This window comes from Ovis aries, chromosome 19, assembly GCF_016772045.2.
Source record: "Ovis aries strain OAR_USU_Benz2616 breed Rambouillet chromosome 19, ARS-UI_Ramb_v3.0, whole genome shotgun sequence".
In the NCBI taxonomy this organism is placed as follows: Eukaryota; Metazoa; Chordata; class Mammalia; order Artiodactyla; family Bovidae; genus Ovis; species Ovis aries.
In genome coordinates this window covers 11,775,888-11,982,281 of record NC_056072.1, presented here as the reverse complement: position 1 = coordinate 11,982,281, position 206,394 = coordinate 11,775,888, and the positions used below count along the sequence as shown (strand labels likewise).

Here is a 206,394-nt window from a genome sequence, read left to right as displayed (position 1 = left end):
TCAGCCCCAGGGGGGCCCAGTCCTCACTTGGAAAACAAACTTATGGTCACCAAAGGGGAAAGGTGGGGGTGGGGAGGGATAAATTAAGAATTGAGGATTAACCTATACAGACTACTGGGCTTCCCTGGTGGCTCAGACGGTAAAGAATCCACCTGCAATGTGGGGAACCCGCGTTCGATCCTTGGGTCAGGAAGATCCCCTGGAGGAGGGCGTGGCAATCCACTCCAGTATCCTTGCCTGGAGAATCCCATGGACAGAGGAGCCTGGTGGGTTACAGTCCATAGGGTCGCAGAGTCAGGCATGACTGAGTGACAGCACAGCACACTACTATATATAAAGTAGATTATCCGCAGGGAACTGCTTAGCACAGGAACTCCACTCGATACTCTATAGTAACCTATGCGACCAAAGAATCTGAAAACGAACGGATGTATGTACATGTATAACGGGACCACTTTGCTGTACACCTGAAACTGATAAACTAACGCAACACTGTAGATCACCTACCCCTCCAACAGAAGACAGTGGCCCGGGAGGTGCAGGCTGATCCAGAGGGAGGCAAGGGGGCCCTCGCGGTCACTGCACCACCACAGCTGTCACCCGGCCGCTCTGGGGCGAGGCAAGGGTCCAGGCTCCATGAGGGAACGGACGCCGGCTCCTGTGTCAGAGGGAAGGCATGCGGCCCGGGATCTCAGCCCTTGGCAGGGACAGAGATGATCCTGGACAGACGTCAGCTCTCACCCTGGGGCTGCAGCCCTGGCAGCTCCCTGCCCCGTGCCAGCCGCTCTTCCGCCTCAGCCCTGATGGCCATGGGACTTGGTGCCCGGAGGCTAGGAGGGGCAGGGAGACAGCCAGGCACTCACTCCTACAGGTGGAGATGGAGCGGGCAGCAGCCGAGAGCCAGGAGACGCCGAAGGGCAGCTCTCACGGGCTGGGGGTGCCACGGGATTGTACACCCCTCCAGCACACTGTCCTCTGTGTATGTGCTCCCTGAGGGCTGGGGAAGGCCCAGCCAGCGCCCCCATACCACCGTCTCCAGCCCTGCCCGTACCCAACACAGGTAGGAGCCCAGGAATGTTAAAGCAAGAGGCACCCCATCAACCCAGCTCTTCAGTGTCCACAGGGTTCACCTGGACCCTCTCCTCCGTCTGAACCCTTCCTGCCTTTCTGTCCTGTGAGATCCGTGGCCCCATTTCTCAGCCACATTTCTACCTTCCATTCCTTGTTCTTCTGGAAGGAGGTCACCTACACGGAGGGGCATGGGCAGATTCACACCCAGGGTACACCTAAGGCACAGTAGCCAGCATCTATGTTGATGAGGGGGCAGGTGTGCCCACAGGGAGATGCCTGAAATCCTAACACTGAATCTGCGGCCTCCTGTCCCAACCACCCTGGACCACGATCCTCGGGATAGGGGGAGGCAGACAGCCCAGAGGTGGGGGGCAAGGGACTTGGTTTAGAAATGACACTCAAAGCCTGGCAGCTGCCAAGCTCTGTCTGGGGGAAATCCCAAGAGGCCCTCACCTGAGGCACCTCTCTCCTGTGGGTGTCCCAAGTCAGTGTAAATGGCAGGGGAGGGGGCTGGGCCAGCCCAAGCCCAGCACGTACAATCACCACTCTGACAAACACTTCCTCCCATGCCAGCTCACGAGGCTGGCATCCACGGTCAGCTGCCAGGCACCTGCTGCCGGAGAGAAAAGGCCCATCACCCCAGCCTCCGTGGTGGCATGAGCCAGCTCGGGTTCCAGAGAGGCGTGCAAGTTGCCGCAGAGCCCCCTTCCCCGGATGCGGGCGAGCAGCGGCGGTCCGTCCTGGCCTCCCGCCCTGCCGTCCTCTGTGTCTGGCTGCCGTGGGCTGAGTCTGCCTCCAGGATTTGCTCTTGGAGCCATGTCTCCTGGGGACCATCTGTCTGCCACTCACCCTCTCGGGCTGCACTTCCTGGACAGCCAGGGGCCAGGCTGCTTCTGCGTGTGGGGCTGAGGGAGGTTCTGCAAGGACAAGAGGGCAGGCAGGGCTTGACCGAGAGGAGAGGCCGGCTCGATGGAGATAATTGGGCCTCCTGTATCCTGTATCAATCCATCACGTTTATAGTCTCCCTCCAGACAGGAGACAATGAGGAAATGACAAAAGCCAATAAGGCCAATAAATGAGGGGTAATGGAATAACCAGTATGTGCAGCCCCGAGCCCCAGAGCCAGGAGCAGGCCGAGCCCCTCCACTCCCCTCCCCATGCCCCACCGCCAGTCTCTGTCCTGACTTCAGCCACAGGCCCTCAAGGGACAGGCAAAACCAGACAACAGCCTCCACGGGAGTGTCCGGCTGGAGATCCAGCTACTCAGTTCCAGCTGGGGTCCTCCCCGCCTCCTCTCTCTCTCTCTCACCCCACATCCAATCCCGCAGGAAATCCTGTTGACTCTGCCTTCAGAATGCATCCCAAGCCTGACCACTTCTCAACACCTGCACGGCCGCCATTGCTGGTCTGAGCCACCATGGCCTCTCACCTGGAATCTCCCAAAGGCCTCCGGCTTGGTCCTGGGCCCAGACCATTCTCAACACAGCAGCCAGCGGGGTCTATCAAAAGTCACGCTGTTGGCTCAGGCTGCTGCTTCACACAGAACCCCAATGGCCCCCAGCTCACTCAGAGAACAGACTTAATGTTTTCTATCAACTCGTCAAGAATTTACTGACATATCCAGTTCCTCTCTGTTTTACTTTTTTTTTTTTTTTTTTTTTGTGAGAGATGGCTGGATGGCATCACTGACTCGATGGACGCGAGTCTGAGTGAACTCCAGGAGTTGCTGATAGACAGGGAGGCCTGGCGTGCTGCGATTCATGGGGTCGCAAAGACTCAGACACGACTGAGCGACTGAAATGAACTGAACTGAACTGAGAGATCTTCACTCTCTGCTTGAATCGTTTACAAAACGAAATAGGGGCTGAGGTCTGACAGCACTGCCATTTCACTGTAGAGGGGACCTGGATACCTTGCAGGGTCCAGGCTACCAAAAGGCAGTTGATGTTGTTTACTCACTAAGTCATGTCCAACTCTTTGCAACCCCATGGACTGTAGCCCACCAGTTCCTCTGCCCCTGGGATTTCCCAGGCAAGAATACTGGAGTGGGTTGCCATTTCCTTCTCCAAGGGATCTTCCCGACCCAGGGATTGAACCCATGTAACCCACATCTCCTGCATCGTCGGCAGATTCTACCGCTGAGCCACCTAGGAAGCCCACCCAAGGGCAGCACCATTCCTCAAAGGCATGGAGAGCTGAAGGGGTGAGCCGTACTTTGACTCTTCTCTAGGGGACAGTTCTGTGGATAAATAATCACAGTCTCCAGTCAAGAGCACAGGCCCAGTTCAGCACCTTCCCAAAGTGGCCTCACTCCACCCTGCAGCCAGCCTTCCCCCCATGAAACACAGGGGAGCCCTGCCGCCACCGCTGACTTCTGTTTCCCCAATCATTTCATTTCAGAAGCCCCTGGTCCAGGGCCTTTACTCCACTGCACCGCAACCTCCTTCCCTTCCCATCTCAGGAAGCAGCAGGTGGATACTGGGTCCTTCTGCGAACCGATGCAGTTCCGCCAGAGGCCAGCTTTGCATACCTCGGATTTCAGAGAGAGGAAGCCTTGGATCTTGTCTCGAAACGGTTAACTAACTTCAAGTGGGGGACTGGGGATACCCACTCACCTGATATTTGCATAACTAACAAAGCCAGACAAGTGGCCTTCACTGGACCCCAGGTACTTTCTTTCTACCTGCTCCTGTGGACATGGCGAGTGGGCTGTGCTAGGCATGAACCATTCGTGCTGGTCCCCCGAGCCTTGCGGAGGCTTATCGGGAAAGCAGACCTCCAACAGCACCCCAGCCCTAACCTCAGCAGAGGCTGTGTGCTTTTCGTGCAGGAAAAAGGAACGTTTCCAGGTGGAAATCTTCCAAATGTGTCTTCCCCAATCACCCTGTCACCAGATTGTTCTAAGCAAAAACTTTCTCGTAAATTATCTTTGCCTTTGACTGTTCACACACAAAGGTCGCGTAGTTGCCTGCCTCTGGTATCACACACGTAGCTGGGGAGTTGGTTTCAGAGGTTCCCACAGCTGGAATCTCCAGAGGAATTCTGACCAAGAAAGGGGACATGGGGTCATGATGAAGAGGGAGAGAAGGAGAGAGAAGGCGGGGAGGACTGACAGCCAGAGAGGGGAGGGACCCTATCCAGCCCACCTTGCCCTTCCCATCTCCAAGCTGCCATTTCTTTGGCATTGCTCCCACCACCACATCCAAATGAACAGATGATAAAATGCTCAACTAGGAACAATAATACACTGGTATCAATGAGCGCACATAGCACCCGAGTCTTGCTTTCTAAATATTATTCTGGGGACTTCCCTGGTGGTCCAGAGGCTAAGACTCTGAACTCCCAATGCAGGGGGCCTGGGTTTGATCCCTGGTCAGGGAACTAGGTCCCACATGCCACTAAGAGCGTGCAAGCTGCAGCTAAGACCCAGCACAGCCACACAAACAAATATTGTTTACAAAGATTATAAATACCATTCTCCATTCAACGGAAATAGGATTCCTTGGTGATTCCTTGGCTGATTCATTGTTAGAGCAGAGAAAAACTGCAAGATGAGCCCTGGGCCATCCTGGAAAGTAAGAGAGTACTTAGGCTGATAGTACACATCAAACAGGCAGGAGGCAGTTTGGATGGGCCAGTTAGCAAGTTCAGAAAGAGGAAGGGAGTAACATCATCAGTGGATGAAAATTAAGGTAAAAGTGTGATGAGCAACAGAGTCTCAAAGTATCCTCCCACAATTGCTTTTTATAACTTTCTTAATTTAACAGTGGGGAGGGGGAATTTGGCGCTCGCCTCCTAAACCGCATGATCGAAGACAACATTTCTAACAAATGAGAAAATGTACATCGCATGCCTCCCCATGTGATTCTCAGAGAGACACATCATAACCTATGTGGTAATCTTACCGAAAATGCACAGCCTGAAAGTAATCATGAGGAAACAGCAAACAGAATCTGAGCAGCATCACTCTACAGGATAACGGGCCTAAACCCTTCAGAAACGTCAGGTTCAAGTAATACAAGGAAAGGCTGAGGAATTCTTCCAGATTAAAGGAGATCAAAGGGACATGGCAGCTAAATGCAATGGGTGACTCTGGAAAAGGAAAAAAATACACAAATAGAAGACAGGACTGAGACAATGAATGAAATTTGAATGTAGCCCAAGGATTAAATAACACATTTTCTAATTTTGTTAACTGTGTTGTGGTTTTGCAAAAGAATATCCTTATCCTCATCAATATACTCTCAAGTATTTAGGAGTAAAAAGGCATCATGTCTTCAACTTACTCTCAAGTGATTCAGAGAAAGAAATGTGTACACTGTGCATAGTATATTACAATATAGAATATATAGTGTATATATAGAATATATACAGTATAAATATACACTATAGTATATTATATACACAATATATTGTATATGTAGTATATACATATACTGTATAAAATATAATAAATATACTATATATTATATATATACATATATATACTATATATACAGTATATTATAGATACATATATCTAGAGAGAATTATAAAATAAATGAGCAAAACATAAATAACTGGTGACTCAGCATAAAGGATATAAGTGAAATTAAAGTAAAATTTACACAAATGATAATAATGGCCAAAACTCCATGGTGCGTGCTGTGTGCCAGGCCCTATCCAAATACTCTACATGTAGTAACTCATTTGATACTTGCAAGAGTCCTACAATGTATGCGGTATTATCATCCCTATTGTCATGGAGGTGGGGAAACTGAGGCCCAGAGCAGTTAGGCTGGCAGAGCTGGGATGTAACACCAGGCGCCCTTAGACCGTGGGCCCTGAAGACGCACAAGCCGTGCAGAAGCTGAGAACGGAACCCAGGGTCGGGAGCACAGAGGACCCCACACTCTTATGCCCGAATGCACATGGACGGGCTGCCCGATGCAGCGCGCTGCAGCCTGAGAATCAAACCCACCGCCAGCTCTGAACACATCAGCGAGCCTCTGAGAAAGCAGGAGGAAGCTCCGAGTTGAGTGCCTTAGACGCGGGGGACAAACACCCCCCTTCCCAGAGGGTCCGTGCAGCTTGTAGCCCAGATGGTTGGCCTTTCCCTTCCCCATCCCGAGAGCTCCAAGCTCTGGTTCTCTTCCTCCCTGACCCCCGGCCCACCACCCGGAAGTGAAGGGTTTCTGGCCTTGGCCTGCTGGTGATGATCACTGCCTGAGGCCATGGAGGAAAGAAGGTGGCCCCTTTGGAACGGTGGCCCCAAAGTCAGAGCTGGTGGGAGGCGGGGATGACTGAATGCTGGTGGCCACGCGGCTGCAGGAGATGGGGTGAGGGGGCGAGGTCCCTGCAGGAGCAGCTGGGCAGGGCGCCGTCCTCCTGGGCTCTCTGCCAGAAAGGATGGAGGGAGGTCTGCTCCCTGCACCGAGCAGGCTGGGCCTCGCTGCCCAGGACAGTCTCCAGGCAGGGGCGGGAGGGGCTGCCCGGCCTGTCCAGCCCGCCAGGGAGGAGGGGAGGCGGGGGAGGCCGCTGCCATCCAGGCTCGGCCGTGGATGGACCCCCCCATCCCCGCCCCGCTGAAGGGCCTGTCACATGGCGGCTGTGGCTCACACCAGCTTATCGGCGCCCGGGTGTGGAGAGGGTGTCGCAGACAGGAGATAGCGCTGGGACAGAGCTGTCCGCACCGGCCTGCTCTGCCTCCCTCATTCGCACCTCCTCGGAGGCCCCCCAGCCCGTGCATCCCCGGGGCCTCCAGGCTGTCCCTGCCTGCCTCCCCACAAGCCCCCTCTGCAGGCTGCCTTTGAGAAGCAGACCCTGCCCTGGACAGTCAGAACGCTGGCTGCTGAGCGACGCTGGAGGGTTTCTGGCCCTCGTTACACCTAGGGGACCAGGCAGATCTCACTCACCTGAAATCATACTGCAAGCAGGCAAAGCAGCAGAGCTAGGCTCTGTCTCTAGACCAGGGCAGGTGAGGGTTCAAGCCTCTGCCTGGGACCCCGGAGGCGGGGTCCTGGGGCCACAGTGAAGGAGCAGTGAGGGGCACGCTTGTCCTGTTCAAGCTTCAGCCTCATCTGGGGAGTGAGGACACAGACACGCCATACTGTCCTGGACTCCACTGACCTTGGAGAAGATCCAAGGTCTCAGCCTGTGTCTGAATGGCAATGATGGTGAGAGGTTGAAGGCCTCCTCTACAGTGTGGGGGCTGGGGACGGGGCTTGCAGAGAGGTGAGAGAGGACCCACTGCCCAGAAATCAGGAGGCTGGGGTAGAAGTCAGGGGCCCATCATGAAAGGTGGTCGAAATGAAAACCTGTGGCCTACCTGATGGCCTTCCCTGGTGGCTCAGATGGTAAAGAACAGTGTGGAGATTCCTTAAAAAATTGCAAATAGAACTGCCTTATGACCCAGCAATCCCACTGTTGGGCATACACACCGAGGAAACCAGAATTGAAAGAGACACGTGTACCCCAGTGTTCATCACAGCACCGTTTATAATAGCCAGGACATGGAAACAACCTAGATGTCCATCAGCAGATGAATGGATAAGAAAGCTGTGGTACATATACACAATGGAGTATTACTCAGCCATTAAAAAGAATACATTTCAATCAGTTCTAATGAGGTGGATGAAACCGGAGCCGATTATACAGAGTGAAGTAAGCCAGAAAGAAAAACACCAATACAGTATACTAACACATATATATGGAATTTAGAAAGATGGTAATGATAATCCTCTATGCGAGACAGCAAAAGAGACACAGATGTATAGAACGGACTTTTAGACTCTGTGGAAGAGGGAGAGGGTGGGATGATTTGGGAGAATGGCATTGAAACATGTATACCATCAGGTGAGAAACGAATCGCCAGTCTATGTTCGATACAGGATACAGGATGCTTGGGGCTGGTGCACAGGGATGATCCAGAGAGATGATATGGAGTGGGAGGTGGGAGGGGGGGGTTCAGGACTGGGAACTCATGTACACCCGTGGCTGATTCATGTCAATGTATGGCAAAACCAACACAGTATTGTAAAGCAAAATAAAGTAAAAATTAAAATTTTAAAAAAAGAAATCTTTTGTGTCCTTAGACACAAAAGACATTAAACTCAATATGTGATTTTGTGGATAAAATGGGTATAAAAATTCTTGACTCAGGCAAAAGTTTTGGGGAAAAAAAGCATTATAAGGGTTAATAAACTTAAGATACAATTCTGTGAATTTAAATAAAAAATTAAAATGTTAAAAAAAAATAAAGTATTTATATTTCCACGTCAAAAAAAAAAAAAGAACCTGCCTGCAATGTGGGAGATCTGGTTTAATCCCTGGGTGGGAAGATCCCGTGGAGAAGGGAAAGGCTACCCACACCAGTTTTCTTGCCTGGAGAATACTCAGGGACAGAGAAGTCTAGCAGGTTACAGTCCATGGGGTCACAAAGAGTTGGACACGACTGGGTGGCTTTCACTTCACCTGATGGGCTAAGGATGGGCCCCTGACCTGGGGCCTGAGGCCTGGGGCCTGGGCCAAGGTCTTGCAGGTGCGGGGTTGCTGCTGCTGCTAAGTCGCTTTAGTCAATGTCCGACTCTGTGCGACCCCATAGATGGCAGCCCACCAGGCTCCCCCATCCCTGGGATTCTCCAGGCAAGAACACTGGAGTGGGTTGCCATTGCCTTCTCCAATGCATGAAAGGAAAAGTGAAAGTGAAGTCTCTCAGTCGTGTCCCACTCTTCACGACCCCATGGACTTCAGCCTACCAGGTTCCTCCGTCCATGGGATTTTCCAAGCAGGAGTACTGGAGCGGGGCGCCACTGAAGGCCTGGCAAATTCAAGGCCCCTGTCTGCCACTGTCCCTACCCTCACAGCCTTGGAGACATTTGTGCAGAAAGGATCCCTGGCATCAGCAGACGGAGGCTGGTCCATCTTGCACCTTTCAAGGAACTAAGGCCGAGGGAGGGAGAGGTTAGAAACAATCCCAAGATCCTGGCTGGGGGCAGGGGAGAGGGCAGGGCTCCACACCTGCACACAGCTGGAAGACCTAAATTTAACTCAGCTTCTCCCTTCACCAAACACACAAAAACCCTGCTCAGCACACTCCCACTGGCACCCCCTTGCTCCTATGCTCCCACTGGGAAGGGCGGCTTCAGGACCAGACCTGGCAGAGCCTGATGAAGAGTGAGCAGGGAAAGCTCCCTGAGAGTTGCAGCCGGCCAGAAGCAGTGCTGGGCACCCAGACATCCCAGACACAGAGCCCTGCTCTGCTCCGCACACAGCAGCCCACCCCCCGGCACAGCCTGGGCCCTGGCTGGAGCCTAAAGGCCAACACATGTGCTTTGCTGTCCCCTCTGAGAAGCCTTTGTCATGGAGGGTCTCACAGTCGGCTGGTTGAACTGGTCCCTGCAGGGGGATCGGCCCATAAGCCAGATCCTAGTCCCCAGCCTTCCTGGGTTACTTCCCAGGGACAGGGAACACACCGGGACTCAAGCAGGATAACTTGCTGGTAACTCCACAAGTCCTGGGCACATGCTATTTACAGAATCCTCTAGAGGCCCCAGAAAAGAGCCACCTCCACAATCTGCCTGCCTCCAGGAAGTTAGCAGGCCTTGGAGAGCTAAGGCGAGTCAATGATGAATGACTGGATTATGAAGCAAAGTAAAATACCTGCAACGGCCTTAGGGAAAGTGAAAGTGAAGTCGCTCAGTCGTGTCCAACTCTTTGCAACCCTGTAGACTGTAGCCTACCAGGCTTTTCCATCCATGGGATTCTCCAGGCAAGAAAACTGGAGTGGGTTGCCATTTCCTCCTCCAGGGGATCTTTCCAACCCAGGGATCAAGCCCAGGTCTACCACATTGGAGGCAGACACTGGACTTAGGGGCTGGAGGTCAAATGTTAGATGGGTGAGTGGAAAGATGGTTGGGCAGGCAAGTGTGCCTCCCTTTGTCCGAAGTACTGACCCAGCTATGATGTGTGCACCCAGAGGTGAGTGGGCCACCCCCATTTCAGAGTGTGTATGCTAAGTCACTTCAGTTGTGTCCAACTCTTTGCAACCCTATGGACTATAGCCCACCAGGCTCCTCTGTCCATGGACTTCTCCAGGCAAGAATATTGGAGTGGGTCGCTGTGCCCTCCCCCAGGGGATCTTTCTGACTTAGGTATCGAATCTGGGTCTCCTGCATTGCAGGCAGATTCTTTACCACTGACCCACCAGGGAAGACCTTTAGCTTCACATCAGATACAGAATCAAAATCTTCTTCAAGTATGGATTTGGAGAATCTCCTCTACTTTTTGAAGCTCACCGGGTGGATCATTCAAGATTGGGAGACTAGACATAATAACAAAATATATGAACCTTGATTGAAATTGATGCTTCAAAAAGTATAAAAAACATTTTGGGAACATGCAGGCAATCACTGAGATTGTTATTAGATGATACTGAGTTCTTGATAATGTTCTTAGATGGGATAATACTTATTTTGGGTATAGGGGCTTTTTTTCCCCTGGGTAATTCAGGCTGAAGTATTAAAAAGTGAAGGGCTGTGCATTATTCACAATAACCGAGGCATGGAAACAACTTAATTGTCCATCAACAGAGGAATGGATAAAGAAGATATGGTGCATATATCCAATGGAATATTACTCAGCCACAGGAAAGAGTGAACCCACGCCACCTGCAGCAACGTGGATGTAATTAGAGATTATCACACTCAGTGAGGTCAAGAGAAAGACGAATGCCATAGGATGTTACTTACATGTGGAAGCTAAAATATGTCCCAAATGAAGCTATGAACAAGAAACAGACTCACAGACTCAGTACAGACTTGTGGTTTCCCAGGAAGAGGGTTTTGAGGGAGAGATGGAGTGGGACGTTAGACTTAGCATATATAAGCTTTTATATAGAGAGTGGATAAGCAACAAGGTCCTACTGTATAGCACAGACAGCTATACGCAATATCCTATGATAAACCATAACGGAAAAGAATATTTGAAAAGGGAACCCTCTTACACTGTTGGTGGGAATTCAAACTAGTACAGCCACTATGGAGAACAGTGTGGAGATTCCTTTAAAAACTGGAAATAGAATTGCCTTATGACCCAGCAATCCCACTGTTGGGCATACACACCGAGGAAACCAGAATTGAAAGAGACACGTGTACCCCAATGTTTATCGCAGCACTGTTTATAATAGCCAGGACATGGAAGCAACCTAGATGTCCATCGGCAGACAAATGGATAAGAGAGCTGTGGTACATATACACAATGGATATTACTCAGCCATTAAAAAGAATACATTTCAATCAGTTCTAATGAGGTGGATGAAACCGGAGCCGATTATACAGAGTGAAGTAAGCCAGAAAGAAAAACACCAATACAGCATTCTAACACATATATATGGAATTTAGAAAGATGGTAACGATAACCTTGTATGCAAGACAGCAAAAGAGACACAGATGTATAGAACAGTCTTTTGGACTCTGTGGGAGAGGGCGAGGGTGGGATGATTTGGGAGAATGGCATTAAAAAAATAAAAAATAAAGAATGGCATTGAAACATGTATAATATCATATACGAAATGAATCACCAGTCTAGGTTCAATGCAGGATACAGGATGCTTGGGGCTGGTGCACTGGGATGACCCAGAGGGATGGTACGGGGAGGGAGGTGGGAGGGGGGTTGAGGATTGGGAACACGTGTACACCCGTGGCGGATTCATGTTGATGTATGGCAAAACCAATACAGTATTGTAAAGTAAAAAATTTAAAAAATTAAAAAATAAAAATAAAAAGGATGTATATATTTTTGCCATACAGCAGAAATTAACACAACATTATAAATCAACTACACTTCAATTAAAAAATTAAAAACAACAACAAAAGTGAAGTGCTGTGTCTACAACTTGCTTTTTTTTAGACAATGAGTGAATTTTAGGTAGTTCAAGAAAAGAAGAACACCAATGAGACGCAATATCGAGGGAGAGGGCTTTCGATGCACTTCCAACTTTTCCAAAGGCTTGAAATTATTCAAAATAAAACTGGGAGGAAAAGTTAAGCCTCCTAGGCTACTCTGACGTGAGCCAAACACGAGGCGCACTGGACGACAGGGTCCCTCCTGTCCCACCCCACCTGCTGACTGAGGCTCCGTGTTGGGGCTGGGTCCCAGCAGTGTGACATTACCTCAGTGACCCCCAGAGGTGCTGTGCGCTCAGGGTAGACTGACCCTTGGCCAAACTGTCAAGTTGATGAACACAGAAGAAAAGCCCATCCCACTACCCCATCTCCCCTGCCCCAGATTATAGAGTGCAGGGCGTCTGGCCAGCCCTCTGACCTAAGGGTCGGTCCCTGGAGGTAGGGCTCCTATGGCATTCCGTGATGGGTCGTCTCCATGACAACTCCAGCACAGCAGGCCAGATGGAGGCTGGAGGCGGCAAGAGCAGGAGTTGCGCAGCCGATACGAGGCCACCCCTCACCAGCTCCACCAGAATCAATCAGAGGTTCGAGGAGGAGACCGAGGGCCCATGAAGGGGAAGGGAAGACAAGGTGGGCTTGGGAGTGAGCAGGCAACACACGGCAGGCCCTGGGTCGGGACAGGCTGCTGGCGGGAAATTCGAGGTGCACCATGCTGACACCAGTGACAGACAGACATGGGCTCAGGAGGATGAGGCCAGGGAGCCCGTGGGTACTCACGGTCACTCCTGCAGCAGGCTGCGCCCGGCCCCGTAGGGAGCCGCTCCCTCCAGAGCAGACTGCCTCTCCTGCTGGGCTCCAGTCTAAGTCCTGAAGGAGGGACGGAGGTTTCCAGCTGGAAGCTCGAGGCCCGAGGCCGGAAGCGCTGGCAGGTGTTTAAGGGGCTCGCACGCCCATCCTACCTTGGCCACTTGGGTGAGGGCCCCCTTGCCCCACGATACTGGTGACACAGTCTCAGTCCACAGACCAGAGAGCCTAAAGCCTTGAAATGAAGATGTCGCTGTGAGTGGAGAGATCAGCGAGCCCCTCACCCCCGGGGGGCTCTCAGCAGCAGAGCCCCCAGCCTGGTCCTTCTCCCCCAGCAGCACCAGGGGCTCCCTGGGTGTATCGGGGCAGAAGGCAGAGTCCCAGGTACAGGAGCCCAAAACCTCACAGGACCGAGGAGGGCTGGACGGGGATCAGCTCAGGGCAGTGGTGAGGTGGACACGCCTGGCTTAGGGCTCTGCTGCATCTGAGTCCCAGTTCTCAGACATCCCAAGGGGGGAGGCAGAAGTGATCTGGTTCAGAGAAACGTCCTGAGCTCTATCTACACAGTGCTTACATTGGAAAGTTTGTCTTGGTGTTAGCTCAGTTGTGTCCAACTCTTTGTGACTCCATGGACCGTAGTACATCAGGCTCCTCTGTCCATGGGATTCTCCAGGCAAGAATACTGGAGTGGGTTGCCATTTCCTATTCAAGGGGATCTTCCTGACCCAGGAATTGAACCTGGGTCTCCTACACTGCAGGCAGATTCTTTACCCTCTAACCCTTAAGAGAAGTACTGAGATAAAAATTCAAGCATCACCTGTCATACGCCAACAAAACTTTTACATATAAAAATGAGGATTGGGAGACCGCATTGTTTAAAATTATAAGTAGTTATCTCTATTTTTCACAATGACCAGGGAGCATTTTTACAGGAACTAAAAACATGTTAAGACCCTTTGCCGACTTCCCCCTTGGCCCAGTGGTTAAAAAGTTGCCTTCCAAGGCAGTGAGTGTGTGTTCAATCCCTGGTTGGGAACTAAGAATCTACATGCCTCGTGGCCAAAACACTAAAACAGAGACAATATCCTAACAGATTCAATAAAGACTTAAAAAATGGTCCACATCAGAAAAAAAAAATCTTTTCAAAACGACTGTAATTTACTGACCTAAAAATCAAGATTCTCAACCATCCAGGTGGAGATGCGGGAGTGGAAACAGTATGGGAATAAACCCGCCTTTGCTGAAAATTCAGGTCAGGGAACTGCTCAGAGACAGGCTCAGGGGACAGCGGACGGGGGCTCGCCTCTGAAGATGGGCGGTAAGACCTCCCCCCGGAGCCACCCTCGGGCTCCTGGAGAAACACCCAGACCCCTCTGTCCCCTCTCCAACAAGGAGAGAAAGTAACAGGTGTTTTGGGGGGTTTTTTGGTCACAGTGACATTTTGGCTGTTCTCCCTGAGAAGAAAAAAGACTGGCACGAGCTAACGGGGAACGGTGTGATAAAGAGGCCATTATAATCAGGCTGCGGTGTTCTGACCCCACCAACTTCCTTCTTTTTCAACGATTGGCAGAATCAGGCCAGTCATTACCATCTTAACTTTATCTCAAGCCCTGGCATTTCTGTTAGAGACAAACACAAAACACCATGAAAACTGTCCTGGTAATACCAGTTGCAACCACAGCAGTGATGGGACACAGACAAGTCCCCACACCCTACATCCTATTTTCAGACATTTTTACCTCCCACCCTGATGACAGCCCATGAAAGGATTCCACGTAACCCCAAACTAGAGACCTGACTCAGAAACACAGCCACTGCTTCCCTCAGAGCTAACAGTTTTGGGGTCTTTGACCCAACCAGCCATCCTATGCCATCCAGGTAGACAGACAGGCTCAAGGCGAGGGCTAGTGACTCTGTGGGCACAGACCCTTCTTAGGTTCCTCAACCTCTGGAACAAAAGGCCGACCTGGAAAGCAAGTGACACGCATGGATTTGGCACCAGCCGGACACTAGAAGAGCCACATTTCTGAAGGCAAGTAGGGACTCTGATCAACCCCGGCAAGCACTGACCTCTCGCCATCAATGACCGTTTCTTTTTTCTAAGTTATTTTTGCTGCACTGGGTCTTTGCCGCAGTGCAGGCTCTCTCTAGCTGGAGTGTGGGGGCTACCCTCCAGCTGCGGTGTGTAGGCTTCTCATCGCGGCGGCTTCTCTTGCTGTGGAGCGCGGGCTCTAGGAGCACAGGCGCAGTAGCTGCAGCACGCAGGCTCAATAGTTGCAGCTCACAGACTTAGTTGCTCCTAGGTCTGCGGAACCCTCCTGGACCAGGGATCGAACCCACGTCCCCTTCACTGGCAGGCAGGTTTTTCACCACTGGACCACCAGGAAAGTCCCCCTGTGACTATTTCTTCCCAAAGCACTAAGGAGGGTTCAAGCCGGAGGACATTCAAGTCTCTTTGGCTGGATGGCAGGCAAGAAACCAGACCCTCTCACCAAGCGGGCCCCAGGCTCACAGACACCCGCGGAAGAACGTCTTTCTGAGCCGAAAGCCTCTGTGTCAGAGACGACTTCAACATACCCCATGTTGGGTGCCTCGTTCCTCGTGGATTACTTCTTTGGAAAGATGAACTTTGGGCAAAACACTCAAGCTCTCCAAGCCTCAGCTTCCTCATGGGTAAAATGAGGACAGTACCATTTCCCTCAAGTAGGATAATATATGGAAAACACTGAGCTTTGTATACACGACCCACGAAGTGAGCAGAAAATGCAGGTGCTGGGGCCTTCTACATGACGGAAGAGGGGAAACAGCGGGTCCACGAGAGGAGCAACAAGAAAGAAATAGACAAGGCACGCGGTCAGGATAATGCATAGAGGCGTTAGACCAACTCAGGTCCTAATTACAGAACACACGATATTGGGTTCCAAGAAGGCTGAGTAAATACATGGTTTGGAGACAGAAAACATAACACCTTCCTGTACGATAAGGGACATGCGTCCAACAGATTTAAATCCACCTGCCAAAGGTGATAAGAAACCAAAGCACAGACTCCCAGAGAAGACGAGCATTAACACACGGATTCGTATTGTCTTTAGAGTAAGGTCACCCCAAAGAGAAGGGTCCCATCCTCTGCTGTTTGTATGACAAAGGAATGCCAGGAGTGTGTCCTGGGTTGTTTTTTTGTTTGTTTTTGCCACACTACAAGGCATGTGGGTTCCATGATCAGGTGTCGAACCTGTGCCCCCCGCACTGGAAGCACAGAGTCTCAACCACTGGGCTGCCAGGTAAGTCCCCCGGGTTTTTTAAGAAAAGCCAGGGCCTTCTCTTTGTCTCACAATGAGAACTTCTGGTACTCTAAACATTTAAAGGTCAAAACCGCCAGCTTGGGAACTCCCATTACTAGAAATAAAAATACGGCCTCAGTTTAGCAAATTCACGAGGGAGCTAAACACATAGCCTTTCCAGAAGCAGCCGGACAGACCACATCAGGATCGCTGTCTCTAGTGTCACCTAGACTGCAGCTCATTTTTAAAATTACATTAGGTAAACGTAAACGCCGTCTGCTCAGAGCTCTGCACACTCGGGTCTGCCATCAAACACGCAACTCCTGAATGTGTCATCAAATCTAACACGTTGGAAAGGTCTCTACACAACGAAGCAGCCAGAGCTGGAGACAACGCGGTCGCCTGTGCGGGCTGGCTGTAATGATGAAATAGCACTGCTAGGGAACCTGTTCAGATTTCCTTCCACTTGGCCTAAGAGCCATTATCTGTTTTCTGCAAAAGAAAAAGTGAGCATCCGTTTCCTTAACGGCCTCCAATAAAATGACACGATCCCACAACAGCATGCTGTGCAGCCCCTGGTTCTCCCAGGCCCGCCCGTCCTCTAAGAGGCCTCCCTTCCAGACCAAACCACCAGCTTGGGTAGGCCCCGCCGGAGCCCAGATAAGATAGAGGGACGGGAGCCGTAGAGGATTCGCTTCTGCCTTTCCCAGCTCCTACCCACGTGGCACAGCCCAACGACTCAGGCCATCTGCTGCCTAACACGCAGGAAGGCCCCACCACCATGACCTACGACAGGGGTGCGGAGAAGACCCACCCAAAGGAGTGATGTCTAACTAGCTGTCCTGGAAGTTAGTGCAAGCGGTTGGTCAGGGTGCAGTTTAGAGTAAGGTTTACGGAACTGCACAACCTACCTAACCCCCTCCAACAAGTCATATACGCATGTCCCTCACAGACCAAAAAACACACTGAAGTGAACCCGATGCAGTGCACAACGAACGCACAGATCACCAAGAGATGTTCACTCAAAACTGCAACAACTCAGAGGTGCTGTGCCCGGCATGCTGGAAATACTAAAGGAATAAGGCTGAACGTAAATACAGCTCGTCCTGCCCTCGGAAGCGTCCCATGGCGGGGAGAAGTCAACACCCACAGTTTTCTCTGCAGGTAGACTGTGGTGAGATGTCAACACAGAGCATCAATGCCTGCGCTGAGGGCGTGGGTGCAGGGGAAGTCAGGAACCAGAACTGAGGGCAGGGCAGCAGCCGCGCCAGGGTTTACAACTAGGGGCGGGGGGGGGGTGGGTGGGGAGCGGAGTGGGGAGCGGGGCGGGGGGGGGGGGGGGGGGGGGGGGCGGGGAGCGGGTAGCTGGGAGAAGTTTAAATGGGCTTCAGGCGTTCCAGGCATTAACTAGCTGGGAGCCAACGGTTACGCAAATCCTTGGTGCCACCTGGTGGACATCCTCTGTCACTGCGGCACAGACCTCAGACTCCCATTCTATTCTAGAAGCCTTTGAGACCAGTCACTTGAATGTTTTCTCTCCTCATGGACTCTTTGTCTACAAATGACAATTCTCAAAAATAATTAATTGGTCATATCCATGTGTTGCCAAACAGGGCTTCTAAATAGGTTCATTAAATTCCATCCAAAAGTAAAGAAGCTTGACATCTCAAGATTCATTGCTCTACCTCACGGAAATGCACCATTTCTATTAGATTTTTAAAAACTGTTAACATAGCTAAAGGACCTATAATACTACTTTTGAGAAACCTCGCGGACATAGAAATTCCTACCAGGAACCACAAAGTGTGACTCTTCCACCCGTGACCCTCTCACAATATTTCAGTAAAGGGGGGTAAAATACTATTCCCAGAAATAAAGAGAAAAATGAACACTTAGTCACTCACTATCTTCTCTGATTCAGTCCTCTTTTTTCACAGGAAGTAAACATCTTTAATCCATCTAATGTAGGAACAAGTCCTACTTGGAAATTCAGAAAACTCTTTTTCCTCCCTGATTTTAAAACTTACAAAAAAAAAAACTGAAATATTTTAGAGCTCTCTTCTCTGCAGATAACTTAATCTACATAACAAATTCTTCCCACTTTCAGGAAAATTGGAAGACTTTCAGAAAATGTTTCTAGAAACTAGGGTACTGAAGCAGAATGGTTCACCAAATTGAAACCCCAGAGACCTGAGGCTTTGCACTAAGTTGCAAATCACAGCCACCAGTATCTTCTCTTTCATTCATAAAATGGGTAATAACAATCCCCAAATCATCCATCTCATGGAATAATTCTGAAGACACAAAGACCCGTTAGTTTAAAAAATAAAAACTTAGAAATCTGCAAGGCCCATGTGAAGAGCTATTTTTGTAGCAAATGTCATTCAAAAGACAGGAATGCAATTGCATTTGGTACAAAAGGTAGTTCTGCAGAGGGACAGTTTTCTGTGGGAAAACACGGAATTAAGCAAGATGAGACCAGTTCAAGGTGGACAAAAGGGTTTCAGAAGAAAACAAGCTGGACACAAGTGATGCCCTCAACAAAGGACCCAAGGGCTTAATGTGAACCAAGTCTTTAGCATCAGTAAATCAGCAATAATCCTTTTCATATAATATTTAGGTATAAAAATACTTTACAAAGGAAATCCTTGCTGCTGTCAAACTACCAAAAACCACTGAACTCTTGTCAAGGCCGAACGAAAACTCAAATCAACCAGGAGTGACCAGGAAATACAATACATGGAACAATCATAAAGCTGGCACTCGCTCACAACCTGAAATCAGGTTTTGTACATGAAGGCCTGAGCTTGTTTCTTCCCACCCAAGAGACAGAGATGACAATTTGTCCCCCCATCTTACCCCCAACTCCACACACATATAGCTGGGCCTTCATGCTGATGCAGCGCCAGAGAGACTGGCCACAAACGACACAGGCTGAGGCTAAAATAGGTACCTGCAAGACTCAGTTAGGTATTTGGTTATGTTCTTCTAGCAAGACATAAAAAAAGACACTCCAAAAATAAAGCGATTGGACACATCAAGAGATGAAGGCCTTAAAATAAACTCATGCCAATCAAGTGAAAGAAAGAGATTGTGACAGTGTGATAAACGGGGAATCCCCACCTGAGGACAGAGGCACAAGAAGGGAGTCACGGGGGTGGGGGGTCAGCAGGGGTGTGGCCGCCCCACGTGCTGCCTGTGAAGCCTCTACGGAGCTCAAACCCCGGGAGATGGTCCTTCTCACACTGGGCACCTGCCCTGGCAGGGGGTGGGAGATGCCAAGCCAGTGAAACAAGCACATGGTCACTTCCACTGAGTGATTTAGGATGGGGGTAAGGAAATGTTTAACCAATAAAATAGTGGATTCAATTGAAACAGATATGGAAATGAAGACTGCCTAAAGATAAAATAGATTTCAAAAAAAATTCCTGATCTCTTCAGCTGAAGCCTCAAGATCCCTGGAGGCATACTTTCCCTTTCCTCCCCGTCCTGGAATTAGTGGAAGTTTGGAAAATAACACCTTAGAAGGAAAACACAGACAGGTAAGCACTTCTAATAGGACCCCCACCCCCACTGCCGAGCCGTCAAATCTGAAGCTCACTTTCTTGCCAAGACAATTATAATCTATGGGCTGGAATCTTCAGGTATGTTTCACTTGCCTGGATTCTATCTCTCCTTGAAACAGGCACATGGCTGACCTAAGCTATAATAAAGGGGGTGATTCTGATTAGAGCTGTCAGATGACTCACTTCTGATAAAATCACTGCCTCTCATCTTCCCGCGGGCTCATGTTCGCCCTGGTCCTATGATGCAGCAGTTCTTTCCTACATATTCCAGCAGACATTTCTGCCTGGCTAGAAGGAATCCTCCTCTTGGCCCATTTTCTGCTCTTATTTTTGCACGCCAGCAACTATCACTTGTAACTGCTCTCCATCCACACCATGTTTTATCTCCAGGCCTTAAGCTTCTACATATGAAGAGCAGAACCATCCCTTCACTGGAGATTTATGAGAGCTTAAAGAGCAATGCTATGAATGACAGGCAATTCTCATACAAGGAGAGAGACCCACGTTTAGATTTCCCCCTTGACGATTACTAGCAATGTCACTTGAACATGACCCCTCAAAACCTCAATTTCCTTCCTATAAAAGAATATAATCACTACCTGTTTGTAAGAGCTGTTTTCAAGGACTGACCGGGATATCATGAACAAAGCTGCATACATACTGGGAGGTATACAAGGCCCTTGATAAATACCAGTTCACCTGCTCCACTTTCTCCAAAGTACACGCATATGTGCTTCATTACCTAGATAGAAAAGTAAATAAATACCTTATTTTTATTAGCCACATCCTCCTAAAGTAAGATTCAAGGTATAGTTGTAAACAAGAAGTAAATACTAAATGGATGGATTTAAGAAAACAAAACACGAACACTTCTCAGGTTCTCTGAATTGCCACATGTAATTACACGCATCCCCTTGGAAACAGGAGTTCATGGTTCAAATACAAATTCATTCCTTGAGAGGAACAGACCCACCTTGGGTCTGGCGATGCCATGTCCCCTTTCTCAGCATCACTAAACGACATGATTTTACTCACAATGATTTCATTATGATTTGCTAGAAAATAACCTGAATTTTTAGCGGTGCATTCAAGGTTTCTACCATCTGGTGCAAACCTGCCCCCCTCTTTTCAAAGCAACTTTTTATTGAAATATAGTTGACTTTTAATTTTGTATTCATTTCAAGTGTATGGCTAAGTCATTTAGTTTTATATATACACATATATATACTCTTTTTCAGATTATCTTCCATTATGGTTATTACAAAATACCTGATATAGCTCCGTGTGCCATATAGTAGGTCCTTATTGTTTATCCTTTTCTTTTATTTTTGCCTCCTTCCCTTTACAAGTGCCCTGACCCAACTGTCTGTGGGACTGTTTCTCAGCACACATCCTGCCTCTTCCCCTTGCCTGCCTTTGCCTCCCATGTCTGTTTTCCTTAACCAAATTCACCCAAGTTTCTACATGTAGATATTTGTACATATACATATAATAATTTTTACCCAAGTAAATTCTTCAATTGGCAAGCTCTAAGACCTTTTTGCCAATTTAACTTATTAAAATAGCTTTTTATTTTGCTTTCATGCTAATAGATATGCTAAAGATTTTTAAATTCAAAATTCCACTTGAAGTCATTTGATCTGAAAAATGTTGCCAAATCTAACAAAAGCTATAACAGAAATTGTGAGTGAAAAATATAAATACGTATATAAAAGTTGATGTCCCTTTGATATGATTCTAAGAAAGATGAAAAACTACACACCCAGAGTAGATATATATTCCTATCAACATTCAACTTTATGTCCTCATACATAACACACAGAGTTACCTGCTTCCTTTACAACCAAGGTCTATAAATCTCCTTCTCAAAAAGCACAGGAATATTGAAGGTGGAGGAAAAAGGTCTTCTGAACAGCGAGCCACTAAAGGCAATATGATTCACATACTGCGTTCTTGGGGGCTCTCTCCACTCACTATAAAAGGCTGAAAAATAAATGTGGTGAACACACGTGACAAGCCATACAGCAGACCAAGCACTCGAGAATCAACCTGTCCAGATCTTGGTTTCTAAACGCCAATCCTAGTTAAAAGGAACCAAGAGAAATGGCTGACTCCAGAATCTGCAAAAGTTGAGTCGGGAACATCCCGTTATACCAGAAAGCAGGAAGTGCAGAGAAACGTAGCGGAGTCCTCAGCAATACTGCAGAAGTTCAGAGCTTCAGCAAAAAATCTAAGTACAAGCTATTAAGTAAAAGAATTGATAAAAGTTGTTGATTCAAAGAAATCGAGAGAGAGAGAGAGATGACTCCCACGTGGTTTGAAGCATGTCATTTATTCCTCCCATGCAACAAGTACCTAAAGATTTGCTGAATTACAGATTCACCAGTGTGAACACGAGTGCATGCTCAGCCCTATGGACTGCAGCCTGCCAGGCTCCTCTGTCCATGGGATCCTCCAGGCAAGAACACTGGAGTGCGTTGTCATGCCCTCCTCCCGGGGATCCTCCCGGCTCAGGGGTTGAACCTGTGTCTCTCATGTCTCCTGCATAGCAGGTGGATTCTTTGCCACTGAGCCACCAGGGAAGCCCAGACATGAATAGGTCCTATCAATTAATGTAGACATGGAAAACTAACGATATAGGTTCAGAGGCTCAGAATGTGAAAGAAAAGACTGATAATGCTTTAAAATAAAAAAAAAGGACTGTTACTCAGAGTATACTCCTCAGGAAGCTTATCTTGACTGCCTGCGCACATTCATCATCCTGACACGAATTACGTGGCGAAGAGCGGACAGGTCTGTTTTGAAACTCTCTTCAAGGCTACTTGAACATGCCTGAATAGCCTTCACTGATTGACTCTTCAGGAGAAGCAAGGTTAAGTCTTTTTAATGGTTAGTTTTATACATTCCAGTGTAATAAGAATTCTGGCATAGACAAGATACACTGAAAGGTACAAATATACATGTTTTATTCTGAATTAATTGCAAATTTAAAATGTGTGCAGATGGCATAGAACACCTGCATACCTTTCACCCAGATTCACCAACTCTTACCGCTTTGTCCAATCCACTTTATTGCTTTCTCTCTCTCTCTTTAAACCTTTTAAAAATAAGTCGTAAGATAACCTTCGGGATCTGTTTCCTAAGAGCAGAGATATTCACTTGTATAATCACAGTACAATGATCAAAATCAGGGAATTTAACACTGATAAAATATAATTATCTAATCTATAGACCTCAAATGTTACCAGCTGTCCAAATAAAGTCTCATATAGCAACTTTTGTATTCCTGATTCAGGATCTGACCTCAGATAACACAAGACATTTTATTTTCATGTATTTGAGTCTTTAGTTTTTAGTCTTCATTAGTGTGGAACAGTTAATTTCTCGGCCTCTGTCTTTGAGGACACTGACATCTTTGAAGGCTCTAAGTCAGCTATTTCATGGAATATCCCTCAGTTGAGGTCTGCTAATACTTCTGCATGATGAGACTCAACATTATGCATCTGGGGCAGAAATATCATAGAAATAATATGGTATCCTCCTTAATGCACCATGGGTTTCCTTGATAGTTCAGTTGATAAAGAATCCACCTGCAATGCAGGAGACCCCAGTTAGATTACTGGGTCAAGAAGATCCCCTGGAGAAGGGATAGGCTACTCACTCCAGCATTTTGGCCTGGAGAATTCCACGGACCATATAGTCCATGGGTTCGCAAAGAGTTGGACACAACTGAGCGAGTTTCACCTCACTTTAATGCATCACACCAGGAGGTACAGTTTATTAGTAAGTCCCACACGTGTAATATTAACCTTGATCACTCGGTTAAAGGGCAGTTTCTCTCCTGTGAAGTTATCATTTCTTACTTTGTTATCAATAGGTAATTTGCGGAGGAAATCTTTTGGACTATGTAAATGTCCTGTTCCTCATAAAACTTCACTTTCCAGCTTTAACAACCACTGATGACTGTCGGAAACACTTAATGCCATTAACGGCTACAAAATGATTTTTCTCTTTCATGCTAACAAACTTATTAGTTGACAGTAAGCAGAAGTTTTTCCTTACACCCATGTGTTGACTTACATATTAAAATACGGATTCCTGTTTAAGAGGTCTATAATCCGTTTTATTTTGATATCCAGTAGCTCCAAACACGTTAAAGTAGAACTCCATCAACCTGGCTCATGCGTCCCTTCGACATGCCCTTGCCATCTGTTTGGCCGCTTTCTTGCTTTCTGGCGCAAGATATTCCAGCAGGTACCTTCCCTCACCAGCCCTGGAATCAGCCATCTCTGCAAGTGCCAGGTCCTTTCAGCAGGAGATGTTTTTTTTAGAATCCAAGATGCTTGTCTCAAGGTATGCTCATTGCTAATAGCATATCACTGCTTCTAGGCCCTTTCAGCAGATAGATCATACAAATTATAGCCAGGTTAAGAAAAACAACACACTTTCCATGACAGCACTTGGTGAAAACACTTTTAAGAGAAATATTCACACACACACACAAAGCTGTTTTATGAAAAGCTCTTAATTACTGATTAATTTCCCCTTTTAAACTTTGTATATGTTTTGCTTCTACTACACAGGAAGCTAGTCATACAAATTTTATGAAAACAGCACACACACAAAATTGTGATTTGCTCACTAAGGTGTAGAAGTGAAAGCTGGGAGAGCCTATTTTCCAAAGGTAAGAGTGAAAAGGATTTACCAAAGCTCAAGAATAATCAATATTTGAAAAATAAGTGAGTCTAGGGAGCTTTAAGCCATTTTTCTTCTAATATTACAAAAAATACTAAAATCTGCAAGTTGATCAGAGGAGAGAGATTAATCTGCTTGGAATACTAACTCTCTTACCACTTTCTCACTCCTGCAAGAACGCCTGGAATGCTCTGAGGGTGTGAGTATCCCTGGGAACACCTTGGAGACTTACACATCACTGCTCATCAGAGCCAAACAGGCTGATAAAAAACCAGTCAAGTGCAACAGAGTATACCCTAAAATTGTTTTTGTCTTCCTAACTGTTTCTCAGGTCATTCCCTCTTATCACAGATCCTGTTAAGTAACTATGTAACCTAAGCAGCATTTTACTATCTATTAAGTGTTCCGCCCCCACCCTCCCAAATACACCTCCTCTTGGACTTAAGTCTTTCTTTCCCGCAGTACATCAACTCAGCCACCATCTTGGCAGAATACTCAGTCTTAGACATCAATTGGAGCTGTCCGCAGTCCCACACCACCAACTATTCTCCCGTTTTCATCTCCCTTTCCTTTGGTCCATAAAGATCGCAAATATCTTGCATGTAAAACACTTCACCTTAAAAAAAAAAAAAAAATCCAAGCGTCTAAAAGAAAAGCTTTCTCTCCCACTTAATCAACTAAGTGCAATCGGGATGCCCTCCTAAGTTCTTCCCTCTTCCTCACCCCAAAATGGAATTCACGCTTCCCCTCTCCTCGGTCACTCCACGTGCGTGGGTTCAGTCCCGCGTGGGTCCTCACGTGGACTTCTGCACTCACGTCTCAGACCTCTCCTGCAAACACCGGCTTCCTCACCTACCACTCTACACAGTGCTGCCAGAATACTTCTTGACAAAACCCACAAGTCACCCATGCTTTAAAAACCTATGACTTCCCAATGTCTAAAAATTAAAGCCGACGAGACGCTTTCAAGGAATACAAAGCCGTCTAGTATCCGGCTCCCTGTCCTACCCATTGTGGTAGAAATCAGCCCGCTTCTGAGCCGCCCATGCACCCAGGATGGAGCAACTCCTAAATCCCAGGACACTGCGGTCAACCGCCAGCCGGGGCGCCTGAAGGCAGTTACGCCGGGGCGCCTGACTCGAGGCCGGGCACTTGACCGAGGGCCACGCGGCCCCGCCCCCGGGGTCCGCGCGGAGCCTCAGTTCGCGTCTCGGCTTCTCGTCGCTTCAGGGGCTCGCACCGCCCGGAGCCGAAGAGGGCGAGGGCGTGACGCCGGCCCGCACCCGGCCCCACCCAAAGCCCCGCCGCTCCTGCGAAAACCCGTCTGCCCTCGGGGCCGCGCGCCGGGTGAGTGGGCCGGGACCCTGCGGCGCGTCCCCGGCTGCTGCGCGGCGCGCGCGCTCGGCTCACGGTCGCCGCTGCTGTTTAGGAAGAGCTGCGCGCCGCGTCTCCGGGGGAACTTCGGTCCCTCCTGTCGCCGGCGCCCTCCGCCCGGCTGACTCGGGCCTCCCGCGGTGGGGAGGGGGCCGACTTGCGCGTCCTAGCGGGAGTTGGGGAGCGGCAGGTGCAGCGTCCGGGCTGAAGTCGCAGTGCCCCTCCTCCTGAAGGCGGGAAAGCTGGGGGTCGGGGGAGGCTGTGCGGGGGTCCCCCGAGGCTGGACTCGCTGCGGTGGGCCTCAGCCTCCTAACCTCCCCTCCCCCTCTTCCAGGAGGTTCTAATAACGTTTAATTGCGTCTTGGCTTCCCTTGTGGCTCAGCTGGTAAAGAATCAGCCTGCATTGCGAGAGACCTGGGTTCGATCCCTGGGTTGGGAAGATCCGGCGGCGAAGGGAAAGGCTACCCACTCCAGTATTCTGGCCTGGAGAATTCCATGAACTTTCCATGGGGTCGCAAAGAGTCGGACACGACTGAACAACTTTCACTTCACTCCACTTGCGTCTTGGGGCGTTCTGGCTTAAAAATCATCCCTAGGCTAGCAGGTCCCTGAATTCAGCCAAATCTCTCTGCGCTCCTTCCTCTCTGAGATGCAAGTACCGAGGGCAGGGGAGCAGGGATTGGACGGCAGCTCTGGCCTCCGCCCGGAAAAGAGGTCGGGACCTGCGGTATTACAGAAGCCCCTGGACCCTTCTGGCGGAATCGAGGGGGACAGTTAGGTCGTCCCTGCCGCCTCAAGAGAGTATTAATCACCATAGCGTGGGGGAGCAGGCTGACCCCTGAGAAGTACTGTTAAAATGATGCCTTCCTCCTTCCACTGGAAGGAGGTGGATGGGCTTGAAAGTTCCAGTTCCCCATCCTTTCCTCGCCTTCCCGGTATGATCCCGCAACCAGCGACCTGGAAGCCTGGCTTCCAGCCCCAGAGCTTTCCAGGCTCCGGGAAGAATCCAGGATGGAGGGAGGCTGGGGGCTGGAACTTAAGAAGTGCTGCCGCGTGGGTTCCAGAGGTGGAGGCGGAAGGGTGAACGGAGTAGTGTGGTGGAGAAGGGAGAGGTGAGTGAGTGCTCCAGGAGACTTTGAGAGAGAGATACGCCCCTCTGTAGAGACTTCATTGCATTTAGAGGGAGAGGAGGAATGAAGTCAGGCTGAAAGGTGCCCAAGGCCAAGCAAGCCCCTGGAGCTGGGCGGTCAGGAGGAAGGGAAGGAAGTGGTCGTTAGAGAGGATGGCCGCAAGAGGGCGCAGGAGCGCCGGCGGAACGCAACTGCGGCTCCCGGATGAGACTTGCAGGCTCTGAGATGGGGCATGAAGGAGATGGGGTTGAACAGCAAGGCGAAGCCCATAGTGATGGTTGTTGGTTACCAGGCGGCTCTGACTCTCCGCCCCAAATTGCCACGCCTCAAAAAGGGGACAGAGGTCTGACTACAGCATGTGCTGGGGGCATTTCCAGCCTGGCAAGTGCCTCAGTGGCCAGGCAGCCTGCTGTTCCGTGAATTAGACTTTAGCAGCTTCTCCACAAAGTTGAGATGACACACTACTTTCCTTTCTGCGTTCGCTTTTTCAGCTTAGAGTAATGTTTTTCCATTTCATTCACGTTGTCTGAAGTGGGAGGACGTCTCTTTTTGTAAGACTGAGTGAAATATGTGTGTGTGTGTGTAAATATGTCACATTTTCCATATGCTAGACACCAGGGAAAAATTAAAAGATGGCACCTCAAATTTCTGGGTGCCTAAATTTAAAAAATAAACCAAAAATGGGTCACATCAAGTTTTAGTGAGAACACAGAGGAATAAAAATTCCTGTATAGCTATAGCTTCAGTTCAGTCGCTCAGTCGTGCCCCATGTTGCTCTTTGTGTTCCCATGGACTGCAGCCCGCCAGGCTTCCCTTTCCATTACCAACTCCTGGAACTTGCTCAAACTCATGTCCTTTGAGTTTATGGGAGTATAAAAAATACATCTAGTCAGGAAAGCTGATTGGCTTTTACTTAAAAACTTAGATCTTGTACCCTATTGTTGTAGCCACGTGTCTCGGGAAACAAACTCACTCAGAAGGACAATGCAGGTAGTGGAATGCAGTTTATTACACCGGCGGGCCCAAGGCAGAGCCTCCTCTCAGCCAAGGACCCTGACCAGTTTTTATGAAAACCTTATATACCCTAAGTGTACGTGCTCAAACCCACCTCCCCAAATTCTCTGAAACTAGTCTGAAGAAAGGAAAAGAAAGATACAAAGTTCACCCTTGATTTGTATGCCTTAAGCCTAGGTGGTCAGTTAATAACAGTGGACAACCATCAATAGGCCTGTGGTCATACCCCAGTAAGCATAATAGAATGTATGATTCTATTCCGTTACACAGATAATTAGGGTATCCTTTTAGGCGGCAGAGAGTCTAGGTACAAGCTCTGGGGCTCTTCCATGTCGGGGGGGGGGGTCTGATTTTCCAGTTGGTATGTCATTTCCATAGATACTGGGCATATAGCTCAAAGTCCACAGCCTGGCCCTGTTCTGTTTCCTCCTTCACTATCAGAAAAGAGTAAAGGTAAACACAAAATAATAAATTTCTAAAAACAACTCTCTGAACTTCTATGATAGCCTTCCTTTCTGTATTCCTCCAGCCATCTATGGGTAGTCTCTATTGTATGCAAATATTAAAAATGAAAGTCAATGATAGAGAAACAGAAAAATAGATGAGTCTCTAGCTACATCGTCATGGTTATTGTGAGACTCCTAGTGCCAAAATCCTAGGGTATCATAAAGGTTAACTCTAGTAACAACAGTGAGATGTCCAAAACAGCGCATTATAACCTACTTGCAAACACACAGTGGAGACTCAGTAGTCATTGCACTGATGACGATATACATGTTCCAAACAGAAACTTACTCAGGTGTTACAGCCTTCATTAGGCTTCCGTATGCCTTAAAGTGCCAGCCAGACGTGTGCGCCTTCAAGACCGTGATAGCGTGGTCTTTGGTGGAGACGGCAGTGGTTGTCCTGAGACAGGGTGTTTGCTGGTAGGGGCTGAGGTGTGGCGTGCCTGCTTGCTCCACTGCTGCTCAAAACGGGTCTAGCAAGCAGCGGACACCAGGAAGAAGCTTGTTAAAGATGCCAGTTGATGGGCCCCACTCCAAACCTGCAGAATCAGTTTCTTCCTGGGTTGCGGAATGCTTTGTATGCATATTAAAGTTTGAAAGGCAAGATTTACATATGTGCTTTTCACCCTAGGCTTACTAGTAAAGAGGACTAGGCGAGTTTTAATTACTACTACCCCTTGTGACCCCTCTCAGATTCTGTCTATTGGTCTGGGCGAGAGTACATTTTAAAAAATATATAGTTGACATTTGGCTTCCCGTGTTGACTCAGTGGCAAAGAAGCTCTCTGCCGTGCAAGAGACACAGGTTCCAATCTGGGTCAGGAAGAACCCCTGGAGAAGGAAATGGCAGCCCATTCCAGTCTTCTTGCCTGGAGAACCCCAGGGACATAGGAGCCTGGCTGGCTACAGTCCATAGGGTCACAGAGTCGGACACAATTTGAGTGACTAACACACACACATAGTTGATGTTCAATATTGTATTTGATTCACAATATTGTATAACATAGTTTTAGGTGACCAACATAATTTATATAGAATACAAATTTGTTTTAATTACATCTTCCAGGCAATTCCCAGATGAAACCAGGATTATGCAAGAAGGCTATCATATTTTTGTGGTGTGAGACTTGAGTAACCTTTGATTGATAACTTTGGATTCAAGGTAGCAGAGTCTGTGTGGGTGGGTCAGGTCAGCGCACTCCACCCTCCCCATTGCTGTGGCAGCGTTAGTGTCTGACCGTGAGACGGACGGGCATATGAAAATGGGGAAGGAGAACATTACGTTGTGGTCTCCATATGGAAGCTTGTTTCTTCCTGACTATGCCACGTGGCAAAGGGCAGGGCAGTGTGGTCTTTTTGCATTTCACGGGCCTCCTGAGTATATAGGTAGCAGGTGAAAATGCTACCTTCAAAGATGAACAGGTGTGATTTCTCTATATAATAGCATTTGAGAAAGAAACTCAGAAATGGAGGAGAAAGGAAGAAATGGTAGGTTCTCAGATAAAATTTGTGACTCAGGTCAGCAGCTGTGTCCTCTTTTCTTGCTGAAGCCCCATGTATTCAGACCTTGTAAACATTTACTTCTGTATCTCTGGTGGTCCTGCCTAACAAATTTAATACTTTTTTTTCCTCCTAATGTTAGCCAAGGTTAGGTCTCTAAGGATATCCCACTGCCTTCTCTCCATTTTCTTCACCCAGGCTCCCTTTAGAGCATGATGAATTCCTGCCATGAGTTACTGATGTGCACATGTTGAAAATGTTCTCTTTTTTCTTATTAACTTGGCGATGCGTTGATACAGAAGATGCCTGCCGAATATAAGGGTAGGTCATGGTATATCAGTGAAGAAGGAGAATATGTAATATCTAGGTCCTGTTTGGATTCAGCATCAGTCTATGTCACTGGTTCCCAACCTTGTTTTGGCACCAGGAACAGATTTCACGGAAGACCATTCTTCCATGGATTGGGGACAGGAGGTGGTTTCCAGATGATTCAAGTGCATTACGTTTATTGTGCACTTTATTTCCATTATTATTCTATCAGTTCCACCTCAAATAATTAGGCATCAGATCCTAGAGGTTGGGGACTCCTGGTCTATATAGACAAGGATAACGAAAATGCTCCGATAAAGCTGATTGCTATATGGCCTAGAAATGACACAGAGTTCTAAAAAAGAAAGAGCTCTCAGTTGCCTCAAGGAAGGACGTTCTATTCAACATACACAACAGTACAGGACATGAGAGTTATATGTGATTTTAAATGAGCTGTGCTTAACCCTGTTCTCATAATCAGATTAATGTTTCAGGGGTTAATGTTTTCATTCACCTTTTTTGCAAAACTGTCCTAACAATGCCTGCATGCAGGCAGCTAATAGCAATTTGTCCCAGCACAGCTGATGTTAATTTTGTTCACTTGAATCAGGGGCAGTTGGCTAGATTCCTCGACTGAAAAGATAATAATTTTCCAATTATCATTAACGGGGCCTTGGAGGGGTCTACTGAGAACTGTGCATGAACCATCGCGTTTCATGTGAATTGCCCTTGTCTGCTTCATTTCCCTTGCCTGGAGATTTCTTTGGAAAATGAAGCCTCTCACCTTTGTGCAGGCTTTCGTTATTAAGTGTTCTGTAAATTTCCTTTTTCTAATTAAAAAATTTGTATTTATTTATACGTTTATGTATTTTTTTATTCGGGCTGTGCTGGGTCTTCCTTGCACCACGCAGAATCTTTAGTTGTGACGCGAACACTTAGTTACATATGGAATCTAGTTGCCTGACCAGGGACTGCACATGCGCCGCCTGTATTGGGAGAGCGAGGTCTTAGCCACTGGACCACCAGGGAAATCCCTGTAAATTTCCTTCAATTCCATTATCATTTCACAGTTCTTTTCTTCTTTCTTACTTTTTGTTTCTCCAGGAAAAAAAAAAAAGCATTCTGTAGTATATATTCAAATATCTTAAAATGTTGGAATATAATCAGCACAAATGAAAAATGAAATCATTTCAAGAAAATAACAATTTGTTGATGCGAAAACAATCATGATGTTTCATCTTGTCCTCATTTCTTGAGCCGATCTGTATCTTTCACTCTAGATGAATGTTCATTCTAGATATTTAAAATAAAATAAGATATTGTTGCCCACATCTTAAAATCGCATAACCATTCCTTACTTTTGACTGAGCAGTACTTGGAAGTAGAGTTAAGGATCTGCAAATGAGAAATGCTTCCTAAGTGTTTTAAAGAGGCTGTCAGGAAATACTATTTGGTGAAGTCATTTTGTATAACTTATAGCTCTTACCAGAGTCCAAGCTCACTCTGCTCAGAGGTGTTAGGATCAAGAAAGGACTTTATTCGGGAGCTGGCTGACGGAGAAGATGGCAGGCTAATGCCTTATAATAACCATCTTCTCAGGGCCTGGTTGCTAGGTTATTTACAGATTGGAGACAGGGGGAGGTGAGGAAACCAAGTAAAAAGACTATTAAATCCTTGCAAATGTCTCCTAGAATGGCAAGCCTCAGGCAGGGGAATGTGTTAGTTGCACTTCCTTACAGTCCTTCACAGGTGGGCAGCTCAGGTTATCTCCCTGAGGCAGGCCATTATGTACAGTTATAATTAAAAAAAGGGTTAAAGTCACTGAAGCAGATCCAGTGTAAATTTAAAATTAACTCTTGCTGGTTACATAGTGTCATCTCTACTGAACACTGTTGCTGCTGCTAAGTCACTTCAGTCGTGTCCGACTCTGTGCGACCCCATAGACGGCAGCCCACCGGGCTCCCCCGTCCCTGGGATTCTCCAGGCAAGAACACTGAAGTGGGTTGCCATTTCCTTCTCCAATGCATGAAAGTGCAAAGTGAAAGTGAAGTCTCTCAGTCAAGTCCGACTCTTAGTGACCCCATGGACTGCAGCCCACCAGGCTCCTCCCTCCATGGGATCCCAGGCAAGAGTACTGGAGTGGGGTGCCATTGCCTTCTCTGCTACTGAATACCACTGGGTTGGAAAATGCAGAAACCCCAGGATGAGTAATATGTTCCTTTTTTTTTTTTTTTTTTAAATAAGCAGGTCTTGCTGTCTCTAAGCTGAACCTGGTCACCTTTTTTTGAGCAAAGAAGAGCCCTGGGATGTGAAGAAAAGGAGACAACAGTCACGCACCCAGGTAGGTGGGGATGAATAACGCAGATTGTGTAGGGCTGATGTCCGAAGGCCAAGGAGGAACCGAGGCCTTAAACTGTGGCTGGGGCGGCTCTGCTCACTGGGGATTCCCTCGAGAAGTCCAGGCCTCTGTGTCCTGCCGTCACAGAGGTCCTGCTCCCGCTCCGCTCCCCATGTCCTAAATCCTCTAAGGGTTTCCTTTTGCTCAGGTGATCTTCCATGGCAATCGGAGTGAGAACCAGAGGCTTCTCCATGCCCGCAAGGGGTATTCCAACTCTTCTTCCATTGCTTAGAGGGGGCTGGGAAAATCTGTGCGTTTACAGAGTTCCTTTATGGACTTTGTGTGAGTTTCTCCTCCCGTGTCTCCTAGAGACACCTGCACGTCTGCTGACACCGGGAATGTGAGATGGACGGACTGCCCCCCATTCACGTCTGTGCGGAGCAGGCCTCCCCAGGGCCCAGACCCGCCACTGGGTCCTCAGAAATGAACCTGGAGCCTCGCAGTGTTTACCCAGCGTCACAGTGGAGTAACCTGGGCCACTTCTTCAAGATATCATTGACCCTGGGCCCTGCCTAGACTAATTGACAGAAGCTCTGGGGGTGCAACACAGAGGATGGGAGAGTCCTAAAAAATAACGGAAATGATCCCAAGGGAGAGTCAAAGGTGAAAATGGCTTTGGTGAATATTGCTCAGAATTTCCCGTCTATATGAATTACTTTTGGATCCCATTAAAAACAGATACTGGGGGCCTAACACTCAGAGGTTATGACTCCCCAGGTCTGGGTCATTAATTTGCAGTTTGAGCAATCAATGAAGTTGCTTCCCCCAGACCTCATTCCCAGCAGCATTAATCTAGAGAAATCAAGAAAAGTGCCCGAGTGCCTTACACACAACCACCCTATCTGAACACAAATACTGCTGCTCCCAGTGAAGACCACCACCAACTTCTGGAAAGATGACATTCTCTGCTCACCACTTGCAAAATGAGTAGGGACTAGAGAAAGCAGTGGAGTCTGAACAGTGGGGGGACAACACGTATTCATTCACGAAAGGAATGTTTCATGAGGATCTACTGCGTGCTCACACGTATGTGTTAAAGACACTGTGCTAAGATCCACACATTATGAGAGTTGATTGTTGTAATCTGCTGGGGACGGAGGCTTCAGTGTTGGGGATGGGGTCTTCAGTGTTGGGGACTGGGTATTCACTGTTGGGAACTGGGTGTTCTGTGTTCATCTTTACCAGGAGGATTTAGATGTCAGGCTTGCCTTCGTGGGAGTAGAGATTATCTTTGTTTCTTCTCTTTCCATATCATGGATAATAAAGATAAAACCCACCCACCAAATTTCAAGTCCTTTGCTCTCCTTAACCTGCCTGAGTCTGAGCATAAAACCTGGAAATGCCAGATCCGTTCACGAAGGTGGCAGAGCTGCCGGGAGCTCTGGTCTCTGAGCTGCTCTGAGACGGGTGACCAAGGCATGGGGGCGGAGCCATGGCGGGACATTTTTTCCTTTTTTGGTCGTTCAAGTGATCATTTTAAACGGAATCTGAACTGACATTTCCTATTAGGCTCTGCAAGTCTGATTTTGGAAGAGGGACTATATTCTGGATGAAAACTCTGGAGCAGCAGAGCTGTGGCTGCAATGTTAAGCGTCAAATGAGAAACAGGAATCTGGGGCATTAAATGGGCTGCTTGTGAGATGGGACTGATCCTGGGTGACCAGCACCCCTGATTCCAGTCTGCTCTTGGGGCAGATGCATTGTTAGAGTTACCAGATTCAAGTCACCATGAGTTTCACCTGGATTCCCTGTGCTGGTATGTGCCCGAAGTCCTCCGTGCACTGTTCCGTGTGTGGTGGGAGACGGATAAGGCAGGCAGAGTGATATTACTATCAAGGGCGAAGTCTCTGATCGTAGGGCACAGAGGTGCTGGGGAGAGGTTGGCACAAGTGAGGGGGGCTGGGAGGAGTGGGAAGAGACTGCACTGAGAGTCCTCAGCCCCAGTGCACCTCAGCGAGGTGTTCAGGGACAAGAGGAGCGTGCTCCCTGTGAAATGTGGCACTGTGTGTTAGAATACTAATTTCTGCCCATTTCAGGTTTTCAAGAGTTAATCTGAACCTACCTCTTTTCAGTTCCAGCAGCCTCAAATCAAAGGTGGTTAAGAGCACTTTATCTGCAGGAACTAGGGGACAGGTTTTTCTAGGAAAGGAAAGTGGAAAGTGAAATTGCTCAGTCATGTCCGACTCTTTGCGACCCCATGGACTGTAGCCCACCAGGCTCCTCCATCCATGGGATTTTCTAGGCAAGAGTACTGGAGTGGGTTGCCGTTGTCTTTTCCAGGAGATCTTCCCGACCCAGGGAATGAACCTGGGTCTCCCACATTGTAGGCAGACACTTTACCGTCTGAGCCACCAGAGAAGTCGGTTTTTCTAGAGAAGATGCCAAATGAAAGCAAGATTACTATTTGATTGTATATTACCCAGTCACCTTGGTCTTGGAAAGCCTAGGTCACTGGGTGTGATTGGCTGTTCTTAATTTGTCTTCTCAGGTTAACATGCCTTGACTCGATATTAAGTTTTGTGTGCTTAAATAGGCTACCAAAGCGTGAGAATCACCTCAGCTTAGTGGCCTCCTTGTTTAATCACTTTTAACAGTGGGAACTCAGTAGGCGGAATATTACACTTCTCATCCATTTGCAAGGTAATTTAGGAGTTGTCCACCTAACACAGAAACGCACAGGCATTTGGGTGCAACAGTTTCACCAGATAAGCCACGTGTGTAGAAACCAAAGGCCACGTCTGTGACAGCAGGAAAAAGAACACGAGCAGCTGTGTAAACGCATAACTACCAAGTGTTCTGGTTAAGTCGTTTTATTCATAGTTACCGTGGAATAAGGCGCTGTTTGGGAATGCAGGAGATCCATTTCTACCGGTGTGAAAGTATCACCTTCAGATATCACTGGTAAAGGAAAGCAGTTTCATTGACAGAAAGTCTGATCTGACAATATGCCAGTGTTGAACCATGTATGTAGTATCTTAGCAGTGGGGTATGTCTGGATGTGTACTATGCAAATTCAAAAGTAGTTTGTGACACATGGAAGTTGCATAGCCAGGAGGATACACTTAGTAGAGACTAGAACATCTGGGGATAACATGTTACTACCTCTGGGGGGGAGGTGGTTAACTCATGGACATTTTTACTCGATTTTGTTAAATATTTCATAATGTGTATTACTTTATAATTAAATTTGCTCCTCTGTAATTTTCTATCACTACCTTAATATATGACCACATGTTTCGCAGTTTAAAGAACATTCTACAGTTCATAAGTTAGAAATCTAGCAGCCTTGGCCGGGCTTTCTGTTTCGGGTCTTAGAAGGGCAATGAGGAGGGGCTCGTGAGGCATAGGTTCTTGTCTGCAGCTTCCAAGAGAGAGTCCAGTTCCAGGCCCACTCAGGTGCGAAGCAGGACCCAGTTCCTTCTGGCGGCCTCTGTGCCACCCTTCCACCATCACACCTTGCACCTGGTGTCCCTGAAGGAGAGAAGAAATACTGTGTCATCGTGGACTCATTTGTTCCCTAATCTTGTACAGTGTATTCAGCTGAAAGGATCATCACAAGTATTTTATGTCAGGAAGGTTATTACCTCAAGGTCTAAAACTAGAAACTACTCACAGTTAGATTATGATTTAAATGCAAGTCATGGGATTAGTGAATAGAAAAAATTAGTGACCCCCCAATCTACCCACTGCAACTACCATCACCCACCTCCATCCCTCTCCTCCTTCATTCTCTGCTCCTCATTGCGACCTCATGCTCTCGGCCTGTGACCTTCAGATATCTCTGGAACTAATGATTCCCCTTCTCAGCCTCTTTACTGCGCTCCCACACCCATCCTGTGCATTTCAGACCTTCATCTCCATGAAACCTCTGTCCCCTGATCCCAAACTCTCAGCCCAGCCCTCCCCCCTTCTGCTCTCCCAAGCCTTTTATCCTTTGTTTCCTCCTCCTCCTTTGTCCTCCAGTCATTCCAGAGTCTTTGGCCCATTTCTCATGTCTTGTGTGTCTAATGCCCTCTAATGTTCCAGTCTTCAGTTACCAAGTGTCCTGCGCCATTTCCCCCAACCCTGTAATTCCTGACTCTGCAATTTCCCCTGCAATTTTGGGGAATAGTTTGAGAAGAATAGATATTAACTCTTCTTTAAGTGTTTGGCAGAATTCACTTGTGAAGCCATCTGCTCCTGAACTTTCATTTTTTGGAAGCTTTTTTAAATAAGCTTTTAAATAGCACATCTATATATGGCATTCTCTGATGACTTAGCAGGTAAAGAATCTGCCTGCAATGTAGGAGACACAGGTTCAATTGCTGGGTAGGGAAAATCTCCTGGAGGAGGAAAATGGCAGCCCACTCCAGTATTCTTGCCTGGGAAATTCCATGGACAGAGGAGCCTGGTGGGCTACTGTCCATGGGGTTGCAAAGAATCGGACTCAACTGAGCGACTGATGCCTGCATATCTATATTGATATAGATAGATAGAAGTGTATATCCATCTGGTGCAATGTGTCATTTAAGGCCGGTGTTTCCTCATTGATTTTCTGTCTGGATGACCTGTCCAGTGTTATGAGTGAGGTGTCAAAGGTCCCTACTTTTATTGTGACTGTCAATTTCTCCCTTATGTTAATACTTGCTTTATGTATTTTGGTGCTCCTATGCTGGGTGCATAAACACTTAAAATTGTATTTTCTTCTTGGGTTGATCCTTTGATCATTATGTAGTGTCCTCCTCTGTCTCTTTTAAAAGTCCTTATTTTAAGGTCGAATTGGTCTGGGAATTTCCTGGCAGTCCAGTGATTAGGACTCAGCGCTTTCACTGCCGTGAACCAGGTTCAGTCCCTGGAAGAGTACTAAGGTCCTGCAACCCACGCAGCCAAAAAACATTTTTTTAAAATTTTAAATATACTGGCATGTGGAGTATGAGAGACTTCTTGGGATATACTAAAGTTTCAAAAAAGTTAAAAATGGAATTACTGTGTGACCTAGTGATTCCACTCCTGGATATATATTGAAGAAAAAGCCAAAACACTGTTTCAAAAAGATATATGTACCCTAGTGTTTATACTAGCAGTGTTGACAATTGCCAAGATATATAAGCAACCTAAGTGTCCATCAACAGATGAATGGATAAAGAAGATGTGTGTACACACACACACACACACACACACACACAGACACACACAGACACACACAGACACACACAGAGTAATACTACCTAACAGTGAAAGAAATGAAATTTTGCCATTTGCAGCAACATGCATGGTCTTGGAGGGCATTGTGCTAAGTGAAGTAAGTCAGAGGAAGGCAAATACTGTTTGAAAAATATAACAAATGAGTGACTATAGCTAGGAAAAAAAAAGCAAACTCACAGAACAAACCAGTGGTGACCAGTAGGGAGGTGGGAGGTGCAGTATAGGGGTTGCAGAGTGGGAGGTACACGGTGCTGGCTGTGAGACAGGCTCAAGGGGGACTTCCCCAGTGATCCAGTGGCTAAGACTCCCATGCTTCCAGTGCAGGAGGCCCAAGTTTGATCCCTGGTAGGAAACTAGATCCCACATGCTGCAACTAAGTCCTGGCACAGCCGAAAAAAAAAAGATAGGCTCAAGGGTATAGTCTACAACATGGGGGAAGTAGCAATATTTTATAACCGTAAATGGGAAGTAACCTTTAAAATTCTACTACATTTTTTTAATTGTTAAAAATAAAAAATTTTAAAGATATTTTATTCTCAAAGAATATGTGAAAAAGTAGATAAGCTTTTGTCAAATTTTTCTCTTAATCAGTGTACTTCAGAGAATTGAGAAAATATAAATATGTAAGTTGCGCCACAATTCATAACACACACATAGACACACAATAAACAAAACTGCTGATCTACTGATTCAGTTATGTCTTTATTAACATAGATCACAGTTTCCTTTGTGAATCATCAGTATATATTCATGACATCATTTTTAAAGGCTTCTGTCCATTCCCAGCACAAAATGCCAATCCACCCTCCATTGTTGCCATTGGTTTATTTTCAACCAAAACTGCAATGCAAACAACTTCACTGCAAACAAAATGAACAGTCACCTCTGCTTATTAAAGATACTGGCTTTTCAAGTGGAGGTTATAATCCGTCCAGGCTTGTTCTTGAAGGTTTCCATTACTCTCCACACTCTCGTAACAGACAGTGACATTCTTCCTTATTACTTCTTTGTATTTTATAAACAGTTTACAAGAATCATATTTTCAATGTATGCTCAGTCATGTTAAATTTCTGAAATACGTTTGAACTCAACTGATAAATATTTCCAAAGACCTCAAGGATTCAGAACCAAGAGCTCTAACATTTTTGATATTGTACATGTGTCCCCTAGTGTATTTGTAAAATGTAAAGTGTATCATCCACAAACAGATTGACCAGATTTACCCAGGTGAAATTAATTAGTGTGAATTCTTCTGTAAATGTTTGATAGAGGGAAAAAAAGCTCAGTAGAAATCACCAGTGACGCCATATAGTCCTGGTACTATTTGCTGGGAGATTTTTGAGCACTGTTTCAGTGTCCGTAATAGTAATTTGATCCGTTCAGATTGTTTTACTTCTTTGTGATTCAGGCTTTTTCTTTTTTAATTTTTTACTTGGCCTATAGATTGTTTAGGATCATGTTGTTTAATTTTTACATATTTGTCAACTTTCTAGTCTCTGTCCTGTTGTTCATTTCTGGTTTCTTACCATTGTGGTTAGAATGTAAGTAAGCAAGTCAGAAAGAGGAAGACAAATGCTGTATGATATAACTTCTATGTGAGATCTAAAATACGACACAAATGAGCCTATATATGAACCAGAAACAGAATCCTGGACATGGAGAACTGACAGGTGGCTGCCGAGGAGGAGGGGTTCCGGGCAGGATAGAGGGAGGTTGGGTTAGCAAATGTGAGCTTTTATGTACAGAATAGATAAACAGCAAGGTTGTACTGCATAGCACAGAGAGTTATATTCAGTATCCTATGATAAACCATAATGGAAAAAATGTGTGTGTGTGTATATATATACACACATAAATATATAAGACTCACTAATAATTAGTATGATATCAGTCTTCTTAAATTGGCTAAGACTTGTTTAGTGAACCATTACTTGATCTGTCCTGGAGAATGTTCAATAAGCAGCTGAGAAGACTTTCGCTGCTATTGGATGAACTGCTGTGTTTTTGCCTGTTAAGTCCATTTGGTCTAATGTGTAATTCAAGTTTAGTACTCCCTTACTGACATACTTTCTGAATGATCTGTTCACTGTGGAAAGTTAGGTATTAAAGATCCGAACACTTTTTTTCTATTCTCTATGTCTCTCTTCAAATCTGTTAGTATTTGCTATGGTACCCCACTCCAGTACTCTTGCCTGGCAAATCCCATGGATGGAGAACCCTGGTGGGCTGCAGTCCATGGGGTCGCAAAGAGTCGGACACAACTGAGCGACTTCCCTTTCACTTTTCACTTTCATGCATTGGAGAAGGAAATGGCAACCCACTCCAGTGTTCTTGCCTGGAGAGTCCCAGGGACAGGGGAGCCTGGTGGGCTGCCGTCTGTGGGGTCACACAGAGTCGGACACCACTGAAGTGACTCAGCAGCAGCAACACGGTAACACTGGTGAGTGCATATTTATTTGTTTGTCATCTTGATGAATTGACAACATTATCATTATTTCAGTTCAGTTCAGTTGCTCAGTCATGTCTGATTCTCTGAGACCCCATGAACTGCAGCACACCAGGCCTCCCTGTCCATCATCAACTCCCGGAGCTTGCTCAGACTCATGTCCATCAAGTCAGTGGTGCCATCCAACCATCTCATCCTCTGTTGTCCCCCTCTCCTGCCTTCAATCTTTCCCAGCATCAGGGTCTTTTCAAATGAGTCAGTTCTTCACATCAGGTGGCCAAACTTCATCAACTTCAGCATCAGTCCTTCTGATGAATATTCAGGACTGATTTCCTTTAGGATTCACTGGCTTGATCACCTTGAAGTCCAAAGGACTCTCAAGAGTCTTCTCCAACACCAAAGTTCAAAAGCATCAATTCTTCAACGTCAGCTTTCTTTATGGTCCAACTCTCACATCCATACATGACCACTGGAAAAACCACTGCTTTGACTAGATGGACCTTTGTTGGCAAAGTAATGTCTCTGCTTTTTAATACGCTGTCTTGGTTTGTCATAGCTTTTCTTCCAAGGAGCAAGTGTCTTTTAATTTCATGGCTGCAGTCACCATCTTCAGTGATTTTGGAGCTCAAGAAAATAAAGTCTGTCACTGTTTCCACTGTTTCCCCATCTATTTCCCATGAAGTGATGGGACCAGATGCCATGATCTTAATTTTCTGAATGTTGAGTTTTAAGCCAACTTTTTCACTCTCCTCTTTCACTTTCATCAAGAGGTTCTTCAGTTCCTCTTCACTTTCTGCCATAGGGTGGTGTCATTTGCGTATCTGAGGTTAAACTGTAAAGAAAGCTGAGTGCTGAAGAATTGATGCTTTTGAACTGTGGTGTTGGAGAAGACTCTTGAGAGTCCCTTGGACTGCAAGGAGATCCACCCAGTCCATCCTAAAGGAGATCAGTCCTGGGTGTTCATTGGAAGGACTGATGTTGAAGCTGAAACTTCAATACTTTGGCCACCTGATGTGAAGAGCTGACTTATTTGAAAAGACCCTGATGCTGGGAAAGATTGAGGGCAGGAGGAGAAGGGGACGATGGAGGATAAGATGGTTGGATGGCATCACTGACTCAATGGACATGGGTTTGGGTGAACTCCAGGAGTTGGTGATAGACAGGGAGGCCTGGCGTGCTGTGGTTCATGTGGTTGCAAAGAGTTGGACACGACTGAGCAACTGAACTGAATTCTGCATATAAGGTAAATAAGCAGGGTGACAATACACAGCCTTGATGTACTCCTTTCCCAATTTGCAACCAGTCTGTTGTTCCATGTCCGATTCTAACTGTTGCTTCTTGACCTGCACCAAGATTTCTCAGGAGGTAGGTAAGGTGGTCTGGTATTCCCATCTCTTAAAATGAATTTTCTACAGTTTGTTGTGAGCTACACAGTCAAAGGCTTTGGCATAATCAATAAAGCAGAAGTAGATGTTTTTCTGGTATTCTCTTGCTTTTACAATGATCCAGTGGATGTCGGCAATTTGATCTCTGGTTCCTCTGCTTTTTCTAAGTCCAGCTTGAACATCTGGAAGTTCACAGTTCACATACTGTTGAAGCCTGGCTTGGAGAATTTTGAGCATTACTTTGCTAGCATGTGAGATGAGTGCAATTGTGCAGTGTTTTGAGCATTCTTTGGCATTGCCTTTCTTTGGGTTTGGAATGAAAACTGACCTTTTCCAGTCCTGTGGCCACTGGTGAGTTTTTCAAATTTGCTGGCATATTGAGTGCAGCACTTTCACAGCATCATCTTTTAGGATTTGAAATAGCTCAACTGGAATTCCATCACCTCCACTAGCTTTGTTCGTAATGATGCTTCCTAAGGCCCACTTGACTTCACATTGCAGTATGTCTGGCTCTAGGTGAGTGATCATACCATCGTGGTTATCTGGGTCATGAAGATCTTTTTTGTACAGTTCTTCTGTGTATTGTTGCCACCTCCTCTTAATATCTTCTGCTTCTGTTAGGTCCATACAATTTCTGTCCTTTATTGAGCCCATCTTTGCATGAAATGTTCCCTTGGTATCTCTAAGTTCTTGAAGAGATTTATAGTCTTTTCCATTCTATTGTTGTCCTCTATTTCTTTGCACTGATCACTGAGGAAGGCTTTCTTATCTCTCCTTGCTATTCTTTGGAACTCTGCAATCAAATGGGTATATCTTTCTTTTTCTCCTTTGCCTTTCTCTTCTCAGCTATTTGTAAGGCCTCCTCAGACAACCATTTTGCCTTTTTGCACTTCTTTTTCTTGGGGATGGTCTTGATCACTGCCTCCGGCACAATGTCACAAACCTCTGTCCATAGTTCTTCAGTCAGTCTGTCAGATGTAATCCCTTGAATCTATTTCTCACTTCCACTGTATAATCATAAGGGATTTGGTTTAGGTCATACCTGAATTGGTCAAGCGGTTTTCCCTACTTTCTTCAATTTAAGCCTGAATTTGGCAATAAGAATTTCATGATCTGAGCCACATTCAGCTCCCAGTCTTGTTTTTGCTGACTGCATAGAGCTTCTCCATCTTCGCCTGCAAAGAATATAATCAATCTGATTTTGGTATTGACCATCTGGTGGTGTCCATGTGTAGAGTCTTCTCTTGTGTTGTTGGAAGAGGGTGTTTGCTATGACCAGTGCGTTCTCTTAGCAAAACTCTGTTAGCCTTTGCCCTCCTCATTTTGTACTCCAAGGCCAAATTTGCCTGTTACTCCAGGTACCTCTTGACTGCCTACTTTTGCATTCCAGTACCCTATGATGAAAAGGACATCTTTTTTGAGTATTAGTTCTAGAAGCTCTTGTAGGTCTTCATTGAACCGTTCAGCTTCTTCGGCATTAGTGGTTGGGGCATAAGCTTGCATTGCTGTGATATTGAATGGTTTGCCTAGGAAATGAACAGAGATCATTGTGTCATTTTTGAGATTGCACCCAAGTACTGCATTTTGGACTCTTTTGTTGACTATGATGGCTACTCCATTTCTTCTAAGGGATTCTTCCCCACAGTAGAAGACTCAAACACAGGTCTGGCTCAGTCTCTGTGGGGTCTCTGGATCCTGGTGCAGACAAGGTTTTGTCTGAGCCCTCTGAGCATCTCTGGTGGGTATGGGATTTTAGTCTACACACGATTTTGCCCCTCCTTTCTTCTTTCTGGGGCTTCTCTTTGCCCTTGGAAGTGGGGTATCTCTTTTTGGTGGGATGCAACATTCCCCTGTCGATGGCTGTTCAGCCGCGAGTTGTAATTTTGGAGTTCTCGCAGGAGCTGATGAACACCCTTCTACTCTGCCATCCTGCCCTTCTCCTATCGTATAATGACCTTAATTTTTTTCTTGTTGCAGCTTTTGGCTTAGAGTCTGTTCTGTCTGGTGTAACTCTTGCTATCACTGCTTTCTTTTAGTTTCTACTTGTATGGCATGTCTTGTCCTAAAGCTTCACTTTGAGCCTAATTTGTGTTTTTAACACTGAAGTCAATCTCTGATAGGCAGCATATAGTTTGATCTTATATATTTTTTCTAATCTAGTTGATTTACAATGTTGTATTAGTTTCAGGTGTACAGCAATCAATTATATATCCGCATATACCCATTCTTTTTTAGATTATTTTCTCTTATAGACCATTACAGACTACTGAATAGATTTCCCCTCGCTATGCAGTTGGTCCTTATTAGTTATCTATTTTACATATCGTAATAGAGTAGTGTGTATAGGTCATTCCCAATTTCCCAATTTATCCCTCCCCCACCCTAACCCCAGTAACGATGTTTGATTTCTACATCTGTAATTCTATTTCTGTTTTGTAGATAAGTTCGTTTGTACCCTTTTTTTTTAGATTCCACGTATAAGCGATATGATATTTGCCTTTCTCTGACTTCACTCAGTATGACAGTCTCTAGTTCTATCCATGTTGCTGCAAATGGTATTATTTCATTCTTTTTTATGGCTGAGTAATCTTCCATTGTATATATGTGTTGTGGTCTGTGCGAGGGTTGGAAAAGACTCTCCAGACATGGAGCATTTCAGAAAGGAGCATGTTTATTAAGAATAAATAGCAGAGGTAATGTGGGCACTGCAAGCACAGGCAGGCCAACTTCCTGACAGATCAGGGAGCAGCGACCAAAGGGAGGATAGAGAGGGAGAAGGGGATAGAACAGTCGGCAGGCTCAAAGGAGAGCTGACGCTTTCGTGGGCTTGAACTTGGGTGAAAGACGCGCAGTTGCGTCTGACTCTTTTTGACCCCATGGACTGTAGCCCGCCAGGATCCTCTGTCCATGGATCTCTCCAGGCAAAAATACTGGAGTGGGTTGCCATTCCCTTCTCCAGGGGATCTTCCCAACCTAGGGACTGAACATTGCAGGCAGATTCTTTACCATCTGAGCCACCAGGGAAGCCCTTTTGTGGGCCAGCAGCCAAGTATTATAGCCTCAAGACAGAAAATTCTTGCTGAAAGGGTGGCATTAGGTGATTGGTTAGGGCATTTTGGGTGAATACTGAAGTGGGTATTTTTACCTAATATGGGGTCAGGGAACTGGTCAGTAAGGATGATGGGGGGAGCGCTTAGCAATGGTTGCTACAGAGTTCAGTCAGTTCCAGAGATAACAGTGCTGGGCTCCATATCTGTGGCCTTGGTTCAAGGCCTCATACCTGTGACCTCAATATGGGACTCCACAGTATGTATGGAATCTTCTTTATCCATTCCCCTGTTGATGGACGTTTAGGTTGCTTTCATGTCCCAGCTATTGTAAATAGTGCTGCTATGAACATTGGGGTGCATGTGTCTCTTTAAGTTATGATTTTCTCTGGATATATACCCAGGAGTAGAATTGCTGGATTATATGGTAGCTCTGATGCCGGGAAAGACTGAGGGCAGGAGGAAAAGGGGATGACAGAGGATGGGATGGTTGGATGGCATCACTGACTCAATGGACATGAGTTTGGGTAAACTCCAGCAGTTGGTGATGGACAAGGAGGCCTGGCGTGCTGCAGCCCATGGGGTCACAAAGAGTCGGACATGACTGAGCAACTGAACTGAACTGATGGCAGCTCCATTTTTCATTTTTTAAGGAACCTCCATATTGTTCTCAGAAGTGGCTGTACCAGTTCACATTCCCACCAACAGTGTAGGAGGGTTCCCTTTTCTCCACACCCTACCCAGCGTTTACTGTTTGTAGATTTTTTTGATGATGGGCATTCTGACTGGTACGAAGTGATACCTCATTGTACTGAATAGTTCTGACTAGTTTTTCTTTAATAATTAATAATGTTGAGCATCTTGTGCTTTTTAGCTATCCATATGTCTTTGGAGAAATGTCTATTTAGATCTTCCACCCAGTTTTTGATTGGATTTTTTTTTTAATTGAGCTGCGTGAGCTGTTTGTGTATTTTGGAGATTAATCCCTTGTCAAGTTGCTTCATTTGCAAATATTCTCTCCCATCCTGAGGGTTGACTTTTCATTTACATCTTCTTGATGTATTAATCCTTGTATCATTATAAAATCAGCTTGTGTCTTGCTGTTGGTTTTGACTTAAAGTCTGTTTTACGTGATGTGAGTGTGGCTGCCTCCACGTTATTTGGCTTCCACTCGCATGAAATATAGTCATCCATCCCTTTACGTTGAGCCTATTTGTGTTCTCTGAGCTGAAATGAGTGTCTCATATGCAGACTATAACCCAGCCAGCCACGCTACGGCTTTGATTTGTACACTTAGTCTGTTTACGTCTAGAGTGATTGTTGACATGTATGGACTTAGACTGACATGCTAGCGATTGCTTTCTGGCTGTTTCGCTACTCCATCGTTTCTTTTCCTGCCCTGTGCCTGTCTGTCTTTGTAACTCAGTGATTTACCAAGTTGGTATGCTATGCTTGCTTTTTTTGTTTGTTTGTTTGTTTTTTTAATACTGTTTATGATTCTACTAAAGAGCTTTGCTTTGTGGCTACCGTAGGGCATACAGAAAACATCCCATAGTTAAAACAGTCCATTTTATGCTGATGGAAACTTATCTTTGCATGCCTGTAAGTGTTCCATTCTTTTATTCTTCTCCTTTTATGTTATTTCACAACATACCTCATTTTACCTGCATATTTGTTAAGATGCTATCGTAAGTATCCACTTTTCTCTGACATTTTTCATTTCATTCATTTTAGTTCCAGACTGGTTTTTGGTTCTTTTTTTTACAGTTTTTGCCTGTTATGTTTTTCTGCTCTTTTCTTCTTTTTTTTCTGATTTCATTGAACTCTTTCTGTTTTTCCTTGTAGCTTACTGAGATCTCTTATAACCGCTTTTTAAAGTTATTAATTAGGTAGGTTGAAGATTTCTAAGTCTTTGGGGTTGATAACTCGAAGACTTGTGAAGTCACTTAGTATTGTTAGATTACTTTTTTTTTTTTAATGTTCCTGGGGCGTTTCTGCTACTATATTCACTTCCCAAGTAGCAGCCTCCTGCTCCAGGGTTTACTAATTCTCTTCAGGAAAGAAACAACCTCTCTCAGCCCTCTAGAATTAGAGAGGGCTTTCTCAGCTTTCTCAGGCCTTTATGGATAAACCTGATTCACATTTCTTATCATATCTTTTGGCAGAGTTCTTGCGCTTATATACCATCTTTTGATCTTGCAACACAATAGGCTGGGTGCTGACAGCCCCTCTTTTCTTCTCCTAAGGATGGTGCTACTGCAGAAATTTCTGGTCTGCCTCTGTCCTGCAGATGTGACCCAGCTTTGTGTGTGTGTTCTCAAGCTGTTGCCCAAAGCTTGCTCTCAGGGCCTCGGTGGGGAGCGCACATGGTGAGCTGACCACCAAGCTGCGGATTTGTGGTGGTAAGCTGTGCAGAACACCGAGGCTGCCCTCTGGCCAGTCTGGAGGCTGTCTGAGTGGAGCATCCCTGTTGACTCGCAGATGGGCGTCTTGATGGAGCCCACGACACAGTGAGTAGCATCTGTACCACATCGGTGTCTTAGGAGAATCCTATGAGCCTTCTTCCCAGCCCCCAAGCATGAAACTGACTCAAAATTCAGCACGCTGGCTGGGGCAAGAAAGCAAGAGGCCTGTTTCACTGCACTCACACAGTTGGGAGCATGCTGTCCCCAGCTTGGGTCTTTTTCCTCAGGATTGCTTTGGCAATGTGAGTATTTTGTGGTTCTGTATTTATTTTAGGATCATTTGTCATAGTTCTCTGAAAAATGTCATGGGTATTTTAATTGGGATTGCTTTAAATCCGTACATTGCTTTGAGTAATAAGGCTATTTTAAAAAGACTAATTTTTCCAATCCAAGAGCATGGGATATAGCTTCATTCATTTGTCACCTTTAATTTCTTTTTTCAGTGTCTTATACTTTGGGTATATAAATCTTTCACCTCTGTGGTTAAATTTATTCTGAGGTATTTTATTATTTTTGATACAATCACATGTTTTTTTCTTAAGTTCTCTGGTAGTTTGTTATTAGTACAGAGAAAAATAACTTATTTCTGTGTATTCATTGTGTATATTTCAAATTTACTGAATTTATGCTAATTATTTGGTAAAATCTTTAGGGTTTTCTCTACATGTTATCATGTCATCTGCAAACGTTGACAGTTTTACTTCCTTTAGAAATTAGATCCCAGTTTTTATTTTTTCGCTGTGACTAGCACTGTTAATACTGTGTTGAATGAAAGTGCTGAGAGTAGGCATCCTTGTCTTGCTCCTGTTCTTAGAGGAATTTCTTTCAGCTTTTTACCACTGAGTGTGATAGCTCTGATTTGTCATGCATGCCCTTTAGTATAAAAGCTATGTTGCCTTTATACCCACACTGAGAGTTTTTATCATCAATCATCCTTTGAATTTTGTTGATACCAAAGTTTGCCAAATACTTTTGCTGGAGGAAGATCATCATATGATTTTTATCCTTTGTTCTGCTAATCTAGTGTGACACCTGTTGTTTTGCATACATTGAAACATTCCTGCACGGGTGCGCTAAATCCCATTTGACCATGGTGTATCGTTCTTTTAATGTATTGTTGAATTCAGTTAACTACTATTTTGTTAAGGGTATTTGCATGTGTTCATGACTGATACTGACCTGTGATTTGCTTTTTTTTTTTTTGATAGGGTCCTTCTCTGGTTTTCATCTATGGGTGATGCTGGCCTCAGAAAATAAGTTTGAAAACACTCTTTCTTGGGGGGAATAGTTCGAGAAGAATAGATGTTAACTTTCCTTTAAATGTTTGATAGAAATTTATCAGTGAAGTCACCCAGTCCTGGACTTTTGTTTAGTGGGAATTTTTTGATTACTCAATTTCATTTCTAGTATTGTTTCTATTTTTATTTATTCCTGATTCAATCTTAGAAGATTTGTGTTTCTAGGAATTTATTCACTCCTTCTGGGTTGTCCAATTTGTTGGTATATAACTGTTTGTAGTAGTCTCTTCTGGTACTTTGTATTTCTGTGGTGTCTTACAACTTTATCTCTTTCATTTCTGGTTTACTTGGGCCCTTTCTTTAAAAAAAAAAATACTGTTTTTGTCTTTTATTCTTGCAGAAGCTTAATAAGTGTTTGATCTACTACCCTTACTATATGTATACCTTTTCCAGGGAGATTTTTTACTTTTGTGTGGTGTTTTGTTACTGATTAGTGACACTTCTTTTAAGCTGAAGAAAATTGCTTCAACATTTCTTATAAGGCTGTTTTACTAGTGATGAACTCATTTAGCTTTTGCCAGTCTGGGAAACTCCTGATCTCTCCTTCAACTGTGAATCATAATCTTGCTGGTAGAGTGTTCTTATTGTGGGCTTTTTTCTTTTTAGAACATTGAATATATCCTATCATTTCCTCCTGGTTTGCAACGTCCGCTGATAAGTCAGCTGACAGTCTTAGGGGAATACTTTGCACATAATTAGTTGCTTTTATTTCACTACATCCATGATCCCTCTTTCATTTTTGACCCTTTAACATGTCTTGGTGTGGCCCTGTCTGTCTTTACCTTGATGGGGACTCTGTGCTTCCTTCCCCAGATTTGGAGAGTTATCCGTTGTTATACCCTCTGCTAAGGCCCCTGCCCCTTTCTCTCTTCTTTCTGGGATCCCTATAATGCGCATGTTGATATTTCCTGATGTTGTCTCGGAGGTCCCACTTTCTATTTGTTCATTCTGTTTTCTTCTTGCTATTGAGCTTGGGTGATTTTCATTTCTCTGTCCTCCAGATTACTGATTTGTTCTCCTGTATCACATAATCTAATGTTGCTTCCCTCGTGTGTGTGTTTATCTCAGTTATTGTATTTTCCAGCTCTTTGGTTATTATATGTTATTACTCTCTGAAGTTCTCACTCTGTCCATCTATTTTTCTCCTGACTTGGATGAGTATCTCTGTAACCATTATCTTGAACACTTTTCTTTTTTGATACCACACTTATCTCTGTTTTATCTAGTTCTTTTTCTGATGTTCTATCTTGTTACCCCAACGTAACAAATTCCTCTGTCTCCTTATGTGTCCTGATTCTCTGTGCACTTCTCTTCATTAGGTTCGGTTCATTCCATTTCTGGGTCTTGGAGAAGTGGCCTTACCCAGGAGATGCCTGGAGGGCCCAGCAGCACATTCCCGGGCCAGCACCGGCAGGCGCCCGGGGGTGACCCCTCTGTGGGCTGCGTGACGGGGCCAGCTATTGTGGACCGGCTGGTAGGCAGCGTTGGACCCTGGCCTAAACTGACAGCAGGTCCTGCATTTTGTGGTCGCCCTGGGCGTGCTGGTGGGCAAGGCAGCCCCCCCATTATGGGTGGCAGTGTGTGGCGCTCCAGGTGCAGAGGGGATCGGCTAGGCCCCCAGTGCATCTGGGTGTGAGGCCTTGTGGTGCAGAAGTGGCGTAGGCATGCTGGCAGCTGGGGCACGCTGGGTACACCCCAGGTCGAGGGAAGACCAAAATGTGGCCTGCCAAAGTCTCAGTCCCTAGCGGGAGTCCCCGCTGCCTCTAGCCTTCCCTGAGAAGCTCTCTTGAGTTGAGCAGGTGAGTCTGAGCCCGGTGTCTTTGAAACTGCTGGCCCTGAGCAGAGACTGAGGATGGAGGAGAGTCTGTGTGGTGTCCCCGAGAGCAGAGTCTCAGTATCTCTTAGCCTCCGGCTCCCCGGAATGTGAGCCTGGCGGGTTCTCGGAGCTGGACCTGCTGTGCTGGGCTGAGCAGCCCGATGGAGGCCTCAGACCCCGGCCCCCTCGTGCAACTGTGACACCTTCCAGCCGCGAGTCACTGTGCTGGAGGTGTGGGTACCGTTAGACCTCCTGTCCTACCTGTGCTTTCTCCTTCCTTATACTTGGAGCTGTGGAGAATTTCTCTGTTAGTCTTCAGGTCATTTCAGAGATAATTGTTGTGACTTTGATGTGTCTGTGGGAGGAGGTGAGCTCAGTATCTTCCTACTCTTATCTTTTTGATTGCCTCTCAAGAGCTTTTTTTTAATATATGCACCTAACACTGTAAACATAACTCTTTGAATTGTTTTACCTGTACACCACGAGGTTAGATACTTGCATTTCCAATTTTGTCTGCTTTAAGATATGTATTTTTTATTTCTCTATTGCTTTATTTATTTGACTGTGCCAAGTCTTGGTTGTAGCACACGGGATTTTTAGTTACGGTGTGTAGGATCTAACCTAAGCCCAGAGTCATAGCCACTGGACCACCAGAGACATCCCCTATTGAGTTAGTCTCGTGTGAAATGGCTGTTCGGAGCTTGTTGTTCAAATTGCTAAGTGTCCTTGAATTTTTAATTATTCTTCTTGAGTTTCAGTTTTGAACCATTGTGGTAGGAGATGATGCTTGACGTGATTTCAATCTTTGATTTTTGAAGATTTCTTTTGTGGTGTAACATCTAATCTATCCTGGGAAATGCTCGAGGAATACTTGAGAAGGGTGAAAATTTTGCTGCTGTTGAGTGCAATGTACTGTAAATGTCTGTTACGGTCACTTGAAATCAAGTGTGTGTTCAAGTTCAGTGCTTCTGGGTGGGTATTCTGTCTGGGTGATCTATACAGTGTTGAAAGCTGGGTACTGACATTTCTTACCATTATTTTATTTCTTCACGTTTTCCCTTTCACAAGTGTATTTCCTTTATATGCTGAGATGCTCCAATGTTGGATACATACATATTTATGTAGGATATATGTATGTTGGTTACATACATAATCTCTTTTTTTTTTTTTTTTTTTTAAATCTTTAATTCTTACATGCATTCCCAAACATGTTTGGGCATACATAATCTCTTGATGAATTAGTCCCTTTATATGATAACCTTCATTGCGTTGAGAGGTGTAAGTCGTCTTTGCCTTATAATAGTGAGACAAGTATCATTTGCATGGAATATCTTTTTTCCAGTTATTCAATTTTATCCTATACATGGCCTTAAAGTTTACACAAATCTCCTGTACACAGTTTGTAATTGATTTTTGTGAATCCATTCAGTCACCCTATGGATTATTTAAATTGAAGTAAATGTCATTTATAATATTATATTAATCTCAATGGTACAAAATTTTAGTACTTTTATACATTATGCCCCTCTTGGTTATTACAAACTAATGATTATATTTCTGGGTTGTATAATATATCCATGGGTGTTTTTCCTTTTTTTTTAATTTATCTTTTTATTGAAAGATAATTTCTTTACAGAATTTTGTTGTTTTCTGTCTAACCTCAACACGAATCAGCCATAGGTACACATATATCCCCTTCGTCTTGAGCCTCCCCTCCACCTTCCCCCATCCCACCCCTCTAGGTTGATACAGAGCCCCTGTTTGTTTCCTGAGCCATACAGCAAATTCCTGTCGGCTATCTATTTTACATATGGTAATATAAGTTTCCATGTTACTCTTTCCATACATCTCGCCCTCTCCTCCCCTCTCCCCATGTCCAGAAGTCTGTTCTCTATGTCTGTTTCTCCATTGCTGCCCTGTAAATAAATTCTTCAGCACCATTTTTCTAGAATCTGTATAGATGTATTAGACTACGACATTTATCTTTCTGACTCACTTCACTCTGTATAGTAGGTTCTAGGTTCACCCACCTCATTAGAACTGACTCAGATGTGTTCCTCTTTATGGCTGAGTAACAGTCCACTCTGTATATGTACACAGCTTCTTTACCCATTCATCTGTCGATGGGCATCTAGGTTGCTTCCATGTTCTAGCTATTGTAAATAGTGCTGCAGTGAACAATGGGATACATGTGTCTTTTTCAATTTTGGTTTCTTCAGGGTTATATGCTTAGGAGTGGGATTGCTGGGTCATATGGTGGTTTTATTCCTAGTTTTTTAAGGAATCTTCATACCATCTTCCATAGTGGCTGTATCAATTTACTTTCCCACCAACAGTGCAAGAGTGTTCCCTTTTCTCCACACCCTCTCCAGCATTTATTGTTTGTAGACTTTTTGATGAGGGCCATTCTGACTGGTGTGAGGTGATATCTCATTGTGGTTTTGATTTGCATTTATCTGATAATGAGTGATGCTGAGCATCTTTTCATGTGTCTGTTAGCCATCTGTATGTCTTCTTTGGAGAAATGTCTGTTTAGGTCTTTTTCCCACTTTTTGGTTGGGTTGTTTTTCTGGTATTGAGTTGTATGAGCAGCTGGTATATTTTGGAAATTAATCCTGTCAGTTGTTTCATTTGCTATTATTTTCTCCCATTCTGAGGGTTGTCTTCTCACCTTGCTCGTATTTTCCCTTGCTGTGAAAAAGCTTTCAGGTTTAATCAGGTCCCACTTGTTTACTTTTGTTTTTATTTCTGTTACTTTATTTCTGATCTTGCATAGAAGATCTTGCTTTGATTTATGCCCAGTGTTCTGCCTATGTTTTCCTCTAAGAAGTTTATAGTTTCTGGTCCTCCTACATTTAGGTCTTTACCATTTGGGGTTTATCTTTGTGTATGGTGTTAGGAAGTGTTCTGATTTCATTCTTTTACATGGAGCTGTCCAGTGTTCCCAACACATTTATTGAAGAGACTGTCTCTGCCCCATTGTATATTCTTGCCTCCTTTGTCAAAAATAAGGTACCCATAGGTGCATGGGTTTATTTCTAGGCTTTCTATCTTGTTCCATTGGTCTCTATTTCTGTTTTTGTGCCAGTACCGTACTGTCTTGATGACTGTAGCTTTGTAGTGGAATCTGAAGTCAGGAAGGTTGATTCCTCCAGCTCCATTCTTCTTTCTCAAGACTGCTTTGGTTATCCGGGGTCTTTTGTGTTTCCATAAGAACTGTGAAATTTTTTGTTCTAGTTCTGTGAAACATGCCACTGGTAATTTGATAGGGATTGCATTGAATCCGTAGATTGCATTTGGTAGTATAGTCATTTTCACAATATTGATTCTTCCTACCCAGGAACATGGAATCTCTCTCCATTTATGTCATCTTTGATTTCTTTCTTCGGTGTCTTATAATTTTCTGTGTACGGTTCTTTTGTCTCCTTGGGTGAGTTTATCCCTAGATATTCAATTCTTTTTGTTGCAGTGGTGACTGGGATTGGGCCCTTAATCTCTCTTTCTCATTGTCATTGCCGGTGTATAGGAATGCGAGTGATTCTGTGTATTGGTTTTGTCTCCTGCGACCTTGCGGAATTCCATGTGTGTTTACTTTCTACGTTTGTTGTTGTTTGGTCACTAAGCTGTGTCTGACTCTTTGCAACCCCGTGGACGGCAGCATGCCGGGCTTCCCTGTCCCTCACTGTTTCCCAGAGTTTGCTCAGATTCATGTCCACTGAGTCAGTGATGCCATCCACCCGTCTCACCTTCTGCCACTGCCTTCTCCTTCTGCCTCAATCTTTCCCAGCATCAGGGTCTTTCCCAATGAGTTAGTTGTTCAAATCAGGTGGCCAGTCAGGGTTGACTGGTTTGATCTCCTTGCAGTCCAGGGTGAGTCGCCATGTTCTCCTCCTCTTGACCACATTTTGCCAGAACTCTTCACTATGACCTGTTCATCTTGGATGGCCCCGCACGGCATGGCTCATGGCTTCCTTGAGTTTCACAAGCCACTTCACCTCGACAAGGCTGTGATCCATGAAGAGGATTTTCTGCGTAGGGTACCGATTATCTTTCCCTCCCTGCTTCATTCTCCACCGTGGTAGCCATTACTTTGTTCTCTCTGAGTCTATTGCTGTTTTGTTATATACATTTCTTCCTTCCATTTTTTTAGATTCTACATGTGGGAACATAGAGTATTTCTCTAACTGATTTCACTAGGTATAATACATTCTAGGCCAGTCCACGTTGTTGCAGGTGGCAGAATTTGATTTTTTAATTATTTATTTTTATTTACTTATTTCTCTTTTTGACTGTGCTGGGTCTTCACTGCTTTGCATGGGCAGGTTCTCAACCACTGTTCCACCAGGGAAGCCCCTCCTTACAGTTTTGGTTTGCATTTCTAGGAATTACCTAATGGATGATCTTTTCAGCTTTCCCCCCCCCCCCCTATTTTTAAAAGAATAAAATTTACCTCTTGAAATGAGCAACAGAAATTTGGCCCAGTTTTATTTTTCTTATTCTTGTTACTTTTCTTATTCTTATTACATATCACGTGATGTTTCTTGATGGCCAAGGTCATGCAGAGCCCGTAAAAAAGTGTTTATGACTCAGGCATGTCCAATTCCACAACCCCATGGACTGGGGCCTGCCAGGCTCCTCTGTCCATGAGATTCTCTAGGCAAGAATACTGGAGTGGGTAGCCAGTCCCTTCTCCAGGGGATCTTCCCCACCCAGGGATTGAACCCAGCTCTCCTGCACTGCAGGCGGATTCTGTACCATTTGTTGTTATTCAATCTCTAAGTCGTGTCTGATTCTTTGCAACCCCATGAACTGCAGCACGTCAGGCTTCCCTGTCCTTCACCATCTCCCTGGGTTAGGTCAAACTCATGTCCATTGAGTCGGTGATGCCATCCAACCCTCTCATCCTCTGTTGCCCCCTTCTCCTCATGCCTCAATCTTTCCCAGCATCAGTGTCTATTCCAATGAGTCGGCTCTTTGCATCAGATGGCCAAAGTATTAGAGCCTCAGCTTCAGCACCAGTCCTTCCAATGAATATTCAGAGCTGATTTCCTTTAGGATTGACTTGTTTGATCTCCTTGCTGTCCAAGGGACTGTCAAGAGTCTTCTTCAGCACCAAAGTTTGAAAGCATCAATTCTTCAGCGCTCAGCCTTCTTTATGGTCCAACTCTCACATCCATACACGACTACTAGAAAAACCATAGCTTTGACTAGACGGACCTTTGTCGGCAAAGTGATGTCTCTGCTTTTTAACATGCTGTCTATGTTTGTCATAGCTTTTCTTCCAAGGAGCAAGTGTTTTTTAATTTCATGACTGAGGTCACCATCCACATTGATTTTAAGTAAGTAAGTAAAGTTGCTCAGTCGTGTCCGACTCTTTGCGACCCCATGGACTGTAGCCTACCAGGCTCCTCCCTCCATGGGATTCTCGAGGCAAGAGTACTGGAGTGGGTTGCCATTTCCTTCTCCAGGGGATCTTCCCAACCCAGGGATCGAACCCGGGTCTCCCGCATTCCAGGCAGACGCTTTAACCTCTGAGCCCCCAGGGAAGCCCATGTGTCCATAAAAACCACTTTTAAATTTGTTGTTCTGGGAAATGGCCTCAAGGGGGCAGCATTTCTTCATGCCCCATTCTGGTAACAAGGACAGGCCTCATCATAGCCCAAGTCCTATCCGTGGGTTGTAGAGTGCACAGTGATAAACACGAAAAACAAATAGCCAAGGGTCGAAGGTCATTACTTCTTACTCATTACCCTTCACCCTCCAGGCATATCCCAAGTCCTACCAGAGTGCTAGGCTGAGACTATTGTGGTAGGATGGTGAAATGATTAAGTAGGAGGCTAGAAGTGGGAGGCCACCACCAGGAGATGTGGAGACAGGATGACTTTTCAGAGCTCTTCCGACCCAGAGTACACACCGTTTTGGGGGGAAAATAGGCTTGGTGTAACTGCAGGAGAGTCCTGCTGGATCTGAAGATGACTGTCCCATGCAGAGGGAGCCAGGCACTTGAGTTCACCAGGGGAGGGCTCACTTGCTTACACATCCTCCCTACCACCTTAAGCAACATGATGGTCCATCCTTGGGATCCATGCCTGCTCAAGCCCCAGGGATGTGACACTCTCAGACTGCCAGGCCTGGGGGCTCTAGGGTAGGCATTTGTATTCATTTTCTTCTCATATAATTTTTATTTTATATTAGCATATAATTCATTTACAATGTTATGTTTGTTTGAGGTCTACAGCAACTTGATGCATATATACATTTATCTACTATAATTCTTTTTCAATATAGCTTAAGACAAATTGTTGAGGAGCTTCCTGTTATATCCAGTAAGTCCTGGTTCATTATACTTTTGTTCTATCTCTCAGTCTTGCTATCTACCTATATATCTTTTTATCCAGGCTATCTAAGTATCCAGCTATCCAACTGTATATCTATCTAGTTGTATCTACCTATTTGTATTTACATCTATCTAGATGTCTGTAGCTCTATCGATGTATCTATCTATATTGAATTCCATGGACAGAGGAGCCTGGCAGGCTACAGTCAATGGGGTCACAAAGAATCAGATGACTGAGCAACTCACACACACACATATCTATCCAGCTATCTATATATTTTTTCATGTATATCTATGGGCTTCCCAGGTAACTCAGTGGTAAAAAATCTAACTGCAATACAGTAGAGATGCAGGTTAGATCCTTGGGTTGGGAAGATCCCCTGGAGAAGGAACTGACAACCCACTGCAGTATTCTTGCCTGGGAAATCCTATGGAAAGAGGAGTCTGGCGACAATACTCCATGGGGTCACAAAGAGTCAGACACTACTTAGCAACTAAACAACAATAATTTATACCTATATTTATCTAAGTATCAGTTTATCCAACTATCTAGCTATCTATCTTTCTCCCTATTTTTATTATCCAGCTTTCTATATATCCAGGTATCTTTCTTTCTATATTTATATCTATAACTCAAGCTATTTATTTGTTCTTGTTCAGTCACAAAGCTGGTGTCCCACTCCTTGCCATCCCATGGACTGTAGTCAGCCAAGCTACTCTGTCCCTGAGGTTTCCTAGACAAGGATACTGGAGTGGCTTGTCCTTCCTTCTTCAGGGGGTATTCCCAATCCAGAGACTGAACCCGCGTCTCCTCCACTGGCAGCCACATTCTTTACCACTGAGCCGTCAGGGAAGCCCAACATGCTTATCTATTAATCTCTCTATATATCTATATGTGTATTTGCGTCTATGGGCTTCCCAGGTAGCTCAGCAGTAAAGAATCCGCCTGCCAGGGCAAGAGCCGCAGAAGGTGCAGGATCAATCCCTGTGTCGCAATGTTCCCAAGCAGGGGGAAATGGGAACCCACTCCAGCATACTTGCCTGGGAAATCCCATGAGCAGAGAAGCCTGGTGGGCTGCAGTCTATAGAGTCGCAAAGAGTCGGACACAACTGAGCAAATGAGCACACACGCTTATTTGTGCCTGTCCAGCTATCTATATACTCAGCTATCTATATACTCAGCTATCTATATACTCAGCTGTCTCTCTATACTTCTATCTTTGGATCCAACTGCTTACAGCTATCAAACTGTAAATTTACCTACTTATTTCTGGTTATGTTTCTGTCTCTCTATCCAGTTGTCTATAGATCTATCTATAAATATATATTTATATCTACCCACTACCTATCTCTTTATGTATATTTATATATGTCTTGTGTGTGTATATATATATATATACAGACACACACACATACATACACACATATATATCAATCTTAAGGGAAATCAACCCTGAATACTCATTAGAAGGACTGATGATAAAGCTGAAATCCAGTATTTGGGGCATCTGATGGGAACGGCCAACTCATTCGAAAAGTCTGTGATGCTGAGAAAGATTGAGGGCAGGAGAAGAGAGCATCAGAGGGTGAGATGGCTGGATGGAATCACTGATGCAATGGACGGGAACTTGGGCAAACTTCAGGAGATGATGAGAGAGAGGGCTGGTGTGCCGCAGTGCACAGGGTCACGGAGTCAGACACACCTGGGGGACTGAATAACAACGTTATGTCTATCCATCCAATCTCTATGTATCTCCAGCTATCTCTTTATCTGTCTATCCCTCTTTATATCGACATCGGTCAAGCTATGTATAGATGTATCTACTATAATTACTATCTGCTGCAATTAATACATTAAGCTGTATAATTACATCTGTCTCTGTATACACCTATCTATATGCAGATATACTCAGCTGTCTTTATATCAGTACCTACATACACAGCTAGCTATGTATCCTCCTCTGGATCTATGACTATCTTTCCAGCTATGTATGACCCAGCTATTCAGGGATCTCTTTATCTATCTGTCCATGTAACTGCATCTGTGTATGTTTTAATTCCTGCCACTTAGATTACCTAACCCCCGAGGCCCACACTTCCCTTAGGTGACTCTAAGTTTGTGTCCTAAGTCTGGGAGTAGTTGCTGTTTGATAAAGTAGATCATTTGTATTCGTGCTGGATTCTATCTCAAAGCTGGTCTCCCTGTGACTATGTGGATCAGAGTGGTCTTCTGCAGTGTAGCAATGTTGCCTCCACTGGGAGGCTTCACTCGCCTTTCAGCTGAGTAACGTCCATTGCACACGCATAGCCAGTCCTCACTGTCGACATATATGCATGTGTCCAAGGACTTTTGTGTAGGTTTCATGCCTTGCTTCTTGTAAACAGCAGAGCACGGAATGTTGGGGTGCACGTGCCATTCGGAAGAATGGCTTTCTCCAGATATAGCCCCAGAAATGTTATTTTAGTATCTCCTGGTTGCTATGTTTTCAGTTTTGAAAGGAAGCTGCTCATTGCTTTTTTGAGTGGCTTTTAGCCATCCGCATTCCCCTTATGAAGAAAAATGACGGTTCCATTTTCTCCATCCCCCTCGACCATTTATTTCTCGTAGACTGCCTGTTGACCAGCGCTGGATGACACCTCACTATCCCTTTGGGTTTCCATTTCTCTAAGAGATGATGTTGAAAAAAATATCCAGGGGTGTTTTTTTGGTTTGTTTTTTAGTGTGAATATATTATGCTCTTGGTGGAAAACAGATTCTAAAATTTGGCCATTCTTCCTGCATTTTGTCTCACAAAACTCAGGCTCTGGGAGCATTTGAACTCCGCAGGCCTTTGCCCAGGAGATGGCGTGAGCCACAGGCTTTCCAACTGTAGCTCCCAAACATGGCCACAAGGAGGCGACATTTCTTGATGCCGCCTCCTGGGAACCGGGGCACGCTGAGCCCTGGTCACAGCTGGGGTCCTAGGAGGCAGAGTGCAGAGAGAAACCACAGAGGGCCAAGGGTTGAGGGTCATCTCTTCAACATTACCCTTCACCCGCCCCCTCTCCACACACACACACACATTCCAGGTCCTGCCAACGGGCTCTGCTGAAGCAGTCAGGGGAGGATGGGGAGGTGACTGGAAAGGAGGCCAGAACTGGTATGCCTAGCGACCCGAGTCGTGGACACAGGGTGCCGTCCCAAGGCCCTTCCAGCCCAGAGTGTGCACCGTGTGCTGAGGACCACAGGCCTGCTGGCGTGGCCGTGGAGGGCCCCGAGGAGCCCCACACTGTTGTCCCACGCAGAGGGGGCCAGGACCGCGACATCCACGGCAGGGCGCCTTGGCAAACGCCTCCTGCCCAGCTGACTCGCCACTGCACTGTCCGCCCTCGAGGTCCACGCCTGCTCGGGCCCGGGATGGACCACTGCCCCAGCTCAGCGTGTCTGGTGAGGGCTCCAGAGCAGACACAGCTGTACTCATTTCCGACTCTCCACAGCCTGTCTACCAGCGACTGGAGTCGTCTTGTGTACCACTGCGCCTGTCTGAGGGGCACAGCCACTGGATGTGCTCCTGCACGTGCGTCCGTCTGTCTTTCTGAACATCCCCTTTCCTGTAGCTTGAGAGTGCTGAGCTCTCCGTTGTTTGCAGTATGGCCCGGTTCACCACGCTGCCCTTGCGCCTCCCTCTCTCCTGCATCCCTAGATTCCTCTTCACAAATTACCATGCAGCTCTTGCTACCCAGCTTTCCAGGTATGGTGCTATCCACCCCTCTCTCTGTTTCTAGCTGTTTCTCTCTGCAGCTGTCTCCAGATCTATCTGGGTACCTACCTGTACCATCCAGCGTGCATGGACCTTTGTGTTGATGTCTCTGTACACTGACATCCGATTCACCCGGCCGGCTCTATGTCTGTCTGTCTATATACCTGGTTAATCTCTTCTGAACTCGATCCAGCTCTCGATATATGTATTTATCCGTGTGTACTATTTCGTCAGCTCCCCAATGTTCCAGCTCTAACTTTCCATCTTAAGTTCTAAGTAGGCCTCTCTTGCTTTTAACACACAGCTCACTCACTCTGATTGTAGCTCTAATCTCTTTTAGCTCTCCATAGATCTGTGTCGATATATATCTCAGTCGATATTTCCATCTCTCTGGCTACCTCTAGGCCCAGCTGTGTTCTATATCTACACCAATATATGTGATCGAACTGTCTCCTTGCAGGTGCCCACCTATCAATCCATGTGTGTATGTACTTGTCTCCACTGCATCTCTCTCTCTCCAGCCAGCTGCGTGTCAATCTACCCGTCAATCTGTATTGATATCCACTTCAGTACACTCTCTCTTCCCATATATCGGTCCACATGCTCTGTAGACAGCTCTATGGATCACTCTGGATTCGTATCTAAGATCTCTCTGCCAGCTCTGTGTGCATGCCTCTCTCCTGGGAAGTCTCTCTCCGCCCACGTAGCTAGATATCTTTGCATCTGTATTCATATTCGTGTCTCTGTCACTCTCCTGGTATCCTTACATCCTGCTAGCAGGTACTAATGTATACATCAACCTATTAACTATCGGGACTTCCCTGGTGGCCCAGTGGTTAAGACTCTGGCTTCCAATGCAGGGGGTGTGGGTTCAGTCCCTGGTTGGGAAACTAATCCCACATGCTTTGTGGCATGACCACAAAATAAAATTTAGGTCTTCCCTGGTGGCTCAGAGGGTAAAGCGTCTGCCTGCAATGCGGGAGACCTATGTTTGATCCCTGGGTCGGGAAGACCCCCTGGGGAAGGAAATGGCAACCCACTCCAGTACTCTTGCCTGGAAAATTCCGTGGATGGAGGAGCCTGGTGGGCTAGAGTCGATCGCACTCTCTCTGCTCTGTATGTATCCAGCCGTGCCTTTCTCTCTCGGTCTACCTATGTCACTGTAGCTTTACATATTCGAATCCCTGCCACTTTGGTTATTTCCTCCCCCGCTGCCCCAGATTTCCTACACGTTACTCTAGCTGTATTTTCCAAGTCTGGGAGACTAGTCCATTTGTATTTATTTGTAATTCCACCTAGAAGCGGTCACATATGGAATTCGACTCAGCGTGACTTCCGTGGGCCCGTGATCCTCTGCAGGTCCATCCACTCCTGGCCTGATGTCTGTCTTCTCTCTGCCGAGTCACGGCCCTTCACACACCTGAGGCATTGCTCGAGTCCATTCACGTGCGTGATGGACATTTTTGCTTTTCTGCCCCTTGGTTACTATCAGTGGCGGTGCAAGCCACGTTGGGGTGCACGTGTCTGTAGGAAGGATTGTTTTCTCCAGATGTAGTCCCCAGAAAGGTATTCCAGGACCCCGTGGTTAGCTGTCTTTTGAGTTCTGAAATGATGCAACGTATTGTGTTTTCGAGTGGCTTTTAGCCATCTGCCTTTAGTCTACTGGGAAATGGGGGTTCCCTCTCGTCCTCCCCCCGCTTGACCCCTTACCATTTCGAGACTGCATGCTGACCAGTGCTAGAGGAGACCTCACTGCAGCTTTGGTTTCCATTTCTCTAAGGGGTAATGATGCTGACAAATCTCCAGCGATTTTTTTTTCCTGCTGATTTTTAAGTGTCAGGAACATTTCCCTCTTGATGGCACTTGGCTTGTGCAGTTCAGCCCTGTTGTTGTTCTTTTTGTCTTAGCAACCTCAGGTGGTTTATCTAGGGCCGGCATCATTTAGAACCCCGCAGGCCTTGGCCCAGGAGATCCCCTGAGGCAATGGCTTTCCAACAGTGGCTCCCAAAGATGGCGACATTTCTTGATGCCTCCTCCTGGGAAGTGGGGCACGCTGAGCCCCAGGCAAAGCTGGGATCCTGAGTGTAGAGTGCAGAGAGAGGGAACACAGAGGGCCAAGGGTTGAGAGTCATCATCTCTTTGCCGGTACCCTTCACCCACACACACATGCTAGGTCCTGCCAAAGGACTCGGCTGACACGGCCACGAGAGGATGGTGAGGCGACTGGAAAGCAGGCGGCCAGAACTGGCACGCCAGCACCAGGAGAGGCGGAGACAGGCAACGTGCCAAAGCCCTTCCAGCGTATTAATCTGCATTAACAGATATGCATTCAGTAGATAGAATTAAACGTATAGATTGACACAGATATCTAGCTAGCTGGGTGTGTGTGTGTATAAACAGAGAGAGAGAGCAGGGATAGCTGGAAGGAAAGATATAGATAAAAATATAGGAGAAGGAAATGGCAACCCACTCCAGCACTCTTGCCAGGGAAATCCCAAGGACAGAGGAGCCTGGCGGGCTACAGTCCACAGGGTCGCAAAAGAGTCAGACACAGCTCAGCAACGAAACAACAACACAGATACATAGAGAGATCTGTGGATAGCTGGAGAGACTGACAGAGATGCAAATATAGAAAAGCTGATAGCTGAACACAGAGATATAGATCTATAGATATCTATATAGAAAGATATAAACAGATAGCTGGACAATTGGAAACACAGTTGGGTAGAAAGATATAGGTACTAATATACAGAGATATAAATACAGATATATAGATAAATCTATAGACAGCGACTCAGATACAGATGTAAATAGAGACAGACCAATACATATCTGGATAGAGAGAACTTACTAGGTTGGGATTAAAACACATATATTAGTGTCATATATATACTATACATTAATACATATACATGAATGTATGTATAGATGACAGAATGGATAATGAATCAGGCATTACTGGGCAGGACAGGAACTTCTACTCAACACTCTGTCCTAAGCCATATGGGAGAACAATCGAAAAAAGAAACACGTGTATACATAACTGAATCAAGTTGTTTCCACTCAAACACAACAATGTAAATGAACTGTCCTTCCACAGAAAAAAATAATTACATGTATGTACGAACTATTACTTAGCCAGGAAACAGAGAGAAATCATGCTTTTGCCGCGACTTAGACAATTTCTAAATGAACATACTGTTGTTGAAACCTAGCATCCACTCACTCATATGGAATGGAAAAGAGAAGACAAGAGTATTGGGTGAGGCACAAAGGAGCAGCGTTTATTGCTTTGCCAGGCTAAGGGGGCCACAGTGGGCTCATGTCCTCAAGACCGTATGATCTACACTGGAGGGGGCAGGCAGTTTTATACCGTCCACGGAGCAGGCGTGAACAGCTCACAGACAAGTCTCGGATTAGTTAGCATCCAACCATCTCATCTTCTGTCGTCCCCTTCTCCTCCCACCTTCAATCTTTCCCAGCATCAGGGTCTTTTCCAGTGAGTCAGTTCTTTGCATCAGGTGGCCAAAGTATTGGAGTTTCAGCTTCAACATTAGTCCTTCCAATGAACACTCAGGACTGATCTCCTTTAGGATGGACTGGTTGGATCTCCTTGCAGTCCAAGGGACTCTCGAGTGTCTTTTCCAACACCACAGTTCAAAAGCATCAATTCTTCAGCGCTCAGCTTTCTTCACAGTCCAACTCTCACATCTATACACAACCACTGGAAAAACCATAGCCTTGAGTAGTGGACTTTTGTTGGCAAAGTAATGTTTCTGCTTTTTAATATGCTACCTAGGTTGGTCATAACTTTCCTTCCAAGGAGTAAGCGTCTTTTAATTTCATAGCTGCAGTCACCATCTGCAGTGATTTTGGAGCCCAAAAAAATAAAGTCTGGCACTGTTTCCCCACTTATTTCCCATGAAGTGATGGGACCGGATGCCATGATCTTCGTTTTCTGAATGTTGAGCTTTAAGCCAACTTTTTCACTCTCCTCTTTCACTTTCATCAAGAGGCTTTTAGCTCCTCTTCACTTTCTGCCATAAGGGTGGTGTCATCTGCATATCTGAAGTTATTGATATTTCTCCCGTCAATCTTGATTCCAACTTGTGCTTCCTCCAGCCCAGCATTTCTCATGATGTACTCTGCATATAAGTTAAATAAGCAGGGTGACAATACAGAGCCTTGACATGCTCCTTTTCTTATTTGGAACCACTCTGTTGTTCCATGTCCAGTTCTAACTGTTGCTTCCTGACCTGCATACAGGTTTCTCAACAGGAAGGTCAGGTAGTCTGGTATTCCTATCTCTTTCAGAATTTTCCAGTTTATTGTGATCCACACAGTCAAAGGCTTTGACATAGTCAATAAAGCAGAAATAGATGTTTCTCTGGAACTCTCTTGTTTTTTCGATGATCCAGTGGATGTTGGCAATTTGATCTCTGATTCCTCTGCCTTTTCTAAAATCAGCTTGAATATCTGGAAGTTCACAGTTCACGTATTGCTAAAGCCTGGCTTGGAGAATTCACTGATCGCTGAGGAAGGCTTTCTTATCTCTCCTGGCTATTCTTTGGAACTCTGCATTCAAATGGGTATATCTTTCCTTTTCTCCTTTGCTTTTTGCTTTTCTTCTTTTCACAGCTATTTGTAAGGCCTTCTCAGACAGCCATTTTGCTTTTTTGCATTTCTTTTTCTTGGGGGCTGTCTTAATTCCTGTCTCTTGTACAATGTCACGAACCTCCGTCCATAGTTCATCAGGCACTCTGTCTATCTATCAGATCTAGTCCCTTAAATCTATTTTTCACTTCACTGTATAGTCATAAGGGATTTGATTTAGGTCATACCTGAATGGTCTAGTGGTTTTCCCCACTTTCTTCAACTTCAGTCTGAATTTGGCAATAAGGAGTTCATGATCTGAGCCACAGTCAGCTCCCAGTCTTGTTTTTGCCGACTATATAGAGCTTCTCCATCTTTGGCTGCAAAGAATATAATCACTCTAATTTCAGTGTTGGCCATCTGGCGATGTCCATGTGTAGAGTCTTCTCTTGTGTTGTTGGAAGAGGGGAATAATCCTGCCCAATATAGGGAATGGACACAGAGTTGGAAATAATCTTGATTTCCAAGCTCAGCATCACTATTTTGTGTTAATAAAACATTACCTCTCTTTTAAATTGCTTTGCCATAGCACCTAGAAAAGCATTTGGAAAGTACTGGATGTATTACAATGAAGATCACTGCAGACAGTGACTGCAGCCATGAAATTAAAAGATGTTTGCTCCTTGGAAGGTAAGCTATGACAAACCTAGATAGCATACTGAAAAACCAGAGATATCACTTTGCTGACAAAGGTCCATATAGTCAAAGCTACGATTTTTCCGGTAGTCACGTACGATGTGAGAGTGAGACCATAAAGAAGGCCAAGCACCGAAGAACTGATGCTTTCGAATTGTGGTGCTGGAGAAGACTCTTGAGAGTTCCTTGAAATGCAAGGCAATCAAACCAGTCAGTCCTATAAGAAATCAACCCTGAGTATTCACTGGAAGGACCTGATGCATAGAGCTGATTCACTGGAAAAGACCCTGATGCTGGCAAAGATTGAAGGCAAAAGGAGAAGATATCAACAGAAAATTAGATGGTTAGAGAATATCACTGGTTCAGTGGACGTGAATTTAAGCAAACTCCAAGAGACGGTAGAAAGACAGAGGAGTCTGGCATGCTGCAGCTGACGGGGTCACAAAGACTCGGACATGACTTAGCGACTGGATGACTACAACAATACCATGAAGACAATGGTTAAAATACACCTCTGCATGTTTTTCAAAAGAGCCCTCCTATTTTAGTTGTCAAACAAGAAAGTAACACTTTTGAAGTGTTTCCTTTTTACCTATTTTAGTAACCAAGTCGCCTTTTCCTAGGAGGCTATAGCTTGAGCTGGGGCTTCCCAGGTGGCGCAGCAGTAAAGACTCTGACTGCTAATGCAGGAGCTGCAGGTTCGAAGATCTCCTGGGGAAAGAAATGGCAACCCACCACAGTATTCTTGCCTGGAAAATTCCATGGACAGAGGAACCTGGCAGGTTACCATCCGAGGGGTCACAAAGAGTGGGACACAACTGAGCACGACACACACGGTAGCTTGCACACACGGTAGCTTGCACACACAGCAGCTTGAGCTTTCTCGTTTGTTATTACTGTTTTTAAAGTAGGAGCAAGGTTTCATGATTCTAAGACTTTGAGACCATAAGGTTGTATTTGGCAATGGATATATTGTTTTGAAAATGGCTGATGATATCCTTAAGTCTGATAAAGTTTCCAGGAGTATAGAAACGTGTCTGAACCCATGTCCATTATGGCCACCTAGTTCCCACTTTGGATGTCTGAACCACAGTTATTTCATTTTAATTTTTTAATGTAAGTTTTTTAAATGGCTAAAGCAGATGTACAACGCATATTTAACAGGCCACAAACAGGCTGTCTTCATCAGCCCAAAGTTCAAATTCAATCCTGTGCAAGCCAGAATGATTTCCCCATACCTCAACATGTGAAAATGTCTTTCACCATGTTCCCCATTCAATTGCAGATGTTTCCATAAACACCACTGATAAATCAATACATTTCTCCAACGCTGCCAGGCTGGCTCAGTTGCCTGCTCTGGGTCCCTTTATGTCCCTTGGTGCTAAGCCTCTTTTTTTTTTTTTCCTGCCTAGTTCTCCACTTTGGGGGAGAACAAATCAGATATCACAAACAAGCTCAGAGCTATGCTATTGGGAAATGCTCTGTAGGCTATCCAGTTTATCACTTGCACTTAATTGTCACACAGGCAGTGCACGCACGCTTTTGGCAATAAACAGAAAACAAGCACTGGCACGTCATGAACAGTTATACTCTGCGGCATCTTCACTAGAGAGTGTTTTTCCATCCTGAATATCGGGGTCAGAAGTAAAACAGTCAGTTTCCATTTTGATAGGGAGACAGACATTTGGTGAACAGTGCGACTGAGTGAGCTGGATGGTTCTTACAGGCCTGGTTCAGATGTTTAGGTCAGCTGTTTTTCCACCGCTGTTGTCCTCTTTTCACCTTGGTGTGGGTGTCATTTGGGGTCAGCAAGCTTTTCTGTAGTCAAGTGGAGAGGCCCTTCTTAAGTGCAAAGTACAAACTCAAGTCAGCTTCCTTCGTTTCTGTTGTATACGCTAGTTAAGAGTGCCTGATCGGGGTCCTTTGCTTGGGCCTAGTCCTTTCAGTCGGGTCTTTTCCAGTGCACATAATCCCTGAGCTGTAGGTCACACGGCATCTGATCTTCATCCAGAGAGAGGGGACTGTGACTGGCTTTGGAAACAAGCTTAAAACACCCTTTTACTAGTTCCAATGAACTGTGTACTAATATAACATAGCAATAAAGAGCCATTTTGGATGTAGATAATAAATACAAAGCCTCAGTAAACACAGAACTGCAATATCAACACATGTATACAACTGAAATATAATCTTTTTCTCTCTAGATTATCTTTTAACTAAACCCAAACTAATTAAGGCTGACTTGTTCAAAGTAAGTCTGGTTTCATTAACCTTGGCCTGATTACTTATACAAACTGAACTGTTTATATAGGCTTGTATTTACTTATTATGCCACACTGTGTGGCTTGTGACATCTTAGTCCCCTGACCAGGGACTGAACCCATGCTTCCTGCGTTGGAAGCACACAGTCTTAACCACCGGACCACCAGGTAAGTCCCTAGGCTCTTTAAAATTGGCTGCACTGGAACTTTTCAGTAGGAATCTCTCACTGAACTTCTGAAGGCCTCTCAAGGCCAGGAAAACCATGCCAGTAGCTTGCCTTCAGAGTCTACCTGTGATATCTATAGACTGAGTACATTTGTTCTTTTTTCCAGGTCCCAATAATCTCTACATTCCTACACATGACAAGGGAGTCTTTTCCATTCACCTGATAAGGTTGCTCGGAACCTAAGATGTCCTCCAGTTTCTGGAGAAACCAGGTAGAGACAAAACAAAAATATTTTAATTTTACCTATAGGTGTATATTACCATATTGTTGTAAATCACAAGAAAAAAAGGAGCTTTTCCATATCTGAAAAACAAAGATTACTAGCCAGAATTAGGTCAGACAAGTCGTAAAAATCACCACCATATTGAGCAGCTGACTTAATCTCATATAATTAATCTTGGTTCTGTTTGAGTCCAATTTTCCCATTCGTTTTGTGACCTTGCCTGATGACTGAGAATGCTACTGACTGATCATTTCAAAAAGTTTGTGATGGTTTTAAGGACTGTATGATCTGTCCTGTGAAGTGAGTGTGTTGGTCACTGGAACTTGCGGAAACTATACTCCAAGTGTGAGACCCCACTGTGGCAGGATCGGCCCTGCAGGATGAAAAGCTATAACCCCTCGGGTGAAGATGAGGTTTGTCGGGGAGCCAGGAGAAGCCGAGTGGCCCTCTTGGATTTCCCACGGCCCTGATTTTTTAATTTACAGCTACTGTTTATTAATTTTAAATTCCCTGACTTGGGAGTAAACCATTTCCATGCTATAATGGAGAGCAGTCTTAACAACACAGAAAAAGCTCTTTTCTTGAGGTACTTTTTTTCACAACCCTTTTTATCACTTTCTGGATTTGTACTAATTCTTCCCTTACTTTTCCCATCCAGAAACAACCACCAACTTGTAGGACAAAATTATCATCATCATATTTTTCCCTCAACAAAAATATCTCCAGCCTTATACCTTCTTTAGCTGGTAATGTGATGTATCTCGTACATGCTTTAAACACCAAAATGGTTCCCTTCCCATTTTAGTAGCTTTAATATCATAATTTTCAACCCCTAAAAAAACTCCTTACTCTCTAGTGAGAACAAAGAAGCAAGCAACTGTCAACTGTCATATTGGTATCAGCAAACTTAAGAACATATTCTGTAACCTCTAAAAACAGGCATTTTTTCAAACTACAATTTCTTTTTTCAAAGTGGTATAAGACATGAGTCTCATGAACACAACTATCCTTAGTTTCCCTCTTGCAAAAGTAGGTAATTGCAGATTTCATTTGTAAACACTTTTCTTTAAGCCAATTAAATAGAGCTCATGTACAAATTAACTTCAGCAACATTATTCAGACACATACTCTAGACATAAATACATCCAAACAGAGATCTCATTTTTTAAAAATCTTTTTGAATTTCTTGACTTCAGTCACTGCACCTAAATTTATCAGTTTATGAATAACAGTCACAATAGTCAAATTTGCACGTTTGACTTTAAAAGGATCCTTCTTCTTCCCTCTTTCTTTCCTCCCTTTGACTTGAAGTTCTACCAATTAAAACTCAGGGCTGAAGTCCCAGGCGAAGTGGGCTGTGTTTGTACTTCAAAGGCATGGCAAGAGTTTACTTCGAGTTTTCTGCTAAGAATATTTTTGTTCTCTCAGGGTCAGTGTTCTGAAAAAAAGTATTTTTATCAAGCCAGTTTTCTCTAATTTTACATGCGGAAAAGGATCAGTTTTGGAATTTCAAAACAGTTTCAACCAATTTTCTCCACCTACAGAATACTGTGACCACATGTGACCACATGGTGTTGGTTCTCTTTCCCTTATTTGCAGGTTCACAGATGGACCAGTCTGCCAGAAACTTCCCTAGGAGGCTGTCAGACGGAATCAAAATGAAGACGCGCTTGCCATGTGCGTCAAACACTCGCTGGCAAAACCAAAGGCACACCCTACCCAGAGAAAACCAAACTTTGAAATGATACACGCACCCCGGTGTACCATTCAGCACTATTCACAACAGGCAAGACACAGAAGCAACCTACATGTCCATCAGCAGAGCAAGGGGCAAAGAAGATGTGGTGCTTCTACCGAGAGGCCTGCTCAGACATAAAAAAAGAACAAAACAACACTAGCAGCACCGTGGACGCAACCAGAGATGATTATCCTAAGCGAAATACATCAGAATGAGAAAACAAACACCACACGATATCATTTGTTTGTGGAATCTGAAGTACAACACAAAAAAGCCTGCCTATGAGACAGAAACGACTCACGGCCGTGGGGAACAGACCTGTGGCTGCCAGCGGGGAGGAGACTGGGGTTAGTAGATGTAAGCTATTATACACAGAATGGATAAACAAATCCTACCGCACAGCACAGAGAACTGTATTAAGTATCTATGATGAACTATAATAGAAAAAAAATATATATGTAATGGAATTACTCAGCTGTATAATACAAATTAATGCAACACTGTAAATCAACTATGCTTCAATTAAAAAAGACAAAGTCCTGTGTCTACAACTTATTTTTTTAATACAATTTAAAATGGTTCAAGAAAAGAATGCAAAGAAGACACAGTATCGAGGGAGAGGACAGTCACTGTACTTGCAGCTTCTCTGAAGGCTTGAAATTAACTCAAATGCATTACGTCACAGCGATCCCTAAAGGTGACGTGGTTTCAGGGCAGACCAGTAAAGTTTAGGAACACGAAAAAGAAGCCCATCCAACCACCAACCAAGCATGCAATCTCCCTTGCCCCAAATTATGCACAGTGCAAGGCGTCCAGCCAGCCCTCTGACCTAAGGGTTGGTCCCCAGAGGTGGGGGGCCTATGGCATCCGGTGATGGGTCGTCTCCATGACAACATCCAGCACAGCGGGCCAGATGGAGGCTGGAAGCGGCAAGAGCAGGAGTTGCGCAGCTGATACGAGGCCACCCTCACCAGCTCCACCAGAATCAATCAGAGGTGCGAGGAGGAGACCGAGGGCCCATGAAGGGGAAGGGCAGACAAGGTGGGTGTGGGAGTGAGCAGGCAACACACGGCAGGCCCTGGGTCGGGACAGGCTGCTGGCGGGAAATTCGAGGTGCACCATGCTGACACCAGTGACAGACAGACATGGGCTCAGGAGGATGAGGCCAGGGAGCCCGTGGGTACTCACGGTCACTCCTGCAGCAGGCTGCGCCCGGCCCCGTAGGGAGCCGCTCCCTCCAGAGCAGACTGCCTCTCCTGCTGGGCTCCAGTCTAAGTCCTGAAGGAGGGACGGAGGTTTCCAGCTGGAAGATCGAGGCCCGAGGCCGGAAGCGCTGGCAGGTGTTTAAGGGGCTCGCACGCCCATCCTACCTTGGCCACTTGGGTGAGGTCCCCCTTGCCCCACGATACTGGTGACACAGTCTCAGTCCACAGACCAGAGAGCCTGAAGCCTCGAAATGAAGATGTCGCTGTGAGTGGAGAGATTAGCGAGCCCCTCACCCCCGGGGGGCTCTCAGCAGCAGAGCCCCCAGCCTGGTCCTTCTCCCCCAGCAGCACCAGGGGCTCCCTGGGTGTATCGGGGCAGAAGGCAGAGTCCCAGGTACAGGAGCCCAAAAACCTCACAGGACCGAGGAGGGCTGGACGGGGATCGGCTCAGGGCAGTGGTGAGGTGGACACGCCTGGCCTGGGGCTCTGCTGCATCTGAGTCCCAGTTCTCAGACATCCCAAGTGGGGAGGCAGAAGTGATCTGGTTCAGAGGAACGTTCTGAGCTCTGTCTACACAGTGCTTACATTTCAAAGTTTGTCTTGGAGGGACTCTTACTGGAAGTGTGGAGACAACAATTCAGGCATCACGTGTGGTATACCAACACAACTTTTATATACAGTAATGAGGACTGGGAGACAGCACAATTTATTTATATATATATATATATATTTAGTATGAGTAGCTACTTCTATTTTCCACAACAACCAGGTTTTGTGGAAACCAGCATTTTCTAACACGTTTTCTAATGACTAATTTTCTAATTACGTTCTAAAACATGTTAGAACACTTGACAGATCTAAAAATCAAGACTCTCTGCCATCCAGGTGAAGACACAGAAGCGAGAATGGCAGGGGAATAACCCCACGTCTGATGGAAATTCCCGTGGGAGGACAGCACAGTGACGGGCCCAGGGGGCATCGGACGGGGGCTCGCCCCTGAAGACGGGCAGCAGGCGCTCTGCCCCAGAGCTGCCCTCGGGCTCCTGCAGAAACACCCAGAAACACCTCTCCGATAAGGAGAGAAAGTAACAGATTTTTTTTTTTTTTGGTTTCACAGTGACACTTTAGCTCTTTCTCCCTGAGAAAAGACAGGCACAACCTAACGGGGAACAGTGTATTAAGAGAGGCCGGTATTAATCAGGCTGGAGTATTCTGACCTTCCCTCCCAACTTCTTTCTTTTTTACCCAAATAAAGCAGAATAAGATCTACCATTACCGTCTTACCTTCATCTTTTCCTTTATCTTGGGCTGCGCTGAGTCTCTGCTGCGGTGAGGGGGCTGCTCTTCGTTGCCGTGTGCAGGCTGCTCGCGGCGGGGCCTCTCCTTGCAGAGCACGGGCTCCGGGCACTCAGGCTCGCGCTGTGGTGTGCACGGGCCTAGCTGCTCCAAGGCATGTGGCGTCTTCCAAGACCAGGGGTTGAGTTCGTGTCCCCTGCACTGGCAGGCAGATCCTTAACCACTCAACCACCAGGGAAATCCCTCATGCCTTTATCTTAATGTCTTGGCGTTTCCGCTGGAGATAAACACATCAACACCACGAAAACTGTTCTGGTAACACTGCTTGGAAAGACAGCAGTGATGGGACACAGTCAGACAAGCGCCTGTATGCTATTTCAAGATATTTTACTGCCTACGCTTATGACAGCCCACAGAAGGATCCCACGTAAATCCCAAACTAGAGACTCGGCCCAGAAACAGAGCCACTGCTTCCCCTAGGGCTGGCTGTCTTTGGCCCAACCACCTGCCCTCTGCCATCCACGTAGAGAAGCAAGCATAAAGGTGAGCAGGTCAGAAGCTGGTGACTCTGCGAGCGCAGACCCTTCTTAGGTTCCTCAACCTCTGGGACAAAAGGCCCACCTGGAAAGCAACACACACATGGATCTGGCACCAGCCAGTCAATAGAAGAACCGCATTTCTGAAGGCAAGTAGGGCTCTGATAAACCCCAGAAAGCACTGACCTCTCTCATTCAATCACTGTGACTATTTCTTCCCAAAGCACTAAGGAGGGTTCAAGCTGGAGGACATTCAAGTCTCTTTGGCTGGATGGCAGGCAAGAAACCAGACCCTCTCACCAAGCGGGCCCCAGGCTCACAGACACCCGCGGAAGAACGTCTTTCTGAGCCGAAAGCCTCTGTGTCAGAGATGACTTCAACATACCCCACGTTGGGTGCCTCGTTCCTCGTGGATTACTTCTTTCGGAAGGTGAACTTTGGGCAAAACACTTAAGCTCTCCAAGCCTCAGCTTCCTCATGGGTAAAACGAGGACAGTGCCATTTCCCTCAGAGGGTAGTTGTAGGATAATACATGGAAAACACTGAGCTTTGTATACACCACCCACGAAGTGAGCAGAAAATGCAGGCGCTGGGGGCTTCTACGTGATGGAAGAGGGGAAACAGCGGGTCCATGAGAGGAGCAACAAGAAAGAAATAGACAAGGCATGCGGTCAGGATAATGCATAGAGGCGTTAGACCAGCTCAAGAGGTGTTAGACCAACTCACGTCTTAGTTAACGAAAACATATAAATAACGCTGGGCTTCAAGAAGGCTGAGCAGATACAAAGACCCTGTGCGACTTGGAGACAGAAAATATAACAGCTTCACATCCAATACCTCGGAAGGAACACACCCAGCAGACACAGCCCTCCTTTAGCCTGACACAGGACCAGCCCGTGGTCTGCAGGTGCTAACAGCTTCCTTATATAGTCACTTCCCGTGTCAAATACTGCACCAACTGAAAAATTTGACATCTTTCACCTTTTGGGGAGAAATTTGGTCTGAAATTTAGGATTCCACCATTTTAAGAACAGAGTTGCTAAAACACAGAGTCCAGAAGAGGCCACACCCGCTTCCTTGCAGACCACGTCACGCTCCTGAGAGGAGAACTAGGAGGGCTTCTCCTCCAGGACGCCCGACTGCTCCCGAGCTCGGAGTTCCTCCAGTTTCTTCTCGTAGCGAGTCATGAAGTACTCGTCGGGCTCGATGCCTGCGTTCCGAAGATTTTCCATGACCTTTTCCAGTCTGACTACCGATCGGGCCCCCTCTACCTTTCTTGTGCTCAGGTACAGGGTGAACTCCCGGAAGTCCAGGAGCTTACAGGTGTCCACCGAGCAGATGTTCCTGATGTCACTAGTTCTATCCAGATGTGGGAAAAACACCAGCCCCGACAGCTTCTCCAGGTCCTGCAGGCTCACCTGGAACTCACTCAACTGGGGCTGGAAGCCAATGGCCTTGTTGGGCACCACGAAGGCCCCGAGGGCCAGGGGCTCGGCAGAGCCCGCGCTTCTGCGTGCCAGGATCACCTTGTACAGGTGGGAGGGCACTGCCACGTTGTCCTCGCCGATCACCTAGGAACAAAGCAGCCGTATCAGCAATGCTAATGTGCACTGCGCGTGCATGCTAAGTCCCTTCAGTCGTGTCTGACTCTTTGCGACCCCTCGGACTGCAGCCCGCCAGGCTCCTCTGCCCATGGGATTCTCCAAGCAAGAGTACTGGAGTGGGTTGCCACGCGACCGAGGGATTGAACCCAGGTCTCTCGTGTCTCCTGCACTGGCAGGCGGGTTCTTTACCACTAATGGCAGCTGGGAAGCCCAATTTGCACAGTGCTGTGCTTAGTCACTCAGTTGTGTCCGACTCCTTGAGACCCCGTGGACTGTAGCCCACCAGGCTCCTCTGTCTATGGGACTCTCCAGGCAAGAATAATGAAGTGGGTTGCCATGCCCTCCTCCCAACCCAGGTCTCCCACATTGAGGTGGATTCTTTACCATCTGAGCCACCAGGGAAGCAAGTCCCAAATATTTCCTGAAAAGACTTCCAGATGCAATACCAAAAATGCAGTTAACAAGCTACTCCACCCCATCCCAGTGGATTTCAATTCAACTGCCAAAGATAATAATAAACCAAGACAGATTCTCAGAGAAGATGAGCATTTAACAGGTAGATTCTGACCATCTTTAAAATAAGGTCACCCCGAATACCAGGACTCCCATTCTCTGCTCTCTTTGTAGGACAAAGGAATGCCAGGAGTGAGTCCTGGGTGTTTCAATGGACAAGAAAAGCCGTCGCCTTCTCTGTCTCATAATCAGAACTTTCGGTGCTAACATTTAATACTCAAAACTGCCAGCTTAGGAACTCCCAGAAATAAAAATGTGGCCTCAGTTTAGCAAATTCACTAGGGAGCTAAACACATAGCCTTTCAAGCAGCAGCCAGACAGACCACATCAGGATCGCTATCTCCAGTGTCACCTAGACTGCAGCTCATTTTTATAATTACATTAGGTAAATGTAAACACCGTCTGCTCAGAGCTCTGCACACTCGGGTCTGCCATCAAACACACAACTCCTGAGTGTGTCATCAAGTCTAACACGTTGGAAAGGTCTCTACACAACGAGGCAGCCAGAGCTGGAGACAACGCGGTCGCCCGTGTGGGCTGGCTGTGATGATGAAATAGCACTGCTAGGAAACCTGTTCAGATTTCCTTCCACTTGGCCTAAGAGCCATTATCTGTTTTCTGCAAAAGAAAAAGTGAGCATCTGTTTCCTTAATGGCCTCCAATAAAATGACACGATCCCACAACAGCATGCTGTGCAGCCCCTGGTCCTCCCAGGCCCGCCCGTCCTCTAAGAGGCCTCCCTTCCAGACCCAAACCGCCAGCTTGGGCAGGCCCCGCCAGAGCCCAGATAAGATAGAGGGACGGGAGCCGTAGAGGATTCGCTTCCGCCTTTCCCAGCTCCTACCCACGTGGCACAGCCCAATGACTCAGGCCATCTGCTGCCTAACATGCAGGGAGGCCCCACCACCATGACCTACGACAGGGGTGCGGGGAAGACCCACCCAAAGGAGTGATGTCTAACTAGCTGTCCTGGAAGTTAGTGCAAGCGGTTGGTCAGGGTGCAGTTTAGAGCAAGGTTTACGGAATTGCACAACCTAGGTAACATCCCCCAACAACTCATTTATGCGTGTTCCTCATAGACCAAAACACACACTGAAGTCAAGCCGATGGAGTGCACAACAAGCCCATGTTCACTCAAGAATGCAACTCAGAGGTGCTGTGCCCGGCATGCTGGAAATACTAAAGGAATAAGGCTGAACGTAAATACAGCTCACGCTGCTTTCAGGAGTGTCCCATGGCGGGGAGAAGTCAACTGCCGGGAGCCAGCGTGAGGAGCTCTGCCCACGGCAAAGGTCATGAGGAAGGAGGCCCGGCATACGCAAAGGCGGGACCGAGCCTCAGGAGACCCCCTGTTCCCGAGCATCCACCCCCAAAACCAGAGTCTGCCTACTTTAATGCTTTACACTCTCACCCACACCTCTGACTTTACGGGGGGCTGTCCCCCACCTCCTCTCTCGGAGAAGGAGTTAACTTACAGCTCCAGTTAATAAAAATTCCTGGGCGTGACAAGAGTGTTTGAACTTAAAAACTCCTCTGAAGGTTCTCTAGCCTGCCTGAGCAGGTTCGTCTGGCCACATGTGATTATTTACAGCCTCCCAACCGTGAGAGGCACGAGATGCTTTAAACTTTCTAAATACACTCTTTTGAGAAGTTAGAAAATTATTAGTATAGTATAGTGGGTTGATTAGGAATTATATTGGTGAAGGGTTTTTCATTTGTTGGGCCAATATTTGCTGCTAAGTCTCTATACCCCCGGCCCTTATATACATTAATGAATACAACTAGCATATAGCAGAAATAAGTATTAACCTTTAAGATTAATCATGTTAAACCTTAGGCTAAATTCCTTTCTCTGTTGTAACCCACTGCACCTTCACCCTACAGGAATGCAACTTTATCTGGTGCCTTCAGAGGGTGGCACCTGGTTTAAGAAAAAATCACCCCTGGAAAAATAAGTTTTCTGGTTGACTGACGGTTATCAGAAAGGGCCATAAAATGTCAGCAGGCCTCATGGCCAGAAGATGATGTAAAACCCCTAAGACCTTTGTATACATGTATACGAAGCAGCTGATTTTGACAAGGGTCAGGTCTACTGACCCCGCGTGACTCTGTATTCTATCTCTATGTGTAACAAAAAGTATATAAGCAAACCTGAAAATAAAGAAAACGGACCAGTTTCTGGAAAGACTGATTCCGTTTTTCTGGCTCACTTTCCATCTGGAGCGTGGAGGCTCGCCATGTCTACTTACTTGCCCTGGCTTCTAAGACCCACGCGAGAGGGAGCCCAAGGCGGGGCACCCTCCGCTATTCAAGTGGGCGCCGGTGGCCTATGTAGATGGTGCAAATTCCTTGTCTTGGAGTTTTATTGGTTTTCCACGTAAACCAAGTTATTCAGCATCTTTTTCTCCACTAATATTTCTTACTACACTACCCTTTCCTAATCTCTCTTCATATCTATAATTAAGTAGTTCCTTTCAGGATGCCGACTCTGTCCCCGCTTTGAATTCCCTGGATCTACCGGGGCTGGACCCTGGCAGTCAACACCCACAGTTTTCACTGCAGGTAGAATGTGGTGAGATGTCAACACAGAGCATCAATGCCTGTGCTGAGGGCGTGGGTGCAGAGGAAGTCAGGAACCAGAACTGAGGGCAGGGCAGCAGCTGCGCCAGGGTTTACAAGGGGGGGGGGGGGGTCTAAATGGCCTTCAAGCTGGGAACCAACAGTTAAGCAAATCCTTGGTGCCACCTGGTGGACATCTCCGTCACTGCCGCACAGACCTCAGAGGGCCACTATGATGAGCCTTCAAGACCAGTCGCTTGAATATTTTCTCTCCTCATGGACTCTTTGTTTACACACACAAATGACAACTCTCAAAAATAATTAATAGGTCAAGCCCGTGTGCTGCCAACCAGGGTTTCTAATAACCCTGGTTCATTAAATTCTAGGCAAAAGTAAAGAAGCTTGACATTTTAAGATTCATTGTTTAACCTCATGGAAATCTACCATTTCTATTAGATTTTCAAAAACACTCACATAGCTAGGGAACCTCCAATACTGCTTTTGAGAAACTGCATGGACACAGGAATTCCTACTAAGAACCACAAAGTGTGACTCTTCCACTCATGATCTTCTTGCAGTTTTCAACAAAAGGGGGATAAAATATTCTTCACAGAAATAAAGAGAAAAATAAAAACTTGGCCACTCACTATCTGCTGATTCAGTCTGCTTTGTTCTCAGAAAGTAAACATCTTTAACCTGCCTAATACCAGAACCAGTATTATTTGGAAATTCAGAAAACTCATCATTTCTTCATTGAATTTAAAATTTAAAAAAAAAAAAAAAAAACCTAAAATATTTTAAAACTTCTTTGTAGACAACTCAACCTACAACATAAATCCTTCCCATTTTCAGGAAAATTGGAAGACTTTCAGAATATGTTTCTAGAAAATAGGGCACCAAAACATAATAGTTCAGCAAATTAAAACCCCAGAGACCTAAGGCTTTGCACTACGTTGCAAGTCACAGCCACGGTATCTTCTTTTTTCATTCATAAAATGGCTAGTGACAACCCCCAAGCAGCCCATCTCTGAATAGTTCTGTAGACACAAAGATACGTTAGTTGACAAAAGGATTTTGAAATCTGCAAGGCCTATGTAAAAAGTTATTTTTGTAGCAGACATCATTTGAGAGACAGGAATGAAACCGCATTTGGCATAAAAGATGGTTCTGCACCAGGACAGGGGAAATGTGGGATTAAGCAAGATGAGAGCAGTTCAAGGTGGACAAAAGGGGTTCAGGAGAAGAAAAGTAGGCTGGACACAAATGATGCCCTAAACAAAGGACCCAGGGATTAACTGATTTATCAGTAAATCAGCAGTAGTCCTTTTCATGTAATATTTAGGTATAAAAATACTTTACAAAGGAAATTCTTGTTGCTGTTAAATTACCGAAAAGCACTGAACTCTTGTCAAGGGTGTAACAAAAACTGGAAATCAACCAGGAGGGACTAGAAAATACAATATATAACAATCACAAAGCTGGCACTCGCTCACGACCTGAGAGAAGTTCCCATGCCTGCTGGCCTGAGCTTGTCTCTTCCCACCCAAGAGACGGAGATGACAATTTGCTCCCCCGTCTCACCCCCAACTAACTCCATACACACAAAGCAGGGCCTTCACGCTGACTGTGCCAGAGAGACTGGCCACAAACACCACCCAGGCTAAACCTGCTCTCTGTCGTGCCATACACGCAGCATCAAGAGGAAAAGCACGTACCTACGAGACTCAGACAGCTGTAACACTGGTTATACTGGTTATCTGGTTCCACTCCCTTGGCAAGACAATAAAAAGATATTCCAAAAACAAAACTGTTGGACACATCAAGAGATGAAGCCCTGAAAATAAAGTCAGACTAATCAAGTGAAAGAGAGAGACTGTGATGGTGTGATTAGCAGGGAATCCCGACCTGAGCGAACAGAGGGACAAGTGAGGGAGTCACAGGGGTGTGGCCGCCCCATGTGCTGCTTGTGAAGCCTCTACGGGTGCTCAAACCCCAGGAGACGGTCCTTCTCACACTGGGCACTCGCCTTGGCAGGGGGGCGGGAGACGCCAAGCCAGTGAAACAAGCACATCTTCCCAGATGGTCACTTCTACGGAGTGATTTAGGATGGGGGTAAGGAAATATATATATTTAATATATATATCTATAGATTTGCTTGCTTTTTTAATAAGACTTTTATTTTTATTTACTTTTTGACCCTGGCCCGTAGCAGTGAAAGCGCTGAGCCCTAACTACTAGACCACCAGGAAGTTCCCGAGACTTTATTATTCTTATTTATTGATTTTGGCCTCATCACATGCATGCAGGATACTAGTTCCCCAATCAGGGATTGAACCTGTGCCCCCTGCACTGGAAACTTGGGAGTCTTAACCATTGGATCCACCAGGAAAGTTCCATAAGGAAATATTCATCCAATAAAAGAGTCGATTTCAATTAAATAGATATAGAAATTAAGACTGCATAAAGATAAAATAAGAGATTAAAAAAAATAATTGCTGATCACATCAGCTGATGCCTCGAAATCCCTGGAGGAATATGTTCAATTTCCTCCCCCTCCTGGAATTAGTGGAAGTTTGGAAAATAGTGCTGTAGAAGAAAAAAAGGCTATTAAGTACTTCTCACAGGACAACTCCCCCACTGCCGAGCTGTCAAATCTGAAGCTCACTTTCTTGCCAGGACAATTATAATCTATGGGCTGGAATCTTCAGGTATGTTTCACTTGCCTGGATTCTATCTCTTCTTGAAACAGGCACATGGCTGACCTAAGCTATAATAAAGGGGGTGATTGTGATTAGAGCTGTCAGATGACTCACTTCTGATAAAATCACTGCCTCTCATCTTCCCGCAGGCTCACGTTCACTCCGGTCCTATGACGCTGCAGTTCTTTCCTACATATTCCAGCAGACATTTCTGCCTGGCTAGAAGGAATCCTTCTTTTGGCCCATTTTCTGCTCTTATTTTTGCATGCCAGCGACTATCACTTGTAACTGCTCTCCATCCACACCATGTTTTACCTCCTGGCCTTAAGTTTCTATATATGAAGGGCACAGCCAACCCTTCACTGGAGACTTTTGAGAGCTTAAAGAACAACGCTGAGAATGACGAGCAATTCTCATACAAGGAGAAAGACCCACGTTTGGATTTCCCCCTTGACAATTACTAGCAATGTCACTTGGACATGACCCCTTGAAACCTCAATTTCCTCCAATAAAGGAAGGTAATCACTACCTGTTTGTAAAAGCTGTTTGTGAGGACTGACCGGGATAGCATGAACAAAGCTACATACATACTGGGAGGTATACAAGGCCCTTGATAAATACCAGTTCACCTGCTCCACTTCCTCCAAAGTACACATACTAGCTACACATAAAGCTTCACCACTAGAGAGAAAAGTAAACAAATACATTATTTTTATTGGCTATATTCTACTAAAATAAGGTTCAGAGTATAGCTGTAAACAAGAAGGAAATACCAAATGGACAGATTTAATTGAAGAAAACAAATCATGAACTGTCATACATAAGTGCAAAGCATTCCCTGGGAAGTAGGATCCATGATTCAAATATGCATTTATTCCTTGAGAGGAACAGACCCACTTCCAGGGCTGGGCAATGCCATGTCCTCTTTCTTAGCATCTCTTAAGGACATGGTTTTACCCATAATAGTTTTATCACAAATTGCCAGAAAATGACCTGAATTTTCAGTTGGGCATTCAAGTTGAGCATTTGCACCTGCTGCAAATCTTACTTTTTTTTTTTTCCAAAAAAACTCTTTTTGAAGTGTAGTTGATTTATAATGTATTTGTTGCAAGTAAACAGCAAAGTCATTTAGTTTTGTTTACACACACACACACAGATATTCTTTTTCAGATTCTTCTCCATTACAGTCATTACAAGATATTTAACACCGTTCCCTGTGCCATACAGCAGGGCCTTGCTGTTTATCCTTCCATTCTGCCTTCTTCCCTAGACAAGAGCTCTAATCCAGCTGTCTGAGGGACATACTGTTTCTTAGCACACATCCTACTTTTTCCTGCCTCTTCCCCTTGCCTAACTTTGCCTCCCATGTCTGTTTTCCTTAGCCAAATTCGCCCAAGTTCATATGCGCATGGATTCATATGCATACGTCTATTTTTAGCCCAACCCAATTCTTAAAATGGTGAGCTCTGAGACAATTTTTCCAGTTTAATTTATTAACGGACCATATTTTCCTTTCATGCTAATAAGGACACTAAGGACTTTTTAATGTAAAATTCCACCTGCAGTCAAGTTTGATCTGAAAAATGACGCTGGGCTTCCCTGGCAGTCCAGCGGTTAAGAATACACCCGCCATGCCCTGTGATATTGTGGGAGGCCTCCGCAATCGCGCAGGTGTTCAGAGCTTCAGCAAAATCTGAGTACAAGTTATTAAGCTAAAGAACTGATGAAGGTGGTAGACTCAAAGACATTGAGAGAGAGAGAGATGACTTCCATGATGTGAAAGAGAGGAAAGAAGGGGAAAAGTATCCAAGAACAGTTTGAAGCATGTCGTTTATAATTCCATGTGCATGCCTCCCATGTGACAAGTACTTAAAGATTTGCTGAATTAAAAGATTTGCCAGTGTGAACATGAACAGGTCCTATCAATTACTACAGACATGGAAAACTAATGTTACAGGTTCAGAGGCCCAGAATCTGAAAGAAAAGGCCTAACTGAGACTGATAATGCTTTAAACAAAAAACCAAGACTGTTACTCAGAGTACACTCTTCAAGAAGCTCACCATGACTGCCCCCACACATTCATCACCATGACTCTAACTAGGGTCAGAAGAGCCGACAGGTCTCTTCTAAAACTCTCTCTGAGAATACCTATACACGCCTTCATTGATCAGCTATTTAGTAGGAAAAGCAAGGTTGTCTTTTTAGTAGTTAATTTTATATAACCCAGTGTAATAGAATTCTGGTATACAAAAGATATACTAAAGAGGTATATACATTTGCTTCATTCTGAATTAATTGCAAATTTAAAATGTGTCAGGATGGCATATGGAACGCTTGTACTCCCTTCACCTGGATTCATCACCTCTGAACATTCTGCCCAATTCTGTTTATCACTCAACCTTTTTCTATGTTTTTTCCCCTAAACCTTTTGTATTTCTAAAGAGCAAAGACATTCACTTACATAATCACAGTATAATAAAGTCAGTAAGTTGAACACTGATAAAATATAATTATCTAACCGACAGACCTCAAATGTTACCAACTGTCCAAATAGTCTTATTCAGCAATTTTGTGTTTCTGATCTAGGATCTGATCTAAGATAACACAATGTGTTTTATCTCATGTACTTTAGTCTTTAGTCTCCACGAATCTTGAACGGTTCATTTCTCAAGGCCCTGTCTTTGAGGCTACGCCTCTGTCTTGGAGGACACTAACATCTTTGAAGAGCGTCAGTCAGCTACTCCATGGCACGCCCCTTGGGTGGGGTGCATGACGACACTCAACAGCATGCATGCTGGGCAGAAGTGCCACAGCAGTGACGCCGTGTCCTTCCCGGTGTGACACGCCAAGAGGCAGTTTATCAGGAAGCCTCTGCTGCCAGTCCTCACTCCCACAAGCACTTCTGGAACAATGAGTGTGTGAGCACCTCTGGACGCCTTAAAGACCCACCATCACTGCTCCTCAGAGCCAGACAGGGTGATCACAAGCCAGTCAAGGGGGACCCAATATACCCTAAAGTTGCTGTTATTTTCCTAACTCTGTTTCTCAGGGCATTCAGTTTTATCGCAGACTCCCTTAAGTAACTGTATAACCTAACAGGTGGCATTTACTAAACATCTGTTCCCTCCAAACACACCCACCCTTTGGCTTTCCAGGAAGTCCTTCAATCTCTCTCTGTTTACTTCCTCGACCACGTCTCTTATTCCTCCTTACCCCACTTCTTTCCTGGGCACTCGGCACATCTCACAGTACATCAACTCAGCCACCCTCTTGGCAGAATCCTTCATCTTACCCATCAACAGGGGCGGCCTCTCTCTCTCACACCACTAATCATATCTTCATTCTCCCTTTCCTTTAATCCATCAAGTTCTCAAATATCATGCATGTTAAAAAAAAATTTTTTTTTTCACCTGTTTTAAAACAAAATCCAAGCGTCTAAAAAGAAAAGCTTTTCCTCCCATTTATTCAACTAACTGGGCTTCCCAGGTTGGCTCAATGGTAAAGAATCTGCCTACAGTGCAGGAGCCACAGGAGACATTGAGTTCCATCCCTGGGTTGACAAGATCCCCTGAAGAAGGAAATGGAAACCCACTCCAGTATTCTTGCCTGGGAAACCCCAGGAACAGAGGAGCCTGGTGGGCTGCAGTCCATGGGGTCACAGAGAGACCGACACGACTGAGTGCCTGAGCATGTATTCAACTACTAATAACTGCAAGCTGGACGTCTCCCTGAATGTTTCCTCTTCACCCCAAAAACTGAATTCGTGATGACTCTTCACCGTACTTCTCTATTTCTCCTCACTCCACCTGCCTGAGTCCAGCCTGTATCTACGACGATACCTAAACCCCAAAACTCTGCTGTTGATCCTAAGTGTTCTGAGCTCACACCGCTCCATGTTCTGGAGTGCCCATGCTCCCCTCCTGCCTCTGTTCACTCTTATTCCTCCATCAAGATCTAGCTCAAAAATCGCCTCCTTGGGGGACTTCCTTGGCGGCCCAGTGGTTAAGACTGGGCTTCCAATGAAGGAGCGAGGAGGGTTCAATCTTGGGTCAGGGAACTAAGATCCCACAGGCCAAAAAACAAATAAATAAATAAATCCCCTCCTCTGTAAAGTCTTCCTGACCCCTGCAAATAGGGTTGGTCACTTCTTTCTGACACCACTTCATCTATGCATGTATACATCAGCTCACACTGCAACATAATTAGCTGATAACATATCTGTCTCCTTGTCTAAACTGTGCACTCCTTGAAGTCAATGGTTGCTTTTTAACCCATCATTATATCCTCTATGCCTATCATTCCAACTGCTCAATAAATCCTTGTGAACAAATGAAACTAAAAAGTTGAATACAGAAACTTCCCCGGTGATCCAGTGGCTAAGACTCTGAGCTCCCAAGGCAGGGAGCCTGGGTTCCATCCCTGGTCAGGGAACTGGATCCTGCCTGCTGCAACTAAATATCCTGCATGCGGCAACTAAGGCTCAGTGCAGTCAAATAAATAAATATTTTTAAAAATAATAATTCTAAAAAGTACAATACAGAATGAGATGATAATCTCACCCACATAAGCCCGAATGTTAAAACACGTTCCTACCTGGTAACTAACTGTTTTCTTCCCATCACTTCCAGTCTGAGGTAAGGTCAGCGGTCCAGATACTATCCAAACATCCTCAAACCTCTCTGTCAGTTCTCGACAGTACATTTCTATTCTGAAAAACAGAAAGCAGAAAGATATGTGATAGTCTCATACCCAAATGTAGAAAAGAAGCAAATAGTATAAAGTCCGTGGGAGAGGTAACAAGAATACTGAATTACAGAAATCAGTGCAAACAGTGAATATGGCATAGAACACTAAGAAGCAAATAAGCAACGTTCTTCCCAGTTTGCTGTATGAAAAGACTTAAAAAATCACATGCATTTATACAGCTATCTACATGTTCCTGTGTGTCCATTCAACGTAAAGTTTAAGACTGAAATTATGTTTTGCTTCCTCCCTTCTTTTTCTATGCTGGTAGTTCTCAAACTTTATTCAAGAATTATGTATCATTTTAACAAATTGATGTTTTTTAATGTAACTACATCTACTGTAGGACAATCAGGTTTATCCTAGCATTTCTTAAACACTGTCACACTGTTTTAATAGAAATGAAATATTAGTAGCATGAAATGAAACATTATTACTAGTATAAAATGAAATATTAGTATTAAATACTTAAAAGACTCCCTGACAGAACTGAACAAAAGCATCTGAAATACAGAGAACGCCCAGATGATTTTATACAATAGTTCCTCATCCACAGAGAATACATTCCAAGACCCTCAGTGAATTCCTGAAATTGCAGACAGTACCAAATCCTAAATATGCTGTTTTTTCCTATACACATATATCCATGATAAAGTTTAATTTATAAACTAAACATGGTAAGAGATTACATACAATAATAATAAAATAGAACAGTTATAACGATGTGCTATAATAAAGGTTATATGGGTGTAGTCTCTCAAAATATCTTACTGTACAAATTCTTCCATCTGAACTAAGCCCTTATCCTCCTTAGTGGCTGTGATTTATGCAGCTTGAGGTGCAACAGCAAAAGTAGCGCAAGTTTTGTTTTTCTTCACAACTTCATGGATAAAAAGATTCCTTCTTACCTTACATCACAGCAATTCCAGCATCCAATTTTTTTTCTTTAAGTCAACAACTTTTACCTTTTCACTTAAGGGAAGCAGTTTACAGCGTCTCTCCAGCCAATCCAAGTTGCCACCATTACTACTCTGGCATTTTGGGGCCATTAGCAAATAATGTGAATATAATCACTATGAAAGTGAGATGGTTACTGACCAACAGGTGGGATACACTGGACGAAGGGAAGATTCACATCCCGGGCAGGACAAGGCAGAAGATACTAGGATTTTTTTTTTTTTATCTTTATCTTCTAAAAAAATTAAATTAATTTATGTGGCTGCGCTGGGTCTTCACTGCTGTGCATGGGCTTTCTCTAGTTGCAGCAAGCGGGCTCTCGAGCTCAGACTCAACAGTTGTGGCACGTGGGCTTAGTGCCCCACGGCGTGTGGAACCCTCCCTGAGCAGGGACCAAACCCGCGTTCCCTGCACTGACAGGTGGGCTCCCACCCACTGGATCACCAGGGAAGCCCGGGAAGCACTAGGTTTTATCAGGTTACTGGGCAAAGCACCAATTTATAACTTAAGAAAATTAATTTCAAATAAATAACTCAAACATATTTCTGGAATTTTCCACTTAATGTTTTTGGACTGCGGCTGATGGTCAACAATTGAAACAGCAGAAAGCAAAACCACAGATGAGAAGGGACTGCTGTAGATAGCTTCCATCAAAGACTGGTAATGGTGATGTTCAGCGGTGCGTTCTCAAAAAGCTCAGCAACTCTTTTAAGTACAAACAGCAAAATTCAGAGCCCTGTGCCCAATGTACAGTGCTCCACTGCCTCGCGAATACTGTCTTCACTAGTTTCTTCCAGATTTGAGGCCAGTGGAAACGAGACCAAAAGGCTGGCTACGGACTGACGTCTGCACTTCCATAGGAAACCATCACCAAATCCAGCAAAGAAAACCAGCCCAAAGCATTTATCTTCAGTATTGTTAGCATTTAAAAAACAAGAGACAGAAACAGCTCGGGCACGCATTCTCCTTGTCACATCCCTCATCTCCCACAGAATCACATTTTTAAAACTCCCCCTGCTCACCTGTTCCAATATCCAGCATTATTATCAAAATTCTGAGGCACGATATTAGAGAGGTAAAAGGTTTCAGCCATGGCTTTCTGCGAAAAGAAAAACAGGACATGCACTGAAATGCCTTCCCCTCCGAGAGGGGCAACCAGTTCCTTACTCAAACCTCAGCTCCAGGCAATTACAGCCACTATTTGTTTAGATAAATGAAAGCCACAACTGCTCCACGACAGAAAGCTCAATAAGGATTATCATCAGAATAAGGACTGTTACAAAAGTAGTTTGGCGTGCAACTTTTCTTCACAATTTATTAAATTCATACATGTAATGTCGACTACATGAACTAAAAATTTCCGACGTATAGCTAAAAGGTCAATTCTAGTGTTAAGTCTCTGGCAAAGAGTTTCTCAACAAAGGTCAGCTTTCAGGAACACAGCAGTGTTTAAGTAGCATAGTACAAACATATTAGTTCAAAAGTGGTACCAAAAAAGTCCTTTTCTTTTTAATTTCTGGCCTCTATGTGTTCATTCAGGCTTCCCTGGTGGTTCAGACAGTAAAGAATCTGGCTGCAATGCAGGACACCCGGGTTGGATCCCTGGGTGGGGAAGATCCCCTGGAGAAGGGAATGGCTACCCACTCCAGTATTCTTGCCTGGAGAATTTCATGGACAGAGGAGCCCGGCGGGTCCATGGGGCCGCAGAGTCAGACACAACTGAGCAACTAACACTTTTTCATGTGTTCCTTCACCTCCCATTTCTGGCCTGTACGCCCAAGGCTCTGCACCAGGTTCCCTATTATTGACCTACACTAACTGCCAAGGTCACCAAATACTCAGTCTTCAAAAAGTGGCTCTCAGGCTTGCATGCACGCTGACATAACCTACGGAGCTTCAAAAAAACGGATGCTTGGGTCCCACGCTCTAGAATTCCTGATTTACCTGCTCTGATTACAGTCTGGGTACCAGGATTTTTTTAAGACTTCCCCAGCTTCTTACAATGAGTATCTAAGGTTGAGAGTCACTATCTTAAAGACAATAATCACCAACAATTCATGTAATAAATCTCAACGTCAGAAAAGTCATTTCTCCCCTTTTTTTGGCAGAAAAAGTATCCTAAACTAAAGGAGGCTAGAGAGACATGACAATTAAATGTAATACGTGACTCATGATTAGATACTGAATTTTTTTTTTAAGTTCTAGATGACATAATTGGGATAATTTGGCAAATCTGAATGTGAACTGTATACTAGATACTATTATACAAAAACACATTTGCACACATTGCTTATAATTATATAACTTGATATATACTCAAATATCCTCATCCTCAGATAATATAATCTCCCAAACAACCTACCTAGGCATGAAATGTTACCATGTCTGCAATTTACTGTCCATGGTTTAAGAAAATTCATACATAAAGTAAATGTATCAAGATGCATTTTCTGTGCTATATTCAACTTTTTTCCAAGTCAAAATATTTTTGCTGTGCTCTCTTTTCAACTTTTCTACAGGTCTGAAATTTAAAATGAGTGAGTCGTTTAAGCTCATATTGGCTTCCCAATTCCCTTTTGCATAGCTTTTAGTGTTCCTCACTCCACTCCTTTAAAAATGCTTGAGCATCTGAGCAAAGAAAAGAAGTGTAATCAGGAAGAAAAGTATAGAGTATGAAAATTCTCAAGGGTTAGGGTCTTAGGTTAATTTCCAAGTCCCATGGAATGCATAATACCAGCCCTGTGTTCCCATCCCTCCCAAAAAATATGCCTACAGTTGAGAATTTGTTATTTCCTGCTGGAGCCATGTGGCCTCGTGACCACCCACTGCCAATATAGTCCTCGTTGAAGGCACTGAAGGCTGGAGGGATGTTGGGATCTGGCTTGAATTTACAATGTTTTCTGTCTGCGGCACCTGAAGAAAAAAGACACACAATAAGTGCACAAATCTCTCTCGAGATTCTCTAAGCAAGGCAAGCTGCCAGCTGGTGTCTCTTTGAGCGGTTAGTAGGTAGTATCAATCCTTAGTGATGGCATGCACGTCTCAAGTTCCTGGGATAGTTCAGATACTTCATTTGAGTTTAGCAAGAACTAAGTCTTGCCTTTAGTCCCCCTCACCCCATAAGGCTACAGAAACAAAAGCCATATGGCTTTAGTTTACCAGGACCACTCTGACCCTCTCTGGACTCTGGCATTCCCCCAAATATTGGCCTGGCAAAGCTCTACTATCATATAGGTTCTTCATATATATATATATTTTTTTTTTTTAAGTGATTTTTTTCTACATACTGCTAATAACATTTCTTGTTTTCGGCAGGAGAGTTAACCTAAATAACTTAGCCTGTCATTACTAAAACTGTAAAACAAATGCTTCATACTAAAATCAAGGAAATCACAGGTATATTGCTTCCTGTTTTCAAACAATATTAATTAGCTCTATTTCACCTCCTCAAATCCATACAGCTCACATGATTAACACGATGCAACACAGTGCTTTTTTTTTACACACCTGTGAAAATAATAACTTAAGCGCAAGATAAAATTAGTAAAGCTGAAATCCCATCTTGGGCAAACTGTTGTATTTAAAGGAAATTTATCAGGCTTGAGACTAAATCAAGCGAGTTTCTCTTGATGTAAATTTATAATCAGAGACTTCCCTGGTGATCTAGTGGTGAAGACTCCATGCTCCCAAAGCATGGAGCCCAGGTTCAATCCCTGGTCATGTAACTAGATGACACACACCACAGCTAAAAGATCTCGTATGTGGCAACTAAGGCCCGCAGCAGCCAAATAAACAACTTTTTAAATTGATAATCAATTTCACTTGCTATGATAAAGTTTACACTTACATCAGTTCCCTTCTAGCAGTAAGTATATTTCCAAGTGAAAGTTGCTCCGTCATGTCTGACTCTGGGACCCCACTGACTATACAATACAGTCCATGGAATTCTCCAGGCAAGAATACTGAAGTGGGTAGCCTTTCCCCTCTCCAGGGGATCTTCCAACCCAGGGACTGAACCCAGGTCTCCTGCATTGCAGGTGGATTGTTTTACCAGCTGAGCCACAAGGGAAGCCCAAGAATACTGGGATGGGTAGCCTATCCCTTCTCCAGGGGATCTTCCCAACCCAGGAACTGAACTGGGGACTCCTGCATTGCAGGTGGATATTTACCAACTGAGCTAACAGGGAGGCCAAGCATATTCCTATCCTCCTGCTATTCTGCAGGTTAATGAGTACTTTACGAAGGCACACACTCATTTTAATATATTTAAACACAGTATGCAGTATAAAGCAATGGAGAAATAATTTGCAGGTCATATAGCAAATTAAAAGGCAAATAACAGAATGGGAATAAAACAACTCTGACAAAGCAATAGTCTTAATACAAAAATTTCCTACAAAATTCAAAAAAGAATATCCCCATTGAAAATGGTAAAGAAAAATTCACAAAGAATAAATGACAAAATACTAACCCTCAAAGTGAGGGTTAATTAACCCTGGTAACCCACAAACAGTAATGGTGGGAGTGTAACAGCAAACAGGACAAAGAGTGATAGTGGGAGTGTAAACTGGAAAGGCTTCCTAAAAATCAGTCTAACAGTAAACAGCAAGACCTGGCCATCCTGATTACAGGAATGCATCGAGACAGGAGGACATGTGAACAGACGCACGCACCAGCCTGCCTCTCCAATCGCGAATCCCGTTCCCCCTCGCTACAGCCAGGCTGGCCTTCCTTTAGGTCCCTAATGGAACAACACTCTTCACATGGAGGCCTCTGAAGAGGCAACTGTGCTTCTCCTTCCCTGTCTGGAATGCTCTTCTCTGCATCCCGCTACCCACCCAGCTCACTGCCATCCACTCTTCAGGCCCCTTTCTCAGAGAAGCCTCGCTAAGCAGCATCAGATTCTCCTGTTATAATCTCTCATCATCTTCTTTATTGTTCCTTAATTATGCAAACCCAACTTGCAATCACTTCTCCTCCAGAGCAGTTAACGCCAAGTGTAACTATACGTTCATGAGTATTTGATAGGTCAACACACCCGCTCCCTGACCCAGTGTCCTGCGGGTAGAGACCATCTACTCTGGTCACTGAGAGAAGGCCCAGCACAGTGCCAGGCACGTGGCAGGCATTTGAAGGTATGTTAGGAGGTTATGCGGAGAAGGCAATGGCACCCCACTCCATTACTCTTGCCTGGAAAATCCCATGGACAGAAGAGCCTGGAAGGCTGCAGTCCACGGGGTCGCTGAGGGTCGGACACGACTGAGCAACTTCACTTTCACGCATCGGAGAAGGAAATGGCGACCCACTCCAGTGTTCTTGCCTGGAGAATCCCAGGGATGGTGGAGCCTGGTTGGCTGCCATCTATGGGGTCGCATAGAGTCAGACATGACTGAAGTGACTTAGCAGCAGCAGTGGAGGTTATGAATGAGTGGTGCTCACAGAAGCCGTATTTGTGACAAAGCCTCCAATTCATGTGTCAAGATACAGATTCTCTCAACCCCTGAGACAGCCAGACAGGGTCCATTTATCTAGTGAGCCATACAAACATTTTCTACAAGCGCAGTAATGTAGAAAGGGTTGAAATTATTCATAACCCTCCTTGTTCTCAATTTGGAAACATCTTTCATCAATACCTTTGCTTCTAACCACCTACCCATTATCTTGCTCTTGGATATATGTTCAAGAACCCATCTAGGCACCCGCTTTGATTGATCATAAGACAAGGCATGGTTAGTGTAACACCTTGTCTCTGTTCCAGCTAAAGGGAATCCAAATTGTTCCAAGACAGCCTTTTCCGAAGAACCTAAAAACAAGAAAGGGTGCAAACATAACAATTAGTGACTTTTATTAGTAACAAAAAATAATAACGAAGGGGGTAAGACAAAGGACTGGCTCAACCATAACATTAACCAGGTGATCTCATTTTTGCAATTACTTACAAGGCAAAGGAGAGAGTAAGCAAAATACTAGTTTGGCCTAAAATCAAGTGCATAATTCTAGCCAAGTAAACCGTAGCTATTTCATTAACTGTTAAATAAGAATCTGGTTTTACTGGTCTTTCACATCAACTTTTCAAATCTCTGCACCACACAATGCAGTGTACTCAAGAAAAACTCCTGTCATCGATATAACTGAATGGGAGACAGCCTACCTATTCACCATGCTTTAAGAGTTAATGTGGGGACAAAAGCATAGACTTTTAATTTTTAAATTTTTTTTTTAAGACTCTCATTCAGGGACTTCCCTGGCAGTCCAGTGGTTAAGATTCCAGGCATCCAATGCTGGAGGTGCTGGTTCAATCTAGGATCAGGGAACTAACATCCCACATGCCTCGAAGCCAAAAAAAAAAAAAAAAACAAAAGCCAAAAACCCAAACAACAACAACAAAAAGACCACCTCACTGACACGCTTCCTCGATGTTCTGGTACTGAGGCAGAGGTGTATGCAGCAGCAAGACAGCGGTGAAACCGGTACAGCTTTTCCTAATGAGAGAAACTAAACACCTGCTGAACAGGGAGTCAGTTTCCAAATAACGCTCTTTCGATGTCCTCTCCAGGCTTCAACTCACCAGAGTACCCTCTCACTAAATCTCAAGTGTCAGAAGGAGCAAATAAAATGCGTATGTTGGAGACAGAAATGAGCATGAGCTCATCTACTCTGTCAAACATAAGGTACAGCTGGTAACTTGCAGATTTACTTGCGTTGAAGAAGGCTAGCAGGTGTTCTTCATTGAAACAATGATCAAAGGAAGACAGCTCCCGGATCTGCTAAAACAATGCTCCCCAACCTTTTTGGCATCAGGGACTGGTTTCCTGAAAGACAATTTTCTCAAGGACCTGGGGGTGGGCCTACGGTTTCAGAATGATTCAAGCTCATTACATCTACTGTGCACTTTATTTCTATTATTATTACATGAGCTCCACCTCAGATCATCAGCCATTAGACCCGGATCTTTGGGACCCTTGTGTTAGAACTATGGGGTCCTTCGTTCATTCACCTATACTTACTAGACGTCCATTATGTACCAGGTACTGGGCCGTGTATACGGTGGAGAACAAAACTTTAAAGAAAAACACGGTCCGAAAAAAAAAAAAAAAAACAACAACCCGGTCCGAGCGCTTATGGAGCTAACAATCGAGGAGAGGGCAGAAGACAGTGAAAAACAGGTGTGGGGATCAGTACTTGGGGGATTGTAGACCCCGGCCGGAAGGAAGCACACGGAGCCGGCAGGAGAGACGCGCCGTGGGGAGAGGAGGCAGAACCGAGACTGGACAGCGGCCGGTCAAGGGCTGCGCGAGTGGCGACAGCGCGCGCATAGTTACTGCTCCCGGCCGAGGCAGTGGCCTGGACCCGAGCGCTGGGGGCCCACACACTCACCGTCCGGCTCCCTCACCACCGCCGCCGGCTCAGCATCCCGACTCCGGAGGAACTGCACGACCACGAGCCCAGTGCTTGCAGCGCCCGCGACAGCTCCGGCCACGAAGCCACTCAAAAAGCGCCGGGACCCTCGGAGACGGGAAGCAAAACTTTTAGCAGCCATCTTGCCCGAGACGCTAGCCTTCTGCCGCAGCGCATGCACGCTCCAGGTCGGCCGCTTTAAAGCCAATCGCAACCACGGCGTCCAGACACGCATGCGCCACCTCGAGTCGCCTGTCGCTGAGGCTCTCCCGGACGCCGGAGGCTGCGGCGCAAGCGCGCGCCCTCCGGTGACCGACCTGGAAGCCCAGGCGCACGCAAACTCCACCTCCAGTCCGCTTGGACCGGGTGATGCGTGAGGGCATGACGCCATGAGGTCTCAGTATGTGCACATACAGTCCTTTTAGTCCCACTTAATAGGTGAGCACACCACTTGCACATGCTTACAGTTAGGTCCTAAGAACCGAGATTCCAACTCCAATCTGATTCTAAAACCTGTGCCACATTAGGTGTGCTCATGACACGTGGCTTTGAAGTCGCATGATACACAAATCATAACTTCCGAAGACAGCTTTGCACCTAAGGAGTTTCTTGACAAGACAGTACTCCATGGTGGTTCAGGACCCTGAATCACAGCACAGGGTTTTGGATCCCCACTCACCATTTCCACCTGCTTCCTCTTTTGAAACAAGAATTACTACCACTACTTCTTAGACCCTAGGGTTGTGAGGATTAAAGGAGATTAAGCATATGGTGTGTTGAGAAGAACTTGAGGCATGTTGTTAAATGCTCTGTTAATATTCACAATTTGTTATTTAGCTCTACTTTCTATATGAAATCTAGTTTGCTGAATGCTTGCTGTCTAAAAATGGTACGTTTTATGCACTCCCACTCACAAGTAGGTCTTCATTTTGCAGCATAATCTCTGGCATTCCATGTGGACTTAGTTCACTAAGCAGGAAGCCATTGCTAACTTCAAAGTAGACATTGTTTTGACAGTTTCATGACTCCTTGCCTCGTCCCGGGAGTACCTGTCATGAAGTCATCTTGTATCATCCCCTGGGCCTCTGACACTAACTGGTTTAGCTAGGTCAACCAGAGTCTTCCTAAGGATTTTGAATCTGGAACTTTCTGCAGGTAGCAAAGTTGTGACGAGTGGAACTCTGGCACCGAAGGCCTTTTTTCCCCGCTAAGTAGTCAAAGAGCAGATGCATCTGGCTTTGCACAGAACACAAGGGGACCAAATGCTGAGACAGGTGAAGGTCTGTGATGCCAAACCCCGTTTCCAAGGCCCCTGAAGTTCAGACATATCCTGCCTTTACCCAGAGCTGGGCTGGCCACTTGTCCCAGGATCCTTCCAGCAAAGCCCCCTTTTTGTTCAGTGGTGTCTGGCAACTGCAGTCAAGAATACAGACAAAAACAGCCAGGCAGCATTAGTTATCTGCAGGTTTCAAAGCTGCTTCCACCAGAGTTTACGAAACATACATTCACTTAAGAGGTGTTTCTCAAGGCCCTCCCGAGTGTATGGCACTAGAGAGGGGAGTGCTGGGTGACTTCTCATCTACATCCTGCACTTGGAAACAATGGTGGGACCCCATAGTGGGTCCCAAGAGTCAAGAATTAGAAGAGAAGATTGCCTGACTCTGGGTAGGATGCCTCCTCTGGGCCTGTTGGCCTACCTTTAAATGAAGGACTAGTAGTTTTAAAACTGTCATTAGGGGAACTTTAGTATTCCATAGGGGTGCTTGAGAAGCAAGGGAAGGAGGCAGAGGCAGGCTGAATGGCCCTGCTTTTATGTGGGCAAGCCTGCTTTTATGAACTGGCTTGTATTTTTTTTTTTAACTGAAAAAAAAATTCCTTTGCTGAGGAGAAAGCAACCAGATGGCCGGTGCAGTCCAGACTTCCAATGTTGTTAGCACCAAGGTCTTTATTCAAAAACATTATTAGCCTTTTGTCTTCCTCTCCTTCACTGACAAAAGGCGAACTTCCTAACACTAAAAAAGGACAAAATGGACTCAAAACTGAACAGGTGATTCCTAAATAAAGGGCCCCTCCCTTCAAAAATTACTCCCAAGTGTTCTAAGCAAGTTATTTAATCTTCATAATAAAGTGAATAAAAACACACTGATCCCACCAGAAGGAGTCAAAACTGTTGTTTCTCCACACTTAGAAGGTACTAGTCACAAGCCCCCCCCAAAAAAAATCTTTTATCTTACTACCGAAAGCAGTGAGGTGATTTCTGAGTCTTTCCTGTAAATTATAGACTATAATTATTTTATTCACAGGGAACCATGTTTGCATCTAGTGAGGTAACTCAGAAACTCCAAAACAAAAGACCTGACTGCTGGTTTACATCTGGGGAGGTGTTCCATCACGGTATTTTTTAATAGCTTAGCAAGTGACCAGGCTACTCAACCATGTTTGGAAATGGCAGCACTTGTATTCCACAGTAGTCCTGAGTATTATGTTTTTTCTGGGTTTCTCTGCTTCACTTACAAAAATAGTGCTCAGGGCTGTCTGCCAAGCACATAGGACTGTGGGGCAGCGTTGTGTGAGGAGGTCTTGGGGATTTGCAAAACACACCCCTGCTCTGCAGGAGCATACTCAAGAGTCCCAGGATGGTCCACGAAGGAGATGCCCCCTGTCTCCAACTCAGTCCTGAGCTTCTGAAGGGCGGAACTGGAGACCTGTGCTTAGTCACCCACAGGACCTTGGCAGCCTGGTATCAGCCATTAACAAGTGCTTGTATCCCACACAGGAACTCACAGAGGTGCTCAAGTTGGCCCTGTAAGTGGGAGAACAGAACCCCCCTGCCATGTGATTAAGAGAGACCACAGGGTTTTTTTTAATCATTATTATTTTATTTTCATATACAAAAAGATAAAACTTGAAATAGTTCTAGATTTTTCCTCCTATTCTGTTGGGGTGTGGCTGCTTCTTCACACGGGGGGTGGGGGTTGGGGGGAGACTACATTCACATCGGTTTATTTGAGGACCCAGTGCAGAGTTTAAGCAGCAAAACCCCAACTTAGCAGATCTAATTTCAAACTTGACACTCATTTCTAAAATTACCACAGTAAAAAGGAACAAAGATCCACTGCAAATGAATGAACTATGATACAATGTTCTTTCCAAAATGTCTTCATTTTGCAACTGTAATTACATGGATGTCTGCTTTAGGCCATTTCAGGTGTGTGCGGGTATTTAATATATATATATAGGTGTGTGTATTTTATATATGTATAATATATATATATTATACATATATAAATCAGCACACTTTTCAAATCCAGACAGGGTAACAGCAACAAGCTTAACTCTGTGTGTGTATATATATATATATTTTTTAAACATGATACTTTAGTATAACTTTTGTTAATTCAGTAGTACGATCTATTTCTGTTCTACAAAACTTTTATTGTATAGCTACAAGGGTGAAAAGTGACCTATTACATTTACATCTCACATATCCTGGTACACAGTACTTATTGAATTTGAGCCAAAAACAAGAAGTCTTCAGTTTTAGCACTTAAAGAGCTTCCTCAACTTCTACTGTCTGAAATCATATCCTAGTCACATTTCCAGAGTTTGCAAATTATTCATCATTGTTAACGGCAAGAAACAGGTGAATCCAAACTTTTAATTACAGTTTTATATACAAGTTAGATAACACAGCTCAAGACGACTTTGCTATCCATCCTAAACCCAACACACACACTCTCCACTAAGTTATTAGACAAGTCTTAGGGATTTCTGTCTTTCCCTTACAAATACTACAAACATTTAGAAGGAGCTGGTAAAACTGACATATGACGATGGCAAATGAGAGGTGACATCTACTGGTTCCAAAACCGGTCCTGCAGATGTGCTCTGCTGTGTTCTTTACCTGTGTCTGTTGCGTGCAGAAGCTCTTTTCACAAGAACTGACATCAAACTCAATGTAAGCTGAATTTACAGTACTGTATGAAGTTATTCAGATTCAAGGACAAATGTGGAAAAATGTTAACACATGGAAAATTTGGCCTTTGATGCTACCATAAATATGTCAAATTCATAAGCAGATTCTTTTTCTACAGTTGAAAAATGGCATCATGTCGATTTGTGGTATGGAACTGAAATCTCGAAGTATGTTTCTCATCTGCGGTAACCCTCACCACCCCCCCAATTCTCAAGTGCCACCCAACTTACTTTTGGATTTTTACAGAATCCTAGAAGAAAAAAAAAATGGAGGCGGGAGGGAAAAGACGCTGGCATTTTAACAAGTCTCCCCCTCCCAGGAGGTCGTCAGGCTCTCAGACGAGGTCTCCTAAGAATCTCTGCATGGTCACTGGCTCTCAGATGGCCTCTCGAAAATCACCTGGACACTTTCCAACTCAAACCCCAGCTGTTGCCTCATCCTTCCTATTCTCATCTCTGCCGCTGCTGGTAAGACTTCGATGAGTGCGTTCTTCACTTATGGAAAAACTATTTGGCAAAACAGACACTTAATGTGTGGCAGTGCTCTGAGAAAGCCTCAGCTAAAGCCCCTGCAGAGAGCAGAGCACGCGCTCTGAGGGCTGCGCTGGGACCCAGCGGGGACACGCTGACCCTGCTGTCCCGTGGCCAGCAGCACCGGCCAGGCAGCAGCCCACGCTCACTAGGGCCAAGTTACCACTTTAATCTTGGTCTGCCCCGGAGACGCAAATTCAGATGTGGTGACTGCTGGTTAATTAAACTTTCTGAACTGGTTTGGAAAAAAAAAAAAAAGGCTCTTTAAAAATATATATATATATTTATTTAAAATACATCAAAATGACAAACAGCCATAACCCGCAAGGCCTAATTTCACAGCAACGTATGCTACAGACATCTTCCCAAAATGCACTGTGGTGGATGGGGTGGGTGGGGGGATCGATCCTGCCATTTAAGGGAATGTTCTACACTTGAGCTTTAGCGACTGGACGTGTGTTACAAAGAGCTCATTTTCAGAACTCATTTGTGAACAAGGCCAACCAGCTGAGTCACTTTGCCTATTCAGAGCCGAGAATACTGAAAACGGCAGAATTCAGAATGGAACACGGGAAGCACCGTTCAGATGACACTCAAGACCCATCCCACCACAGGGCCGTGAAGAGCTTGCCAGAAGCCCCTTTTTCCAATCCTTGGGAAGAGTTTTACTTTAAAACAAACAAGTACCCATACTCGGCAGGGTTCCTGTGTGTGTGTGTGTCTGTGTGTGTGTGTGTGTGTGTCAGAGTGTGCGTGTCGCAAGCCTGCAGTTTCGAGAGGACCCAGATGGTGACACTGTTCCAACACGAGGTCTGAGGTAACTGGTTCTTAACACGCCTGGAGCACAGAACTGCATCCAGAAAATACAGCTGGGAAAAAGGAAAAAGGAGGGATTTCTGGCTAGAAAAGACAAGTAGAAAAAAGCTTACAGCAGTTGCTTTTGGGGGGAGGCAGGTGGCGAAAACAAAGGCACGGCAATTGCATCCAAGGCGCGCGGCTGGAGGGCAGACAGACGCTCTCTGATGGGGAGCAGGGAAGGGCCGAGGGTTGCTGCCCAGAGTGCCCCTGCACCTGCCGAAATGCAGCTCATTCAAGCATAAAAGGGGTAGCGCAAAACGCTGCTCTCGGCCAGGCCGAAGAGAAGCACAGCAGGTTTAACGGGACACAGTAGAGGCTCTCCTGACAACACCGTCCCAACCAGCGCACCTTTGAACCCAGCGGCTGAAGCCAGAAGGCCTTCAGCAACTGTGGATACAGAGTATTAGCTACATGACTGACCTCTTATACATCCCCATCAGAAAGGCTCACCCCAGTAACCATCCACTCTCCACCCAAAATCCAAAAAGCTAACAGGTAAAGACCGCCTTCCACATCACGGCCGTGATGCTGACCTTTGTAGGAAGAGCAGGAAACCCTTGTAGGCGCTGGGCAGAGGCCCTGATGGTACCTGGTTCTGAGCCGCCTCTGCGGGTGCCAGGGTTGCTTGCTAGAGGCAAGCGGTGAGCCAGTCCAGCCCCTCTCGCCTCCCAGCAGCCTTAACAGAGAAGACAAACTTGCCAGGCAGCCCTCCATTTACTCTGATCACACTGCCCACACACCACGCCCCTCCCTTTCCGAATGGAAAATTCTCTCCTGAAAAACTGGATAATTTGGTCTGAGATCATTCGGTTTGGTAGATTTCTCCAATCACCGAATCCTCCTTTTACACATTTGTTGCCTGAATCTTACTCGAGTCCCAAGCCACCCCAATCTGCACCCTGGTACCATTTCTGTTCCCCGAAACCCCTTCACACCACTACACCCATGAGAGTAACTTACAAAGGAGTTATTCACCTCAGAACCCTTTGTTCAAAAGAAACCTCAGGAGGAAGCACGTATATAAAGCACACGGCAGGATCCTCTGGCCTTTCCCAGCCCCTCTCCTCGGCAGACTGCCCCATGCAGACAGCTGTGAGTGGAGTTTTGGGCCAAACAAGACCCATCGGTGGACTGCAATCTGCCAGTGTATCAACGCGAAGTCGCAGGAGCACTCAGGGACGGTCCCACACCACTCACACTCCAGTGTACACTTATCTTGAAAGGTAAAGCTCATGGCTCTGATTACAAAATCATTCTTACTCAAACTCACTGGACTTTATAAAAATAATCTGTGGTATAAAACAATCTCCACACTGTGCAGAAGAAATCCGTCGGGTGATATAACTAAATATATATGTAGTGCTACAGATTTCTTAAAGTAAAATTTCAAGTGTCGTATCTCTATTATATAACCTATTCTTTTATTTACAATGCTACCTAACAACATTCGAATGCGAACATGATTGGGAGAATCCAGGAATGAGCCCGCGCCCAACCCACAGCAGAAATTCCCAGGGCTCAAGACAGGACTCCTCCATTTGCAAAAAAAAGACCCATCCACATCTGCCTGAAAAGCATGAGCTAATGGGCCCTATTTTTTTGTAACTGTGAGCTTCAAAATGTAAACTTTGCAAGTGAAGGAAACGCGTTTCTGTGGATGTCCAGAAAAGCCCACAGCTGTAGAATCCACTGCATATACACACACGTCTGTGTGTATATTTCTTTAGTGTCCTGTAGTGGGCTTGCAGGAGTTCTCAGAATTGCCCAGGCTCCAGACAATCCAAAGACACTCCTGGAAAGGGCAGTGCAAAGCCCATCTCCATATGCTGGCATTTAGGGAATATGTGTTTTAATTCATGAGGAAAAAACACTTGTCTTATCGCTACGAGCTGCCATAGGAGCAAATAAAATCTCACTGGTTTTGGCACTACAGGGGTACATGGAGGATCACAATCACAGAGTCCTGCTTCATTCATACCTGGAAGATACCGTCACAACAATGTAAAAAGCTGGGTAAAAATTCTCAGTAGTGGTAAATCTTTTCAATTCAAAATTCCGTCCAAACCAAAGTTTACAGTGAACGCAAAATGAGTTTAAAACAAGAGTATTCAAAATACCCCACTAGATAATCTGGACTTCTACTTGATGGTCATTTGTAGTTCTCCTGGACCCACCGCAGTCATCTCTCTATATGGAGGGTTGCGGGGTGGAGATCCGAAATCCACTGATGCAGCTCTTGCATAAAATGACACACATTTGAAATCACCTCCAGATTACTTATAATACCTAATATAATAAAATACTATGTAAAGAGTTGTAAATATAATATAAGTACTATGTAAAGAGTTGCCAGTAAGTGGCAAATTCAAGTTTTGATTTTTGGAACTTTCTGTAATATTTTTCCCCAAAATATTTTTGATTCAAGGTTGGATGAACCCGAGAATGAGGAACCCATGGCTGTGGAGGGCCGACTATAACTGTTTTTCAAGTGTGGCTAAGTCACATGAATTAATTTCCAAGGGAAGGGGTGCATTTTAAAATTCCATTTATTTTTGCTACAAAACTAAATCCTCTTAAAAAAAAAAAAAAAACAAACTTCCCCAAGCCTCCTAAAGGTCTGGGATACATTCATAGGTGGACTGCTGGTTGCAAATTAACTGTCAGGAATCTTACTTAAAGAACATGCCTATAACCCTGAATTCATTGTTTACAAATCTAGACTTAGAAGAAAAACAAACAGCTTATCAACTGAATTACTGGGCTGGTTTCTTTGCCTAAAACAGAACTCCTGATTGGGACTGGAACCCATCATTCCTAGGCTGAACACATCGGCTGCTGAGTACTTTACCAGCTCAGCTTTTGTGGACAGCCACTGGCCAGAAAAGGCCGCCTTGTCTCCTTTTCCTTCTTGGCCACTTGCCCTGAACCGCAAGGGGAGGCAGCGGGATGGGGTGGGGGGTGGGGGGTAGTCAGTCAGTCCCCTGTGCTTCTTGAAGAGTCAGGTCTGAGGCAGGCCTGGCCATCTCTCCAAAGATTCAGAAACAGCTGGCCCTGACAAACTGAGCTAACTCCTGGAAAATGCTTTCCGATTTAGGTATTCTTCTAGTAAGCCAAGTTCTCTGGAATAACGCCTGGCTGTTCAACTTCTAGTACGCACGTGCAGTCACACGCCACTCTTTGGGACCCCACAGACTACAGCCCACCGGGCTCCTCTGTCCATGGAATTTTCCAGGCAAGAATCCTGGAGTGGGTTGCCATTTCCTACTCCAGGGGATCTTCCCCACCCAGGGACTGAACCCACGTCTCTTGCATTGCAGGTAGATTCTTTACCACTGCGCCACCTGGGAAGCCCCTTCACCTCTAGTACACGTCTAGTACCAATTCTAACAACTTACGTACGTACGCTCACTATATTCCTTAAAAAAAAAAAAAAACATGAAATCCTTGTATTGCCAACAGATGCTGGGAACGTCACATTGTATTCTCGAAGAAGCAGAATTCCATTTCCAAGAGGGCCATCCAGTCCTCCCACCCCAAGAGAACAGCTCCCTCCCTGGCCTCATGGTTCAGAGTACAGGGGCCACGGGATGGGGCTCTCTGAGCCACATACACGACATACGGTGGACCCTCAATACACGGCTCGGCCTGCCACGAAGGAAACATCACACACGAACCCCAAATACCCGAAGAGGAGCAGCACGGCGGCCAGCTGGAGAGAAAAGAGACAGAGAAGAGCCGCGGGATCCCCTGCTCAGCTCCCTAAGGCAGGGAGCCACAACAGGAGGGTCGGCCTGGTCCCTGGGGGCAGGGGAAGAACCACCTCGGAGGCCTGGAGATGACAAATTTTTCCCTTGGCTAAGAAAGCAAGAGTGGGCGGCTCAAGCGTCCTGAGGCTGTCCGAGGCTGCACAAGGTCCCTCTTCTGGACACAGGCCACCCCATGCAGACAGGATGAAGTCTGCATCAGAAGCAGCTGGCACGTGTAAGGAAGCCTCCCCAGCAGGACTGAGCTCTTGGGGCCCCTACTGAGAGCCAAGAGGACAAGAAGGCCATCTGAAACGAGGCTGACGGCGCTTACCCCACTGCCACTGGGCCGGGTCTCCCTTTCTCCTCAGAAGGACCTGCCTGTGGCCCTCACACCCCAAGTAATTCAATCAGAGAAGGACTCCTGGGAGGGACCAACAGCCCCAGGATGTGCGAACGCGCATGCCCATGCCCTTCCATGGCCTGTGATGAAGCGTCCTCTGCGGGCACTGTGACACAGCGGCCTCTGTCCCCACGTGTCTCCTCCTTCCCTTGCTCACTCCTGGCTCCCTCTGGCTCAGGAGACCGCCCCTGCTGCTGCTGCTAAGTCGCTTCAGTCGTGTCCAACTCTGTGCAACCCCACAGACGGCAGCCCACCAGGCTGCTCCGTCCCTGGGATTCTCCAGGCAAGCACACTGGAGGGAGTGGAGACCTCCCCATGAGGGACCAAAGAGAAGACACTCTCCACAGCCAGGAGCCTGCCTGGACGACAGCACACTTGGGAGGAAGGCGCAGGGGTCCTGGGCCACTTCTGTCCTCTGACTTGGCCACCGTCCTACCCTGAACGGGGCAGGGACGATGAGACCAGACTCCACGGCTCCCAGTCTTCCACAGAGCTTGGAGGGGGAGAGAAAAGAAATGTAGGAGAGATATGAGCTCCCTGGAAATGGAGAGTGCATGAAGCATCTGTGGAGATGAGCACAGGCTGAGCCCCACAAGCCCATCACACAAGCCGGAGCCGCGGATGGCGGGCTCCCCCAGAGGATTCGTGACGACAAAGATGACTTCATCAGAGGCAGAAGACCCCCCAGGCCCCAGCGGCACGTCGGGAGAGAGACGCCCACCTTCTCCTGGCCACGACCACGGTCAGGGACCCTTGGCCCAGCACACGTGTGCCACCAGAAGCCCTCTGCCAAGACACACCTCATTCCGGTGCCACGGCCCTGAGGAAGTGACGGCAGCTGGGCACAGGGCCAGCAAAGGGGGACCCCCACCCCTGCCTCAGCCTAAAGAGGCCCCGCAGCAGGGCAAAGCTCGCTCTCAGGAGAATCAAGCCAGCACGCAAAGCAAAAACTGCCCAGAGGAAACCTAAAGCCAAACAGAGGCTGGGGTTCAGTGTTCCACACGGGACAGGTCAGGGATCCGGTCATTCCTGTCTGAAATCAGCTACATTTCTTAGTGGTTTATTTGTTTCTTCTGAGGGTTGGAAAGTAGAGATGCCCAGCACTGCCTACCTAAGTAAGGAGAAAGCTGGAGAAACCAGATATGGCACTTTTCAATAAATATTTTAAAGCTTCTGAAAGAAATAAGTGGAAAAGAAAAGCAACTGCTGTAAGGCCTGTTTTGCTGTTAAAAATCGTTCCGAGGGAAGAAAAATACCACAGCACAAAAGAGTTTAAAAAAGAAAAGGAAGAAGAGATAGACAAATAACTTACTAAAAAAAAAACAAAAACCTGTCCCTGGAGCCACCCTGGCCAGCTCACATTTTGACCCGTGAAGCAAAGCTCACCTCCACTGCACAGTGTCCAAACACGCAGAGGAGGACCCAGCCTGGGGGGCCCAGAGCCCCCACCGCCCGGCCGGGCCATCACAGGCGGCCCGGGCAGCGCGGCTCCAGAGACCTGCTGGGCACTTCCCCTCGCGCCCCCGCTGACTTGCTGAAGAAATTAAGTCTCAAGTAAAATTACCTCATGGGGGTCTAAAGGCCACAGATTTCCCAGGTTAAAGTGGGGTCGCCTGTCATTCTGAACAATGACCTCCCAAGTCGAGGGAAACAGCGGAACCTCCAAAAAACTCAGGAGGAGGCGCCCACCCCTCACCCTAGTCAACCTCTCCCCGTCGCCCACCAACTCGCCTACCCTCAAGGTGAAGAGATCCAGTTTTCAAATAAAAGGGTCTAAAGCAATGGGAAGGAAATGCCTTCACAAATAAGAGTGACGAATGCCCAGACTCAGCCCCGACAGCCAACCCACAGTGGATGACAATTATTTACAAGGGGACGTTATCAACGAAAAACGGGAGCACTCCCTAAGAAGACTCACAACTTTTTTTCTTTTTCTCTATTTCTTTTAAACTTTCTTGTCATAAAAGCCAACTTACATTAAAATATACTTACTACGAGACAACACAACTAATAAAATATATAATAAACCTTACACAAGTAGAAAATTCTGAGGTATTTCTGGTTTGAGGTGGTCTGTGGTCGTGAAGTTTTAATTCTTTTACTTTTCAAAATTTAAACCTCGGAAGCCACATAGCAAAGCATTTGCGTGGATGTGTGTGTTTTTAAGAAAAAAAAAAAAAAATTTGCATGTTTCATAAATTAAAAAAAAAAAGTCAAAGGTTGAAACAGCAGCATTAGGAACATTCACTGACGAGAGCAAGGTTATGGCAAAACAGAGAAACGGTTTTTTTCGAATATGCACCTCTTGTGAGGGGGTCTGGAGAAAGCTGTGTCCACGAGCTACATAAAGGGACAGTAACGTCACCACACAGGGCAGACAGAGCCAGCGCTGCAGGACTCTGGGGCTCTCCAGAGAGACAGGCCTTGGCCAGGCCGGACCCAGGAAATCCTCTCGCCCCGGCTACGCAGGGCGCCCCCACGTGGCCATTTCCCTGAACTGCTCCAGGAGGAAACGCTCAACTTTTCCTCCCTTACAGATATTTACAGTATAACGTCTCATCAAGACTGTACTCACTAAACCGTGATGATTTCTACCCTTGCCGAACCTTAAAATCAGGGTAGAAAAAAATGTTGTGTCTTATGCCCAAGCCCAAGTGAGTGAAAAGAAAAACTGGACAGGGCACACAGATGGGCCAGAGCCACACCTGATTTCAGACTTTCTCCAAACCCCGCTCTTGCTGTTCATGCTCGGCCTCCACGCGATCCTTCCCCTCGATTCCGGGTTACCTGAGAAGTAGTCTCATAGCAAAGGATGTTGCTCCGAGTGTGCCCGAGTCCAGTGTAGCTCTGCTCCAGAACCCACCCCCAGCTCCGTCCTCCCCTCCAGTCCAAACCATCCTCAGCCTCAGCCCAGTTTTTCCTCGGTCAGGACAACACCCGTTCATCCGTGAAAAGACACGCCTGCTGTTTCTTAAACTCACTGTCTAAAAAGGGATAAAAACACAGTAAAAGGTGAGGCGGGAGGGGGACGAGGGCAGAGGGAAACTCCTCGTGTGAGGAAGGTGTGTTCTTATGTAACAGTCTTCAAAGGTTCCTCTAGGTAGAGTTTGCAGCATTAAGTTTCCTAAGACAGGATGGGTTTCTTTGTGTCACAGGTTCTGAGACAACAAACAAAGAGAAAGCGGGGGAAAATGGACCCCGAGGGGCAGGAGGTGGCCGAGGCTCTTCAGCATGGCGCTGGTTCCTCATTCACAGCTCAGCACCGCAACGCCTGCTGACGTGTCCGCTGTTTGCGATACAGTAGAGCAATGTGCTGGTAAAAACTGATCCAATCCAAAAAAATAATATTAATAATAATAATTATAATAATTATAATAATAATAAAAAGTCAAGGTAAAATAGCAGCTGCATTTTATGTGTTTGTTGGTATTATGGGATTTCCAAAACAAAACACAACTTTTTTTTGTTTTCTTTCCTTTCCTCTTCAGATCTACTGAGTCTGGAGAGCCACTCGTGTCCTGGGCTTAGATGCTCGACTCCTTCGGGGGCAGGTCCACGTTGGTGACGGAGGTCACCAGGGAGACGAGACAGTCCGAGGTAGTGCCGTTGACCGACCTCCGAATCAGGGACACTCGCTCCTCCACGCAGCCCGCGGACAGGCGAGCCTCCGCGTCGTGGTCCCAGCACTCCTCGATTGTCACGCAGAGCTGGGCCAGGCCCTGCACGCCAGCGGGAGAGAGGAAACGCATGCCTCTGCTGGTGGCCCTCAGTGAGGACAAGCAAACCAGCCATGTTCCCGAGGACTGAGCCCACAGGCCCGTCCACAGGGCTCTGGGGGACGCTCCCCTGCCAGCAGTCAGGGTCCTGAGCCCACCGGCCTCCTCCACAGCCCCCAGGGAAGGGCCACTGAACCTCAATACTCAACAAGGGAATCCAGGGCCCACAGGGCCGCCTGCCTTGGACTGGTGACATTGCCACAAGATCTTGGGCAAAGTCCAAATCACACAGGGGCCCAATGTGCAGTTACAGTGGAGACAGAGGGGGACTTCATCCCACCTTTTTCCCCACGGCCCCCAGAACCTCCCCAGAGTCCAGGAAATAGGGCCTGACACCTTGTGCTAGAACCAACTGCGTGAAGCTGGGAAAGGCCGCAAGATGAGCAAAGTGCCCACCCGTACCCAGAACGGTCCAGCCTGCTTGGCACTAGGCCACACTCAGCTCCCTCTGGGCCTGTTCCACGTCAGGGAACTGGACTGGCGACCGCAGCGTCTCTGCCCTGAGAGACTGAACGTCTAAGGCAGAAGCAAGGCCCAGCTTCCCTCTCCCGGTGCCTATATTTTCTCCATCTGCAGTCTTGGGTTTCAGGGAGCAGGCAGCATGGCAGCAGAACCTGACCTCCACAGCTCAACCCCTGACAATGTGGGAAGAGCGCCAGCCCCCAGTGATATCCTTCGGAATTAACCCTAGGGTGCCAGGGGGAAGGGAGTCAATAGAGCTCAAGGCAAATATCCTTCCAAGAAATGTTAACGGTTTCCACAGCTGGGGTCTTTTGTACATATCCGCAGACTGGAGGGGCCCAGATGCCACGTAGCTCAGCCCAGGCCCAAAAAGTTGATGAGGGCAGGGAAAAGTGATTACTTCATCCGAGCTAAGCCGTATTAAACACTTAAGTAATAGGTGTCCTGCCCAGTGAGGTACAGCAACTCCTTAAATCTAATACTACCCTGAGGAGACAAGAGCTCAGAGAAATAAAGCAATCTGCCAGATGTCACCCAGCTACCGACGGACAGATCCAGGATTTCAGGTCCCATCACTCTCTGGGGTCAAAACCAGAGCCGCTGCCTTGGAGTGCACTAACCTGCACAGACGCTCCCCGGGTGGAAGGGAGGCAACGCACCCGGGGGAGGTGGGGCTGGGCCTGCGGCCTGAGCCCTCCCCTCTGGCCCTGCCGTGGGTGAAGCTCCCCTGCTGGCCGTCAGCACCCCACGCCCACAGCCGCCGCCGCAGCCCCCGCCGACCCTCACCGGGTGTTTCAGCCAGTGATCCTTGATGGCCGGCCGCATCTTCTTATGCACCACAACCTCCTGCAGCTCCTCCAGTGACGGGTGCTGGCCGATCTCCTCCTCAAAAGGCAGCATGTACTCATCCACAGGTCCTGGAGAGAGTGAGTCCCAAGGCGGGGGTGGGGGGGGAGGTAACCCGACTGCCCGACTTCTCCCCCACCACGCCCAGGATGCTCGGGGCTCCCGCCCTGCTCACCGTCGGCAGCTTTGCAGCGGGACACGAGCTCCCAGAGCACCAGCCCCATGGCGTACATGTCGATGCGCAGAAAGGCGTCTCTCTGGAAGTTGATGGCTCCCTCGAGCACCTCGGGGGCCATGTACCGCCGCGTGCCCACCTGCGTGAGGACAGGGGAGGGGCTGTGGTCACCGAGCATGTACAGATGCACTCACAGGAGACGGGAGCTACAGCCCGTGTGCGCGCCAGGGTCATCGACAATGACAGCTGTCCCCGACGGTCGTGGAGGGGAGGGGGCGGGGAGGCCTACAAGGGGCACGATGTAATGACGACTGTGAAGTATCACTCCAGACAGTAGTAATCTACCACAGAACTGCTGCCTCTTAACTCCATCAACACCACAAGGGGCTCCACAGATAATGTGTATTTTACTGAGACTGACATCAAAAACAGAAGGGAGAGAATAGTTCAAAACACTAACAGCAGTTGTTTTAGGATGATCTGCTCAGGTTTACCTTTAGGTTACTTTTTCTCCAGGTTTTTGATTTGGATTCTTAAAATACACTTATTTATTTTTATCTTGTTTAATAATTACAACTGAAAGAAGGAAGGGAAATCTGTTTCTCACTGACCGGCGCACGAAGCCATACCACCCTCCAGGCTTCACCTCCCCACTGGTGAAATGAGAGCATTACCCCTGGGGTTCTCAGACAACTCTGATCTCACGGGGTGACCCCTGTCCCCTGCCAGCTGACACCAGAAGGGCAGTGTCCACCCCCATCTTCTACCCCCTGAGGCTCATCACCTGCCCGTGAGTGTCCCCCGGAGGTTTCCCTGGCTCAAACCGAACAGCCAGGCCAAAGTCAGCCAGCACAGCAGTGAGGTCACTCTTCAGCAATACATTCTTGCTCTTAAAGTCCCTGTGGAGACGGTGGACTGAGATGGAGCCAAACCTGTGATCCGATCGGCCCTGCTCCTGCCTTCCCACCTAGACTCCCAGAGCCCTAAGCCGGGGTCCATCCCACCCTGTGGGGAGCGGGGTCTGCACCAGGTTGGAGTTCCACGAAGCCACCCAGGCGGGCAGCTTTAGTACACCCCGCTCCGTCAGTGTGAGAATCCCTAACTGCACTCTGACCAGAGCTGTCAGAGCAACGATGACCCCTGTCCAGTGCCCAGCATCAAAGGCTGGCTCTCACATTCTCAGAGGGTTTGAGGAGGGGCACTGCAGCTGGGGATGTGAGTTTCCTGGCAAGAATTTACACCATTTGGGATGTGAATGAGAAGAGAAGTTTCAATGCATTGCCTGATTCTGAGCAGGCCCCAGAGCAGAGGTCCCCAACCTCACGATCTAATGCCTGATGATCTGAGGTGGAGCTAATACAGTAACAAAAATGAAGTGCACTGTAAATGTAACATGTTTAAATCAACCTGAAACCACCCTCACCCCAGTCTGTAGAAAAACTACTGTCTTCCACAAAACTGGTCCCTGCTGCCAAAAAGATTGGGGACCGCTGCCCCAGAGGTTTGAGCTGCTCTGGAGGTGGCACAGCGGGCGCTGTTGTTGCACTCAGCTCTGCCTTTCCCTAGCAGGTCCTCAACTTCCTCATGCCTGTCTCAGCCTTCCTCTGAGGACTCAACTGCTGGACAAATGCTTAGAGCCACCCCTGGCACACTTCCTATGCACTGTTGTTAGCCTGGACCCTATGGAAGAGTCAGCATTCAACCAAGTTTGCCCTACAAAAATGGTAATTTCCTACAGTCAATGCCCTGTGTCATTCATATTGCTCCCACTGGGGCCCTGCAGCTTTGAGGCTCCCTCACAGTCAGAGAACCACACTAAGCTGTCATCTCGTCTGTGCTGCTGTTCCTTTCCCTGTAAGAAGGGCTGGGAAAAATAGTACTTATCTCACAGAGCACTTAGGAGGCTTAAATGACTTGGCATTTCGGAGTGTCTAGAGTGGTGCCTGCCACTGTGATGAGGAGGTAACACAGACTGGCTCTCAAAGCACCATCCCAGGACTCCAGAGAATCCCCGAGACTGTTTCCGGGGATCTGTGAGGTCAACATTCCTTTCATAATAATCCATTATTCGCCTTTCGTAAAGCTCATTCTCCCAGGACTACAGAGTTTTCCAGAGGCTACATACACACGCCGTCACTCTGACAGTTAACAGGATACGTATGCTGTAACACAGCAAGGATCAATGCACAGAACTCCAACCAGGGACAGAAACAGCACTTCCCTCTGTGGCCACTGGAGGGCACCAGAGAACCAGCTTGCAAGACCACAGCCAGAGCAGACAAGGGCAGAAGGCAGGGGAAGGGCCAGGGTTACCCCTGACACACCACAGAGCGGCTAAGCATGTTTATGAAACTGAGACCGGCCCCGCCACCCTCCCCGGGCCCTGCTCTCAACCTCCAACCCTCTCTGTGGCTCCAGGTCGAGAGAAGAGAGGGCAACTGCTAACCCAGGTACCTGTGGGCAATAGACGGCTTGTGGCCCTCGCCCCGGCACCAGGGCACATCCTCGTGCAGGTATGAGAGGCCTCTAGACATGGTCTCCGCCACGTGACACAGCTCGTTCCATGTGATGATGTTCCCCTTGAGGTAATCCGTGAGGGAGCCCTACAGGAGACGGCGCAGGCGCTGGGCACGCGGGCAGGATCCAGCCCTGCCCCTGGAGGGACGCACCCGTGGGTCAGATGGCTGAGTGCCCCACCGGGAGGCTGGCACCCACGAGGCCAGGAGGGGCTGGGAAGCGGGTGGTGTCAGACAGGGACGATCGTGACGTCACTACTCCCGTCTGCAAGAACTGATCCCAGGGAGAGGGGTTCTTCCTGCAGACCCTCGTGTCCACACCCGTGGAAGGGGACCTCAGGGGAAGGTCACGGTGGGGCCCACGGTCACCTCCCGAGGGAGCAGGGTCCACAGGGCGAGGCTCACCTTGTCGTGGAAGGCTGTGATGAGCCACAGCTCCGCCTCCAGGCTGGAGCCTCGCTTCTCAGCGGCAATGAACTGCAGCAGGTTCTCGTGCTTCATGCCAGGCGTGCTGAAGATCTCCCGCTCACTCTGCCACGACTGCTTGTCCTAAAGCAGGGAGGCGCAGCTGAACCCCACCGCAGCCAGGCCACCTGGCAGCTTCCCACCCGCTCCCAACCTCCTCTGTCAAGGGCAGGGCAGGACTCAGCTGGGCCAGGGACCACAGGCCAGCGGTGAGCCCTGAGATCACTAAGCCCAGCACCTGGTTTACGACAGGGGGCACTGAGGCCCAGAGTGACAGAAAGGAGCGGCCCAGGACCACCCAACCAACGAGAAGCAGGTGTCCTGGCCAATGGCTCCGTCAGCCTGGTGTCCAGGGCCTCTAAGCAGAACCTGATGTCAAAGCAAAACCCTAAAAACCAGGGTGGACTGAGGTTCTGCAAATCAGGGTTTCGAAAGCCCTACCCTAGGCCCACAATAAACGCTGTCACCCGCAGTGGGGCCCATTCCTCTCTCACCCCGCTTGCACAGGGTATGGACTGCTCTTGGGCAGGAGGGCTCAGGCCCCAGCCCGATGACCTGGAGACCACGCCCCACAGGCAGACACACACCTGGAGTGGGAAGATCTTGACAGCCACGAAGTCGTTCATGAGCTGCGCCTTCCAGACACAACCGAAGCGCCCCCGAGCCTTGATCTCCAGCAGCTGCAGAGGCTTCAGGCCCACCAGAGGGGACGGGGGTGGAGGTCCAGGGTCCTGGGGAGATGGAGGGCTTAACAGGATCTGGCCATAATAGGATCTACCCCGCCCCACCCCGAGCCAGCCCCATCTTACCTCGTGGATGTCCACGTGGCCGTAGGGGGGCTTGCGATGTCGGTACATCCAGAAGGCCAGCAGGGCGATGAGGGAGAGGCCCCCGACGGGCAGCAGCGAGTAGGCCAGCACAGTGAGCAGGGTGGGGGCTGTCGGGGGTGGCTCGTACGTGACTGGGGGACACACGGAGCCCAGCGTCAGATAGTCCGCCTACCTGCACACCTCCAGGGCCAGAGCAGAGACCCCTGCAGCCGCTCCCCACCCCACGCAGGAGCCGAGCACCTGGGGGCCAAGGCCGGCCCACATCTGCTCCCCCTCACGCCCTCACCTTCTGGGCCGCCTGCCTCGGGAAGGTGGGTGAAGCGCTCGTTGCAGAAGTTGCCTTCGCAGCAGCAGAAGTACACCTGGGGGTTCTCCTCGGTGGCCACGCACTCCTGCCTGGAGGCACAGTTTCCCATCCACAGCTCGCCTGAGGAACAGACTCCCAGGGCGGCCCAGCCAAAGCCCTCACCACAGACAGAGATCCCTATGGGGAACTGTGGGGGTCGGGCTGCCCAGAAGCGGGACGCAGAGTCAGGAGGGAGATCCAAGGGTGGACACCTCCCCCAGCATCACTGGGGACCTCGAAACCCGGGAGGGCTGGGACCCGGCGAGAGCCCGGGTGGGCTCCAGACACCCGGCCTCAGGGGCAGCGGCACCTGTCGTAGCAGTTGAAGTCGTCCAGCCAGCAGCCCTTCTTGACGAGCTCGATGGTGCCCGAGCTGTTGCGCCAGGAGGCGTAGCAGTGCAGCCGCTTGTCCCGCTCGCCCTCACAGCGCTCCAGGCCGCTCTGGTTGGTGCGCTCCAGCTCCCAGTTGGCGTTGTAGTAGATGCACTCCCGCGTCTCGGCCTCCCCGCGCCCGGAACCTGTGCCCGGGGGAGGCAGCTGCTGCTGAACCACCCCAGGGCCCTGGGGTGGAGGAGGGGCGGGCACAGACTGCCAGCCAGGTGCGCAGGGAGGGGCTCGGCCAACACCTGGGGCTCTGGGGGGCCTCCCTGCACCACAGCAGGGGGCCCGAGACCCCGGGCATGTCAGAATCACTGCGTGTGCTGGAGTGGGGCGGGAGGGGGATGCTAGACATGCCATTCCTGGGCCCAGCCCAGACCCCTCCAACTGGAGTGGGGGCAGGATCTGTGTTTTTAACCACCCCTTTGTCCCAGGTGGTTCTGGTGCAAAACTCGGGGACCACTTCCGAGAAACTAGGAGGGCAGCTTCCTGCCCATTTCTCTGTCTTGTCTCAGAGCACCTCTGCTAGCGAGGGGCAGGGCTGAGGGAACGGGGTGGACCTAGGAGACCAAACGCTGCAGCAGGGCCCAGGCTGGTGCCAACGATGCCCACACCTCCCCCTCCCCCCGCCCACCTGCAGCAGCACTGGCAGCTGCATACTCTGCAAAGCCCCCGATCCAGAGGGAACACGGGACGCACTGCCTCCATGTCAGCAAATCTAGTGGGGGTCCTTGGAGACTGGTCACCTGTGGGCCAGACCCCCAAGCTGGGCTACAGACGGGGTGCTGGGCACAACCCCACCCTCCTTCCCCCGACTGCAGCACACAACATTGCCAGGCTCTTGAATGCTCGGCTTCCAGGCTTCACACAAGTTACTACCTCTGGCTGAAAGGCGTTCCCCACTTTCTCCTTTAAATGTTGGCTCTTCTCTCTCCCTGGAGGCCAGGCCAATTACTCTCCACTCCACAGGCCTTTGCACTTCCTCCATCACCTCATTTATCCCAAGTGACTAATTGCCTATTGCTGTTTAAGGGGTTATTCCAGACATTCAAAAAGTATAAAAATAATGCAACCGAATAATCCCCCCAGAGACAATAACATAATAAACACTCATATAAGAAACAAAACATTACAAATGCGCTTGATGATTGCTTCTTAAATGTCAGGCTTCCCCCACAGGACTGCAAAGCTGATGCTTTGACAGCAGAAACCTTGACCGTCTTGAGTGCTAGAACCAGGTCCAGACACAGGCTGGAAAGATGGGCAGAGGCGCCGAAAGAAGGACGGACCAATGACCAGACAGAAGGACACAGTTCTCTCCTGCCTGGAGCTGGATTGTCGAGGGAGGGGAAAACGAGGGATGGCCTCAGCCTGCAGCCCAAACCCTAGGGTCCATCTCCGCTCAGACAACAAGCCTCCGCGCCGCATATAAAGCTGGGAGCCCGGACGAAAGGCCTTAGCAGGCAGCAGGAGTGTTCCAGGCTTGGCCCAGCTCCTCTCCTCCAGGCTGCTGACCAGGCAGGCACCCCTCTGGCCACTCCTGTGAGCAGGACCCATGCGGACAGGGCTGGGAACTCCACATCTCAAGGCTCCAGTTAAGACCCGGGGCTCAGGATGACCGTGGACCCACACCTGACAAGACCCTCCTACACGTACACGCGTGCTAAGTCGCTCAGTCATGTTGATTCTTTGTGACCCCATGAACTACAGCCTGCCGCCCCTGTGTCCATGGGATTCTCCAGGCAAGAATACTGGAGTGGGTCGCCATGCCCTCCTCCAGGGGATCTTCCCGACCCAGGGACGGAACCCATGTCTCCAGCGCCTCCCGCGCGGGCAGGCAGTGCCCTACCACTAGCGCCACCCGGGGAACCCCACACACTAGCTGAAAAAAAGGGGCCTCAACCCCATTCAGGTCCTGGTTTGGACACCCCCCCGGCAAGTGCCCCAGCCACCTCGTGCCTCTGTTTCCCCACTCGTGTAAAGGGGATGCTAACAAACCCACTTCCTTGCCTGTCCCAAGAATGACGTGAGTTACTGCGTTTTAAGTGAGAACGATGCCTGGCACCATCACTGTTACATCAGAGTCAGACCCCTCCCCAATGCCAACGCCATTGGCACAGCACAAGCGCCCCGCCCCATCAGGCTGGGGGTGTGTACACCTACACCTGCGAGAGCTTTGTACTCAGAGCCCCAGGGGGGCTCGGGGAGACTGGGAGGCTCCATGCCCCCCACTCTCATACTCTGCGGCCAGCTGGAAGGAATCCCCCTCCTCCCTCCTCCCTCCTCCCCGGCACTCCTGCACACACTCAGCTATTTATAGCCTCTGGCAACACTCCAACCACAAGGCCGCCTCTGCCTTTTAATAGACACAGGGCTCCTGCCCACACTCATAGAGCCGGGGCCCCCTACACAGGAGGCTCCCCCAACCCCCGCCCATTCACCCATCCCAGCAGAAGAAGCTGTGCCCCTACTTGCTGCCTCAGAGCCCAGAGGGGCACCTCCCCCAAAGACATGAGGGTAAGGGGTTCATTCTACCCCGAGCACCAGCCAACCTGAGCACTAGCCTCTCAAGGAATCAGGTATACAAGCAGCAGTGTCCCCAAGAGGCAGTCCTGATGTTCCAAGGAGTCTACACGTCGGTGGGAAGACACCTCTGGTGCTCCCCAAGCCCCCAGTCCAGGCAAGACACGGAAACCCCAATCCTGGACACACAGAACCACGTGCAGATTCCACTCAGAACCCACGATCTGAGAGCAGGATGGACCTGAATGGATGGGCTGTGACATGCAAGGTCTGTTTCCCAGGCCAGCTGGCCTTGGATGTCCCCAACTTGCACTTGGGGAGACAAGGGGGAAATCCAATGGGGGGAGAGAGTGGGCTGGAGACCTGAAGCAGACTTTGCGGGGAGGTTGTACAGCCGGAGCAGCCATGCCTCCCCTGGAGACCCCCGAGCTCTGGGTCTGCGGAACATTCAGCTCAGCCAACAGCTCTCAGAGGTACCACAGACCCCAGCAGCCAGCCGGCCGCTGCGCTCTGTCCCTGGTTCCTGGGGCTCCCTGAACAGCCCCGCCTCCCTATGGGCACAGTCCCCCTACAACGCGGAGTGGTGAGAATGGGATGCCACCCACCTCAGGCACCAGGTCACCACTCCCCGCTCCCTGCAGGAGCCACCAAGCCAGAGAGGCGGCCAAGTGAGGCAAGCCCAGCCTTCTCCCACATCGTCCAGCCTCCAGGTCTGCGCAGAGACAGCCCCCATCCGCCACACAAGCGCACACAGAGGTCAGGCTCCCTTCCCCGGAGGCCGTGCTTTGGGCTCCCCTCACCCTGCCCCGAGGAGGGACCTGCCCTTAGCTGAGCACCCGCTGTCACCACAGGCTCCTCCAGAGCAGCCAAAGAGGGTCCCGAAGGTGGGGGCGCCCAGCGACAATATCCGGATCTGAGTTTGTGACTCCGCCTCCCCCGGTCCACACAGGATGCTCTTCACCATCTTCCCCACGACCAGAGTAGGATGGCTGGTGTGTGCGGGATAAAGGGAACTTAAGTGGAGGTGAGGAGGAGGGCTGGAGCATCAGACACTCAGACACACACACACACACACACACACACACACACACACACACACGTGTGCGCGCACTGTGCAATGACACACACATACAAGAGGCAGAAAAGAATCCCCCAGTGGCCTGCGCCCGTCTCTGAACTCCCACACACGAGAACAACTCTACCCAAGATGTTTATTAAGGGTCAAAACCAGGTTTTGAGCCCAAGGCTGCCTCGCTATGGAGTACACACCCTCTTCACCTACTCTGTGATGCCTCTACTCTCGGTGTTAGCGAACAGCTCACTGTACGGCCAGACCACAACCTCAGGGCCCATTCTCCTGTTGGACCTTTAGGGTCCTTGACAACATTTGCTGATGTAAGCCCTGCCGCCATGGACCCTCCTGGGGTCCTCTCCTGTGTGTCTTCTCACAAGCGGGTGTTCCTCTAGGGGATACACCACAGGTTAAAGGTCAGAGATGGGGGGACCCAGGGATGAGCATCTCCAACTCACAGGACATGGTCACACTGTTCTCCCACGTGGATGTACCACTGTACGTGCCCAAGAGACTCCAGCCCCACTGAGCCACCCCTCGGCCCCTGCGACGTGCGAACCGGGCCAGGGTGGAATCGGACGTCACGGTTGTGATCCCCATTTCCTAATCGCTCGTGAGAGTGGTCATGCGCGTGTGTCAGCCCCTTCTGAAAACTGCCTGTTCACGTCCTTTCCCATTTTTCCGCTGGGCTGCTTCTCCTTTGGGTTATAGAAATTTTTTACATATTCCAATAAAACTTTTCTTACTACAAAATACCCCCTTCCATTTGTCTGCTCCTTGCAGAAGGCCTACTTTAACGTGACATTAACACAGCTATATGACATTTCTTGTAGTTAGTATTTTCCCAATTTATCTTTATCCAATTCGTACTTCAAATCTTTCTGTATCTCTTTTTATCCCCACTCAACCTAATACTGTCTTTGATCTAAAATTGAATCCCGGGTCCAGGAAGATTCCATGTGCTGCGGAGCAACTAAGCCTGTGCAGCAGAACTACTGCAGCTATGTGCTCTAGAGCCCGTGCCTCATGACAAGAGAAGCCGCCTCATGACAAGAGAAGCCGCTGCAAGAAGTCCCCACACGGCGACCAGAGTAGACCCTGCCTGCCACAGCGAGAGGAAGCCTGTGCATAGCGACGCAGGCCCAGCACAGCCAAGAAACCCCACATTACAGATCCCATTACAAGTACCACTGTGTTCAAGAAAACTGGAGCTATCAAGGGAACATTTCATGCAAGGATGGGCACAATTCAAGGACAGAAATGGTAAGGACCTAACAGAAGCAGGAGAGATTAAGAAGAGGTGGCAAGAATACACACAAGAATGATACAAAAAAAGGTCTTAATGACACATAACCACGATGGTGTGATCGATCACTCACCAGACATCCTCAAGTGGGCCTTGGGAAAGGCTAGTATGAACAAAGCTGGTGGAGGTGATGAAATTCTAGCTGAGCTATTTCAAACCCTAAAAGATGATGCTGTTAAAGTGCTGTGCTCACTATGTCAGCAAAATTGGAAACCTCAGCAGTGGCCACAGGACACTCCAATCCCAAAGAGCAGTGCCAAAGAATGTTCAATCTACCGCACAACTGGGCTCGTTTCACATGCTAGCAAGGTCCTGCTCAAAATCCTTCAAACTAGGCTTCAGCAATACTTCAGCGGACAACTTCCAGATGTGCAAGCTGAGTTTTGAAAAGGCAGAAGAACTAGAAAGAAAACTGTCAACATCTGCTGGATCATAGAGAAAGCAAAGGAATTCCAGAAAAACATCTGCTTCATTGATTATGCTAAAGTCCAGATCCCAACAAACTGTGGAAAGTTCTTAAAGAGAGGAGAGTATCACACCACCTTACCTGTCTCCTGAGAAACCTATATGCAGATCAAGAAGCAACAGTTAGAGCCAGACATGGAACAACAGACTGGTTCAAAACGGGGAAAGGAGTACAACGCCTGTATATTGTCACCATGCTTTTTTAACTTATATGCAGAGGACATCATGAGAAACGCTGGGCTGGAGGAAACTCAAGCTGGAATCAAGACTGCTGGCAGAAATATCAACAACCTCAGTTATGCAGATGATACCACCTTAATGGCAGAAAGTGAAGAAGAACTAAGGAGCCTCTTGATGAAGGTGAAAGGGGAGTGGAAAAGCTGGCTTAAAACTCAACATTCAAAAAACGAAGATCATAGAATCCGTTTCCATCACTTCATGGCAAATAGGTGAAAAAGTGGAATCAGTGACAGATTTTATTTTCTTGGGCTCCAAAATCACTACAGACAGAGACTGCAGCCTTAAAATTAAAAGACACTTGCTCCTTGGAAGGAAAGCTATGACAAACCTAGACAATGTATTAAAAAGCAGAGACATCACTTTGCCAACAAAGGTCTGTATAGTCCAAACTATGGTTTCTGCCACAGTCAGGCACAGATGCGGGAGCAGGACCACAAAGAAGGCTGAGTGCCAAAGAACTGATGCTTTCGAATTGTGGCGCTGGAGAAGTCCCCTGGATTGCAAGATCAAACCAGCCAATCCTAAAGGAAACCAACCCTGAATATCCATTGGAAAGACTGACACTAAAGCTGAGGCTCCAATACTTTGGCCACCTGATGTGAAGAGCCACCTCGCTGGAAAAGACCCTGATTCTGGGAATGATTAAGGGCAGGAGGAGAAGGGAGCAACAAAGGATTAGATAGCTGGATGGCACTACCAACTCAATGGACACGAGTCTGGGCAAATTCTGAGAGATAGTGAAGGACAGGGAAGCCTAGCATGCTGCAGTCCACGGGGCTGCAGAGTCGGACACGACCTGGTGGCTGAACAACGTTTAAATTTGTTTTTTCTCTACGGTTACCACCTTTAGATTATCATTTTAGATCCCACTTCAGGGACTTCCTGGGGGGTCCAGTGGCCAAGACTCCTTGCTCCCAACGCAGGGGGCCTAGGTCTGATCCCTGGTCAGGAATTAGACCCGACATGCCGCAACTAAAAATCCCAAGTGCGCAACACCTGGCACAGCCAAATGGATGCATGTTTCAAATTCTGTCATTTCAGCCACTCGCACCCTATTTCCATTCCATTATAGGCTAACCTGCAACGCGTACGTTTATGCTAAAAGCCGAAAGTTAATCAACATCTCTCCTATCCCTTATTGGAACTTCACTGTTCTAATTACCTCTGTCCAACCTACATTAAATTAGTTTAACATAACATTTGTGTTCCACTGTAGTCGGTTGTTCATCTTCTTATCTGCCTCCCAAAGCAGATACTATTTGGGTTTTACAGTCAGCATCTTTTTCTCAGTCCATACTTTCACCAGTCTGTCTGCGCACCCATTCATTCTGGAACTCCACTCTTCCTTCCAGGACCGCTGTCTTTCCCACAGAACACCTTTCTTCAGTACAGATCTTTGGATAAAGAAGGCTTATCTCTCTGAAAATGTCATTTTGTTCTTTTTCCTAACTGACAGTTTAGAAGAACATAAACTGTTAGGTTGAGTTATTTTCTCTCAGCATCTTGAAGGTATTATTCCACTGTCTTCTGGCTTTCACCATTACTGCAGAAAAGTCTGATTAGTTTAACTTTGTAGATATTCTGTCTTTTCCCTCTGGTTGCTTTCTTAGATCTGCTTCTTGCAATTTCACTAATGAGCTATATGTTTAAGTTTATTTGTACTGCTCAGAGGCATGGGCTTATGCAGTTACGTGCTAAGTCGCTTCAGCTGTGTCCCCATGGACAGCAGCCTGCCAGGCTCCTCTGTCTATGGGATTCTTCAGGCAAGAATCCTGGAGTGGGTTGCCATACTGCTCAGAAGAATATGATTTTAATCTGATGATTCACATCTTTCATTGACTCTGAAAAATTCTTTGTTGTTGTTGCTCAGCCACTAAGTCATTGTGTCCAACTCTGTGACCCCATGCACTGAAGCACACAGCGCTTCCCTGTCCTTCACTATCTCCCGGAGTTTGTTCACATGCATGTCCATCGCATTGGTGATGCCATCCCACCAGCTCATCCTCTGTTGCCCCCTTTTCCTCCTCCCCTCAATCATTCCCAGCATCAGGGTCTTTTCCAATGAGTTGGCTCTTCCTATCAGGTGGCCAAAGTATTGGAGCTTCAATACCAGTCCTTCCAGTGAATATTTAGGGTTGATCTCCTTTAGGATGGACTGGTTTGATCTCCTTGCTGCCCAAGGGACTCTCAAGAATCTTCTCCAACACCACAGTTTGAAAGCATCAACTCTCCGGCGCTCAGCCTTCTTTATGGTCCAACTCTCACATCCATACGTGAGTACTGGAAAAACCACAGCTTAGACTATACAGACCTTTGTCGGCAAAGTGAAGTCTCTGCTTTTTAATATGCTGTCAAGGTGTGCCATGGCTTTTCTTCCAAGAAGCAAGAGTCTTAATTTTGTGGCTGCAAGCCCTGTCTGTAGTGATTTTGGAGCCCAAGAAAATAAAATCTGTCACTGTTTCCACTTTTCCCGCATCTATTTATACCTCCCTGTTCTATGTTCTGACATTCCTATTACAAGCATCAGACCATCAGACCAGCCTCTTAACTCTGCTTTCATATTTTTCAAATCTATGTCTGCTGCTGCTGCTAAGTCGCTTCAGTCGTGTCCGACTCTGTGCGACCCCAGAGATGGCAGCCCACCAGGCTCCCCCGTCCCTGGGATTCTCCAGGCAAGAACACTGGAGTGGGGTGCCATTTCCTTCTCCAACACATGAAAGTGAAAAGTGAAAGTGAAGTCACTCAGTCGTGCCCGACTCTTAGCGACCCCATGGACTGCAGCCTACCAGGGTCCTCTGCCCATGGGATTTGCCAGGCAAGAGTACTGGAGTGGGGTGCCATTGCCTAATCTGTGTCTAAACACCATTATAGATAATTCCACAGATCTAACTTCCAACTAATTAATTCTCTCTTTAGCTGGGTCTAATTTGCTATTTAGTTCTAATTAATTTATAAATTCAATTTATCTATTATTTAATTTTGACAAGTTCTACTTAAAAAAAAAAAAAACCTTCTTGGTCAATTTTGATACTTCCATTTCTTGTCATACTTCCAAATCTCTAGTTTATATAAACTCCATAATTTAACTTCCTAAACATCTATTTATCCCACTTGTTACTTTTGATGATTTCACTCATGGAATCTTGTTTCCCTGTGTGTTTTGGAATTTTGGATTCTGTTTTTGGATACAGAACTTATGTTCAGTGGCGGCCTTTTCTGTGGGAATAAAAAGTGAAGCCAAGTTTTTCCAGAAATAATTTATATTTTTGCTTCTGCCAAATTCTGCCAAATTCTCTAGGACAGTACCAATCTGGAATCACTGTAATTATTCAGCTTCAGGTTCCCAGGAAACACAGATGGTATAAACTTCAACTCCAAGCTCATGGAAGCACACAGATCTATGGTTACAAATTCTCAAGTGGAACTACCCACCTCCCCAGTAATCAACAATTTATCTATTCCCTTTATCAGGAAAAGAACGTTCCCTCTTGTCCATACTTTCACTGAATGAATAACCCTGCCGAAGTCTTATCATGTGAGAGCCTCAGTCACAGTTCCACATCTTATCTCCTGTGCCTCACACACTGCTACTAAACCCGCATCTTTACATTATGGAAAGAGGCAAAGTCCCTCAGGAGAAAGCAGCTTTCGCCAGTGAAAGGGCACAGCTCTAGTTTCCAGCCCACTCTTGCTTCTCCTTTTTTATACATGCAATTATGAATATACATTTAAAAAGGATATTCGCTATACTTTATCCAGCATTTCCACGTGTCTTGTATAACGAGGTTTTTTTGGCTGTTCTGTTCACTATTATCGCCAGAAATGCAAGTTCAGAGCAATTTTCAAGGGTGACAAGAGGAGCTCTACCAGCCTGCATGCTAAGCTGCTTCAGTCATATCCAACTCTTTGAGACCCTATGGACTACAGCCTGCCAGGCTCCTCTGTCCACAAAATTCTCCACAAAATGGAGTGTGCTGCCCTGCCCTCCACGGGATCTTCCCCACCCAGAGATGGAACCCAAATCTCCTACATTTCCTGCACTGACATGTAGGTTCTTTACGACTAGTGCCAGCAGAACAAGAAATCAAGCCATGTCACCTCGAGTCACATTCAGCTTCGACTTTGTAAATGACTCCCTAACACCATCCACAGAACAAGGTTGGGGGGTGGGAGGGGGGATTTCCCTGGTGGCTCAGTGGCAGAGAATCTGCCTGCCGACGCAGGAGACAAGGGTTCAGTCCCTGATCCGGGAACATCTCACGTGCCACGGAGCAATTAAGCGGGCACACCACAACTGCTCAGCCTGCGCTCTGAGGCCTGGAAGCCACTACTGTAGCCGTGCGCCCCAGAGCCCTGCTCCACGAGAAGCCACCTCGGCCAGAGAGGAGCCCCTGCACTCGGCAGCCAGAGAAACCCCGAGCAGCAACGGAGCCTCGGCGCAGCCAAAACTACAACAGCTAAAAAGCAAGGGCCCAGGACCATTCTCCACGACACCTGCCTTTCTCCAGAGCCCTCATTCCTGAAGGACACTGGCAAGAGAGCTTGTAGATAAAAGGTCAAGGATTATACACAAATGTTATTTTTGCTCCTTCGTGTAATCCCACTAAAACCACAGCAAAGAAAAGGTTTTTAAGGCATACACCCATAAAGACAAAAGGAACAGCAAAGAACCGCAGAAGTAAAGTTCTGAAGCTGGAAAGCAAATACACGAGTGGCCAATGGCCACACGGAGTCCTAAACTGGCTGCAGAGAAAGCTGAGAAGCAACATGACTTCCACCGCCTAACATCTTCATCCCACTTTAGAGTTTGTCTTCTGGATCCCTCTCTACTCTATATCTTTGCGGTCCCAAACCAAAAAGAAGGGCTCACTATACTCACCCTCTGTTTCAAATTCCAATTCCTGTCTTCCTCGCCCCGCAAGGGTGTCAAGTGCAAGGCTCGGCCTCTCAGTTGCCCATGTGCAACTGAAAACAGACTCAGATGTACAAGTCACCACCCAGGGCCTCTGCAGTCACACGGATCCTGGCCTGGTAGGTAGGCCCTATCTTCTTAGCTGTACAATGCCTTCAACCGGAGGTATTTTCTCTGTTTGTCCATCTTTTCCAGGTGCCTTCAGAAAAAGGGTTGATGCTGATCATCAAAAGAGGGAACCTCCATATCTACACTTTGACCCAGTTTTTAAATATATTTTCAGGACTATATATAATAGCTCAAGAGGACACCTCCACACATACACAGCAACTGAGATCACCAGTGCAGATAAGACTGCCCAAAGAAAGTGTTAATCAAGAACACTGACCCCAAAGCAGAGTCCTGAAGAAAGTTAACTTCCCTTCCAAAGGGTAAGTCAAAGGGAAAACAATCCCCTTTCAACCGACTCCATTATTTTAGACTCTTGTGAAGTGCACTGCATCTCCTTGCCCTCAAATTCGTAACCGGCAATATGACTGTACTAGGAAATAAGGTCTCTGAAGAGGTAATAAAGGTCAGTCAAGGCCACATGGGTGGGGCTCTGACAGGACTGCTGTCCTTCTAAGAGGAGGAAGAGACACGCCCAGAGAGAAGTCTGTGTGAGGGCAAGCAAGAAGGCAGCTCTCCGCACGCCAAGGAGCATCCTGACAAAATCTCGGTCTTGGACTGCAAGCCTCTAGAGCAGTGAAAATTAATTTCTGTTACTGAAGCCCCCGAGTCTGTGCCATTCTGCAGCCTAAGCAGATTACTACCCAGACAGCGCCCACCACCTGCGCAATGTGGGAAAGCTCGCTGGGACGTCACTCACGCTACAAACAGTACCCACTGCCACCCAGCTCCACAAACAGGGCCTGACAAGTGGGCTCACACAAGGAATCCCAGGAAAACAGCAGTGAGAGAACAGAGCACGTGGTGAGGAAGGAACTGGGAAAGCAGGGGCTCTGGAGAACAAGCCATCTCAACCTGCCCTCTTCAGTTCTTCAGCCAGTCAGGGCAGAAGCGGGTCCCAGGGAAGAAGCCACACACCCACCCAGGAACTGAAGCGCATGCAGCCCCTCCTGCTGGGAAAAGCCTCTCCCCAGACCCCAGGCCACTCTTCCACAAGGTTCTCTCATCCTCCCTACCTCCACTATCGCCACAAGAGACACCAGGGTCCTGCCACGCCCAGAGTGTGTCCAATGCACTGGCTGCACCAGTAGAGCCTGCCCTCCACAACCTTCAGCAAGAGCCTCGGCCCCTCCGGGGGTGGAGGCAGCGTGGAGCCTGACTGGTGAGCACACACAGACGCACACGTGCACATCCACCCCGAACCCGGATGCATCCTGGTCGGTCCACTGCCACCTCCCTCCGTCGGCACAGAGACTCAGACGCGGGAAGCAGCCTCTCTGGAGCTCCTCAGACAGCAGGTCAGCGGAAGTGGGCATCCTTCCTGTCTGGACACCCTTCATGAGGTGGGCGATTTCCAAGCCCTGTAACCTACCATTACACAGGGACACAAACACACACACACCACCACAGCGCAGTATAACCGTGTGTAATCGTTTCTCGATATCTATATTAAAATTCAAAGCATACAAGCCCTGTGACTCCGAACTCTCTCCTCTCGTCATCAATCCTTAGCAAACAACCTGCATAAACTGAGCAATCAGAAAGTCCATCAATAGGAGACCAGACTAAACGCAGCCTATCTCCGAACTCTGAAATTTCACACTATAAAAGACTGGGGCAGACCCATATACACTGAAAAAGACTGCCAGAACAAGTCTCTGAGCTTAAAAAGCCATGACGGGGACTGCCCTGGTGGTCCAGTGGTGAAGACTCCATGCTGCCACTGCAGGGGACACAGATTCAGTCCCTGGCCAGGGGAACTAAGATCCTGCATGCCATGCGGTGGGGGGAAAACACACACACACACCACCAAAACCACGACATGTGACAAGGTGGATGCAAGTTACGAAACACGGTGAGCAAAAGATGGGGACACAAAACAGTTCACCCTGCAAGACTACATCCCTTTAAAGCACAATGACAGCTTCCCTTGTGGCTCAGCTGGTAAGAATCCGCCTGCAACACAAGAGACCTAGGTTCGATCCCTGGGTTGGAAAGATCCCCCAGAGAAGGGAAAGGCTACCCACTCCAGTATTCTGGCCTGGAGAATTCCATGGACTGTATATAGTCCATGGGGTGGCAAAGGGTCGGACACGACTGAGTGATTTTCACTTCACTACACTTCAAAGCACAATGTCAGGCTAAACTAACATATGCTATTAAAATAAGGCAGTGATTACCCTCCAGGGTTTAGGGGTCAAGACTGGAATGGAGAAAGAGAGGGTTCAGTGGGGAAGGGGTGAGCATCTCCATCTGGATGCTGATGACATCAGCATACTCAGTTTGTGAAAACTCCTCAAGTTGTCACTTATGGTAATTACACTCTCCTATACATAATTTATACTTCAGTTAAATGTTTGGAAAAGAGTAATACCTTTTTAGGTTAAAAAGAAAAAAACAGCTTTCTGTCTTTCTCTAAGTCTAATACTTCTATAGATACACAGGTCAAACTGCACCAACCGGAGAAGGCTCATTTCTGGAGGAGGATTCAGAAGGCAGACAGAGCTGGCAAAAGAGACCATGGGTTCCCCTGTAATATCTAAATTTCTGCAACTAAATCCATATGTTACTTATAAAACTAAAAATTAACAAAAATTTTAAATGGGACAAGAAGTTACAGCCAAAGTGACTATTACTATCAACTACACCCCAGGTGGCCCACCAGGAGACCCCAGGATGAGTGGAGGTTTGGGAGGGGCTTTTCAGGGAGGGCAGACAGGACCGCACTGGGCCGGCTCGCCTCCCCCACAGAATCCGGCAGGACTCACTCTCAGGTCAGGGTGCGGGCTTCACAGGAGGCACCAGCCATGTGGGAAGGGAAACCAGAATTCACCTGACTCCTCTACCCCTCTATTTTCTAAGCTCCAGAGCAGATGAACCCTGATTCCCTTCTGCCCTCAGGGCCCCAAGGGCTCTCCTCTAACCCCTACTCTCTAGTGGTAAAAAATCTGTCTGCCAAGGCAGGAAACATAAGAGATGTGAGTTCAATCCCTGGGTCAGGAAGACCCCCTGCAAGAGGGCCCAGCAACCCACTCAATATTCCTGCCTGGAGAATTCCATGCGTAAGAGCCTGGCAGGTTACAGTCCGTAGGGTCAGAGAGAGTCAGACGTGACTGCGGCAACAGGCAGGCACACACGCACTCCCACCCAAGCCAGCAGTTCCAAGGGGGGCTCTGGTCTGCCTGGCCTGTGAGGCCCTGAAGGGAATGTCAAACTTGGACAGGAGGGTAATTCTCAAACAGAATACAGTAATGGTTTCTTAACCCAGGGTTGCCAGACCAAGACTGAGAACTCACGCATGCTTTCAATGAGGGGAAAGGGGGAGGGAGGACTGTCAGTGAAACTGGACGTTAAAAGGCATTGTCCTCATACCTGCAAATACTGTGCTCCACTACACAGGCCAGGAGGAGAGAACATCCTGGCGTCAACACTCAAGAGCAGCCACTTCCAAGTCAGCCTCCCATTTTCATTGGTGCTTGTCTAGGAGGCAAGCAGCGGCCCCTCCCTCTCCCCGGATGGACAGACAACAGCTGGTCTGGTCACATCTTCCCTGAAACGCTGGGCCACCAGCCCCAGGAAGCAGCCTCCTCCATCCTCCAGCCAAGTGCTTGGGTTTCCAAGCAGCCTTCCTTTTCCTTCCCTAGAACTAATTTTAGCCTCCTTGGTTGTCAGAGTGGAACTGAAATAGTCGGCAGAGGAACGTTTGCAAACAAGAATATGCACTCACCTCACAAAACGCCTCAGCTCCAGCCCAGAAAACGGCCAGAGAGAAGTCATCCCAGTGAGTGGCAGGCCAGACCCCCAAAAGCCAAACCCCCCCCCCCACCAACTCGGGGAGGAGGAGGACTCACATCCGCCCACTGGGGCAGCAACCTTCCTTTCCCACACCCACTCCCAGCGATCACGTGCCCATGACTGGAAACACTCTGCTAGGGCCGCCAGTCCCTGAGAGAGTCTGAAAAAGACACGTGTATGTGCACAGCCAGACAGGGAGAACCAGGGCAAGGCATGGGGTTGCCCAAATGCAAAAAGCCAAGGCTAATCCTGGGCCGGGGAGGCCCGACCAACTCCCGAACAATCTCAGCCTGCATTACCAGTCGGCTTCCAGCACCTACCATACTCTCAGACAGAGAGAGCACTGAGAAACTTCACCATCAGACTCAGAAGAGGCCAGCGGTCTCTCCTCTCCTCCATCCCCACCAAACAACTGAGGCGTCCAGGGGCAGGCAAAGACCAGGCGCCTCTGGGGTTGGGATGGCAGGCCGCAGTTTGGTGGAGAAAGGCCAAACAAGGGGGAGGTGTTTATTCTGGAACAAAAAACAGGTGACAGAATGGAAGGGAAGAGAAAAAAGATAAAGAATCCTGAGACGGCAACAAAGTCCCCTTTGGGAAAACCCAAAAGATGGAAGCAGAAAGTCTTAACACCAACAAAATAAATAAATAAATACAAACAAACAAAATAAAAACCTTTAAGCACTTCACACACCACACAGCAGCGACAGGGAGTACTTGGAAACTGAAGCTTTGGGGACTGCTTCCTCCCACTCTGGAATAGTGCTCAGTTCAGCAAGGTGTATTTTGCTGATCTCAAGATCAGAGAGGAGATCCCCCGCAGAAGGCTCCGGAGTCGAGCCGCGAGTAGATTGGGGGAGGAGTGGAGGAAGAACAGGGAGCTGCCAGTCTGCCAAGAACAACCAACAGGCGCCGGAAGAGATCAACCCCCGGGTCGGGGCCGTGGTGCCGGCGCCCATCTGGTCTCCAGCCTCCAGTCGCGCTGCCCACCACACCTCCCCGGCCCGGGAGGAGCTGCGCAGCGGCCCCATACCTTTGGGGAGAGGCGGCGGCGCCCCCACCCCGGTGTCCACGGCCTCGGAGCCCCAGGCCCAGGGCGGCGGCGGCTCCCCAGGGTGCTCGGCGGCCGGCCCGCCCGCAGGGCTCGCGGGGGAGGGCATGCCCGATGCTCCGCTGGGCCCGCGTCAGCTGCCAGGTGCGCGCACAGGGACACCGAGCCCCCGGCCCAGGCGGGCGAAGCAAGATGCGAACCTGGCGGTGCACTCAGAGTGGTGGGCGGGGGCGGCAGGCAGGCGGTCCGCCCCCCGCAATCGCCGCCTCCCTGAAACCTGAACCACTTCTGGGAAAACTCAAGGACGCCAGGATTCTCTCCACGGTGGCCAGCGGCACTCCTGAAGCACAAATTTGAACCAAACCCTGACGCTGAAGCAGGAATCTCCCAGACTTTTAGAATCCAACCTTCAGCCCTGAATCTTATGAGCAAAGTGTGTGTGTGTGAGAGTGTGTGTGTATGCGCACGCACCCCTGGGGGGAAGAAGTAAGGGGGATGGTATTAGCCATTAACCCTATCTCCCACAACTCTCTGTCCCTTTAAAATCATGAGAACATTCTAGATCAGATTCTAAATCAGGTGATTTATGCCCTCTCCACTCCAAGCATTTCTGGTTTTCCGGATTACAAGTGCTAATATTAGCATTTTGTGGGTAGAGGCCAAGGGATACTGCAAACCATCCTACAATGAACAAGACCCCCCCCTTCCCACCTATACAAACACCAAAGAATCATGGGATCCAAATTGTCAACAGTGTCAAGGCTGAGCCAGCCAGGACCCTGCCTGAGGGCTGTCTGTCCAGTGTCATTCTCAAGAGAAGGATCCAGATCAGTTACCGCCTACCTAGGTCCCCAGATCCCAGTAGCTGGTAAAGGGCCAGTATTTACAAGTAGATCTGGCTGTCACTTGCACTACCCTAAGTTCCCAGGTAGGAGGCTGAACACACAGGCACTCAAAGGAGGGCTTCCTGAAGGAAGGAGTGGGGGTGGGGGGTGCAGGGAGGAAACCAGGGCTGTCATGTGGACAGTAGGCAGGGTCACACACGGCAGAAGCAAAGAAGTCACGCGCAGTGGCTAGAACAGGTAGGTGGAACCTGCCCGGTGCAGCACACCCGCCGAGGACAGCATGTTGTCCCCTGAAACAATGGGCAGGGAGCCAGGCGTTCACAAAATTCCACCCAGGGGGCCACGGTTACCTGGTATCAGTGCAAACAGTGAGTGTGCACCAAGTATGCACTCACTCTCACACGCACTCTCTATTTGCATTTTCCTGGGGGAAAAATCCACAGCTCTCATAGGATCCTCAGAGTGTATGATGGGCACGCTTCACTGGGTTCCCTAGAAAGGAAGTTCCTTAGGCAAAGTGCCAGGAGAGGTCCAGGTGCTACCTGGGGGAATCGGGATGACCAGAAAGACCCTGTAGAGTAGTGAGTGGCCACCATGGCCTCGTGTGGTTTCACCCAGGTGGACAGTCTGGGAGGCTGGGTGAGTGTCTCACATCAGCTACCTTGGAAGCATCTCTAAGAGCTGAGTGGAGTGCCCGCTCCTCCCCAAGGAGCAGCCAGGCCAGCCAGCCAGGGCAGAGCCTGGAGTGCTTAGCAGGTACAAGGACACGGACACCCTTCCCTGGGAAAGGGTACCTGGGGCCCGTGACTCTCTGGTCTGTGTCCCTGAGAGCTACCACTACACTGGGCCTGAGAGTCACTTCACTCATTGCATACACATGTCCCCCCGAGGAAATGGGGCACATCTTTGGGTGGGAGAGTAGTTGTCTACGAGAACACCAGGGAGCAGTCAGGGCTTGCACTTTCTGATGGGACAGACAGAAATCTGGTCCTCCTCCCCAGCCAGGGGCCCCTGACATTCCACTCAGCATACTCTCCAACCCACAGGCCCTGATCTAAAGCCCAAGTACACAGACAGAGGTCAGGATTCTTGGGGGATACACAGATGTGTGTCTGGGATATCCTCTGCAAGGCAAGAGCCAATGACTTGTTTCCCAAGGACACTTGGCCAGGCACAGATCACAGAAGACTTGCAAAACGCACTAATGCTGATCTTGTGTCAAGCACTGTACACCATGGCTGCAGCATCCATTCTGCCTTTTCGAATAGGCCTGCAGCATCTAATACGGTAGCCACTAGCAAAACAAGGCTACTGAGCATATAAAATGTACAAAGTCTGAACTGAGACATTCTCTAAGTATAAAATATGCCGTGCATTTTGACGACAGTAAAGAATGTAAAATGTCTGTTTTAATACTGACTACAAGTTGAAATGACTGTGTTATATACGTTAGGTTAAGTAAAATATACCATTAAAGTTAATTTGCCCTTATTATGGGGCTGAATCTGTCCCCTCAAAATTCTTATGTTGAAACTCTAATGCCCAATGTGATGGGATTTGGAGATGGGGTCTTTGCAAAACGTTAGAGGTTCAAGAGAGTAGAGCCTCCTTGATGGGGTTAGTGAAAGCAAAAAAAAAAAATCACAGTGCCCCCAGTATCCCCACCTGAAGCACCAGGTAAGGCCATGTGAGGATGCAATGAGAGCACGGCCATCTGTAAGCCAGCAAGACAGCCCTCACTAAAACCCGACCATGCCAGCATACTGGCCTCAGACTCCCAGCCTCCACTGGGAGAAAAGAGTTAGGTCACACAGCCTGTGGCCTTTTGTTTAGCGCCCTGAGGAGGCTAAGACACACGTGTTTCTTTGTCCTTTTATTAACAAAACTACCAGAAAAGTTGAAAGTCTTCTATGTGGTTCCCTCTATATTTCTGTTTGACAGTGCCATCCTAGACCCTCCTTCTACAGGAAGGTGGGGGTACTTCTAAACAGCAAGCCCAGGGTTTGAAGGAAGCACATCCAGGAGGGTGGAGGAACAGGAGGACCAGCTCTGCCCCCACTGGGGTCTGCTGAGGCTCCTCCCATAGTTCCTCACAAGTCAGGTAGTGGCCACCAGAGGACTGGCTGATGGGACCACAAGAAACACACAGTGACTCCCACCTTCCTACAGTAAAGAATCCGTCCGCAATGCGGCAGACCTGCGCTCGATCCCTGGGTTGAGAAGATCCCCTGGAGGAGGGCATGGCAACCCACTCTAGTATTCTTGCCTGGAGAACCCCCATGGACAGAGGAGCTTAGCCGGCTCAGGTCTAAGCACACACACACAAGCACTGCCCAAGCCAGGGAAGAGCATGGCAATCCCAGGGACCCAATCCCACCCTGCCTCACCTAATCAGGTGGGGACCTGAAACTGATCAGGACAGAAGAGTTAATTAGGGAAGAGGCCAGCTCTGAAGGCCTGGTCTTGGAAGAGTCCAGCACCTCCAGAAGGGATCCAGAGACAGCCACGTGAGCCGCTGCTTGCCTAGTAAAGTAGGCTAACTGCAGCCCTTCCCTCTAGAGGCCAATGTCTTCCTTCACTTCAGAGATCTCACTTGGGAGAAAAGCATCGCAAAGCAAAACTTCAAAGGCAGAGAAAGGAACAGGTTCACCACCACGAACACTTTGCTTCTGTGACACAAGAAATGGCTCCAAAAGATCCATGACTCCCTTCCATACTGTGCCCAAGTACCAATAAGGGGCCGCTTCCCAGGTGGCTAGTGGTAAAGAATGCGTCTGCCAATGCAAGGGATCCAGGCTGGCTCCCTGGGTCGGGAAGATCCCCTGGAGGAGGAAATGGCAACCCACTCCAGTATTCTTGCCTGAACAATCCCATGGACACAGAGGAGCTTGGCGGGCCACAGTTCATGGGGTCGCAAAGAGTCGGACCTGACTGAGCACGCATGCATCCACCAATAAGGGGTCTCTGTCTTCCATTCGCTGCATTCAAGTTACGCAGCTCCAAGCCCCACAAGGAGAAGTTACTTGCCTTCGGTGCAGACAGCTAAGCCACGATACATCGGAAAGGAGGCCGGTAGAGTGGGAGTGGGGATAAGGAGATCCGGGATCCCCACCCCCGCAGCAGCCCGGGGATCCCAGCCCCGCCCCTGCACTCCCAGCCCCGCCCTTCGCGGGTTTCCCAGAGTCTAAGCTGCTGCCACCGCGGGCGGCAGGGGACCCGCGCTGCATGTGTAATGGGGGCTGGGAACAAAGACGCGCAGGACCAGCTCCCCGGCTGCCGCGCACCAGCCTAAGAGACCGTCCCGGGCTTCTCCCTGAAGCTTTAATGCGCGGCTTCCGTGGGCTGCCCAGAGCCATCCGAAGCGTAGTGCGGAGCCTGTCCGCGCGCGCACACTAGAATAGGGCGCGTCCCAGTACCGCTAAAAGAGGAAAAATCTGTGCGCCAGCCAGGGGGAAAAGCTATCTCCCAGCGGGACTCCATGTGCGTACACCCGCACCCACCCACCCTAAGCCGCCAGCACGCACGCCGAACGCTAGCAGGGTCACCCACCCCCGCCACGTGCTTTCCCAGAGGTCAGAACGAACAGGGACCTGTTGGTTTTTCTTCTCACCCCACCTCTCCTTTCAGGTGCCCCAAAACAAAGCAGTTTCTTGGAGTGACCGCACCTCGCGTACCGGGGCGGCGCAGGGAAAGCGGGCGCAGGTGGGAGCTGGCGCCAACGGCGCGCCTCCCGGGGAACACCACGCAGACGTGGTGGGGTGGAGTGCAGGAGACTCCTCTGGGCTGTGTGAAGCGGCCCGCTTCGCTCCGCTACACCTAAGTGGCTCTGAGGGTCGCGCAATCCTGCCCCCAGCCGCTGCTGCACCTACAATCCCGCTACCTCCGTATAAGATCTGCCCGCCCCTCTTGGCCACCTTCCCCATGCTCCGATTTTCATCTCACTCTCCCTAGGTTCCACGCGCCCATATAGCCAGAACCCCGACCCTGGGGTCGCCTCCGCGAACGGGAGCTCCGCAGGCCGCCGCACAGGCAAGATCACCGCCCCCCTCCAAGACCAGGGAGCGGGGCGCCCTGCGCGCCCCCTGTCCCCGCCCCGGGAGGTGCAAGCTGGGTGCAGGTGGCGCGGCAAGGAGGCCGCGGGCCCGCCCTTTGTTGGTAAACACCGCGCGGCGCCCGAAGCCGCTCCGCGCGCCCTTCCTGCGCCCCCCACGCCGCGCCTCGTTCTTACCGGCGCACAGCGATCCCCAGAGGAGGGCGAGGGCCGCCCAGGGCGCCGTCATGTTCCGCGGCGCCGCCCCGCGGACACCCGGAGCCCGCGGGCAGGGCCGCGCGGCGCTCCCGGGGCGCGCAGGGCCCGGCGGCGGCTGCGCTCTCCTTCCCGCTCCTTCCTTCGGCCTCGTTCCCCGCGCGATTCCTGCGCCTTCGTTCCCGGCAGCGTGCAGGCTCCAAGGGCCGGACGGCGGGGCCGGGCTCACGGCCGCTGCGGGCGGCGCAGGCTTCGGCCCGGGCTCCGGGACGACGCGGGGGCCGGGGGGCGGCGGCGGGGCGCGGGCCGGGGCGCGCCCGACTCAGGCATCGCGCGGCGGGGCTGGGCCCGGGCCCCGGGCACAGGGGCCGAGTCCGGAGGGGCCATGAACGGGGGGAGGGGTGGGGGGGAGGGGAGCTGAACCGAGTCCAAAATGGCTCCTGAGCCGCGGCCGCGGAGCCGAGCCAGCGGGGAAACCCGGATGTTGGATACAAAGAGGCGGGCGAGCTGGGCGGGGAGGGGGAGGGGAGGCGGGCCCTCCGGCCTCGTGGTCCGCGCCCCCCTCGGGGGCGGGGCCGCAGATAAACAACAAACGAGGGCCCCGCCCCCCAGCCGGCGTGGTCCGGAAGGCGTGTGCAAAATGCAGGACCCGAGGGCGAGGCCGGGCGAGCTGGCAAGATTGGGTCCTGGACCACTTAGCCCCAGGACCCCTGGACCTCGTGGCCACGGCACCGTGATTCTTGCTTTGCACTCAAGCCCACGCTCCCGAACGCATGCTGCTTTGCGACCACGGAGAGGCTGGGTCGCCCAGGACTCTGGCGTGGATTCCCCTCTGCGCCTCCGTCTCCCTACCTGAGATGGAGGGCACAGTGAACCACAGGAGACGTGTCTGAATTGATAGGCGAACTAATCTGCAGAAAAAAAAAGGCTGATTTCCCTAAAATGACAAGTGGTCTCTTACGTCTGCAACCCAACCCCAAACACACACAAAGGCACAGCTGGGGATCTTGAAATTGGACACATCCCAGGGAGGGAGAGTCGGAGCCCCGCCCCCGCAAAGCCGCAGATGGTGGAACGGGGCCTCCAGCAACTTGCCTCTCTACCCTTAACCCCACCCCACCCCCTTTAACCTGCGCCTTTAAAACTGGTCTCAGTTGTTCCCGTAGCTGAGCTTGTCCAGCGAGTGTCTCTACTACCCTCTTCACTCCCCAAACGGCTGCTTGAGAGCGCCTTGTCTTCTGTGTCGGTTTCTACCATCCTTACCACAATCAGGGCTTGGAAGGGTCATGATGGAGAAGCAAATGGCAACCCACTACAGTATTCTTGCCTAGAGAATCCCATGGACAGAGGAGCCTGGTGGGCTGCTGTCCATAGTGTCGCAGAGTAGGAAACGACTGAAGCAACTTAGCAGCAGCAGCAGCAGCAGACGAAGCTCCCAGCTAAAGAGGGAAAGCACGCTCACATCTCAGGGATGAAGGGCGGAATCCTTCGGTACAGAAATGGTCCTCTGGCTGCTCCTGATTTGCCACCTTTCTTGGAGCAGGACAAGAGGAGCCAGGCTCGAGGTGGAGCCTGGAAGTCTGAGCTGTTTCACTTCTCTGAGCCTCAGTTTCCTTTTACAGAAAGCAAGGAGGCTAAATAAATAAAGGGGGAAATGTGAGTAGGCTAGATTCCTTCCATGCTCTACATTTTTTAAATAGCAGAAACCTATTCAAACAAGATCTTATGTAAAAGTCCACTTTGTATAAAGTATCAATGAAGTTGAAATGAGGGCCCACCACCCCTCGTTTCCACAGCACTAGGAACACCTCAGGGACCACACTTGGGAGTCACTTGCAGATTATAGGATGCTATACTGCTGGACACATGACAAGAAAAGCAACTGCCATTCCTTGGAAGGGAAGATAAATCACTGCCTCCTTCCTGCTGGAAGGTAGCGGCCATAATCTGTGTGCCAACAATTAGCCTGGCTGCTTCTCTGCTACTCCGCAGCAGGTAGGGTATCAAAATAAAGGCTCAGGGTGGTTCAAACAGCCAACACATCTGTGTCTTCCACCCTGGCATCTCTGGGAACTTCAAATTCATATAGCCAAATGCTTACCTGACATCCCTACTGGGCAGCCTATCAGGTATCTAGAACTTGCCGTAACTAAAGCAGAGTTCCTCATTCCCCAACAAATCTACTCCTCCGGTTGTGCCTGTCTGAGTCAATGGCATAACCAGCTAATAGTTCAAGTTGAAAGTTTATGTAATTCTTGATTCCTCCCATAATCAGTCCATCAGCAATCTAGTTTCAGAAACACATCGGCCATCAGTCCACTTCTCTTCCAAATACACTATCACCACCCACTGTCTCACTTGTGGACCACTGCAACAGCAGTGAACTAAAATCATGTCTTGTCACCTGCTTTCATCCTTGCCTGGCTGTATGTTCTGGATAGCAACTGAAATGATCTTTTCAAAATGGGACTCACTTCACATTTCTCCCTTGCTTCAAATCCTCCCATGGCTTCCTGTTATGATGGCTAACTGGTATATGAACAGCCCTATTTCCTCCACCATCTCACCATCATCAGCCAGACACACTGACCTACTTTCTGTTCCCAAGACACATTAAGGTGGTTTCTGCCCTAGACCCCCACCCCCACCCCAAACTCCCCACTGGCAAGGCTGGAATCCTCTTCCCATGATTCTCTTGCAGAGCTGAAATCCATGTTGTTAGGCTCATAGGATTAGCCTGTCTCGACCACCATTTGCTCACGTGCCCACAGGCTGTTAGGGAAGGTGATCCTGGGTATCTCAAATATCAGCCATGAGACGATGGGAAGTTGAAAGGCAAAAACCCAACCAATGTCCACTCTAAAATTTATGGCAGGGAATTCTGCCATTCAGGAATTCTGTGTGTTCGAACCTCTTCCCGTTTTCTTCCTTCCTCAGTGATCAAGGTGGGAAACCAAGGGATCAGGAAGAAACAGCTGAGCATGGAATCCTTCCATATCCAGTTAATAAGAGAAGACAGAAAACTATGGCGTTATACTACTTGGTATCTGTATAGTTATAACAAATTCTGTTGTGAAACTTAAGCGCATTTAATTGGCAAGATAAACTCTTAAAGGAAGCACAATTTTTGTAATTTTATTTAGAGACCTCTACTTAAACACACAGAAGTAGCCCCAGCCTGTTTCAGCTCATGAAAGGCCCTGATTATAGAGATATACCATAGGGGATAATTATGAGAACTATGGGAAACATACATGAGTATATATTAGTGGGTAATTCAGGTACATTAAATTACCAGTACATTAAACAATTTCAGGGGGTAACATTAATTGGATGGGTGCATGGGTTTTTTTTTGGCAATACAATTTTCCCCAAACGTATCTATTTACTTCCACTCTGTCCCATGTGCCATCAACTTCAAAAGTTATTTCCCAGACATTTCAAAACTGTTTTCTTTTCTTTCTTGTCCCCACAGTTCTTCTTCCTACCCTGTCTTAACTTAGTGGTGACTACCTTGAGTTTAACTAAATTAATTGGCTTGGATGGTAATTAGGTAAAAAGGTAACTTTCCATAGCTCTTATAACAGATTAGACTAGGCTATGCTAATGGAAAATCCCCAAACCCCAGTGGCTCAAAACAACAAAGTTTATTTCTCACTCATACTGTAAGTCTGCTGGGGGTCAAGAAGCAAGCTATACTTATTATAGTAGCTTAGTGACACTGGCTAATGGAGGCTACATTTTGATACATCCTTCTACTATTGCAGAGAGAGAGCCTGATAAATTACATTTAAGCTCTTAAAACTTCTACCAGATTCTGAGAAGATGGGGGCTAGGTTGGTGGCTGCATACCTTTGGAATCTTCCAAAATTCTCACAGAGCAACTAGATGGAAGAAGAAAAAAAAGAACAGAAAATCCATGTACATTTACAATAAAACCAGGTGACAAGGTTTCCCCCAAAACACCAAAATACAAACGAATCAAGTTAAGTACCAACAGCAATAAAAGCTTCATGGGCTAGTCTCTGTGCAAGGGGAAGCTGAGGAATGAGGTAGAAAACGTACCTGGGAAATGCAGAATCCCAAAATAGCTAAGAGATATTCACTGGAAAGCACTGACTCAGTAACTTAAGAACAGTAGGTGAAACTAGAAGGGGTTTTTTCCTTCAATTCAATAGTGAGTGAATCAAAGAGCCTCTAGTAAGAACAGAAAAAACTAGAATAGTCCGTCCTTGTGAACTCTTAAAACTGAGAGGCCAAGCCTCCTTTTTAGGTCAGGCTCCTACAAGGTGGAGAAACCTCTGGAAGTGCTGGATAAGATGTTTTACTTCCAGTTACTTGCCCTTCGGAGCCATGACAAGAAAACTGGACAAAAGATAGGAGTCAACTATCTTTGGATTTTGTACCATACTGAAATCTCTGTGAAAAGAGAAATAGTTGAAGTGAGGCTTATGATTGCCCCTGCCTTCTGCCTAGAGACACATTCCAGTCCACAGTACAGGAAGTACATTAACAAGCAGAACTTGGCCACCTTGTAGAGTCGGGATCGGAGAGACAGGTTGGAGATGAGGAAACTGAAGGAGCAGAGTAGAGAGAGGAGGGCCCTGCATTGAGAAAGCTGGAGGTCTGCAGACAAGTCTCCTGGGGCTTTTGCTGAATTCAAGGTTTCACATCCTTAGAATCAAACTCCATGAGGGAAGAAAGCAAGCAAGCTGAATAGCTCCAAGACTGGCACAGAACACTTTTTATTTCTAACTGGTTAAAGTGGACAAGTCCTTACTCAACACCCAGGACACGAAGAGTAAAGACTCAGAAGAGAGTCGCTCCAAGGGCAGTGGAGCTGAACCAGCCCTAGAGTCAAGGCCACTGTAAATCCACACTACCGAGCCTTGCCGTGATCAAGCTGGTCCCTAGTGGCTTAGAGGGTAAAGTGTCCACCTGCAATGCAGGAGACCCAGGTTCAATCCCTGAGTCGGGAAGATCCCCTGGAGAAGGCAATGGCACCCCACTCCAGTACTCTTGCCTGGAAAATCCCATGGATGGAGGAGCCTGGGAGGCTGCAGTCCATGGGGTCGCAAAGAATCGGACATGACTGAGCAACTTCACTTTCACCAGACAACAGGTCAACCCCTTTTTAAAAGAATTCAACAAATCTGGCATTGTACCATGAAAGAATTTATAATGCCCAACATTTAATTTTTAAAATTACTAAATGTGAGAAGAAGCAGGAAAATGTAACCCATCAGGAGAAAAATCAGCCATTAGAAATGGACAGAAATGGCATAGATGATGTTACTAACAGTCAAGGAATTTTTAAAAGGCTATTATAAACATGCTGAAAGACATTTGGAAACAGGAACATCATGAAGAGAGAATGAAACACTTCAGAAATGGACTTTTGGGAGATAAAAGAAATACAATGTCAGGGGACATATGTATATGGCTGATTCATGTTGATGTTTGGCAGAAACCAACACAATTCTGTAAAACATTTATCCTTCAATTAAAAAACAAACAAACAAAAAAGAAACTTTGTCTTTTTTTTATTGGGTAGAGTTGACATTTTTTTCCTGTATTTTTAATTCATTTAACTCTTACTGTTTTATTTTTATCAGTGTTCCAGTATTATAAAGCTATCCTTCACCTATCAGTTTTAATTATATCCTATAAATTTCATTATCAATCTTTTTTCTCTCCATTAATTTTTCTTAACACATTTCTGTAAGTTTGATAAGTATTTTACACCCAGGTCTTCGACATTTTTATTTTTGCCCCACTGTGCAACTTGCAAGATCTCATTTCCCCTACCAGGGATCGAACAGAGACAGTGAGAATGCCCGAGTCCTAACCCCTGGACCATCAGGAAATTCCCTCAATCACTTTTTTGGACACTCTGAAATTTTGCTTTATGTTTTCCCTTTGCCTTGGACTTGCACATTTCGCCTTTGCAACAGAGCTCTTTGAGGTTATAAATAAATATATATATATACTTTATTTTTTTAATTTATCTATTTATTTACTTATTTGGCTACACCAGGTCTTAGTGGGATTTAGTTCCCTGACAAGGGATCAAACCCAGGCCTTCTGCATCGGGAGAACAGAGTCTTAGCCACTTGACCACCAGGGAATTCCCATGACAGCTCTTTATACCGTCTTTTTTTTTTTTTAATTTAGTTGTTACTTCTACCTTGTCAAAACATGTACCATTTGATACTCTTCTCCCACCCCAATCCCCACTTTCACTTTAGTCTTAGATCTAAATCAATTCGTTGCTCACTAGCAATCCTTTTGCTGAAGTTTCCCCAATGATCTCCTAATTGGATGAGGCTTGTTTTAGAATACTGAGGAGTTATGTGTACAATATTTCCTGAGCTCTTGCATGATTAAAACTTTTAAAAACACATCCTTGATACTTAAAGGGCAGTTTGCTGCTGCTGGTAAGTTGCTTCAGTCGTGTCCGACTCTGTGCGACCCCATAGATGGCAGCCCACCAGGCGCCCCCGTTCCTGGGATTCTCCAGGCAAGAACACTGGAGCAGGTTGCCATTTCCTTCTCCAATGCATGAAAGTGAAAAGTGAAAGTGAAGTCGCTCAGTCGTGCCTGACTCTTAGTGACCATATGGATTGCAGCCCACCAGTCTCCTCTGTCCATGGGATTTTCCAGGCAAGAGTACTGGAGTGGGGTGCCATTGCTTTCTCTGAAAGGGCAGCTTAGCTAGACAGAAAACACTCCGTTCATATTTTTTCTCTGAGTTTCTTGAACATGTTCCTCCACCGCTACCTCGCTTTTTGATGCCAACCTGATCTTTTTGGAGACTTTTCTGGCCTTTTGGCCTATAGAAAATCCCCCTCACCTTCAAAGGATAATAGTTTGCTAGGAAGTATCTCAGCTGATCATTCTGAGTCAATTTTCCAAGTAACAAGACAGGCCTATTCAAGACACGAATTCAGATCTTCTGTTTCCAGGACTTCCTCTTTGGATAGTTTTAAATATTAACTCTGTTTCATTGTTTTATCTTTTGGCTTCAAGACTCCAATTTTGCCTGTGTTATTTTTCCTTGCCTATCTTCTTTGTCATTTTCCTTCGGGGCCTTTCCAGCTCTTCATGCTGTTTTTGCTGTCGTGGCTTCTTTCTTATCTTCTATAAGATTTACAGCACTTGCAGTCATTCCTATTTCATTTGGATATGCTCTAATTTAGTCTTCATCATCTAGGGTGACTTTATCTTTCTGTTCAAATTCTTTCCCAAGTTTGGGCCATCCTCTTTTCACGTTATCTGTTGTTCACATTTTCATTTTTATTCTGAGTTTCTAGATTTCTGATCTGTGGTATTCTCCCATAGCCACAATTGTTTCTTATTTTTTGACGTTCATGTTAGAGGGTTGTTATAATTTACCTTTTGTTGCTTTTTACGTGAAGTATTTCATTAGCTTTAAAAGTTATGATTCTCACTTTTCCTCTCATATTTGTATAATCAGCTCCTTTTTCTGTTTATGTTGATATCCCTGTAATAATGGGCAACTCTATGGGGGCAGGGTAAAATGACGAGTGGATTGAGCGACTTCCTCTGTTTTTTGGTAGGAGACTCCTTGTTTGTTGGTTGGTAATGGAATTTCTTTAATAAGTAATGTCCAAGTGGTGGTGAGGTGGGGGGAGAGTTCTTCTGAATCTTTGACCTGCTGTTGATGGGCTGTGATCTTTAGCTTCTTGCTTCCTTTTTTCGCCTTCATCCATCAAGCTTAGAAGGGTATCACTCCCTTTCAAGATGACTTCATCTTTTTCAGATGTGATATCTCTTCTCCTACTTAAACCTCTAAACTCCTTCCCTTGACTTCCCACTAGTCTTTGCTCTGATCCTCTAGGTCTCAAACCTGTTGCAGCATTTGTGTCCTCTGGATGAGACCACAAGTAGTTTGGTTTAACGCAAGTCCAACTTAGGTGCAAGCCTGTAGCAACAGGAAAATCTGGAGGATTTTGCAGGAGGCAGGTCACAGAGGACTTTCTACGGAGGCTTTTGCAATAATTTCAGCAAGGAATAAAAGGGTCTAAAGTAAAACAGGGAGGGATGGAGAGAAAGGAACTACTTTTAAGGGATTACTGAAGGACTAACCTAAGTTACTTGGTGACTGATCTGAGGTGGGAAAGCAGATATCTGAGTTCTGAGTTTGGGTTCCTGAATGAATGAATGGATAGATGGTGGTACCAATTCACTGAAACACAATCTCTGGACAAGGAGGTTTGGGGAAGGGCATGGGAAGATAAGTTGCGTCTGAAGTACCCCTGTGAGAATGCTGACCAACTCCAAAGAGAGTTGTGGCTGGAAACACAGAGCTGGGTATAACTAGTATTTAAGGGGCAGTTGAAGTCCAAGGCTAGATGAAATCATCCAACAAGAGGGGACAGAATCGGAGGGAAGGAGGAATGAGAACAGAGATTTGGGGCCCAGCAATAATTAAAGGGTAGACAGGGCAGAAGGCTCAGTAAAGAAGAAAGAAAGAATGATAAATAAGGAAAGCAGGTGGAGAAGAAAATCGTAACCCACTCCAGCATTCTTGCCTGGGAAATCCCATGGACAGAGGAGCCAGGTGGCTACAGTCCATGGCATCCAGAGTTGAGCATGACTGAGCGTGCGCACACACACAAGGAAAGCAGGAAAAAAGTTGGAGGGAATGGCTATCAGAAAGAAGACAAAAAGAAGAAGAATCACTGCAATGGATTAAGACATACAAAGTATGTTAAACGTATCATACTGATACTAAAAACCTAATTGCTTTCAGAGGATGCTTAGGGATCAACTTATCATCCTGAAAACTGGTGAGTAAAGAGGAAAGAATCTATTTATTTCACTTTGTCTTTCCCAATCTGTTGATTTAGGTCCTGAAAGGGGAAAAGTCACAATTTTTCTTGGATATATCCCAAGCTCAGTGTTATCTTGCTTCCTGGGATAAAGATAGGAAAAGAGAGATGCTTTCCTGCCCTGGGCACAATGGCAAGGGGACACAAGCAGCCCATCTGGGTTCAGGAGGATGTGCTAAGATGAGCTTTAAGGTGGTCCTGGGCAGGGCTGGAGCACCGCAAGGAATCAGGTGGGGAAGAGGGGAAGGCAGAGCTGCCCAGAATAGGGAAGAGGATCCCAGCTGTCCAAGGCCACATCTCCAAGTGGGGTCGGGGGCCTGGGCCTGCAGAATTCACTCTGGAGGCCCCCGGGTCTGGCTCAGGATTCTCTGCTCAAGCATGGCATACCGCTGGAGGAGGGCCTCATAGACCTGGAGAGGTGGAAAGAGCAGTTTAGGATGGGGAAGGGAAGGTGCCTCTTACACCTCTTTGCAAATTAACAGTTTAAAAACTTTTTCATCCCGCTCACTTGCAATTTAATTCTTTTGCTGGGCAGACAAAAGAGACGTGTCAGTTCACGGAAGAGGAAATGGTAGTCGTTCCCCAACCTCTAGTTTAAGATCTTTGAAAAACGGGAACTAAGACAAGAAACCAATTTTTGTTTTTAAATCTACAAAACATTAAAAAATTCTGAGGAAGGTGCCTGGAAATGACTGTCTCTTTGTATAGCTGGTAGAAGTTGGTGGTGCAACACTTTTGGAAATCACCTCAACTTTATTTTTTTTTTAATTTTTTTTTTAGTTTTTTAGTTTTTTAATTTTAAAATCTTTAATTCTTACATGTGTTCCCAAACATGAACCCCCCTCCCACCTCCCTCCCCCATCTCAACTTTACATTTGGATAAAGGGGCTCAAAAAAGCCCATAGCTTTCAACCTGGTTATTCCACTCCACAAAGCTCCCCTAAAGAAATAATCCTAAATGTAGGGTGCTAGGTACACCAAGGGTCTTCTCAGACACCACTAAACATTCAGACTCATAAGACTACCGTGGGTTACACCCTGACCCTCAACAGAATATACTGGGGAAACATGAGTGCTGGCACAGTGGCTGAAGGGGCCCATGAACAGTTTGTACAGGTGTCCAGGGAAGGGTCTCTTTGCCTCCCTGCCTCCTTCCCTCCCTACCCCCCAGGTCACAGCTCAGATGCAAGGAGATGAAATCCACATCTTACACGTGCAGTAGCCTCACTTCCCACAGAAGTATTTCTCCCAACACCTCCGTGGGCAAGAGACGTGCCTGTAAGAGGTCACAGCACTCAGGGAGCCCTAAGTCTGACTTACCCTTAGGTATCTGTGTTTTCCCACCTATGATGTAGTTTCCTCATTCAAGGCCATATGGCCGTAAGCAATGTTGCCTCTTGATGAAAGTGAAAGAGTGAAAAAGTTGGCTTAAAACTCAACATTCAGAAAACGAAGACCATGGCATCCGGTCCCATCACTTCATGGGAAATAGATGGGGAAACAGTGGAAACAGTGTCAGACTTTATTTTTGGGGGGCTCCAAAATCACTACAGATGGTGACTGCAGCCATGAAATTAAAAGACGCTTATTCCTTGGAAGGAGAGTTATGACCAAGCTAGATAGCATATTCAAAAGCAGAGACATTACTTTGCCAACAAAGGTCTGTCTAGTCAAGGCTATGGTTTTTCCAGCAGTCATGCATGGATGTGAGAGTTGGACTGTGAAGAAAGCTGAGCACCTTAAGAACTGATGCTTTTGAACTGTGGTGTTGGAGAAGACTCTTGAGAGTCCCTTGAGTCCCCTGCAAAGAGATCCAACCAGTCCATTCTGAAGGAGATCAGCCCTGGGATTTCTTTTGGAAGGAATGATGCTAAAGCTGAAACTCCAGTACTTCAGGCACCTCATGCGAAGAGTTGACTCACTGGAAAACACTCTGATGCTGGGAGGGATTGGGGGCAGAAGGAGAAGGGGATGACAGAGGATGAGATGGCTGGATGGCATCACTGACTCAACGGACGTGAGTCTGAGTGAACTCTGGGAGTTGATGATGGACAGGGAGGCCTGGCGTGCTGCAATTCATGGGGTCACAAAGAGTCGGACATGACTGAGTGACTGAACTGAACTGAACTGAATGTTGCCTAGTAACACTGTTGACATTCCATTTTTATTAAGTCTCAAAGGAAGCAGAGCTAGAACATTAACCAAAAGTCAAATTATCATGCAGAACAGGGAAAGGTTTTGTTAATCCTTTACCCACATAGGGTTAATTATAATAAAAAAACTAGAAGCAACTGCTCTTAAGATATGGAAAATGCTTGAGAAATGTGGTTCATCAGCCAGTCAGAATATTATGTAGTCATGAAAAATAACATCTAGGCACATTTTTAAGAATATAAATACTTGGTTGTAATATAGAATTTTAAAAGTGGATACATCTGAAAGAATGCTTTAACACAATCAGGCAAACTGTGATTTGGGGGAATATCTCTTTGAGGCATAAAATGGAAAGTGAAGAGAACTTGCGATATGGAATGTAGAGATCTGTAAAATTAAAATCTGTCAATAGAGTAATAGTTGCAGATATTCAAACAATAAAGTCTGTGGCTAAAGGAGCTCAAAGAAAAAAACCTAAAATGGACTACAAAATTATGAATATAGTGTGCTGTATAATAAAATAAAACCCAAACCAAAAAACCAACAAGGGAAAAAGGGCCAGAAAGAAACACAAGCCCACATTCTTCCTCTTCATTCCTTTTGTTTAAAGCTCTTTTCGCCTGTAGCTTGCACAAGCATAAGCCCGGCAGTTCAGGTCAGTGAGTGTTACAGATAAGACATCACAGACCAGCAACACTGAAGACCACGGATCCATATTTCCATGGGACTCACATATACCACTAGGAGGTCATGCCAATCTCAATTTGGCTTAACTGGCCCCTAAGTCAAGGACTTTAGCAACTGATTATGCAACAGGGCCTCTGCCCATGAACTCATTGGGGAACTAAGGGAGCCTTTGATCTCCTCTCCAAGGAGGAAATTGGAACATTCAGCTGAGCCTACAAGGAAAATACTGTTCCTGTCTTGAGTTTCCACTTGAGCACACAGGTGCGCCATAGAAGGCAAACAGAGGATGCTGCCTGGCTCTCAAGGTTGTTTACAATCCAGTCCTCAAATAAGTCACTTGTGCCAACAATCACAGGCTGTCACTGCTTGCCACCTAGTGCTGAGAAGGATTCTGAGGTTGCACTTGGGTTTCACGGTAAAGACTTCCATGAGCTATTAGTGACTGGTCATAAACAAGCCAGGGAAAGTGGCAGGACACACATGGAGTATTCGCCACCTGTCATGAGGCAGTCGCAGCTGTTTGTTACCCTAAAGCTTTCCCCAACTACCTTCTTCCTTGCTGGCCTCCTTCTAGAGAGGATAAAAGAGCAGCCAGACTCTACCCCAGGCTGACTGTATAACCAAGTGTCGTCCGTTGGGGGAGTTGTGGGGAACAGAGTAGTATGTTTCTCCCTGATTAGCAAGAGTGTGTGAGGAGACCCTCTCTGCCCAAAGGCATGCTCTGATTCCTGCCTGTGAATACAGCTGTGGATGGACAGGATGTTAGAAGCAACTGCAAACATCCTGTGGTCGTGTGGAGTATACCTAGCACAGCACCATCCGATAGGGCAGCCACAAGCTATATGCGGTCCTGGGCACTCGAAATGTGACTGCTGCCGCTAGAAGAAAATACATACCAGATTTCAAAGCTCATCCACACACACACACACACACACACACACACACACACACACACACACACACACAGAGTAAAACAGCACACGAGCAACTTTTCTTTTCAATTACATGTTGAAATGACAGTATTTTGGACATTTTGAATTAAATATATTAAAGTTAGTCACTTTTTTTTTTTTAATGAGACTACCGGATAATTTAAATGACATACGTGGCTCTCATGATGTTCCCTTTGTCCACTGCTGATCTAGAGAACATTAAGGAACCTGACCCAGAGCCCTGACACTGCTGAACCGCTGAACCAATCCTAGCAACACCATCTGACCTCCTGTTGTATCATAAACCCGTGCTAGACAAGGATTCTTTTTAAGCCTCACAATGAGTAGGTTAAAAGCAGGCTGGACAGATGTCCCAGTTCCCAGATACAGAAACACAAGTTTGCAGATGAGGAGGCAGGTCAAGGTCACGTGAAGGTCGCATGGGGAGGGAGAGGCATGATAAGAATCAGAACTCAAAGGCCCTTTATCTCAAGGCAGGCTCAACTGCATTGAGCTGCCTTTTAAACAGGACACACACACAACAGAAAGTAATGGAAGCCTGGGCAGACCCATGTGGGCGGGTTATCTAGACACCTGGAAAGCAGGAGCTTCTGCTCCCAAGACAGGCGGGCAGACAGTTCTCCAGGTGTTTCTACACATCTTGTGACAGCTTTTGTTCCTGACTATCTCTTCAAGGGTGTTTGTATAGCAAACAGCCTTGGAAGATGGAGAGAGGGGAAATTGGTGTGCTGATCAGGATCAGAAAGACAATGACTCCTTTGAGGGCCAAGGCTGGACCGGTTTGTTGGCAGCTCCTTTATGATGCTGGGGGATTCCTAAGCTTGGGGCCCCCCAGTTGCGTCACAGACACAGTGAGAGCACATTATCCACGTGGGTCCACTCCACACTGCCCCATGGCTCTTCAAGGCCAAGGAGCACTGATACAGACATGGAGCCTATAGCGCCTGCGGTACTGTGAGTAATAAAGCCCTCTGTTTGAGTCGCCCCTGCTCTGGGGCTGCAAGAACCTTCCGCAAACTGGAAAGGTGGTGCAAACTGTCTAGACTGCCCCTCGCTACAACTGCATAAAACTCGAAAGAGTCATCCCAGCTTCAGAACTTCCTGTAGGATGGGCCGAGGACTCCTCTGAGGTGGCCCTGCAGCAGCTCCTCTCCCACCTCGGCCCAGCCCTGCCTCTTTGCCCTTTCACACAAGCAGATTCCAAGAGTGCCCCCTCATAAATCTCCTACATGTGAAAGCGTTAGTTGCTCAGTCGTGTCCAACTCTTCGAGACCCCATCTGTAGCCCACCAGGCTCCTCTGTTCATGGAATTCTCCAGGGCAAGAATACTGGAGTGGGTAGCCATTCCCTTCTTCAGGGGATCTTCCCTACCCAGGGATCGAACCCAGGTCTCCTGCATTACAGGCAGATTGTTTACCGTCTGAGCCAGCAGGGAAGCCCATAAATCTCCTGCATCCTCATCAACAACTCAGGGTCTGCTTTCCAGGGTAGCAACTTGTAGCAAGTGGGGTCTGTGTTCCCCGACTGAGGAACCACACAGTTGTCTTGGATCCAGACTTCAGATCTAAGCGGTAGAAACCCAGCATGTCTTATGCTTAAGTGACAGAATCTTTCAGTGGCTTCTGTAACTTTGTGAATTAGAAGCAAGTACCCACTCCAAGGCATCAGAGCAAGGAAGATGCGCCCAGTGAGCCATCTGATCCCTGGGGCTACAAGATTAGAGGAATCTCTGAATCTCAGAGACAATCTGCTTCCTTTGCTTTATTTTTTTGACAATTAGAAAAAAAAAAAAAAGTAGATTTCCTCTTCAGTTGAGCACATCAACTGTAATGTAGGTGACAAAGAAAATACTTACCTTTTGGAAATAAGAACCTAGATGGTTTTTCACAATGCAAGGGCCACAAATACATTTGGATGGTCTCTTACCTGAGACGCTCCTGGGGTTGGGGTTGCAACTAATCTGCGATCTGGGGCTAACTTCACAATCTCTGCGAAGGGCATGTCTGTTCCAGCTGCAAGGCCTAGAAGGGACAGCTCATTTTGCATCAGTGCATATTGCAAATGAAGGCGTTACCCGGAAATAGCACTTTATCTCTGGAGTGAGAATATGTTCTAAAACTGGATTATGGTGACAGTTGTACAACTTAATAAAGTATTTTGTTTTGTTTTCCCTTTATTTTGTCTGTGCCGAGTCTTTGTTGCAGCACACGGGCCTCTCTTGTTGCAGAGTGCAGGCTCAGTTGCTCGGAGGCCTGAGGGATTTTAGTTTCCCTATCAGGGATCAAATCCATGTCCCCTGCATTGGATGGTGGATTCTTAACACTGGACCACCAGAGAAGTCCCACAACTTAGTAAAGTTACTGAAAAACACTGAATTGTATAGTCAAGTATGGGTGATTTTTTTTTTTTATATTATATAAACTGTACCTCCATGAAACCATCTTAAAAAGGGGGAGAAAGAGAAGAAAAGTTTCCCAAGCAGCCCTCCTTCTCAGCAGGGCCTAGTTTGTCTGAAGTGCGTGGTAGGAGGCAGCTAACCTCTAACCTCTGACAGAGGGGAAGGTCTGCCTGCCCCCCTCCCTCACGCGACTCCACTCTCCCCACCACTCACTGCATTGCAGTCGCCCCCCGCTTCACAATTCCTTCTGCCCAGAGCCTTTCCACTGTGCGGAATGATCCCTCCTCTCTTTCCAAAGAAGCGGCCTCTAAGAACATCCCTGCCACCCCTGAGCACCTTCCGCTTTCCTCAGGGCGTGCCACACTGCCGCCACAGATTTGAGGTCTCTCCCTTCCTGAGATGGAAGCTCTGGGAGGCCAGGACCCGGTCTCCGCTGGAGCCCTGGGGTCTAGCACACTGCCTGCATACAGGAGGCACTCAGTAAATGCTCACCAGGCAAAGGAGAGATGGGCCTGGAAAGAGGGAAGGCGGCCGTAGGTGGGCAAGGCACAACGAGGAATTTCCAAGCAAATTAAGGAGCAGTGTCAGACGGAAGGGAAACTCAAGACCACCAAGAGGGAAGGAGGGCCCACTAAAGATGCGAGGCCTGGTTCTCTCGCAGAATGCTGAAAAATCCCAGTCCAGAGCTGTGGGGATGAGGGGCCAGTGGATGGTGGGGTGGCCCCCAGAGAGACTTCTCCAAAGACTCTGGTCTCCCTCCACTCACAGCCTGGCTTTGTGTGACTGGTTTTTGTCCCTAGACATAGCTGGAGAGAATGGATGTGGACATAAAGTGGAAACTGGTATTCCAGGACTTAGCTCAGGGTTTAGTTTTAGATGGCAGTACAGGGCAGTATCCATAGGTAACCTCTGGCAACTAAACAGGCACAGAAGAGAATTCCCTGGCTGTCCACTGGTTAGCACTCAGCACTCTCATTGCCTGGTTCAGTCCCTGGTCAGGGAACTAAGATCCCACAAGCCAAGCAGTGCAGGAAAAGAAAAAGGTGGCACAGAAAAATAAGAAAGGAAAACAGTGCAGAATAGCAGTGGAGGCCCCAAAGAGAAGTTCCCTTCCTGTTTTGGCAGAAGGAGCATAAAGTGAACCATTCTGAAGGCTGGAAGCTTATGGAATGGAGTTTTCAAAGTTCTGAGAAAAACATTTTAGAGTCCTTTGTCCAGCCAAGGTAGTATTCTTTGGGAGAGTGGGCATGTAAGCCCTTAGAAAAGTATCACCTACTGATTTTTTTCTTAAAAATGTATTCAGGCTGTATACTCTAACAAAACTAGCATAGACATGAAGAAGGAAAAAGAAACTGAAGGGAGTCACCAAAAAAAGAGAAAAGAAAGACAAAGTCAAAGATAAGTGTAGATAAAAAGTCAACAGGATGTAAAGTTTGATTAAAAACAAGAGTCTAGAAATAAATTGCCCACTGATCTTTATACGGAGCTGGCACCATGTGGGATGAGGCACACAGGGGAGAGGGAAGGAAATGAAAGAATGAGAGTTTATTAAGAGAAGGCTACGCTCCCTGATTAATTCTCAGTGTTCAAAGAAAAAAACAATGTGTTAAGAAGTTAAGGATAAGTGTGTGAAGAATGGAACCACCAGAAGCCCTTGAGGTACATGGGTGGGCAACCTGAGCAGGCAGAGGATACGGCAAATGGACCACATGGGTGAAACAACATCCCTGTGTGGGCCTTTGCTGCTCCCCTAGTTTCTGCGATGCCTCTAGTTTCTGGGATGCCTCCATCAGAGCCACGCTCCCCCCATGGAGCTGTCCAGGGTCCTGGACTTCTCGGCTCTGAAGCATTCACCCTTGTGTCCATTCCCCGCTCTCCTTGAAAAGACAGCTCTGGATGTTATCTACCCCTCCTACCTACCTGCTGTCCAGACTCAGCCTGAGGGCCCTCAACCAATGTCTGAGCAGGCTTCATTTAGTTAGGACTGTGTCTCTCTTTTCCAGTTTAAGTAAAGAATAAAGGCATAGAGGGTTTGGGAAGGGAGAAAAGTGAAGCCTGCCATGTTCCTAAAGACTGGGAACATCCCAATCTCCCCTTTCCACTGTCCTCAGCCCAGCCAGTGCCCCAGCCACTTCCAGAGGCGTCTGCCCCCATCCATCCACCTACCGTGGAAAGCTCGGTAAGCAGAGCCCACACAGGCTGAGTTGGCGGTGTCTATGATGTACACGGGGGCACCAAACACATCTGCAAGCACCTGGAAAGGACAGAGGTTCTTACTGTGGTGAGCCGTATCTCAGAGGGGATGTGGACACAGACTTGAATTCTCCAGGCTCTCCTTTCTCATGTCTTCTGATCCCTTCGATTCCACCTCTACTGCCTTAAAAGAAGTGCATTTGACCATGCCACCCTGGTGATCCTAGGGTCAGGGTGACCTGGGAGAAGTCCCCATTGGAGGGCCACAGATCCCCAGGTTGTCCCTGCACTGTTTAACCTTTTTAACAAAGACTGAATGCTTAGCAAACAGCCAAGGTGGAGACAGCTTGGTCTCTGACTATTACTAACAAGCTCAGACAAACCCGAACTAACAAGAGCAGGTCTGACAGGGATAAACATAAAGCTTTCCATGTAGGTCCCCCAGATAAATTACATTAGTTTAGAACAGAGGATCTGTACTAAGAGGAGCTCACGTGGAAAAGACTCGAGGTTCTTAGTTGATGAGAGAGATTGGGGATGTGCTTCCCTAGAGGCTCAGCAGTAAAAAAAAAAAAAAAAATCCACCTGCAATGAGGGAGACACGGGTTTGATCCCTGGGTCAGGAAGATCTCCTGGAGAAGGAAATGGCAACCCACTCCAATATTCTTGCCACAGGAAATTCTATGGACAGAAGAGCCTGACAGCCTACAGTCCATGGGGTCACAAAAGGGTCAGACACGACTTGGCAACTAAATGACAGAATTGTTGATGTCCCACCCAGATCCCCTTGCTGGTATGCACCCTCACCCACATGTCCTGAGTATTGGCTAACAGTTCATGACTGCCTTTCAAAAGAATTGCTCTTGGTTCTGCACATGCTTAAAAATGCAGAGAGTGAGACCGAACAGAAGGACTTAGGTGCAGATTCTCTGGTCATTGAACATATCCAGGTGAACAAAGCCCCCAAGATGGGACGCAGGACTTACAGATCTCACAGTCAGATCAACCCGTACATGAGCTCTCCTTGCCACATTGAGACAATCCTTACTGAAAAAGAACAGATTGCTCCTAAACCAGAAGAGGAGGTTGCACAAAAGAAAAAGAGATTCCAGAAGAAATGGAAGAAACAAAAACTTATGGCCCTGGAATAAATGCCGCAAAAAATAAATGCAAGTAAAAGTGAAAAAAAAAAAGAAAAGAATTGCTCTTGGAGCTCCCCCGGCAGCCCAGTGGCTAAGAGTCTGTGCCTTCCAATGCAGGGAGTGCAGGTTTAATCCCTGGTCAGGGAACAAAGATCCCACATGCTGCAGGGCACAGTCAAAAAATAAATAAAATCTTTAAAAATTGCTCTTGGCTGAACAGAGGCTCCCTCTCACAGGAGGTTATTCTCACCTCTTCCCATGGTAGCTAGCTGCCCCCCTTACTCCAAGGTGGAGCCAAGTCTGCAGCATAGTCCATGTACCTCATCTCCACCTGGGATGGAGCTGACGCTGACTCTAGCCAGAGCCACATCCTTGCTTATCCTTCTTCCCCTGCCCTGCCTGCTCCCCTCCATCCCTTCTCCTGGGAGCACTCTCCCAACAAATCACTTCTAGAAGAATTCCCATTTCAGGCTCTGCTTCTAGAGAACCTTATCTAAGGCAAGTATGTTACAGGTCAACAGTTGATACACTTACTCAAACAGCTAAGGCAGCCTCAGGCTGTATCTAAAACTGCTCAGTGTCCCAGGAAGACACTGGCAGCCCCACGATGTGACGGCCTGGTTGTCAGATATCTGCAGGTTGATTCCACTTTGGGTGGTACATTTCTAACACAATGAAGGACCAGAAAAAGACAGTGACAAAGTCTGGCTGCTGTATAACCAGAGGAATGGCCGGGAGAATCAGAGACGTTTAAATTGGAAGGGGGAAACCTTGAGGTAGACAAGAACACTGGCCTTAGATGTCAGAAGATCTGCCGTGGAAGACAGGCACTTTCTGTGTGACTCCAGAAGCTGATGCTGGGATCGGAGAGTGGAGCTGGACAGGGCAATGGATTTCACTGAGTGTAAGACTGAACCTGTTCTCCATGTGAGCTGTAAAGAGCTGGCTTCCTGGGAGAGAATGAGCTTACAGCTCCCCATCTCTGCAGGAGTGGCAACAGAGGCAGCGTTAACTGCTGAGTCTCTCGCTCTTAGAAGTATCAGACATGGAAGAGGCCCCAGCGCAGAGCTTGCTACCAGCACTTACCTGTAGGATGTCTCTGTTGTGAGATGCTCCTCCAGTGGCCAAAATCTTTGTCTTGGGCACTGTAAGGAAAAAGAAAAAAAAACAAACAAAAAACTGGCCGTGACAATTCCCCCAAGGCAGAAAAGGCTGTTGCTCAGAGTTCTTCTGCCACAAGAGGCTAGCGTCAGGTCAGTGCCTCTTGCTTGTCACACGGGGCTTGCGGGGAGATCTGAAGCTGGCTCTGTCCATGTGGACTTGTGAGGCCACTGCCTCACCCACCTCTTGGGGATGCAACTAAAGAGGGTACACAGGATGGTTCTAAGGTTCTGGCAATGTTTCGTTTCTTTTTTTTTAAATGTCATTTGTTTCAGAGTACAAGGACAGAGGTTTTGGGTTTTTTTTTAACTTTTCAAAATTATTTGTTTATTTACATTTGGCTGTGCTAGGTCTTTGTTGCTGTGCGGGTTTTTCTCTAGTTGTGGTGCGAGGGCTTCTCACTGTGGCGGCTTCATGTGTTGTGGAGCCTGGGCTGTAGGGCATGCAGGCCTCGGTTGTGGTGCACGGGCTCAGACTTGACCAGGAATTGAACCCATGTCTCCTGCATTGCCAGGTGGATTCTTTACCACTGAGCCACCAGGGAAGCCCCAGTGTTGTATTTCTTAACCAGAGTGCTCAATGAAGAGGTGTTTGATTTTTTAATCTGTTTTTACAGTTAGCTGTAGGAAGCATATATTCTGCTGCATGCAAGATATTTTCCACAATGAAAAATAATAAACTGCCACCTAGTAAAAGACATATAGTTCCACTTCAGGTTACAATGGAGATGGTCAAGAAAGAACATGCCTTGTACTATAACAGTGAGAGACCGCTGAACCAAAATTATATATATATATTTATTTAATGCTACCAGAAAGTGGTAAACGCAGGGAATTCTCCAGTGGACCAGTGGTCAGGACTTGGCACTTTTACTGGTAAGGGCCTGGGTTCAATCCCTGGTCAGGAACTAAGATCCCACAAGCCATGCGGCATGCCCTCCTGCCCCACAAATAAGTTGTAAATGGAAAGACGTGTAAATAAATTAAATTCTGGAACGAGGTGAGCCCTTAAATGCTGACTTGCCATACCTGTAGTACAAGATAGGTGGCGTAGTGACCCTCCAGAGGCATATAAACTGCCAGAAGAGAGAACCCGCCAGGCATTAGGTAGGCGGTGTTGATAGGAAAAAGGTGTCCCTAAGGCAGAGCTAGTCCTCTGCATCCCCATGCCTCCCCCACGGGCCGTCTAAGCAGTGATGTGGGAGCTGGGGCAGGGCGGGAAGACAAGAGAGCGCTCTGTAATCGCATAGTGCTTTCATCCCTATACTCCTGTGTCACAGGACTCTTTTACAATAAAAAGGCATTTATTTATTATGCAGGTATTTGAAAACAAATATTATAAGCCCCTTTCAGCCTCCCCCATCTTCACCCTCGGCCACGAAGAGAGTGCCTGGGCTGGGAAGAGGGGAAGGGATGACAGCCAGCTAAGAAAACAATTCAGGACGCACGGGAAGATGTTCCCGTGTGATTCCATGTTGGAAAATCAAACCATACTCCATTCACGACTGCAAGAGGAGTCAGCTGGGCATGATGTAAAGCACCACGAAGGCTCTGACAGAGTTTGGGTTTGTATGTACTCTTTGTAGGTAAAACGGGAACAGGACTCCGGCTTTATAAAAATAAGCTCATAAAGGGGACTGAAAGAAAGTGCTCCCAGACGGCACGAGTGGTTAGCAAGAGGAGATGGGATTATAGGTGGTTTTCTCTCCTTTATTTTCAAAACTTGCTATTATAAGGCTGCTTTTTTAAAAAAAAGTTTTTGGCTGCACCACAAGAGATGTGGGGCCCTAGCTCCGCAACCAAGTTTCAACCTCGTGCCCTCTACACTGGAAGCACAGTCTGAACCACTGGACCGCCAGGGAAGTCCCTAAGGCTTTGTTGCTCTTATAAGTCAACCTAAACGTAATGAAATGTACGTGGAAACATAAGCTGAAAAGGAACCATGGCGTTAGCCCCGCCCAGCTGGGCGCATATGTCTCCTGGTGTCTAAATACCAAGACAGGGATTATTCCTTAAAGGAAGCAGATGTAACCCAGTGGTTAAGAATCTAGAGTCTAGAACCAGGCTGGCTTGGTTCAGAAGGTCTGCCAGCCTGGAACAAGGGACACAACACCTTGAGTCTTGGTTTCCTACTTTTGGAAGCAGGAGTGATACCCACCCCAGAGATATTGCTGTTAATAAAGATAAAGTGCTGAGGAACCAGGCTGGGCACACAGTAGACGCTCGGTACATACTGACACCTGCTATGATCATGATCACCAGTCTTACTGCAGACATCTTTTTATTCTTCTTAGACATTATTAAAATGAGATTATGACTATTCAATAAAGAAATGAGAGGGACCTCCCTGGCGGTCCAGTGGTTAGGACCCAGCACTTTCACTGCCAGGGCCTGGGTTCAATTCCTGGTCCGGGAACTAAGATCCTGCAAGCTGCTCAGCTGGCAACATAATGCCTGCAGTCCGTGCCACCCTTGTGCCCTTTTAGGTTCAAGCGTGTTCATTCATGTGATCTTGTTTTGAGAGGAACTCAGCAGAGCTGGAAGGAGAGGTTTGATTCGCCCCCTTAAGCTTGCTAAGAGGATAAGTAACTTTACGCTGTTTGCACAAGAATCGCTTCAGAGGCTGGGAATGCTGACATGATCACGCTAGTCCCCTGGAGCCCAGGAAGGCCTCTCCACCCTCACTGACTCTCCCTGCATACTGGGCCAGTGGGGACAGCCCCCCAAAGCGCCCCCTGCTGACAACGAGAGAGCCCTTCTGGCCAGTCACTCCTGCCCACCTCAGCGCTGGCCCTGTCCTGCTCACCTGGGCTCACTTCTCAGGGAACTTAGAAGCCTGTGGAGACCCTTGGGGAATTTCTTTTTACACTTTTGGTGGAAGAATGGAGAGGAGTGGGACAGTTTATAAAAGTTCAGTTCAGTTCAGTCACTCAGTCGTGTCCAACTCTTTGTGACCCCATGGACTGCAGCACACCAGGCCTCCCTGTCCATCGCCAACTCCTGGAGTTCACTCAAACTCACCTCCGTTGAGTCAGCGATGCCATCCAACCATGTCATCCTCTGTCGTCCCCTTCCCCTCTTGTCCTCATTCTTTCCCAGCATCAGGGTCTTTTCCAATGAGTCAGTTCTTTGCATCAGGTGGCCAAAGTATTGGAGTTTCAGCTTCAGCATCAGTCCTTCCAATGAATAGGACTGATCTCCTTTAGAATGGACTGGTTGGATCTCCTTCCAGTCCAAGGGACTCTCGAGTCTTCTCCAACACCACAGTTCAAAAGCATCAATTCTTCGGCACTCAGGTTTGTTTATAGTCTAACTCTCACATCCATACATGACCACTGGAAAAACCATAGCTTTGTCTAGACAGACCTCTGTTGGCCAAGTAATGTCTCTGCTTTTTAAAATGCTGTCTAGATTGGTCATAACTTTTCTTCCAAGGAGTAAGCGTCTTTTAATTTCATGGCCAGTCTCCATCCGCAGTGATTTTGGAGCCCAAGAAAATAAAGTCTGTCACTGTTTCCACTGTTTCCCTATCTATTTGCCATGAATTGGGGTTTATAAAAGTAAGTTCATTCTATTTAAAAACGTTGTTGAGGGACTTCCCTGGTGGTCCCATGGCTAAGACTCTACGCTTCCAATGCAGGGGGCTCAGGTTCCCTCCCTGGTCAGGGAACTAGGATCCCACAGGCTGAAACGAAGATCCTGCATGCTGCAACTAAGACCTGGTGCAGCCAAATAAATAAATATTTTAAAAAAATTTTTAAACTGTTGTTGAGCTGTTACATCCTGACAAATGCACCTGTGCACCGCGTGCTGACAGCCTGACACGTTTTCGACTGAAGACACCTGTATAACCTATGAAACAGTCTCACCAGCACCCCCGAGGCACCATGGCCCCCCGAAAGGTAACCACCAATCAACCAGACTTCCAACGACAGCAGATACTTTGTCTGCTTTTGAATCTGCTGTGCACGGAATCTGTTGCACATACTTTGGGCTGGTTTCTTCTGCTCAGCGTTTTCATTTGTGAGACGCATCCATGTGGCTGTGCTTGGTTGAGGCTGGTTTACTTTCATTTCTGTGTAGGATCACGTCATCTGAACACCCCATGAGGCACTTCTCTGACCTTCGACAGACACTGGGTTGTTTCCAGCATGGGGTGTCACGCACAGGGCCCCGGGGAGTGGCCTCCTGCACGGCTTTAGTGAACACCTGTCCACATCTCTGTCTTGCATCTGCCGGGAAGTGAGGTTGCCAGGTGGGTTTGTACGCGGCTTTAGTAGATGCTGCCTAACAGGGTTTCAAAAAGGTTTACCTAGTGCCTACTTTAAAGCGTCCTCTTTACCTGGTAGGTTCAAAGACATAAAATACACACTACATAGGACTTGGATTGTCGGTAGAAGTATCATGAGGAGACCCTCAAGCTGAGAGGATTCCAGGGGTTTCGACCTTCTCTTGACCACAGCTGCAGCCCAGAGGGATAAATACATCTCGGAAACCTGGACTCTGTGTTCGGCTGGTCCAACATCCTTCAGACTCTCCCAGACTGTTCTGGCAACATCAGTAGGCGGAACTCACTGACCTCCTAAGCTGCCTACTCCATGGCTCAGTTCTTAGAAGTCGCTCCCTCCCCATGGGTCTCTGCTGGCCCTGGTTCTGTCCTCTCCACTGCAGGTCTCTCAGTTCTGACAGTGGTTCTACATCCCCTCTCTTCCCTGTTCAAGCTGAAATGCCCGGAGCTGTGCCCCACGGGCAGGGGTGTGCCCAGAAGGTGAAGGTTCAGTGATGGCCCCACCTGTATTGCCTGTGTCCTCAGGATCCCGAGCTTAGGACATTTCGTCTGCAGGATGGGGCTGAGGGTTACAGAAAGATCTCTCAAATCCTACAGTTCCTGGCCAGGAGATGAGGCTACTGGTGACCGAGCAGAGAGGCAGGAACAACCCACCTCCTAGTCTATGCCTGCCCACAGGACCAGTCCACCTCATCCCACCACCAGGCCCAGGCTCTATTTCCCTCCTGCAAAAACAAGGACCCTGTGATGGAGCCTTAAGAATGTCCACGAGGCCTGGTCTGAAGGCAGAAAGGGTCTCAAGCACCTCAGTGTGTGAGCAGGACCCCTGGACCCCACTCCAGAACACAGCCCACCAGCAGCTCACTTACTGACTCGATAGCCCAGCGCCTCAGCATGAATCTTCTTGGCCATGAACTGTCCCTCGATCAGCGCTCGAATCTCTACCTCCCGGGGGAATGCCGAGACCTGTCTCCAGGAGAAAGTGGACAGAGTGAAGAGCTCTCATTGTCCACTCACTCTGTGTGTGTGTGCGCGTGCGTGTGGTGTGTATCTGTGTGTGTGTGTGTGTGGTGTGTATGTGTGTGTCTGTGGGTATGTGTGTGTGTGTGTGTGTGTGGTGTGTTTTTAAACAACAGCCCAGGTCTGGTGCTCATGACAGGCCTCCACTGGAGCTCACCATAGTGGTATTCTTGAACCACTGACTTTGCCTGTCAAACACACACACACACACGTGTGCACACGCGCTTATGGCCTCATTCACCCCGAAGTGGACTCTGGGGAGTCAGAGCATGGGAGAGCTCAGGCTCAGTCAGTATGGGATTAATCTCCAGCTTATGGGATTAGCAGATACAAACTACTGTACAGAAAATAGATAAGTAACAAGGATTTACTGTATAGCACAGGGAATCATATTCAATATCTCATAATAACCTATAAAATATATACAGGTTACATATTTTTTCAGAATATAATTTGAAGAAAAACTGAATTGCTGGGCTGCACATCTGAAACTAACACAATATCACAAATCAACTATACCTCAAATCAAAAACTTTTTTCAAGTATTTGTTTTATCACTGGCTGATTAAATGAACGAGGTCCCTAAAGCTAGCATAATTTCATAGGTATTTTAAAAATTTTAATAGTAAAATATGGAGTCAACGTAGCTACAACTGACCAATAACATACATACCTCACGGTTTTCTGCACTAAACCTATGGCGTCCGATAATTTCTGGGGTGATTTCCATGACATCAAAATAAAACCCTGAAACAAGACCAGGAAAAGATTAGCTATCAGTGGCCAAACATAAAAATCAGCTTCTCAACAGCTCTGGAAAAAAAGCAGGGTGAAATGACCCTACATCCCTGTTCCCTGGGCCTCCCATTCCCTGGAGGAGACCTGTGAAGATTCTAAGGTCCTTCTCTCCAGCAAGACAGAGGGCAACTGGAAAGGCCTAGGCTAGCTCCTCATGGAGACAGTTCTTCCTACACTCGCCCAGCAGCCCAAGCCAGGGGGCAGCTAGCTGTCCAACTAACCCTAAAATGCCAGCACGGGTTTGACCCAGGGAGGCACGTTCCCTCCCCGCTCAGATGGCCTGCCCCAATGCGGGGCACTTTTCCTAACAGGACCTCGTGTCTGGGGCAGAAAGCTGCACGTGGGGATGCACCGGGGCAGAGCAGACACTACGGCTGCCACCTCTGACGCTGTCACTGGGAGCTTCCAGGGCACAGAAGATGCAGCTCTGGCCTGGTCTGCCGCTCCCCGCTTCACTCCGATCGGGGGGGTCCCACACAAGTTTTAGGCCCCATGGAGCAGAAGTGGAGACAGTCAGGGCTCCCCTTGGCTCCTCCCCGGCCCTGCCCCACCCCAGGCAGCTGTTCCCCTCACAGGCCCCCTCAGCAGCCTACCCAGGTTTCCGCCATTCCCCATCTCTGTGGACTGCAGCGCCTTGGAGAACTCGCTCCAGGAACCGGAGGCAGACTCATCGCGGATCTTCTCTCTCATCAGGGAGCCGTTTTTAAAGCTGCAGAAGTGTACACACAACGCTGAGGGAGGTGCTAGGTGCATTCGGAGTGGACCCACAGGCTTTGGGAAAGAGTCCCAGGTAGAGGGGCTGCAGGTCAGGCTGGACCCCACCCCAGCCAGTACACAGCAAGGATCTGAGGTTCCGCCTCATGCAGCAAGCCTGGTGCACCTCCCCAGGAGTCACCAGAAAATGCCTTGTCCTGGGGGCTCTGTCTACAGAGAAGAGTGCCACGAAAGAGTCCCAGGGAGAGACGGAGCTGTGGTTTCAGCACATTGTACCCTCTGGACAATGGGCAGAACTGGCCAGATTTACTAAACCTACATATTCTCCAGTGGTTCCTGGAGCTTAAAGGCTAAAAACCTTCCCTTGGCAGCTTCCAGCAGGTTGCCAAATGCCTGTTTGGAAGGTGCAAAACAAACCCCTTTCATGAGAACTGTCAGGAGGCAGGATGTCCTTGGTTGAAGGTCCACCATATGCCAGATACATCGTAACATCACCATGAAGTAAACCTCTTGTTCCCCCCATTTTATGGGCAAAGTGTGGCTAAGATATGCCCTGGGGTCTGCCTCAGGCCACACGCAATACAGGTGTTGGGGATGGAATTTGTACCTGGGCTTGGGAGAGACTTCAGGTCCTGGGTGCTTCCCCCCACCCCACCCCCTCACCAACTCTGCTCTCAGCAAGACCCAGTGAGTCCCTGGGGTCTCAGGTGCCCCCAGAGCCTGCTCAGTGGAATGCCCCACAGGCTCCACATGGTGCCAGCCCTGCCCGCACCTCCTCCCCCATACCCAGCCTACCACAGGAGCGCCATGTAGTGCTGGGGGTCAACCGGGTTGCAGAAGATGTGGCCTTCCAGGGCGGGCGTGGGCTCCTGGAGCCAGAGAAACAGTGTGTCGCTGGTGCCCAGGCTGACCTGGAGATAGATGGGCAGAAGTGAGGTGGCTCCGTCTCTGCCACTCAAGCAGAGCCGCCCTGACCCCCTCCTCGCTTCACTGTCCAGGATGCTGATCCTTGGATTAAATGCCATTTCTTCAGTGAAACCTCTGCTGACCCTCCCACACCAAAATCCAAAGTCAGCTCCCCAGATTCAAGCTAGCACAAATTCCGAGGGCTGTTTTTTTTAGAACTTACTACAACCACCTCTAAGTCATGGTTTGGGTGACGACTGTTTCCCACTAGAAGCAGAAGGGTCTGGGTTATGTCTTTATTGCCTGGAGGGCTCACAGTCCTCTGGCCCAAGGCCTGGCCCTTCTTCCACTGTGCTCGCTGTCAAGGCAGGCAGGGCACCTGTCTACTCAGCACAGGCAACTGACCTTCTCAGAGAGAAGCTGTGGGCAGGCCCTGGGGCCTGGATCTCCCTCTCCCCTCCCTCAGCTGCCTTTTGACCCTGGATGCCCCACTGATAGGATGCTGCTGACACCCAGTACCCTGGTCCCCTGGGGCAAAAGGAGCTGACCCCACCTCTGGGAGGAAGAGGTCACCTTACCGCAATGTCACCTTCCTCCAGCCTCATGCCTGCCAGCGATGCTGAGAATGGGAGGGGAGCCTGTGGTTAGCTGGAGGTCATAAGGGAGCCACTTAGCAAATCAGTCACCTCCCTCAGATAGGAGTGAAACCCCCACCTCCAACCCCAGCCTACAAGCTGAGAGAGAGGCAGGAGCAGGGTGAGATGAGGGCCAAGGACGCCCCAAAGGCCAGGAGGTGAGAGTTAGACCATATAGAAGGCTGAGCACCGAAGAACTGATGCTTTTGCACTGAGGTGTTGAAGAAGACTCTTGAGAGTCCCTTAGAGAGCAAAGAGATCAAACCAGTCAATCCTAAAAGAAATCAACCCTGAATACTCATTAGAAGGGCTGATGTTGAAGCTGAAGCTCCAATACTTAAGTCATGTGATGCAAAGAACTGATTCACTGAAAAAGATCCTGATGCTGGGAAAGACTGAAGGCAGAAGGAGAAGAGGAAAGCAGAGAATGAGATGGTTGGATGGCATCACAGATTCAATGGACATGAACATGGGCAAACTCCAGGAGACAGGGAGGGGCAGGGAGGCCTGGTGTGCCGCAGTCTATGGGCTCACAAAGAGTCAGACAGAGGGACTGAAGACAACAACAAAGGCCAGAGGGTTTCTGTGAGCACAGGGGTTCCTGTGTTCCAGGCCTCTGATTTGGGCTCAGAAGCTGCATCTAAAGGGATCCACACTCCCCACCCACTGTTAGGATAGGATACACAAGGCCAAGAAAGACAAAGGCCAGGCCTGAGTATGGGGCTGTCCCCGACCTCAGTTGGGAAGGAAAGGGGCAAGACTGTTGACTGTTCCCTTTGACATGAGGCCCATGGCAGCTTGTTTATCTGCCTTGCTCACTGATACACCAGTGTGTCAGCTCTCTGGACTCAGGAATCCCATCTCTAAGAGCTTATCCTGCAGGGACAAGGGACGGACAACGTCTGCACTGTCTAAATACTAAAAGCCACTGCTACCTCACCTCCCACCTCCATCCGAGGGGGACTGGCGAAGTAAATGCCAGAACAGTGGAACCCGAGACAACCACGAAGTTCACAAAAATTCTGCCTTGGTTGATTGAAATGTGTTATTTATGGGCACAGAAAAAGAAACTTAGAAGGACTAGTCCTCAAAATTTTAACTGTGGTTATCTCTGGATTAAGGGATTGTGGATGATTTTTTTACATTCTTCCCTTGGTTTGTCAGTACTTAAAATCTGTTCCTGCAATGAAGAGATATCCCTTGTATATAAGAAAAAGGTGTAAGACTAACACATTATTTGAGATGGCGGGAGAATGAAGGTTAGACTTAGGGAGGGACTGGCTGAGGGCTACCTGCCTGGTGCTTCCAACGTTCAACCTGAAAGCAAAGTCCCAAAGGAAAGTTTAAAAAGCTGCTTCTTTGTCATTCCCTCTCAAACATGCCCAGAAGCTCACGTTTCAGTGGTAAAAAAGCAGGCCCATTATTTTTCTTCTAGTTGATAGAGTAGGTCTAAGAATATATATTTTTCTAAAAAGACTCATGGTTACCAAACGGGAAAGGGGACAGGGGATAAATTAGGAGGTTGGAATTAACATACACACATTAATATACATAAAATAGACAAGCAACAAGGAAGCACAGGGAACTCTACTTAACACTCTGTAATAACCTATATGGGAAAAGACTCTGAAAAAGATATATGTCTATGTATAACTACATCACTTTGCTGGACGTCTGAAAGTAACACAACGTTGCAAATAAACTATATCCCAATATGAAAATATATATAGATATATTTTCTTCTAATGAGACTTGATGAAGTTATTTTCATTTTAAAAAGAAAAACCTGGCCCGCAAAGTGTAGGGCTGTCCTGAGCTGCGCACCAACTGCTCTGAGGGAGACTGGGCCCCTCAACCTTTAGGGCAGATAGGAACTGGGGGCCTGGCATCCCTGGGGAAGCCTGGGCACCAGAACACGCGCGTCGCAGTCCAGAGCTGCCTCTCAAATTAGCACCAGGAGGACAGGCTTCACACCTCGCTGCTGCAGGAACTGGGTCAGTGTCCACCAGCCTCCATCTCACCTCATCTCAGGCCCCTCAGGAACACGAGGGGCCCTTCCCCAAAACCTGCTCTGAGTCTGGGTTTGTGCCTGGACAACAGGGCTCCATGCAAAGGGCTATGGAATCTGCTCAGGGACAGGGTGGCCCTCATCTGGTTCCTGGGGGCTCCCTGCAGATGCCAGAGTGGTGGTCACCCTGGAGGAAGGGGACGCAGCCAGGACACTGACGCAACCACATGGTGGCAGGGACGTGCTCACGTGCCCCCAGCTCCAAAGCAGGCGGGCCCAGAGCTGACCTCGGAGCACCACAAGTGTTATTTATACGGCAGGCAGAAACAGCAGTAATGGCAACTTAAATGTTTTTCTCCTGGTCACAAAAGTACACATCGATCCTGCAGGAAATAGGGGATTTAATATCATTATGATGGAGGGCTTCCCAGGGGGCGCTAGCGGTAAAGAACCTACCTGCCAATGCAGGAGACATAAGGGACACGGGCTCAGTCCCTGGGTTGGGAAGATCCCCTGGAGGAGGGCATGGCAGCCCACTCATGCCTGGAGAATCCCATGGACAGAGGAGCATGGCAGGCTACAGTCCATAGCGTCACAAAGCGTCAGACCCGACTGAAGCGACTTAGCACACAGCACAGTGTGACGATGAGTGCATTTTAACAGGACCTTCAGCTCCATTCTTAGGGACACAGCTCCACTCCTAAACACAAGGGCCTCTTCATATTTTATTTTTGCCAGCCGCATCCTCATCTGCATAACCAGTAGGAGGCAAGTACAGGGAGGCTGTGGGTGTGGAAGCCAGGAGGAAGGCTGAGGCCAGACCCCAGCCTCCACCCGCAAAGCAGCCCAAATCCTTTCATAGGCACCTCTCAGGCTCACTTTCTTAGAGCAGGAATGGCAGCACAGGGTGGCGATTTGGCATACAGTTGCCAGATAAGATACAGGGCGCTCAGTCACATCTCAATTTCAGAGAAATAATACTTGGGATACACACTGATAAAGCCTGTTCTCTGAAGTCCAAACAATGCCTGGGGCACACTTACACTACTACCTCATCATCTGTCCTTCCTCTGAGTTCAAGTTGGCATTGTATTTGCATTTATTCTATTTGTGTTTACTCGATCCATCAACCCTGATGTGGTGGCTCATTAGGAAAAGGGCTGCAGGGATATGGTGAGGGGCAGCAGTCTGTGGCCACGTGGCCTTCCTTGAGAGACCTGTCGGGAAACCCCAGAGAAGAGGAGGAGGAAGAGGAGACAAGAGGCTTCGATGAGGAGTAAGTCGTATCTACATCACCGACTCAATGGACATGAGTTTGAGCAAGCTCCAGGAGACGGAGAAGGACAGGGAAGCCTGGCGTGCTGCAGTCCACGGCATCGCAAAGAGTCGGACACAACTGAGTGACCGAACAACAGGTCAGAAAAGGGGTGACAGTCTTAATGCTGGGTACTGGAGGAAGAGGTGGAGGAGCTGAGATGCTTACTTTGGAACAGAAAAGGCAGGTCAGGGAGGGTGGGCTTGACTGTCTTCCTCCACTGATCAGTTCTCACCTTGCTGGGCAGCCCTGGGTGGCTCTTGTGGGTACAGCCAGGGCCAAGGCGGGACAGGTACAAGGAGTCAGAGCTCAGGGCAGCAGGGGGGTAGGTGGCCACAGAGGAAGGGTCTGCCAGACAGGCATCCCCAGGAGGTTGGTTGGCATTCGCCAGAGTCCAGCAAGGACCAAGGCGGGCTACTGGGGGGGTGAAGTCCCAAGAGGTACTCACCTGGGTTGTCCCCAGTGAAGGCCACCACTTTGCATCCTGGAGGAAACCCATAGCGTTGGACAAAGTAGGAAGAGATGGGTCCCTGAGGAGAGAAAGCAAGTACGTTCTGTAGAAGCAAATCCCACCTGCTTGGCACAGCTGCCCACCCTTCAGGCCACGGGAAAGCAACAGGCCTGGGTGGGGCCGAGAGGCTCATCACAGCTGGGACGTCCTGTTCACAGAACACCAGTGGAGCCCAGCACGGGGCTGGGACCATGAACATGAAGTTGTCCCACTGCCTCAAGGCACGCTTGATTTTGAGAGTCAAGGCAGCTAGAACAAAACCGTCCCCAATGTGGGCTTGCTTTGTAAGCCCCAAATTCTGGATGTTGCATTAAAAATAAATAAATGAGAGGAGAAAAGCATTAAACAAACTCGTGGAAGTAGATAATGCCTTACACACATGCTCCATCAGCCCAGCAAGCAGATCACGAGCAGTCAGACATGCATGGGCGGAGGTCAACGTCCTGAAGAAAATAAACCAAGGAAAGGTGCTGTGGGGGAGGAGCCTCCACCAGGAACCAAGCTCTCAGGGCCCCTTCGAGACTTCCTGTGGGATCAGAGAGCAGGGATACTTTCTAGACAGACCTACAATCTTTAGAAAACAGTTATGAAAGGAAAGCTCCCCGACCCCACCCTCCGCTTTCCCTGACTTTCTCTTACTTCCAAAAATTTAAAATAAATGATGAGATTTCCTGGGACTTCTTAGTGGTCCAGTGGTTAAGACTCTACCCTTCCACTGCAGGGGGTGTGAGTTCACTCTCTGGTCAAGGAACTAAGATCCCACATGACCAGTGGCACGGCCATAAAAAAATTTTTTTAAGGGATTTCCCAGTGTCTAGGAAGACCATTTTGCTCCATCCAACAAAATTTCAGATTTCCATGAGAATAAAGCCTGGGAGATAAATGTCTTGGCCTGGGTTGCCTCAGAGAACAGTCTGAGTCAGCGCTTGTGCAGGAGGCTTATTTGGGGAAGTGACCCCAGGAAATGAGGGTGGGGGTTGAAAGAATGAAAAGGAAGGGGTGAAAGCCCACCCAAGGGTACTCTGGGGAGCCGGTGCTGGCTGTGGGCAGCATTTGAGGCAGGCTGTCCTCTTGGGGGTGGGACAGGGAGCAGCTCTCCACAGCTCCTCAAAGGAGAAAGGTGTGTGTGTGTGGGGGGATTAACCCTGATCCTCCAGGCTGGCAGAGCACAGCTACAAAGTTCCAGAATCCCCCAGGGCAGAAGAGGGAAATGAGCTACAGCTCAGGCAGAAGGCTGCCAAGGGACACGGGAGACCACAACTGCTGGCCAAAAAGGTGGGCTGCGAGGTTGTGAGGCGGAGGCGTCGCTACATGACATCTCCAAAAATTTTCCTGCAGAAAAGGAGAGAAAGCCATCTGGGCACCACCTTCAGAAAAAGAGATGACAGAAAACATGAATTTTGCTTGTTTCCCCCCATCACGTGGGTACATATGTTTCAAACGAAAACACACTTTTCCAAATCAGTTCTTTTCTGTTCCTCAAGCTGCTCGTGTCTGCACGAGGCCCCTCTTGGAGGCATGTGTTCTTGGTGTAAGGCAAACAAAGCTGGCTGCTGTGGACAAAACACTGCTCTTCATCGACTGGAAACTAAGAGCCGTGTGCAATACCAGTCCCAGAGGCTTGGCTGTCTTCTGTTCACCCTTCCTTTTTTCCTTTCTGCTGTGCATCAGCCTGCCTGGGTTCTGAATTGTCTGCTTCAGTCAGGCAGGACACCCTTAGCTCTGTGCTCTGGCTTCATGGCACCCTCTGGGAGCCTGTGCATGCTCAGTCACGTCTGATACTTAATGATCCCACGGTCATTCTCTCCCAGGCAAGAATACTGGAGTGGGTTGCCATTTCCTCCTCTAAGGGATCATCTTGACCCAGGGATCAAACCCATGTCTCCTGCATTGGCAGGCAGGTTCTTTACCACTGAGCCACCTGGGAAGCCCACCCTGGGGATGAGGATGACAATCTGGCTTTGACATTCTGCTCGTGGTGGCAAAGGCTGTTTTCAGCTCCTACTGTTGATAGAAAAGTGTTCCCATGGCTGGAACTGCCAACAGGAGGCACTCGCGGTAGCCTGGTTCTCCTTATGCCCTGGTCTCCCCCACAGCTAACACTCTGCCCCACCCAGCACTTCCACTTGTTCTAGTGTGGGGCAGGTGCTTCCCACTAAATGGCCGAGTGCAGGGCGCAACCAAGAACTCAGCTGGCCAACTAGGAGGAACCAGAGCATGGACAGCCAGTGGCTATTCTGAACATGGGTGCCACTCCAATGGTTAAAGTTCTTTCATTGAACTGTCCCCTTTATCAGGTACGTGTGCTTAGTTGCTCAATCGTGTCCAACTCTTTTGAGACCCCATGGACTGTAGCCCTCCAGGCTCCTCTGTCCATGGAATTTTCCAGGCAAGAATACTGGAGTGGGTTGCCATGCCCTCCTCCTGGGGTTCTTCCCCACCCAGGAACTGAACCCGGGTCTCCCACACTGCAGGCGGATTCTGTATCATCCGAGCCACCAGGGAAGCAGATACAGATTCTGCAGATATTTTCTCCCAGTTGGTAGGTTGCCTTTTCACTTTGTTAATGGTTTCCTTTGCTGAGCAGAAGCTTTTATTTTGCTGTAGCTGTATTTGTTGGGTTTGCTTTAATTGCCTCTGCTTTCAGGATTTTTTTCTTAATATTTATTTGGCTACACCAAGTCTTAGTTGCAGCATGCTGGATCTTCAATCTTTATTTTGGTGGCATGGAAACTCTTAGCTGTGGCAGGTGGGATTTGGTTCCCTGGCCAGGTTTGAAGCTGGGCCCCCTTCATTGGGAATTTGCCGTCTTAGCCATGGGACCACCATGGAAGGCCCCTGTTTTCAGTTTCAAATGCAAAAGAACTCTCTGCTGAGTATCAAGGAGCTAACCACCTGTTTTCTTCTCAGAGTTTTACGGTTTCGAATTTTATATTCAAGCCTTTTATCCATTATGGATTAATTTTTGTATCTGGAGTAAGACAGTGGTCCAGTCTCATTCTTCTGCATGTGGCTGTCCCAAATGTTTTTCGTATTAGCCCTGGGACCAAGCACCATCTTAAGTACATTAAACGTATCACCTCATTCATTCTGCACAACAGCCTGACAGATAGAAAGTAGTAGCATTCCTACTGCTCCGGAAACAGTGGAAGTGATGAGGAAACTGAGGCACAAGGTCACAAAGGCGGTTAGCAGCAGAGCCCAATTCCACCCCAGACAGTGTGGCTCCAAGGCCCATGCTCTCCCCAGATCACCGGCACTTCTCTTTATTTCCTCCAGACTGCCTGCCCCAAGCTTCAGTGGTGGTCCCATCCCTTAAATTTCCATCTTGTGCATTTTTTCCTAAGGAGTGCAATCACCCAGAACATATGCCTTCAATCCTTTTCCCATTCTAATTATTTTCCAGGGCACAATTTTCCAAAGTCCACTCCCCACCCCCCTCACCCCCTCCATGAGGCAGCAATCTGCAACTGGGCCTGAGCACCTGAATGCAAGGGAGGGATCCAGACTGCTCTGACTCACATCAACTACTTATCTTGTACTAGACAAAGTTCCAGGTGTGCGTGTCCTTGTGTAAATGGATGGATGTGCGTGCGGTCGGGGGTGCGGGGGGGGTGCGTGTATGTACTATACCACTTCCCCAGCAGCAAACCAGCTCTCCAGTGAGCCTCGCCACTGGGCACTGGGCAGGGGACCTACCACAACGGAGCAGGATGGCACTGGTCGGCCAAGCTTCTCCTCTAAGCGAGGTGCGCAGGCTCCAAGGCAAGCCTGTGACCAGACTTTGTCCTGAATCTGCAGCAAATTCATTCCAGAACCTAAGGAAGGAAGGATACAAGAACGAAAGAACAAAATTTTGAAAAATGTGTGCTTTATTCATTTTCCACCCCAATTTCTGGGCCATACCTTGTGGCATGTGGGGTCTTAGTTCCTCAGCTAAGGAGCAAAGCCACGCTCCCTCTATTGGCAGTGTGGAGTCTTAAGCACTGGACTGCCAGGGAAGTTCCAAGAGAAATCTTTAAAAAAATCTTCTGTAAAAATGCACAAATCTAGCCAAGAGGGGATCATTCTCAAAGCAGGCGTGTACCTGGAGCTCTTCCCTGATGGAATGTATGCAATAGATCTGGGTCACTCTCCAGTGGGCCTCTGATTCTCTAACACCTGGCTGGGGGAGACGGCTCCCGGCAGCAGCATCTAGGATGGCTCTGAGTGTCCCCTGGGGTTCAAGGCTCTGAGGCAGCCCTGGCACCAATGTGGGATTTCTCAATCGCATCTAACTTTTCAAGGGAAGCTCTCAGATGCCTCCAAACTTCCTCATACTCATCACTAAGATCAGCTATGTGTGCGTGAAAGTCACTCTGTAGTGTCTGACTCTGCGACAGTCCCCAGGGACTGTAGCCTGCCAGGCTCCTCTGTCCATAGATTTCTCCAGGCAAGAATACTGCAATGGGGAGCCGTACCGTTCTCCAGGGGATCTTCCTGACCCAGGGATCAAACCCAGGTCAGTCTCCTGCAGTGCAGGCAGATTCTATACCATCTGAGCCAACAGGGAAGCCCTGGTGATCAGCTAAAACTTCCCAGAATAATCTACTTCTCTTGAGGATGGAGAGTGGGGAGAATCCAGAGCACAGGTGCATGGCCCCCTTCCTGGGGCCCAGGAGGCGGCAGACCAGTGAGCTGGGTGCTGCTGGAGCCCTGTCCCCATGTGAGAGGGTTAGACAACTGGTAAATTAGTAGGTGACTTCTAAGGTGACAGTGAGGGGAATGGGTGGAGGCCCAGCTGAGGGTGAAGCTCAGCAATGTCCACAGCAGCGATGGAACTTTCTCCGGCAGCGCTCAGCAGCCCTGCTGAGTGTGGAGAACATCGGTGGGAACAGGCTGCTCCGTGTGTATCACTCTGCTGGCCTGAGCTCCAAGGAGCTGGGCTCCTGTGCGGGAGGAAGCTTTTCTTCTCCAGATTGTGGGCAAAGCTTGGGGACCACTCCTTCATCACTTTACTCTCTCCCCTTGCAAACTAAGCTAGCGTCTGGCACACAACGGCGCTCACACACTTCAGCAGAACTCCCCGCACCGGGAGTGTCCCGGGGCCTCCTGAGGCCACTCTCCCAGGCCTGGGCTCTTGCTCTGCCTCCTCCTCCCTCCTTGGTGCCTCCTTCTGCTCTAGCCTCAACCCAGAGCTCCTTCAGCAAGCTCCTCCCAGCTCTCCTTCCTCACTGGCATCATCTGCATTTATTTTTGTCAGAGTTTTGATTCCAGAAGCTCATCACTCTCCTGAGTTCTCCAAATGTGAACAAGAACTTCAAAATATAACTCCTGAGGGAGCCAGGCTACAAGACGGTGCCTGTTCATCCCCCAGTCCTAGTGTCCACACCACGTGTGGTCCCTTCTTCTGGTACCCGGAGGTCTGTGTGCCCAGGGACAGGGGAAGAGTGATCCACGTCATTCCCAAGACTAGTGTGTAAAAGACTCTGCAGCTTCTGCTTGGCTGCTGTCTCTCTTTCCCTTCCCTTGGGGTGAAATCTAGCTCCCATATAGTGCTGTTGGAGGGGTTAGGACAAGGAACAGAGGCCTCCGGCCAACAGCCACATGTGTGGCCTGGAAGAGGATCCTCCAACTGCAGTCAAGCCTTTCAGTTCAGTTCAGTTCAGTCGCTCAGTCGTGTCCGACTCTTTGCGACCCCATGTATCGCAGCACGCCAGGCCTCCCTGTCCATCACCAACTCCTGGAGTTCACTCAGACTCACGTCCATCGAGTCCGTGATGTCATCCAGCCATCTCATCCTCTGTCGTCCCCTTCTCCTCCTGCCCCCAATCCCTCCCAGCATCAGAGTCTTTTCCAATGAGTCAACTCTTCGCATGAGGTGGCCAAAGTACTGGAGTTTCAGCTTTAGCATCATTCCATCCAAAGAAATCCCGGGGCTGATCGCCTTCAGAATGGATTGGTTGGATCTCCTTGCAGTCCGAGGGACTCTCAAGAGTCTTCTCCAGCACCACAATTCAAAAGCATCAATTCTTCGGTGCTCAGCTTTCTTCAAAGTCCAACTCTCACACCCATACATGACCACAGGAAAAACCATAGCCTTGACTAGACAGACCTTAGTTGGCAAAGTAATGTCTCTGCTTAATGCTGGAGGCCAGCTTGACTGCCACTTCCTCAGAGACCCAGAGCCAGAAGCATCCAGTCAAGCCACTCCCTGATTCCTGACTTTCAGAAACTCTGTGAGATAACAAGCATTGATGGCCCTCAGCTGCAAAGCACTGAGGTCATTTGTTACCCACAAAAGATAACTAATACCCTCCCTTCTTGGCAACGGACAGTAGGGATGGAAGACTGGGTAAGATTCATGCTGCCGCACACCTGCTGGACAGGCCCAGCGCTGGACTCTGAAGACTTACCATCACTGTAGTCAACAGGGGAGTAAGACCCAAGGAAGAGAGAAGCAGCGAAACTACTGACCAAGGAGATTCTCTGCAAAAGAGAAAGATACCGTGAGATCTATGACTCATGAACAACCGACTACTTGGGACACACACACAACAGGACAAGAGTGTTAAGTTGGGGAGGGAAGTAGAAACTTTGAGCAAGATGCCCCAGCAGTGAGAGGACGGGGGATGCCTCAGTCTCGCAGGGCATTTGGAGTGGCCGGGACACCAAGCAGTGACCCCTTAGGAAAGCCTCTCGCTCCGCGGTTTCTGACAAGTCATAGAACGGCCAGGTTCAACAACGACAAGGGGAAAAAAGGCGTTCCCTGGTGGTCTAGTGGTAAGGATTCCGGGCTTTCCCTGCTGGGGGCCTGGGTTCAATCCCTGGTCAGGGAACTAAGGATCCCACGAGCCTCGCAGTACAGCCAAACAGCAATAAAAAAACCTAAGAAGAAGCCACCCTGAGGGAAGGCAGTTTTCACCGGAATCCATATGCCAGGGAGTGTGGCGCCCTGATTCCTTCCTCCATTTCTATGACTTTCATTCACAGAGGAAGTAGATGTATGGCCACAGAATCCAGAACCAACCAAGACAGTTTCAGGGGTTCAGAATGAGTAGAAGTGGAAGCCGTCCCCTTTGGAAGCCAGAGACCCCAAACATGAGTGGGAGGAACTGAGAGTTGATTTCAATGTCACCCTGAGGGTCTGTGCTTCCACACGGGACTCACAGGCACTTGGACCAGGGGAGAGAATGCCATCACCTCCTGCTCACAGTCAGACTACCTCTGTTCTACACACAGACTCTGGAGAAGTTTTATCATCCCCTCCACTCAAAACCTTCATTAATGGCTAACACTGCAGAATAATCTGGAACCTTGACTCACTAAAGAGTAAACTGCATGTTAAGATTAAAAAAGCAGTATGGTTTAACACAAGCTGACCATTTTCTAATTACTTAGAGATGAGTCTCACTAGCCAGGCCGTTGAGCTGCTTCTCAGGTGGCATTAAGTTCCGGCTTTCGGCAACTGTGGATCAAGGAATGGAACCTGGGTTCCCGGGATATAGGTTCTGGTTGAAGGGCCACAGCTAGAGACACACTGGTCCAGGTTTACAAATTTCCTAAGAAAACAGAGACTCCACACCTATCAAGCTCCTGTTAGGCATCCTGTATCAACGATAGGATACTGAGCCCAAAAGTAAAAGTGTTAGTCACTCAGTCGGGTCCAACCCTATGCAACCCCATGGACTATAGCCCACCAGGCTCCTCTGTCCTTGGGATTCTCCAGGCAAGAATACTGGAGTGGGTTGTCATTTCCTTCTCCAGGGGATCTTCCTGATTCAGGGATCAAACCCAGGTCTCCTGCATCGCAGGCAGATTCTTTACTGCCTGACCCACCAGGGAAGCCCAGGAAGTTGAGGAAACAGAGATGAAGGGCACCCAGATCTACCCAGGTGGTCCCCGGAAGACACCAGGCCCCCTGCTCCCAGTCTGACCCTGACCGCTACCCTTCTGGTCAGGAGAGTCCCTGACTTTTCTTTCCTATAATTCCATTCTTTCCCTCTTCTTTGGAAAAAGCCTGACAATGAGAATAAAAGCAAACTGAATACATTTCATTTTTAATGTCTGCTCATCAATGTTTTTAGCCCATGTACATGAGATGTATATTTATGCAAAATTAGAGAAAGAATTCGACCCTGACTTGTAATCAAAGAGGAATGTTTAACCAACCTCTGTGTGTGAGTAGGCCTCGGGGTTCTGCTGGTAAATCTTTGCAATCTGGTTTCCTGTAAATCGCTGGAAAAAGAGTGCAAGTACTTAAAAACCCATATCCTTTGGAGAATGATCAAGTCCATAAAGTACTCACAGAGTTAACATAGCAGGCTCTGAATAAGAGCTTAAGAAGGTTTCTGAAATCTGGAAATGTCTGATGTCTGTTGAACACCCTTACTAATAATCTCGCTTCTCATGTGGCAGGATGTCTGTTCCGACTGAAGGCACCCATGCAGGGGACTCACGTATTTTCCTAACCCACATCCTTCCTACCTCAGGTGGCCCAAATAGCGTTGGTCTTATTCCCCGAACCTCTACTCCAGGGAGGGTGGCATGAGCCTGGCTGAGCCAACAGCAGCCACCCCATGGGAGGGGGTGGGACTGTGGCTGAAGCCAACAGGAAAGAGGTACTCAAATTTTTTTTTTTTACTTTCCCAGGAGCTACACCAAGTGCCTGTAAGCACTGACTCCTTTCGGCTTCAAAACTACCCAAAATGTAAGTGCTGTTTGTATCTCCAAGTTAGAGAGGCTGAGATCGAGGTGCCATTATCAGCCACAGACACAGCAGAGCTCTGACCTGGGCGCAGCAGCAGCAGACCTGCCCTCACTGGACGGGCAGTGCAGAGGGCCTAGCTCAGAACCACGGGTCAGAGGGCCCTGGCCTGGCTCCACGGGGCAGCAGCCACACGGCCTCCCAGGAGTCCCATAGGGGCAGGTCACCAGCGTGTCCTCCCAGACCCCCAGGGAGAAGGGACCAGGGCCGGCATTCAGGTCTTCCTCCTAGACCAGCCCCTGTCCCCAGATCACAGCGGGCGCTCCCACCTCGTAAGCGCGGGAGCCGGTGAGGCGGCTGAGAGCCTGGGCCCCGCCCACGGCGGCCTCCAGCTGGCGGCACTGGGCTGCGGTACTGGAGTCCATCCACACCGGGCAGTTGCTGATGGAGAAACAGGCCTGGAAAGAAGGAGCACAGGCGTGAGCTCCGCCTGCTGACCCTGGGGACCATCCTGGCACCGGCGGCCACACTGCCCAGCACAGCAGGGATGAAGTGGATGTCTCTCCCCTGGACATGACCTTGGAAGACCCGTGGGTAAGCCATTCACGTCCAAACCTTGGTCTGGCCTGGGCGGGGGGGCTCTTTCCCCAGAAAGCTCTGGGTAGAAGATTCTGGCGAGCGTACCTGAGCACCGCAGGCAACAGGAGAGATAGGAAGGGGGTGGCAGAGGGCCAGAGCTGCAGCCAAGGGCAGGCTGGCCCGGGCATGTGGAGCTTGAGAGAAAAGAAGCCAGAGCCTGCACTACCAGCACCGCTGGGAGGCACTAGGTCCCCTAGCTTTCTGAGCAGGGAGCTTGCCAGAGTCGTGCTGGACTGCAAGGGACCCACGTGATGAGGGCTGTGTGCACCCAAGCCTTTGTTCCGACTACAGGGATGTGCGTGGCAGACCACGCTCACAGGACTGCTGCTCAGCCATCTTCCCACACCCCTGACGATGCCCAAAAGCCCTAGGCTTCAGGACCTACAGGGCTCAGAGCCCTTCTTCCCTACCACCTCCCGCAGAAGTTCCTCAGCCTCCCACAACCCGGCCACAGTCACCTGTAGCTGCTCACGCAACGGAAGGTCTGGTGACAGGCTTGTCAGCACCTGGCTGGCCCCAGTCTTCCAGTACACGCTTCCATGTTGCTGCCAAGGGAAAACCCAAGCTCGTATCAGCCTCCTGGAGACCGGAAGGACCCCAGACTACACGCCAAAGAACTGGACTCTTAAGTCCACACCGGTACTTCTAAGTCACAGAGCTCATCACCTTTATGAGATTTGGTTTTCATTTCTATAAGATGAGGAGGAACTCTGCCCTGTCCACCTCAAAACATGGAGGAACAAACAATTATTGGTCTAGATTTTGGTGCCTTTGTAAAACTATATTTAAATATATTGCTCAGAATACTATCTGACATTCACTCATTTATTCATTTACCACTATTCAGTCAACAAACACTAACTGACCACCTAGATCACGCCAGGATGGGACAGATGACTAGGGTAGTACCGTCCCTATTCTGGGGATACTGGAGTTTAGTCAGGGGAAAAGACACAAGTGGACAATTACAAACCTCTACTAAGGGATTTTCCTCATGGTCCAGTGGTTAAGAATCCACTGTGCAATGCAGGGGACATGGGTTCGATCCCTCGTCAGGGAACTGAGATCCCGCATACCACGGAGCAACTAAGCCCACGGGCCACAGCTAGAGAGTTTGTGCTGCAACAAAAGATCCCACGTGCTACAACACGGATGCAGCCAAAAAAAACCTATGAAGTTCAGTGGCAGGGCTGTGGAAACGCCGGGGAGGAGTCTAGCCTGCTGGGGGTATGCGTGCATAGAAGTGGATGTGGTAACTAGGAAAGGGTCCCAGAGTTGGGTGCAGGGGTACGCCATGAAGAGAGTAACTGCAGTTGAGAGTGGCTGGCATGTGCAGGGAAGGAACCTGAGGTTGGGGTGGGGGAAGAAGGGACTGGATGGGGAGGTGGCAGCCTACCCCTTGGTTGGGTTTTATCTTGGGCTGGTGAGAACTCTGGATGGCCAGAGTCGAATGGATGAAAGGGCCTGTGAGAGCCTGGAGAAGGTAGGCTGGAGGCAGGGAGGTGGAACAGAGGCCCAGAGAAACACAGTGGGTACCAGGCCTGGGCCACAGAGGTGGCACTGGAGAAGAGGTGGCAGATTCAAGAGTCAGGGAGAAATGAGCAGGATTAGGGGGCCCCCTGGAGTGCGGGGGCAGGAGGACGGGGGAATCGAGGCTGACACTTGGGTTGTGGTCCCAGGTGGGGAGGGACAACTCCCTGAGAAAGGGCACCAAAGGAGGGCACCTGGGGCAAGACGGAGCGCCCAGTCAGAGAAATGGCAAGCTTGAGGCGCTCCTGGGACATGCGGCCAAGGGGGCAGAGGGGGCGTGTGGGAGGGAGAGGGGGTCCAGGTGCGGGAGGCAGCCGAGACCACCAGGGACTCTGTTTAGTAGAACAAGGACACAGTCAATAAGTTTCAATAGGTCAGGGGAAGAGGCACCTTCAGAAGAGTTGGTGAGTGCTCTCTAATGAGGATGTGAAGACATGCTAAACCAGCATGGGGCAGAGTGACTCAGAGGATAACACTGGACTGGAATCCTCACTCCCCCTCCTAGCAGCTAGGTGACCTTCGACAAGTGACATCGCCTCTCTGTGCCTCCGTTTCCCCATGTAAATGGCAATGATAAAAACAGTAGCTAAAACTTGGAGGGTTTTTTGCACTGTCCTATCTATTTAACATTCACATTGACCTCACAGCAGATTAGAGTATGGGGGCACCAGAAAGCTGGACAACGTGCCCCAGGTCACTGCTTGCAAATGGCAGGGCTAGGGATCAAACCTGGAGCCCCCTGTGCTAACCACTGCAGGATACCTCCTGGTACGACTGCTATGAGGACTAAGTTAGTGCATGTAAGATGTTCAGCACCGCACCTGGCATACACTAGGTGTCCAATGTTCTTTGTCATTACCACACTACTATAGTTATTAGCATGATTTCTGACTTTATTTTTACTTCCGGAAAAGAGGAAAGCCATTGTGTACCTTCAAACAGTCATAATAAATTCATGTCACATTCTTCCTCCATCCCCTTGGAGGACCTGGATCCAGTTCCTCCTCACCCAGTGTTCTCTTCTGTACAACATTTAACTGTACGAACTGTCTCAAATCCTGTGTTTCATCCTCCAAGGTGAAACAGCTATAGGGATTTTCACTGCAACGAAACTTGTGCAGTGACTCTCAAGAATGTGCACCGTCCTTTGAGGGGAGCCAATGGCACCCCACTCCAGTACTCTTGCCTGAAAATCCCATGGGCGGAGGAGCCTGGAAAGCGGTAGTCCATGGGGTCGCTAAGAGTCGGACATGACTGAGCGACTTCACTTTCACTTTTCACTTTCACGCACTGGAGAAGGAAATGGCAACCCACTCCAGTGTGCTTGCCTGGAGAATCCCAGGGACGGGGGAGCCTGGTGGGCTGCCATCTATGGGGTCGCAGAGAGTTGGACACGACTGAAGTGACTTAGCAACACCTCAGCACCCACAGCACCACCCAAGACAGACGCCCCTCATGCTGCAAACAGAGGCTGCAGCAAACACACCTGGCCCGCCCCAGACAAGGCGAGGACTTGAGAGAAGTCAAAGCCCGAAGCCTTCATCTTCTCCAAGATGATATCCAAAGCCTGAAAAGAAACACAGGACCCACCATGACTGTCCTGAACCACGGAACCAGGCTAATGCCCAAGCCTGGATTTTCAATGCCTGCCCTGTCAGTGGAGATAAAGAAGGAACCGATGACTCAGGGTTTGGAAGCAGAGTACATCAATTAAATGAGTAGGCATCAACCAAATAAAAAGGTGAGCTATGCTAAAAATATTTTAAAGAAATGGAATCAGAAACCAGCAATCCTCAAAGTTTGCCTCTCCAACTGGTGACTTCCAAACATTCAGAAGGGCCTCTCAGGTGGCTCAGTGGTAAAGAATCCACCTGTCAATGCAGGAGATGCCGGTTCAATCCCTTAAGTTGAAAAGATCCCCTGGAGGAGGAAATGGCAACCCACTCCAGTATTCTTGCCTGGGAAATTCCATGGACAGGGGAGCCTGGTGGGCTACCGTCCACGGGGTTGCAAAGAGTTGGACAGGACTGAGCATGCACGCAAATATTCAGGAAGAGCCGAAACCAGGTGGCTCAAATTTTTGTTTCTTTTATCTGCATTTTCAGTCCACCATATTACTGATATGACTTCACTGCAATGGAGAAGCAAAGAGCAAACTTGAAGCTCCCATCAGAACAAGGCTCCACAGACTTTGCTGGTGGTCCAGTGGCCAAGACTCTGAGCTCCCAGTGCAGGGGGCCCTGGGTTCAATCCCAGTCAGGGAACTAGATCCCCCACGCCATGCAGCACAGCTAAGCATCCAAGAACTGAAAAACCTGTGGGCAGAGGACATTCAGTTGCTACCTTTGTCTGACCCCTGGTTCCAGGGTCCCAGGTCCCCTGAGGCCCATGAAAGAGCCCTCGGCTCCTATCACACCTGCCTGTGCTATCCACACCCTAGTCCTGTGGCCTCACAGGTAATGCAGGTCTGGCAACAGGCATCTTCCTTCCTCACTGGTCCTGAGAGGCAGGCCTAGCTTGGGATGGATCTAAGCCCGAATGGGCAGGTCACAAGTCGCCACACTGAGGGCCCCTTCCGCTGGAGTTGAAAGGCCAGGGGACTGAGCACTAAGAGGAGAGTGTAAGGGCCATGTTTGGATCTCAGGGTACACGGGAGGACACCGGGCCTGAAAGTGGAATGTTTGGGAAAGGTCTGCTCTGTGGCATTTTAAAGATGGCAGGACTTTCCAGCTGCTCTGGTTTCGGCACCTGGAAGCCCCTCTGTGAGTCTCTTCAGCTCAGAAGTCCTGCCACCAGCTAAGACCGAGGCTGGCCCTGGATCGTGCAGACTCCACCTGCCCAGGAGGACCTGGTCTCAACAGGGGCTCTCATGAGCTGCCACCTTCAGGCTTCTGAGCAAATTTCCAAGTCTGCTGGTAAGACAGGCTGGGACAAGAGAGGGACGGGAATCCCTGTCTTACCTGGACCCACATCAGGACCGGAGAGGTCACTGTCAGGCCATCCTTGTGAACATGAACTCCACCCTGAGTCCTACAAGCAGAAGAGATAATGTGGGACAGAGCCTCAGGTGGGGGCCCGGCAATGGCAGATCCGGGATCCCTCCTGCAGAAGGAGAAGCACCCCGCCCCCAGCCTCGTGGGGTAACTCTAGATTGAACAGGGAAGATGATGGGCAAGATGGAGAGAGAAGGCACGGAAATTGCCCAGTGTGGCTCAGAGGTGGCAATTCTCCGAAAGCACCAGCAAAAACAAGCCTTCTAAATATAAGGTGTTCACCCTGCAATGCTGTCACTTGGAGCAGTGGGCATAAAAGGGTTGGGAAAGTTTGGGGTTGGATGAGAAGCCCTTCCAAGTCCACTTCCTAATTTTGGAGTGAGGAGGCCTTTTAAACGATGACTCAAAATCAAGAAGCAACAGAAAGAGACTGAGATAGTCAATGACATAAAAAACAAAAACTCAAATATGGCGACAATAATCCATGCAGAAGAGAAGAAATAATAAATTTAATAAAAATTAGACCACAAGTCGGAGAAGGTGATGGCACCCCACTCCAGTGCTCTTGCCTGGAAAATCCCATGGACAGAGGAGCCTGGTGGGTTGCAGTCCATGGGGTCGGAAAGAGTCGGACACGACTGAGCGACTTCACTTTCACTTTTCACTTTCATGCACTGGAGAAGGAAATGGCAACCCACTCCAGTGTTCTTGCCTGGAGAATCCCAGGGACAGGGGAGCCTGGTGGGCTGCCGTCTATGGGGTCGCACAGAGTCGGACACGACTGAAGTGACTTAGCAGCAGCAGCAGAGCATGAGTCAACAAAAATGAAAAGAGAAAAATCAAAGAAACCAAAAGCTGATCCTATGGAAAGGTCAACTGATAAACCTCTAGTCAAGCTAATCAAGGAAAAAAAAAGAGAGAAGACGTAAATTACCAACATCAGAAATGAGAGAAGGGTCTTCACTACTGATCTCACAGACATCGGAAGACAATAGAGGAATATTAGGAACAATTCTATGGCCACAAATCTGATAGGCTAGATGAAATAGACCAATTCCTTGAAAGATACAAACTACCAAAACTCTAAGAGGGGTGGCCTGTAGTAATATAAAATATGAAAGCAAGATAGCCTCCAACCTCAGCTCAAAGGAGACGCATCAGCTGGGGAAGAAACAGATGGCAACAGAAGGTGATGGGCAGTGAGATGGAGAGGCCAGAAGGGAAGGCTTCAAGGAATAAGTGCTATCTGAAATAGACACGGAGGGACACTTCCACCAGGACCACTCCAAGCCACCTCAAAATCTACAGATCCACAACAGTTATGAACTGAATTGTGTCCTTCAAGGCTCACCGTGTCCTAAGCCCCAGTACCTTACAATGTGACTGTGTTTGGAGATAGTACCTTTAAAGAGATAATTAAGTTACGAAGAAGTCATCAGGGTGGGCCCTAATCCAGTATGGTTGATGTCCTTATAAAAGATAAGGGCATAAATAACCAGGAGATGCCAGGCGTGCACTCACACAGAAGGATGGCCACGTGAGAGGCAGCAAAGAAGGCAGCCATCTGGAAAGCAGTGAGAAAGATCTCAGAGGAAACCAACCCTGCCAGCACTTTGAACTTGGACTTCCAGACTCCAAAAGAGTAAGAACATAAATGTGTCTTGTTTGGATTGCCCTCGTGGTCCAGTCATTAAGAATCCAGTGCCAATGCAGCGGACACAGGTTCAACCCTTGGTCCAGGAAAATTCCACACGCCTCGGGGCAACTAAGGCCATGTATCCCAACTACTGGGCCTGGCCTCTAGCGCCGGTGCCCCACAAGAGAAGTCAGCCCAACGAGAAGCCACACACTCAAACTAGAGAGCAACCCCCACTCCCCGCAACGAGAGAAAGCCTTCTCGCAGCCACAGAGACTCAACGCAGCCACAGTGTTACTTAATCTTTCAAAAAGTCTTGTTTAAACCACTCAGTCTGTGGGATTTTGTCTGGAAGTCCTACCAAACTAATACAAAAATCTAAAATCATGATCTTTTTCCCAGAAACCAATTCTCTTTCACAGTCTACTATCCACCCCGGAGGCCAGCCAGAAGCCTCACTCTCATATCTCATAATAAATTCTGTACCAAGACCTGCCAATTTTACCACCCAGCTCTCTCTCATCCAATCAATATCATTTCTCATCCAGATAATCTTTGGAAAACCTCCTCAGTGGTTTCCCAACATGTACTTTGGCCACATCCTATCTGCTTTCCCACTGCACCCAGAGAGATCTTTTTAAAAAACAAAAACAACCATCTCACACTGTCCCCTCCCCCAATCCCTACAGCCCTACAGTGGGCAACCATAGCTTTTAAGATAAAGACAGACTCCATTCCATGGCTTATATGGCCCACCCCATCCTCTCTGCTCCCTAGCCACTCAGCCTTCTTCAGTTCCATGAATGAGCAGTGTTCCTTGCCACAGGGCCTTTGCACATGCTATTCTTTCTGCCTGGAAAGCTCTCTACCATCTATCACCTGGCTAACCCCACTCATTCAGATCCTGGCTTAAGCACTACCTCCTTAGAAACATTCTCTAACCTACTCTTCCAAATCTAGATCATATTTCTTTACAATAAGTACTTAAAGAAGTGAGATCCTTTCCGTCAGAGGCCTTTTCTGAGTTTATTAAAAAAACATTCTTTTGTGTTTTTTGTTAACCAATCAGTCTTTGCCTGATATCAATCTTCCCCACTAAATGTGAAGAACTGAGAGAGCAAGAACCATGACTCTCTGCTTCACCATCAAATCCCAGCATGCAGCACAGTGCTTGGTACAAAGTGAGTCTCTACTGATACCTACTACCTATATGAAGCCACGTGCAGAATTCAGAAAGAATGCAGGAGAGTGCATTCCAGGCACAAAATAAAGATGTTGAGTGATATGTCAAGGTCGCCCTCCTCGCAATCTGAGGAAACCAGAATAGTGTGGTTTATAAATGTAAAAAGCTGGAATTCCTTGGCAGCCCAGTGGTTAGGACTCCATGCTTGCACTGCAAGGAGCACAGGTTCGATCCCTGGTCAGGGAACAACCATCCCACAAAGGCCATGCAGTGGGGCCCCAAAAAAGGGTTTAGGGTGGACCCCAAAACCACCCCCCCACACACACACAGGCACCCTAGGTACATACCCAAACTCTACAAGGTCTCTGTCAAACTGCACACTGTCCTCATAGAAGACACTCAGCTCTGCATCAACAGCAACAACTTTTACCTGGAAGGTAAAACAGTAAAAATAATGGATAGACTTTTCCTCAGCTTCTACACTGGTCCGGGGATATGAACATCACCAGGTGAAGCCCAGCCCTCTAGAAGTGGTTCAGCCTGGAGACCTCCTTGAGGCTGCGGTGCATCGTGGCAATTATCCGGGTAAGAGGCCTCATCTGACGACATATCCGAAGACTTAGTAAAATGAAGAAGTGGAGGGGCTAAACAGAAACACCCCGAAACATTCCGGGAATTTCTGCCCTCCCAAACAGCCAAAGCCAAAATCCTCTAGAAGTAGATGTTCATGGATGAGCTGGTTCCTATGGCAGGCAAGAAGGTCTGAGGAAGTCCCAGAGGAGAAGGAATGGGAGGCAGGGTTTGGAGATGTCTCTGGGGTGTCCACGCCTGCAGGGCTCTAAGAGACCAGGCAAGGTCCCCGGTTTGTTCCCAAAGGCCATGATCAAGGACCAGAGATACATGTCCCAACGGAGCAGATTCCAAACTCCAGGGTACAACTCCTTTACTGGACAGATGCAGAAACAGGCCTAGCAAGACAACCTGACTTATCCAAGGTCCCCCCCAGGAGTTTCTGGTCAGGGATAGACCACAGCCTTGCTCCCCTGACCCATCTGTGGAGAGGGGTTTGTCTTTAACTGCGACCATGTCCTAAGTTAAGGAGAAGGAGCCCCTTGATACCCCAAACTGGAAAGCAAATCTTGACTCTCCTTGCCTGCGTGCCTGACTCAGGGAGCACCACAGTCGGGCACGTTGACCTGGTCACGCTGGTGCCATCCAAGGGCTGTCACAGGCGGAACAAAGTTCAGGTGTGCATCGTGCCCGTTTCACTTAAAAAAAAAAAAAGGTTCAAGCGGTGATCTGGTTCCCGGTCACTGGCTCCGCCTGCGTGTCTCCCCGTCTGTCTGGCCCTCTGTTTAAAGCAGCTGAGTTCCTTCGGGTCCCTGGCAACCTGTGCTCAAGACGGCGTGCGAGCCTTTGAGGTTCCCGGGCATCTCCCCGCCGCGTGCCCGCGGATCCCTTGAAGGGGTGGGGGTGGAGGGCCCCCTTTCTGGGAGAGCCGGGGTACAGGCCTGGCGGAGGTGCCGGGTCCCCGGGGAAGCCCGAGAGAGAAGCGCTCGCAGCGCGGCCCAGGGTTCCGGGCGCCGGGGTCCCCGCCAGCCCGCCCCGGGGCCCGCGCCGATACCTGCTGCGTGCTGAAGTCCCAGCCCAGGCAGCAGCGGCGAGCGGCGCGCTCGGCCATGGCCGCGGAGGATCCGGCGGCGCGCCGTTCCGTCAGTCCTTCCCGCGGCCGGACTGTCGCCGCGCTCCAACGCGCAGACACGCCGGGCCCGCCCCTCGCCCCGCCCGGCAGAACTCCCGGACCCGGGGCCCCCGCCGCCTTGCGCTCTGGCGCCACCTGCGGGCGAGCGAAGTGGGGACGCGCCGCTGCTCGGCATCAGGTGCTTTTCGCACCTGGGCGACCAGCAGCTCGCTCCCTCCAACCCCACCTCGCCCGCCTCCATCCAAATGTGCTCCCTGCGCAGACCCGGCCTTATCGCGGCCTGCCTTCCTTTGGAGGACGCCTGGACCAGAGGATTCATCCTTAGGCCGGCTTGTTCCCACCTGTCTCTCTGAGAGCCCGGAGCCTGGGACCTCCGAGTTCGTCTCTCTCAGGTACTGGAGCCCTGTCCACTCATGGTGCGGCGTTAGGGGGCACAGGACAATGGACCCAGGGACTGAATCTGCGCTGTCGGCAGTGAAAGCGAAGAGCCCCAATCCCTGGACCACCAGGAAATCCCTAGGCATTAGTTTTGAAGTCCTTTTTAAAATCCAGCACTGTTTTTACAGTTCACTCATAGTTATATGTATTCTCTGGTTCCCAAACTGTGCGCCCAGGTGCTCTGGGAAGGTGCAGGGAACCCACAGGGGTGCAGTGAGGTAGTTTTACTTTTGGAGGGAAAGACGGGCAGCGCCCAGGTGCTCTGGGAAGGTGCAGGGAACCCACAGGGGTGCAGTGAGGTAGTTTTACTTTTGGAGGGAAAGACGGGCATGCTCATCTCAACCTTTGTCAGTCTCTAAGGGCACTGGTGAGTGGTTGACTGTTGACTGCTGGGCAGTCAACGGTTCTTACACTGGATTTGCTAGATTCTTTTCTAGGATAAGGCATATCTTTGCAAACCTGTGTCATAGTGATCAGCAAATCGCGGTGATTAAGCAGTCATGGTGATAAACAAGTACTGCAGGGAAAATTAAAGTGCAAAAATAAGGGCAGCGGTTTTCAGTCTGATCCTAATCTTTCAAGAGTTGTGCAACACCCAACAGGCACACACATCCCCTTAGTGAGTAATTATGCTTGTTTAAGAAGGAAATGAAATCATTTTCTCTCTCTATGTGCACTAATTTCTTTAAAGAGCTTTTAAGTTGTTAGGACACAGGTATATATGAAGCCATTTGGGTCTAACTATTGATCCTTACTAAACAGAACCATTAATCTCTTCTTTTGGCCAAGAAGCAGGTGACAAAACTCAGATTCTGAAGGATGCCATGAAGTGTACAGTGTGTGGGAACCCCTCATCTGCTTGGTTGCTTGTAACAGTTCTTTCGTGTTCATTAGTGTACTGACCCCAGGTTTTGCTGCTCAAGCTGCCCCTGAGGGACACTAGGGTGGACTCCAGTTCCCCACTATTGCAAGTAGCACAGGTTGAAACCTCCTCATCCATGGTTCTGTGGACCTCTGGGGGGAATTTTTTTTTTGGGGGGTGGGTAATATCCAAGAGTAGGGTTTATACTATGTGTGCGTAACTCGTGTGATCAGAGTACTGGATTACTTCTGAGAATCGCTATACTGGTCTACACTCCCACCTGGAATGCCCAAGGGTACCTGAACTTCTCCATCCTGTATATATTACCTGGCATTTATATCCTTTTTGATTTTGGCAGTGTAATAGGTGAGGAGTGGTTTCTCATTATTGCTTTAATTTGCATTTCTCTCATTATTGATGATTTTGAGCTTCTCTTCATATACACTCACCAGCCATTTAGGATTTCCTGACATTCAGTGAATCCCCTGCTTATTCCCTTTGCCCATTTTTCAAATTGGGAATTTTTGTCTTTTTTTAAGGATTTGCAGGAGTTTCTTATATTTCAAGATGTAAGTTCCCAATTGGTCTTAGGTATTGCAAATATCTTCTCTCAATATGTCATTTATCTGCTAACTTTGTCCATCTTGCCCTTCATGGACTGGAAAAATTTAATTTGAATGTAATAAAATCTGTCAGTTTTTCTCCATATTGATTTTGTTTAAGAAGTGTTTCCCCACCTTCAAGCCACAAAGCTACTTTCTGACATTTTCTACAAAGATATTAGCCTACATTTTCTTCTCCTAGCAAGGTCTATGACCAACCTAGACAGCATATTAAAAAGCAGAGACATTACTTTGCCAACAAAGGTTCGTCTTGTCAAAGCTACTGGTTTTTCTGGTAGTCATATATGGATGTGAGAGCTGGACTATAAAGAAAGCTGAGCGCCAAAGAATTGATGCTTTTGAATTGTGGGGTTGGAAAAGACTCTTCAGAGTCCCTTGGACTGCAAGGAGATCCAACCAGTCTATTCTAAAGGAGATCAGTCCTGAATATTCATTGGAAGGACTGATGCTGAAGCTGAAACTCCAATGCTTTGGCCACCTCATGCGAAGAACTCATTGGAAAAAACCCTGATGCTGGGAAAGATAAAAGGCAAGAGGAGAAGGGTACAACAGAGGATGAGATGGTTGGATGGCATCATCGACTCAATGGACATGAGTTTGAGCAAGCTCCGGGAGTTGGTGATGGACAGGGAAGCCTGGTGTGCTGCAGTCCATGGGGTCACAAAGAGTCGGACATGACTGAGTGACTGAACTGAGCAATGTCTTTGACTGAATCAAGTTTTCTTTCAGTCTAGGTGTTTGCTAACTGAATATATTACATCTTGACACACAAGTCAGTGAAAACTAATCTGAGGGTAAGCACTAGATGTAAGCTCTTCAGAAAAAGAAAAACATTTCATTTAGTAGATATAAAAATGAGAACTCATTGTAAAATAGGAAAAGGGAGACAAACATAAATTCAGTTTCTATACTCTGTTCACCAATGAAACATCCCTGAACTATCTCTTCATTCTTTAAAGTCTGCAGCCGCAACATGAATTTTTCTCAAAGTTAACCTCTTTGAGAAAAACTCTGAAGAAATATGCTTTCTGGATAAAAATGCACTGTTTTTAAACTCCAATATATTTTATTCTGTTTGTGTAATAATAGCAGACTAATTGTTTTTATCTAACCTACCTAAAGCTGTGTTCATTAGTACTGATGCTACTGAAACCATTCAGGCATATATACATCCTTTTAAATAAGTAGTTTTAAGAGTGAAAAGTTAGGAGTATACTGGTAGCTTTATATATATATATATATATATATATATATATAAAAAGTTTGATATATAGTATATATATCCCTTCCACTTTTAACACAAAGATAAAATCACTGAATCAAAAGTAATCAGAAATTGGGAAATGTAATAGAAAATTCAGGCACTTCCCTGGTGATCCAATGGTTAGGACTTGGCACTTTTCACTGCCATGGCCCTGGGTTGGGGAACTAAGATCCTGCAAGTCGCATGATGTGGCCAAAAAATGAAAGTTTAAAAAAAATCAATTATAATTCAGATTCACTAATTTAGGGCTTCCCTGGTGGCTCAGATGATAAAGAATCTGCCTGCAATGTGAGAGACCTGGGTTTGACCCCTGGGTTGGGAAGATACCCTGGAGAAGGGAACAGCTCCACTCCAGTATTCTGGCCTGGAGAATTCCATGGGCAGAGGAGCCTAGCATGCTACAGTCCATGAGGTCGCAAAGAGTTGGACACGACTGAGTGACTTTCACATTCAATAATTTATTATACCTGTCTGAAATCTTATAGATTTCATCTTGAGATATGTCAGAAATTAAATAATTCTTCTTTCTGTTCTATCTCAAAGGTAGTACAAGATTTTTGTAAGATCAGTGGGACACTATTATGAGTGAAAAGAAATGTTTTGAACTATAGCCCTTAGCAGGGCAAACGTCATACAGATTTGTTTATCCAAGTCTGAGGGTGAGGGGTGGGTCCTGCCTCTAGTTAAATAAGTAACTCAAGCAGCTGAGATTCAGATTTTTTTTAAAGCTGATCTCAGCTATTAAAAAGAATGCATTTGAATCAGTTCTAATGAGGTGGATGAAACTGGAGCCCATTATATAGAGTGAAGTAAGTCAAAAGAAAAACACCAAAACAGTATATTAATACATATATATGGAATTTAGAAAGATGGTAACTATGACCCTATATGCAAGACAGCAAAAGAGACACAAATGTAAACAACAGACTTTTGGACTCTGTGGGAGAAGGTGAGGGTGGGATGATTTGAGAGAATAGCATTGAAACATGAATTATCATATGTGAAATAGATTGCCAGTCCAGGTCCAATGCATGAGACAGGGTGCTCAGGGCTGGTGCACTGGGATGAGACCCTGAGGGATGGGATGGGGAGGGAGGCAGGAGGGGGGGTTCAGGATGGGGAACACATGTACACCCAGAGCCGATTCATGTCAATGTATGGCAAAAACCACCACAATATTGTAAAGTAATTAGCCTCCAGTTAAAATAAATTTAAATCAATGGCACCCCACTCCAGTACTCATGCCTAGAAAATCCCATGGACAGAGGAGCCTGGTAGGCTGCAGTCCATGGGATCGCTAAGAGTTGGACACGACTGAGCAACTTCACTTTCACTTTTCACTTTCATGCATTGGAGAAGGACATGGCATCCCACTCCAGTGTTCTTGTCTGGAGAATCCCAGGGACGGGGGAGCCCGGCGGGCTGCCGTCTCTGGGGTCGCACAGAGTCGGACACAATTGAAGTGACTTGGCAGCAGCAGCAGCAAATCAATAAATAAAGCTGATTTTGTGTTTACATCTGGAGAAAAGTTTGATGGACTTTGATGTTCCATCAGATTCTAAAGAGCCCTGAGGAGAAAAGCTCCTGCTCTTTCTGTGTTTGTATTCACCTCAGAAGCTAATTTGATTTAGGAAAACTAAACGTTGGTGTTCTTCTCTTGCATTTTCCTGGTTTTACTGATTTTATCCCTTGGAATCTCAATTTCTCCTATTCCAGTAGTGTTTAAAGCAGATAATTAAACCCTGTAGTTTTGTATACATGAAAGGAAGGTCTGGAAATATATACTTTAAGTTTTGGGTTTTTTCAATGAGTTTCTTTTCTGTCAAAGACAGACTTAAATATTTATTCGGCTCTTCTGGGTCTTAGTTGTGGCATGCAAACTTTTATTTGTGGCATGTGGGATCTAGTTCCCTGGCCAGGGATCAAACTGGGCCCCCTGCATTGGGAGCACAAAGTCTTAGCCACTTTCCATTAGGGAAGCCTCTCCAAGATATTAACAATTATCTGTTGGAGTGAGATTTAGAAACTGGTGGTTAGGGAGTGACTTCTGCATTTGAATTTACTCTGTATTGTTGAGCTTTTAACTTTTAGACTAAAAGAATAAAGAAAAAGAAAACAAGCAAACAAAATAGCAGTAACAGGGTGGATCTCAGGCTGCTTAGTACTTTTAACTTATTCTCTTAAATAATTCCTGAGTCAAAGAGGAACTCAAAATACAACACACTGTTTAGAACCAAGGAAAAGGAAAACATCCTTTCAAGAACTTTGGGGATACACCTACTCAAAAGATAAATGCATATTCTTGAATGCTTTCATTAAGGAGTGAAAAGAGCAACTAAGCCCGTGCACCACAACTACTGAGCCAGCATTCCAGAGCCCATGAGACCACGTATTGCAGCTACGAAAGCCCGCCCGCTGTCTAACCTGTGCTCCGCAACAAGAGAAAACTCCGCCAGGAGAAGCTCGCTCGCTGCAACTAGAGTAGCTCCAGGTTGCTACAACTAGAGAAAGCCCAAGTAGCAACAAAGACCCAGCACAGCCAAAGATAAATTTAAAAATTGTTTAAAGAGTGAAAAGAAATGAACGAACATCATATAGTGAGCAGAGGGGCTTCCATGGTAGCTCAAATGGTAAAGAATCCGCCCTGCAATGAATGCAGGAGACCCTGGTTCAATCCCTGGGTGGGGAAGTTCCCCTGGAGAAGGGATCGGCTACCCACTTCAGTATTCTTGGGCTTCTCTGGTGGTTCAGATGGTAAAGAATCTGCCTTCAATGAGGGAGACCTGGGTTCGATCCCTGGGTTGGAAAGGCCCCCTGGAGGAGGGGCATGACAACCCACTCCAGTATTCTTGCCTGGAGAATCCCAGTGGACAGAGGGGCCTGGCGGGCTACAGTCCATGGGGTGGCAAAGACTTGGACATGACGGAGCGACTAAGCACAGCACAGCATACATAGTGAGCAGAGTTGTGTATTCCCCAAATGTTCATTCAAGTTCTAATTCCCAGTACCTGTGAATGTGACCTTATTTGGATATAAGGTCTTTGCAGTTGTAATCAAATTTAAATGACTTTGTACTGGGTGGGTCCTCGTCCAGTGACTGGTATCCCCATAGGAAAAGAGAAATTTAGACACACACACAGATACACACTCAAGGACTGCTGGCAACTACCCAAAGCTAGAAGAGGCACAGAAAGGTTCTTTCCCAGATTCTCCAAAGAGAACACTCAGTTCAGTTCAGCTGCTCAGTCACGTCTGACTCTTTGCGACCCCATGGACTGTAGTACACCAAAGGCTTCCCTGTCCATCACCAACTCCCGGAGCTTACGCAAACTCATGTCCATTGTCGGTGATGCCATCCAACCATCTCATCCTCTGTTGTCCCCTTCTTCTCCTACCTTCAATCATTCCCAGCATCAGGGTCTTTTCAAATGAGTCAGTTCTTCGCATCAGGTGACCAAAGTACCCCACCATAATCTTAATTTTGGGATTGTAGCCTCTAGAACTGTGAAAAAGTAAATCTCCATCTTTAAACCACCCACTTTGTGGTACTTTTTTCAGCAGCCTGAGAAAACTAATACACTCCATAAATCAGGGGCTCTGAAAGATACACAGCCTTTTGATGAACTTCCCTCTATGTGTAAAGAAATGCCTGAATTTTACATAACTGCTGAAGTCCCTGTTAAACTGCCCACTTGTCTAAACAATATGTCATGGACAGCTTTTCATGCCTGCAAATATAGAGCTTTAATAAACTGTATTAACTATATAATCTGAACAGTAGCATCTCTTAGTAATGACTTAAAGTTTGTTTTAAAGAAGATTGGGACTTCCCTGGCAGTCCAGTGGTTAGAATTCCACTCTTCCACTGATCGGGACATGGGTTCAGTCTTTGGTTGGGGAACTAAGATCCCATAAGCTTCACGCCCCCACCCCCCTGCCAAAAAAATTGAAATAAAAAAATTTATTTATTTGGCTGTGCCAGGTCTTAGCTGCAGCACACAGGGTCTTTATTCTTCATTGCAGCAGGGGGGACCTAGTTTCCTAACCAGGGATCAAACCTGGGCCCCCTCCCTTGGGAGCATGGAATCTTAGCCTCCAGATCACCAAGGAAATCCCCTCAAATTGTATTTTCCCCAAATTGTATATTTTTAATGTAAGAAAGCCGCAATGAACCTCCTTGTGTACACCTATCTTCGTATCTCCTCCTTTGGGTAAGTCAGGGGAGGATTCCTGAGTCAAAGGGTAGACAGAGTCAGAACATCAATATTTGTGCATCATACCAAACTCCCCTCCAGAAATGCTGCACAACTCTACTGCGGTCAGGTCAGCACCCTGCTCTCTGCTCCTTCATTACTCTGCCTTCTGCTAATCTCTCTTTTTTAACATCCTCATTGATATATAAGTCACATACCACACAATCTATTTAGAGTACTCGATCAATGGTTTTGAGTGTGTTCACAGAATTGTGCAACCATTGCCACAACCAATTTTAGGACACTTTCATAAGCCCCCAAAGAAATCCCCTTGTTCATTCGTTCCCATTCTCCCCAAACACTGGCAACCACTAATCTACTTTGCCTATTTAGGACATTTAAATTAAATAGAATCATACAACCTCTGTGGCCTCTTGTGACTGGTTTACTATACTCTGCATACTTTTCAAGGCTCATTCACATTGCAGTGAAGCTGAGCCTCCTGAAACAAAGTTTCCTTACCTGGTTTATGATTAACCTCTCTATCGAAACCATTATTCCTTTTCTTGTCCCCTCTGACCTTGATCCTGTGCTCACTGAACCCTAATCAACTAGAGGTATCTGATGACTAAGACAGCTACTGTTGATAACATGGAAACAGCATCTGTGTACTAAAATTGCTGTTGTAGATATCTAATGTAAACTCAAGTTACATCTCCAGGGCAAGATGAGCTCACAGGCCCCTGAGCCATGGACCGTCTAGATCAGAGAACTGGAAACTGGAAAGCTCATGACTCCTTGAAACTATGATTTTTAAAATATCAGGGAAATGATACAGGCCAATGACTAATCTCAGCTTCCTTGTTCTTCCCTTTTAAAAACACCTCCAACTCGAAGTTGGAATGGATCGGAAATGTGTCCCCTGCTCCCTTTCTTGGCACTCTGCAATAAACCATGACTTTGCTGCTAACATCCAGTGTCAGAGTTTGGCCTTCTACACTGCAGACACAGGAGCCCTTTGCTGAGTAACAGTAGTGCATATAAGTACTTCATTTCTTTTTTGGGCCAGAAAACATTCTACTGTATGGATGTATCACCCTAGAGCCAGCAGGTAACCCTTGTGGAAGGAAAAACTGACTCTGCGTCCACTGCCTCAAAGCCGGCAGAAGCTCCTCACTGCCCTCAGGATAAAGACACAGCCTGACCTCGGCCTATGGGCGTGCCTACATCTCAGCTCCCACATTTCAAGCCCTCAACAGCCTCATCTGGCTAGTGGCTAGCCTATGGCCTGTTAAAATATACAATGCCAAACTCTAGGTAATATTAGCCATTGATTAGATAAGCAAGTGGCCTTCCCTAATGGTTCAGAGGTAAAGAATCTGCCTGCAATGAGGGAGACACGGGTTTGATCCCTGGGTCGGGAAGATTCCCTGGAGAAGGAAATGGCAATGCACTGCAGTATTCTTGCCTGGGAAATCTTAACACACAGAGGAGCCTGCTGGGCTACAGTCCATGGGGTCACAAAAGAGCCAGACACTACTTAACAACTAAACAACAGCAACAACAGATAAGCAAACTGGGTCCTATCTGCAAGTGACTGACGAATCCTGGCCACCTAAGGAATATTTATGTGAGGTAGGGGTGTTCTAGATCTTCTGCCAGTCACATCTGTGGCCGCCAGCTCTTTCGACCCTGCCCCATCAGTTTTCTCTGTCCAGACCCATGTCTTCCTCCTGTTCCCTGCAGCACTGGCTGAATCCTTCCACCAAAGTAATGTGAGATGAGGCATTTAAACAGAGCTAATGTGTGGGCCATCACAGCTCACAGACAGGCCTCTCCCAGAAGGAGCAAGGAAGGCCTTTCAAATAGCCTGTTGTCCTGTAAGCAGAAATTTCGCGAGATCCTTTTTCCTGGGCCTTTCAAACCCCTCTTTGGAGGCAATCCTGGGAAACTGGGTAAAGAACAGAGAAATCAGAAAATGATATCTTTGTACATTTAGAATGGATAAACAACTAGGTCCTAGTGTATAGCACAGGAAGCTACATCCAACATCCTGGGATAAACCATAATGGAGAAAAACATTAAAAAAAAAAAAAAAGAATGCGTATATGTGTATAACTGAGTTACTTTGCTCTACAGCAGAAATTAGCACCACATTGTACATAAATCAACCATACTTCAATTTTGTTTTAAAAAATGGTATTTTAAGATGGAGTCCTAGACACCAGCTTCTTACTGTCCTGAAGTTTGGGTGCCCTGCTCCCCTGCAATCCAGCCCCTGCCCAGGAGACCCTGAGGTTCCATGAAAACACTCTTTCCTTCCTTCCCACAGAATCCCTGGGGAGTTAGCACCTCCCTGCAAATTGATAATGATCATCCAAATAAACTCTCCCAGGGAAGAGAGAGAGAGTGGAGTCCAGGGCTTGACCCAAACGTTTCTAGGTCTGACCAGTGGCTAAGGAATCCTGGGCCCTGCCTGGAGGAGCCCCTACATTGACTGGGAAGGCAGACTCACCTCCAGGGCAGCCAGGACTGTGAGCTGGGGTTTGAGCATTATCCTAAGGGTGTTGGAGGTCAGAGGTCAGTCGGGATGGAATCATCAGGGAAGACACAGCCCTCCCCTCTCCACAGGATGAGAGTGAGATAGGTAATCCCCAAGGGGTGCTTATTTGGGAAAAGCAAAGGAAAGATGGTGTGAGAAAGCCTTGTGCCAGGAGACTTTCTCATTATTCCTTTACATTCCACCCCTCCCTTGACAGGTGAGCACACAGGGGCGTGCCTGTGGAATCTGTCCCCAGCCTGCACTCGAAGCAGGAAGACCACCCACACTAGTGGACACCTGAGCTAAAGGAGGTGGGCAGCATGGAGGCGAGTGCTGCCCTTTCCCAGTCCTGGCCCTCACAGACACGACTCACCCGCACACCCCAACCAGATGACTCCTCGCTGTCCCCAGAGGCCAGCGGAGACATCAAGGACCACTCTCCTCCAGGCTTGGGCCCCTGGGTCCTCTGGACACAGTGAATTTTGACCTAGTCATCTCAAGTGAAACATGGTACCTTTATTGGAATGAATCATATGCTAGTTCCCTGAGAGGTGGGAGGGCCGGCCTTGGAGTAGGACTGACCCTGCCCCCCCAAGTTGGAATAGGCCTAGAATTCACAGCCCCATATCCAGCCGCTCAGCTCCCACCCGAGGTCATGCGGGGGCCTGGTGCTCAGTCCTCCTCCTTGCCTCTTTTTCTTCTTCAGAGTGCAAAGACGGGCTGGAGAGGCCATCGTGGCCTATGCTTGTCAACCTGGCGTTGAGAATGGTGTTCTTGGCCGCTTCCTCCGTCACATCGTCACTCAACACGTCCTCATTCGAGAGTTCCTCGCTTATGCTCCTGAAGAAACCATTGGAGAAAAAGTCTGAGCTGCATCCTTTTAGGAGCTGAGAAAACAGGCCAGGCCTGGCTCTGCATTCCTGAGAGGCGGAACTTTCCCATGCCTTGGTGGGTCCCCAGCCAAGCTTCTGTGTGAGCCTAGGAGGGGTCCTCGCCTCCAGAATCAGGCCTGTTGCATCTCCCAACCCTGGTCAGACCCTTCGCTCTTCTGCATCTTTGGGATGCTGTTTACCATCTTCATCACTGGCATTTACTGGGCACTTGCCTTGTGCCACTGTGCCAACCACTCTATTGTTTATTTAATTTTGGTTTTTGGCCTCACCACACGGCTTGCAGGATTTTAGTTCCCCGACCAGGGATGGAAGCCCAGGTCCTTGGCAGTGAGATCACAGAGTGCTAACTACTGGAATGGCAGGCAATTCCCAACCACTTTATTTGGGGGTAACCTTCCCAATTCCTGTGAGAGAGGAAGGCTAGGTTCTATGTCTCTACCACTCCATGCCTCAGTTTCCTCATCTGTAAAACGAGGGATAGTGCCCTTGTCACTAGTGCATGTGGTGACTGTTAGGACAAAGGTGGAAGGGCACGCAACGAGGACAGGCCTTGACACATGGGAAATGCTCCATACACGTTAGCCTTTGCTGTTATCACGCTGTGATCCCATGTTGCAAATACGAATCTCGGAGGTAGTAGGTAACCTCCCTGTGCACATGCTGGGAAGGGTGAGCAGGGATAGAGCTCCAGGCTGTCTGGCTCCGGAGCCTGTGCTTTTAAGTTACCATGCTGTCCCTCTGCTGCATGCCACTCCCCCTCTCTACAACGGACCAAACACCTATTCATCCTTCAAAGCCCTACTCAAATATCCTTTTTCTGGGAAGCCTGCCCCAAATCCCTAAACTAAAGCTCCTCCCTCCTGGGGTTCCTATAGGTCCTGTATATTCCTGTGTCAGAGTCCATTGGTGAAAACTGTTTGCATATCTGTCTCCCTTGCTCAAGCCTGGGAACCTCTTACCTCTGACAGCCCAGCTCTGGTACCATGCCTAGCTCAGGGGCTGTCAATGAGAGTTTGAAAAGGGAGACAAGGGAAGTAGGCTGATGGTGGGGAGGAGGACTGAGGAAGCAGCAGCAGAGGCCCTGTGCTATGAGCAGAGGGCACTGGGAGACAGCAGGCAGCCTCTGCCCCTCCCTGTTGCTCAGGCCCAGGGAGCGAGTTGTGGCTCTGCTGGCCTAAGTCCTAGAAGGAGTGTTTCTACCAATCCTGACAAGCCTTCTCCAGGGTCACTTAGGAGACCAGACACCAGAGAGCCCATAAAGCAGTTGGGTGGAGCCTATTTCCCAAGCGGGGTCCTGGGCTACTGGGGCCAAAAGGCCAGAGTCATGAACCGAGACTGGGTCCCTTTGGTGACTTCCCTGGCTGTCCACTGGTTAAGAGTCCACGCTTCCACTGCAGGGTGCGCGGGCTCAGTGCCTGGTCAGCGAACTAAGATCATCCATGCTGTGCGGTGGTATGGTCAAAAAAAAAAAATCATAATAAAAGACTGGGTCCTTTTTGAGGAACTGGGAGTTCAGAAAGGAATGGAGAAGTACTCAGAGAGCTGATTCCAAGCCAGTCCTCTGTGCCCTGGGAGGGGAGGAAGCCCAGAACATCGCCACGGGCATCACTCCAGTGTAGACAGGCATCAGGGGATGAGGAAAGAAGAAGGTCTGGCCCACGCTGGATCAGGAGAGCCAGACAGGATGGGAGCTGGCAGAGGCTGGGCTGGACCAAGGCAGGCAGCAGCATCCAGGAGAGCAAGGGAGTCTGCTGTGAGTACAGAGTAGCCTTTGTCTCATAGGCCTTCTGGCAGTGGGGCGGGGATGGATAGTGTCTGACATGTTCTCATGGCCAAAGGCTTGAAAACCAGGCCCTGTTCTGGCCAGAGCCCGGAAGCCACGCACACCCACCTTGTATGTGGGGTAATGTGCTCCAGGCTATCAGGCAGAGGCTGATCGTGGGTTTCTGGCAAACTAGAGCAGGAGAACAAAGCCACGGAGGCCGAGAGGCAGCAAAGAACGATGGGTAGGATGGCAACGTTCTGGCTGACGAGCGTCAAAGAAGAGATGCCTCCAGCTGCCCAGGCCAGAGACACTAGGCCCAGACCTGTCGCCCTGGAAGGGGAGGTGAGAGTTCATTTGGAGGCTTTTTGGGCCCAGCGACTGGATTGGGTGGGAAAAGCAGCTTCCCCAAATCCCACACCCTTATCTCTACCCTGTCCAACTCACTGTGCAACCTTGGAGAATTTAGTTCCTTGTTATTGCCAGGTAGGTAGTAATTTTTTATGAAGCACGGAGTGGGAGAATTATAAGGCTCATACACCATAGTGTGGGTGTGCGAGGGTGGGTGGGGAGGGGGATACTACAGCCATCATCAAGGGTTCCTCTGGAGAAGGGCCTGAACCCCTTCCAGGGTTCCCCTGGAGAGTGGCCCAGACACAGTTTAGGCAGTTAGTGCAAGTCAGGGACTGGAGTCAGACAGCCTAGGTCCAAATCCCACTTTTGCCATTTGCTTTGTCTGACCTTGACCCAGTGCCCTTACCACTCTGATTTCAGGTCTGAATTAGGGCTGATGATGGTGTTAGGGGGATATTTTGGGTGAGAGTTAAATGGAGTAACCCATGTAAATTGCTGAGCAGGGTGCCTGTCAGCAGGTGAAGGCCCAATCTCAGCTGCTATTATTCATTCTATCATTGCCCACCCCCGAGCATACCCCGCCCCCACCAGCACCCACCAGGCCCCCTACCTGAGGACAGTGGGGAGGAGTTCAGAAGCGTAGATGTAGAATATGGTGATGGAGGCGGCCAGGTTGAACTCTCCAAGCAAGGTTATCAAGACCACAAGGGATTTCAACTCTGTGGCCAGACGATGCAGCCACCTGAGTCTGTGGCCATTCTTCCCTCGGGGCAGGCTGGGGAGGCCTACCCACTGGCCCTCCCTCAATCCCCCTCAGAAGGCATCGGGACAGTCCACCCCTACCACCTGGTCAGTTGGCCAGCAGACTCAGAGAAGGGCCAGTCTGCTAGAGGGAATAAGCGCTTCAGCAGGCAGAGTTGGTCAGTAGAGTGGGACCCATGTGGGCCATCATCTACTGTGTGGACTCAGCTCCTGCATCCCTGCCTCCAGGCTCTCTGTGATCTTCCACATGTTCACCGAGATCCAGCTTCCCCTGCCCCACCGCCTGCTCCTTCTGGAGCATCCGTTCAGCCCCAGGCCGGCCCCTTGTGTGCCTGGCTGCCTGCTCAGGGCTCTCCCTACTTCTCCTTCATTCTCTGCCAGGTAGAGAGGGGCAAGGGGGCATTTAGTCCCTGGGGCCTGAATGGCTAGACATTCCAGGATGCCCAACTCTGGGGAGCCAGATTATACACTGGAAGAGGCAGAAATGATTTTGGGAAACCCCATTCTTCAGGTCTAGGGGAGCTGAACCCCTGGCTCACTGACCTGGAGCCAGGAGTTCCAGCTCCCCCACTACTAGCCCCTGTGGGACCCTGCCCTAGGCCTCCTCCCCGTGCCCAACTCCGGGTCTGGCTTCACTTGGCTGGGGGATGAAATTGGAGACCTAGGTTTATTTACTGGGGATTTTCCTCCTAGTTTGTCTAGTTTCAGACAGTTCTGCTTAGCTCACTATAGACCCACATTTTAAAAAAACCACTGAACAATAAAGCTGAATCCTGGCTTTGTTTCTTCTGTTTTGTTTTAGCCAGTCAACACTGCCAACAGCAGAAGAGGGAGAGAAAGGGTCCAGGTCAAGACAGACAAAACTGCATCCCCCAAGGAGAGTGAGGGAACTCCATGAGGCAGATCCTGGACACAGCCTCCCCGACCCTGGCCCCAGAGGCTGAGGGGGCTGTGGTAGCCATTCTGATCAGGGGAATGAATGCTGACATCTTAATGTCCACATCCTCAGCCCTGCCACATTCTTCCAGCCTTGTGACCTGGGGCATATGCACTGTTCTAGGACTCTTCACAATCTTGAAAATATTGAGAGTCTGCCCTCCCGTTTCCTTCCCTGGTTCTGAATTGATAGGGTGCAGGGCATGGGGCTCCCCTGGGAATGAGTGGCCTCCATGCAAGAATTGTTCCTGAGAGCTTGGCCCAGTGTTATGCTCAATCTTCAATGCGCAGTTGAGTTTTTCCTGGTGAGGCTACAGATGACACAGGGCTGGGGTAGCAGTTGAAGACCACTTCTACTGCCTCTGTTCGCATTTAATTATTGACGTGGGCAGGACTCGAGGGGAAGAAGGCTGCCCGCTCTCCTGCCCAAGGACGATTCCTCTGAACAGCACCTCTTCCCCTCCCAGGGCCCTGGGACCTTCCAGTGCCCTGTCCTGGGAGGCCCCTCTTCACCCATTCTAGAGAACGGTTCCCTTCTCAGGAAGTGCTAGGGCCACTGTAGGGCTGGCAGGCTATGGATGCAAGAGGCTGACTCTCAGGGCGTTGTGTTGGCTGGACAGGGGCAGGAGGCACGAGGTAGGGATTCGAGGAAGCTGGAAGGTTGGGGGGTACCATCAGGGAGGCGGAAAGGGGCGCTGTGGAGGCTGTACCTGATGGGAGCGTAAGGCTAAGGAAGCACATGATGGCTCCTTGGAACAAAGCCACAATCAGTGTTCGTCTCCTCTTCAACTGCTCGATGAGAAAGATGCAGCAGAGCCGGGCGGGCACCTCCATTATGCCAGGAATCAGTTGTGTGAGGTAGGTGTCCACACCCAATTCCTTTATCTTGAGGCTCAGCATGTAATAGTTGCAACCAACAGCAAACCTGGAATTCATTACCGGAAGAGAGAGACACTCCGAGAAAGACACACGGAAGGCCAGGGCCAGGAATAAAGACAGGCAGAGGAGAGCGTGGCAGGGTGGCGATGGGGGACAGGAGCAAACATAGAGATCTGGGTTCTCAGGCCTTGCTCCCCCACCGGCCCCCCAACATCTATTCTCTCCCTGGATCCCTGAACTGCAAGCCCGTTTGCAGTCCCCGCCACCAGCTCTGGGTACTCACCATACGCTGCACATCACCAAGGTCAACTTGCGGAGGTCCTTGTTGCTATAGAAGTCCAAGATAGAGGCCGAAGCCACCTTCTTTCCAGGCAGTTGCAACTACAGGACAAGCAGGACCGGCCACAGGCAGGGCCAAGACCCCAGCTTGCTCCCCGCCAGCAGGACTCACGAGGTCCCCTGCCCTCTGCCTCCCAGGACCAGCCTGGCCTCTGGCTTTTCCCTGTCAGGGTTCCATTTTGCTGTCACTATTCTCCTCAAGCAGTGGGCTGGGGACATCCTCTGGGCCGAGGTCCTACCTGAAAGGATGAGGAGGGAAGAGGCCCCTACGTAGCCCCCCTGCCCAGGCCCCGGCTCCAGGCCAGAGGTCTCTTACCTTATCCAGCAGACTTAAAGGAATGGTCTTTTTGTTCACACCAGCTGCATAGCACAGCATTTGCTTGGCCTCCTCCAGCTTGCCTTTCATTATCAGCCACCTTGGGGACTCTGGGAGAATCCTGCATGGCCCATCTCCCTCTTACCCACCACTCCAAGAGGCCCCACAGACCCAAGTTGGCCCCATCCCAGCCTCAGCTGTGGCCATTCTGTTCCAGCATGAGGTGACTCAGATGTTGGAGGCTTTGAAGGTGACCATCATCCTCGGACTCCCATCCCCACCGCCCCCCCTCCCCCGCCCAAGTCATTCACAGTATCCACCACTGCTCAGTGATACCCCGGCCACTGGCTGCTTCTGCACCACAGCTTCTGCCCCCCTCAGCCACCTCTAACACCTATTTTCTATCTTAGGGGGTGTCCCCACCTGCCCAGACATACTGAGGCCACTTCCCTCTGCATCCACATCCTCTGTTAGAGCCTTGTTCTCATAGTTGGGGATTCTCCCGTTTCCTATCTCCCAATAGCCTGCAGAGTATGGGAGGCAGGACCCGAGTTTTGACCACAGGGCCCAGCCCCTGCCTGGGTGAATGGAGGTCTCTACTCCGGCCCACTTCCTCCTGGTCACATCTCCCATTGCCTTTGACCTCAAAATAACCCTAGTTCTTCCTAATCCTTCCAAGTTGAAGAACCTACACAGCTTAACATTTAAAGCACTTCTTAAGTGTCCTTATTTTATCAGTCTGTTAATCCTCTGCCCAAACCCAGATCTAGTATGACTATTCCTATTTGATTCTCAGCTTCAGGGCCTAGTGGCTTGCCCAAACTCACAGAGGCGGAGCTGGTATGAACCTCAGTCCCCTGGAAAGGCACTCTCAACAAAACTTTGCCATCAGCGCCTGCTGATTTCTTGTAACTGTCCCTCTTCCTGCCTCCAGCCTGGACTCTGTGGCTGGCCACTGTACACACACCTCCAGTTCTCTAGAGACAACTTCATCCCCTCTACCTGCCCCTGCTCCTGTTTCCCCTCCAGCCCCTTAAGGGGCCAGCAACCAGTCACTCTGTTATCCTCCTCCATTCTAAGGCTACAAAACTGTCTTCAAGTCATTAAACTGGGATGTCTCCAAAAAGATGGGAGACTGACCACATGCCTACTAAAAAAGAGGAGTGAGGGACTTCCTTGGTGGTCCAGTGGCTAAAGTTTCATGCTCCAATGCTCGGGTTTGAACCCTTATAAGGGAATTAGTTGCTCAGTCGTGTCCAAATCCTTATGAGCCCATGGACTGTAGCCCACCAGGCTCCTCTGTACATGGGATTCTCCAGGCAAGAATACCAGAGTGGTTGCCATTTCCTTCTCCAGGGGGATCTTCTAGACCCAGGGATTGAGCCTGATCCCACATGCTGCAACTAAGAGCTTGCATGCCACAAGGAAAATGGAAGATCCCGCATGCTGCAACTAAGACCTGGCACAGTCAAATAAATTAATAATAAATAACTTTTTAAAAAAGGAGTAGGAGAGATAGGAAGAAAGATTTAGTAAGTTCATGAAGCCCAGAAGTGGAAGAAGTGGGCCGAATGGGTAGGCAATGCCCCTGCCGCACAGCTGGAGTAGTGAGAGGTCAGAGAACCTTGCTCCTGGCTTCAGAGGACCCTGGAGACCCCAGTCCTCAGATGTGGAATAGTTGGCACTGACAGCATAGGAGAGGCTGAAACTGAGGAGGACCCTGTGAGGATCCTGGGTTGGAAACCTTTCTGTGTCCCCCGTTTCTTGTTTGTAAGGAACAGACTCCAACCTCCATGAGTGTCCCTGAATTCCAGTCGACTAATCAGGGAAGGGAGGGGATGCAGAGACAAGGAAGGAACAGCCAAGAAACAGCAGAGCAGGTTTGGGGCAGGGTCCTGGCTCAGTCTCAAGGGATACACATAACAATATCTTTTGAGTTCTTTATAAAGCCCCCAATAAATGGAAGCTGTCAGCATTCTTCATTCCAAAGAAGACTGACTAAGGCCCAATTAAAAGGACCAGAGAAGCTCATCAAAAGATTGCTTGAGGACTTCCTTGGTGGTCCTGTGGCTAAGACTCTGTACTCCCAATGCAGGGGGCTGGGTTTGACTCCTGGTCAGGGATCCCACATGCCACAACTAAAAAGACGGCATGTGCTGCAACAGATTCGGCACAGCCAAATACATGAAACAAACAAACATATGTGTGTGTGTATATATATATATATATATATATTTTTTTTAATATTACCCAAAACCAGATTAGAGGAGTATAGGTCCTGCACATACCCTAATCTTATCAGCAACTCCGCCCTTGAACCATTACTATAAAACTCCTCATTGAATCCTCTCGGGTTGGGACACAGTTTCTGGGGCAGGAGCCAGCTTGTCCCCCCTTTTGTCTGGCAAGGCAATAAGGCTTATTCTTTTCTGTTTCACTCAAAACTGTGTCTCTAAGATTTGATTTGGCATTGGTGCACAGCGGCTGAGTTTTCAGCATCAAGGCTGAGAAAGAAGAGAAATGCAATGAAAAAATGAAATCAGTGAAAAAGGAAGAATCGAATATAACATGGAACTTTTTAACCTGAAATTTCAGCTGAATTCCTAAAGCTGGTAAGAATGTCTGATAACCTCACCTACTAAGGACAGGTATTACCACCTTCAGGACAGCACTTATTATTTGAAAAAAAAAAAAAAAAAAACAACACGGCCCAGTGGCCATCTTCCTTTGCCAACTCGAAAGGCTAGAAATTTCCTGTTCGTGGAAGTGAGAGAGTCCTGAATCTCTTCCCCTCTCCATGTTGCTAATCTACTCATGAAAGACACAGTCTTCAAGTCAACTACTCAAGCCTAATGAAAGGCACAGTGTTGCAGAAAGTGAGTCTGTCCTTACATTCTGTGGCAAGATGATCATTTCTTCACCCAGAACTGCCAAACCCTTCACACGGTGATTTCAGTTTACTGCCTCTCTGCCTTCTCTACTGCCCTCTCCTTTTGCCACCCGGATGACCCTAGTTTTTCCAGGGCCTCCTCACTCCTCAACCTCCTCTGGCTCCACAGAAGCCATCTCAAGGTCACCAAGACCAACAGATGCTTCTCACCTTTCTTGCCTTCAACTCTGACCATTCCCTAATCCTTAAACTCTCGCCTCTCAACATTTTTTTCTTCTGGTTTTCTGACCACCTCTCTGACATCTCTTTGAGGATCTCCTCTGATGGCATTAATGCTGGAGTTCCAGAGGCTCTGCCCTTGTCTCTCTCTCATCTCATACACTTTCTCCCAGGGAAAATCCCATGCACTCCAACCCTTCACAGACTCCCCACCCTCCTAGTCTCCAGCCCATCAGACCCATCCTTGTGCATGTCCTGTATTTGTTTGCTCACCAGATATAGCAGATGAGGGGGAATATAGGTGTTCCGCCCAGCAGAAACAGCAGCCGCCAGTGGGGAAGGCTGTAGGCAAGTCCTGTCAGGAAAACGACTCCCATGGCGAAAAAGCAGTGTCCCAGGATGAAGGCATAGGCCCGGTGCATGCCCATTAGCCACTCAGTGACTATGCAGAGGACAGAATCAGAATCAGCTCAGGGCTCACAAGGCTGCCCTGGCACCCAGCCTGCTGAGACGCCCCAGCTCTGCTCAGGGACTGGCGTTCTCCTGCCTGCTTGGGATCTGGGTCCAGAGACAGCACCTCAAAGCCACAGAGAGTGCCTCAGTGTCCCCAGGGCACATTGCAGGCCCTCGCCTGAGCTCCCAACCACAGAGGTAGCCTGCACTTTGTCCTCAACCTGGCAGTTCCCTCTGAACATCTCCTGCCTGACCACACCCCTGTCACTGAGAAGGCCTGGCCCTGGGCACAGGACTTCACATGTGGCCTGACACACGTGAGGCGTCACTGTCCTTGTCTTTGCTCTTACGGCATCAGTGCTTCGGCCACTTAGAGCTCAGCCTCTATGGAGGACCCAGTTCCCTCTGGCTGGGACTCTGGAAATTTCCCAGTGAGAAGCAGGAGCAGAGTTCCCCAGCAGGCTTCACACAAGGCCATGGCAGCAAGGAACGTATGGGTGCGCGGGAGTTTTGCATCACAGGCTGGGCGGGGGCGGGCAGAAATCCCAGCTCTTTCACTAACTACCGTGTGACTCTGAGCAAGTTGGTTAACTTCCCAAGGTTCAGATATCTTCCTCAGCTAAAGGAATAGCAGAATAGTCCCTGCTGAATAGACAGCTGCCAGGATGAAAGGAGTCAGTATGTGCTTACTAGCTACCTGGGCTTTCTTAAGAGCTGAATAGGCATAAGCCACATAGGTGAAGCAAGGAGTGTGAAGGGGATGGGGATGTGCGGGGTACCAGGCGGATGATGGTGCAAGGGCAATGTGGACACAGATTTTCTGGCATCCCTAAGCCTCCACTCGCTGCCAGGTTGGGCCACAACCCTAAGTGTCTGGTGGGTTCCCAGCAGGTGCGCGCCGGCCCCACCCCCTTCCCAGCGCCCCGCCCCCAGCGCCCCCAGCGCCCCCAGCGCCCCCAGCGCCCCCAGCGCCCCCAGCGCCCCCAGCGCCCCCAGCGCCCCCAGCGCCCCCAGCGCCCCCAGCGCCCCCAGCGCCCCCAGCGCCCCGCCTCACGTAAAGCCGAGCTGCCGATGGCGTAGCCCACCACGGCCTGGGACGCACAAAAGCGGAAGAATATATACTGGTTAAAGCTGCTGACAAAGGCTGTCCCGAAGCCGAAGATGACCAGCTCCAGCAGCGACAGCAGGATGGTGGGGTAGCGGCCCAACCTGTAGGCGTGGGAGGGCGCTTGCGCCGAGACCGCGGATCTCTGCGGGTGGCCCCACTCTGCACTCAGGACCAGATCCAGAGCCGTCCACCCGCCTCTGGAGTGCCCCTACCCTTGCCTCCCTTAAATTGAGACTCATTGGCTCTGAATGGCCACGAAGAAGAGGGAGGGATGTCCCAGGGCCCAGAGGAAACTCCAAAAGACTTACTTGTCAGTTATGAACCCGAAGAGGAAAGCCCCCGTCAAGAGTCCAGACAAGAACATGGTATGCACGATTTCCTTGTTTGTTTCCTCGCCACACACCAAGTCAAACTGGGGGTTATATGCAGGGATTGGCCACAGGCCTCCACCCAGGGCCTTCTAGGTCCAGAGACGGAGCCTCTACGCAGGGTGGGCTTTTAGGCAAAAGGGGCCAGGGACAATGGCAGGTAACTTGTGTGCAGCAGGCCTCAGCTGTTACCTCTGCATCCCACTTACACCTAGCAGACTCTAGGAATTAGGCCTGGAGAGAGAGACTGGAGACACAGGCCAAGAAAGGGAATAGATGGACAGGTATGAGCGAAGGCCAGAATTGCCAAAGACTCCCAAATACAGATGCTAGGCTCCAGGCTAGAGAATCAGATTGGGCAGGTCTGTGCTGCGAAAGGGCCAGGTAACAGCTTAGGCTGAGAAACTGTTAAGAGGTACCAGATCAAAGCTGTTGTTTCCCCAATTCTCTAACTTGTGTGATTTCAGAAGGCAGGGCCACAACTCCAGAAGCAGTTTCCTGGACAGATGACAAACACGGCCACCTGCCCCTACTCCCCAGCCTACTCTAGCTTCCTGGCTGATTGGTAAGCCTAGGGCTGGGCAGAAGGAATCCTGTTTCTGCCCTGGCCGTGCCTCTGTGGGGTGACCTTGGGCCAAATGCTTCACCTTCGTGGGTCTCAGTTTCCCCCCCCCCCCCCACTGTTCAGTGAGGGTGAAGGCACATCTCTGGGGACCTGGGGTAGCTTCCGACAACTTGGGACAAGGCATACCTCATTTATCAGTGACCGCCTCTTGGCCTCAGGATAGATCCACCCATTTTGACATGAGTCTGTGTGATTGAGGCCAAATTGGATGATAGAATCCAGATTCCATTCCACAGGCATGTACATGAGGCAAGTCAGGAAACTGCCATTGGGTGCACGGGGCAGGGTCAGATTCATCTGCTCAGCCTCTGTCAGGTTGCTGCCCACTGCCAGGATCCAGCTGGTGTTGCAATAGGGCTTTTGGGGTGTGAACAAGAAGATATCAGCAAACATGAAAAAGGAGGCCAAGAAGGTGGGAATGAAGTTGAGGGCCACTAGCCTCCGCTGGAATGTGCCAAACTCCCCCACCACATCCATGATGTTGGCGAATTTATCATCCTGGGCATCTATGGCCCTCAATCTCTGTAATAGTATATCCAGAGAACAGGAACGGGGGCTTTCTGCTCCGCCGTGTTGGTGGAGGTTTCTGGGATGAGGATGAGATTTGAACTCTATCTTGAGGCTGTTTTCCTTTGCCATCTCTGCAAAGAAAGGATGCAGCTCAGTCTTCTCTGACACCACTTTTCAGAACATCAGAGGCCAGTGTGGGAGCCACTGGCCAGAAAGTGGCCTCTCTGGCTTGAAAACAGTTTGGATCCCAACCTCGATGGCCTTTGTAGTTCCCTCCTCTGTTTTGGAAATTTCTTAATTTGTCCCCATTGTCCTACCCGTTGCTAACATGTAAAGCACTTAAGATTTTTTAATGTGTTAGAAAATGCTCTGTTATCATGAATGGCTAAGTCCTGAGGCGCTCCCCTGAAACTTCCCCACAGTAGAAAACTTTGTTTACACACACACACACACACACACACACAAGCTGAGGCACCACCAGTCTTGCAAAAGATAGGAGAGGTCTCCGGGGATCATTGCTTAAAAAAATTT

At 48.0% G+C, this 206,394-nt stretch overlaps 4 protein-coding genes and 2 long non-coding RNA genes across 21 annotated transcripts; 2 read left to right on the top strand and 4 right to left on the bottom strand.

The window, feature by feature from the left end:
- Positions 1-25,481: 25,481 nt before the first annotated feature.
- Positions 25,482-33,815, top strand: LOC121817290 (uncharacterized). Its single transcript, XR_006057137.2, has 3 exons — positions 25,482-25,647; positions 32,380-32,473; positions 32,840-33,815. It is a non-coding gene; the product is annotated as an uncharacterized LOC121817290 (long non-coding RNA).
- A 29,696-nt stretch (positions 33,816-63,511) lies between these two features.
- EXOG (exo/endonuclease G) lies at positions 63,512-93,670 on the bottom strand. 9 transcript variants are annotated; one of them, XR_009597338.1, is made up of 9 exons: positions 93,477-93,670; positions 91,753-91,902; positions 88,873-89,012; positions 87,122-87,198; positions 84,993-85,107; positions 72,476-74,594; positions 71,357-71,436; positions 71,175-71,264; positions 63,512-65,317 (listed from the first exon to the last, which is right to left on the bottom strand). XR_009597338.1 is itself a non-coding variant. In XM_004018229.5 (6 exons), the coding sequence occupies exons 1-6, from the start codon at positions 93,637-93,639 to the stop codon at positions 74,133-74,135; spliced, it is 1,107 nt and encodes a 368-aa protein (XP_004018278.2). In that variant the 5' UTR covers positions 93,640-93,670; the 3' UTR covers positions 66,634-74,132. The 9 variants fall into 9 exon arrangements, 1 of the variants encoding a protein (XP_004018278.2); XR_009597336.1 differs by lacking the exon at positions 63,512-65,317 and having other exon boundaries at positions 66,634-71,264; positions 72,476-72,808; positions 73,409-74,594; XR_009597337.1 differs by lacking the exon at positions 63,512-65,317 and having other exon boundaries at positions 66,634-71,264; positions 71,357-71,429; positions 72,476-72,808; positions 73,409-74,594.
- Positions 93,671-96,354: 2,684 nt separating this feature from the next.
- ACVR2B (activin A receptor type 2B) lies at positions 96,355-133,552 on the bottom strand. 5 transcript variants are annotated; one of them, XM_042236497.2, is made up of 11 exons: positions 133,404-133,552; positions 112,734-112,941; positions 112,364-112,473; positions 112,057-112,208; positions 111,835-111,978; positions 111,188-111,331; positions 110,721-110,869; positions 109,051-109,165; positions 108,267-108,405; positions 108,032-108,162; positions 98,267-106,726 (listed from the first exon to the last, which is right to left on the bottom strand). In XM_042236497.2, the coding sequence occupies exons 1-11, from the start codon at positions 133,453-133,455 to the stop codon at positions 106,532-106,534; spliced, it is 1,539 nt and encodes a 512-aa protein (XP_042092431.1). In that variant the 5' UTR covers positions 133,456-133,552; the 3' UTR covers positions 98,267-106,531. The 5 variants fall into 5 exon arrangements, with proteins under 5 accessions (XP_042092430.1, XP_011954784.3, XP_042092429.1 ...); XM_042236496.2 differs by having other exon boundaries at positions 96,355-106,726; positions 111,835-112,208; XM_012099394.5 differs by lacking the exon at positions 133,404-133,552 and having other exon boundaries at positions 96,355-106,726; positions 112,734-128,549.
- A 5,396-nt stretch (positions 133,553-138,948) lies between these two features.
- On the bottom strand, positions 138,949-183,561 carry XYLB (xylulokinase). 4 transcript variants are annotated; one of them, XM_060402085.1, is made up of 20 exons: positions 183,450-183,561; positions 182,979-183,093; positions 182,173-182,255; positions 178,974-179,043; positions 177,500-177,580; positions 174,942-175,028; positions 174,174-174,302; positions 173,310-173,375; positions 171,554-171,626; positions 168,858-168,976; positions 165,096-165,177; positions 161,268-161,308; positions 160,579-160,694; positions 159,663-159,778; positions 158,945-159,018; positions 158,121-158,217; positions 152,890-152,948; positions 150,635-150,722; positions 147,997-148,091; positions 138,949-142,686 (listed from the first exon to the last, which is right to left on the bottom strand). In XM_060402085.1, the coding sequence occupies exons 4-20, from the start codon at positions 178,983-178,985 to the stop codon at positions 142,609-142,611; spliced, it is 1,413 nt and encodes a 470-aa protein (XP_060258068.1). In that variant the 5' UTR covers positions 178,986-179,043; positions 182,173-182,255; positions 182,979-183,093; positions 183,450-183,561; the 3' UTR covers positions 138,949-142,608. The 4 variants fall into 4 exon arrangements, with proteins under 4 accessions (XP_060258068.1, XP_027813821.1, XP_042092434.1 ...); XM_027958020.3 differs by lacking the exon at positions 182,979-183,093; XM_042236500.2 differs by lacking the exons at positions 178,974-179,043; positions 182,979-183,093; positions 183,450-183,561 and having other exon boundaries at positions 182,173-182,234.
- Positions 183,562-183,674: 113 nt separating this feature from the next.
- On the top strand, positions 183,675-197,998 carry LOC121817289 (uncharacterized). Its single transcript, XR_006057134.2, has 2 exons — positions 183,675-183,919; positions 194,156-197,998. It is a non-coding gene; the product is annotated as an uncharacterized LOC121817289 (long non-coding RNA).
- SLC22A14 (solute carrier family 22 member 14) lies at positions 193,946-205,992 on the bottom strand. The gene is made up of 10 exons (XM_027958019.3): positions 205,480-205,992; positions 204,669-204,772; positions 204,307-204,461; positions 203,073-203,241; positions 199,691-199,811; positions 199,319-199,416; positions 198,867-199,081; positions 197,069-197,222; positions 196,234-196,437; positions 193,946-194,289 (listed from the first exon to the last, which is right to left on the bottom strand). Exons 1-10 carry the CDS (start codon positions 205,990-205,992, stop codon positions 194,103-194,105), a joined length of 1,920 nt encoding a protein of 639 aa, XP_027813820.1. The 3' UTR covers positions 193,946-194,102.
- Positions 205,993-206,394: the final 402 nt, after the last annotated feature.

What these genes read in the sequence shown, in the direction of transcription:
- EXOG (XM_004018229.5), bottom strand. Translation starts at nt 93,639, where the DNA reads ATGGCTGCTAAAAGTTTTGCTTCCCGTCTCCGAGGGTCCCGGCGCTTT. An exon ending in ATCCAAGAGCAAGATAATGG is followed by an intron (nt 89,013 to 91,752) that starts GTAGGTGGTTAG and finishes TTTTTTCTTCAG; the next exon opens with GTGCCGCAGACAGAAAACAT. An exon ending in GAAATAACAAATTCTCAACT is followed by an intron (nt 87,199 to 88,872) that starts GTAGGCATATTT and finishes TTCTTTTCGCAG; the next exon opens with AAAGCCATGGCTGAAACCTT.
- ACVR2B (XM_042236494.2), bottom strand. Translation starts at nt 113,161, where the DNA reads ATGGCATGTCTAGCATCCCCCTCCCGCCCCACTCCAGCACACGCAGTG. An exon ending in GACTTCAACTGCTACGACAG is followed by an intron (nt 112,474 to 112,733) that starts GTGCCGCTGCCC and finishes CTGTGCCTCCAG; the next exon opens with GCAGGAGTGCGTGGCCACCG. An exon ending in AAGCCGTCTATTGCCCACAG is followed by an intron (nt 109,166 to 110,720) that starts GTACCTGGGTTA and finishes CCGTCTCCACAG; the next exon opens with GGACTTTAAGAGCAAGAATG.
- XYLB (XM_027958020.3), bottom strand. Translation starts at nt 183,506, where the DNA reads ATGGCCGAGCGCGCCGCTCGCCGCTGCTGCCTGGGCTGGGACTTCAGC. An exon ending in GGGACTTCAGCACGCAGCAG is followed by an intron (nt 182,256 to 183,449) that starts GTATCGGCGCGG and finishes TTTACCTTCCAG; the next exon opens with GTAAAAGTTGTTGCTGTTGA. An exon ending in CACTACATGGCGCTCCTGTG is followed by an intron (nt 159,779 to 160,578) that starts GTAGGCTGGGTA and finishes ACACTTCTGCAG; the next exon opens with CTTTAAAAACGGCTCCCTGA.
- SLC22A14 (XM_027958019.3), bottom strand. Translation starts at nt 205,992, where the DNA reads ATGGCAAAGGAAAACAGCCTCAAGATAGAGTTCAAATCTCATCCTCAT. An exon ending in GGCGGTCACTGATAAATGAG is followed by an intron (nt 204,773 to 205,479) that starts GTATGCCTTGTC and finishes TATAACCCCCAG; the next exon opens with TTTGACTTGGTGTGTGGCGA. An exon ending in TTCGGGTTCATAACTGACAA is followed by an intron (nt 204,462 to 204,668) that starts GTAAGTCTTTTG and finishes CCACGCCTACAG; the next exon opens with GTTGGGCCGCTACCCCACCA.